General features: G+C 44.0%; 1 protein-coding gene across 2 annotated transcripts; it reads left to right on the top strand.

Annotated features, from left to right (window-relative positions):
• The first annotated feature begins 9945 nt into the window (after positions 1-9945).
• DGKG (diacylglycerol kinase gamma) lies at positions 9946-234089 on the top strand. Of its 2 annotated transcripts, XM_053565639.1 has the most exons (25): positions 9946-10223; positions 55304-55622; positions 69110-69186; positions 77523-77688; positions 78229-78291; positions 86928-87092; positions 100222-100271; positions 104091-104165; positions 105255-105377; positions 109834-109951; positions 111967-112055; positions 115272-115388; positions 116210-116302; positions 117044-117103; positions 119373-119452; positions 120582-120656; positions 122891-122976; positions 127172-127261; positions 128429-128589; positions 136355-136419; positions 170006-170096; positions 190169-190346; positions 218284-218404; positions 220773-220833; positions 231194-234089. In XM_053565639.1, the coding sequence occupies exons 2-25, from the start codon at positions 55556-55558 to the stop codon at positions 231290-231292; spliced, it is 2370 nt and encodes a 789-aa protein (XP_053421614.1). In that variant the 5' UTR covers positions 9946-10223; positions 55304-55555; the 3' UTR covers positions 231293-234089. The 2 variants fall into 2 exon arrangements, with proteins under 2 accessions (XP_053421614.1, XP_053421613.1); XM_053565638.1 differs by lacking the exon at positions 115272-115388.
• Positions 234090-267964: the final 33875 nt, after the last annotated feature.

Genomic DNA, 267964 nt, shown 5'->3' on the forward strand with positions numbered 1-267964 from the left:
AGCCAGACTCTCTCCTAAGATTTAAGCTGCAAAAAGGATCAGTTCTGTTGCCTCCCTCCAGAGTGCTTTTGCCACACAAGTCCCCAAATTTTTTCTATAATGCCACAGCACATCCACACTTGTGTTATCAAGGGCCCTAATCAGACCCACTAGAGAATACCCAGTCTGCATATTTTGGTATTACTGACACCCCCCTCCCTCTCTGACAAATACCAAGAGCCACCAGACCTCTGCTCCCCTAGCTGCTTCCATCCCTTAGTAGCCCTTACAGTGGCAAGAACATATCCCATCTAAGATACCTCAAGCCATGCCCATCTTATTAGACCACTAGAAATCTCAGCCTGCATTAAACCTGAGGTTTATTTCCTGTGTGGTACAGATACAGACTTGCTCTTGCCTCATTCTTGGCTGGGTAAGTGTACCTTGATCTCCTAACCAAGGGGAAAAAACTTAGTATTTCCCAACCAACCTGTCCCCGCACTGCTGACCAAGACCTCTGAAAGGACAAAAACCTTTTCCAGCAAAGATACATTGAGTCTGTGTCAGTCCTGCTAATACCAGGGGTCCTGACCAGACGTGGACTTTGCTCACTCTTGGCAAACCAGAGACCTCTCTCTGTCCATATCATAAGAGGTCCTAGAGTTGACCTCAGTCCCCCAAGGGTTCAAAGACAAATGATTCCTTACCAGGGGTGTTGTCCCAAACCAGAGGGCTTTAGAATGACTTACTGCAGCTCAAGGGGGCACCCATGCCCTCCTGGGAGGGAAGTGCTATTTTTATACAGACCAATCATGAAATGTTTCAGATATACTACAAGACATAATAAAGCCCCATGAGACCAAGACACCTATAAACAGTGAAGCCTTGGTTGGGCCTCCTTTAGAGTTAATCTATGGCCTACACTCAAGTGGGTATTACCATTTTCAGGAGCTATAGCTGCCTTGCTTCTTATATGCCCATTAGCCTTCTGCCTGGTCCAGCTGCTCCTCTCCTTTTTACGAAAACAATTGACAGTCTTGACAGAGGGCCGCACCACAATAGGGTTCATCTAACTAACATGTTCTGCCTCCTTCCATAATAGGCTATGCCCCACTTTTGGGGTCAGCTTTGTGCCTCCACTCAGTGGGAAATAGATACAGAAGACTGACCTTTGCCCGAGGACCCCAGCATAAAAGAAAACAGGCAGGAATGCTAGGAAATTGTCTTGTACCGTGATGTCCTTGAATGTCTGATGAATTGCTCTCCGCTTAGCAAACATGCTTACATGATCTATGAGAGCATTTTCTGGTGCTCACTCAGCTACAGTGAAATCTGCACCTGAAGACCGTCACCCCACCCCCACCCCCCAGCCCCCAGTTTGGCTCAAGCAAACATCCCACTACATCCTGAGAACATCTGCCCTGGCCAACGTGTGATGCATGATCATGTCACCTCCACCACCCCACTATCTACTCCTGGACCTTTAAAACCTGACCCCTAAACCACCATCAGGGCTCTGTTTCTCTCTTTCAGCACAGCCCTTCCCTGAGTGGAAGCTTTAGACCCAAACATGCTATTGTTTGACTAACCTTAGTCTCTCCACGCCTCTTTCTGACTGACTGAAGACCCTAACAGAATATGATATTTTCTTATTTATTCGTATGGATACCAGCACCGACAAGAGGAAGGAGCAGGGAAGAAAGCATAGAATCTCTGTGAAAAAATAAATGGACTCCTAGCTCCTAGAAATCTATAGAGTACAGGGTCTTGTCTTCCACCTTTTGGTTAGCACCTTGGGAAAACAACCCTGCTCTCCTGTCTCGGCCTCCGCACCCAGCACGTGGAAAGAAGTACTTGCTACTGCCACGAATACTGAGGGAATAACTGCTGGAGAATATCCTTAGCCCAGCAGAAGTTGGAATCATTCAAAATAATAGAGGCCACTGTCCAGAGTATCTTTCCCTATTATGTAAATATGTAAATAGAACTCCTGGGGGTGCTCAGGGTTTCTCTCTCATCCTTCCTCCACAGACCACTTGGTTCTCTCTCCTTTACACCTTCACCCCACAGCACCCTGCTCCCCACCAGCTCTTTCCCCATGTGGTCTATAAGTTTTACCCTATTTACAAGACCATGAGCCCCTCCGGGACAGAAAATAACACCCCTCTCTGAATCCCCAGGGCCTAACACAGCATCTGGTCATTGGAAGTGCCCCAGAAGCATTTGTTAAGTGAACAAATTCACAAATAAGAGAAAAAAACCTTACTTCCTACACCTCTAATTTATATATCCCAAATTGGCAAGACTCCCAGAAACATCTAGAAACAATTTGCTGAATAAAATAAGCTGCAAAGCTAGCCAGAGATCTGTGAGATGACGATTAGGAAAAAATCTCAGAGACCTCCACTCCACATCCTTCGAGAGCTGATTGTAAAAACCTTTTTCTCAGAGAAAATACCTACAAAAACTTTAAAATACGGACAGTTCCCTACTTAGGAACATGTTGTGTTCTGAAAGTCTATTTATGAATTTGTTGTTTGAAATTCAGAATACACTCTCATAGAGCCAGGTTCAGAAGAGTAGCCACCAGCATAGCTTCAGCTCGAGATTTGCAAAGGAAAATGATGGGAAGCAATAAAGCTATACTGTGGAGTTTAAGTTTTCCTTTTAACATCAGAAAAATAGACATACGGAATGTATCGAACTACACAGTAACCTTTGGACAAGGGGTGATACTTGGAAGCAATAAAATGAAATTTTAAATGGTTTCTTTTTGTTCAGTACAGATGAAGACACTTGAGAAAAAAACAAGTTTTATTTGGCGCAGGTGCTGAGGTTAAAAGAGCTACACCTAGCCTGGGCTATGGTGCTTGGACTTCAGATCTGGATGAGGACCTGCAGGACTTGTTCAAAATGCAGACTTTTGGCCTCTTGTTCCAGAGAGGCAGATTCCATGGGTCAGGGAAGAGCCCAGGAATATGCATTTTAACCAGCACTTGGTGACCCAGATGATGTGAGGACCACACCTACAGAACTGCTACTCCGGAGGGGAAGTAAGATCACCTCGCCTCCCCTGGACTGAAGACTCATCTCCTGCTCCACCTGTCTGGTACAGACAGGGCCGTGCCCCTCCCCGTCTTTCTGTTTCCTTGCTCAGGGGGAGAAGAAGGCATGTAACCCCGCCACTTCACAGGATATGTGCAGAGCAGGGACTTAGGGTTCAGAGCACAGGTGAGAGATGTAAAGACCCCATCATTCACTCAACAAGATGTTGAGGGAGGAGACTCAGCTGGAGGGCTGTCAATTAAAATAACAAAACACTTTCTCAGGGTGGAAGGAATGTCTCTGCCCTGAGTAGCCCTGTTCCTAGTAGAGTTCCCCTGCTGTAGCTACCCTAGTTAAACCCTCCAGTGGAATGATGTTTACAACTTTGTAGAATTTGTGTGTGTGTGTGTGCGTGAGTAAAGTGCTAAATGCATCGTAAGTGCTTAATAAATGGTTCTTTATTTCTATTATTACATATATTGCTCTATGACTATATTAAAATCTACTTGCAGAGTCAAGACCAAGACATGAAAACTTATAGCCAGGCAACAACAAGCCATTCTCATAGAGTACAGCTCAATTTGTTCACAAGTGCTATAGAATGAAAATTCAGGCAAGCCCAGTGTGGGAGAAGCCCTCCTAGAGGAAGCAGAGACCACACTCTGAGACGTCTGGCTTTTACCACCGCCTCCACCTTGCACTGGCTGGGAGATCCTCAGCCATCAGCCTCTCTACAGGGAGGATGGTGGGACTGTCCTCGCAGGGCTCTGGGGTAGGTCGATGTGCACATGGCAGGTGTTCAGTGACAGGCTGCTCGTTAGCAAGACATGAAGGAGGAATAAGCCTTACCGCAATTGCAGAATCTCAGTGCAAACAGAGATGTTTAGTTGTCTCCTTTAAAATCAACTTGTTATGATCGATCCCCTAGCATGTGCAATACTGCAGGTGATGGGAAAGCCATTAAAATGCAGTCCAAAGAGGATGAATTGCTGTTCCATGGATGGGCCAGGGAAGTGGATATGAAGCATGCACAAGTGGTCGTAATACAAGGCAGTCTGTTGTAAGTACTAGAATAAATTATAAACAGAATCCAATGTGAGTATAGGAGAGAGAATAATTAACTTCAACTGGGTGGACTTAAAAGGTGGCACTACCGAAAAAGCAAGAAAGAGAAAAAAGTCAGTTCTTCCATCCATGGGAGCAGCTTGGGTAGGATCAGGGAGATGTGTGGGTACAAGATACATCCAGAGATGTGTGGGTACAAGATACGTCCAGAAGCTGGGCAGTGTGTGTACTGCGTCCTTGAAGGGCTAAGGGGATGTGTAGGTGAATGAGTCAGCTGTGACCACCTCGTGGAGGGCCCTTAATGCCATTCTAGGGAATACTAACTTTATTGTAAAGCAGCAACAATAATGACTCCATTTATCAAGAACCTACTAAAGAACCACCTGCAAAAGCCTATGCATAAGTATTATTATGTTCTTCTTATGGATGAGAGATCTGAGGCTCTGAAGGCTTTTGATCAAAGGGAGGGCTTTGGAGTCCATACTTTCTGCAAGTACCTCTAGCAGCAGTAAATGGGAAGAATGGATGAGAGAAAATGCATTTAGGGGCTCCTTCAATTTCTAACATGCAAATTTGGACAATTAAGTTCATGAGCTCATCCTAGAAAAAGTGCTACATACCTTATTCTGAATATCATTACAGTCACTTTTGAAGTACACCCGTGGTCATCTGGTGACCATAGTGATATTTAGCAATGAAGTATGTAGAGCTTTTCTCAAACTTAACTGTCAGACCTTATACAATGACAGCTTTGATGGCTATTCCAGAAAGAGTCCAAGCTTCCCAAGTAGAGTACCTTGAAGGTGACTGTAACGAAATTCAGCAAGGAGGTATAAAGCACTCTTTCTAGGGTGGATTAGCAAATTTAATTGTCCCATCTCATATTGTGGCATTTTGTGTTCCCCAAAAGATTAACAAGAGATAAAGAAGTGACCGGTATTTCTAAAAATAGACTGATCCTTTCAAAAGTTTTGTGGGTTGAGCAGGCTTTGAAGTGTATGGTCATTTATGGAATTAGAACCTTTTCTTCCCATTGGTTCTTCCCAGCATTCCTCAAGAAAGCTTCCCCGCCAAGGACGACAGTGAAGAATTCCACAGCAGTGTCTCCTGACCAGACATAGCAGAAAACACACCCAGAGAAATGTCGTGAACCCAAATTAGCCTCTTTACAAGTTTATTAAAGCGTAAGGGTTAGTATCCATTGCCCAAAATGTAACAGAAAGGCGAACGTTTCCTCCCTACTCACACTTCCCTTCCCCTCTTTCCACCACCCTCCTCCTGAAGGGCAATAATTAAAGCAGGCTCTCCTTCATTAGCAAGTAAACACAACCAAAGTTCCTGAGAAATCCACTGTGAGCAAGTCCAGCCACACTGCAGAAGAATTCCAGGGCAGGGGCCAGGTTTGCAGCCCGGTCATCAGTCCTGAAGTCCATCAGCTCCTTTCATGTTAAAATATTACTATCTTTAGGAGCGTGGAGACAGTGCTGCCGACCTGAATTACTGTTTCTTAGGAAGCAGACAAGTGAGCAAGTAGTATAGCAATTAGCCTTTTTAAAATAAGCACAGTCTTTGGGGAGCCAACTACCTTTAATAGCTATACGTTTTTGCATAGCACTTCTAAAATATATAAAAACACTTTCAAATATGCTTCTTCATTTAACCATCACTCTACCCAGGGTGTATGTATAACTATCCCCATTTTATAAAGAAGGAAACTGGGGCTTAGAGACTCAGACCTAGGTCTTTCAATTCTATCCAAGTAATCTATTGATTACTCTTTTAAAATGCTGATTACTCTTAACCCTTCTCTTTTGTGCTTATTTCTAAGCTTACCAGTTGTTACTGTGGGAAGAGTCTCACTCTTGCCTTGTGGAAGAGTCCCACCCAGGTGTTTGGGCAATATTTACAAGGTGTTCAATTGGTCAGAGTCAGAAAGTGTTGTAAGGACAGTTCCAACCTCCTTATTTTACCCATAAGAAAACTGAAGCCCACAGAGGAAATGACCGTCCTACCTTCCCTGGTCTGGACACACAAATCCCATTCATGGCAAAGTTGTGACCAAGAACAGTCTCCTGGGACTCCTGTCCCCTTGCAGAGTCTCACGGTCCCTCTGGACCTTTTGCAACCAGAGCCAGGAAAGGTAAAGCTAGCACTTGGTTAATATTTATTACTACCCTATCACACTGTTTGATAAAATGAAAAGATCTTATTAATTGTGAAATTATAAAATATGAGGTAAGAGGGAGCTTGTAGATAACTTGGGGTAATCTTTTGTTTTCTGCGAGAAAAGTGAAAACACTTTGTACTTGGTAACTCTGAACTCCACTGTACTCAAGGCATCAAGTTTTGCCCACCCAGATTGCCACAGAAGGTCTGCCTTAAGGATTTCCAGACACAGGTATTTGACTTAGCCCTCGCTTTGCCTTGGCAATGAAGATCAGGCATCAGCTGCTGGCTTGCATGATGTGTTCTCAGAGCTACATGGTGAGTGTGAGCTGCCAACATTGAAGAGTCAGGGAGCATAAATTGTCGAGCCAGTTAAACATCCAAAAATGCCCTCTCTCAGAAGCAAGGGTGACTCATCAGCGCACTTGGGCTACAATTAGAAAGACACTATGGTGGCTGTGGGGGCTAAAAGCCCATGCTCACAAGCAGCTGATTCCTTACCTCTGGCCATTTGCTTCCATCTCCTTTTGCTCACCTAGCACCAGCACCAGCTCTACTCCCAAACCCAGCCCTCCTCCTCCATGAAGCCAACCTTGACTCTTCAAGCTCGGACTGGGTCTCGGACTGGGTCTCAAGCCCCGAGAATCTGCTCTATGCGAGTTGACACTTGATTCTATACTGTCATGTATTGTTTCTCAACCACCTTGAATGAGCATTTTATAGCTGACCCAGATTACACATGCTCAGAGGAAAGGAACTAAGCTTCTGCCTCTGTACCTACAGGGCATCTTTGAGTGTCACCAAAGGGCTAAGGTGTGCTAGACAGACCTGACTTCAGGATGCTCTCTGCTCTACCTTGTGTTTGCGCGCACACACAGCGAACGCTCAAGAAATCCTTATTTGTTTCAATGTGGCTTCAGCCTTTTCAAAGAAAAAGCTCAGCAGCCCATGCCAAGCCTCTGTGCAAATTAGAGAGAAGGCAACCCTCCCTCTGGGCAAACACAGGGTGCATGGCTGGCAAGTGGAGTATGGGCAGGATTTCAGTCCCTCAGCTGTGTGCCCTGTGCAGTGAGCCACACACACCCCTTGGGCTCTGTCTCCCTGTGAAAGCAGCAACAAGATCTCTGGTCCAAACACCCCCAGCTCTTCATTCTGATGGAGAGCTCTGCTTGGGAAAGCTGACATCAGACACTTCCCAGCTTGTTTCCCAGATCCTTTCCTTCAAACCCCAATAACAACAAAAGAAACACGCCCCTGTGATAGCTCCTGGATAGGGAGCCTGAGATACTTCTGGTCCACGTTCCTGACCAGGGAAGGTAGGATAGTCCACTCCCCTCTCTGGTCCCAACCTTCCCACCATGAGTGTCCCTGCTTCTCTGTGTGGCTTTCTTCCAGCCCAGAGTGCCCTTTTCCTGCTGACCTCTGTGTCAGATCCTATTCCACTTCCGTTTCCCATCCCAGCCCCTACATCCTCCTCAGTCAGCACTAACTGTTCTGTCTGCTACTTCTGTTCCCCACCCACACTCTTCTTTTCCTTCCATGGCTTCAACCTCTATTTCAACCCTTCTCTAGCCTGTTATTAGCCTATAGCCAGTGGTCAGTGCCTTTTAGCCCTCTGTCCACTCAGGCTTCTCTGTACTCATCCTGCAGGAACCCAGATGCCTAACTCAGCACCACTCTAAGTTCTCCAAAGGAATCCATTCGCAAACAAACTGGCGCACAATACTGACTTTGTCAATGATTTATTTCACAGGAGCACAGTCTTCTATAGTCCACCCCACAACAAACTGTTTTCCGATCTTTGCAAAGCATTTATGCTATCAAATCCTTGGTTGGCAGCCCAGTCCTAAGCAGGGCTTCTCTCTCATCACCCTTCCCCAGCGCACTCCCACCAAGTTGAGTCTTCATACTCCGTCTCTGCCTGTCTTTCCCATTTGTCCCACTCAACTTATTCTGTTCTCATTTCAGTAGGCAGAGCAACTCGATCCAGTTCCTACCTGCAAACATGCAACCCCAAATCCATCATCATGTCCAGGCAAATGCAGGCTGTCCTTCAGTTTGGACTTTTTTAGGAGGAGTCATAAATACATAGAGCCAAAAAGCTTTTCCTGTAAAACATATGTGTATATTTCTCCATAGAGAATGTGTCAGAAGCAAGGATTACATTTTTCACCTTCACTCAGCCTAACACAGTGAAAATATATACAGTAAGCCTGTGTCCAGGGCTCTCCTCCACCTGCAACTGGGACAGTCTAAGCCTTTTCTGTCTCTCAGTTCCTCTTTCCTCCCAGAGTGGCATGAGGGGAACGTGCCTGAAGACACAGTAGGAGTTTAATAAATACATGCAGTTGTGAAATGAATGAGTCGGTGAGTGGAAAGGAAACAAGAAAAAATATAACAGGAACTTTGAGATCATCCTCATTCAGATTATTTTAGTCTAGTGAAAGGGAACCTGGGGAACAGACCCACGGTGACAGGGTGAAGCCTGGGTGGGGAATTGGAGGATGGCATGCAAACACAGGTTCTGATACTGGCACTGCCTTCACCACCACGTGGAGATCGCTGAGCCTCAGTTCCTCCTCTGTCCCAGCAGGCTGCCTGCAGATGGCCCAGTACCACTGACTGTCAGGGTCCAAGGGGCTGTTGGAGGCTTCTTCTCCAAGTGCCCAGACACACAGGGCCCCTCGGCGCCTCTGCACTCTGCAGAAAGCTTTTCTTGGCTGCAATACTGGCCTGGGGACCTTCACTGCCTGCTGGTGGAAAAGAATTCTCCACTGTGGAAACGGGTAAATGCCACATATTTTACAGATGAGAGTTTAAACTCCTAATGACTCTAAATGTGGTGTGAAATGGACAGAAGTCATCCTGTTGGTGTGACATGCCTGAAATTGTGTCACATCACCCTCTCACCCCCACCCCCACCACGGAGACATGCGCGTCATGGAAAGAGAAGAAACAAGTCGCAGTGCCTTGGCCAATGCTGCACCCCAGCCCCTTTTCTATAGTTTTAAGAAAGAAGTGATCTATTTTTTTTCTGCAGGAAAAAAGGTCATCTAAAAGCAAAGGTGAAAGGGTATTAACAGCCCTCAGTCTTAAGACCTGACCTTTCGGAGCTGAGTGCTGGCTGTGGAGGGGAAATCACTTTCAGTTGAGGCGCCATCAATCCCCGGCTACGGGGTCGGTGTGGTTAGAAATGTTCCTGCGGACAGGCCCAGAGGTTTGGAGGAAACGAAGAAAATTTGTTGATTTTATACATTTTCTTTCTCTGATTTGATCATGATTAGGGCAGCTCGTAGCCAGACTGAGAAAAGGGAAATTCCCAGTGGGTATTTTATTTGTCAAACAGTCGTCCTAGGCCTCTGGGGTCAGCTGGTCTCTCCTGCCGGCCCGGGTTACAGCCTCTTCACACAGCTAAGCCCCGAACTACTCCTCCCAAACCCGAGCCTTATCAGAGAAGTGTCCTAATGACGCGTGGCCCCAAGATACTCCAGAGGCGCTCAGGCCCTCACTGAGCGCATTCACATCCATGTGCGTGCGCGCGCGTGTATTTGTGTGTGGCGCGTGTGTATGCGCGCGCGGGTGTGTGGCAAGGGGCGGGCTTTGAGCCCGGAGGCAGGGCTCTGCTGTGAGAGTGGCAGCTGGACTTGCCAGGCTGCGAGGGGCAGGGCACAGAGCCGCAGTGCCGTAGTGGCGGGCAGCCGGGATAGACTGCTTCGGAGCTGCAGGTCCCAGGGCAGAGGCGAAGACCCCGGCGCTGCCCAGCCACAGCCTGGCCGCCTGATCTCCCTCGCGCCCACTCCAGCTGCCATCTCCCTCCCGGCAGAGGGCTGCGTGGGCGGGAAGACGCTCAGACGCCAGCTTCGGTCCCCTTTCTGTCTCTCGGTTCCTCTTGTCTCCCAAGTAAGGGTATAAACGGCGAGGAAGGAGCGCCCCGCGGGCCACCGCGCAACCAAGTGTTGCATGGTGAGGTAAGACGGCTGCCGGCGCCGCGGTGGGGGTCTCCGGCCCTGGAGACGCGGGGTGTAGCAACTTGCAAAAGGAGGGCAAAGCCAGAGCCGGTCCCGTGGCCAAGGAAGGGGCTGCAGCCGAAACCACTGCGCCCACCCCAACAGTACCACCTGCCGCAAAGCTCTGCAGGAAGGGACGCCCCACTCGAGGGGTGCGGGAATCAGGAAGGCCACAGAATGGGGAGCAGGCTCCCTCTGCGATGGGTTGGCCCCCACCCCCGGCCCCAAAGGTGTGCAGGTGGGAGGCAGCCTTGTTCCAGACAGTTTGCTGAAGCAACTGGTCAGATTTCTTCCTTTTGGACTTAACCTTGACTCCTTGACATCCAGTTCGCGCTCCAGGGTGCACAAGGGAGGCGAGGAGCAGGGAACATTTTCCTAATGTCTGCGTGTCAAAGCCTCCGACCGTCCCGTGGGGTTCTAGGACTTTGGGGCACTCCACAAAGACTGTGGGCAGGAAGAAAGGAAGCTAGCGAGAGCACAGACACTTCGGTGAATAAAGGAGGGGAGGGGAGGGAAGAGAATCAAGGTTGACCTGTTCAGTCTGGGAGTCACAAGATGTGTCCGTGTGTACGTTTGTGTCTGGAGGGGTGCGCATCCAGAAGCACCTGTGGGGCTTTCTCCAACTCCACCGGCCCACCAAACCCTGAATGTTCTGAGATTTTCTTTCTCAGAACGAGCGGACTAGAATTTGGGGAGGGGGCTGTGGAATTCTAAACGCCCTACAGGTGATTCCGGGGCTCTGTCCCCGCCATCACTGCAGTGGAAAGCATAGGAGGAGAGCGAGAAAACAACTCTTACATGTGAGAAATCCAGCTACGAACTCAGGGGAGGTGGTCCAGCCGCCCCCGGCGGCGGCAGGAGGGTCTAGGTGATTGTGCCTGCGTTGCAGAGGCGCGGGAGCGCAGGGAACCCGCGGGCGCGCTCGCAGGGGCTGGCGGCTGCCTCCCGGGGCTGCATGAGCATACGACGACCTCCCGCGTGGAGGAAGGGCTGGGAGCGCTGTTGGTCATTCTTGTTTTTCAAGGGCTTGGGAGACACACCTGGGATCTAAAGGTGAACCGCGGGGGAGTCATGATGAGGAGCAGCGCTCAGGGCACAGGACTAGAAACTGCTCCTCGGTCGGATGAGGGGATCGATCACCTTCGTTATTTTGGTGCTTAGCATTCTCTGTTCGCAAAATACAGCTCCAGAGCCACTTGCTGGAGCACAGGGCAACCTCGTTGTCAATGAAGGACATAGATCATAGGGGGCAAAGGTAAACGTTTGGTGGTATGAGCTCGCGCGCGCACACACACACCCTTTGTGTTTTATGCCTCTCTCATTCCTGGAGTGTGTCCTAAGCAGAAAGATACTTTGCTATTTGCCATGTCAAAAAGGGCTATATCCGACAGAAATTACACTCCACATATAAATTATGCTCCTGTAATTATGCTCCTAAGCTAACCTTGGCATTGTGCTCCTGATCTAGGTTTTTCTGTTACTCACTCTCAACGCTTACCTCCAGCACCATAGACATTATTACCACTGTTTTTCTGGGAAAGGCCTGGAGGTGGAAAGCTAGTAGGAGTTTTCCCACCTTAGAATTTTATGCAGTGTTTGATTCAGACCAGCTAAGACTTGGGGAGGACGACTACAAACGTCACAATGTCTTGGCATCTTGACTCTCACAGGCAGGATTAACTACTGAGATCACCTGTTCCAGCCCCACCCCACCCCCAACTGTCCACACAACACCATCAACAGGTGACAAGTACCCCTTCAACCCAGACACTCCCAGAGGACCAGGCTGTGTATGAGTGAGGCTCTGCCAAGGGAAGGACCCTGAGGGCAGAAGCCCTTCCCTCTCCTGCTGATGGGCGTGAGGGGATACTGGCCCCCACCTCTTCCCCTGGAAAACACGGAGAAAGAAGTACTGTTCCAGTATAGTAAAACCCTTTTGAAAAAAAAATCTTATTGTATTACATCATCATGATATGATACTTTAGTCCAAAAGTAGTTCATGTTCATTGCAGAAATTTTGGGAAGTTAAAAAGCATGCAAAGAATCAAATCGCCCATGATTCTGCCACCCAGATTGAACACTGTTAATATATTGGCATATTTCCTTTCCATCTATTTTTATGTCTTGAAATCCATAGAAAGGTACCATTTATTGGAGATCTGGTAAATATATTTTGTGTGGTGTTAGTCTTTGGTCTTCATTATGTCATTTACTCTTTAGAAGTCCCTCTGAACTAGGTATCATCATTATGACCTCCATTTTTCCAGGGTTGCACTTTTCTAGGGTTCTTAGAATTCAGGTGACTTGCCCAAGTCATACAGTGAGTAAGTACCAGGGCAAGGATTCAAACCCAAGCTGTCTGACTCCCAAGTATGGTTGTTTAGTCTCTGCTTTTGTTCTTAATTAGTGTTCTAGCAAATCTTTCGTGAGCATCATTTCCCCGGCTATGTATTATTACACTATTAGTCATTTAAGTTTCTTCCTGTCCTTAGCAACTTCAGGTAACTCTAAAGTCTTTACTGTATACATTCCCATTGCTTCCTTTGGATAGGTTCCTAGAAGTAGATCACTGGGCAAAAGGGCATGAATATTTTAAGGCTCCCAAAATATATGAGAAGACGCTTTTCAAAGGGGCTACATAAATTTATGATTGCCTTCACCAGAGGCAACTCTCACTGTCAAAGCCAATGACCCCTAAGGATTTAAATAGGCCAGGGCTTCACAAAACCAAGCCACATCCCATGAGCTGACATCAGGGAAGAAGGACTCACACACATCACCCTACTTTATACGCTCATGTGTGATTGTGGAAACCATACAATATAAAGCTGTGCCTGTTGTTACATGAGCAAATGTCAGCTGCAGAATTCTCTGGCTAGATGGCACATACCAACTTTGAACAATTCCAACTATTGTATAAAATATGTAAGTGTGCATAGAATCCCACTTTTCCACCTAAGCAATTATTATAACCCTCATTCCTCTGACTGTGCATCAATATCACAGCCAGATTCAGCAAACTCACCCAATCAGTAACAGCTTCTTCACATACTGGCCTTATTCATGGAGTCATTTCTTTATACAAATATGAGAATTTCACAACCAAACCATAGTGAGAGTTGATGTCACCTTAGAAGTAGCAGAGTTTGATCAAAAAACTTCGACAACTTTAGCCGGGTGTTGTGGTATGCACCTGTAGTCCCAGCTTCTCGGGAGGCTTAGGCAAGAGGATTGCTTGGGTCCAAGAGTTTGAGGTTGTTATGAGCTCTGACACCACAGCATTCTACAGAGGATGACAGAGTGAGACTCTGTCTCAAAGAAAATATTTGAAAAGATTAAAAGATCTAATTTAGTAACTACTAATAAAACAGCTAAAATTATACATGCCATTAACAGAATGTCCATAGGTGGAAGAAAATGTGGCTGACAGAAGGGAGATAAAATTAGACTCTACAAAAAAACCACAAAAGGGCAATTTAGAAGAAAATAGACTGATTGTAGTTATAAGTTTTTCCTAGAGCCATGTTCATGACTGCCACCAGCAGTGGGTTTAGTAGCTCTGGAATATAATTTGTTGTTGTAAACGGAATAAGTATCCGTTGAGCCCCTGCTCTGAGATCTGCTTAAACAAGACTCAGCCGGTGTCCTGAGACTGCTTGTTCAGGCCAGACGCCTCTCGGCTGCACCCCAGCACCTGTGCATATGCTTACCTCCATGAGCTTCCTGAAGGTGGAGACCGTGCTTAATTCTTCCCCATAGCACCAGCGCCCGAGATGGTACTGATGCATAGTCAACCATCAAATGTGGTGAATGAGCAAACAGGAGAATTTTCCGGGTCCAGTACTGGATGCGTTAGGTGCATTTCTCTTTCAGTCCATCTTTATTCTGCCCGGAAACATACCTGAAAAACATCTAGAGCTGTGCTTCCTAATTTCACATGTGACTATTTCCATGGGAACTTAATTCATTAAAACTAAATAAAATTTAAAATCCACTTCTTCGGTCACACTTGTCACATTTCTAATGCTCTAATGCCACCTGTGTCTTCTGGCTGCCATAGAGGAGAGTGCACATGTAGACCATTTCCATCATTACAAAAAGTTCAACTGGACCATGCTGGTTGGAGTGTAAGCTTGGTGGAGGCAAGGGGTCCGTCTATATCTGTCTTGTTTTCCACCATATCCTCTGCTTGCGATAGTGTCTGGCCCAGAGAAGACTGGGGGAGGAAGAAAGAGAAGGGATGGTGGTAGTAAATGTAGTAATATTAGTGATAGCATTCATTAGCACCTACCCGTGTCCCATATTGTGCTGTATTTTGCAGATGCTTTGTCTCACTTGATACTCACATCACTGCCACCTCACAGACTAGAAAACTGAGTCTCAGAAAGTTTGAGTAACTTGTCTGTGGTCTCAAAGGTGGTAGAAGAGACTGACGTTTGAACTCAGGTCCACATGATTTCAAAGCCTATTCTTTAGGCCTTTTGCTTTATTGTTTCAGTAATTTCTCTGGGTAGTGATGCTGAGGCAAACTGCCACCATCTTGGCTTCCCAGGAAATCAGGGAAAGGGTACTTTTGAAGGCTTTCCAAGGGAAATAACTGATATAATTTGTGAATGTGAATGACATTTCCAGAGCACAAAATTTTGCTCAGGGGCCCAAGAGAATTTGTCCCTAGATAAGTGAGGTAGGAAGAAAGGAAAACCTATCCATAGAGTGGCCTGACTAGAGTGCCAAAACCTAGTAGAGCAGGCCAGCCAACCACCGGGTCTGTGCTTCTGTTCTGGGGACCCTGTCACCAGCTCCTGCCTCCACCAAGACCTCACAGCCCATTAATGGTCTGGCCTGGCTCTCCACTCCCCATCAGTGCCCTGCCCACTGCTCCGCCCTGATGCATAGGCCCTTTGCCCTGGTGCCCTTACTGTTATTGCCACTCTTTCCCCAGGTATCTCCAATTTCTTTATTCTTAACGAATAAAGTGCCTCAAGGGAGGCCTTGGCAGCACTGAGAAGACTGAAGCTACCACCTACTTGGTACTACATTTCCTATCTTTATTAAAATCCTTTAAGGTCTAATTAATAATCTATGCCATTGACCCCTGTTAAGCTTAGTATCAACTGAAGTACCCATTTCTCTTTTAAACTTCTTCTTAGACTAGCGGTTCTCAACCTGTGGGTTGTGACTCCTTTGTAACAATGAAAATGCATCCTGCATATCAGATATTTACATTATGATTCATAACAGTAGCAAAATTACAGTCATGAAGTAGCAATGAAAATAATTTTATGGTTGGGGGTCACCACAACATGAGAACTGTATTAAAGGGTCGCAGTATTAGGAAGGTTGAGAACCACTGTCTTAGACTGAATTGCCCAACCCCTCACCCCCACCTCATGCTGAACAGATGATACCTGGAGTGCAAATACAGAATCCTTGCATTGCTGCTCATTTCATCTTACTCAATTCAGTCTATCTTGCCAACTTGCCCAGGTACTTCTGGCTGCGATTCTGTCATTCAGTGTATTTACTGTTCCTTCCATTTTGCATCCTGCCATCCCTAAGTCTGATGATCATGACCTCTTCAGTCTCTTTAGTGTTCAATAAAAACAATGAACACTACAGAATTCAGTCATTCTTCTATATGCCCATTAAATATAGATATTAGTTTAATAATTAAACAGCATTCTTTTAGGAAATTTATTCAACTTCTAATCCTATCATTCAGGCCTTATTCCTTGATCTTTTTCCAAGGAATCTTATCAAAGTTCCTAACAAAGTTGAGATACTCTTTATCACTAGTATTTCCTTGATCTATTGTCCAATAATTCACCAAAGAAGCAATTTTCTTGGTTTCACCACTCTCAGTGAACTTTTATTGGTTCCTAGAAATCATGACTTCGGTATTTAAAGCTCATTCTACATCACATTCCAGAATGTTTCACAGGATTAACATCAATCCCTCAAGTTAAGAAATTTTTATAAATTATTTCTCACTTAAAAAAATAGAAATGTATTTGCCATGAAGGTGATAGTAATGGCAATGGTGTAGTGATGGTGACAATGATGGAGGCAGTGTTGATGGTAGAAGTGAAGATGGTGGTGGTGGCGGTGATGGTGTTGATAGTGGTGGTGGTATTGATGGTTGTGGTGGTTAGTGTGGTGGTGGTGGTGATGGTGATAGTGGTTGTGATGATGGTAGTAGGGTGTGGTGGGAGTGGTAGAGGTGATTGTGCTAGTGTAGATTATGATGGTGATTGTGTTAATGATGGTGGTAGTGAAAATGGTGATGATGGTAATGGTGGTGAAGGTGATAGTGGCAGTAGAGATGATGGTGGTAATAGTGGTGTTAGTGGTGGAGGTGATAGTGTTGGTAATGGTAGTAGTTGGTAATTGTGTTAATGGCAGTAGGTGGTGGTAGAGTGATGATGGTGGTAGTGGGGTGATGGTATTAATGGTGGGGGGTGGAGGGGATAATGGTGGTGGTGATGGTGCAGTTGGGGATGATAGGGCTAGGGATGCTGCAAGTGATGGTGGTGGGGGTGGAAGTGGTAGTGGTGGTATTAGTGGTGGGATGATAATGGTGATAATAGTGGATTCCCTAGCGTATGATTCTGGGAAGATTAAGGAGCATTTCGTTACCTCATTTACATATTGTCTCAGTGCCCTGGAATGTTACTCAGTTAGGATAAGAGATGTAGGTAAATTTGGGACAGACCTAAAAGTTTTTAGCATTATAGAAAATGAGATCAGGGAAGGAGCTGAGAGAGCATCTGGTTCCAGATCTTCCTCCTAAAAAAATAAAGAACCCCCTTCCACCCAAAAGACGTGCCCTACTTGGGGTTACGCCACCCGAACAAGAACCAGGGTTTCGCCACTCTTAGCCAGTGCTTTCTCCAGAGTACAACACCTTCTTTTCCTCTTTTTTTCTGAATAAGCTTAAGATTTCATTTTCTGCAAAAATAACCATTTCTCTTCTTGGATTTAGCCTTTTATGTGGTCAATGCTTCAGTGAAAATTAACGATTCCTCCCTGAGATCATGATGTGAAAGGGGAAAGGAGGAGAAAACTTAAGGACTCTCAATTTCCAGGTGGGAAAAGGAGCCAAAAGTTCTCCAAGTCAGGACAAAGGTACCGAGAGAAGAAGTTCAAACTAGAAACTATTTTTATGAGAAAAAATAGCAATATTAATAACCGTACTTCACATGCGCACCACACTCAGAAGATGGCAACATCTTCACATCCATGACATTCCCTATTTCTAGTCATGAGCATGTGAGGCAGGCAGTATGGCTTTCACGAGCTCCATTTCACTAGTGGAATCTCACCCAAGTGGAGCCTGTGGGATCTAGAAAAGTCTACTCTGGCAAGAAAAGAGATGAAAGAGCAAAATTCAGTGGCCACATGGCAGCTGATGAATCTGCCCAGCCAGCCATTTGGGCCCATTATTCCTTTCCTTGTGGTCTGCCTGGGGGGCTTTTTCCTCTTTTCGGGCATAAAGAATATCATCTACATAGGAACAGAATTTTCACTTTCCAGATGCAGATCTAGTGTGAAGTTCCATGTGGCCAGAGGTCAGTGAGGCCACTTGGATCCATAAATGCTGAAATGCTTAAAGTGCTTGGGTTACAATATTTCCATTCCCTCCTGCATTTCTCTACCCCTCTACTTTAGGAACAGGGGTCTACAGTGCTTCACCAGCTGCCTCAGTGCCCTAGCCTTTTGGTTAAAGTAAATAAGCTAGAGAATCTCTCTCCACCTCCCAGAGGGTGAGGGTGTCCCTTCCAGAATCCTTGAGAGCAGCATAAAACGGGTGCTCTGGTCCAGTCCCCCAACACTCTCCATCCTACAGTCTCATCAACAAGGGTGCCCTGATCCCCAGGCCCTGGCAAGGACACACACTGGTACAGTCAGTCTCTTCCCTTTCTCTTGCCAGCATGCCCAGCAGGTGCTGGCTGATCACAAAGTGATCTTTCCCAAATGTTAGGAAGCCAATAGCCATATGTTCCTATAGGCTGGGAAAGTCCTGCTGTGCCTCAAAGTCCACATTGTTCCTAATTCTCTAAATCATGCAAATCATGGCAAATGCACTTCTGAGGAGACTCAACCATTTAAACAACATTAAATCAGCAAATAAATGTTGAACACACACCCTGTGCTTGTCATAAAACTAGTTTCTGGGGGTAGGACCAACTGGGTTCCCAGAAACTGGGTGATAAAGAGTGAGAAACAGATAGATATGGCATTACCCTTAGAAGAGAGTCAGGTGAGTGAGTATCACTTCCTCAGCCTAGGAGGGGTTTGGACCAAAGATGTCATCTCTGGAATAGAGGAGCTTGAATGAAATGTAAAGGTTGCATAGAAGTTAAGTGAAGGAAAGCTGGTAATACATTCTCACTGGAGGGGATAATGTAGCAAAGACTCACAGGCAGTTCTTATTGTCGACAGTTCAGTTTTGCTGGAGCAAAAAAACAGTGAATCAGGAAGCAATGGGAGATGAGTCTGGAAACGTGGGCAGGAGCTAGGCATGGAGGGTCTTATCTGTCATGTTAAAGAGTGATGATTTTTATCTTTTAGATAGTGGTGAAGTCGTAAGTGGGGACTGATGGAGTCAGATTTTAACATCACAGCAGTCTCAAGCAACGATGTTGGGAAGAGAAAAGATGGGAGCAACCCATGGGAGGCTTTTGTGGGAGTTGAGGGGATATGCAGGTGAAGCAATGGTAGCAGAGGCAGAGGGAGGCACAGGACAGAAGTTGCCATCTAGTGGATGTAAGGGGGCCAAGGGGGCAGAGGAACTACCTGGGAGGATAATGGTTTCATTGACCAAGAGAATTGAGGAATAGGAGCAGGGTGGGGTTAGATAATGAGTTCAGTTCGGGGCATGTTAACTTGGAGGTTTTAGGGAGAAATCCAGATGGAAATATAATCCATCGATGAGCTCGTGGCTGGAGGCCCAGATTAGGTAATCCTCAGTACAAGTGGTGGGTGAAACTGTGAAAACTCATGAGATCACAGGAGAGCCAATTTTCATTTATCTTGATAAATGTGCTGTCAGCATCTGAAAGATCCATGCCAAGGAGACCCATGCCTCTTTAATAAGAGAAGAAAGTGTTCATAGCATTGTGAGCATGTGACCAACCACTGAGCTGTGCCAATAGCCAGCCATGTGCTAACTCAGCTAGACCAGTGTCCATTTCTGCCAGGTGAATGGTCGAGAATGGAGGGTTGTACAGAAACAACCCTCCTCCACATTAGATCTCCACAAATGTGTAAACGTGTTCCTTCTCTCTAGGCCAGTGGTTCTCAACCCTGCTGAAACACTTAGATCACCTGGGGAGATTTGAAAAAACACCAACTCTGGTTCCCAGTCCCAGAGATGCTGATTTAATTGGTCTGGGTCAGGCTTGGGCCTGACTATTTTTTTAAAGGTATCCTAGTGCCATTATTTATACCAATGTTCAGAATAGTTAAGAAAAGTTGCTAAATAAAAAATTCTTTCAGTGATTCCTCAAATTATAGAGTTTTAATTTCTTAGTACCTATGGCAAATCCCTCCTATGTTTGTGTTACAATTTTTCTATAAACCACTTTAAATCGTCAGAATCTTTTTTTTTTTTTGTAGAGACAGAGTTTCACTTTATGGCCCTCAGTAGAGTGCCATGGTATCACACAGCTCACAACAACCTCCAACTCCTGGGCTTAAGCGATTGTCTTGCCTCAGCCTCCCGAGTAGCTGGGACTACAGGTGCCCGCCAGAACGCCCAGCTATTTTTTTGTTGCAGTTCTGCCAGGGCCGGGTTTGAACCCGCCACCCTCGGTATTTGGGGCCAGCGCCTTACCGACTGAGCCACAGGCACTGCCCTAAATCGTCAGAATCTAAACTGGATCTGCATGTCAGCCTGGTCTTACTTTCTCATTCTTTGTAAGAATTCTTTGCTTTCAACAAGTATTTCTTTCTTATGCCCACAGGCTCATGAAAAACTTTGTCAAATATCCTGCACTTATAACCACTATCTACCACATATCCCTGAGTCACATAACTAATCTACCTGTCAAGAAGATACAAGAATTATCTGTTATAATTTCTGCTCAGTGAACCTTGGGTAATTCCAAGGGATCATTACTTTCTCTTCCAAGTACTCCCAAGTCATCTCTCAACTCAGCAGCACTCAAATTTTCTTTTCCATTAGAACTTCCTGGAGATTTTTCTTAATGAAATATGGATTCTCAGAGATTCTGAGCCAGAGGTGTGAATGGGGCCTCAGAAGCAGACTTTTTAACTAATACTTAGGGCCATTATGGTGTAGGGATATGACCTTTGAGAAATATGGTCTTAAAAATAAAAAATGAAGCATATACATTTAACTCTTACCCCCCAATTTTTATTAAAGTAGCTAAATTATTATATAAATATTTTGAGGTACTTATTATAGTACTAACAAGCAGAAAAGGATACAAATATAATCTAGGTCAGAAATGTTGAGTGACTTCAGAGAAAAGCCTACTAACCCATAGGTGTTCAGAATAGAAGGAAAAGATGGTCTAGAGAGTAAATGAAAGGGACTCCTAGAAGCATTTCACTAGCATCTCTAAAGTTAAAGTGGTAGGGGAGCTGCATAGAATAGGAGAAAATATTTGCAAATCGCATATCTGATAAGTAATTAAAAATCTAGAACATATAGAGAACTACTAAACTCAACAACGAAAAAAAACAAGCAACCTGATTCAAAAACAGACAAAGGACTTGAAAGACATTTCTCCAAAGAAGATATTCGAATAGCCAATAAACCCATGAAAAGAAGTTCACCATTGGCTTGGCGCCTGTGGCTCAAGCGGCTAAGGCACCAGCCACATACACCTGAACTGGCAGGTTTGAATCCAGCCTGGGCCCGCCAAACAACAATGACAGCTGCAACCAAAAAATAACCGGGTGTTGTGGCGGGCACCCATAGTCCCAGCTACTTGGGAGGTGAAGGCAAGAGAATCGCTTGAGCCCAGGAGTTGGCAGTTGCTGTGAGCTGTGATGCCATAGCACTCTACCCAGGGCAAAAGCTTGAGGCTCTGTCTCAAAAAAAGAAAAAAGAAGTTCACCATCACTAATCATTAGGGAAATGGAAATGAGAACCACAATGATATAGCCACTTTATACCAGCATTATTCGCAACAGCAAAAAGGGGGAAGCAACCCTAGTGTCTGTTGATGGATGACTGGATAAACAAAATGAGGTATATGTGTACAATGGAATATTATGCAGTCTTTAAAAATGAATGAAATTCTGATACATACTGCAACATGGACTAAGCTTTGCAAACAACATATTAAGTGAAATAATCCAGTCACAAAAGGACAGTAAGATTCCACTCATACGAGGTTCATGCAGAAGTCAAATTCATAGCAATAGAAAGCAGAATGGTAGTTGCCAGGGTGTGGCAGAGGAAAGAATGGTAGTTATCATTGATTGCTACTGAGTTTTAATTTTACAAATTGAAAAATTTCTGTGGATGGATGGTGGTGATAGTTGCACAACAAGGTAAATGTCCTTAATGCCTCTGAAGTGTACAGTTAAAAATCATTGACTAACTTTGATATTCGGTATATTTTTCCACCATTAAAAAAAAAATACTTTAAAAAGTGGCAGGGCCTACAGGAACTCTAGCAAGACAGGTAATAAGGAACAGATCTCAATCACACCTCAATCAAACATGCGACACGCCTCCTCAGACATGCCTTGTGCTAGGGCTGTGAGACTCACTCTCAGTCAACACTTGGTGGGAACTGATGGAAATGGTACCCACCAGTTGAAAAGGAGGGAGACAACTACAGTGGCAGGGGACCTAAAAAGACCCTAAAAAAAAAGAGAAAAATTTTAAAACCTCCAAGTTATATTTATAGAGATTTAAGAGGACGTGGAAAGAACTATCAAAAGGGTAAAATCCAAAATTAGGAAACTTTGCCTGCTTTAAAATGAAAAATATGAAGATGGCGGCAGAGTAACAGCTTCCCTGCAACTGGGCACGCTTAGTCTGGGGAGATAAGATTCCAGGCATCTCTGGCTGGTGGGATCTGCCTATAATCATCCCTTTGAGGATACAGGGAGTCAGCAAGGGACTTCTAGACTCCAAGAGGAGGACAAAAACAGTGGAAAACTAGCAAGTGGTTGCGTGTGTTCAATCGACCTAATCCCGCCGGCAGCTATAAGTACAAGGAGCAGTGAGACTGCAAACCGAAAAGGCCTTACCTGTGAACTGTTTCGGTGTTTTTGGACTTGGCACTCAGTAGAACTGCCTTGGGGAGAGCTTGAGCAAGAGTGCGGAGAACTATGGGCATTGTCTAGGGCCCCAGACTGAGCCACTGAGCTGGGCCGCAGGGAGCCATTGTGAGAGAACTGCCCTGGCAACCTCCACCCTCAGGGTCGCAGAGCAAGGATCGGGCAGGAGCTTGTAACCTTGTGACTGAGCAACCTAAAGGTGGAGACTGAGCTAACTTACAGCCTTAACCGTCAGGGGCAGAGTGAGACCAGTTTTGGCAAACTGGAGCCTCGGGCTGTAGCCCTGGGTAGAGTGCCATGGCATCACAGCTCATAGCAACCTCAAACTCCTGGGCTTAGCACCACCTGGACCTCCATAAGAGCTATGCCACAACCCTCAACCTGCGACCCGCATCCGCCAGGACTCCACATGCCCTGACCAGGAACGGTGGGAGCCGCGCAACCCTGCTTCCTCCCTCCTGTACCCTCCCTACCTCCACACCGGCCTGCTTGTCTGGCCAGGGACTCTGGTAGCTGCGTGCCTTCCAGAGCCCTCCCTGCCTCTGCACAGAGCCCTTCTCCTGGCCAGAGACTGCTGGAGCCTTGGGCTCTCTGTGCCAAAGTCACTGGGCGTGAGGCAATCCCAGAACCGTATGCAACACCTCCCACCCTGTTGCTGGATTCAGGTGTGTCACATGCCGGAGCTGCTTCCACAACCAGAACTCCCTGCCTGGGGCAGCCCCAGAAGAGCTACACAAGGTCACTCCTTACAAAGATCCAGCAACAATAGAGTGATGCCTCTGGGGTCTAATCTTGGAGAGACACCTCCCCAACTCTGAGGACAGCCAGAGGCAATGGTGAAAAACAATCATGAGGCGAAATCAACAGAAAAACTCTGGAAATATGAATGATCAGAGTAGATCACTTCCCCAAAGAACAATGGGGCAGACACAGCACAAGATCCCATGCACAAACAAATAGCTGAGATGTCAGAAATCAAATTCAGAATCTGGATAGCAAACAAGATCGAATTAGAATTCCAAGCAGTAACCCAAAAGATATCTCAAGAATTCAAGGAATTCAAAGACCAAATGACCAAAGATTTTGACACATTGAGACAAGAAGTTACAGCCCTCAAAGATCTGAGAAACACAGTAGAATCCCTCAGTAACAGAATGGAGCAAGCAGAAAAAAGGATTTCTGACATTGAAGACAAAGCTTTCGAACGCTCCCATACTCTCAAAAAGGAAGAGAAATGGAGGGCAAAAACAGATCACTCTCTCAGAGAGCTCTGGGATAATTCGAAGAAAACCAATATTCGTCTTATAGGGATCCCCAAAAGTGACGAAGTGGCTTCACAAGGCACAGAATCTCTTCTCCTTAAGTCATGGAAGAAGCCCAAGTGCCCATCGACCCACAAATGGACTAGCAAATTGTGGTACATGTATACCATGGAATATTATGCAGCCTTAAAGAAAGATGGGAACTTTACCTCTTTCATGTTTACATGGATGGAGCTGGAACATATTCTTCTTAGCAAAGTATCTCAGGAATGGAAGAAAAAGTATCCAATGTACTCAGCCCTACTATGAAGCTAATTTATAGCTTTCACATGAAGGCTATAACCCAACTATAGCACAAGACTATGGGGAAAGGGCCAATGAAGGGGAAGAGAGGGGGGAGGTTAGGGTGGAGGGAGGGTAATGGGTGAGGCCACACCTACTATGCATCTTAGAATGGGTACAGGCGAAACTTACTAAAGGCAGAATACAAACGTCTACATACAATAAGTAAGAAAATGCCATGAAAGCTACGTTGAACAGTTTGATGAGAATATTTCAGATTGTATATGAAACCAGCACATTGTACGCCTTGATTGCACTAATGTACACAGCTATGATTTAACAATAAAATAAATAAATAAATAAAATGAAAAATACTTTGCAGAATTAAAAACATGCAATGGAATCACAGCATTGGAACAATGAAGAAAACTACAGATATGTGTAAATTCTGATAATACTAACCAAAAAAATTTTTAAAAATGAAATAATAAGTGCAAAAATGGAAGATCCAATTCAACACAGTAAATTTATAAAAGCACAATTTTTCAAGAAAAGAAGAAATATAATATAGTACTATAAAAATATAGAAAAGCATTTTCCTGACTTTAGTTCAAGGAAAATTTGTACCAGGGAAAATTATAATGAAATTATATTCTGGTGAAAGTTATTAACCATAATAACAAATAAATCTATTGGTATGAAATATTATAGTTTCAAAGAAAAAACAAGCAAGTGTAAGACATCCTGCAACACTAAATATCAGAAGGAAGTTGATATATGGAAATTTGAGGTAATAAGGTTATGAGCTAGAATTTTTTTTTTTTTTTTGTAGAGACAGAGTCTTACTTCATGGCCCTCGGTAGAGTGCCGTGGCCTCACACAACTCACAGCAACCTCCAACTCCTGGGCCCAAGCGATTCTCCTGCCTCAGCCTCCCAAGTAGCTGGGACCACAGGTGCCTGCCGCCCGGCTATTTCTTGGTTGCAGTTTGGCCGGGTCTGGGCTTGAACCCGTCACCCTCGGTATATGGGGCTGGCGCCCTACCGACTGAGCCACAGGCGCCGCCCATGAGCTAGAATTTTGTATTCAGTAATATGTTAAGAGAAAAGAAAGATATTCTCCGACAAAAACATCCCAAAGCAAGTAGATGACTGAAATCCTCTACGAAGACATGTATTTATTTAAAATATTATGGTCAAGAGGGAAATTAATGAATATTAAAATTTCGGAGTGGAAAAGATGTGATATAAAAGCTGGGGGATGAACAACAAAACCACTCAAACATGGACTAAATGTTATTAACTGGTCATGAAAAATTCAATTGTCAAAAATCATTCTTAAGACTATATTTTTAAGGATCGTATCTATAGCTTGTTACAAAAGAAGTTTCTCTGAAAGAATAGAGCGCAAAAAGGAAAAAGAAAAAATCATTCTTAACTAAAAGATGCATAACAAATTAATGCAGACTACTCAAGGATAAAACTTTGAAGTGCTGAATTTCTCTTTTTGTACCATGGGACCCATCAGCTACTGCTTCATTGTTGACATGAAGAAACATAGGTTTAAATACACTTTAAGTAAGAAAGAGAATAGATGAAATAAAACTAGAAATGTCATCCTTAACTTCAAAATTAGGAGGAAGATTTGGAACATGATAGCAAGATAAAATATTAAAAAAGCAAATAGCAAGGAAATATTAAAAGAGAAAGTATGAAATAAGATGATAGATGTGAGATAAAACATGAAAATTATCACATTAAGTATGAATGGTTCAATCATTTCTATTAAAAGACAAAGAGCCATGCATTGGGCAAAAACTAATTCTAAATATATGCCATTTTTAACAAAACAGTATAGATAGAAGGGGAGAGAAAGGAAAGGGCATAAATGTATCAGGAAAGTGAAAATGGAAGAAGGAAGGGCAGTTTTTATATTAAACAAAATTGAATTTAATACAGAGAACATTATATGTGGCTAAAAGATATCCAGAAGAAGGTATAATATTCATGATATTTTTATTCTGAATAACAAACATCAAAATACTGTATATGAAATAAAATTAACAAACCATAATCTCAGAGGGAAACTTTTACACACTTCCATCATTCTTCAACAGATTGAGTGACAAAAATATATTAGTACATATATAAAGAATTTTAAGACTGTAAGGAACTTGATGGAATGGACACAAAAAGGATGTTATGCTTAAAAACTGAAAGAATGGACTAGGCGCAGTGTCTCATGCCTGTAATCCTAGCACTCTGGGAGACTGAAGTGGGAGGATCACTCAAGGTTAGGAGTTTGAGACCAGCCTGAGAAAAAAATGAGACCTTGTCTTCATTAAAAATAAAAAATAAAGCCACACACTGTGGTGGGCACCTGTAGTCCCAGCTACTCAGGAGGCTGAGGCAGGAGGATCACTTGAGCCCAGCAGTTGGGGGTTATACTGAGTTATGATGATGCCACTGCACTCTACCTGGGCGAACATAGTGAGATGCTGTCTCAGAAGAATAAAAATTTAAAAACCCTGAAAAAATGTATGTCTATTAAAATGCTTATGAAATATTGAGACCTTTTGATCCCCTCATAAAGAAAATTGGGATACATTTTAAAAAGCAAAAATTGTTCTGGCCATAGGAGGAAAATAGAACAGAAGTATAGTTACTGTAGGATAATATATTCTTGAAGCTTGATGGAGATCTGGGACCTCTGCCCATGCTCTGAGCACCGCTGATATCAGCATTCAGTGAGAACAACACCAAACACCTGTTACTTGATGAGCAGCAAGTCTATAGAATGCTCCCTTCTTTAAGAATGAATAAAGAATAAAGCATATAGGACTAAGGAAAATGCAAAATAAGATAGTAAAGAATAGCATATAGAATGAAAATGAGCTGCTCCAGCTGCACTAGAAAGAACATTTTAATAGCCTGGAATCCTCATAAGAGGGCAAGGAGGCATGTCCTTTACATCTCAGAAGAGAAGGAGAGTAAGGCTGGGATGAAAACGAAACATGGTATTCAGAGATAGAACTGAAATATGAAGGACTGCAAGGAATTAAAACATGATAGCAGAATTAAAATTCACTAGCTGGAAGAAATGAGCAGAGTATTATATTGAAAATTGAACCAAGTATTGGGGGGGGGGGAATCATAGTATCATATAAATAACAGGCAATTAGTACTGAAGCCAGTTAAGGAAAGAGATGTCTAGATAATAATTGTAAATCAAGTTGTAAAAGTATAGGCAAAAAGTAAAATATATTCATAGAGCAGATATACATTATTACAAAAATTTCTGAAACAAATCTGTGTTTAAAACCCCAGATGACATTTTCGAAAGCCTGCAAAGACTGGTGTTTGCCTGGGTCAATAGGAAAGGGTAAGACAGTGAAAATAAAATGTATTTCTTGGTTCAATTATGAGTCATTTCATTCTTGAAACTTAAATTTAGAAAATAATAGTTATAGGTGCCTGTGGCTCAAGGGGTAGGGTGCCAGCCCCATATGCTGGAGGTTGTGGGTTCAAACCCAGCCCCAGCCAAAAACTGCAAAAAAGAAAAAAAAAAGTACAAATAATAAATTGAATTAAAAAGTTTAAAAAAATAAATAAATAAATAAATAAAAAAGAAAATAATAGTTATAGAATTGCTTTCACCAATAATCTACTTTCCAAAACAAAAAGTCTAAGAAAATGTACTCTATGTAGCAAACTAAGTAAAAGAAAGGAGACAGCAAGGAAGCATAAAAAATAATAATAATAATAATAAAAATAAGCATGAAAATGGTGACACCGAACAACTCAGTTATACCAATTAACATAAAGGAACTAAATCACCCATTTTTAATAAAGATCTTCATATTGAATCAAAAACTAAAAATTTAACCATATGTTGTTTCCTATAGGCCCCCTTAAAACAAAGTATTATGCAAAAATTAAAAGTAAAATGCTGATAAAATATATAGCAGGGAGCTGCAACAAAAACTAAACAGAAGTTATGCTATTAATCTAAGACAGAATGCATTTGAAGACAAATATCATTAAACAATACTTTGAAGGTTGTTTTCTACAAATGAAGAATCCAGTCCACAATAAAGATGGAACTGTCATAGAAATACATGCATTAATTTCTCTTGCACCCAAAACCAACAGAGACGTAATAGTGGTGGAAGATTTCAAAATAGCACTCTTAGGCTTTCACATACCAAGTAAACAAACAAAACATAATATAAATACAGGAATTGTGTAATATAATAAACACTACTAAAAAAAATTATATGCTGTATTACACCCAAAATACAAAGTATGAAATTTATTTTCTAGGGCTCATGGAACATTTACAAAGATTAATTACTTCTTAGGTTACAAATAAAAACTTCAGTAAATTCCTCAAAGCATAAAAGGGGTCATAGCTTCTACCTATTAGAAATAGATTTTAAAAATAAACAACATAGAGTCTGTGAAGCTAGTGAATGATGCCCCATGAATATATCAATGTACACAGCTATGATTTAATAAAAAAAAATAAACAACATAGGGCACTATAATAAATTACAGTTCATTTATACAATAAAATGCTAGGTGGCCGTGGAAAACAGTGTCACATGCAGAAGAATGTTTAATGACAGCCAAATAATGGTCATCACATACTACTAAGTTGAAAAACAGCTAAAATGAAGTTGAAAATTTATGGAATGTACACTTACATACATGGGTAAATATAGTTGAGTAGTTAAATTATATATGGGGGGTTTTTTTTGCTGGTTTTATATACAATCTGAAATATTTTCATCAAACTGGTTAACATAGCCCTCATGACATTTTCTTAGTTATTGTGTTGAGACATTTATATTCTACATTTAGTAAATTTCGCATGTACCCTTGTAAGATGCACCGTAGGTGTGGTCCCACCGATTACCCTCCTTCCAACCATCCTCTCCCCTCACCTCCCCTCCCTTTCGCCTTCCCTATATTCTTGGGCTATAATTGGGTTATAGCCTTCATATGAAAGCTATAAATTAGTTTCATGGTAAGGCTGAGTACATTGGATACTTTTTCTTCCATTCTTGAGATACTTTGCTAAGAAGAATATGTTCCAGATCCATCCATATAAACATGAAAGAGGTAAAGTCTCCATCTTTTTTGAGGCTGCATAATATTCCATGGTGTACATATACCACAATTTATTAATCCATTTGTGGGTCGATGAGCACTTGGGCTTCTTCCATGACTTAGCAATTATGAATTAGGCTGCAATAAACATTCTGGTACAAATATCTTTGTTATAATGTGATTTTTGGTCTTCTGGGTATATACCTAGTAGAGGAATTGTCGAATGGCAGGTCTATTTTTAGATCTCTAAGTGTTCTCCAAACATCTTTCCAAAAGGAACCTATTAGTTTGCCTTCCCAGCAGCAGTGTACAAGTGTTCCCTTGAAAATATGATTTGGAGTCTTGGCTAACATTAACATTATGCTCTCACCATTGATAGTTTGTGGAATCTATCTTCTTCCATATTTTGACAATGAAAATACGATTAGGTTTGTTCATTTATAGCAATTTGGTTTTTGTTGTTATTCGTCAACATTCTTTAAAGATTAATGAAAGTGGTTGAGTAGCCTCCCCTGTAGATTCTCCTGGTTATCCTCACTCCGAAGCGGTAGACCAAGCTGTTCTTTAGTCTTCTCGCTCTAAAATTAACCAGCCCACTTCCCAAACTTCCCCCAACCTTTTCTGGCTTATAGTGGTGTTTTTTAGTCACTTAGTATTTTCGGATCATTTTGAGCTATTTTTTTCATGGTATAATTTTCATGTATAAGTTGTGCCATCTTCCTATATATTCCTGTGTTATGTGCCTTTTTTCCTCTTTTTTTCCTGAATGTCCTTTTCAAATATGAACCCATGGGTTAATCCTGCAGGCTCTTTTTTAAAAGGACCATTTCTTTTCATTATTATTATTTGAGATAGTATCTCACTGTGTTCACCCAGGTAGAGTGCAGTGGCATCATCATAACTCAGTACAACCCCAAACTGCTGGGCTCAGGTCATCCTCCTGCCTCTGCCTCTTGAGTAGCTGGGACTACAGGTGCCCACCACAGTGTGTGGCTAATTTTTCATTTTTAATGAAGACAAGGTCTTGTTCTTGCTCAGGCTGGTCTCAAACTCCTGACCTTGAGTGATCCTCCCACATCAGTCTCTTAGAGTGCTAGGATTACAGGTGTGAGCCACTGCACTCAGACTATTGTAATTATTTTGAATGCTCCTCATTTTGGAGAACTTCAGTCTGCTTCCATTTCAAAATTGCATACAATCACAAAAATCACTTTTTTTTAACTTTTTGGAAATATGTCTGTCTGAATCAAGAGTTCTTACTTATTTATTACAGCCAAGCTTCTCTTTTTTGACCATCATGACCTCTGAGTTGGAGTGGTTTCTTTCTGTTAAGATGTCCCTTTTGCCTGCTTCACTGAGCTGGGGCTTTCATTGATCAGAGTGATGGCCAGAGGAATTTAAGATTCTTTACTTTATACCAAGAAGGGGAAAGACAAGACTTGTCTGATGTTTTACTTTTAGCCAGAAGAGGCTCCCTGCAAGTGTTTAGCCAGCATGAGACCTGCTGCTCTAACTTCCCTTGTGCCAAAACAGTAATGGCTAGGAACCTCCATTTCCTTCTGGTGGACAACTGGCCTGTAGAAAATGCTCACCATGATATCACCTGAATTCTTACCCTTTTCTGTGTACTCATAAGATATTCTACATGTGCCATCCCTAGAGTCATGAATTCCTATTATAAACCAATATTGGGCCCAAAGCTATGCTGCTATGCAGACCCATCAGCCCACAAATACAGTTTCTAGATTCTCTGTCATTATGGATGCCATATGCATCAGTGTCACCCAGCACTCCACTTCTCATGTTTGTCCTTGTTTATCAGCAGTTCTATGTGGTCCATATACTCATAGGATTATCCCAGATCTTTGATCCTCTTCTTCATCTTCTCTAGATAAATACAGGCCCCCTCTCCCCCAGTGCTTAAGACATATGAGTTCTTTATGACTAGACATAAACTCACCTTCTAGCTTCTGGGTAAATCATGGCCCAGAAATCTACAGCCAGTTATTGATAGCATGCACCTCTCTTTCACCCCAGAATCCCAACTCTCAGCAGAAAGTGGATGACAGTATCATCCCTTTTCCAAGTCCTTCACTGTTGTGCTTCAAACCAATGGGAGATTGATAAAAGACTATGAACGCCTAGAAAATGAAGTGGACACAAACTGATAGTTCTTGAGCTAGAAAGTAATTGAAACTAGTGTTTCTTGTAAAGTGCTCATGTGCATAGCAGACTGAAATGGAATGAGAGAGTTCTGAAGACCAGAGGCAGATGCTAGGGCTAATTAGAAAGCTGGTACCCCGAAATTGGAGGTACTGTTACAAGGAATGAAGTGGAGAGAAAGGAGCAGAGCTGAGAGATAACATAAAAGGAAATTTGGTGAGTTAGTATGATTTGGTTCTGAGATTTTTGGAAAGGAAGAGACTGAAGGTAAATAAAGCCAATGTACCAAGCCCAGGGAATGTGGAGTATGACAATTCCATCCAAAACTTAGTTCTTTAGTTCTAGAGGTAAAAGTAGGAAGAAGATAAATTTAAGAATAGATTTGTTTATACATTTAAAAGTCACACCTAGTAAATGTTAGAGGAATGAATAAACGCATGCGATTCCATCAGCAACAGGATGTCTTTCTGACCAAACTAAACTCAGCATGTAATTTCACACTCTGATCAAAACAGTGTCAGTCAATCAAACAAAATGACTTTTTTTCTTTCTTTTTCTTTAGTGGTGGCTGGTTTCTGTTGGCTATTTTTGCCTAGTTCAAAGTGACTCACTCAGAGGCCAGTCTGTCAGTGGGTTGTAATTTATTAAACTTGTGCAGCCAGAGGACTAACTCTGAGCCCCCTCCAGTACCCTAATCAAGCCCACACATTCAGCCACTCCCAACAACCCCTGCAAGGAGATGGTGCCACAAAATTTGTTGGTTTTATATTCATTAATTGCTTCTAAAGGTGAAGATGAAAATTTATCTTGCTCCATGTTTTACAGCTAATACTGAAAAGCATCTTCTTTCGCTTCCGTCCTTTTCCTTAAACTGAACTCTAAGATTTTTCATCTCTAAATTCATACCTTCTGTGTTTCATGAGGGCATTCAGAGCATTCAGAGCATCAGGGAATATTTGCACATTTACCGGTATCTACTAAGGAGGAAGAGACGGCAGGTAACATCCATCGAGCCCTGTGTTCCAGGGCCCGGATATTCATTATCTTTAATCCTACTTGATAAGGTGATACCACTCCTCTCATTTTCCAGATGAGAAAACTTAGATTCAAAAGATTACATAAGAGGGTGGTGCCTGTGGCTCAAGGAGTAGGGCACCAGCCCTATATACTGGAGGTGGTGGGTTCAAGCCCAGCCCCGGCCAAAACTGCAAAAAAAAAAAAAAAAGAGAGAGAGAGTTTACATAAGAGTAAATAACATGCTCAAGGCCACAAATTGAGGAAATGTCATGGACAAGATGCTGGCTCAGGTTTTTTGGACCCTGGGGTTATACTCTTTTCTGTTTCCTGACAGATACACATTTCCAGGCACTGTTGGCACATTGTTCTTTACACCAGAAACCATTAGTACCAAGGGGTAGTCAAGAAGAAGCCTTTTATATCTTACAGGCACCCGTGTATCAGCCTCTTGGCCTACCACCCACCCTCTAACCCACACACATGCTCAAGAAAACTGGGCATTTGTTGGGAAGGTTTGGAGGAAGTGAAACGGCACATTCTTAATTAGTTTGAACAGAGGAACCTATCAGCTATATTTTTGATTGAAATTGAAAATACAAAAAAATGATCTCATTGAATGAATAGTCTTTTTGAACTAGGTCCAATGTAGGAGTCTTAAAATTTTGATTTTAGCAGTTCCTCTCTCTAAGGCAAGTATGTACGATACAGTTAGTAAACAGGAGTCTTTTCTGCCCTTTCTTCCCAATTAACCGTGTCTACATCATTATGTGCTGAGCTTTCCTTTCTCTGAGCTCCACGGTTCTTAACACCCACCCCCCCAGTACTCCAGCTTTTATGGAAGCTCCATGATATCCCTGTTAATGTTCAGTTTACTAAGGGCTAAGATCAATTCTAATTCATCCTTGCATCAACTATAGCTTCTAGCAGAGTATTATACACATACTAAAAGCTTGGTAAATGTGTAAGCATAATTGCCTTTTGAACATCATTATTTTAACCAAACTTTATAGGAAAGGACAGGATAAATAGATGATAGTATTTAAAGTTAGAAAAAGTTCTCTATGCATCACAAAAGAACAATCCTGGTGTAGGAGAACTTTAGTTGCAAGCAAACAATTTATTTAACTATTGAATACACTCACACATGGTTTACAAATACTAAACTTCACATGTACACAATAATATTCATAAAGTCCAAAGAGACATAATACACACTGTTCATACTAGAAGCCCAGGCACATTACACATGTTCATACCCCGTGCACATTGATACGCTCTATGCGCTAAGTACTTGGATGTCAGCCTTCAAGTCAATGTCAATCTCTAACCAAAGCAGGTAAATTTTGGAAAGACTGATTTGGGTTGTTTCAGAAAAAATAGAAAGAAGCAGAGCAATCTGATGAAAAATAGGACTTCCCTTGAAAATTTTCAAAGTATATAAATAATACATTAATGCATTCCCTTTTTTAAAAGAATTAAAACATTGCAAATAATGGAATCTCAACGTCTAATCTCTCTGTATTCCTTGAAGGTAATTATTATTATATTTCATGTGCACCTTTTCGTATCTCTCTTTTTTGCAAGTATTTAAATGTATTTGCATCATTGAAAATATTGCCTATAATTTTGATGGTTTTTAAAATGACATTTACTTTTACTAGTTCTAATTGTCACAAAAAAATTTCCTAAGGGAGATTTCGTTCCCACTTTACATGAGGAAACTAAAGCTTAGAAAGTTTTAAGAAATTTCCCAAGGTTACATGACTAGTAAGTACCACATTGAAAGGGAGCCATCTGTCCCTCTATAAACATCTACAGGTTTCTCCATAAAGGGTCTTGCACACATAAGTTGGTAGGTTTATTCCAGGGTATGTTCTACTTTTCATCAAAATTTTGAAATGTATCTTTTTATATTATGTTATATTTCCTATTTGGCTATTGGTGATGTAAAGGAAATATTTTTTTTTTTTTTTTTTTTTATTGTTGGGGATTCATTGAGGGTACAATAAGCCAGCCACACTGATTGCAATTGTTAGGCAAAGTCCCTCCTGCAATCATGTCTTGCCCCCATAAAGTGTGACACACACTAAGGCCCCACCCTCCTCCCTCCATCCCTCTTTCTGCTTCCCCCCCCATAAACTTAATTGTCATTAATTGTCCTCATATCAAGATTGAGTACATAGGATTCATGCTTCTCCATTCTTGTGATGCTTTACTAAGAATAATGTCTTCCACTTCCATCAAGGTTAATACGAAGGATGTAAAGTCTCCATTTTTTTTAATAGCTGAATAGTATTCCATGGTATACATATACCACAGCTTGTTAATCCATTCCTGGGTTGGTGGGCATTTAGGCTGTTTCCACATTTTGGTGATTGTAAATTGAGCTGCCATAAACAGTCTAGTACAAGTGTCCTTATGATAAAAGGATTTTTTTCCTTCTGGGTAGATGCCCAGTAATGGGATTGCAGGATCGAATGGGAGGTCTATGTTGAGTGCTTTGAGGTTTCTCCATACTTCCTTCCAGAAAGGTTGTACTAGTTTGCAGTCCCACCAGCAGTGTAAAAGTGTTCCCTTCTCTCCACATCCACGCCAGCATCTGCAGTTTTGAGATTTTGTGATGTGGGCCATTCTCACTGGGGTTAGATGATATCTGAGGGTTGTTTTGATTTGCATTTCTCTAATATATAGAGATGATGAACATTTTTTCATATGTTTGTTAGCCATTCGTCTGTCATCTTTAGAGAAAGTTCTATTCATGTCTCTTGCCCATTGATATAAGGGATTGTTGGCTTTTTTCATGTGGATTAATTTGAGTTCTCTATAGATCCTGGTTATCAAGCTTTTGTCTGATTGAAAATATGCAAATATCCTTTCCCATTGTGTAGGTTGTCTCTTTGCTTTGGTTATTGTGTCCTTAGCTGTACAGAAGCTTTTCAGTTTAATGAAGTCCCATTTGTTTATTTTTGATGTTGTTGCAATTGCCATGGCAGTCTTCTTCATGAAGTCTTCCCCCAGGCCAATATCTTCCAGTGTTTTTCCTATGCTTTCTTTGAGGATTTTTATTGTTTCATGCCTTAAATTTAAGTCCTTTATCCATCTTGAATCAATTTTTGTGAGTGGGGAAAGGTGTGGGTCCAGTTTCAGTCTTTTACATGTAGACATCCAGTTCTCCCAACACCATTTATTGAATAGGGAGTCTTTCCCCCAAGGTATGTTCTTGTTTGGTTTATCAAAGATTAGGTGGTTGTAAGATGTTAGTTTCATTTCTTGGTGTTCAATTCGATTCCAAGTGTCTATGTCTCTGTTTTTGTGCCAGTACCATACTGTCTTGACCACTATGGCTTTGTAGTACAGACTAAAATCTGGTATACTGACGCCCCCAGCTTTATTTTTGTTACTAAGAACTGCCTTAGCTATACGGGGTTTTTTCCGGTTCCATACAAAACGCAGAATCATTTTTTCCAAATCTTGAAAGTACGATGTAGATACTTTGATAGGAATGGCATTGAATAGGTAGATAGCTTTGGGAAGTATAGACATTTTAACAATGTTGATTCTTCCCATCCATGAGCATGGTATGTTCTTCCATTTGTTAATATCCTCTGCTATTTCCTTTCTGAGGATTTCATAGTTTTCTTTATAGAGGTCCTTCACCTCCTTCGTTAGGTATATTCCTAGGTATTTCATTTTCTTTGAAACTATGGTGAAGGGAGTTGTGTCCTTAATTAGCTTCTCATCTTGACTGTTATTGGTGTATACAAAAGCTACTGACTTGTGGACATTGATTTTATATCCTGAAACATGACTGTATTTTTTGATGACTTCTAGGAGTCTTGTGGTTGAGTCTTTGGGGTTCTCTAAGTATAAGATCATGTCGTCAGCAAAGAGGGAGAGTTTGACCTCCTCTGCTCCCATTTGGATTCCCTTTATTTCCTTGTCTTGCCTAATTGTATTGGCTAGAACTTCCAGCACTACGTTGAATAGTAAAGGTGACAGAGGACAACCTTGTCTGGTTCCAGTTCTAAGAGGAAAAGCTTTCAGTTTTACTCCATTCAGTAAAATATTGGCTGTGGGTTTGTCATAGATAGCTTCAATCAGTTTTAGAAATGTGCCACCTATGCCTATACTCTTCAGAGTTCTAATTAGAAAAGGATGCTGGATTTTATCAAATGCTTTTTCTGCATCTATTGAGAGGATCATGTGATCTTTATTTTTGCCTCTGTTAATATGGTGGATAACGTTTATAGACTTGCGTATGTTAAACCAGCCTTGCATCCCTGGGATGAAGCCTACTTGATCATGATGAATGACTTTTTTGATGATAAGCTGTAGTCTATTGGCGAGGATTTTGTTGAGAATTTTTGCGTCTATGTTCATGAGTGAGATTGGTCTGAAATTCTCCTTTTTGTTTGGGTCTTTTCCTGGTTTTGGTATCAGGGTGATGTTTGCTTCATAGAATGTGTTGGGGAAGATTCCTTCTTCCTCAGTTTTTTGGAATAATTTCTGCAGTACAGGAATAAGCTCTTCCTTGAAGGTTTGATAGAATTCTGGAGTGAAGCCATCTGGACCAGGGCATTTTTTAGTTGGAAGCTTTTTTATTGTTTCTTTGATCTCAGTGCTTGAAATTGGTCTGTTCAGGAGGTCTATTTCTTCCTGGCTAAGTCTAGGGAGAGGGTGTGATTCCAAATATTGATCCATTTCCTTCACATTGTCAAATTTCTGGGCATAGAGTTTCTGGTAGTATTCAGAGATGATCTCTTGTATCTCTGTGGGATCAGTTGTTATTTCCCCTTTATCGTTTCTGATTGAGGTTATTAGAGATTTTACTTTTCTATTTCTAGTTAGTCTGGCTAATGGTTTATCTATTTTATTTATTTTTTCAAAAAACCAACTCCTTGTTTCATTAATTTTCTGAATGATTCTTTTGTTTTCAATTTCATTGATCTCTGATTTGATTTTGGATATTTCTTTTCTTCTACTGAGTTTAGGCTTAGATTGTTCTTCTTTTTCCAATTCCATAAGATCTCTTGTGAGATTGTTGATATGCTCTCTTTCTGTTTTTCGAATGTAGGCATCTAAAGCGATGAATTTTCCTCTCAAAACTGCTTTTGCAGTATCCCACAGGTTTTGGTAGCTTGTGTCTTCATTGTTGTTATGCTCAAGGAAGTTAATGATTTCCTGTTTTATTTCTTCCTTCACCCATCTGTTATTCAACAGAAGATTGTTTAATTTCCATGCCTTTGGGTGGGCTTGAGCATTTTTGTTAGAGTTGAGTTCCACCTTTAGTGCCTTATGGTCTGAAAAGATACAAGGTAAAATTTCAATTCTTCTGATTCTGTTGATATTTGTTTTGTGTCCCAGGATATGATCAATTTTGGAGAATGTTCCATGGGGTGATGAGAAGAATGTATATTCTTTATCTTTGGGGTGGAGTGTTCTATATGCATCTATCAAGCATAGTTGTTCTAGGGTCTCATTTAAATCTCTTACATCTTTGTTTAATTTCTGTTTAGAGGATCTGTCCAGCTCTGTAAGAGGTGTGTTAAAGTCCCCTGTTATGATGGTATTATCAGATATCATATTGCTCAGACTGAGTAAGGTCTGCTTCAAGAATCTGGGAGCATTTAAATTGGGTGCATAAATATTTAGAATTGAAATGTCTTCTTGTTGTAGTTTTCCCTTGACCAATATAAAGTGACCATCTTTGTCTTTTTTGACTTTAGTTGCTTTAAATCCACATGTATCTGAAAATAAGATTGCAACTCCTCTTTTCTTCTGAATTCCGTTTGCCTGAAAAATTGTCTTCCAACCCTTGACTCGGAGCTTTAATTTGTCTTTTGAGGCCAGGTGTGTTTCTTGCAGACAGCAAATGGATGGCTTGTGTTTTTTAATCCAGTCAGCCAATCTATGTCTCTTCAGTGGGGAATTCAAGCCATTAACATTTATTGAGATAATTGATAAGTGTGGTAGTATTCTATTCGTCTTATTTGGTGAGAGTCCATTGCTTAATTTTATCTTTTGCATCAGTGTGGAGGTTAGGTTTTGTCCTTTGATTTCTGAGTTCTTACTTTGCTGCTGATCCATTGTGGTGGTCAGTGTGCAGAACAGGTTGAAGTATTTCCTGTAGAGCTGGTCTTGTTGTGGCGAATTTCCTCAATGTTTGTATATCCGTAAATGATTTGATTTCTCCGTCAATTCTGAAGCTTAGCTTAGCAGGGTACAGAATTCTGGGCTGAAAATTGTTCTGTTTAAGTAGATTAAAGGTAGATGACCATTGTCTTCTTGCTTGGAAAGTTTCATTAGAGAAGTCTGCGGTCACTCTGATGGATTTGCCCCTGTAGGTCAACTGGCGCTTACTCCTGGCAGCTTGCAGAATCTTTTCTTTTGTCTTGACTTTGGACAGGTTCATCACAATGTGTCTTGGAGAAGCTCGGTTAGAGTTGAGGCGACCTGGGGTCCGATATCCCTCTGAAAGCAGTGTGTCAGACTCTTTGGTGATGTTTGGGAAATTTTCTTTTATAATATTCTCTAGTATGGCTTCCATTCCTCTGGGGCATTCTTCTTCCCCTTCTGGAATTCCTATAACTCGTATGTTGGAACGCTTCATAAAGTCCCATAATTCTGACAGTGAACGTTCTGCTTTCTCTCTCTTCTTTTCTGCCTCTTTTACTGTCTGAGTTATCTCAAGAACTTTGTCTTCTACCTCTGAAATTCTTTCTTCTGCATGGTCTAACCTGTTGCTGATACTTTCCATTGTATCTTTAAGTTCCCTAATTGACTGTTTCAGTTCCTTCAGGTCTGCTATATCCTTTTTATATTCTTCATATCGTTCATCTCTTATTTGATTCTGTTTTTGGATTTCCTTTTGGTTATTTTCCACTTTATTAGCAATTTCCCTCATTGTTTCCATCATTTCTTTCATTGTTTTCAACATGTGTATTCTAAATTCCCTTTCTGTCATTCCTAACATTTCTATACTGGTGGAATCATCTGCAGTAGCTACCTCATGGTCCCTTGGTGGGGTTGTTCTAGACTGGTTCTTCATGTTGCCTGGAGTTTTCTGCTGATTCTTCCTCATGAGTGATTTCTTTTATCTGTTTCCTTGCCCTAATTTTCCTTTCACTTCCTCTTGCTCTTTAAGTTCTTGTGCCTGTGGACTAAGGGTTATAGGACCAGAAGGGTGAGAAGGTTGAAGAGCAAAAAAAGGGGATGAAAGAAAGGAGGACCGAGTGATAAGAAAAAAAGAAAGATAGAGAAAGGAGAGGGGGTGGGTATAAGGAATACTGACAAAAAGAAGAGAGGCACAGAAAGAGGGAGACAGGGCAGTATAGGTGTACAGTAGGGTACTTTGACACAACCTTAAAAAACCCTCACCTTCTGGGGGTGCCCAGTTGCGTGGTTCTCTTGAGGTCAGCAGCTCTTTGCTAACCTGATCAGACACAGTACCCCACCTCCACCAAGTAGAGAGGAAAGACAAAAATGCTTTAAATCAAACCAAAAGAAGCAAACAGAAAACTTTACGGGGATAAAATTGGGTGAAAAACCAAATTATATCGGTAGAAACACTAGCAAAAATGAAGTTGAAGTTATTAAAAAAGGCAGCAATGGGAAATTATAATTAAACTAGGAAAATTGAGAAAGAAAAAGGGATCTGTGTGGAAAAGATTGAAATTAAAAAAACAAAAGAACATCAGCAACGTCAAAATAAACAAACAAAAAAAACAACCAAACCAAAAAAAAAAGAAGAAAAAAATACACAACCAAAAACAAAGCAGTTTGTATATGTTATTGAATATTGTCTGGGCAACACGTGGTCTTCTGGGGTATGAGATGTTAGTCACAGTTCTGATACGACTGGAGGCTGCTGATTTCTCAAACCCCAGCAGGTAGACACCCTAAATCTCTCTTCAGCCTACTTAAAAGGCACTTTGAACTTGTAAACTTGCTGAGCAGAAGCTTTCCCAGCTTTCTCGCTGGAATCGCTGCTGAAGTGGCTATGCACTTACTCAGTGTGCCAAAACCGATCTCACTCTGCCCCTGAGGGTTAGGGCTGCAAGATGGCTCAGACCCCACCCTTAGGCTACTTGGTTGCTGGGTTACCAGCTCCCACCCGTTTCTAGCTCTGCGACCCTGAGGGCAGAGCTTGCCGGGGCAGATCACTGACAATGGATCCGTGTGACCCACCGCCAAACACTATCAGCTCCGTCTGGCTCAGTGGCTCAGACTGGGGCCCTAGACAACGGCCAAAGTTCTCCGCACTCCCGCTCAGGCCTTCCCCAAGGCAGTTCAACTCAGTGCCAAGTCCAAGGACATCAAAACAGTTCACAGGTAAGGCCTTTCTGGTTTGCAGTCTCGCTGCTACTGAACTTACAGTTGTGGGCGGGTTTAGACGGATCGAACACACGCGACCACTTGCCGGCTTTCCACTGTTTTAGTCCTCCTCTTGGGGTCCAGAAGTCTCTCGCTGACTCCCTGTTTTCTCTCAATTTCCTGCAAACACCTTGGCTGCCAAGGGGTTCCAAGAGGTATCCGCCGCTGAGACCCTCCAGGTAGCTTGGGTGTCGCCCCAGCGACGGCTTCTGTCCTTGGTTTCTCCTTCCAGGCGCAGGCAGGTTGATCGCGGAGCATGGAGCCCCACTGCCAGCCTAACGTAGCCGCTGCAGACCCCGCCGCTCCGCAGCCTCAGCCTCTGGTTCTCGCACCACGGGGCGGCAAAGGAAATATTTTTAATATTGATTTTATATCATTTACTTTGCTGAGATCTATTAATAATTTATATTGATTTGATTCTCTTGTTTTTTCTCAGTATACTATCATATTTAATAATTTTGACCATTTCATCTGTAATATTCCAATTTGTATATTTCTCATTTTATTTAGCTGCATTGTCCACGACCTCCAGTAGATTGTTGAATAGTAAAGGTCATAACCTGCTTCCTTATGGTGCCCTTGGTGTTAACGGTAATGCTTCTAGTGTTTTGTCATTAAGTGCGAAGTGTGCTGTGGTGTTTTGGTGGATACTGTCATGAAGTAAAGGATGGTCCATTTACCTTCTGATATGCGTAGAGGTTTTTGTTTGTTTTTTGTTTTTCGTCATATTTAAGTGTTGAATTTTGTTAATTTTTTCTGGATACAGTAAGATGGTTATAGTTTCTCTCTTATCCTGTTAATACAGTATATTGATAGATTCTGTAATGTTGACCCAGCCTTGCTTAACTGGAATAAACTCTTCCTTTAATACTATATTGAATTTTAGTATTTTATGTGTGGTTTTTCTTAATTTAGTAGATGAGATTCATTCTATAATTTGTCTTTATTTGTGCTTTCCTCGTTCAGTTTTTGTAAACAGGTAATGCTGGCCTCATAAAATAAATTGTAACTTAACATCTTTTTCTATGCCCTGGAATGTTTATGTTACAGGAGAATTATCTGTATATTGGTGATTTTTTAGATCTTGCCAGTTACATTGTTCATATTAGGAGGGTGGGGTGAGTTGACTTTGCGATATTGATTCTATTTCATCTGTAGTTGTTGGGCTAATCAGGCTTTTCTAATTCTTGTGTCACTTTTGATAGTTTGTATTTTCTCACAATTTTCCCATCTCATCTAGGTTTTCAAATGTAGTGCTATCAAGTTGAATATAGCATTCTCTCACAATGTAATAACATCTCTTAGGTTTATAGTTATGGCTTCTGTTTTACTTCTAGTATTGCAACTGGATCTTCTTCTTCTCTTTCTTTGCTTTCTCTCTCTGTCTTCCTGCTCTTCTATTTCTTCCCCTTCTCTCTCTCACTCTCTTTCTCATACTCTGCCAAAAGATTACCTATTTTATTGCGTTTTTTTAAAAAAAAACAATATTAACAACAGAAAGGGCTTTTGAATTTTACCCAGAATTTTCCAGTTGTTTAGTATTGTTTGGGGCACGAGTTCATTAATTCCTGCTGCATCTTTATTACCACCCTCTTTGGCTTTATTGAAATTTCTTTTGTGTTCTTTTTTTCTAGCTTTTTGAATCAAAGGCTTGGATCATTTTCATTTTCATGTACCCTGTTTTCTAAGAAATTCATTTAAGTCCACAAAGTGTCCTTTAAGCATTGCTATAACCAAATTGCATGACTTCTAAATTGATATGTAACATTTCCATATTTTTATTTTCTTTTTAATCAAGAAGTTACTTAAGAATGCATGGATTTCTTCTTACTTTCCACATTGTTACAGGTGAGATATCCTGGGAGACAGATCCTGAGATGGAGATGGGTGTGCAAAATGTTATTAGTTTCATTAGAAAGTTCTCTTAGGAATCACCACCTATGGAAGGGAAGGACAGAAACAGGACTTGGTGAAGAAGTTGGACTGGAAGGTCCAATGGAGTTGCGCCCATTTGTATCATTCAGAAATTGGGTGAGGCCTTGGACAAGGCAGCTCTTTTTAGTTAAGGCAATTCCTGAAAAGAATTGACAAATGAAAGTTGTCTGCCAGCAGCACTCTTAAGCAGGTGGGGGATCTGACCAGCTCATGCAGCACCTACTGAAAATATTTACAGTTTAATATTTGGGATGTACATATCAACATATATTTAACAATCCTATATTGTGAGGCACTTAAATAGATTGTATTTTTGATATTATAAACAATGTTGCCACAAATAGCCTTGGAGTTGAAATCTTGTAGAAGTGGTAATAGCAGTTGCAGAAGTAGTGCGGTAACTACTATACATACTTTCTTAAGATAACCTTAAAGAAGTAAAATTTCATGGAAATGTACATTTTGAAGCTATTGATATATGATGTTACTTTGGCTCATTTATTTCTACACCAGCAGTGTTAGAGAGTTTCTGTTTCTTTGCTTGCTTTTCTTTCTTTTTTTAATTTTCAGATTAATATAAGGGTACGTACAATCAGGTTACATTTTCCCAGTTGTTAGGTAAAGTCCAAGTTGCAGCTGAGCCCTTCACCCTGGAGGTGTGCCGTATACCCCTTGCTTACTTGCCAACAAAGATAGTATCTATTTTTAAATCGTTCATCATTTGATAGGTGGCAAAAGCATCTTACTGTCGTTTCTATCCAATGAAGTATAGTTTAAATGAACAAAAAAATTGGCATTCCCCATCCTGAAATGATGGCACTGGAGGCCATGTGGCAAGAACAAAGGGTTGATGTCTAACATTTCTAGAAGGAAGCTTAAATATTATTTACTGTACTGTCCACAATAATCAAATGAGGAACTTGAGGTATAGAGATTGGAAGTGACTGCCCAAAGGCCCACTAGATGTCAGAGACAGGATTAGATCCAAGGGCTCCAGGTCATACTGCAACACGCAAGAGCTTTTTCTCCCCAGTTTGCAAACCTCATTATGCTGTGTTATTTCTGAAATGGATGCAGGAGCCTCTGTGAGATGTTTACAATGTGTGCTTTATTAAAATGGCAATATTTTAAATTTATCAATACATTTGTATTTTCTTGATGCCAAATACTGCCCCATGATTTCAATGCCTGTCATGTTTGTGTCACACAGCGTAATGGTGGAGAACAGCCTGTAGTCAGATCACTTAGATTTGAATCCTGCATCCATTAATTAATAGCTGTATAGCCTAGGACAAGTTACTTAACCTTTGTGTTTCAGTTTCCTCATCTTTAAAATGAGCACGATATTTGTATCTGCCTCCTAGAGTTGTTGCGAGGAGGAAAGCAGAAAATTCATACAAATTGTTAGGATAGTCTGGCTGATTGTCAAGTTTAGCTGTTTCTAGTGAGGAGTTTTAGCACACTGGATCCTAGGCACTTTCGGGGTAGAGGTAGCCAACAGGGATATGTTGTTTGGGGTAGGTGTGAGATGTAAGCACCCCTAGATGCTGTTGTCCTTGGAGCCGAACCATTATTACATGATTACCCATTAGGACATTGTTGGTTCTGTAAAGTTGGTGGAGGAAGAAAGAGCTGACTTCCCAAAGCTTCTATAACCCAATCCCAGGCTTCTGGAATGAACCACAAAAAATCCATCCTCGAGTAGTTTGCAATCTAGAGGTGGTATAAATAGCCTTCCCGTGTCTGAGAAGCAGGATAGCAGCTGCAGGGAAACCGCTTTGCATTCAAGCAGACATGAGTTTGAATGATGGCTTGGTTGCTTGAGGAGTCGTCCAGTTCTAGGTACAGTGGTCATAGTACTTACTCTGAAAGATTACTTGGGGGATTGTATCAATGTAGGAGTAGTAGACTCTCTGTAAATGCTTGCTGTTGTTTATGGTGTTATGGGAAACTGGAAGGGGAGGAGGGAAAAGGGAGGAGAAATAGAGAATGGGAGATTAGAGGGGTGGCAGAGGAGAGGGGAGGAAGGACCCAAGAGTTTCATGAGGTGGAGAATGGTGACAGGCTGACTGACCACAAGTTCCTCCTAGTCCACTGGCACTTACCACACTGAGCATGGTTTTACACACTGCCCAAACTTGAATGGTGTCTCTACCGGGTGGTTATGCTGTGGTCATTGTTAAAACACACACACACACACACACACCAAGCAACCACCACTGCAACACCTGGCATTTTCTGTGGAGCAGTCTTTTAGTTCTGCCTGGGCCCCACGCTCAAGCTTGAGGACCGGGTCTCTGCAGTGCCTCTTTTCTGAAAGTTTCATTCTGGGGCCAGGATGAATGGCTGGCCTGCGTTAATGGAACTGTCATTTTCTTACTTTCTTGGGTTTTTAGTTTTGGGTTTTGCTTTTGTTTCCTGCCATCTAGTTTATGATAGGAAACTCCTGTCATCTCTTGTGGGCCCTGTCTAGATGATGTATTTGGCACCAAATATCACAGAAGCAGTATGAAAAAGAGATACAGATTAGAAAGAAAGAAAAATTCTGCAGGGAACATAAGTCATAAAATGAGAATTTGGGGAGCATGGCAGGATGAGTTTTCTGGCAGTCACAGGGTGCTCACTTCCCTGTAATGTTTTCCTGCCTCGGGAAAGTGGTCCTGCCTTGAGGGATCCAGAATCTGTCTGCTCGAGGGCCTCCTCAAGGAAGAGAAATAGCTTCACATGTTCCAAGTTCCTCCTCTCTGTCTGTCCCTTTCATTAGTGTCAAACAGTAGTTATAAGGCACTAGTATGTTGCCGGGCCACACTGAATCTCTCTAGATCTGGGGTGGGTGCTAAGAGTTGGCTTTTCTAGCATGTTTTTTGGTGATGCTGCTGTGAGAAACACACTTTGGGGGGCATGGATACCAAGTTTTACTTGTGATGATGACTCTCATAAATATTTTTTCATTCATTTTCTGTTGCTTCCACACATGTAACACGATACATAAAACTGGGTAGTTTGTAAAGAAAAGAAACTTATTTCTCATAGTTATGGAGGCTGAGAAGTGCAAGGTCAAGGAATTGCATGTGGTGGAAGTCTTCTTACTGGAGGGGACTTTGCAATGTCCCAAGGCTGTTCAGGGAGTCACATGGCAGATGGGCTGAGGGTGCTGGCTCTGGTCTCTCTTCACCTTCTTCTAAAGCCACAAGTCCCATTCCTGTAATAACCCATTCATGCGTTAATTCATAAATGGACAAATCCATGCTTGAGGGCAGCACCCTCATCCCCCAATCACCTCTTGAAGGGCCCACCTCTCAGTACTGCTGCATTGAGAATTGAATTTCAACATCAGTTCTAGAGGGGACAAACATTCAAACCACAGAAAACACTGTGAAAATAACCCTCATAATGACCTTGTGAAGCACGTATTAATATTATCATCATTTCCCATTTAGAGATGAAAAACAACTTGTCTAATGTCACACAGCTATATGTGGGAGAGCCAGATTTGAATTCTGGCCTCTAATTCCAAAGCCAGACTCACACTTGCTGCTTTGAGCAGGAGTCTCCCGACACAGGGTGTGGGTGTAAGGAAGACATTTCTCCAGGTGGTAATTTCATGAAGGACACCTCCACTCATGATCCTTTCCCCACATCAGCCTCTCAGCTCTGGAATCCAGAATCAGACTTTCTTGTCACAATTAAACATTTCCACTGTGAGGGCCCTGGTGGCAAAGTTGGGGGCACTATCTGCCAAGGTTCACAGAGGTGGCTCCAGAGCAAAAGCAAGGTTCTCTTGAAGTCTCATGTTTTGCCTCCAAAATTTCCTGCGTATTTTGCATTCTGTTCTGTGTCCATGATCCATTTATGTAGATTTCTCTTCCCCTTGAATAATGCTAGCTTTCCAGGAGCACGCCACGGTATTCCTTCCAGCTTCTAGTTTTCCTTCGGGTCTGAGGATCGGGGTGCAGAATCTAGCTCCACTGCTGGCCTACTGCTGGTACATCAGCACCTTGCACAGGCACTGGCACTCAATGCTTATCATCCAGAGTTGTTATGGAGAAAGGAAAAACCATGAGCTTTGGAACTAAACCCCCTTGGGTTCCAAATACCACTCCTGTCATCCTGTCACTCACTAGTGGGAAAACTTGAGAGAGAGGATCCCAAGAACCCCTTTGGGCCTGTTTCTTCAGCTTTAAAATGGGCATAGACAATACCTCCCTCCCAATGTTTGGAGGATATTACAGGTGACATATGCAAAGTGCCGGATGTGTTGTCGTCTGTAATGGAGGTTGTGACACTAGTGCCTGTTGTTGCAATGATTTGAACAGGTAAACAAATAAAGGAATTAATGGCCATCCTTGACAAGGGATGCCCCTGAGTAGAAACATTCCCCAGACCAGCCCTGTCTGCCCATGCCAAAGGTAGCCCTGGAGTGGCAGTTTTCAACTCACTTCTCCTAGTGGCCCAGATGCTTTGGGGGGGCACCACCTCCCCCCCACCTACTTCCCTAACTCATACCTGGGCAGCTCATTCAGCCTGCCATTTTCATGACTCTGCCGGAGCAGAGAGTGTAATGTTCACTGAGACCATTAATGGGGTACGAGGTGCTCTTCAAATGGAAGTGCCCTCTGATTTCTTATGGGGAGCATGCAATTCCAAGACACTTATTTTTATTTTTTTTTATTATTTTTTTTTTTATTGTTGGGGATTCATTGAGGGTACAATAAGCCAGGTTACACTGATTGCATTTGTTAGGTAAAGTCCCTCTTGCAATCATGTCTTGCCCCCATAAAGTGTGACACACACCAAGGCCCCACCCCCCTCCCTCCATCCCTCTTTCTGCTTCCCCCCCCATAACCTTAATTGTCATTAATTGTCCTCATATCACAATTGAGTGCATAGGATTCATGCTTCTCCATTCTTGTGATGCTTTACTAAGAATAATGTCTTCCACTTGACACTTATTTTTATTTTAAGGACTATATGCTAGCAGTCTACTAAATGGGTTATTAGGTTATTACTCATATTTGCTATGCCTACACTCAAATTAGCTCAGACTGAGTTCTCTGAGGGCTCTAATCCACTTATCTGTGAAGTCAGCCTGCTTTTACATGCTCAGCGGCTGTCGCCCCTGTACTCAAACAGACAGAATCCTGTGACCTGGGGCAGGCCACATTGTTATCATTGCATGTCAGTCTTAGCATTAAGTTGGTTGTGGTTTTCAGCTACTGCTGCTCTTGATTTTTAATTAGAAATTACAGTTCATTTGCCTTCATCATGATCGTGTTTGATAGTAAAGGCTATTTGGTTAACCCTATAGCAGGCAGCAGTACACATTTGCATCTGAAGCTATTTTTAGCCTGTAATTTTCTAATTACTAGATTTTAAGACATGAGTAAGTTGTGGTTCAAGCATGAATCATGCATATCCTGTTTCTAAATAAATACATAATCTACAAAAGTGTTCATATAGTTGTTTTGGTTATCTGTGACTACATAACTTGCTACCCCAAAACTTGCTCAACAATCCTTTCGTTATCCTGCGCATTGGAAATCCAGGCAAGGCTCAGCAGGAGTGGGTTTCTCCGCTCCACATGATGTCCATTAAGGCTGTAAAATCCAAAGTGGCTTCTTGTCTCACTCCTGGCCCTACACCAGGATGGCTGAGGTGGCTGAGGGTGGGCCGCAATGCTAGGCTGAGATCGCACATCTGGGGCGTCAGTTCCCATCGTCAGCTGGATTGCTCAGTTGCTGTCCGAGTAGGTCTCCCTTCATCCATGGGGCCTCTCCATGTGGCCTGTATGTGATTTCTCCGGCAGAGAAGCTGATCCTCTCACATGGCTGTTCAGTGCCCCCCAAGAACACACAAGGAGCTGCCAGGCCTTTCCATGGCTCACTTCTGAAACTGGCTCAGTGTCACTTCTACTGGATTCTCTTGGTGAAGGCAAGTGTCAGGCACAGCCCCTACACAGGGCAGGGGGGGACCACCAATGTGACAGACTACCCCAGCAGTGACAGTTCATGAATTCATGCAATGTAACCTGAAACATACCATCAGGGTAAGCATAATACTCTGATAGGTTATAACTGCCTAACTCTGATAGTCTATACATGTATAGGGCACTATCTTGATGTTAAAATATACCAATGCATATGTTTTATTAAAAAGTAAGCAATTCCAATGAATCCCTAACAATAAAAAAAGGTATTAAAAAAAGTAAACAATTCATAAATGATTTTTACTCCAACTTTTTTTTTCTAAGTCTTTATTATCACTCAATTCTTCTTCTATAAGGACACTGCAAACAGATGTGGTAGGATCTTTGGCTCTATGCAAATAGTCTTCATCAAAAAAAGGTGATAACCACCTTGCTAGTGGTCAAGAAATGAACACGTAGAAATCTTATAATAGGTAGAGTTACAAAGAGTACAGGAAGCTGTTTTCTTCCCTGAAGGAGTTCAGATTCCAGCAGGGAAGAAAGTTGACCAGTACATGCAGTGTGGCTATAATGGAGAAAGGCCCCGAGTGCTATTGGGGGCAGAGAAGATTTTCCCAGCCCACTCTGGGCATGAAAGGGGGCTTCTCTCAGAGCAACTTGAGCCACACTCCCTAGTATTTGTCAGAGTGACAGGGTTGAAGAAGGAACTTAGGATTAAAAGTCAGAGATGGGGCAAGTGTCACATTGTGACTTATCACAAGTCTGAGAAGACAGGTTCTTATCTTCATAGCTTTTAGGCTTTCTTCCCTTATAAAAATGTATTCATTATGGGTTTGTTATAAACCTTCAGATGCATATAAATAAGCGTTCCCAATTGATGTCGTGTTCATGAATTAATGTTTTTAGGAGAGCAAAGAGGAGTTGAAGAGGTGTTTGTTCCTAGATAATTGGGTATGGCTGATTCATCTGAATGAATAGAGACCTGGAGTGCAATTCAATACTCATTGAATTTGCCGTCTTCCTTCTGACTTGTGATTTCCATGCCGACATCTGTACAGAACAAATAGAATTCGATCCAGTATATAAAATTGCAGAGCTAGGAAATGCATTAGAAACCATTATTCCCACCCCCTTATTTCATAGACAAGGAAACTGAGGCCCCAAGAGCTGAAGCAATTGCTCAGAGTGACATTTCTGTGGTGACAGAAAATTCTCCTCTCCCACCCACATCAGACAATGGGCAATCTGGGATTTATTTAGAAAACCCTTAACTTGTTTCTCTCGGGAATGATATTCAGATTGGTAATAAGAAGAGTGTTCATACTGCCATGAGTCTCCGTGAGGGGAGTGACGGGTCAGGCTGCTGAGGGAACTGCCCAGTTCCATGAGCTGGGGCAAGCCCTCCTGTGTGTCAGCTGTCATCTCTGTCAAAGGGCAGAAACTCAGGATACTGTGTGGAGAGTCAGGCAGTGTTTCAGGCCCCAAGCTTTTCATGATGGAAATAAAGAACAGGACAACTCCTTCCACTGTGACGCCAACCACTGAACTACAATGGAACACCAATGATACTAATGTGCATATCTGTTGAGTTACTGCAGAACACCCCTCTTCACCTCACTCTCCCTCCTCGTCAGGGCATCAGCTCATTCAGGAAGCTTTTCCTGACCCCCGTGCCTGCTTCAGAACATTAGATACCCATAAGTCTCTGGGCATATGTGTACCACTACCCGTATCTGCTTGGATATTAATTACTGTGTGGGTATCTGGCTCCCACAAGGGACCATCAGCTACCACAACTGAGGGATAGATTTTTGTAAATTTGCTCAAGGAGTTCGAAAAAGTTCAGAGAAGATGGGACTTTTTTTATCTGTAACCAGATAGATGAGTAGTGGTTTGCTGTGGGAAGGAAGGAGTGAGGGGTGTTCCAGGAAGACTAAAGGCATGCTGGATTTGCCAGTCCATTAACTAGTGTTTCCCAGTGCCAGAAAAGAACGTGCTCCCACCAGGTGCCAGGCACTTGGCTGGTGCTAGGAGAAGCCAGAAGGTCCATCTATCTGGCTGGAAGGTGGTGTGGGGGGGGCAGGGGGTAATCAGGGTGAGAACGGGGAGAGGAGCTGTCACCACAGGTAAAGGACCTTCTGCGATTGGCTAAGGAGCCAGCTCTTTATCCTGGCGGCCAAGAGAGGCCTTAGAAGGGTTTTAAGCAGGTAAGTGTCCAAGTCAAATTTGGCTCTGACTGAGGACAATCTCTATGAAAGTGTTCGGAGTGATTCTGAAGTGATAACACAACGTGCAGACGGCAATCCATAATATGCTACCTTTTGTGTAAGGAAAGAGGGAAAATAAGATATCCTCCATGTGTTTTCTCACTTGTGCAAAAATAAACCCAGAGAAGATAAACTAGACACTGTGAGGGGTGGGTGTGAATAAACTGGAGAAGCGGCGCGGGGGCAGGGTCAGAGGAACGGGGGAAGCGATATTTCTTCGAGTCTACCTTACATGGTTCTGACTTTTAGAACCATAATAAAAAGAATCAAAGAGAATTCCCCATTGAGGGAGACACCCTAAAAGGAAAGACAAACAGAAAGACACAAATGGGAGCCGGCAAGAACTAAGCTAAGTAACTATTTTGAGGATATGACGTTGATGAAAGCAGGAGCCCTGTAAACCAGGCTTGAACTCTGTTTTGTTTTTTCACAGAGGTGTGCACTGGCAATTTTGAAACTATCTTCTGGGTATTGAGCAAAAAGGATATTACAGATAATGGAAACAAAATTTGTTAGAGAAGAAATTTTAAAATATAGAATGAGGGGAAGGCTACAGTTGATATTGAAGTAATGGACTGGAGTTAGAGGTGTGAGTGGGGACATGGAGTTTTTTAACATAGACTGACAAACAGATAAGGTGTGTGTGTGTGTGTGTGTGTGTGTGTGTGTGTGTGTGTGTGTGTGTGCGTGCACAGGCATGCCCGGATTTTGTAGCTCTGTCCCTGAGAGGGTCTAGAAGCAATGACCCCCCAGTTGCAAGTGAGCACACACACAGCCTCTGAACCTTTGGCTTCAAACATTCTCTACTAAAAGGAATCGGGGCTTCGTGGATAACTCAAGCTGAGAAAGCATGAGATAAGCCTGAAACATTTCACAGTGCCAGAAATAAGGACGTGTTCAAAGAATGCTGGGGATATGTCTACAAAACAAAAAACCACCTTGAATGAGCTTCCCTTGATCAAACCTGGAACAATTTGAAAGTCAAAGATAGCAACAGATTATCACTCAGTAAATAAAATAAGCATCCATGAATATAAGTAAATCTGTATTATATGTAAATGTAATATACTTTTATATTAATTTCTATAAATATTTATAATTGTGTAAATTTATTTGGTGTATTTATAATTTTATTTATCTTATATTTTGTATTTTTTTAGACTAGGGCAGTATTTGTAGCATATAATGATATAAAGAAAGGAAAACTCTTCCTAACAACAGACTCTCAACTAATAAATGTAGAAGGAATGATGAAATTAAAATATCATTGTCATGGTAATAATTAATCCAGGCAAGAATAATCAGTGAATGTTAAAATTCGTGGATAAAAGTTTGATGACTGATTACAAAATTACAATAACCTGGAGCAGGATAAGATCAAGTTCAGAAACCTCTGGCATAGCACTAGAGACTTTTCACCCAATTACTGTCAGCTGGCTCTTTAAGCCATATTACTAATAGGATGATAATAATTATTTAGTTTTCACTATGGGATAGGCATACTAGGTGGAGATCTGGCTTTTGCATACATTTACTCACTTAATCCTAACAGCAATCCAGTAAGCATTTTTATTAGTATCTTCATTTTTTGATGAAGGAACCAAAGTTCAAGAAATGGAAAATTTGTCTAGGGTAAAATAGCTAGAAAGGGCAGAACCGAGATTCAAGTTCGTGCCTTCCGATTTTGAGTTCAGCGTTGTTCTATCACACAGCATGTCTCTGGGTCCGCTAGGCTCTCTGTGCTTCTGAAAGTGTGCAGAATGATCAGGACATAGAGGCATTCTTAAAACAAAAGTGTTATGGCTCCTTTTTTCTCCTCACCATATTTACTAAACACCCAGCCTCATCTTCCTCATCTGCACAACGGAGACAGCTGTACTTCATTTACAAGTTGTGACGGAGACTAGGCTGGATAATGTATGTAAAGCATTTAGAAATAGCACAGTGTGAAATAAGTGTCCATTAAATGACAGCAATAGTGAGGGTAATAGTGGTTGCAACGTTGCATTCCCTGGTAGGACAAAAAATATTTCTAAAGGGCACCTCTCACTTTTGGACTCAATTGATAATCAAGAGCCAGGTCATAAAGAGCTTTGTGTATCATGAAAAGATTACATTTTATTCTATAAGCAATAGAAACCACTGAAGAATTTTATTACAGAGAGAGATGTGATCTGGTTGGCAATTTAGAAACCAAGGGGAAGAGAGGAAAGCCAAGGCAGGGAGACCAGCGGGAGGCTGCAGTCGAATAACAGGCAAGAGACAACAGGCTCTGAGTTAATGAAAGGGCTGGCATGATGAAGAGGAGGGACAAAGGACAAACGCCAGGACTGCTGTGCGGGGTTTGGCAGGGGAGGAAGGGGGAGGAGATTTTCTGAGCCTCCGGCCTGGGTATTGGTCCTCTCAGGTGTGACCAGAATGCAGAGGCAGAGTGGCTGGTTGTAGTTCTGGAATGGTTTGGGACTCACAGAGGATTCACAGTAAACAGTTGAATATTCAGATCTGAATTAAGCCTCCTGAATATCTAGAAAGAAGAGGCTGAAAGGAAAAGATGCTGAGTGTTCTGAATGTCTGATCTTCAGATGCAGGAGAGAGCTCAGGGCTGGAGCAGCAGGTCTGGGGGTCACTGAAGCTGTGGGAGTGGGTGGGATCCCTCAGGGAACACACGTGGACTGAGGAGAGAGCGGAAGAAGAGGTTGAAGGAGACCAAAGAGGAACACTCAGAAAGATAAGAGACTTTGGAGGAGGGAGTTTTCTGCCATGTCAAAGGCTGCAGACAGAGCAAATGAAGCAAAGAAGGACTGAACGTGCCTATTGTATTTGGCAGCCAGGTCACTAGTGACCTTGACAGCAGCAGGTACTGAGAAGCTGCCTAGCTGGCAAGATGAAGAAAAGAGTTGGGTTTCTAAGGTGAGAAACTAGAGCTTGACTGTTGCTGGGCACGGGCATCCCTCTCCCACTCCCTTACCAGGCATTCCCATCTACTGTGGGAGAGCTCTGGTGGGTGGAGGATCTTCCCTCCAGCTTCTTCCCTCAGCTCCAGTTCAATCCTCCAGATCCACACCTGGTCTATGCTCTCCTCCAGAGGTCATCCACTTATGCCTTCCCACTGGATGGTCTTATCTAGCACTACTCACGTGCTCCAGGCTCTCCAGACTTGCCTTAAGTCAGTGCCCAGAGTGGGGATTCTGTTTTATTAAAACTGAGATCATGCTTTGGTAACATTGGAGCCTATGTTTCCTCTGGTCTTTATTTCTCCTGCTGTTAGGTTGATGCCTTTCCAACCATTTTTTTAGAATAAGAAATGTACTTCACACTGCAATCAGTATACATATATGTGCACAACTAAAAGAAAAGGCTCGTGACATGATATTTACCCTGACTATGGTAGATGCACTCCAATAGTAATTTTCAACTCTATTACTGCTTATTTTATTTTAGTTCATGTTTTTAAATGCTGGTCCTGACCTGTTACATTAATTTTGCAGCTCACAAAACTGATCTAACCACCCATGGTATGAAATATTCCAAGTTAGGGGGTAGCGCCTGTGGCTCAGTCAGTAGGGCGCCGGCCCCATATACCGAGGGTGGCGGGTTCAAACCCGACCCCGGCCAAACTGCAACCAAAAAATAGCCAGGCGTTGTGGCGGGCGCCTGTAGTCCCAGCTACTCGGGAGGCTGAGGCAAGAGAATTGCTTACGCCCAGGAGTTGGAGGTTGCTGTGAGCTGTGTGAGGCCACGGCACTCTACCGAGGGCCATAAAGTGAGACTCTGTCTCTACAAAAAAAAAAAAAGAAATATTCCAAGTTAGGAGAGGCTCTAAGGGAAAGTTGCTAAGTGTTTGTCTGAACAGGTTCCCCTTCCTCTCCCGCACTGAGGCACAGACCTGCCCTCTAACCTTTTCATGGCTCAGAAGGATGGGAATGAAAATCGTAGGTTAGAAATAACCAATACACTCCACGTATTCCATTGCAATCCAGTTACTAGATGCTAGTCAGCCTTGGGGGTATTTGAATTTCCAAAGTATTTCCAGAGGCAGGTAAGCAGCTATAATGGTGGAATTTGGAAATTAATGGAGGGGAGAATGGCTCACCTTTCAAATTACCTCACATAGGCTGCTGGCCCTGTAATTACCCATGAGGCATCCAGCAGCCTAGGGCATTTCATGCCGTGAGGATACGGGATGTATAACACTCCCCAGAGTTCAGGGGGGGCTCATCTAGTCATGCAGCCACAGTTTGCCACTGGAATCCCACACACCGCCAGGCAAATGATGGAAGCCGTGCTGCCCTCCTGTCCATGTGTTCCTCAGACCTCCGTGGGGGGAGATCCCTCACGTGAAAACAATTGAAACATTATCCCCATTCAGCAAAGAACATTTGGGGATTTTTTTTTTAACTCTAACATTGTCATTTACAATGTCTTTTCTGCTTCTACCTAGGAAGAGCCAGGATTTCTTACTTGCAGGATTGACCTGGACTGCAGACAGGAGGATGCTGCCTGAGGAATAGCAGATGTCTTTTCTCATCTGCTAAGAGGTCCCCACTGCTGCCATAGACAAGTCCTCTGGGGAATCTCCTGAAGTGCTTATCCATTACACACCTGCAATGAGCCAGGCCCTGGGCTGGGCCACAGCTTTACCCTGGTGACACTACAAGGTTCCTGGCCTCCAGGCACTCTCACGAAGTTAAAGATGAGTGAAGAACAGTGGATTTCCCTCACTCCAGAAGAATTTGGACAGCTCCAGAAATATTCAGAATGTGAGTAGCTGGATTGACAGAGCTGGGATGGGATTTCCTTTTTTGCTGGAGAGCAGAGTGGTGTCACCATTGCCAAGCCACAGAGAATGTGGTTGCACCTGACAGCTTGTATTTCCTTATAAACACAGAATTAGGGTTTTTAACAGAAAAACACAATTATCTTTAGGCTCTATAAATAATACATGCTCACCGTAGAAATTTGGAATTGCACAGAAGAAAATCGAGTAGGTTAGAAATCGCCAACACGCTCCTTGGACATTCTGGAGCGCTCCCCTCTCCGGCTTATTTCTTTGCACGGCGGGGTTCACACTGCGTGGACCATTTTTAAGCCTGAATTTTCCATATAAAATAATATTGTAAGTATTTTCTCAGGCCTCTTTAGACTATAATTTTGAAGGGCTGACGGCTGCAGGGTTACAGTGTTTAATATACTCTTGCATTTGGAAGAATATATATATGCATTAATATTTTTTAAGACCTTCTTTCAGTCAGATAATGAATTCTGACATGTGTTTCTTTCTGTGCTTCGTTCAGAAAGGCTTGGACTTTTACGTGGGGCTCTGGGTTTCCTATTAGTTGTGCCAGGAACCATTTCAGTGCAAGACACAGTGGTGGTGAGGTTGGCATCCGCACACAGGCACACAGCTGTGCCCATCAGGCCACTGCTAACCCTGAGTGGTGACAGTATTCTGCTCAGGCTGTGCAGAACACTGCCCTCTGCGCACAGAGTGGCCATCACTGACGGTGTGTGGTGCCTTGCCTCTGCCCCACCCCCTGTTTTGTGGTCTCTGCCTTCATGTCACTTGTGCTGATACTTCTGTAAATCACTAGGCCTGGAGGGTGTTGACCTGCCTTACAGCTACAGGACCCCTCCACGTGCCCATTGCCAGCTCCTTCCCACTTCCCACAGGGCAGGCAGCTGTTGTCCACAGTACTGGGCTGGGAGTCAGGGGATCCTGTTCAATTGCTAGCTCTGTCCCCTGCTCTCTGTGACAGGACAGTCCTTCCACCCTCAGCAGGACAGGGATTTCTTTCCCTGTCATCACTCCCAGGCCTAACACTGTGCCTCGATATGCTCCGCCAGGTCAACAGGAGCTCCATACGGCTATTGGCCAGTGTCCCTCCTGGTATCCTAGAGCCTGCGGTCTCTTATCTGGCCACGATGGGTTTAGGAAAACTCTAATATGCTGACAAGGAGCAAGGAATCACTCTCTGGAGTAAATTCAGTCTGCTCCGTAGGCCCACAAAGTACCAGATACTATCAGGAATGCACAGAAGGACAAAGGGCCAGCCCTGGAGGCCAAGAATCTTGTCGGGAGTCAGAGCGTACTCCCGGCACAGAGAACGGCACCGGGCAGCAGGCAAACAGCCCCGGCAGAGCTGCCTGAACCAAACCGAGCATGTGGATGAGAAGGGAATTGAGAACCCAAGGAAACTGGTACGGAAGTATATGGCTTTGGTGAGCTGCTAGCAAAGTACCTCAATGTGGGTGGACTGAACAATGTACTTACTGTCTCAAAGTTCTGGAGGCTAAAAGTGCATAATGAAGTGGTCAGCGGGGTTGTCTCCTCCTGAGAGCTAGAAGGAAAGACTGTCCTAGGCCCGTCACCTTGGCTTTGGCTGTGAGGAAAGACTCTGTCCCAGGCCTGTCACCTTGGCTTGTGGCTGGTCCTACTCTCCCCGAGTTCCTCCATACGGCACTCACCAGGGTGCATGTCTCTGCGTCCAGATTTCCCCTTGTAACAAGGACACAGTCTTATTGTCTGAGACCCACCCTACTCCAGTGTGAACTCATCTTAACTAATGACATGTACAACAACCCAAATAAAGTTACATCTGGAATTACTAGGGGTTAGGATATAAAAGATACAAACTGGGAGGGAAGGGACACAATTGAACCCATAACAGAGGGTTTAGCTGGGGGAACTCCTGTGTAGGGGGTGGTAAGGAGAGCTTCTAGGCGAGGCAGAGGGAAGGAGCAGAGGATCGGGAGGAGGATAGGGAGGGCTGGGGAGAGGAGAGGAGGCCTCAGGCCCTGCATATCAGGGCACTACTTAGAACCACAGATCTAGAGGCTGTGTGCAGGGTGGCTCAGACCAGGAGCTGCCGGGTCAGGGAGTCAGTCAGGATCCTTTGGATGAAATCTAGTCTTAGCTGAGGAACAAAGACAGGAATGTGGCAATAAACAAATGCTAATTTGTAGGAAATCGTGGTGGAAGTATCATCAAAACTTATAGAGCGAAAGGAAACCAAAGATACCGCACAGACTGAAACTGCAGAAAAGGGCCACATTAGGATGTAAGATTGATGGGGATCGTTTGGTAAAAGGCAGAAGATTGATATGATCTGAAGAGAAACCAGAGTATTATGGTGGGACGGTCTGGGGATGTTCATTTTGAGGCAGTGACGACACATCCACTTGTGCGTTCCTATGTGCCAGGCTCCAGGGAAACAGCAATGAATGAGACACAATCCCCGCCCTTAGAATCTCATAGCCTCACAGTGGAGACAGAAAGGACTCACTCCAGGGCGCCACGAGGTAGCAGGGCTCAGGAAGGTACAGCATGGGGGAGGACGCCCAGCCCAGTCCAGTGGGGAGCTTCCTGACACAGTGGCCATTTTCAGGAGGGGGAAGGGTGTTTCAGGCAGAGAAAGTGGCTGGGCAAGGGCAGGGCAGAGAGGACAGCCCGTCACAGGCTGACAGCCTAGGGTGCATGTTGCTGCTGGTGTGGGAGGACATGGGCGAAGAACCAGGAAGGGAAGTAGCACCCCATCATGGAAATCCTACTCTCTAAGTGACGTGTCGTGCAGGCCCCAGGAGGGCATGCGATAGGATGTGAGAGGGAATGAGGGGTCAGGCTGCAGCTCCGACTTGGGAAGGGTGTGGCGAGAGCAAGAGAGAATAAAAGAAGAATGAAATCTCTTTCCAGAGCAAGAATGTTAGAAGAGAAAAGGAAAGGATGAGACTGGGCCTTAGGGTGGGTCTCAGTCAGGGGTCCAAAGACAAGGAAAGAACCATGAAGGCAGCCATCTAAGAAGGTCAGGATGGAGGGAGCCAAGGGAAGGAGGGCTTCCAAGTGCGGCAGAGCAGCCAAGTGGGCAGAGGGATGAAAAGAAGCTGGAGCGGTCAGCAGGAAGGGGTCCTTTTCAGTTTGGGCCTTTTCTTCGACGGTAGTCTTTGTCCTTCTCCGACAACTCCCTCAAGCTGTCCACATCCCAGGACTGGAAAGCACTCTGCTACCATTATTCTAACAGGAGAGGAAAAGAGGATACAGTTCTTAGAAGATGATTAATCTTCAGAGGAAACCCTGAAAAAGTCACTTCCACCACTTTTAGACACATTCTGGTATTAGTTGGATTGCATTGCCATGGCAACCACTCTCCCTAACCACATAAACAGGAGCTTTACAGTAGCAAAATAATGAAGTGCACAGCCTGAGAACTGAGAACGTTCTCTAATGGGGTTACCAGGCAGGAGAGATTCTTGGTGTTTTCCATTTATGTAGCGTAAAACCTGTACTTTCTCTGGTTGCCTTCTATGGGGATGGGGAAGTCATCTTAACACAATCTTGGAGACATACAAATTTATATTTTATATGTATACAGAGGGTGCCAAAAATGTATACCCATTTTAAGAAAGGAAAAACTATATACATTTGTAAGACTCAAGTCACATTTGACTTCTGCAATTACAAGAGGTGCTCAGTGCGATTTGTTTTCATCTTTTGCTATCGTTATGTATGGAATATTACAATTATAACACAATTATTTCCTTTCTTAAAATGTGTATACATTTTTGGCACCCTCAGTATATGTATGATACACAAACACACACAGCTGACAGCAAGCTTAATGCCAACCAACCGTGTGAAGTGCATGTCAAAAAAAACTAATGCGGTATTAAGAAATTTTTATGAAATTCTTATCACAAAATAAAAACAAAGTAAAAAGTCTTAGAAACAGAAAGATGAAATTTAAATCTACCTGTGATCCCATTTCTCAGCAATAACCAGTACTAGCATGTTTGTGTATAAATGTAAATATCAAAATATACATACAAACGTAGAAACATACGTACATGCACAAAATAAACTTGGGAATACACACACACAATTTTAGGATGCCATTCTGTGTGATGTTTTCTTCACCCTAACAATCTGTTTCAGTTATCTGTTGCACTATCAAAACAAAAACAACTTGGTGAGTTAAAAACAAACAATGTTGTTTTTCCCATGATTCTGTGGGTCGGGAACCTGGGCAGGACGTGGCAGCCATGGCAAGTCTGCTCCACAGTGTCTGGGCTTCAAGTGGGACGCCTCAGACAATTGAGGGCTAGAGCGTCCTGCATGGTTTATTCACTCACGTGGTGTTTTTTTTTTTTTTTTTTTGGCCGGGGCCAGGTTTGAACCCACCACCTCTGGTATATGGGACCAGCACCCTACTCTTTGAGCCACAGGCACCACCCCACTTGGTGGTTTCTTGCTGTTCCCTGTAGACCCTCATTCTCCGGCATTCTCTTATCCTCCAAGGCTTCTCCAGGTGGCCCTTGTTTTCAGCAGGGTAACCTAGACATCCAACTTGGTGGCTCAGGGCTCCAGGAGCAGAAAAGCAGCAGCTATCTGGTCTTTTAACACCTGGGCTGAGAGGCTCTAGAGCAGAACTACCTCCACCTTCTATTGCTCAAAGCAGTCACAGCCGCAGCCTACATTCAGTGCCGTGCAGGAATGAACTCTGCATAAAAGGTAGCCATCTTTGGAGATGAGCACATAGTACACCATGAGGCTTTTTCATATCATGTAATACGCTTCTGAAGCATGGTTTTTAGTGGTTGCAGTGAATTTGATTTCTTTTGGACACATTTGGACTACTTCATTTAAACAAACCAATCACTGAAATTTTAGGATGTATCTATAAATTTATAGTGTTTGATTGGGCAAACTGATACCCATATTCTATATTACCCTGATCAGACCTTTCCAGAGAACTGAATTTATTTCTGGGCACAACAGTTTACAATGGTTAAAGACAACCTGGAACTTGTTAGAGAAATGCCCTTGGCATGATGAGAAACGCCCCCACAGGCTAATTATGGAGAAATGAAGATGTCGTGCATATTTGCTGGAGAAAGGAAGGAAAAGATGAGGGAGAGCTTCTTGTATTAAAATAGCTGATTGGGGCTGCAGGGAAGAGGTGTTAAGTTAACTTTGAGTAGCTTCAAAAGATAGCCCTAGGACTAATGGAAGGAAATCATAGGAAGATTTTTTTGATGGTCAAAGGTGTCCAAGATAGAACAGAATTGACTTAGAAGTAACTGAGTTTCCTTTCCCTGAAACTGTCTGGACAGAGAGTTGGCTGAGACGCTGTGCAGAAGATAAGGGCATTAGTTGTCTGGTTGATTAAATGACCTTCATTAGCCCTTCCAATACTTGGATTCCGTGTTTAAACCGAAGCCAGTTTGTGCATGTGGGAATGCCGTCTCCTAGCCCTCCACCTAACCATTGTGATGATTGCCGGGAACAGCAATTTTTTTTCCAGTCTTTGTTGTTATTGTTAATTCCTCGAAAGTCCCATGATTTATCAAGGACAGAAACTATTCATTTATTTGGGGAGGGGAGAGAAAGAACTGATGAAGCATCAGTTTAACTTTTAATTCTCCAAGAAATTAAACCAAACATTTCCTACATCAGCCAGTAGTCATTTAGACAGGGTAGAATTCTGTTTTTCTTGGGACAGAGTCTCACTCTGTCACCCGGCTAGATGATGTAAAATTTTTAAAGCTTGGAAAGATTTTAACCATCATCAGTTCCATTTGTAACCCCTTTACAAATGAGAACACTGTGTACAGAAGAGTTCTGTGACTTATCTAAGGTCATATAAAAGGTCAATGATAAAATAAAAATTAGAAACAGTGAAAATCCAATTTGTTTCAATTCAGTTCCAACAAATTAAAAAAAAAAAAGGACCCTTTGGAGCTCAAGAGCTCAACCTTCAACCATATGTTGCTATGTGTAGATATGTATATATTGAGAAAGAGAGAGAAAGAGCAATTAAATTATAATAGAGCAAATTTTTAAAGTATACGTCAAGAGAATGAATCAGTAATTTGTGGTACCAGGAAATGTATTTCATTAGCATCAGATCATGGCAAATTTTCTGACTTGAAGTGTAGATGCAGTTCAAAATTCAATGTTTTCTCTTTCAGAGTCAGAGAAAATATTTAGGATTGATTTGTAGAGCAATGGGAGGCTTTAAGTGTCATTGAGACCTTGCTATTTGTATCGACCAGTAAACTGAGACCTAATCAAATGTTCATGCAGGCCTGGACTGTAAAGTGTCACATCTCGTTGCTTTTATCTTGGAAGGGAAAACCACAACTATTTCTCACCTACATCTGTTTTGGCACAGCTGCCCTTCTTTCCCCTTATTGATGATGGGGACTCTACTCACAAGGAGTCACAGAATCCATGAACAGAAAGAAATTTCTATGAGACAATGACTCTCAAAGTTCAACATAGACATGAATATCCTGGAGAGCTTGTTAGAATGCAGATTCTGAATCAGAAAGTCTTGGATACTGCTGAGATTCTGCAAGCTCCCAGGACATGCTGATGCTGCAGAGGCCACACATTTAGTTGCAAGATGGTACAGGTTATCTGATCCATTTTTCCACCTCTACTTCAAATCTGACTGGTAAGGCCAAGTGGGGGGAGAAAAAGTGGGAAATTTTGCATTATATTAATAAATAGTACACAAATAAGTCATGTCAGCCATTTGGATCATTTATGATGGCAGAAAATTTTAGTATCCTAGAAAGGGTTTCCTTATATCGGCCAAAATTCCCTCTGCTTCAATGTAAAGCCTTTTCCTCTTATTTTATATGAAACATGGTGATGGCAGAACCACCACTTCCAGGTCAGTGGTCCTCAACCTTAGCTGCATAATCACATGGAGGGCTTTGAACCCTTCCAAGGCCCTGCCTGCACTTCCCGGGCCATTTAATTACCATCTGTAGGCATGGGACCCAGGCATCAGTATTTTTTAAAGCTCTCCAGGTGATTTCAATATGCAGCCAAGGTTGAGAACCACTGGTCTACCTTGTCTACCCCATGCTCCTAGAGATAAAGGACACCTGGGACAAATACAACCAGATCAGTTTCTTTTCTATCCTCATTTATTCAAGAAATCTTTACTGAATATCTATTCTATTCCAGGCAATGGACCACACGCTGGGGGTAAACAGTGAACAGGAAAAGTTTAGCTGGGAGAATGTGTGTGTAAATGCTTATGAAGCTGGGCTTCTCACATGCAGCCCCCACGTTCCACTCTGAGGCCTGACTCCTCCTGGCTAAAGAGGGGGGCCTTGTGATGCAGTGGTGTCAGCCCTGGCCCCCTGTTTTGACTTCATCCTTCATCTTCCAGAATCTTTGAAGAACCCTGCCTGCTCTTGTTTTTGTACATCTCACTATGTTCTTGACTCCCTGGAGTAGTTAGAAAATGTATTAATGTATCTGAGCCTTCTTTGGAAGAAGAAAAATCTAAATTGTATTTTTTTCTCTTTTTCGTGCCGACTTGCCCTTTCCCTCCTCTCTGTATCTCCCCCACTACCCCCACCACCACCAATGGTGGACTATGTCTGTCTAATTTCAGCATCGTGGTCTTTTCTAAGTTGTGGCAGGTGAGCCTTAGCAGTCAGCCACAGATCAGGAGGGATGTTGTTTAGGATCTGCTCATCAAAAGTGAGGGCCAGGGCGGTGCCTGTGACTCAGTGAGTAGGGCACCAGCCCCATTGACTGAGGGTGGTGGATTCGAACCTGGCCCCGGCCAAACTGCAACAGAAAGTAGCCGGGCATTGTGGCTGACGCCTGTAGGCCTAGCCACTCAGGAGACTGAGGCAATAGAAATCACCTAAGCCCAAGATCTAGAGGTTGCTGTGAGCTGTGATGCCACAGCACTCTACCGAGAGTGACATAGTGAGACTCTGTCTCTTAAAAAAAAAAAAAAATGTGAGGGCCATGGACCTGCTTGATTGGGGTCACCTGTGGTCACCTGCCATCTTATTCAAAATGCAGAATCTCAGATCTTGGCCCAGACCTGCTGAATCTGTATTTTTACCAGATCTCTTGTGACTTACATGCCTGGTACAGTTTGAGAAGTTTTTAGACCACTTTGGGGAATGGAGAGTTATGATGCAACTTAGAATTTCACTCTTATGTATGAGTTTGCAGACTCGCTTCTGAAAATGTTGATTTATACTTATTTCAAAGTTCAGGGATGTACTGCTCAAACACTCAGTGTTCTAAGCTTAAAGACAGAACATCAACTTTGGGTTCTGGTCAAGTTTACTGAGGTCTCTGATTTGTCTGCTTGCTCAGATGGAGGGCATCCCAGTTCTGCACCAATGTGGTAACAAAAGTGAAAAAGAAGGGGCAGCGCCTGTGGCTCAGTCGGTAAGGCGCCGGCCCCATATACCGAGGGTGGCGGGTTCAAACCCGGCCCCGGCTGAACTGCAACCAAAAAATAGCTGGGTGTTGTGGCGGGCGCCTGTAGTCCCAGCTACTCGGGAGGCTGAGGCAAGAGAATCGCCTAAGCCCAAGAACTGGAGGTTGCTGTGAGCTGTGTGATGCCACGGCACTCTACCGAGGGCCATAAAGTGAGACTCTGTCTCTACAAAAAAAAGAAAAAAAAGTGAAAAAGAAGTTTTTTCCCTTAAAAAGTCTTCAAGGTTTCTCAAATACTAGGAACAAGTGTTTGGTTTAGGTCCCAGAGTTCTTGGCACATAAAGTATCAAGAGACAATTTTGGACTGAAAACTTCCCAGGCCGATTGTTACCACTAGCAACCTTCATTATAGAGAGAAGCCTTCTAAACACCTGATATAGGGAAGAACCAACACCAAGAGTCCTGCCAGTCTGGGTTAATGCAAAACATACCCTGCCTTGCCAAGTAGCTGAGTAAGCTGACCTGTGGAATAGCGTTCTTTGGTGGTATCCACTTAACCAGTGAAGACTGTCTGCCAAGCACAGCAATTTTAGATTCCTCAGAGTGATAATCTTTGCTTTTTCCTTTGGCAATAATCATTCAACAAGTCACCTGCTTCTTAAGATAGTCTTCACTTATAACAATAAATCACATCATAGAACAACAGCGCTCAACCTTGACTGTATATTTGAATCCCTAGAAAGCTTTAAAATATATTGTCTCCTGGATTCCCCAAGAGATGTTGATTTAATTAGTCTGAGGTAAGGCCTGGATTGCAGAGTGTATAGAGGTCCCCGGGTAATTCCAATATGCAGGCAGGTTTGAGAGCCTGTGATAGAGGAAAAATCTTAGATTCTGACTTACTAGCTGTCCAGTAAATCTCATAGCTGTTATCCCATTATTTAGATGTGTTAAAAATAAGAGTGACTCACTCACTACTTATGTACCCTTCAAAGAATCACTTAAATTTCATAAACTTCAGTTTCCTCTTCTCTAAAATAGAGATGATTATTTTCTCTTTTCTAAAATAGAGATAATTATTACATTGAGGATAGTTTTGAAGATTTAGATAAACTCTGTAAGGTGACCAGAACAGGGCCTGGCATAAAATAAGCACTCAACAAAATGAAAGTTGTTACAAATAACTATGGAGATGGCCCTATTTTGTATACCTAGAAATGGAACATGATATCCCCTGAGTCTGGTGGCGGCATTTGGCAGAGGCATTTTCTACTGAGGTTATCCTTTGGGCCCACACATAACACCTGAAATGAGATCAGGGGATGCTCCAAAGACGTCTTTCAGTGTTATTATCTGTCTTAAAATGAAACAAAACGGGGCCGTGATCATTCAAGTGGATTAGTCATGTGTAATACCCACTTACACCTCATGGGGAAAAGAAAAAATCCTGCCCAGAAATCCGTTGAGAAGAAAACTGTCATAAATATCAAAGGACATCCAAGGAGAAAATAATGTGTCCCAAATTTGAGAATTAGGTTGTTTCCCTTTTTAAAAGGGATTTTGATGCTCTGAGCCTATAAAAGCCTATGAAGCAAAGTGAAGTAAGTGTGTGATGAGTTATATACTTCACAGAAAATTAGTTAAAACTTTCGGATTGTTTTCCTTTCCATTTAATTTTAGGCTATTAATCAGATATCTTAAAATAAATGCCTTTTCTATTTTTTCTCTGTGAACCCTGTGTTTATGTGAACATGATGAAAATATGTGCATGCATATATATCTATATCACATATATAAATATAAAGCAGAAGTTTAAAAACAGAGCAATGAGGTGTCAGAATGGAAGTATTTCTGCTAGAGTAAACTCTGGAACACCCATAATGCCACAATAACATCAAAAGAGTATGAATTAGGCTATCTCAGTGATTCATGCCTGTAATCCTAACACTTTGGGAGGCTGAGGCAGAAGCATGGCCTGAAGTCAGGAGTTCAAGACCAACCTGAGCAAAAGTGAGATGCTGTCCCTACAAAACACAGAAAAATTAGCTGGGCATGGTGGCCTATGCCTGTAGTTCCAGCTACTCAGGAGCCTGAGCCAGGAAGATCTCTTGAGCCCAGGAGTCTGAGGTTGCAGTGAGCTGTGATGATGCCACTGCACTCTATCCTGGGCAACAGAAAGAGACCCTGACTCAAAAAAAAAAAAAAAAAAAAGGTAGTATAAATGCAACTGAAATCACTCCCTTGTTTCTCAAATCAAAATGCCAGCTCTAAATGCTTCTTGTAGGAGCCCCACTAGAGTTACCAATGTTCTTAAATTTGTAATTTTTTGAATTTAGCCACTTAGGCTGAGCTAAAAATCACCTATTAAAATAGACTCTAAAATGTGGAATATTTTTCTAAATAATTAAACTCTTATAGAGTAATTTGAATCTGGTATGTGTGACATTAACTGAGCTCTGGTCTAATTCTAAACTGTCTTCCATTATGTTTCCTGGGTGGTCTTTAGAAAATAGAAATCTTTGCACATACTCTGGGTGAAGGGCACACTTACAACTTTGACTTAAAATTACAAAAGCAAATTATGTAACCAAAATATATGTAGCCTTGTAATATTCTGAAATTTTAAAAAGAGAAAGGAAGAACATGGAAATCTGGTTATATTATTTCACCATTCGAAAGATCTTTAACCATTTCAAATCAATATCTTTTATCTCAGCACCCAAGACCCCAAAAGTCTGCCCCCACACTACTCTCTGGTTCTAACTTATCCTAAATGTGCTGTGGTGCCCGTCCCTGCATCGTGGCTCACTCTGTCTCTTCTAAGAATACCCTTTCTTCTCGTTTCGGAAAACCTTACCCATTCTTTATGCCCCAGCTCCTTCATAGGAAGTCCTCAGTCCCAACCCTAACCCCACTTTCATCCTATTTTACTTCCCCACTTGATGAATCATAGAGCGTCCTATTATTGCTATGGCATAATTATTCTTTTACTTGTCTTTGCAAATGTTTGGATGCAATGGCGAATAACATCTAAGGAAAAAGAAAATAGAATTTTGAGCTAACTAGAATTGAGTAAAAACCCTAGCTCTTAGGCAAGTCAATTATTATTTTTTTAATTTTAGCTTCTGCATCTGTAAAGTGAAGAAAATATTGCCAAGTTTGCATGGATTGGTAGAAGTGAGAATATACAGGTGAAGGCCCCCAATAAGGGGTAACTATTATTACCCAAATTATTCTTCTCACCTTCCCTAGTATTTCTTTTTTTTTTTCCCTAGTATTTCTTTAACAGTATCTTGCATTGTTTTACCCTCAATAGTGTTTTCTGAATTGAATGGAAGTGGCACAAAATGATGGCATCTGCTGCCTGGATCTTACTGAACTATTAGTTTTTCAACATCTGTTTTGCATTTCAGAAAGAAATTTCCATTTTTAGGCAACAGCAGCATTTTCCTGTGGCATTTTTATATGTCTCAATCCTGAAATGATTATAACTTCAGCTTGATTTAACCCAAGTCAGCAAAGCCATGGAGAATAGCCCAGCCAATGAGTACATCTACTTTACCTAGGCCTAGGAAACCTTAAATCTCTGTGCAAAGAGCCTATAAAACAAGAAACTCTGTGTGAGCTTTCAATGACAGGGTCCTTTGTTCAGATGTACAAATAGCAACAATAATGGAACTTGGAAACTCTTCATTACCCACAATACCGAGAGATAGGGAGAGCATAGGTCATAGAAACACTGGTTCACTTTGATGTCTAGAGTGCTGATAACCACACAGGATAAATTCACGACAGATATTTAGCCTCCTTTTTTGACTCCCCCTTCCTTTATAAAACTCCCCCAATAATCAGCCATTATGGTCTTCATTGGTGTTTGTATTATTTCCTACGGAAAGTAGAATTTTCTAAGCCACCATGCTTCATAAGTCCTCTGCATCTCGCTTTATATTGTCCCCTTCTAATATAAATGTAATATATAGGGAACATTGAGGAGAAATTATGGGGGGTGGGAAGGGCTCAACTTCCAGAAGAAAATGTACAGGCCAAAAGTATGTTAGAAATTCGGTAGGAACATAAAATCAACCTTGCTAATTATGAAACGTAATTGAGGTTACATTTTATGTGTCAGAAGAAATAGCTCAATTTCCTCTACTGAGATAGAAAGTAAAAATCAAGAAAGGGGGACAGAGCTGTCAGGATCTCAGAATTAAAGAAATCACCTTGCCCTGCTGTATGTATAGATAGTACAATAATGTTTCAGCACCAAGGACAGAGCCTTGTGTGGCTCAATGCCCACCCATCCTGTATCATTAACAACTTTTTAATATTTTCACTCAAATGTTTATACATTCATCTGTGTGTTGTTTTTATGAGTTCTAGTTATGTGTCAGACCTTGGCATGATATATAAAGACTCACCAGCCAGTTACAGCTAACAAGGTAAAACTGGGGAGGAGATAAGCACAACAGTCAAGTAACACTAGAACAAGTGCTGCCACCAAGTTGTGCTCAAGCCATATGGCAGCCAGAGGAGATAATGCTTATCCTTGACAGGTGCCAAGAAAGACTTTACAAAGGAGTTGGCATTTGAGCTGGATTTTGTGAAGATTGAGTGAAGTTTGCAAGATAGAAAAGAATTGCCATGAAAGAATATACAGTGTATTCAGGAATGTCTGGAAATGAGATTTGATATGACTGAAATGTGGGATGAATGGGAAATAATGGATTGTCTAGGTCAAATCACCAAGAGCTTATATCCCATGCAACGGGGTTAAGGCTTTCTCCTAGGGAAACGGAAAGCCAAATGGTTTTTGAGCAGGGAGGTGATTTGATCAGATTTTTGTTTTAGAGAGATAGTTCAGGTAGCAGAAGAAAGAACAGACTAAAAAAAAGAAGTGGATGAGCAGAAGGGCAGATAAGGATGATATTTCTCCAGATGGTCCTGGCAATGAGGGCATGCTCCATTATAATCATAGTTAGGTAGAATTTATTTGGCCCGACTCCCACTAGCTGTTCACCAGTGTTTCACATGTGAATTGTATCTCTCCAGATTCCTCCAAGAAGATAAAGGATGTCTTGACTGAATTTAATGAGGGTGGGAGCCTCAAACAATATGATCCACATGAGGTAAGAACATTTCCATTTCAAGCCTTTAAAAAAATACCCTGTTTTCTTCTTGGAGGTTTAGCTTGCCTTGAAGAACTTGCTTCTCAACATCTTTTTCCCTAAGTCTCAAGTAATCCATCAGTCCCTCCTGGCATTATACTTTTCCCAAGTTCATTCACCCCTCTCACTGTCCTAAAAAACTACTACTTCTCCTCTGATCAGATTTCTCACTCCTTCTCCAATCCTCATCTCAGTTAACAATTGTGTGTCCTACTTCACTGAGAAAGTAGAAACAATCAGGAAAGAACTTCTACAAGCTACCTCACCTACCTGTGCCTTTTCTGCTGTAACTAGGGATGAACTCTCCATGCTCTTATCTAATCCACATTCTCCACTTAGGCACCCAACCCCATCCTCTTTGGGGCCGTTGATAGGCATTGGGTTAGCAACATAGCTCTCCTGCCCCTCTCTTTCCCTTCCTCGTCCCTCTTTCTCTCTTTATCTCCTTCACATAAGCTCACCCCTATATATTAGATTTTCCCTTCAACATATAAACATACTGTTATTTCTCCTATATTAAAAAAAAACCTTTTCTTGACACTACTTCCCCTTCCATCTCCTACCTCATTTCTCTCCTGTCCTCTATAGTAAAACTATATGAAAGATTTGTCTATACTCACTGCCCCCAAGTTCTCTTCTTCGTACGTTCTTGAAAACCCTTCAGTGAGTGTGTAACTCCCCTCATCTACCAGTAGTGAAGACCAAACCCCTTCATGTGGCTAAACCAAATAGCAATTTTTCTCAATGCCATTGGGTGTGGTTGGTCAAATCCTCCTTCATTTTCTTCACTTGGTTTCTGGCCACTAAACTCTCCTGGTTTTCCTCTTTCCCCTACTTGACATTTCCACTTAAAAATCAAATAGTTATCTCAGGCTTACCATGAACAAACTGATGTCCTTGATCTTTCCTTGTACAACTGGTTTTTCCAGCAGTCTTCCCCATTGCAATAAATGACAACTGCACTCTTCAAGCCATTCAAGCTATGGTTATGGAGTCTGCCTTGCCTCTTCTTTTTCTCATATTCTATATCAAATTCATTGCCAAATTCTGTCACTTCTACCTTCAAAATACATCCAAAATGTAGGCACATCTCACCACCTGTGCTGTTACCATCCTGGCCTGAGTCATCACCATATTTTGCCCAGATTATTTCAAGAGTCTTCTAACTGAGCTCTCCGCTTCTGCCCTTGCCCTTTAAGTCTGTTTGTCACACATATCCTGAGCAATCTGTTAAAACTTATGTCAGAGCTTGTCACTATTCCACTTGACTGTCCCTTATGGTTCTCTACCTCCAATTCAGAGTAAAAGTCAAGGTCATTACAGTCTGCACCTCCTCTACTTTCCAATGCTCTCTTTTGTTGCTCTACCCCTCTTTGTTCTTTTCCAGCCATATTAACGCTCTCAATGCTGTCATATAAGCCGTGTCACAGCAATTTCGGCACCACTGCACCTACTGTTGCTTCTTCTTGGAACATTCCTCCCCGGCATATCCTAGTTGTTTGTTCTCTCACCTCCTCCAAGTCTATACCCAAATCACCTTCTCAGTGATTATCACCTTCGTTATCTAGCCTTGAAGCCCTCTTGCCTGATTCTTCCTATCCTCCACTCTCTTTATTTCCTAGTTAGCTCTTCTCACCAGCTGTCACACTATGTAATTTACTTAATTAATTGCCTGTTTCTCCTGCTACAATAGTTTTGTTCACTGCTGTGTCTCCAGTGCCCAGAAGATTATCTGGCTTACAGCGGCAATTCAATAAATAATTGCTAAATAAATAAATGAATACAAGCCCTCCCCCAACTTTCAAACTGTCAACTCACTTAACGTTTTTTGGCACTAGAATAACTAGGCACTGATCTGGGCACTGTAGAAGGTATAAAAATGAAGAAGTAGAATTCCTGGCCTCCTGGACATACTTCCAACTGGTAGGGTGAAGTTTATGACCCTGGAGTCCCATAGTCTTAGATTAGATCATCTACCACTGTCATCACCCAACAATATGGCCTGGAATATTTTGCCTCTTTGGCCTTCACTTTCCTCATCTGTAAACTGAAGATAACAAAATAATAGAAACTTTGAAGTTTGTGGAAGAACTTTTACAAAGTGTCTGACACTCTAGAGGACACTTTAAAAATGGTGCCCATTAGTGCAAGTCTTCTATACCTTTTCCCTAGAATATGTTATGCTCAACTCCCTTTTCCTTACTCCTGGGTCCTTTTATGAAGGCTGATTGCAGAAAAGTGACTGATCAGCAGGACTAATTTAAGGAGAGGCCAGCACTTACTTATTCACATTGTCATCGTCCATTCAACAAACCTGAGAAAACGCCTTCTCTGCTGGACACTACAAATGAATCAAAAGAGCTTATGCCTTCAAGGTACACCTGAGAGGGACTTTGGATAAAATACACCAATCACTGAGAGAATGAAACAGGAGGGAGGTTCCCGGAACAGAATGTTGAGAAGGCATCATTTCAAAGAACATTCCCAAGGAGAAGCCATGCAGAGGAGATGGCAAAGCCAATCAGAACTCACTGCCCCACACCTGCCACCTCCAGCTCCAAAAACATGGGAACAAAACCTAGCGGGGCTGCTAATCATCCTGTCTGCCCTGGGGCTGATGAGTGGGAGGGGAACAGTTTGGTTAGAGCCACCACTGGTGTGAAGGGCATGGCAGCTTTCAGAAGGAGGGAGCAACTTGGATGGCAGGAGCACGTGGCCACCCTCGCCTCTGTCAGGGCTGGCCCCCAGTTTTTGTAGGCCTGACACTGCTGCGTCCCAGGGGAGCTCTGTCATTCTGACTTGGTTCTTGCACACAGCGCAGCTGATTGCTACTAGGTGTAATGTCACAGCACAGGGTAGAGAAACAGGGTTTAATTTCCCTTGAGCTTGATGGCTGACTACTGCTAAAATGTCTCAATGAGAAACAAGTTAGCCATGGGAAGAGGCAGATTTCTAGAAAAGCTAGGGTGAGAATACAAGTTTGCAGAATAAGGGGACTGCATCTGGCCATGCTCTTGCCTGACACCAAGTGATTCTCTGGAGAAAAGACCAATGAAAGGCCGCTAGAGCAAAACCCAGCAGAGCAGAAGAGGCAGGCGGCTCGGCAGTGCTGTAAGCCTGGACTCAGATACACCTGAGCACAAAGCCCGGCTCTGGCACATGCTTTATGATCTTGAGAGTTTGTTTTATCCCCAAAATGACAGTCATAGTCCCCTTCACAATGCTGTCATAAAAATAAAGTGCCAAGGTATGGTGCGCTCACCATCTTGTTTCCTCCCTTCTTGACCTATGTAAGAATTAACATGGTCTCTTTAAGTGAGTTATAGCAGCAGCTGCCCAGCTAATTCCCGCATGAAAGCTGCTGGGGGACAACAGGGCTCCTTTGGGCTGAACTACAAAGGTTCCTGTGATGTTCCTCCAGGGTTCAGAGAATTTCCAGGGTGCTCATAGTGGTTGGTTATCTGGTTTGGGTCTGACACCCCAGCCACTCCTACCAGTCACCCATCACACCTCTACTCAGCAGCTCCTCTCATCCTAGCCTGTGCTCGTAAAGAACTTTTCGTAACCCAGATGTCATGTTGAGAGTGGCATACAGTCACATTTCTTTACTTGTTGAACTTGGGGTGCTTGGAGGAGGTAGCAGGGAGTATTACACTGGCTCTGGGCCCTGTGACAGACATGATAGTAGGAGCACTGGGCTAGGAGTCAGAACATCTGACTTTTGGTTTATTCTGCTGCTAGCTCGCTGGGGTAACTCACTGAATCTCCTGAGCCTCAATGGCATGAGGAGACCCAGTCTCCTCTGAGGCTCCTCTGGTTTGAATGCTTATGTTTTTGGGTTTATTCTATGCCATCCCATTCTCCAAGACAGGGACATGCATAGTTGGACATGAATTTCATTGTCATTATTTTCTAAGTTGCCATAACAGTTTCTTGATTCTTTTCCTGTGGCATTGGCTCCTAATGACTACATGTTGTACTTATTTCAATGCCTTTTCTTCTTTCCACTGAGTCTCTTAAAGAACGGACCCATATCTCATTGGTGTGTTCTCCATTGTGCCTGTACTTAGGAGGTTCAGTATATACATAAATGTGTGTGTGACAACATAGATCCCATAATAATCAATGACAACCAGGGGCTGACACCAGGAAATTCCTGAGGTGTTCCAGTTAGGAGCCCATTATCCATTCAAATATATATGCAGAAACACTGTGGTAGGTGGTGTAGGTGACACAAAGATGAAATAAGATATTCTCACTACCTCCCAGGAGTAACGGAGCTAGGGAGGAAGTAGGGCACATCACAAACAGCTATATGTTAATACAGACCAGCAGATATGAGTGTCACAAGTCAGGAACCAAGGTGCAAAGTATAGAAACTCAAGTACAGGAGATCAGATCAGGCTTCTTGGAAGAGGTGGCACCTATCTGGGGTCTTAAAGCATGGCTGGAATTGTAACAGGAAGAGTAGGAAACAGTTTACACAGAGTAAAGTCCTTGAAGGTTTGGTTATGAAAGAACACAGAGATTAGTGTGGACAGGTGCACGTTGGGGATAATAGGAGAAAATACCAGAATTGTCTTAGAACTTGAAGTAGCTACAAAAGGTTGGAGTGCAATTAGCAAGGTTGTGAATCCCAAAGGTCTCAAAACACAGGATGGCCCATTAGACTGTAAGAACACCACATATTAGACCTTCTATTTGCATTCATTTTTTTCTTATCTAATATCCATTTTCTGATTTTTTGCATATGTTTTATAATGTATAGTAGTACAGCAACTGGTCTTCACTCCCTGATGGCGATTAGAAGCCATGGAAAGTTTGGAATAGGGAACCAACCTTATTAGAGTTGTGCTTTGGAAAGATCAGTCTGGCAAAGACAAATAAGTTAGATGAGAGGAGCAGCAGATGGAGGTGGGGTAGAGAAGCCTTGGAGAGGTATCGAAATGGTCCAGGTGAGATGTGTGACACAGAAGTCACGTGAGATCTTCTAGTCCATCACTCACAATTTGCTAAAGAAACTGAGGTCCCCAAAAGGAGGGAAATATGATTGATCTGAAGCCAGTCTCATGGTCGCCCAGGTCTCACCCTCATCTTGTTCAATAATCTTTTGGCTTTGATTTTTTTACAGCATTATGTTAGTTTGTTTAATTAAACTTTCTTTTTATTCTATCAGTCTGTTTTCCAGGAATATTTTATTCTGACAGTTTTCATATGATAGCTAACCAAAAGAGATTTTGGAACTCAAAACTACATTTTAAAACATATTTGTCAACCTTCTCTGAAGAAGACAAACAGATGGCCAATAAACACATGAAAAAATGCTCATCGTGCATCAGAGAAATGCAAATCAAAAACCATCTTGAGATATCACCTAACCGCAGTGAGAATAGCCCACATCACAAAGTCCCAAAGTTGCAGATCCTGGTGTGGTTGTGGAGAGAAGGGAACACTTTTACACTGTTGATGGGATTGCAAACCAATACAGCCTCTTTGGAAAGAAGTATGGAGAATACTCAAAGAGCTAAAGATAGACTTTCCATTTGACCCAGCAGTCCCTTTACTTGGTATCTAACCAGAAGAGAAAAAAATCATTTAGTATAAGGACATTTGCACTAGAATGTTACTGCAGCTCAATTCACAATCACCAAGATGTAGAATCAACCCAAGTGCCCATCAACCCATGAACGGATTAGTAAACTGTGGTATATGTACACCATGGAATACTATTCATCCATAAAAAAATGAAGACTTTAAATCTTTTGTATTATCCTGGACAGAGTTGGAGAACATTCTCTTTAGTAAAGTATCATAAGAATGTAAAAGCAAGTTTCCAATGTAGTCAACACTAATACGAAACCAGTAGATCAGTGGTTCTCAACTTTCCTAATGCTGCCATACTTTAATACAGTTCCTCATGTTGTGGTGACCCCAACCATAAAATTATTTTTGTTGCTACTTACAGAGATTAGTGTAGACAGGTGCACATTTGGAGATAACAGAGAAAATACCAGAATTGTCTTGTCTTGTTGTTACTACTTAGCAACAAAAATAATTTTATGGTTCGGGGTCACCACAACATGAAGAACTGTATTAAAGGGTTGCAGCATTGGGAAGGTTGAGAACCACTACAGTAGATGAATGACTACATGCCCACATGAGAGAAAATTATTAAAATCAAGTGAGGGAAAGAAGGAGGGGGATTGGCAAGCTCTCACCTAACACACAATGTAAGGGTATCTGGCACACCTCCCGGGTGAAGGGCTCAACTACAACTTGGACTCTGCCTAACAAATGCAAATAAAGTAACCTAATTGTTTGTACCTTCATATCAATCTGAAACAAAAAAAAAATAAAATGTTAGGTTTAGTTAAGAAATAATTAAATCTTTCTCTTACTCCTTCAAGGAAAAAATAAAACAAAAATGTCAATTAAAATGGTACAAAAAGACAACGCAAAAAGAGTTTTTTGAATTAATGAATAGCAATGCCACTAGCAAATATCCAGTTAAATCAAAGTAGAGAATGAAGAGAACTAACTCCATGGAAAATAGAGTCTGTGAAAGAAGAGAGGATGAAATACGGCAGAGAAGCCACGAATGAGAAAAATCTCAGGTGATAAATTTTGTGACCATCAAGAGAGCAGTTCAAGGGTAATGAATGGGCTAAAATCCTAACTGAGTGGGATTAAGGAGAGGGGTAGGTTAATCTGGTCTGTTAGGAGAAATTTGAAGAGAAGGATGGGCCAGCAACTCAAGCAGACAGCAGTTCCTTTGGGATCGTGGACGTGGAGCGTGCTGGTGGGTAGAAGAGAGGCACATGCCGGCAGGTGCTCTCTGAGCCAGAGAGGGTGGGCTGCATTTGGAAAGGAGGAGGAAAAGATTTTGTTCTTGTGTACTGGGAAGATGGAAGATTTGTAAGGGAGGGACATTCTGAGCGGATGATGCTGTGCAGACAGAGAGGGACAGAAAGAGTATGAAACAGACACAGAGACTCAGGGACAGAAAAAGGACAGAGAGAAATGAATAGCTGCCACGGGAAATGTGAGTCCACTGTTTTCACAGAGTTCCTTTAATCTGGTAAGAGCCTCTGTCCATCCGAATCAGGCTTCATCCACTCTGCAAAGAATATGTACAGTACAGCCCAGCCTGGTGCTCAAAGAAATTGCTCTGTGAGCTTCCAGTGGGGTGGGGAGGGCATCACTTGCTTTTAGGGCCAAGACTTTGAACGCAAATTTGATTATACACATGCAAGCCAGCTTCTGGTTCTGGAAAGGCTCCCAGATCTCCCAGAACAGACAAAGGGTTAAATGCTACCAACATTTTCATTGGAACACCAAATAGTCCCCCCCAAAAGAGATTTTAACCCCACAGCTATTATTCACAGAAGCCTGCGTAGCGGATCTCAGAGTAGCGCTTCCTCACACAGTTTCCAGGAGCATCTGCCGAGTGGATGAAGAATCCCATGCCATCCAAGCTCAAGCCAGTGATGACTCACTGCCACTGTTGTTGTGGAGTGTTTGCTGAGAGCAGCAGCCCTTTCTGGCAGGGATGTTCCCGGCCTGGGACCAGCAGCCAGGCGATGCTGGGAGAGACACAGCAGGAAGAGGGTCTAGTTTTTGGCATGTCTCTTGGTTCTCTACCTTCTGTCCTTGGCTTCCTGCTCTTCTCCTGGTGCCTAAAACCTTCACAAGGACATGTTTGGGGAAGCGGTTGAGCCAGACACCTCATTCCCCTGTTATCTTGGCATTTGTCCAGGGAAGATCAGGATTATGAAAGTAAAGAGGGTGGAGCCTGATCTTTCTCTTCCAGGCTTTTCCTATTTCCTAAGACCTGAAAACCCAGGAATCACATGGCAGAAAAGTAAAAGCAAGAAAGCACAGAAGAACCATTTCTTTCCATCATGTTTTCAATGGCATCCTTCTTCATCGTAACTGGATTCCAGGACACAGATGCCGCCCCCGCTCACTGGGGCCACATCATTCACAAGGGCCGGGACCCTCTGCTTCCAGCGTTCACTCTTCCTCACTGCCTTCATGATCTAAACGCAGACCACATTCATCACAAAGTCCTGCCAGGGTTCTGCACCCTGCTATGCTCCGACATGCAGCCGCCAGCACTTTCCCTTCTCTCCCTCCCATCCTTGTCCCTGTCTGTCGCTGTCTGTCACCTCCCTGGCCTTCTCACTTCTTTCCCCATCAACTCCTCTTCTTCCCTTCCCATTTCTTTCACCTGCCATCTCCTCCTCTCTGGCCCTTCACTTCTCATCACTCACTTTGCCCCTTTTGCCCCTTCTCAGCCGATCAGCTATGATGTCTTCAAGCTGTTCATGAGGGCGTACCTGGAGGTGGACCTTCCTCAGCCACTGAGCACTCACCTCTTCCTGGCCTTCAGCCAGAAACCCAGACAGGAGACCCCTGACTGCCCAAAGGAGGGAGCCAGCCGCAGCGAGGCCACTGGCCCAGGTACATAGACCAGCCTTCCCCAAGAGGGGAGGACAGTGTGCAGCTCCCCTGTGCAGGTGCAGGCTGCATCCCCAAGTGTTCCCTGAGCATAGTGGCTTCCCTGTGAAGTGAGAAAGGGGACCAAGGGGCCATGTCTCCTCTCCTCATAGGGCCTTATGGGAAGCCCTATCTGATAAGTCTCTCAGTGGGAGGAATAAAGAGGGCACATAATTCCTGCCGCTCAGGGTCAGAGAGCAGGATCGGGGAATAAGGGACACAACTGTGTAGGGGAGGGGAAGGAGAGCCTTCAGCAGAAGTTGCCGTGTGCCTGCAGCCTGGGACTAGCCCGGGAGTGTCAGGAAGGAGAAGCCATGGTCACCAACCTACTGGAGCTTCAGCTATAGTGGGGAGATAAAGTCCACCCCAATAAATGAGCATGACCCAGCTGACAGTAACTTAGACACAGTAACCTAGGCAACAAGATCGCATGAGAAGTTTCCCTACCTGCCCCTCCAAGAAGCTGGAGGAGATGGGTCGCCATTAAATCTTTTTGTTCCCCAGATCCTAATACACAGAGTGCGGATAATGCTGCCAAAGCAGATGAGGCCTGTGCCCCTGACACTGGTGAGTCTTTGGGACAGAGGATTTGGGAGAGAAGTGGGGGACATCCTTGGGAAGGAGTGCACATACCTAACTAGCAGTTTGTCTCCAGATAATTCTGAACCCTCAGTGCAGATCTCATCCTGCTGTGACCTTCAGAGCTTCTATCTCTGGGGCTCCTGTCACTCAAATGTTCTGGGATTCTGAAGCTGGGTTTATCTTCACTTGCCCTGGAACAGGGCAGGGCAGGACTGGAAACAGCTCACTAGGTGTTTACGTCTGGGTCTGCCTGCTCAGGAAAAAGACAGTCTTCTCAGGAGGAAGGGGCTGTGTGCGTTTGTGCATGTCTTCCCCTTCCCCAGAGAGAGAGAAGGGGAAGAGGCGGTACCGGGGCTGAGGTACAGAGGAGCCCCCACCACTGGATGGCTGGAGAGGGGCAGGGCAAGATGGTAAGAGTGTGCTCTGATTGACTTCCAACAACATATTCATAAAACTATTTTGTATCGTTTGGAGAGTTGCTAATAAGTTAGCAAGAGCAAGCCAGCTAAAATTGTTTTCTTTTGTTTGTTTGTTTGTTTTGCAGTTTTGGGCCGGGGTCGGGTTTGAACCCACCACCTCCAGTATATGGGGCTGGCGCCCTACTCACTGAGCCACAGGCACTGCCCCCTAAAATTGTTTTAAAGAACTGTTTGCCAGGCAACTTGTTATTATATCTCCCATTTAACCTTCACAGTCACACCATTTTCCATGTGAGGACTGAGGCTATAAGCAATTTATATACCTCCGGGGTGACATGTGGAGCCGACATTCAATCCAGAAATGTCCAACTTCTAAGCTCCTGCTTTCTCTCCTACTCCAAGGGAGTCATCTTGAGATGCCTGGTGCTTTGGTTGATTCCCGGTGGAATGAACAGGCTACACTCTCAGTGGGGCTGCTACTGTCCATTGGCCACTCCTGGGCTGTGACAGGAGTGAGATCCTCCCTGGCACGTTTGTCAATGGGAAGTCATTCTTCAGTGCTGCTGACTGAGGCCCTGGCCCAAGGCCAGATACTCCCAAGAAGACTAGAAGCAGCAAAGGTCACCATACTTGACTGGACATTGCTGTCATGCCCAATGATAATTTCCTGTCACTAGCAACCCAAGCCAGGTCAGGAACTAGAGCATGCTGGTTAAGCATCTAGACCTCACAGCCAGACGGTGGGTTTGGCTTCCAGCTCCAATACTTACCTAGTTCTGTAACTGTGGGCATATTTGAACAATGTCTTTGTACCTCAGTGTCCCTGTCTGGAATGTGAGATAACAAGTGTTGTTATGAAGGTTAAGTGAATTAGATGTATAAATGCTTAGAACAGTGACCGACTGGCACATAGTAAATATCCAGTAAATATTGGCCATTGTCATTCAAACCACCCTCCAGAAGAGCACTCTAGTCTTAACTCATCATGGTTTGCCATAGCCTCCTTCAGTCTCACCCCCAGTCTCCAAGGATGTCAGGTGGGCATCCTGTTCTCACGGACGGTCCCTCACAGACTCTCTTTCTATCAGGTTGCTCTTAAAATTCCAAATGCAAAGACTCAGAGAGTCACCCCTGTTTTACCTGCATTATCATTTGATTGAAAAGATTTACAGATACACAAAGGTGAATTCCAGCTGTTGGAATATACTCAAGGGATAAGGAATTCAGCTTTATTATACTTTATTATAAAACATGATCAACAATAGATGCTACAACTGAAAGAAAGGGGGAACTAATTATAACAGGGACCTAGGATGAGAGAATTTTTTCAGGTGAACTCTAGATGAACATCTAACCTTTTCTCCAGTCAAGGGAAACGAGGAGGATAATAGAAGGACTGGTGAGATCAATTGAAAGCATAGCATGGTCAGCAAATTTCAGGAGCTGTGGAGCTCCAGAAAGCAAGGATTAAGAGAACACAGTCCATGCCTTCCTGACACCTTTAGCGATAGCAATAGGAAAAGACTCAGAAGTGTAGGGTCACCCAAGCCCTGCCCAGCACCCCACCCAGTCACACTAAATCCACAGCCCCTTGGTGAAATGGATTTAAGGCATAAGTAAGTCTCGTGTCTTATATAAATAGAGGAGACATATTCTGACATAAATCATTCTCATGGTAGGAAGGAAAGAATGGAAACTAGGAGCTTTGAGATTTTAAAATCTCATCAAGAAAACTCATGGTGAAAAGCATCTTGCCCCAAATTCTTTACCCAGAGACTTTCTTAGTTCAAATAGTTGGAACTTTCTTAGTCCAAGTAAGAACATGGAAAAAGTCACATTTCATTCCTTGAGGTGTTAAATGGTTTGTTTTAGTGGCTGAAGTTTCTAAAATACCAAAGAAGAACTTATATTTGAGAAAAGATGATCAATGGCAATAATGGAAGTTAGCTGCCTTCCTTGACCACCATGCATATTTGCAATAGCTGTAGCATTCTTAGTCTAAAAGAGAAACTTCCAGAGCTCCCCTCCCAAAGTGATTTGTGATGCACCATTTCCCTTGTGTATGTGAAAAATCATCTGCTGTGGTTAAATCATGAAAGGGCAATTATCTGACTCTTGGCCTATGGAGGTGTACAGCATTTTTTTCATCTTCTTTTGAGGCTTGAGATGTAAAAGAGAAAATCATTTTCCTGCTAGGTCCCCTTTCATGGATGTCTTAATTAGATGACCCTGTTCACCAGAAACAAGAATTTAGGGCCAGGTGGACATCACAGAGAGGGGTCTCTGCCAATAAGGAAAGCCAAGTCCTGGCTTACAAACAGACCATCTGTTGAAAATTCCAACCCTTTCCTGTTGCCTAAGCAAAGCCAGAGAAAAGAAACTAGATTCTTAATTTGATATGGCCTGCCCAGGCCTATCAGATCAGTCTCCAAGCTCAGCTCTATCACAACCCACTTCAAATTGCTCATACCCAAAGCCAGGTGTGTACATGCTTGTGTAGAGAAAGGTTTCACAGAGTCCAGAGGTTAGCTCAGAACCCCAAGCAGTCTGTCATTGTTGGGATGTCAGTTCAGTAAAGGCTGAGTCCACCCTTCCCTTCATGAAGGCTCAGGACCAATGGCGATGAACAAGGAGGACTTCAGCCCCCTGGTCTTTAGTTAGTCTCTTAGGCTGTTGAGATATTTGCACAACCCCGAATCTTGGAGTCTCAAGGAAAGTCCCTCAATATTGTTTTATAGTTGTTCCCAAGTATAAAAATAATATACTCACAAAAAAGAAAGAAACAAACAACAAAGATCAGTGGTTGTCAGGGGCTGAGGGAAAGAAGGATGAATGGACAAAGCACAGAGGAATTTTAGGGCAGAGAAACTACCTTATATTATATTTTAATGATGGCTACACGTCACTGTGCATTTGCCCAAACCCATAGAAAGTGCAACACCAAGAGTGGACCCAAATGTAAACTGTATATTTGGGTGACAAGGAAGTGTCGATGAAAGCTCATCAGTTGTAATAAATGTACCATTCTGGCAGGAGGATGTTGATGCATGGTAGGCTAGTGTGTGTGCAGGCAGCAGGGTGAGTCAAAAATCTCTGCACCTTCCTCTAGTTTTGCTGTGAATCTAAAACTGCCCTAAAAATTTGTCTTAAGAAAAAGAAAGGATTAAAGTTAACATTGCAACATGTTAACTTTAATCCTCTAATTGTTAATGGTATACAATGGATATTTGTATATTAGTGTGTGTCACACTTTATGGGGGCAAGACATGATTGCAAGAGGGACTTTACCTAACAATTGCAATCAGTGTAACTGGCTTATTGTACCCTCAATGAATCCCCAACAATAAAAAAAAAAAAAAAGAGAGAGAGAGAATAACCTAAAAAAATAGAACTATTATTAAAGCAAATGGAATTTTTCATTTGGCAGGCTTTGATTTAGGAAACAATTAGCTTCTTTATTTGGTATTAGATTGAGCTTCTATTTTTAAAGACTACCTTACCTCAACATTTGAAAGAATGAGGCTCTTTACTTAAATCAATGACAAACACATATAGATAATAAGCTTCCTGATGATTGCATGTAAGGAAAGAAAACTAACAATCATTAAGCATATATTTTGTGCCAAGTTTTTAAGTTAATTTGTTTAGCACAATTTAATGCAACTTAATAATCCATGGAGGTAAATTTGAGTGCTTTTTTATGTACGAGGCCAAGAAACTCAGAGAGCTTAAGGAATTTGACCAAAGATACTTCACTGATCAAAGATGGAAATGGCATTGTCAACATATACCTGGGACCCAATAGATGTTACCAACTGAAATAGCAAAGGTATATGGTAACATCTTAGAGAACATTTTTCTTCATAACTGAAATTAAATAACAATATTATAAAAAAAATACTCTTCCCATCCACTCTCCATTCCAGAAGCTTCTGTCCCCTCAAGCTTTTTTATTACCCCTGTTGAAGGCTTTCCCATCTTCACTGATCCTTCTATTAATTTGCCTAGACCCCAAAATTCAAACTAAAAAGGTTGGTATACAGATGATTTAAGTTGCTTAAACTAAATATAGGAGCGTTTCTATTTTAAAACAAATCTGTTACCTCCAATGCAATTCTTATTATTAAACTACTTTAACTTGGAAACTGTGTTTTCCCTAATTCCAGCACCTTGATTCTGAGCTTTCCATATAAAATAGCTTTTTGCACAAAATAGACATATTTATTAACTATTGGATAATTAACTCGCACATATTTTTAAAAAATATATATCTGAAGATAAATACTACCAAACAGATCACCAAGGTCACTACTAGATCACTTTTAAAGCAACCAGTGCTCCATAATATAGGAGTACAACCCAACACATTAAGTTTTTAATTGAAAAAAACAAGGCTGAGTCCACCTTTCCCTTCATGAAGGCTCAGGACCAATGGCGATGAACAAGGAGGACTTCAGCCCCCTGGTCTTTAGTTAGTCTCTTAGGCTGTTGAGATATTTCCACAACCCAGAATCTTGGAGTCTCAAGGAAAGTCCCTCAATATTGTTGTTCCCAAGTATAAAAGTAATATACTCATAAAAAAGAAAGAAACAACAAAGATCGGTGGTTGTCAGGGGCTGAGGGAAGGAGGAATGAATGGACAAAGCACAGAGGAATTTTAGGGCAGAGAACGCTGTTTTAAATTACTTTTCAAACTAATATTGGCCTCATCTCCCAGTTTTAAGAAAAAAATAATCCTTAATTCACCTTGAACTCAATTATCACATTTTGAACAAATGTTTTTGCTTCAGTGTTTAAATATCAGCTCAGAAAGTTATCAAAGCAAACATGTAAGTTTATGTTTTCTTCTTTTGAATTCTGTAATTGATTACATAAATTTAAATTATTTCATCTTTGAGAGCGTTTTCTTTAATGTTTTTTTGAAAAATATTTTCAATCCAAAGTGTAAAAGTCACCTAATGTCACCACCTCTCTTTAAAGCCTTCTTCCCTCTCTTTCATCTCTGGTGACCCGGAGATCACCGTTGTTGGGAACTGGGTACATATCCTTTCCAAATATTTCCCATGTCTATACAGATACCAAGTACACAGGGGTCAGTTAATATTTATTAAAATATAACTAGAATAAAAAAAGAAAAAGAAAGGAAACAAAAAAAACACCCATAATCCCACCAATGCAATTACTTGTGTGTGTGTGTAAAATTTTCTCGTAAGCTTTTTTTCTATAAATTTTTTACAGAATTGGGATAAAACTGTACTGTGTATATCATTTTAGATTCAGCTTTGTTTTTCACTTAACATGGTAGTCACAAATATTTGTGTCATTCAAGACTTGGGGTGAACATCAGTTTTAATTCAATCCCTTCTTATAATAGAGGAGAAAACTGAAACTGGGTGGGGGGAGTATGCCTATTTGTGCAAGAGCGCTATTTCATGCAAACCCAATTCTAAAATCCCAGTCTTGCTTTCTGCCATTGGCCTGGTATAGTCTGGGTTGAATTTTAGAGTAGTGCTGGTCTCACAAAATTGGTTGGGTTAGGATATCCGCCTCTTAAGTCTTCTGAAGGAGTTTGTGTGTAGTACATATTATCTCCTTATTAAATGTTGGGTACTAGATATTTTTGCATACCTACAGATATTCTTGGGTTTTGTTTAGGGGTACAATTAGGTTATTTGGAAATAGTCTGATCTTTTGGGGTCTTTTAAGCTTCACTGGGAAGGGCCAGAGAGGCATTTATTCTAGGGCTAATTTTGCCTCACTTCTGAGGCAAAACTCAGCTAAGTACTCTCCCAGTGATTCATGAATTATGAGGATGTTCTACTCTGATGAGTGGAAATAGGCATTACTCTCAGTGCTTTTTGCATTCCAGGGACTGTTCTCTCTAATACTGGTTCTTTTGCCAGCCTGAGTTTCCTCCCATGAGTCTGTTGATCAATAATCAGCTGAAAAATTGAAAGGAACTCTACTGGTTATTCAAAGGGACCTTCTCCGCCTCTCCAGAGCTTTCTCCCCCTGCAGTGCTCCCCCTCCTCCCCCTCCTCTCCAGTGTTCTGCTCTGGGAACTCAAGTCAACTTGGGCTCCCAGCTTTCTCCACTCAGAGAGGCTGCCAGGATCTCCCTGGGTCCCCTTCCTAGGATGCAATCTAGAAACTCGTTCCTAACAGCATGATACAGCAATCATAGGGGTCATCCATCATCTCAGGATCACCGTTTGGTGCTGCCTGATATTCAGTATCCTATGAACTGCCCTTTCATATCTTTTGTCCAGTTTTTTAATTATTTTAAGTGGCAGAGTAAATTTGGTCCTTGTCACTCCATTTTAGTTGAAGTGGAAGTCATTGATAGTGTCTCAATAACTGAATACTCTGAGGCTAAAGCAATAACTTGGGATAAATGGACAGCCCAGTACAAAGCCCTTCACTCGTTTTTCTCCTCCATTATTAAGTTATGCTTCTCCATAACTTTTCTTCCAGAGGTGATTTTCATACTTCTGTTGCATATATAGTTTTATTACAATCCTCCCCTATCTCACTATTCCTGATTTTATCTTATCCTACAGTATTTTCATCTCTACTTGTTCAATCCTAAGGCTTTCTGCTTTTGTTTAATAGAGGATATTTCTTCTTGTAACCTACTGAGGGTCTTGTCCAATAAGAAATTACTTTTAAAAATCTGGTCCTCTGAGACTTCTGGATAAAGATTCCTTCCTTTTTTTGTAGCTCTGTTTCATAGTCTCCATCTTGGTCTCTTCATGGAGAACTTGGTATCGCACAGAGTGTGTCAGCAACCTGTGGTCTCTCCTACTGACCATCTGGATAATGGCTAACAGACCCACAGCCCAACACCCAGGACTTGTTAAGCTTTCATCCAGCACAGCTCTGCTGGCCTGAGAGGGAGTGTTCACTCACACTGCTTGGCTGTTTTGTTCTCTGAATGGAGAGAGTGTGGGGAACATTGCCTCCTCCACTGGGCTTACTGTCAAGACTGTCTCCACCACTGCTTATGCCTTCAGCACTTTATTTTTTGTGGTATTACAGTACCAAAGTTGGATTCTCTACTGCCCGTCTTCTGTTTATTCCTTAGTTAGTTGTTTTCTGTGAGTTGTACTAGTAGAGTTGTCTACTAGGAGATAGTAAGAAATCATTTCTGATGAACATGGAGATAGAGAAGAGAGAGAGCAGTCAAAGTTTCTCAGAAAATAGAATTCAGCCACATGTGGTGGCTCAGGCCTGTAATCCTAGCACTCTGGGAGGCCGAGGCGGGTGAATAACCCTGAGCTCACAGGTTCTGGACCAGCCTGAGCAAGAGTGAGGCCCCCATCTGTAAGAAAAATATCCAGGCATTGTGGGAGGCACCTATAGTCCCAGCTACTTGGGAGGTTGAGGCAAGAGAATCACTTGAGCCCAAGAGTTGGAGGTTGTTGTGAGCTGTGATGCTACGGCACTCTACCCAGGATGACAAAGTAAGACTCTTGTCTCAAAAAAAAAAAAAAAAATATTTAAATTCACACAGTTAAACAGAAATGCCTAGTTTTCTTGTTATTAATAGATCTTTTATTTCCAAACCAAAAAACAGAGTATGAAGAGACAAAGAATTTTCCACCTAAGTGTTGAAAAATTTAGGGGGGAAATTTACTCTTTTCCTGTGGTACAATAAGTCACTTTCTATATTTTCTTAATCCAACTGATTAGGCTTGCAATTCGTCAAAGTTCTTCCTACTTTCTAGAGATTGGTTGATGGTCAATTCTAGTTTTTTCCTTTTGAATATTTATCTGTCTCTATTTGTATTTATAAGCATTTGAGAGAAAATTGTGAAAGTGTATATTAGTAAATGACTATGGGTCATTTATCATTTTGAAATCCCTGTCAAAATGACTTCTACAAGTTGAATGTGTTCCCCCGAAAATAGGCCAAATGGCATTTGACTATTGCTATTACCAAGAATCACTGTCATCTCTGAATATTCCCAGAGTATTCATGCATGTCTTACAAATGTCTTGCCCTTAAAAGGGTTGGAACAGGGCCCACACAGAGGGCCCACTTTATACAAACCCCATAAATTGGATTTCTAGGGTGACTCATTTGATCATGTCTCTGTAACCTTTGAAGACACATAAATAATTATTGCCTCCACCATGAAAAGAATTGGGGAACAATGGGCTAACACAAAATGTCCCCTGATGTTTGTTTTTCCTGTCACAGAATCAAGGATAGCCAGGAAGCAAGAACCAGCTGAAAATCAGGTGGCTGCCACCTTCCCAGGAGCCCCTGCTGCTTCATGCTCAGAATCTGCCATCGTGTACCTGAAGGATGTTGTGTGCTACCTGTCCCTGCTGGAGACAGGAAGACCCCAGGATAAACTAGAGTGTAAGTGCTCACCCTGTCAGAGGGCTTCAGCTTTTTCTTAAAGGGAGATCTGGTGTCCTATCCATCATTACCAAACACACTGGACATTGATTTGAGGTCAAGGGTCTAGGTGCTGCCTCTCTGGGGAAGATTTCTTTGTCCTGGCACCAGCATCTTTTCCTAGAATCCACTCTAAAACACAGTACCACATCTGAGACCTAGGCATTGAGAACCAGAATTTGGAAAGGGGAAGGAGTCTCATCAAGAGGTCAAGGTCTCATAAAGGGATTGAGACCCCCTTGCTTTGCTAGCAGGGCTTCCTGAAACCTTCCAATCAGAAAACTGCTGCCTCCTCTTAATGGACTTTTCAAGGAAGATAGCTGACATCTGTCTTCCTTCCCCTATTTTATGCCCAAGCAATTTTTTAACTGCAAGGAATTCTTATTTTATTGAGAGCTAAACATCCTCTATCTTGTTAAGGTTTTTTCCAATTCTCCTCTCACCCCACACCCTACTCCAAGCTCTTTGGTCTCCAGAGAAGGAGAACTAGTTAATTAATGGAGTTGGTGCTACCAAAGTTGGTTTCAAAAACATATCTTCTGGAGGAGAGTAAGAGCTGGTAGCAGAAAGGAAAGTTCATACTGGCTGAAAGAGCCAGCAATCTTGTAGATGGCTTAGTGCAGGGAAGGTTTCTCTGGCCCCTGTGAGCCTACAGGCACACTTTTAAAAATAGAAGATGGTAGAACCTTGTTAAACAAATTGTACTGTCATTGTTTCTACGGGGAATGTAAGCAAAGAAAAATATACACATTATAGCAAAAGTCGAAATTCAGTTCATAATAAGACTAGTCAACAACACTTAAACATTAAAAACGCAAGTGTGCCAAAGGTTAACTCTTGCCAAAAGCAAAATGAAACAGTTTTTTCATTAGCTAAGCTTAAAATCTCCCCCATTGCCAGGTGTGGTGGCTCATGCCTATAATCCTAGCACTCTGGAAGGCCGAGATGAGTGGATCACTTGAACTCAAAATTTGGATATCAGCTCTGAACCAGAGCAAGACCTCATCTCTAAAAATAGTTGGGCGTTATGGCAGGTGCCTGTAGGTTACTGTGAGCTATGACACCACAGCACTTTACCAGGATGACAAAGTGAGACTGTCTCAAAAAAACTCCCCCATAGGTTTGAGGTGTTAATAACTCCAAGTTTAAGTGCTAATTTGGTAGCAAATGTAGCAGATTTCGGTTTTCTTTTGGCTAATGTTCAAAGGGAAATGTCAAATCATTCCCAAAATATAGCTGCATTTTTAGTTTTAGACATTATATTAATATTTGTTAATAACCAAATACCAAGAGGAATGTGACAGATTCTTTATATTAGTGACTCTCAGACTGAGTTTGTAATGACAATGAAAAGAAACTTTAAAACTTTTTACTTTAGTATATTTCAAGGATAGGTAAAAACTAAATACAATGAACTTCCATGGCCCCATCACTCAGCTTCAATAATTATAACTCACAGAGGGGGGAGGAGCAAGATGGCGGCAGAGTAACAGCTTACCTGCAACTGGGCACCGTGAGTCTGGGGAGATAAGACTCCAGGCATCTCTGGCTGGTGGGATCTGCCTGTAATCATCCCTTTGAGGATACAGGGAGTCAGCGAGAGACTTCTGGACCCCAAAAAGAGGACAAAAACAGTGGAAAACTGGCAAGTGGTTGCATGTGTTCAATCTGTCTAATCCCCCCGGCAGCTGTAAGTACAGCAGCAGCAAGACTGCAAACCGGAAAGACCTTACCTGTGAACTGTTTGGGTGCTGTTGGACTTGGCACTCAGTTGAACTGCCTTGGGGAGAGCTTGAGTAGGAGTGTGGAGAACTTTGGGCACTGTCTAGGCCCCAGACTGAGCCACTGAGCCAGATGGAGCTAATAGTGTTCACTGTGGGCTGCAGGGAGCCATTGTGAGAGAACTGCCCCAGCAAGCTCTGCCCTCAGGGTCACAGAGCAAGGATCGGGTGGGAACTAGTAACCTAGTGATTGAGCAGCCTAAAGGCAGGGACTGAGCCGCTTTACAGCCTTAACCCTCAGGGGCAGAGTGAGACCGCTTTTGGCACACTGAGTAAGTGGATAGCCACTTCAGCAGTGATCCCAGCGACAAGCACTTTCCTGGGAAAGCTTCTGCTTAGCCAAATTTAGAAGTTTAAAGTGCCTGTTAAGAGGGCTGGGAAGAAATTTAGGGTCTCCACCCTATGGGGTTTGAGAAATCAGCAGAGGCCTCCAATCGTATCAGCATTGTGATTAACATCTCATCCCCCAGAAGACCACCTGTTGCCCAGACAATATTCCACAAGATATATACTGCTTTGTTTTTGGTTGGGGTTTTTTCCTGTTTGTTTACTTGTTTGTTTTTTATTTTGTTGTTGTTGTTTTGTTTTTTAATTTCAACCTTTTCCATACACATTTTTTCTTTTCTTTTTTTTCTTTCTTTTCTTTCTCCATTTTTCTAGTTTAAATACAATTTTCCATTGCTGCCTTTTTCAATAATTAGAACTTCATTTTTGCTAGTGTTTCTACCCCTATTATTTGGTTTTTCACCCAATTTTATCCCGTAAAGTTTTCTGTTTGCTTGTTTTGGTTTGATTTATAGTATCTTTGTCTTTCCTCTCTACTTAGTGGAGGTGGGGTACTGTGTCCAATCAGGTTAGCAAAGAGCTGCTGACCTCAAGGGAACCACCCAACCTGGCACCCTCAGAGGTTGGGGTTTTTTTTAAGGTTGGGTCAAAGAACCCTACTATACACCTATACTGCTCCTGTCTCCCTCTTTCTGTGCCTCTCTTCTTTTTGTCAATATTCCCTTTTACCCACCCCCCTACTTTCTCTATTTTCTTTTCATTCATTCATTCTTTCTTTTTCTTTCTTTTATCCCTTCTTGCTCTTCAACCTTCTCATCCTTCTGGTCCTATACCAAAAGGACTCATCAAAACCTTAATGCACAGGCATGGGAACTTAAAGAGCAAGAGGAAGTGAAAGGAAAATTAGGGCAAGGAAACAGATAAAAGAAATCACTCATGAGGAAGAATCAGCAGAAAACCCCTGGCAACATGAAGAACCAGTCCAGAACAACCCCTCAAAGGAATCAAGAGGTAGCTACTGTAGAGGATTCCACCTATAAAGAAATGTTAGGAATGACAGATTTAGAATACACATGATGAAAACAATGAAGGAAATGATGGAAACAATGAAGAAGCTGCTAATAAAGTGGAAAATAGCCAAAAGGAAATCCAAAAACAGAATCAAATAAGAGATGAATGATATGAAGAATACAGAAAGGATATAGCAGAGCTGAAGGAACTGAAGCAGTCAATTAGGGAACTTAAAGATGCAATGGAAAGTATCAGCAACAGGTTAGACCATGCAGAAGAAAGAATTTCAGAGGTAGAAGACAAAGTTCTTGAGATAATTCAGATAGTTAAAGAGGCAAAAAAGAAGAGAGAGAAAGCAGAACGTTCACTGTCAGAATTATGGGACTTTATGAAATGTTCCAACATACGAGGAATCCCAGAAGGGGAAGAAGACTGCCCCAGAGGAATGGAAGCCATACTAGAGAATATTATAAATGAAAATTTCCCAAATATCACCAAAGATTCTGACACACTGCTTTCAGAGAGATACTGGACCCCAGGTCGCCTCAACTCTAACCAAGCTTCTCCAAGACACGTTGTGATGAACCTGTCCAAAGTCAAGACAAAAGAAAAAATTCTACAAGCTGCCATGAGTAAGCGCCAGTTGACCTACAGGGGCAAATCCATCAGAGAGACTGCAGACTTCTCTAATGAAACTTTCCAAGCAAGAAGACAATGGTCATCTACATTTAATCTACTTAAACAGAACAATTTCCAGCCCAGAATTCTATACCCTGCTAAGCTAAGCTTTAAAACTGATGGAGAAATCAAATTATTTACGGATATACAAACAATGAGGAAATTCGCCATACTAAGACCAGCTCCCCAGAAAATACTTCCACCTGTTCTACACACTGACCATCACAGTGGATCAGCAGCAAGGTAAGAATTCAGATATTAAAGGACAGAACCTAACTTCCACACTGATGCAAAAGATAAAACTAAGCAAAGGTCTCTCACAAAATAAGACGAATAGAATACTACCACACTTATCAATTATCTCAATAAATGTTAATGGCCGAATTCCCCACTGAAGAGACATAGATTGGCTGACTGGATTAAAAAACACAAGCCATCCATTTGCTGTCTGCAAGAAACACACCTGGCTTCAAAAGACAAATTAAAACTCCTAGTCAAGGGTTGGAAAACAATTTTTCAGGCAAATGGAATTCAGAAGAAAAGAGGACTTGCAATCTTATTTCCAAATACATGTGGATTTAAAGCAACTAAAGTCAAAAAAGACAAAGATGGTCACTTTATATTGGTCAAGGAAAAAATACAACAAGAAGACATTTCAATTCTAAATATTTATGCACCCAATTTAAATGCTCCCAGATCCTTGAAACAGACCTTACTCAGTCTGAGCAATATGATATCCAATAATACCATAATAACAGGGGACTTTAACACCCCTCTTACAGAGCTGGACAGATCCTCTATACAAAATTAAACAAAAATATAAGAGATTTAAATGAGACCCTAGAATAACTGTGCTTGATAGACGCATATAGAGCATTCCATCCCAAAGATAAAGAATATACATTCTTCTCATCACCCCATGGAACATTCTCGAAAATTGATCATGTCCTGGGACACAAAATAAATATCAACAGAATCAAAAGAATTGAAATTTACCTTGTATCTTCTCAGACCATAAGGCACTAAAGGTGGAACTCAACTCTAACAAAAATGCTCGACCCCACACAAAGGCATAGAAATTAAACAACCTTCTGTTGAATAACAGATGGGTGCAGGAAGAAATAAAACAAGAAATTATTAACTTCCTTGAGCATAACAACAATGAAGACACAAGCTACCAAAACCTGTGGGATACTGCAAAAGCAGTTTTGAGAGGAAAATTCATCGCTTTAGATGCCTACATTCGAAAAACAGAAAGAGAGCACATCAATGAACTCACAAGCCATCTTATGGAATTTGAAAAAGAAGAACAATCTAAACCTAAACCCAGTAGAAGAAAAGAAATATTCAAAATCAAATCAGAGATCAATGAAATTGAAAACAAAAGAATCATTCAGAAAATTAATGAAACAAGGAGTTGGTTTTTTGACAAAAATAAATAAAATAGATAAACCATTGGCCAGACTAACTAGAAATAGAAAAGTAAAATCTCTAGTAACCTCAATCCGAAATGATAAAGGGGAAATAACAACTGATCCCACAGAAATACAGGAGATCATCTCTGAATACTACCGGAAACTCTATGCCCAGAAATTTGACAATGTGAAGGAAATGGATCAATATTTGGAATCACACTCTCTCCCTGGACTTAGCCAGAAAGAAATAGAGCTCCTGAACAGACCAATTTCAAGCACTGAGATTAAAAAATAATAATAAAAAAAAGCTTCCAAAAAAAATGCCCTGGTCCAGATGGCTTCACACCAGAATTCAATCAAACCATCAAGGAAGAGCTTATTCCTATACTGCAGAAATTATTCCAAAAAGTCAAGGAGGAAGGAACCTTCCACAACTCGTTCTATGAAGCAAACATCACCCTGATACCAAAATCAGGAAAAGACCCAAACAAAAAGGAGAATTTCAGACCAATCTCACTCATGAATATAGATGCAAAAATTCTCAACAAAATCCTAGCCAGTAGATTACAGCTTATCATAAAAAAAATCACACATCATGATCAAGTAGGTTTCATCCCAGGGATGCAAGGCTGGTTTAACATACGCAAGTCCATAAATGTTATCCACCGTATTAACAGAGGCAAAAATAAAGATCATATGATCCTCTCAATAGATGCAGAAAAAGCATTTGATAAAATCCAGCATCCTTTTCTAATTAGAGCACTGAAGAGTATAGGCATAGGTGGCACATTTCTAAAACTGATTGAAGCTATCTATGACAAACCCACAGCTAACATTTTACTAAATGGAGTAAAACTGAAACTTTTCCTCTTAGAACTGGAACCAGACAAGGTTGTCCTCTGTCACCTTTACTATTCAACACAGTGCTGGAAGTTCTAGCCAATACAATTAGGCAAGACAAGGAAATAAAGGGAATCCAAATGGGAGCAGAGGAGGTCAAACTCTCCCTCTTTTCTGACCACATGATCTTACACTTAGATAATTCCAAAGACTCAACCACAAGACTCCTAGAAGTCATCAAAAAATACAGTAATGTATATAAAATCAATGTCCACAAGTCAGTAGCCTTTGTGTATGCCAATAATAGTCAAGATGAGAAACTAATTAAGGACACAACTCCCTTCACCATAGTTTCAAAGAAAATGAAATACCTAGGAATATAACTAATGAAGGAGGTGAAGGACCTGTATAAAGAAAACTATGAAATCCTCAGAAAGGAAATAGCAGAGGATATTAACAAATGGAAGAACACACCATGCTCATGGATGGGAAAAATCAACATTGTTAAAATGTCTATACTTCCCAAAGCAATCTACCTATTCAATGCCATTCCTATTAAAATACCAACATCATATTTTCAAGATTTAGAAAAAATGATTCTGCGTTTTGCATGGAACCAGAAAAAAACCCGTATCGCTAAGGCAGTTCTTAGTAACAAAAATAAAGCTGGGGGCATCACCATACCAGATTTTAGTCTGTACTACAAAGCCATAGTGCTCAAGACAGCATGGTACTGGCACAAAAACAGAGACATAGACACTTGGAATGGAGTAGAAAACCAGGAAATGAAACTAACATCTTACAACCACCTAATCTTTGATAAATCAAACAAGAACATACCTTGGAGGAAAGACTCCCTATTCAATAAATGGTGTTGGGAGAACTGGATATCCACATGTAAAAGACTGAAACTGGACCCACACCTTTCCCCACTCACAAAAATTGATTCAAGATGGATAAAGGACTTAAATTTAAGGCATGAAACAATAAAAATCCTCCAAGAAAGCATAGGAAAAACACTGGAAGATATTGGCCTGGGGAAAGACTTCATGAAGAAGACTGCCACGGCAATTGCAACAACAACAAAAATAAACAAATGGGACTTCATTAAACTGAAAAGCTTCTGTACAGCTAAGGAGACAACAACCAAAGCAAATAGACAACCTACACAATGAGAAGGGATATTTGCATATTTTGAATCAGACAAAAGCTTGATAACTAGGATCTATAGAGACCTCAAATTAATCCACATGAAAAAAGCCAACAATCCCATATATCATTGGACAAGAGAAATGAATAGAACCTTCTCTAAAGAAGACAGACGAATGGCTAACAAACATATGAAAAAATGTTCATCATCCCTATCTATTAGAGAAATGCAAATCAAAACAACCCTGAGATACCATCTAACCCCAGCGAGAATGGCCCACATCACAAAATCTCAAAACTGCAGATGCTGGTGTAGATGTGGAGAGAAGGGAACGCTTTTACACTGCTGGTGGGACTGCAATCTAGTACCTTTTTGTAAGGAAGTATGGAGAAACCTCAAAGCATCCTGCAATCCCATTACTGGGCATCTACCCAGAAGGAAAAAAATCCTTTTATCATAAGGACACTTATACTAGACTGTTTATTGCAGCTCAATTTTCAAACGCCAAAATGTGGAAACAGCCTAAATGCCCACCAACCCAGAAACGGATTAACAAGCTGTGGTATATGTATACCATGGAATACTATTCAGCCATTAAAAACAAAAATGGAGACTTTACATCGTTCGTATTAACCTGGATGGAAGTGGAAGACATTATTCTTAGTAAAGCATCACAAGAATGGAGAAGCATGAATCCTATGTACTCAATTTTGATATGAGGACAATTAACGACAGTTAAGGTCATGGTGCGGGGTGGGGAAAGGAAGAGCAGAGAGAGGGAAGGAGGGAGAGGGGTGGTGCCTTGGTGTGGGCCACACATTTGGGGGGCAAGACACGATTGCAAAAGGGACTTTACCTAAGAAATGCAATCAGTGTAACCTGGCTTATTGTACCCTCAATGAATCCCCAACAATAAAAAATAATAATAATAATAATTATAACTCACAGTCAATCTTACAGCATTTACACCTCCCAACTATATTCCCTCTACCTCGGAGAATTTTGAAGCAAATTCCAGGTATCATATAATTTTACCTGTAAGTATTTTGGTATGTACTTCTACTGACTACAAATTCTTCTTCTTAAATATAACTTCAATACCATTATCACATCTAAAGAAAATGATTCCTTACTATTATCAAATACTCAATCAGCATTCATATTTTTCTGAGTACTTTAGATATTTTTTGTTTGTTTGAATCAGGATCCTAATGGAAGTCCATAGATTCCCACTGGTTATTATGTCTCTGTGCTCTCTCTTTTTTTTTTTTTACCATAAAAAACTTATTTATTTATTTTAATTTATCTATTTTTATCGTTAAGTCATACCTGTGTACATTAGTGCAATCAAGGGGTACAATGTGTGGGTTTCATATACAATCTGAAATATTCTCATCAAACTGTTCAACATAGCCTTCATGGTATTTTCTTAGTTACTGTATGTAGACATTTGTATTCTGCATTTAGTAAGATTCGCCTGTACCCATTCTAAGATGTACCGTAGATGTAGCCCCACCCATTACCCTCCCTCCACAGAAACCTCCCCCCTCCCTTCCCCTTCCTTGGCCCTTTCCCCATAGTCTTGTGCTATAGTTGGGTTATAGCCTTCATGTGAAAGCTATAATTTAGCTTCATAGTAGAGCTGAGTACATTGGATACTTTTTCTTCCATTCCTGAGATACTTTGCTAATTGAAAATATTGATCAGCCTTTCAAGAGTCCAGTGGACATTTTTAATCCTTTGGCGACTCTGGAAGTTGGAATTTGATCAAAATTTTCTGGGTGAGTTTACTTTTGTGGTGGAGGATTACGCTGGTCTTTATGGAGGATAGGTCTGAGAATATCCTGGAGAGCTGGTTTAGTTATGGCAAATTTCTTCAACATGTGAGTGTCATTGAAGTATTTAATTTCTCTGTCATAAATGAAACTCAGTTTAGCTGGGTATAGGATCCTGGGTTGAAAGTTATTTTGTATTAGGAGATTAAAAGTCAATGACCATCCTCTTCTAGCTTGAAACGTTTCAGCAGAGAGATCTGCAGTTATTCTAATATTCTTGCCCTTGTAGGTAATGGTTTTCTTTCATCGGGCAGCTTTCAGAATTTTCTCCTTCATATTAACTTTAGTGAAATTGATTATGATGTGTCTGGGGGATGTCTTATTTGGGTTGAGTTGTGCTGGAGTGTCTGCTATCTGAATTTCAGTATCTCTTGGCATGTCTGGAAAGTTCTCCTTCATAATCTCATGGAGAAGAGACTCTGTGCCTTGTGAAGCCACTTCGTCACTTTCGGGGATCCCTATAAGATGAATATTGGTTTTCTTCTAATTATCCCAGAGCTCTCTGAGAGAGTGATCTGTTTTTTCCCTCCATTTCTCATCCTCTTTGAGAGTTTGGGAGTGTTCAAAAACTTTGTCTTCAATGTCAGAAATCCTTTCTTCTGCTTGCTCCATTCTGTGACTGAGGGATTCTTCTGTGTTTCTCAGATCTTTGAGGGATGTAACTTCTTGTCTCAATGAGTCAAAATCTTTGGTCATTTGGTCTTTGAATTCCTTGAACTCTTGAGATATCTTTTGGGTTACTGCTTGGAGTTCTAATTCAATCTTATTTGCTATCCAGATTCTGAATTCGATTTCTGACGTCTCAGCTATTTGTTTGTGCATGGGATCTTGTGCTGTGTCTGCCCCATTGATCCTTGGGGGAGTTGATCTACTCTGATTATTCATATTGCCAGAGTTTTTCTGTTGATTTCGCCTCATGATTGTTTTCACCGTTGCCTCTGGCCGTCCTCAGAGTTGGGGAGGTGTCTCTCCAAGATTAGATCCTGGAGTGATCACTCTATTGTTGCTTGATCTTTGTAGGGAGTGAACCTGTGTAGTTCCTCAGGGGCTGCTCCAGAGTTCTGGTTGTGGAAGCAGCTCCGGCGTGTGACACACCCAGATCCAGCAACAGGGCGGGATGTTTTGTGCACAGTTCTGGGAGTGCCTGGCACCCAGTGACTTTGGCACAGAGAGCCCACGGCTCCAGCAGTCTCTGGCCAGGAGAAGGGCTCTGCATAGAGGCAGGGAGGACTCCAGAGGCTCGTGCCTACCAGTATCCCTGGCCAGAGGAGCTGGCCAATGTGGAGGCTGGGAGGACACAGGAGGGAGGATGCAGGGTTGCACGGCTCCTGCAGTTCCTGTTCAGGGCATGCAGAGTCCCGGATGGTGCGGGGTCATGGCATAGATTTTATGGAGGTCCAGGCAGTGCCAAGCCCAGGAATTTGAGGTTGCTATGAGCTGTGACACCACGGCACTCTACCCAGGGCAATAGTCCGAGCCTCCAGTGTGCCAAAACTGTCTCACTCTGCCCCTAAGGGTTAAGGCTGTAAGGCAGCTCAGTCCCCGCCTTTAAGCTGCTCAGTCGCTAGGTTACTAGGTCCTGCCCGATCCTTGCTCTGGGACCCTGAGTGCGGAGCTTGCCAGGGCAATTCTCTCACACAATGGCTCCCTGCAGCCCAGCTCAGTGGCTCTGTCTGGGTCCCCAGACAATGCCCAAAGTTCTCCGCACTCCTGCTCAAGCTCTCCCCAAGGCAGTTAAACTGAGTGCCAAGTCCAAAAACACCGAAACAGTTCACAGGTAAGGCCTTTCCGGTTTGCAGTCTCACTGCTGCTTGTACTTATGGTTGCCGGTGTGATTAGGTCGATCAAACACACACAACCACTTGCCAGTTTCCCACTGTTTATTTCCTCCTCTTGGGGTCCGGAAGTCCCTTGCTGACTCCCTGTATCCTCAAAGGGATGATTATAGGCAGATCCCACTAGCCAGAGATGTCTGGAGTCTTATCTCTCCAGACTCACCGTGCCCAGTTGCAGGGAAGCTGTTACTCAGCCACCATCTTTAATGTGTCTCCTCTGTGCTCTCTTTTAATCCTTTGCTAATTTTTTCCCTGTAATTTTTGCTACATAAAATTGATCATTTGTCCTATAGTATTTTCATTTTGGTTGGTTTGTCTTTTATTAAACCAAATAAATTTAAATCCTTCCCCTAATTTTAATGATTAAAACAAGTTAATCTTTGCTTTTTAAAAACTAAGCTTTGTTGGCTCAGTGCCCGTAGCTCAGTGGTGATGGCGCCAGCCACATGCTGGTGGGCTCGAACCCAGCCTGGGCCTGCTAAACAACAACAACAACAACAAAAATAGCAGGGCGTTGTGGTGGGTGCCTGTAGTCCTAGCTACTTGGGAGGCTGAGGCAAGAGAATTGCTTAAGCACAGGAGTCTGAGGTTGCTGTGAGCTGTGATGCCACAGCACTCTACCGAGGGTGACTTAGTGAGACTCTGTCTCAAAAAAAAAAAAAAGACTTTCTTTTGTTTTGTTTTGTTTGTTTGTTTGAAATAATAGCCTGAAACCCCACCTATTGCCAATGCTATAATAATAATAATAACTCTCATCATCAAAAACCTTTTGTTTGCTAAGAACTTTAAATACTTTATCTCATGTTAACCTCACAGTAACCCCAATGATAGGATTATTCTCATTTTATACATAAGAAATCAGGTTTATAAAGGTTTATAAAGTTGTTCTAGGTGGCACTTCTAAGAAATAGTGTTCTTACTCAGGCCTTCCTAGCTGTATTGCTCAGACAGTGCCAGAGAGAACTCAGCGTTAGAGATCTGTCTAGGCCCAGAGCCCTGGAATGATGCTAGTAGGAAATGTCTGTCCCTCTTTATGTCGTTCAACCATCTGTTTGGTGAGTCATCAGCATATGCTGAGTGCTTCTGACATCCTGAGCAGTCACAAAGAATCAGAAGCTCCTACTTCTAGAGAGCTTAGACTCCAACCAGCAGTATCCCCCTGAAAACCACAAGGTGCAGAGATAGTAAAGCATCCAGAAGGAAGTGACAACGTGAGGGCAACTCAGCAGGAGCCATGTGACAAGGTGGGCACGTGCTGAGAGATCCGGTGGGTGCATCAGGGAAGGGCCAGTGGGTGGAGGATCCACAGAAAAAGGAGGCATGATGTGGGGTTGTAAAGAACAGAAGGAAAACAGAGAACCGTTTCTCTGTGCTGCCTACCCTGCTTGCCTCTGAGACCGCAGACACGATCTTTGTCTTTTGGTTGAATGAAATAAAGGTTTTTAGGTCCCATAAATGAAGATTTTGTCCTTTGCCCAAATTTCTCTCCCAGATCTTCCCTATCCTATATCACCTCCCTGCAGGTAGAACAGGACTGAAGATGTTTCTGAACAGCATATTGACACTTCGGAAAATAATAATAATAATAATAATAATAACAGCTTCTATAGTAGAAACTACCTCATAACATTATGAAAGATTAAATGGTAATGATAAAGTGCATAGGTCAGTATCCTGTACATACTAAATGCTATATATACATCTGTTGAGTGCTTTCTACAATCCAAGCACTGTGAATTTGACATATCATTTATACATTAATTCTCATACTAAGAAACTACCATAATCTCCATTTCATAGATAAGGAAACTGAGCCCAAAGAAATTAAATAACCTGTTGAACACCCCAGAAATGGTAGGGCAGGGTCAGGATTTAAATCTGCTTGACGCCATGCTCTTTCTATACAATCGAAGCAAAGCCCCATCTGTAATTCTGGCACTCCTGTTCCCCCACCCACTGGGCACTTGCTTTGAGTTGTGTGCTAGGGATGCTGAGAAGTGTGCATGCTCTCCAGGGAATCCTACGTGTGATGTGGATCTCATCAACCACAGAATTATTGTTTAGACAGGTCCAAAAGCCAGGACCTCCTCCCTTCTCCCACCTTCTCTGTAAGGAAGTCCAACTCTGTGCTTAGAGGGAGGGTGAGCTGACTGCACCAGGCAGCAATGGCCAGGACTGATCTAAAACCTTGGCAGCATCAAAACCTCAGCCATCCCTGCTTTCTGGAGGACACTTCAAACCTTACCTCTGTTTCTTGCAGTTATGTTCCGTCTCTATGATTCAGATGAGAACGGTCTCCTGGACCAAGCGGTAAGCTCTAACTCTAAATATCCCTTCTAGGTCTGAGAAAGGGTAGGGAGTGGGGAACAGAGGGAGGAGGAATCCGAACATTTGCAGCTACATCTTTGTACGAATAGCAATACCTTAATACTGGCTGCAGAAATCTGCCCTCTACCTCCTGTTTTTAAAGAGCCTTGCAGACAGTGAATGCCAACTTGCCTTTTCATTCCAGAAGCCCAGGAGCATAAAATCTCAGAATGGGGAGGTGCTTTAGTTTTTCATCCAGCTTAACGCCCCCATCAGTCACCAACACCCTTGCAGTTTCCTGCTGGAGGCTCGGGGCCAAGGGGAGGACTGTGAAGAAGACAAAAAGAGCAAGGAGAAGGGCAAGGGGAAGGAGGTCACGGGTCAGTGGTGGTGTGCTCTGGCGTCACCTTGGTCTCTTCTCATACTCCAGGGCACAAGCCCAAGAGTCTGGTCTGTCTGCTTTGAGTACATGACCCCATCCCGTTGCACCTGGGAAAGCCTGAGGCTCACCCCCAGCAATTCAGGAATAGTCAGGGCTCATGGAGTGAGAGGGGGAATGTAAAGGAGAAGGTAAACACGGTCAGAGAGGCCCGTGGTCATCACTGGCAATGTCAGAGACAGGGCTCATTAATGGGACAGGCCTGAGGTTGACCTGCATGAGTCTGAGTCAGATTAGAGGAGAGAGGAAAGGGAACAAGTCCCCTCCACTAGACCAACTGAATCATCTCCATCTCCTCAAAACCACTGGGCGCCTTTACAGGATCCCCCCAGCCAGATGGCAATGCTGTGGGTTGTCTCCTTCGAAGGAACCAGCAGAGAATCACAGAATCTCAACATTTGGTCAACACATATTTACTGAGTGTCTATCGAGGTGGCCTAGCCTTTTGGCTTCTCTGCACCACATGGGAAGAAGACAAGTTGTCTTGGGCCATACATTAAATACACAAACACTAACAAAAGCTGATGAGAAAATAAAAAAGGTCTATTCATAATTTTTGTGATATATGCTACCACAGATAAGCAAAAAGTCCTCACATAATCCTCATGTGGCCCATGCGCCACAGGTTGGACACCCCTAAGCACGGGTGGTACACCAGCAGAGTCAACTGTCAGCACTCCATGCCCTCCTGAGGCTTTCATTCCAGCCCCACCATAGATGCTAAATGGCATAGTAAAATAGGAGTTAGGAACTGGGTACCAAGAAGGAAAATAAAGGAGGAAAGGAAGCATTGGAAGGAGTTGTGGCTTCAGCTAGGACAGCCAAGGCCACGGACGGGCATCTGAACAGACTTGAAGGAGGGGAGGGAGTATGTCATGGTCAGACAAGGGACAGCTGAGGAAAGAGCCTTCTAGGAGAGGGAACAGGGAGCGCACAGGCCCTGAGGGGTGCCTGGGGTGCTAGAGGATTACAAGAGTCAATGTGAACAGAGCAGAATGAGCACATGGACAAGGTCAGAATGAGGAAGCAACAGTAGATGAGATCAGAGAAGTTATGGAAAAGGCAGGTGGGGAGCTTACAAAGCATAGTAAGCCTTATAGGGGGATTAAAAGGGCTTATCCTTTACTCCAGAGAAATGGAAAAGCATTGAAGGCTTTGAGCAAAGAAGTGACATGATTGACTCACATTTTAACAGAATCATTCTAACTACTGGGCAGGTTAGACTGTAAAGATGCAAACGAGGACACCAGTTAGAAATCTATTGAAATAATCGAGGCATGAAATGGTGGTGACCTTGCACAAGGCGGAACCTTGTGAGAGGTTGAGAAGGGGTTGCATTCCACTGGTAGCATGGGTGGACCAAAGCAAATCTCAAAATAGCAAAACAGTTACACGATTTAACTTCCCACCCAGAATCCTGCATAGACAAACTCCTAGGCTCTTTTGGAGTTCTCCCAGAAATGGAGAGGTCGCCCACCACCTGAGACAACCATTCCACTCTTAGACAGGCTTCCTTCCCGCACGCAAGTCTCCTCTCTGTTTGCCAGGGAAGGATTTTCAAAACAAAGCTGCTTCTGCTCACCCCAGCAGGGAGTCCAACATAAGCCAACCCTCAACTCCTTCCTTCCCCATATCTCTGGGCTTCCTTCTGTCCTCTGCACCCAACCAGGACAAGTGGAATAATAATTGTACATGACAGGCCTTCAAGAATTTGAAGATGTTATCACATCTCCCCTAAAGTCTCCAAGCAGAAATTCCCCAGTTCCTGCACTGGGTCTCATAAGGCAGGCTTAAATATCCACTCTGGACAAGCTCTAGTTGGTCAATGTTGTTCTAAAAATGTGGCACAGAACAGAACCCACAATAGCCCACTGTGGCATAACCAGAGTAGACCTTTGGGGTACTAGTTCTTCCTGAAACCTGCCCACTGCTTCTGTTTACATAGCCCAAGACTGAGTCTAATTCTCAGTTCCTGAATCACATTTTTTCACTGAATCTTGGACTCAACTAGATTCATAAGCTCTTTTCCTCTGGAAGTGCTGCCAAGCCCAGTCCCCACCTTTCTGCCCTCATCTACCATCCCATCCTATACTTTTGCAATAGATTACTTTTTAATTTAAATGAAATGTAGTTTTTAAAGTCCCTGTTGGGTTTTAGCTTGTTTGTTTTGACCCAGAATTCTATCTCGTGGGGGTAACATTTTCCAATCTTGTTGCAATCCACCTACGTGTCCTTTCAAAGCAATCTCACTGTGAACATCTCAGATGTTGCCCAGTGATGTTCACTTTGACACCACAGGCCTCCTCAGCCCTGTGTGTTTCAATGGGGCTCTCAGTACACTGACTCTTTAGCATCCAACAAGTCTGTGAGTTTTTATTTTTAATGTAATCATTCTCATATTTTTTTTTTCTTTTTTTTTTGTGGTTTTTGGCCAGGGCTGGGTTTGAACCCACCACCTCCGGCATATGGGACCAGCGCCCTACTCCTTGAGCCACAGGCGCCGCCTTCATTCTCATATTTTTGAGCATTTAATTTGCTTTTACATTGCCTGATTATAAATAATGCTGTGGGGAACATCTTCATTATACAACCCTTCCTATATATTGTATTATTTCTCTTTTTTAATTTCAGATCTATATGAGGGTACAAATGTTTAGGTTACATTGTTTTTATTTCTAAGGTAAAGTTCAAGCTGTAGGTGAGCCTTCACCCAGAGGTGTGCTAAACACCTTCACATTGTGCACCTTAGGTGAGAACCCACCAATCACCTGGCCATGGTACTAAAAAGCTCACTGATCAGGCAAATGCATCCTTCATGAATCTCCTGTTCATGGACAGCTGGGCTCAGGGCTAGACCATGGATCAAAGGAAACAGAGCACATGCCAGAAGGAATCTAACTCACTGTGCCTGAGCTAGGGCTAATACCCTCCATCCAAGGGAAACGGACCCCTAAGGGGGTATAAGGATCCCAAGTTGCTAACACTGTGGAGAAGGGGAGTGACAGGAAGGGGAGAAGAGACTTCTTGGTTTGTAAGTTTGTAGAACTATAATCGCAAAGGATAAAAGAGGAGGGCTTCCCACAGTTTCCAAGTTGATGTACAGAATATGGGAAGGAAAGTGTGTCCAGGGGGATCCAGAAGGTCAGTGTTCAGCAGATTTTCTGCATCCCTCTGACTTAGCCATCCTCATGCTTGTGTCCACTGAGCTTTGTGGTCAAGGCAAAAACACCCAGTGAGCTCTCCTGAAATGCCAAAGTATTGCACGAGCTTCTTTTCATGCTCTGCCCTGCCCATCCTCCCCCTGGGTTTGAGTTGGAGTTTTGCTCTTGATGATACATCTTGTGTTGTCTCTCCTTGACATTCTCTCCCCTGATACCTTCTAGGAGATGGATCTCATTGTCAACCAAATGCTGCATGTCGCCCAGTACCTGGAGTGGGATCCCACAGAACTCAGGCCTGTGAGTGTCCATAAGGTTGGGGCAACTGAGGGGTTAGCTTCTCAGACACGGATGGGTCACACTCAGGGTGTAGATGCGAATGCTCACCATGCAGGGGGTCCCAGCGTCATCTTCTCACAGGCAGCTTCTCTGGGGTCCCCTCCCACTTCTCTGCTAGGGAAAATGTAGGCAGCAGGGACAATGGAGAAAAATAATCCTCCTAAACTTTTCACCAGAATGCACATATCAAAGAATTTAGACCTAGGGAGAATTTGAGAGCTTTTTCTAAATCACCAGATAATAATAATAATTACATTGGGGGGCTTCTATATTCAGGTATTATATATTAGATAATTTATATGTATTATTTTTATTTCAGGTTAATGTGAGGGGCCAAACAACCAAATCACAATATTTGCTTTTGTTAGGTAGAGTCCCCTTGTAGCTATGTCCTACACCCGGAGGTGTACCACACACTCCTACATTGTGCCCATTCGCTGGGAGCACCCCAAACCCCCTTTCCCCTTCACTTGTTTCCCTCCTCCCCAACTTGAATTGAAATGACTTTTTCCTCCTCTGTGGGTGTGAATTAGATCATCTACTAGCTTCATATTAGTATTAAGTACATTGGGTATTTATGTGATAGTTTACTGAGAAGAATGTGTTTTAACTCCATCCAGGTTAACATAAAAGATGTGAAGTCACCATCTTTTTATAGCTGAATAGTATTCCATGGTCCACATATACCACAGAGGGTTAACCCATTCCTGAGCTGATGGGCATTTAGGTTGTTTCTAGACAATGCATATTCATTTTATCTAATCCTCACAACAGTACTGCAAATATAACCTAACCATATCATACCCATTTTTACTGATGAGCAAACCAGAACCCAGAGAGTTAGGATGACCAGCCCAAGGCCCAAGGCAGAGCTGGACTTAGAAGCATGGCCTCCACATTCACATCTGCTCCCTCCCTGCTCTTAACAAGACAGGAAAAGGGGCAAAACACAAACTGAATAATACAAGACAGAAGAGAAAGCAGAGAGTGAAAGGGAAGTAGAAGAGTCGACATTGAAAACGGACAATTGTTGTTCTTTGGACCCCACAGATATTGAAAGAGATGTTGCACACGATGGACTATGACCGGGATGGATTTGTGTCCCTACAGGAATGGGTCCATGGAGGGATGACCACCATCCCATTGCTGGTCCTCCTGGGCATGGATGACTCTGTAAGTCAAAGCTGGAGTTCAGAGATTCTTGCCATTCAGAAACAGTGGCTCCCTGGTAATATCTATATGTCTCCCTGGCCTCTGCCCAGACTTCCCAATGGACACACCTGCATTCTAGGCCAGCCCAGAAGTCCTCTCAATTCTCATCCCTCTTTGTAACTACTAGTGTTTAAAATATATTCATTCATTCAACAGACATTTAGACATTTACTAAATTATTAATAAATAAAAAATACAGTTCTGCCTGCTGTGAGAGAACAGATACACTATTTGCCTGCAAGAAACTTACACTCAACCAGGCAAAGGGCAGAAAAAAAAAAACTTCAAAGAAGAACTCCATGTTTTCAACAAATTAAGTTTAAAAATCCTGAGAGAACTGGGAAAGGAGAGAAAAAAGGAAGAGAAGGAAGAAATGAGGGAGAGAAGGGAGGAAGAAAAAAATACTGATCTGTTGGGGGGATCTTACATGAATGATTATTTAAAAATCAAAACAACTAGATGAAGTAAGTATTTTTATCCCAGCTTATACAGATGAAAAACTGAAGTTCTGAGCCTAAGGAGCAAAAGGAGGCAGCAGGATCTGTTCCTGACTCCAAGATGCTTCACCTTCTAACCTCCCTACACCTGACAGTGGGAGTTAGCCCAGTGGGAAGGAACCTTGGAGGGTGTTAGACTTATCGCTGAAGAACATTTGAGATTTTGATATTCCATTCTTGAGAATAAAGATCAGGTTTTGGAAAGACCTAGAAGAAATTTTGATCTAGCTTTCAAGGATGGATATGACTTGGCTGGCAGAACGTGATAGTAGAGAAATTTTGTGGCTGGGAGAACAGCTTGATCAAAAACTGAAATGAAAGAAAGTTCAGGGAATGTTGGGGAAATCTCCCAGTTTGATCAGAGTAGGGATACGTGTAAACGCTAGATGTGAAATCAGTGGGTACGTGTGCCTGTGTCTGAGCCACTCAGTTACTGCATTTTCTGCTTATTTACATGTGAACCAACTTCCATACACAAGCTAAGAAAGACTAGACTGGCAGAAGCATAAATGGTGGCATTAAGCATTTACCCAGATAGTCACACAGGTTCCCTGACAACTCTGAGATTACAGAAGTGTCATGGAGAGGGGCAGAGCAGGAAGTGCAGCTGGGCCAGTCTCTCGCCTGTTGCCTGTGACATTTGCATCTGGCAGTTCTGCAATTCAGGACTAAAGCTAAGCCTTTATTTCCAAAACCCAAGAACTAAGAATTCTGCAATCATGTCACAAAATGTCCAGTTCTTCCCAAGTACTAAGTGGAAATCAGGGAACCGGAATCTGTACAACTCCCATCTTATTCCTTAGAACCCAGAAAGTCAGAACTGGAAAAACTTTGTGATCACAAAGACCTTTGTGATCCCTGGCGTGACTCTATCCCCTTCATGTCACAAACTGAGGGCCCAGAGGGGTAAAGGAAATTGTACAAGGACGAACACCAAATTAGTACCAGAGGCCACCACATATTCAGTAACATCACCTCCTCACTCAATAATTCCCTGCTAAGAAGCTCCACGTCTAGTCCCTCAACATTCTCTCCAGTGTCTTCCACAGATGCAAAATCAGCCTGGTAGAAAACTGCAATTTACATCAGGAAAGTGGCAAACGAAAAGGAAATGCAAATTTAGTTTTTATTAATCAAAGGGTTTATGCATTTATTTTTAAATATGTACTAAATACGTTTTTAACATTTACCATTGGGGTTTTGGAGAAAGCCCCCATCAATCTCTTAAAAGTTCTACTGTTTCTTTGGTTTTTCCAAAATTCACTTACAACCACTGAAAAGTCTGGGGAATCTCTGAATAGGATGTATGCAGAACTATCTGTCCCTTGGTGAAATTGTAGCAGCAGTTGAAAACCTGGCCTGGGTAATGAAAGTTACACCCACGTTCTGCAGCCTCCATTGTGCAGAAAGGAAAGAGCCACATGATGGTGCTATAACCCAAGCAGAAATGTCACTTTATTCTGTCATGGTCTATTTACTTCTTATTTTGAGTTTATAATAAAAATAGTACCTGAGAAAGGGGTGGTTCACTAATTGACTTAGCTTGTATTTTCAGATAAAAGGATAGTCCTCTGGGCTATGGTGAAGAAGCTGTGTCTCTTTAAGAGGGCTGTAATTTCTCATCTGTCCATATAGGAAGACTTGGGCCTGGGATGGAAGGAGCATGAGGTCTGGGGCCAGCAAGAGCCCCCAATCTGACTTAGTTGTTCATTATCTGTGAGCTCTTGGGCTAGTTATATAAATTCTCTGAATCTCTGTTTCTCATTCTAAAATAGGAATACATCCACATCCTTACATGTAAATAAATACTCTAGTTATTTTTGTGGCCCCACATCTGGTACAGAGTAAGAACTTAATACATTTTAATTGATAATGTGTTAGGCACTGAATTCAGGGGCTTCCCTTACACGATCTCATTTCATTCTTATGAAAATCCCTTGAGGTAGATGTTTGTCAGATGAATGAATCAATCAGTCTTTTGATGAAGCATTATTAATTTGTGAAGCTATTTACCAAAGTGGAATTTATGTACTAAACCCTCAGATAAAAGGGTTTTAGTTTTATAAAAGTCACGTCTTGGAAGAAGCAGGGTTTTGAGATAATGCAAAGAAAAGAGCTTAACCTGACCTAGAGGAAGAGACCAGCATTTGGAAAAGAATGCGGGCTCTTCTGGAGATCACAGCTGGACCTGGGTGCGAGACCAGGGCTGACCGCAGTGACCAGGCCAAAGGCAGAGGTGCCTCCGAAGTAGGAACTGAATTTGAGTCAGGCACACTGGACTTTATGTCCTTGACCAAGTCCGTGTCCCCTCATCACCTTGCAATGGTAGTTTTACTGCTCAAAACCAGGAAGGAGCCTGTGGGAAAGGGCCAAGTATAGCAAAGTCCAGGAGAAACATCTCTGAGGCCACAGCCTCCAGTCAGGCAGTACTGCCCTACGGGGACATGGGGGATGTGGCGTTCCAGGGGAGATGTGCGAATGTGTGTGAGGCTTGGCGTCCCTGTTGAGTGAGAACTTCACTTCAGAGCTAGATCAGGAGGAAACGGTGTGACCCTGTCTCTGTCACTGTCTTTTTATATTTTATCTGTGCACAGACAGTTGGTAGGAGTACATTGTTTTTACAGAACTGTCTCTTGTTGATATGACACTAGCACATATTCATTGTAGAAAAATTAGAACATACAGAAGAAAGGAGAAATTATAGAATAAAATAAATCCACAATGCTGCCAGCCATAGCTAACCTCTTTAACAAGTAGTAAAATGTCTTCCCAACAAAGATCTTGTTATATAAAACTGAGATCTGAACATATTGTCAAATTTGCACAATGCTTTTTTCACTTAGCATTCTATCAGGAGCAATTCCCATGCCATTAGATTATTCTCATAAATATGGTTTTGATTGCCACCTAATATGAAGTCATATGGATGTACCACAATAAACCTTTTGGTAATTTCGAGACCTTTAGGATATTTCAAGGATATTTCTTTTTTTTCGAGACCTTTAGGATATTTCTTTTTTTTTTTTTTTTTTGGTAGATACAGTCTCACTTTATTGCCCTGGCATCATAGCTCACAGCAACCTCCAACTCTGGGCTTAGGTGATTCTCTTACCTCAGCCTCCCGAGTAGGTGGGACTACAGGAGCCCCCCCCACAAGGCCCGGCTATCTTTTTGTTGCAGTTTGGCCAGGACTGGGTTTGAACCCACCACCCTCGGTATATGGGGCTGGTGCCCTACCCACTGAAAAACAGGTACCACCCCTGTTTTTCCTTATTTTAAATAATGCTGGGTTGAGTGTCTAACAGAACACAAAAATGCTCATCTATCTTTTAAAAATTATTTCGTTAGGATTTCTTTAGGAGTCCAAGAAGAGAAATTTGTAAGTCAAAGGTTGTAAACATTTAAAAGGATCTTTTTTTTTTGTAGAGACAGAGTCTCACTTTATGGCCCTCGGTAGAGTGCCCTGGCCTCACACAGCTCACAGCAACCTCCAACTCCTGGGCTTAGGCGATTCTCTTGCCTCAGCCTCCCGAGTAGCTGGGACTACAGGCGCCCGCCACAACGCCCGGCTTAAAAGGATCTTAAGTTGAAAAGATGCTGTAGATTGATAAGGGAAGAGGGAGAGAAAGGACTGTTGTTCCATTTACACCTTTGCCAGGCATGTAACAGAGGTTATTTTACCTTACACGTACATACCCCCACAGAGTGTTCCTTGCTTTTAATATTTGATAATTTTTAAAAACACACACAAAGAAGTTTATTTTGATTTGTATATAAAACAGGAAAAAAATAAGAGTTACTTGTCTTCCAAATATGAGAAGCAGGTCATATTTAGAAAAGGGAAGGACGTGTGAAAGGCAGCCTGGCCTTCCCTGGTGAGGGGCTGCCAGCTCAGGGTCTCATCCCCCCTATGCCTGCAGGGCTCCAAGGGGGATGGGAGGCACGTCTGGACCATGAAGCATTTCAAGAAACCGACCTACTGCAGCTTCTGCCACATCATGCTGATGGGCGTCCGGAAGCAAGGCCTGTGCTGCACTTGTGAGTAACTGCCCTGAGAACCCCTTTCCCCCAGGCGCTATCTTGTTCTGCATTGGTTAAGCCAGTCCAGGGAGGTTCTAAGCCAAGGATTCTCAACCTGTGGGTCACCACCCCTTTGGGAGTCTAACGACCCGTTCACAAGGGTCACCTAAATACATCCCGCATATCAGATATTATATTACGATTCGTAACAGTAGCAAAACTACAGTTATGAAGAAGCAACGAAAATAATTTTATGGTTGGGGTCACCACAACATGAGGAACTGTATTAAAGGGTTGCGGCATTAGGAAGGTTGAGAACCGCTGTTCTAGGCATTTCTGCTTCCTAGCCTGAGAGGCATCCATGTAGTTCCAACAGCAGGGAATAAAGGCCTCTATGTCCTGTTTTTACTTTAACCAAGTCAAATGGAGTCCTGTCATGGACCATTGACCCCTTAGACAAAACTCTTAAAATTCACACATCATTAAAAACATATCTTATGCTAATTTTAGTTGTTTTTTTGAGTCAATGTGTACTCCAGGTGTGTTCAGAGGAACATGATTTTGTTTTGGGGGGTAGATTTTTGTTTTTTGATTTTTGTTGTTGTTGTTGAGACAGAGTCTCAAGCTGTCACTCTGGGTGGAGTGCTGTGGCATCACAGTTCACAGGAACCTCCAACTCTTGGGCTCAAGCAATCTTCCTGCCTCAGTTTTCTTTCTTTCTTTCTTTTTCTTTTCTATTTTTAGTAGAGATGGGGTCTCACTCTTTTGCTCAGGCTGGTTTTAAACTCATGAGCTCAAGCTATCCACCCGCCTTGGCCTCCCAGAATGCTAGGATTACAGGCGTGAGCCACTGTGCCCAGCCAGCTTTTTTTAAATTAATGAACATGATTTATATTCTGTAATGCAATGAGAATTTAAACTATACATTTGTTTCACTTTATAATGCATTTAGTAAAGTCAGAGGGGAAAGGAGAAAAAAACCAAGTGATAAGAGAAAAAGGAGAAAGGGAAACAGGAAAGGAGAACAGAAGAAAGAAACACAGGGGAAGGAGGGAGAGGGGTGATATAGGAAAGAAGGGGACACTGAGATCAGGAGGGGAGGGGAGGGGCTGGGACGAGAAGGCTTTGCAGGGGCTCAAACACAGGAGCACAAAGAGCCTGCCAATTACCTGGTGATGCCAAGGGCAAGCGCTCAGCCTGAACCCACTGGCGGCTGGTAGCTGCTGCTCAGGGAGGCCCCTCGGCTGTGGTCCAGGTCAAGAGATTCACCTGACATGCCCTGAGTGAAAGGCAGCGAGCAACTCAGCCACTTTGGCAGAGCCGGGCCTTTGCCCTCCAGAGCAAGCACCAGCAGGCTAAGGAAGGGCCCCACCAGTCTCTCCGGCACCTGTTCAAATCCAGCTCCCACCCACATCTCACAAACCCGGTCTCATTCCTATTAAGTTGTAGGCTCTGAGCCACTCCTCTTTGTGTGATAGTAGTAACAACAGTCACCACCATAATTTGTGGAGTATCTACTTTGACCCAGACACGTGGTGGTTTATATAAACTATCTCATTTAATGCTGCAAAATCCCTGCAGAGAGAGAGAGAGAGGCCATTTTATTCCCATTTTACGGAAAACCCTGAATTTCAGAGAGATGAAGCAATTTAGATTAGTGTGGATTGTCACAGTGGCAGACCAGAGAGCAGGCCTGTTCCTGCCTAACCTCAAAGTCCCCCCGGCCTTCCCGTCCACTCGCCAGCATCCCTTGTGGCAGAGCCTTTCTGGGGATGTGTCCTGCTGTGTCCACTGCCCACGGAGAAAGGTGGTGAGAGGTGAGAAGCAAGACTGGAAATGCCCAGCATCTCTCTCCTCAAGGAATAACGAGGACTGTTAGAATTCCCACGAGGCGAGGGCTGGCTGCATCTACCTCCCCTGCCCCTCACTGCCATCCAGAGGGAGGTACAGGCCTTGGCTGGGGTGGAGATGTGGCCGGACGTCTCCTAGGTGGTCACTCACAAGCACCTTCCTTATTCTTTTTCTCTTTTCAGACTGTAAATACACTGTCCATGAACGCTGTGTATCCAAAAACATTCCAGGATGTGTCAAAACGTACTCAAAAGCCAAAAGGAGCGGCGAGGTTGGTGACCACTATTGCCTTGTTCTGCTGCATGCTGCATCGGGCAACAAGCTCATCACTACAGGCTCCTTGGCAGGAAGGGGCTATGGGAGCCTTATCCAGGCCCTTCCCTGCCTGGAGGACCACCCTTAAACCATCCTGTCCATCCGTCAGTCCATTCAGCATGACCCTGGTACCTACCACCGAGCTAGGGAGCACGCAGGTTATAAGGGGTGGTCCCCAGGCTGCTCAAGAGCTGTGCTGTCCAGGGGAGAGACTGGCAAGCGAGCAAAGTGCAAAGCAGTGAGGTGCTACGGCAAGGGCTATGTGGAGCACACAGTGGGGCACAAAAGAGAAGCCAGGGAAAGTTTCTCAAAGGAGGTGGCATTTGAGTCGCATCTTGGACACAAATCAGGAGGGCTTCCTGAGACATGGGGGACAAGGCACCCCAGGTAGAAAAAGCCCCATGTGTGAAGGCCCGGAGATGTGGCTCTCTGGGATCCATCCTGAGTTTGGCAGGGCTGGGACAGAGGACGCTTAAAGGAAAGTGAGTGGCTGGAGATGTGCTCAGGACATGGGGGGACCTAGCCTGGAGAAAGGCTTGTGAGGCCAGCTGTGGAGTGGGACAGGCAGTTCCTATGCAATCAAGCACATGAAGCTGTGACTGAGTTTGCAAATCAGGTTAATCCCTCCAAATGTGACAGAGGAAAGAAATCAGAGGGGGAAGCCCTTCCAATAGTTGAGGCAAAAGGCAGCCTGCACCAGAACCCACCTGGGGTGGCGGCCACACACCTGCTTCACATGATCGGTGCTGAGTGTCCCCCAGGCCATGCCAGTCATTGGCCAAGGTAGAGAAAATGAGGGAGAGTTTGAGAGGCAATTTGGAGGAACCACCACCAGGACTTGGAGATGGGGTTGCAGAGGAAGAGAGGGGGAAAGGCAGGGAATGGCTCTCAGGTTTCTAACTTGGCCATCGGGTGGCACCATTCACCCAATCTGGAAATAAAAAATTCCATCGGGTGGCACCACTCTCCCAGACTGGAAATAAAAAATCAGCAGAGGAAGAGCACTTAGCCTTCCTGCGGAGAGAACGTTCCATTGAAGAACCTGAGTCAGGAGATGGTTAGCAAGTAGGAGGGGTGCCCAACTCTCGGACAACTGAGAGAAAGAGAGGTTCCTCCTCAGACTCGTCGGCATGCCCGTGGACTCAGCACGGCTTCTCATCTGCTCCTTCTACACCATCCCATACGCACCCAATTCCACGTCCACGCCGTTCACTGGGACACATGGTGCGCCTCCTGGGCTCAGGCCCCAAGCCTGCACTCTGGCCACCTGCCACACCAAGAACAGAGTGCAGCCACTGAGGGTCTGGCAGGGAACGTTCACCACCTTCTGAACCTGCAAGGACCATTATTCAGATCCCAGACCCTTCTGAACCTTCACCATTATTCAGATCCTAGAGAAAACTGAGAAGGCAAGGTGGTGTTGGGAAGATGACTCTGGACTTGGAGGGGAAGACCTGGCTATGTGTCCCTATCTGGCCACTTACCAGCACCAGAACCTAGGGCCAGTCAGTCAGCTTCTCCAAACCCTAATTTTTTTCCCCTGAAAAATGGGAATAATAATAATCTCAGAGAAAATTCAATGTGACCAGTTAGATGGTAAATTGATCAACAAACCAAGTTTGTTTGTTTCTTTAAATCCCCAGGAATGCAAGGCAGAGGTGAGGACCTACAGACCAAAGATGGCACATCTTCTGTAGCAATCATTTTACCAAACCCATTCTGGGGAGTGGGGTGTTAAGCAGCTTAATTGCTAAGTAATTTAAAACATTTATTCTCATTTAATAACAAACGTGAATCGTATTATGCAAATATTTCATGTGTTTTTTAACATTGTGCTTATAGCATGCAGGCTGTGCCCCACAACCCCCAGAGTCCATACTCCCTTCCTTCTGCAATTTGGAGTACCTGGGTGAATACTTCTTAGAAGTTCTGTAGAATTGTAGGAGAGACTTGAGAGCTGAGGCTCTCAGTTAGTGTTGTCATGGGTCAGGTACTATCACTTTAGCTGCTCTGACATGCAGAGACATTCCCAGCTGCCTTACAAGTTCTTAGCCTGCCTTGGTGGTGTTTCCTAGCCGGGGAGTAGATACAACCAGCTCTCCAGGGAACAGGTGTGACAGGTACCAATGGACCCTCACTAATTTCTTGGGACTTTTTATCTAATGTCCTTCTAAAGTGCTTCTCAGTCTTAGCTGCACATTATAATTACCCAGAGTACTTTTATACATGCATACTAATGATGGATCCCACAGCAGAGCTTCTAATTTATTTGGTCTGAGGTGCGGGATGGGCATCAAGACTTCTAGAAGCTTCCCAGATGGTTCTAATGGGAGTTAAGGCTGAGGAGGGGGAAGAGAGTTACCCAGCAATGGAAACTCTGAAGGGCCAGGACCATAACTGTCTCACTGCATTTCCCCCAACAACCCCAGAGGTGAACTCACTAGGCCAGTTTCTACAGATGAGGGACCTGGGACTCAGAAAGGTCCAAGAACTGGCCAAAGGTCCCCCGCTGCAAAGCACCTCCAGCCAGACTTTGTCTGCAGCCCGCCCAAGCTCTCCAGAGCTCCCCAGCACCGCACTGCCTTCCAGAAGAGGGCAGACATAAGGACGTCACTCTGCAAGGAGTCCTGCAGGACAGACCATCAGACCGCCAGACAAGCTGCTGCACAGACGCTGTTCGCAAGGCAAACAAACTCTTCAAAATGTGGGCAAAGTGGGTTTTTAGCCTGATAGTTTTTTTTTTTTTTGTAGAGACAGAGTCTCACCTTATGGCCCTCGGTAGAGTGCCGTGGCCTCACACAGCTCACAGCAACCTCCAACTCCTGGGCTTAAGTGATTCTCTTGCCTCAGCCTCCCGAGCAGCTGGGACTACAGGCGCCCGCCACAACGCCCAGCTATTTTTTGGTTGCAGTTTGGCCGGGGCCGGGCTTGAACCCACCACCCTCGGCATATGGGGCCGGCGCCTTACCGACTGAGCCACAGGCGCCGCCCCTAGCCTGATAGTTTTTAGTTAGGCAGGGAGGGACAATGCCGTGCCATTCAGCAAAGCAACCCAGCATCTAACAACAGTCCCCTAGAAAGGAGACAGCCCCTGTGGCTCGCCCCTCCACCAGCCCAGGGCCCGGGGTGTGGTTCTGCACCTTCCCTGGTACCCTTCGCTTCCCTTCTGCAGGTGATGCAGCACGCATGGGTGGAAGGGAACTCCTCTGTCAAGTGTGACCGGTGCCATAAAAGTATCAAGTGCTACCAGAGTGTCACCACACGGCACTGCGTGTGGTGCCGGATGACGGTGGGTTGGCGCCCAAGGCAACCGTGCTTCTTCTCAGGGTGGTGTTTTGCTTGCTCAAGCTGCAGCCCAAGAGCAGCAAACATCCCACCAGAGGACATGAGCAGAGCCAGGGGAGCCAGGCCAGGAGGGCCCCAGAGTCCCCATTAAATACCCTCATCCTAACAGCACTCCAGAGACGGAGTGCTCCCAGAAAACCATGAACTTTCTTCACCTGGGTATCAGCTGGGGACACTAACGAAGTGGAGAAGAATTAGACACCAGAAGTGTAAGAGGAAGAAGCTCCTGCCCTGAAGGCACATCCTGAAGGCAGCCCCCTTGCCTGGGCCAGCTATAGCCCATGCTGGAGTCCATGGCCCCTCTGGACACCAGGAGCACCAGCAGCAGCCACTGAGCTGCCTGACCTGCCCACCAAAGACAGCTCAGTGCCATCTCTTGTCCTCCTGACTAGAGATCAGCTGCAAAAAGGAGGTTTCTCCAAACCAGCCTGCAGAACTCTCAGCCTCCGATGAGTTTGTTCATGGAGGTCTCCCTCATGCCAGAGTCTCAGAGCCTGGATATCGAATATCCAGCAGAGACTCTGGAATCAATGTGAGGGTCCCACACTGAAGGGCCCAGGCCTGCTCATGACTGTTTTGCTCTCACAGCCATGTGGAACTCTGGGCACTGCTGACCACACACACACTGGCAATCCTGCCAAAGCCAGGGGTGCATCAGGATTTGGGGGAGGTGGGTGCTAGACAGCTTGTCTCACCAGCAAATCTCACACTTGGCATTTCTTTGATCACTTTCTCTCACTCTCGCCTTTTTTTTTTTCCCTCCAGTTTCACCGCAAATGTGAATTATCAACGTTGTGTGATGGTGGGGAACTCAGAGACCATATTTTGCTGCCCACCTCAATATGCCCCATTACCCGGGTAAGTATTCCTGCCCTGGCCAGGGCTCTGGCTTCTCTGCATTGACATTTTAGACATGGGTGTCATCCAAACATTCACATCCCTTGGAGGGCTTCCCTGACAACTCTTAGGGTTTGTGTTTTCAGTATATCAGTGCTGTGACTAAACTGGTTCCAATTGCAGGCCATCCCAAACTACCCGAAACAGCCCCATGCACATAGAGCACAGCTCAAGGAACCCCAGTCATGATCTAAACCAGTCTATGTCCCCATCTTCCTCATCCCTGTCAACCTTTCTCCTGTGCCCAAACATAAATCTCCCTCTGCCTGAAGAGTTTCCACCTGTGTGTCTCAGCCCTATGTGGAAGCAGAAATGAAAGCAGAAAGGTAAACTCCTTTTATCCCCCATCTGAAACTTTCTTACCACCTATGTTGAAGACTCCCCTTTTAAACAATCATCAAACACTTTTTAACTTTGCACTCTTCCCATCTAAAAAATATTGCCAAATCCTACTGATTCCTCAGTCTTATTCTTAAAAATATACAAGTTCCATGACCCAGCAATTCTCCCGTGTATCTATAAGAAACCCAAGTATTTATTCCATCGGAAGATGTGTACAAGAATGTTCATAGCAACTTTAATCTTGACAGCCAAAAACTGGAAACAAGCTAAATGACCATTAACAAGAGATTAGATAATCTGATCTCTTTATATGAGGCTTTTTCCCTTCCAAAGATGTTTGTCTCTCCTCTCTTCTCATAGGACAGGCAAAGTGGGAGGTCTGATGGCAGTGTATCAGCCAAGGGAGAGCTTGTAATGCAGGTAGGTACCTCAGTGAGCTCCGAGTCCCATGCTCGTTCTAAGTTGTACCAAGGCTCTGGTGGGGAGGACAGGGTTTGGGTTCTTAAGAAATGTATCTCAACATTTGCTTTGAGGACATTTTATTTCTGGTTTCTCAGTTACCTTTGACCCTCACATTGGCCCAAGTGGTGAGAAGGGAGATTGGCTGGTCCCATTACTAGTTTAATTGACTTGATTACGTTTTTAGGGACAAGTTACATTAAACTTGAATATGCAAACCTCTTAAATAATAACAAAAAGGGCTTGGCACCTGTAGCTCAGTGGCTAGGGCGCCAGCCACATGCACGGAGACTGGTGGGTTCAAACCAACCACAGGCCTGCCAAAACAACAATGACAACTACAACAACAAAAAAAAAATAATAATAATAATAACAACAAAAAGGTAGCCTAAAAGTAGACAATAGATTTTCCAAGATTGCCAAGCTGTCTTCAGAACATGATCTGCCAAAATAAAGCTAATCAATCAGATCCAAAGCTCTTCTTAAACATTTAGTGTATATTTACAAACTCATTTTTACAAGGGTTCACCAATGTACATCTTTTTTGTGTGTGCCTTCCAAAGGATTGCAAGGAATGCAGGAAAGGCAGCCTAGTGAGATACAAAATGTACTAGAAAAGGAGCTAGAAAAAAGGAACTCTTCATCTGCCTCTGAGCCTTAAAGTTCCCTTGTTCAAAAGGGGGCCATTGCAATTCTTCCCACCTCCCAGAGGTGTTGGAAGATGAAATGAGAACATCCAGATTAGTATGTTTTAAAAAGTAAAACATAAGACATAACAACTTAATTATGTCTTAAGCTTAATTTTTCTTAAGCTCTAGAGCAGCATTGTTCAACCTTTTTCTATCTCATGGCACACTTGAGCCCATAGTTAAACTTCCCTGGCATACTTAAATTATGTTGATCAAAAAAAAAAAAGGGTTAAAAAAAACAATATACTTACTATGCTCTGAAATTCTTTTGAAAATAATTGAATTAATGATCTTTAACATGTTCGTGGCACATTTAAGATCGCCACAGCACTCTAGCCGGTGCAACGGAGTGAGACTCTGTCTCAAAACAAAACAAACAAAAAACAAATACAAATTAACAAGAAAAGAAACTCCAAAAGGTAATACACGCATTGAGTGCAGTAATTTCAGTTGCAATGATCACAGGAAACTTCATAGGGGAGGGGGCTCTTGAATTGACACTTGAAGAGAAGACTTTTTAAAAGAGGTTATAGGAAGGAAGTGGGCATCTCAGGTCATGGAGCAGGAGAAGAAACCAGCATGAGCAGATACCTGGTGGGAATTCAGGAGACACTCTCACTTGAGGAGCAGGAGCCGGCTGGACCTGCAGCTGAGGGTTAGGGGAATCAGATGGTAGCAGTCAAATGGGGCTGGACTGACAGGCCTTGGATGCCACTTCAGGCACTCTGGATTTTATCCTCTGGGCAATGAGGTGCCATTAAAGACTTTTAAGCAGGAGTAGCATGACTGACATCCTGGGAAGGAACTGTAGAGAGCCACAGGTAGGACTTACCTGAGCTAGGAACGGACCCAGTGCAACTATGGCAGCTGCCACAGATAAAGGGGCATCCCAGGGAAAGACCCAGCAGGACAGGATCTTCCCTGGATGACTGGATGAAGAAGAAAACTTTTAATGGAAATGACAAGCCAGAAGAGAGGATGAGTGTTTTGGAGAGAGAAGATGGCTCAGGTTTGAGGCATGGTGAGTCTTCCAGTTGAAGATGCCTGCTGGGCAGTGAGAAATGTGGGACCAGGGCTCAGCAGGAAAATAGGGGCTGGAAACGTGCATTTGGAAGGTGCCAGGGTGGAAATGATGGTTCACTCTATGACTCTTATTTTATCCATGTGTATGATCAGATGGCCACACTTTCGAAGGTGTATTCAGTTGTGTCTCTCACAAAATGTAGTCTTCTGCTGTGGGCACAATGCAACACCAATGTTGAGTGATTTGAAGCTGCAATACCATGGTCCCACCTCTGATGCCAACCTCCAACACTCACTGCCATTGCCACTACTTAAGTGCCACTTAAGCTAGAGACACTTGGCTCCTTAGTCCCTCACAGTCTCAGCTAGTGGTCAGAGACCTACCAGCCAGACTACCTCTCCTCCCTGCCTGGAACTGCTGCTCTGTCGCCTCTCCAAAGCTGTCTTGGCACCAACTTCCATGTCATTCCTCCTTTCAGATGAAACCGAGCTAATATTTTTTTCTTTTACCTTTTAAGTATAAGATCATCCCCACCCCGGGTACCCACCCGCTGCTGGTCTTGGTGAACCCCAAGAGTGGAGGGAGACAAGGAGAAAGGTATGTTCTCTTCTCTTTCAAAGTGGAGAGGCCAGGGCAGCCGGGCTCGGGCCCTCCTCCCCTCAGCTACAACAGGGTGGGCTGTAGGGATAGACAGACTCAAACTCCAGCACTGCCACCTGCCACTTTCTGACCTGGCCCAAGTGTCTTCATGTCCCTGGGCTTCCATTTCCTCCTCTGTAAATTCGGGGTAGTAATAATTCCTCCCCTCACAGGGTTATTTTAAGGATGAGAACAGACACGGGCCTGCCACTTGAGCCATTAAAACTCCCAGGGTCAAACCAAGCTCAGAGATGCCCACTCCCTCCTGGCCTCCCAAGTCTTTTCTTCATTTAAGAGATGTGGTGGAGCCCACTCATTAGGGCCTCCTGGCCACCTGCACCCCTGAGAAGGCAGGGCACCCGCCTCATCAGTTTGCTGGTAGCTGGAGACTCTACACAGAGTGGGAGGAGAGTGGAAGGCGGGGTATGGCAGCTGCTGCCGCAGGACTATTTAGTGATCTGGTGATCTAGCGATCACTCCAGTGACCTGGAATCCATCTTAAAAAATATTAACTGGTGGGATTAAAGCAAGAACTATGAGATGAGAACCCCATCCCAATCTAAGGGGCAGGACATCCCCCTCGAACTGTCCTTAATTACTCTCAAGCTGGAGCCTGGAAACTAAGCCTGAAGGTGGCCACTGCCTCTCAGGCCTCCCTGCCCCAACTCCAGCTTCTGTGTTTCCTCCTCATCCCAAGACTGCTGGGGCAGCCTCTCCCCAGGGGGCACTTTGATGCCTTTATACAGCCCATGAGGGATGGCATTATACTGCCCAGACCATACAGAAGGTCTGGGAAGGTTCTGTGCAGGAAAAATCTTCAGAAGGGAAGTTCTGTCCTCTGGATTTCTCTGCCCTGCCCTCTCTGTAAGGGGTGATGCTCCTGGGTTAGGTGGTAGAGCCTTGAATGGTGGGGCAGCCTTGAACCAGGGGTGACAACATGGGTGATGCCTGGGACATCAGGGTCTTCGCACAGCATTCTTCTCTCTCGAGTTTAAATGGACCCTGCAGAAGTGTTTGCCTTAACGTGACTTCTCAAGATGACATTATCCTTCTCTGTCTCTCTCTTTTTTTTTTCTTTTTCCCGTAGAATTCTTCGGAAATTCCACTACCTGCTCAACCCCAAACAAGTTTTTAGCCTAGACAACGGGGGGCCCACTCCAGGGTATGGAGATGCCAGTCTTTACCCTTACTCCCGCACCCTCTGATCCCCGATGAAGATGCCTTCTTTCGTCTTCTTTCTCATCTTCCATCTCTTGACTTGTCCTTCCTGCCCCTCGCCCCTTTCTCTTCTTTGTCTCACATCCTATTCTTCGTCCTCCTGGAGATACCCAGGATGCCCGTTATGGCCCTCTGTACCGACTCCCAGGAAAAGTTGTTGATTGTGTATGAGGGGAAACCCGCACAGACCATTCATTTCGTTGACAGGAAGAGAGGGCTGGTAAATTATTTTAACTTATTTGCAAGGCTGTGTTAGCTCGTCTCTTCCTACTGAATCATCAGGAAGGAGAAAGAGTTTTCTTACCACTGTCAGTCAGCAGTTTGGAATCTACACAGTGACTCATGTGTTCTGCTGTGGGGACATGTTAAGATCAAGATGATTGATTATTCAATAGACTCCCTTTTCTTTGCTGGATTATCCAGTTTGAGGTTATGCTACTCCTGGCCCTTCTCCTCCTGCCACGTGCCTATTGGCTATTTCACTGCATTAGCGGAAGGTGTAAAGAGGTGTGCTGGGAGGAGCTGGCCTTGTGCCAAGCACTAACACATGAGCTGTGGGTCCCTGGGCTAGAAGGCTGGGAAAGGTGAGCCTTCTTCCCAGCAAGAGCCAGCGCACTAGAGCCACCTGCTGGCCAGTCCCAACCCCAGGCCTGTCTCAGCACAGGCTGGGCTGGGATTTCCCACCACACAGCCACTGTACCCAACCTCCTAACAGGAATTTCTACTGTAGAATGAAGAGTAAGACCCCTCCAAAGGGCTGAAGTAAGGATTCCAAAAAGGGAATGTGACCCCGTCCTCAGATGTCTCACACAAAATTGTTATTTATGGCAGTGGCAGTACAAGACCCAGTTTAAAGGAGTAAGAAACATGAGTGTGAGTTCAGTACTCTTGCCATGATTTACCCGTAAAACTAATTTCAGAACAGAGGCCACCTGTACTGCTGTGGCCACCATCGCAGTCACGGTGACTGCAATTGCTGCTGTGTAAACTCATCTGTGACCAAGCAGCCACCCACAGGCACCTTTAAAGCCCACTCACAATACTTGAACACAGTCCTCCAGCTTAACCACATCCATTCTGGATTGCTTTCATGCTGGATGACAAGGCATGATGTGTCCTGAGTGTCTCTGAAGTGCATGTCACTCTGAATTCTTTCAGAATTCCATTCCCATAGGAGAGTGGAGTTCTGCATGAGCAGTGAAAGAGAAGGAATTGTCAATTTGCCTGCAAGTGCATCTATGACTCTGGAAGCCCTGGGGCTCTTCTCAGACCACCAGCCTGGGCAAAGGGGAAGTACTGACCTTCAACCTCCAGAGTCTCACCCCCAAGTGTCCTCTGATTCTATTGTTTTAAAGTAGAGGCAATTAACTTTTTTGTGCCAGGAACCCCTTTGGCAGTCTGGTAAAGCCAAAGAACCCCGTCTTGGAATAATGCTTCTTAATGCATAAGATGAAATAATATAGGACAACAAGAGAAGCTAATTACATTGAAAAAAAGTTATTAAAACATTACAAAAACAAATTTGTGACAGGGGAATATATGTGCTTTACTGACACATTAAATAGCAAGATCCCAAAGCTGGTGTAATAATTACTGTAATGACCACTGCCGTGAAGAGTATAAACAGTAAATACAAGCTGACCGCCGGGCTGTAATGAGATACTAATGTGACTGCAATGTGGACAGGGTCACAGGTATCATTAATGTCTCTGTGATCTTTTGCCTACATTCATAATTGAAGGAAATGTGAAATTTCAGTTAGAGCTTAGAGAAAATAAGAATGTAATATTTTCTCCTCCAACTTCATGGCCCTTTGAATCCTACCCACAGGCCCTTTGGAGGTTGATGGACCCCAGGTGAAAAGCCCTGCTCTAAAGCGCAAACTCTCACTCCCTCTGCACAACTAGCAGAGGATTTCTAGAAAACCACTTTCTGTATGTGTTGAATGCTGAGTCAGAATCTCCTTGTACAAGGACGGCTCCCTGTGATTTTTCTCCATATTCAATGGCACTGCATAGTAAATTCTGATCTCAGAATTTTAAGTGACCCTTTCAACCCCCAAAGAATCAAAGTCTTTACGGAGCCCCCAGGAACAGGGGAGACTCTGTCTGAACAAGTATCAAATGTCAGCCACAACCTGGTCCACAAATCCATTTTGGCCTTTCTTCTGCTTCCCAGATTGAACTTTTTCCGTGATACTCCAGACTTCCGGGTTTTAGCCTGCGGAGGAGACGGGACAGTTGGCTGGATTTTGGATTGCATTGGTAAGCATGGGCTGGGAGGGCCTTTACTGTTTATTTATAGAAAGTATATTTAAAGTCAGCAGAAGGCAATAAAAAGGAGAGGAATGGAGCCATGTCTTATTCATCCTTGTAGCCACCCTTGTACCCTTGGACAAACGTTTGATGAAGCATCTGCTCAGGTGGAAAAAAATGAAGAAATAAGACAATGGAAAGATTCCCACAGACACAGAGATAACAGTTTCGCTTCAGGCCTCAGAAACGTATCTGTCATGGGTGGAGTTTGGGCAGTGACAGGCAGACCAGAGTTTGGGGGTGAGGGGACAGGACTGGGACTCCAGACAGATCTGTGATGGGTGAAAGCCAAAAAACTCAGCACAGACGCATAGCCTGGGGCAAATCACCTTGAGAGGAACTCCTAGGGCCTGAGTCCAGAAAGCCCATCTGGAAAGTGCAGATCAGTGCAAGCAAAGGAGGCCCATACACCTAAATAAGAAGGGCAGAAGGGCGGGCACAGGCCGGGAATCTGGGGACCTGAGCCCTAGCCTACCTGTGCCTGGATCTGTGGGTCCCTAAGCTCATCAGCCTCAGTAGGTGATGGAGACTGACTCTGAAATTCTGGGATGGGGCTGCATCCAAGATCTAACCCTACAGCACCTTCAAGAACACTGCAACATGGACCATCAGACAGGAAAGCGGGCACGGTGGAGGAGGCACTGGGCAGGGCGTTCGTCACCGTCAGCCATGAGCCCAGAGCAGCGAGCACTGGGCTGCTTGGCCTTTCCCTCCCGTTCCACAGATGCTGCCTGTGCCCCTCTGTGCACCCAGCTCTCCTCAAGGCACTGAAGATACAGCAAGGAGCAAACAAAAATCTGCTTTCACAGAGCTTACTTTCTAGAGGAAGAGACAGGCACTAAACAAGGAAATAAGTGAACGGCATAGCTTGTCAGAAAGCGGTAACAATAGGGGCGAAGGACTCAGAGTGGGCGTGTCCAGGGAAGATGACATTTACATGTTGGCCTGGAGGAGTGGGGGGAGTGGTGGTGCAGAAGGAACGGCAAGGACAGAGGCCCTGGGCTGGGACTAGGCCTGGCTGTGGAAGGCAGGCAAGCGTGGCCAGTGCAGAGCGAATGTGAGGAGTTACGGGATGTGAAGCACAAGTGATGGGGCAATCACTGGGACATGCGAGACACTGTGTGGAGTATGGCTTTTATACAGAGTGCCCCAAGACACTGGAGGGTTTTGGACAAAGGAGGGACATGACAGATTCAGGGGAAAGGGCAGAAGTGGGAGACCAGAGAGGTGGTGAGAAGCGGCCAGCTTCTCCCCATCTTTGGGAGGTGGAAGGAACAGGATGTGCTGACAGACTGGATGTGGGAGATGTGAAAGGTCAAGGATGGGCCAGGACCAGACCCTGGCTGGGGCAGGGGAAGCTGGGCCTCTGGGGCATGTGAGCAGACCACCTGCAGGGGTGAGGGCTGCAGGAGAACACCTGCACCCTCTGCTACCCCCACCCCCAGAGCGCTCCGGTTGCCATGGACACAGCCCTGCCAAGCAGCCACCCACACAGCTCCTGTCACCTCAGGCTCTGGAGTTGTTTGTGGGAGGAGGGAGGAGTCCTCTGGGAGCCAAGGAAGAAGAAGCTGATCCACAGAGGGTGGAGGGCCGCAGGATCGGGCTGTTTGCATGGCTCCCTCTCTAGGGGGTGGGAGAAAGTAGTAGGCTTTGGTGATAAGTTTTATCAAATTCATCTGCAGAGGACACAGGTGATAGAAGCTGCTCAAAACAGAAAGAAAGAAGATGACGTGAGGCGGAAGAAATGTTAGGTTTTTTCACAGGTTAGTGGCCCAAAGAAAAAAAGGGGAGGTAAAAAGAATAACTGCATAACATGTTCATTTATTCATGCATCCATTCATCCCATAAGTGTGTGAGCACCTGGTCCGTGCTCCCCAGCACCACGCTGTGTCCCCCTCCCCGATCTGTTCTCCCCTACAGCCACAGTGATTTTTCCTGAATGTCAGTGGGGTCCCGATATGGGGAAATCTCAGGATAAACACAAAAGCCCCCTAAGGGATCTACTGGGCACGTATTTCATACCTCTTCTGGACCCCCGAGCCTGCCCTCTCAGACCCTTGAGCACACCGGTCTCCCTCCCAACACGAGGCCTCCCACTGGGAATGGCCTCCCAGCCTTGCTTAGTCAACTTCCATTCCAGATCTCAGCTGAACTGTGGCTTCTTCAAGGGCCTCCCCTGACACACCTGCTGGTCTCAGTCACCTTGTTAAAGGACCATGCTCCTGTCCTTTCCAATAGAAATATGAAATGATGTGCTCTCCCTATGAAGACCTCATTGATACCTCTCTCTCCCACCAGGCTGCGCCATAAGAGCCTGAGCCATGACTTTTTGCTGCTGCCAGAGCTGCAGCCCCCAGCACCACATCTGGCAGACCGTAGGCTTCCATCAGAGTGTGCAGGGTTGCTGTGGGGAGGAGACCCAGCTCCCTAGGACGTCACAGTACTCTCAGGAAACAAACAAGTAGACAGTTGCAAGAGAGTGTGAGGAGGTCATTTCTGGTGCTAAGGAAACATTCTGAAGAGGCTCCAGGTCCAGACTGGGATAACCAGGGAGGGCCTCTCAGAGGCAGCCTCTGAGCAACAGAGAGCTCTGTGGTGCAAGGGACTGAAAACCCTTGAGGATGGTCGCCATGCTGAGTGGGAGACAGGACACACAGAGGGATGGGCTGGGAGAGAGACAGAGCCTGGATCCCGAGGCCTAGCATGCCAGGTTACAGAGTCACAGGGAGCCACACAGATGAGAAACCAGAGGCTAACATGAGGGGCCTGCGGATTGCCCTTCTGGGTGGAAGCGTGGAAGACACATGAGGAGGGTGGAACTGGAGGCAGAGAGCGCAGAGAGGAGACTCTTGCGGCAATACTGGTGGGAAGGAGGCATACCCACACTCCGGCGTCTCCATGGGGATGGAGAGACTGCCTGGATCTGTAAGGAGGCAGCACTTAGAAGTGATGTGCAAATGGATGAATGAGGGAGAGGTGTCACCAGGTGTCGCCAGGTGTCCGGCCTTAACAGCGTGGAGATGCTTGACCTGCTGAGGTAGCGGCTGCATAAGAAGGGGCAGACATAGGAAATGAGAGCCTTCTAGGCAAAGGGAGCCGCGTGTGCAAAGGCAGAGAGGCATAAATCAAATCAGCCATTCTGGGAACAAGGACAGAGTCCATGGCCTTACTCCACTGTCCATCTCCACTCTCCCAGTAGTAATCTCGGCCCTGGGTCTTGCCTGAGCTCAGCTGCTTCTGGCACAGGTCAGACAACTTGGAGGACCTGTGAGCTCCCACTTTGCCTGGGCAGCCCTCGCTTGAGCCCCACCTACTGAGTCATGCTCCTCCCCCCACTCACATTGCATACATCCAGGGGCCCAGTGCACGCTGGAGTCTTATGTAAACAGCACCCCATGGAGATACTCCACAAGTGTCAAGGGAGAAAAGATTAAGAATCTGTGATTTGGCAATTCTTAGAGGTGGTGGAAGTGACGAACTGTTATGTGGCTGCCACATAACTCCTGGGGGTTTTGCTTGTCTAACCAATGTTAGCTTTTAGACTTATTAAACCTGAACAGCTTTAGGTGAACATCTTCAGCTTTCCATGCCCCACCATTCCCTAAGGTCTCACACCCACCTGTTTCACTAATCTTTGCACTTGCCTAGCCCCTGAAGAGAGGAGAAGGGACTTGGGGCCACACAGATCTGGGTTTGGATCCTGGCTCTGGAATCCCATTCCCTCTCTGAAATTCGTTTTCTTCATACTAGGAGAATAATACCTTACAGGGTTGGTCTAAGGGGTAAACAGGGTTAAGTGCTGATTGTTATTAAGGATTAAAAACCTACAAACTAATGTTTGGGGGTGTATGCTGCCACCCCAAAGGACAGAATTAGGATGAAATTTGAATAAATGTGCAAGTTACAGGGAGACAGATTTAACTCCATGTAAAATATAAACTGACACATTTAGCCAATTTGTGGTGATTAGCTCACTGCAGATGGGCTAGATGACTTTAGGAACTGGTGTGTCCCCCATCATAGGAGGTATTCAAACAAAAAGGCTCTGCAGGGGTCCAGGCCCCAGTTCAGGGATAAATAGATAACTCAAGTGCTCTGTCATCCCCATGCTATACAGTTCTCTGTTCCTCTGAATGTGCTGCAGATAAGGCCAACTTGGCGAAGCATCCACCAGTGGCTGTTCTGCCCCTTGGAACAGGAAATGACCTTGCCCGTTGTCTCCGCTGGGGAGGAGGTGAGTCTGCATGCTAGTGTCAATACCCTGGGGACAAGCATTCTAGTTTACAGAGATGCTCTCCAGAGCTAGGCCAAACTTACCCTTTTATGGATCACATTCCACAAAGTCATACTCGACCCTGCAGTCATATCTAATCCGTGACCCTTTCTCTGCTCTCCCTTCCGTGCTGTATCTGAAATCGGAGCTGCTCTCCTGGGCTCCATATTTACTGTCATCCCCAAACCAGAAGCTTGGAGCTGCCTCTCCTGGCAGAACATAGTTGACTTTAGGGTAAAGACAAAGTCTTATACATCCCCTCCCCAGCGCTCATCAAGTAGGGGCTCACTTAGGTGTTTTCTATATGAAATTTCCCCTCCCTCAAATGGTTGATCTTCTGAATTAGGGCTCAGACTACAGGACGAAATGCCACATCACCAGTTACTAGAGTCAGTAGAAGCATCCAGAACATCCTATGGTTTGAGGTTTACCCCATGGCTGTAGGTTTCATGTTGAAATCACCCTAAAGGGGAAAGACAAAGTGGTAACCAGCTTCCAGGACATTGCACAGAGAGAACTTTGCCAACTGCAGCAGCCCCCACAGAGGCAGGCATGCTCCAGAGGGTGAAGATGCTCAGCTCTGCACGTGGAGCAGGCAGATTAGCCTGGCAGCCAGGGAGCAGCAGGGACTACAGATGGCTTATGGATTCAGAGAGAGATTCAAGACCAGGCAGGGCAGCAGTCCATGTTCAGAGAATGGTTCATGCTTGCTGCAAGGTCAGAGCAAGCAGGAGCAGCCCCCGGGGCTGTCTTCAAATTCGGCCTACCACATCCCGCATGACACAGTCTTGGAAGGGTCTGCTGTTCTTCCGCACAGAGCCTCCAGCCTTCCAGCCCACCAGTTCTCCAGGGCCTGCTTCACTATACAGGCCAGCCACCTTGGAGCAGCACCCGTCCCTGCTCCCTGCTACTCAAGCATCCAAATCACTGCAGCCTCTCTCTAATTACTCCTGATTGTCCTCCCCTTCTCTGTGGCTCAGAGAATGTAAGTGCCTCCAGCCCACAGACACACTGATGGGGTCCCTGGTCATAGACGCTCATGGGCTCACCTGCCCTGACAGCTGCCTGTGCATCAGCAACAACTTGGCCTTTCTGTTCTGGTGACAAATGCAACATCGCCATCCACAGGGTATGAAGGGGGCAGCTTGACAAAAATACTGAAGGACATTGAGCAGAGCCCCTTGGTGATGCTGGACCGTTGGCACCTGGAAGTCATCCCCAGAGAGGAGGTGGAAAATGGAGACCAGGTCCCATACAGCATCATGAACAACTATTTCTCCATCGGTGTGGTGAGTCAGTCGGGGGTCACCTTTCTGCATGGACAAGAAATGCTCAGGAAGGGGTCCTGTCCTCTTTTGTCTCCTGGGTCCCTGCTCTCTACCTGTTCCTGCCTGCCCCAACCCTGACTTAGATTCAAGCATCCTTGAATTTGGCCTCAGTGTGGATAGCCTGATTGCACCCGACTCCATCCCCTATAATTTTAACTAACATAAGAAAAGACTGAAATTTTTTCACAAAACATATTTACCCTTTGGGCAATTTGAAGCAATTATAGGAAAAAAAAATCAATAACCAAGGGGTGAGGTCAGGAGGAATCTCTCTTATGAGCTTCAGGAATTAGGAATTATGTTCCTCTAGGGAGAACTGGTGGTCCCAAGCTGCTGTGGATGGTTTAGCACTCAGATTTCCTTCCTTCCAATTTCCTCCCCTCCCCTCCATCCAACTCCACAGACTCCAAGTGTGTCCCCTCCTGGCTAGCCCCTCTGCTGAATGTCACATTCCTGGTGTCTTCCAACAGTCCTGTGCCCATTCTATCAGTGCACTCATTAGAGTGAAAGGCTTGGTTTGATACCCCCAGCACACGCACACGCACACGCACACGCACACGCACACAGCCTATGCTCCTCTTTCCAACCCCAGCCCCCAGCACATCGAGTGCAGCTCAGTTTGCTTCACTGAACTCAGCTGTGGTCCAAAGAGCCCTAGTTCGGCACCACTTCCCAGGCTGTTGTGGACAAGATGGTGTGGGGTAGGGAGGGATTAATCATTTCCATAAATAGAGCTGGGGGTGGGAGAGGGTAGCGTTTATCGAGCACCTACTGTGTGCTGTCCACTGTGCTAGGCTTTATATAGTCTAGTCCTCATGACAATCCTGCAGGTGTCATGGTACAGGCGAGGGCCAGGACATTTGATTCCTAAGGGATAGAACTAGGATGAGTATGGCTGTGCCTTACTCTGGAGTCAAGTTCTTTCCTCTTTATTTCCCTGTCTTTACAATCCCTCAAGACCAGGGCTGGGCCCAGGCTCCGTGGTACCTGTACTCCTCAACCATCCTCATGTATGCTTTTTTAGAAGTTTGGTAGTTTTAAAAAAAAAGGGAGAAGGGGAAATTAGAGGGGAAAACAGGTTTAGGGAGAGGGCTTTATTACGTTAAAAAGGCTAAAAAGAGAACCATGGGAGAGGAAAGAATTCAAAAATAATAATACCTTATATTTACAGAAGGATTTTTAAATTTACCATATTTACAAATACACAGTTCTTAATTCTTAGGACTACCCTGAAGGGTATTATTATCTTCATTTTATCAGTGAGGAACCAAAGACTCAGATTATGGGCTTTGCCTTTCTTTCCTGACTCCTAATCTAGCACTCTTTTTCTTTTTCTTTTTTGAGACAGAGTCTCACTTTGTCACCCTCGATAGAGTGCTGTGGCATCACAGCTCACAGCAACCTGCAGCTCTTGGGCTTAGGCGATTCTCTTGCCTCAGCCTCCTGAGTAGCACTCGCCAGAACGCCTGGCTATTTGTTGTTGTTGTTGTTGCAGTTTGGCTGGGGTAGGGTTTGAACCCGCCACCCTTGGTATATGTGGCTGGCGCCCTACTCACTAAGCCACAGGCACCGCCCCCTAGTGCTCTTTTTCTGTTACTAAAGTGGAAGAAAGAGGCATAGGCTTTGCTGGGCTCATGATTAGGTTCTGAAAGATGGAGCTGGGGGACTGGGAGTAAGTTTAAGGGTCCCTGTGCCCCGATCTGTTATATCTCCCCAGATCTCCGGCCTCAGTTGGGAAGGCATCTTTCTCTAGATCTCTTCTGGGTACACCCCTCCCCAGTGACCCACACAGACACTTTCTTCCTCTTGCTCAAAGGCACCTAGTGTCTGGACCAGCCACTCAGGCTCTGCTTCCCTCTCCCCCCCCCCCCCACAGGAATGCGTGCAGCCTTCAGAAGTGACTGACAGGTCCAGGTTCCGGAGCCTGGGCATCCCATCATCACAGCTTTACAAAACCTTATGGTTTTTTCCTTTAGTGATGACAGTGTACCTTGATAACATTTATTTAGTACCTACTGCACACCAGGAAGTTTCCCTGTAGGTAGATACCGTACTTATTCCTTTGAGTTTTGTAGGAAGGAACCACAGTTTAGAGAGATACAGAAGCCAGTCCAAGCTCCTTAGTAGTGAAGCCCAAAATCATTAGCCTGAACTCCATGGTGAGCTGAGCTGGGGACTCCCATGAAGCCTCTGTGTAGACCCCTACATCTTCATGCTGCCAAATGTGACACCATTTGGGGGGAGGGGGTCACGAAATGTAGTGTGCCAGGACTCTCAGCCGCCTCTTAGCAGAAATGCAAATTTACACACACACACACCCCCAACAGATTCCAATTCATATTCTGACTCAGTCGGCCTGAACAAGGCCTGGAAAGTTATGTTTTGGATACAATAAGCCCTGAGATTATTCTGATGCAGATAGTCCTGACCAAGTCAACCCATTAGAGCAGAGAAGAATGGTCAAAGGAAGAGGTTCTTCACAGGCCTAGAAACCAGAACTAAAATAGAGAAGGAAGCTAGAAAGGAGGGGAGAGCTAGCCCCTGTCAGAACCCAGCTGGAATCCAGAGCTGAGCAGCAGGCCTGGTGCAGCTGCCTGCTACTTCTAGACAGCAGGTTGTAGCCATGGCTGCCTTTGGAACCTTCAGCCCACTTCTTCCCTTTCTTCACACACCGAGCTCAGACTGAGAAAAACAACATGCTTCCATGTCTGTCTCTACACAGTGCCCTGTGCCAGATGTTCCTCTCTTAGTATTTGCTAAACGATGGATTAACACACCAAATGACAACCTCCCCTCAACTAAATAGCCAGGCCCTAAACCCAAGAGCCCAGACTGGGCGGTCATCACGGTTTTAATTCATTCTAGAGAAAAAAAGAAGAAGGGAGCAAGGCAAAGAGGGAGAATGGAAGGAGGGAGAAGGAAGGAAGGAAGAGAGGCAGGCGGGAGGGTTAGCTGATTAATTGTCCCCCAAAGAAACACATACAAACAGATTTTCCACCACTCTCAGTAGTCAAGGCATCTACCTGCCCTGTGCTGACTTACAACAATCTAATCTATTCATCTTTGAAATTATGAGGGACTTTGCAATATCTTCCTCATTATCTTTTTCCCTACATCTTTAGCCTTTGCATGTTTAATGTTATATTGCAGAAGGGTGAAGAAGCAGGACTTTTTTTTTTTTTATCTCCTTCGTGTACCCTTAGCCTTCTCTCAATAAAATATTTGCAGGGTTTGTGTGCTCGCTCTTTAAAAGTTGGAAAGAGAAATTCTTGAGAAAACAAGTAACCAACACGCCGCCCTACCAGAGTCTGGGGCTGACATTTGCAGAAGGTCTTGCTCCCTATTTGACTTCCCAAACTTTGTAAGAGGAGAAGTAGGTATGTAAACCAACCAGTTTTACTTCCTTATGACAATTAAACAGAGTTGAACTCCTTTGGCAAAGTGAGCCCTACAAAGGCTTTGCCTCTTGAAGGACCTAGAATGTCTTATTGATATCAAATGTCCGCTGTCTTCCATTTATAAAGATGATGACAGTGTCCCCTGCTACAGTGCCCCTGGGTGCTATGGGTCAGAATTTGCTCTGAGTTTACTCAGTCCCCTTAGTGCCAAGACAACCCATTTAACAGATGGAGAAACAAATAAGGCAGAGTCTCTTGGCTTCTCCAGGGAGTGACTGTGGCCTCCTTATAACCATATCCTGTCCACATGCCCACTGCCCCCCTGTGAGGAGCTAGGACAGTTAGCCTTATGGGTCCTTTTAACTCATCATATCCACTGGCAGGAGATTTTAAACACAGTCATCCAGAGTGCCACTTCCTCTCACTTCTCTGGCCTGATCCTCCCTGCTTTTTATTTTTGGATTGGCAGAAATATCAGGATGGCCAGGTATCAGTGACAGGAAGTTTGGAACTACAGAATAATTCCTGGGGTATGTGTAACTCTGAACTCCTCACAAGCTCTACTTTCACTGAGCCCTCACAGGATGGGTGAACAGTTAATCCCTTGATTCAATGAAATCTATTTCTGATGCTGGGGCAGCCCAGGGACCAAGGAGAGGCCACAGTCATCACATTGACCCACACGCCATTTTCCACCTTGCAGATTGTTATTAGATATCAGCAGCCGAGTTTTCCACAATGATAAGCCTCCTACCCATTAGAGAATTTGGCCAAGAAGACATTATTTTCCCCGCAAACTTTTGGCACCTCTCAGCACCTGTGAGAGCCATGAAGGTACTAAGAGGGACTCACTGAGGAATGATTTAGACAGGGGTCCACATTCTTTTCCATTGCCCACTCTGCTACAATCTTCAGAATAATCCCAATTTTCATAATCCATCCTATTGTCTCTTTTCTGTCTTTTTATCTCCATAAGTTGCCAAGGTGACTTAGACCCGCATTATCCAATGTGGTAGTCATTAGCCGCATGTGGGTATTGTGTGCTTGGAAGGGGACCTGTCTTAACTGAGGCGTTCTGTAGGTGTAACATGCACCCCAAATTTCAAAAATGTGATATGAAAAGAAAGAATTTAAAACATTTCACTTTTTTTATTGATGACATATTATAATGATAATATTTGTGGCATACTGCTTTAATTAAAATATATTATTAAAATTAATTTCATCTTTTTATTTTTACATGTTCACATGGCTACTAGAAAATTTTAAGTTACATATGTGGCTTACACTGTATTTCTACTGGACTGCACTGGCCTGGACATTCTAATATTTCAAAGTCCAAATGACTGCTGTTTGTATTTGTCCAACCATGTGTTGGGAGTTGTAGTTTTGGAAAGATAGTCCCACGTCCACCTCTCTCATCATCTCCTTTTCATCCCACACCTGAAAGAAATGACCTCAGCTAGTGAAGCTGTCAGAAATGCCATCATCGCTTCCATGGGTTTGTGATACCCACCTTCCCTGCTTCAGAACAGAAGTCTTATTTTGCTGTAATTATCACCAAGAAAGGGTTTGAACCGTGATAGCCCTGGTTTCCAAAATTTAAATAAAGTCACTTCTTGGTGTAAATACTACATTCCCTGGCCATTGCCTGACTGTTTTTTTAATCCTCATGATTAAGAGAAACATGGCCAAAGTCTTCCCCGTCATTGCCTGCTCAGCTTACCCTTGCTACTTTGCATATTTGTCAAGAGATTACATTGTCCAGTTAGGAACCACATGCTTGACTAATAGTGTTTTAAAGGCTGGTCTTTGTGATGTTTTGCAAAACCCTAGTTATGGAAAAACCAAGGACAATCAAAGCTATGCAGAAGGAGGAGGCCTATGCATATATCTTGAAGAATTAAAAAAAAACCTTGGAGCCAGTCACAGCAGCATTGGGGGTAATGAGGTATAAATTATGCCAGGCAACATGCAATTGCTTTATTCTTTCCTTTTTTTTTTTTTCCTGGCAGAAGAAAATTAGTGTTTCAAAGGAATATAAGTAGATGGAATGCTTTCTGGAATTCTAGAGATGCATTTGACAAATGCCACATGTATCTTGAGAGTGTTCATGGAAACTTGCTCAGAGAAAGGGAGGTGGGCACTGCCTGGGAGCATGAAATTCTCCTGCCCAGAAAAACAGTGCAGGCCTCGAGGGCAGAAGCCTTCCTGGGGTCTGTACCCTCCCCTGTGCGTCCACTGGGTGTTTCACTAAGACCTTCAGCTCTCAATGTATCTTAAACTAAAAAATAAATCAATAGCTAAAGTTTAATTATTAAACTTTCAAGATGTTATTTCAGCAAGAGATATTTGGGGACCACAAAATAATCCCATCTTCTTGACTTGCCCGCCCCACTGTTCAAACGCAGGCAGCTTGTGAGGTTACTCCTGCTCATCACACATCGTACATGCTCAGAGAGCTCCTTCACTAAACTATACATCCTGGTGTTAAAAAAATAAAAAATCAACACTCAAATATGTCTGAGCACAGTGGCACACACCTGTAATCCTAGCACTTGGGAGGGCCAGGGCAGCCTGGGCAACATAGAAAGACCTTGTCTCTACAAAAAAAATGTTTTTAATTAGCTGGATGTGGTGTCACACAACCTATAGTCCCAGCTTCTTGGGAAGCTGAGGCAGGAAGATTATTTGAGTCTAGGAGTTTGAGGTTACAGTGAGCTGTGATCATGCCCAAGCAACATAGTGAGACTCTGTCTCTTAAAAAAAAAAAGAAAGAAAGAAAGAAAAGAAAAAGAAAATAATAAAAAGAAATTTCCATATTAGAATGGAATTAATATGCATTAGCTGAAAAATCATTGTATGGAATTTCAAGTGTCTTTCAAGCACATATTCTAGTAAATGGGTTTCTATACTTTTTGTTCTTGAACAAACCCGAATCAGCTCCCTGATTTCAGTGTCACCCTCATCTCCAGCCCAATTAGCCATTTATTTCTGAAGCCCAGCTTCTGCACCCCAGGTACTGATTTGGGGCCCGTGTGGTAAAGGGATATTCCACATTCTTCTGCTAAAAAGTGAGAAAATTAATGAGGACAGAAGACCAAGTTTGAGGAGGAATGATGAGGTATTTTAGTTTTGAAGGTCGGAGTTAGTTCTAAAGATATACATTGTGGCACCATCAGCATCTAGACTCTAGAGGCTGGGAACAACCATGAGAACTCATGAGATGGCCCACAATGAGGAGTGTGAGCTACATGTGGGACTCGCCTGAGGAGTTCTGATGGGAGGATGGAAAACCCAGAAGCAAGGTATCATGAGAGCCATCCCAGCTGTGGGTTCTGAGGTGCTGGTGGCCAGTAGTGCAGCAAAGGGATGGGTTAGTGAAACAGCAAGGTGTCCCATTGAATGCAGGGATTGGTACTCTTACTGACCTTAGAGAGAGTCCTTTAGGTGGCATGATCAAGAAGCCAAAGCCAGAAGTTTAATATCATTTTAAATTATCCAAGGTCACTAATTGTTCCCATTGGTATAGATGATTAAGAATAAATACATAGGTTCCATGCCCGTAGCTCAGTGAGTAGGGTGCCAGCTGAGGTGGCACAATAGCCAGGTGTTGTGGCAGTGCCTGTAGTCCCAGCTACTTGGGAGGCAGAGGAAAGAGAATTGCTTAAGCCCAAGAGTTGGAGGTTGCTGTGGGCTGTGACACAAGGGCACTCTACAGAGGTCGGCATAGTGAGACTCTGTCTCAAAAAAAAAAAAAAAAGGAATAAATATATGATATTACCCACCAATGTCAGGGTTCTGGTTTTCACAACGTACTATAGTTATATAAGATAGTATCTTTGGGGAAAGCTGGATGAAAAGGATATAAGGACTCTGTACCATTTTTGCAACTTGTTATAAGTGAAAATTTTCCAAAATAAAAAGTATTTTTGTAAAAAAGTTAGAATGGCAAGGCATTTCCTAAGATTCACATTGGGCCCCACACACAGGCTCCTGCTCACTGGCCCTCACTCTCCCCAGAGGGCAGAAGCCTTTCCTGTCACTCAGCAGTGAACTACCTGCTTCTCACTGGGCCTGGAAGACAGTGAAAATGGCAAGAGTGCCAGTGAGCAGCGTAGGCTTCAGGGGCGTTGGTAGCAGCAGTGCATCCCCTTGAGTGTGGCACTGAGCCTCTGTCACAGCCTTGGCTGTCACATGTTGTGCCTGCTGGAGATGAAGTCTCAGGGTTGGCATGACTCAGCGAGGGCCTATATGTGTCCCTTCCCTCCACATTTTATGGTCATGACCACTCACCAGAGATCTGCTTTTGTCTCTTTCACTTTCAGGATGCCTCCATTGCACACAGATTCCATGTGATGAGAGAGAAACACCCTGAAAAATTCAACAGCAGGTAAGAGGCCTGCAGGCCCAGCCCGCTCTACCACCCGCCCAGTGTGGTCCCTGGACAGAGGCCTCCCACTGCTCTCCAGAAATGTTCTTGGCCCAGACTGCCCGGGGACTTGGCCTTCCTGCCACATTGCCGGAAGGAGGGTTTCTATTTCCAAGAGAGAGAAAAAAAAATAATAAAACCAGAAACCTGCCAGCCTGGTGGCCTAGCCCCTCCCAGAGGATCTGTGCAGAGGGAGGGATGGAAGGCAAGAGGGGGCGTGGAACACATGCCTTGGCGGGGCTGGAGGATCTGCTCTTGGCTAACTGAAACCCTCTCCTGGGGCTTGGCGGTTTTCGTGTACAGCGTCTACACCTTCCAACCCCCATAGTTCTTCTGGGGAGGAGCAGAGAGGGTGGAAAGGGCTTCAACTTCTCTGGGTCTGAACCGGAGGAGGTGGACCAGGAAGGCATCGCCGCTGCCTCCCCGGACAGCAGAGGGCAGCAGCAGAGAGGACCCCGCAGAGACAGGCACCCTGAGCCTCAGCCTGGATACCCTGGGCCATGTCCGAATGTTAGGTTCAAAAATGAAACCAGATTGTCTGCAAACGAAACCAAACCCTTCTCGCTTAAAGGAGAGAATTTGCCAGAACTGAGTTGCACCTGGTATATAGCTACCCCTCAGATTGTTAAATTACCTTTCTCCCTTCTTCCTGCTTGCTCTCTTTTTCTCCTCATTGGTTAATGTTTATTTTTTCTCTTTGTGCTTTGATGTACTATTTCAAAATGACCACTGGATCCCACCTCCAACCTCAGGCAGGTAGGGAGGAGGATGGATAATAATTTCAACTTGTTCTTTTAAACCTGAAGGGATTGACTTTCATTTAGTCACAGCATTCTAAAAGTGGATGTTAGAATGTTATCTGGAGACATTCATTTAAAGCCCAGCACACTGCCCCACCCCTCAAAAGAGTTCGCCATTTTCATTCCTACTCTTTGCCCTGACCCTATAGTTGGAAGGTTAGCCAAGAAGGTCTTTTTAAGGATTAGAAACTGAACATAACAAAGCTACTTCTGCTTCAGGAAGGGTGATCCACGGGATCTGACAGCAGCTGGACCAGCCTGACCGGAAGGTGCATTCTGTCCCAGCATCAGCATGCTCTTGCTCCGTCACACACACAGACCCTGCACTTCCAGCCCTACTGCTGCTCTCCCAAATGCACCATGCAAGTGGCTGTCCTCCCATGGTCTTTTTCACCCCATACACACCCATAATCACTAAGAGTACTCCTCTTCCACTCACTCCGCAGACTTTCAAGGTCCTCTTTTCACACAAGGACCCTCTTTTCACACAATGCCATGTGCTTGCGAAATCCATGGGGGCTCTTTATTCATTCATTCAACAGTATCTTTTGAAAATATACTATACACCAGACACTGTTCTATAGGTGTTCTGACTTGACCTGTGTCGGAGGCTCAGTCCAGCAGTGGAAACAGGCTGGAAAGCAGATGGGCGTAATGCTTTGTGTTAGTGATGTGACTACAGGTGACCTGCGGGAGCACAAAGCCAGGACATGGAGTGGGGCATGGAGGATTTTCCAACAACAGAGATGCCCAAATAAAAACACAGGAGAGAAGGGCAACCCAATGCGCCAAAAGAGACAAAAAAGTGAGCAGAAACAGGATGACTAGGGAAGAGCAAGCCTTTCAGCATGGCCAGTTGTACAGTCTCTTGGCACAGGAAAGACGCAACCCCCTGTAGTTTGTAGAGAACAAGGAAGCAGAGGGAGGGAGAAATGCCTCCACTTTCCAAAAATCAATGGGTCATCGTATGACATAAACTGAGCAAATATCAATCATCCACAGGATTAAGTACAATTACCCAACTACCTTCCCACTTCTCGGATCCCATTAACCAGGCTGCTCTTTGGGGTTAGGTTCATGCGTCACCTTCATGTGGTTGAGGGCCCGGCAGTGTGTTCTGGGTGATAGGCACTTGTAAATCTATGCGCTTGTCTAACGAGTGAAGACATAGAAGGATTTGAGGTAGCACCTGTTTCACGAGGTCATCGAACACTTCCTATTAAGAACTTTGAGTGCATACTGCTTCTACCCTGCCTGCTTGCCGGTATCTAAAATACCCAGGAGTGCCCAATTTGTCCACTGAGAGGCAGGCAAGCAGCCATTTTCTTCAGGCTTCCTTATTTAGCATTGGAGATGGTTTTAAATAGGCAGGTGGTTGTTGCCATGGTTACCCCATTACACCAGCAGCTAAACTTAGGAAGGGCCACAAGGGATAGGAAGAAAGCTTGATACCCAGGATTTGGAAATGTAAACGATATTATCAAACAAGCCTCCATTTTACTCGGCTGAACTTAGGTTCTTCAAAGAGTAGTCACCGCCTGGCTGGAAGCCTCTACTGCCTGGGTCTGGGCTTTCAGAGATAACCTTGAGGTTAAATCTAGGGAGTTGTAATTGTTTTGTTTTGTTTCAACAAGGGAGTATGACTAGTCAGCGTTAGAATTTATCAGGAAACTTGAATCTTTCACATTGCTGATTCAGTTTTCTGGCCTGTTCTAACAAGGATTCTTAACCTGGGATTCAAAGGTTTTAGGGGTTCTAAGAATGCTTTGAAATTGTCCTAAGAAATTAAGTGTATTTTTCTGGAGAGAAAGCCTATAGCTATAGGTTTTCTAGAGAGAAAGTCTGTTAACTGTCAGAAGGTTCTTAAAGAGCCCTATTACCCCCAAATGGCTAAAAGTCGTCCTTCTGAGGCCTCCTTGAATCCTGAGAGGAATCAAACCTGTCAGATTTTCAGGAAATTCTTCCTCCAGTCGCTTCTTTACGCAGGTTTTTGCCAGGGAAGGTAGCTGGTTGCACAGAACTAAGTTCTATTCTCTGATGGAATAGCTTTGTTCATGGGGCAAGAACCAGGCCTAAGAAGGCAGGAGTATGTGTGACAAGCCCTGTGTGACAAGCAAGGACAAAGGCTTTTAGGGGAGAGGTGGGGCTTGTTAGGGTCCTTCTACTGCCTAGTCACTGACAAGCTAGTTACTAATTGCTAATTTAAGAATGTTATGAAAATTATCCTCTCCTTGTTGACATAAAGAGAGATTTAATGCAACTGATTCTAAAATGTGTTAGAAAGAGTTCTAGCATAAAGGCCAAATACAACATGGTCCCTGCCTTCAAGGAATTCATAGTCTAACAAGGAAGGAAACATAATGCTCAAATATATTTTACAAATTTTTTTACAAAAATAATGCTCAAATATTTTTTTACAAATGCTCAGCTGGAAAGATGCCAGCTGAGTTCCAAAGGAGAGGAAAACAGGTACCCCACCCACTCATACCTTGGATGGTATGCGTCTTCTCCCTATTTCAACATACAGGGAGGTTTCATTTACTAGGTGATGTGGTGTACAGAAAGTTGTATAGTACCACAAACATGGGAACTTATTAATGGTCATACTTCAAACATTGCTTGTAAATGGATTATTTTGAGTATAAAAATAGTTTTATAAAGGAACCCAGTTAAGAACTGTGATCATTTTTTTAACTTCTACTAGATGCCAAGTGGTAAACTGGATTCTTTAAATTCATTAAGTTATTTAAATCCTGAAACAACTTTATAAGGTAAATATTGGCATTCCCACTTTATAGATAAAGGAACCAAGGCTGGGAGAAACTGAGTCATCTAATCAAGTTATTTATTTTCTTAAGCAGTGGGGTTGATTTGCGTTCTGAGCTAGCTCTTACCTCCAGAGTTCAGCCTCTGTTTACTGTACCTGCTGTCTCTCATGGATTTCATTTAACAGACACCTCGTGTATACCAGATACTCCAATAGGTACTTTATACATGATCCCATAATGTTCACAATACCTGTAACAAGAGATGTAAAAACTGAGGCTAAGGAGGATAGAGCTATCTTTGGCTTTATCCACCTTCATGGATAGTCTCTGTGGAAAGATGCCAGCTGAGTTCCAAAAGAGAGGAAACCCGGTACCCCACTCACTCCACCTTGGATGGTATACATCTACTCGCTATTTCAATGTCCACAGCAAGGAGCAGGACTGACTACACGATTTGAGAGGCCCAGTACAAAATTAGCTTTTTCAAAAATTATGAAGAATTTCAAGCTGATGATAGTAGAATGTTAAAGTAAGTGCAGAGACCTCCTAAGTGTAGGGTCTTGTGTGACTATACAACTCTCACACCCATGAGCTGACCCTGGCAAGGAGAGAGGAATTCATAAAAAGAAGACACATGAGCCAGGGCTTCCACAGTGGGGAGTCTGTCATACAGGCAAAACAGTGGAAGAAAGAGGGTTTCCGCTAGGGGAGAAGGAGAGGGACTACAGTCTCTCAAACGAAGAACAGTCAGTACTACCCAAGCAGCCACAGTGCCACCAAAGTCTTCTGATATCCAAGAGCCAGCCCTCCATGACGTGTCTGGATTAAGTCTCTTTAAAGGGTTTTGCATATGTGCAATCTATATATAAAAGCTACACATTTCCAATGTCACTATCTGTGAGTGTCCAGAAAGCAAAGTCTAACTGAGAGTTTTTCATTGCTGGTCAGAAACTCAGAGCACTTGAGGAATGCGTGAAGCCAAACCTGTTGAGTGTTACCCACTTGAAAATGTCTCTCAGTAGTCCAGGCTGAAGCAAGTTAGGTCCTTCAAAGGGACCGACAGTGCTTCATTCTTACCTGAAGCTGACCACCTTTCCCAAAAGCCCTTGGGTAATTAACAGGCTCTGGAGTGTTAGCTTTCTTAGAGCTGGGGCCGAGGAGTAGCTGGTGAGGGGTTTCCCAGAAGCCCTCACATAGCTTGAGTCTGTAAGTGGTTGGAAATATATCTTGTAAATAACTAAGCTCTTAGTAGATATTTATAGACTGAGACAGCAGAGTATAGAACAAGTTGGCAGCAAAACTTGGCTCTGCCACTTACTAGCTATGTGACCTTGGGCAAGTTAATCTTTTTAATCCTTTGCTTCCTCCTGTGAAAATCTTGCAAGGTTGCTATAAGTATTTAATGAAATATATAAGTTCATGGCACATAGTATGTTCTTGACAAGCATTTGTTACTGAATATCATTGACTGACAAGCAGGAGGAAACCATTGCCTTAAATTGATGATAAAGTATTGATAATCAAAGATTTATTTTGGTCAGGCATAGTGGCTTCAGCCTGTAATCCCAGCACTTTGGAAGGCTGAGGCAGGAGTTCAAGACCTGACTGGGTTATTATTTAGTGAGACTTCATCTTTACAAAAAAATTAACAATTACCCTAGAGTGGTGGCATGCACCACTAGTCGACCCAGCTACTCAGGAGGCTGAGTCAGAAGGATTGTTTGAGCCCAGAAATTCAAAGTTGTAGTGAACTATGGTTGTGCCATTGCGTTCTGGCCTGGGAAGCACAGCAAGTTCATGCCTCTTAAAAATAAAAAGATATTTTTGATGGAGTAGCAAGGGGGATTCAGTTGTCATAGAATCTTTGCTCCATTGACTTGGCTAAACTAAAAAGTCGGAGGACCAAAAGCTGAAGGAGACACCAGCAGTGATACATCAGATCTTTGCAAATCTGTCTTGGTGGTGGGAAGATGACACCCTTTAGGTGGGTTGGACTCTTCAGGACTAGAGCTGTAGTGGAAATTTCCTCCACTGGCTCCATGGAGATACAAGAGGCAGAAGTTGAAGATCTGAATATCAGAGATTCTAAGTACAAATGTCAAATCCAGGGTAGCAAGATCAAGTTTGGGGGGAGGTGGTTAGAGAACCCAGCTGAAATGGTGTGAGGAAAAAGAGGGCAGGAATGAGTAAGGGAGAGTTGCAGGCAGATGCCCTTGTTCCACAGGTATGCACGTCCTACCACTGGGGCAGTGGAGTACATGGAGGCTGGTGACCTAGTGGTCAGCTGCCAAGGATGTGACTACCCTTCCCTCACTGAGACTCACTCTCCCCTTACCCACCATGCACTTCTCCTCCATCTCAACCTTAGGTGATCTGTAGGAGGCAAAATAGCAGCCAGCAATGCTGAGAATGAAAGCGCCTCCTCTCTCAAATACCTCTGACAGGCTCTGCAGTCAGAAGCATAAACTATAGCAGCATTCACACAAGATTTTCTTCTTTTATCTAATAATGAAACTATTCTAACTTCTTCTTTTCAGGAACCCTGTAAGGTAGCCAATATTGCAGGCCAGATGTTTGACTTTCCCAAAGCATAAAGGTTCCACAGACACAATTAGAGCAGGCTTCAAAATCCTCTCCATTAAAGTCTTCATTCCATGTTCTGAATTGGACTCTACATCTCCTCTTTGAATCTCAGTACTGAAGAGAGACCTACCCTGGGTAACCAGAGGCCCAAACTATCTGCACTTGTTTCCTTCAATTTATCAAACTATTTTTTTCAACATTTGAGATTCAGAAAAAGCCCCCAAAGAAATTTATTATGGCATTTTTAATTTTTATTCTTATTCTGGTAGGTATTTAAAAAGGAGTTGTTTCATATTCAAGCACCTCCGATATTTTAAGTCAATTCTGCAAGAGCAACTTACTTAATTACTTGAAAGTTTAAATACTATCCCACAAATATATTTTGTCCCCTATCCTCTCCACCCTCCCTGGGCGAGATAAAGAAAGTAAAATGCATAAAATATGGATTATTGTGTTTTGTTACCAGGGATTCATCACTATGCAACTTAGAACTCCAGGTTTTTTTTGGTTGGATTATTTGTTTATAGTCAGCTCTTGATTATTTGCAGAAACAAGAGGGCAGCCACACAGATCCTCTAAAGTAGTAGATAATCAAAGATTTTAGTAGGCTATTATTAATATTTGTATGTATCTCTCTGCACTAGCATTCACAATATTTTAAATGATATAATGAAGTCCATTGATTCTTAACATTGTCTTCATTTTCCTGCTGGCTCCATCCACGTGGGAACAGATAGCACAATTTCTCAGACTGCTGCACAGAAGCAGCCTGTGAGACCTCAGCCTCTCTACAAAGTTACCAGTTGGTCAGATCAGTTCCTCACTGTAGCTTAACAGGCCTTTTGTTCAAGCCCCTTCCAGGCTAAAATAAGAGAGCTATTATCCAGATCAACAAAGAGTAGAATCAGTTTGCAATAGTATCAGAAGGAACTTGAAAGCAAGCTATGTTTTCAAGACTTTCATAATTCAAAAATTATCAGTACTTCTTGACTGATTGATTTCTAGAAATATTTCCATCAAAGAGCTCAAGATGTTGTATGTAATCAACTTCAGAAAGGTTGAGGTTAGCATGATAACCTTATGGAAGAAATTCAAAGTACACAAATTCAAAGTAAGGTAGGGCCTAAGCTAGATCTTTAAGTGGATGTTGACAGTCGAGATGCTTTCCAGAAGTGAGAGGTTGAGAAGGGGCTGGAACTTTAAACCATGTCTTATAGGAAAAGGCCGAATCTTGGATTGTTTTGCCCAAAGAAGAGAAGACTTAGGGAGAAGGGATTATTGGCCTCAAATATTTAAAATGATTTTATTACAAAATAGGTATTGAGTTATTTTGCATGATAAATCAATGGAAAAGTGAACTGAAAAGACCAATTTAAAATCAAATAAGGACATCAGTTCTACCAGTTAGAGTCATCCTAAGTGCAGCAGGCTATTAGGGATGGTGGTGAGTTTTCACATTTTCTGTTCAAGCAGGTGTTGGACTGTTATTTTGGAGTCAAGTGCCTGTGAATACGGGTTCTATTCTCAGACAACCTGGACGCAAACACAGGAGTTCTCGCCAGCTGCTTGTGTTTGACCTTGACCAAGTTGTTCTTCCTAAGTCTCAGTCTTCTCATCTATAAAACTGGTGTATAACATTAAATGAGTTTCCGGTGGTGGCTGTCACAAACTACCCCAAACTTAGAAACTTAAAACAACACTAATGTATTACAGTTCTGGAGGTCAGAAGTCTGAAATAAGAGTCACGGGGCTGAAATCAGGGTGTCATTAGGGTAGCAGTCCTTTCTGGAGGCTCTAGGGGAAAAGCTGTTTCTCTTCCTTTTCCAAAAGAGCCTGTCCCCGTTCCTTGGGTCCTGGCTTCTTGCCATCTTTAAAGCCGGTAAGAACTAGTCAAGTCTTTCCCATGTCTTGTCCCACTGACAGTCTTTCTTCTGCCTCCCTCGTCCACTTACATAGACCCTGTGATTATGCTGGACCCACCCACATAAACAGGATCATCTCCCATCTCAAAGTCAGATGACTGGCACCTTAAATGCCATCTATAGCCTGAATTCCCCTTTGCCATGTAAGCTAACATATCCAGGTTCTGGAATTTAGAACATGGACATCCGTAAGTCCCTTACCTCATTGGATTATTTTGAGGACCCAGTGAAACAATGGGTCTAATAAGTTTCTGGCACATCAATGGTAGCTATTAGTATTGTTCTTAATATTATTACTATTATAAAGAGACAGGTCCTACATCAGATAATAGTCATGTCAGATGACTCAGAAGCCCTTAGAACTCTGAAATTTGATGATTCTCTAACATGGACAGAAAAATACCCATTTGTGGTAAGGAATGAGTCAAGATAGAAATATATGACATTTTTCTCTTCATTTATCTAAATAGAGGTTTTTTTCCAATAAAATGTCAATATACTTATTATATAATCATACAGTATTATTACCTCGCACATTGTAATAGCATTTTAAATAACTTAGAATGTTCAAAAAGTTCAAGAAAAAAGCCAATCACTCATAGCCCCATCATGTAGAAATACAACATTGCCATTTTGGTGCCTTCTAGCAGTTAATGTGATATACACACCTTAAAATATTTGTGATAATATGTTTTTGTAAAGTTAAACATACTAATCTTAAGTAATTTCCTTTACACACGTCATCCAGGTTTATTGTAGAAAAATAAATCATATGGCACCCCCTCCAATAAGAAATTAACACTATTAGCACTGTATTTTCCTTAAGCAATTTCATTGCACAATTTAATTTACTTGAGACCACACTGTGTACACCAGTTTAAAACATTATTGACACAGTTACATTTATAGGTTGTGAAAAGATGAAAGAAAGGAGCCGATTGGAATCAGTTTATCTGTTGTAAGGGTTTTATTAGCCTTTTTCAATTTAAAAACCCCAATAATTTTGTTTAGCCAAAGAATTTTAAAGGTATCATTACACAAGTTCCTTTGCAATTGAAACAACTATTTCTTATGTTACATAAATCTACTGTTGTGAAGGGAAAACACAAAAGATTTTATCCTCTCAGCACAGTTCCGGGTCCTGTAGATAGTTTTGCTGTTTTGCAGTAGAACCAGCTTGTGTTTTATTTGCCCATCAGAGTAGTAAAAGTTGTTATCTGAGCAGTGCAGTGATACATAGCTTTGTAAGCACAAATGACTATGAAGGTATTTACTAAAGTGTTTAGAAGCGCGGTGTTCCCAGTATAATCAGTCCTGCTCCAAGCCTCACTGGCAGTAGCCCTTATTTACTGAGAGCTTTGAAAAATCTTACCCACATTATTTAATTGGCACAACTCACCAGGTAAAAGTATTACTGACCCCTTTACAAATGAGAAAATTGTGATTACGGGAAATTATGGAACTTGCTCAAGACCACAAGAGTTAACAGGGAACCTGCCATTCACACCTAGCCATCTCACTACACAGTCTCCTCTCACCCCACCATACTTCCCTGACCCTCACCCCACCATAACTTCCCTGACCCTCACCCCACCATACTTCTCTGCCCCTCACCCCACCATACTTCCCTGCCCCTCACCCACCATACTTCCCTACCCCTCACCCACCATACTTCCCTGACCCTCACCCCACCATAACTTCCCTGACCCTCACCCCACCATACTTCTCTGACCCTCACCCCACCATACTTCCCTGCCCCTCACCCACCATAATTTTCTGCCCCTCACCCCACCATACTTCCCTGACCCTCACCCCACCATAACTTCCCTGACCCTCACCCCACCATACTTCCCTGCCCCTCACCCCACCATACTTCTCTGCCCCTCACCCCACCATACTTCCCTGACCCTCACCCACCATACTTCCCTGACCCTCACCCCACCATACTTCCCTGACCCTCACCCCACCATAACTTCCCTGACCCTCACCCACCATACTTCTCTGACCCTCACCCCACCATACTTCCCTGCCCCTCACCCACCATACTTCTCTGCCCCTCACCCCACCATACTTCCCTGACCCTCACCCCACCATACTTCTCTGCCCCTCACCCCACCATAACTTCCCTGACCCTCACCCCACCATACTTCTCTGACCCTCACCCCACCATACTTCCCTGACCCTCACCCACCATACTTCCCTGACCCTCACCCCACCATACTTCCCTGACCCTCACCCCACCATACTTCTCTGACCCTCACCCCACCATAATTCCCTGACCCTCACCCCACCATACTTCCCTGCCCCTCACCCCACCATACTTCTCTGCCCCTCACCCCACCATACTTCTCTGCCCCTCACCCCACCATAACTTCCCTGACCCTCACCCCACCATACTTCCCTGCCCCTCACCCCACCATAATTCCCTGACCCTCACCCCACCATACTTCTCTGACCCTCACCCCACCATAACTTCCCTGACCTCACCCCACCATACTTCTCTGACCCTCACCCCACCATACTTCCCTGCCCCTCACCCACCATACTTCCCTGACCCTCACCCCACCATACTTCCCTGACCCTCACCCCACCATACTTCTCTACCCCTCACCCCACCATAACTTCCCTGCCCCTCACCCCACCATACTTCTCTGCCCCTCACCCCACCATACTTCTCTGCCCCTCACCCCACCATACTTCCCTGACCCTCACCCCACCATACTTCCCTGACCCTCACCCCACCATACTTCCCTGACCCTCACCCCACCATGCTTCTCTGCCCCTCACCCCACCATAACTTCCCTGCCCCTCACCCCACCGTAACTTCCCTGACCCTCACCCCACCGTACTTCCCTGACCCTCACCCCACCGTACTTCCCTGACCCTCACCCCACCGTACTTCTCTGCCCCTCACCCCACCGTACTTCACTGACCCTCACCCCACCGTACTTCTCTGCCCCTCACCCCACCATAACTTCCCTGACCCTCACCCCACCATACTTCTCTGACCCTCACCCCACCATACTTCCCTGACCCTCACCCCACCATACCTCCCTGACCCTCACCCCACCATACTTCCCTGACCCTCACCCCACCATACTTCTCTGCCCCTCACCCCACCATACATCCCTGACCCTCACCCCACCATACTTCCCTGACCCTCACCCCACCATACTTCTCTGACCCTCACCCCACCATACCTCCATGACCCTCACCCACCATACTTCCCTGACCCTCACCCCACCATACTTCTCTGCCCCTCACCCCACCATACCTCCCTCACCCTCACCCCACCATACCTCCCTCACCCTCACCCCACCATACCTCCCTGACCCTCACCCCACCATACTTCCCTGACCCTCACCCCACCATACTTCCCTGACCCTCACCGCACCATACTTCCCTGACCCTCACCCCACCATACTTCCCTGACCCTCACCCCACCATACTTCCCTGCCCCTCACCCCACCATACTTCCCTGACCCTCACCCCACCATACTTCCCTGACCCTCACCCCACCATACTTCTCTGCCCCTCACCCCACCATACTTCTCTGCCCCTCACCCCACCATACTTCCCTGACCCTCACCCCACCATACTTCCCTGACCCTCACCCCACCATACTTCCCTGACCCTCACCCCACCATACTTCCCTGACCCTCACCCCACCATACTTCCCTGACCCTCACCCCACCATACTTCCCTGACCCTCACCCCACCATACGTCTCTGACCCTCACCCCACCATACTTCCCTGACCCTCACCCCACCATACTTCCCTGACCCTCACCCCACCATACTTCCCTGACCCTCACCCCACCATACTTCCCTGACCCTCACCCCACCATACTTCCCTGACCCTCACCCCACCATACTTCCCTGACCCTCACCACACCATACTTCCCTGACCCTCACCACACCATACTTCCCTGACCCTCACCACACCATACTTCCCTGACCCTCACCACACCATACTTCCCTGACCCTCACCACACCATACTTCCCTGACCCTCACCACACCATACTTCCCTGACCCTCACACCACCATACTTCCCTGACCCTCACACCACCATACTTCCCTGACCCTCACACCACCATACTTCCCTGACCCTCACACCACCATACTTCCCTGACCCTCACACCACCATACTTCCCTGACCCTCACACCACCATACTTCCCTGACCCTCACACCACCATACTTCCCTGACCCTCACACCACCATACTTCCCTGACCCTCACACCACCATACTTCCCTGACCCTCACACCACCATACTTCCCTGACCCTCACCCCACCATACTTCTCTGACCCTCACCCCACCATACTTCCCTGACCCTCACCCCACCATACTTCCCTGCCTCTCACCCACCATAGTTCTCTGACCCTCACCCCACCATACGTCTCTGACCCTCACCCCACCATACGTCTCTGACCCTCACACCACCATACGTCTCTGACCCTCACACCACCATACTTCCCTGACCCTCACACCACCATACTTCCCTGACCCTCACACCACCATACTTCCCTGACCCTCACACCACCATACTTCCCTGACCCTCACACCACCATACTTCCCTGACCCTCACACCACCATACTTCCCTGACCCTCACACCACCATACTTCCCTGACCCTCACACCACCATACTTCCCTGACCCTCACACCACCATACTTCCATGACCCTCACACCACCATACTTCCATGACCCTCACACCACCATACTTCCATGACCCTCACCCACCATACTTCCATGACCCTCACCCCACCATACTTCTCTGACCCTCACCCCACCATACTTCCATGACCCTCACCCCACCATACTTCCATGACCCTCACCCCACCATACTTCCATGACCCTCACCCCACCATACTTCCATGACCCTCACCCCACCATACTTCCCTGACCCTCACCCCACCATACTTCCCTGACCCTCACCCCACCATACTTCCCTGACCCTCACCCCACCATACTTCCCTGACCCTCACCCCACCATACTTCTCTGACCCTCACCCCACCATACTTCCCTGACCCTCACCCCACCATACTTCCCTGACCCTCACCCCACCATACTTCCCTGACCCTCACCCCACCATACTTCCCTGACCCTCACCCCACCATACTTCCCTGACCCTCACCCCACCATACTTCCCTGACCCTCACCCCACCATACTTCCCTGACCCTCACCCCACCATACGTCTCTGCCCCTCACCCCACCATACTTCCCTGCCCCTCACCCCACCATACTTCCCTGCCCCTCACCGCACCATACTTCCCTGACCCTCACCGCACCATACTTCCCTGACCCTCACCGCACCATACTTCCCTGACCCTCACCCCACCATACTTCTCTGACCCTCACCCCACCATACTTCCCTGACCCTCACCCCACCATACTTCCCTGACCCTCACACCACCATACTTCCCTGACCCTCACACCACCATACTTCCCTGACCCTCACACCACCATACTTCCCTGACCCTCACACCACCATACTTCCCTGACCCTCACACCACCATACTTCCCTGACCCTCACACCACCATACTTCCCTGACCCTCACACCACCATACTTCCCTGACCCTCACACCACCATACTTCCCTGACCCTCACACCACCATACTTCCCTGACCCTCACACCACCATACTTCCCTGACCCTCACACCACCATACTTCCCTGACCCTCACACCACCATACTTCCCTGACCCTCACACCACCATACTTCCCTGACCCTCACACCACCATACTTCCCTGACCCTCACACCACCATACTTCCCTGACCCTCACACCACCATACTTCCCTGACCCTCACACCACCATACTTCTCTGACCCTCACACCACCATACTTCCCTGACCCTCACACCACCATACTTCCCTGACCCTCACACCACCATACTTCCCTGCCTCTCACCCACCATAGTTCTCTGCCCCTCACCCCACCATACGTCTCTGACCCTCACCCCACCATACGTCTCTGACCCTCACCCCACCATACGTCTCTGACCCTCACCCCACCATACTTCCCTGACCCTCACCCCACCATACTTCCCTGACCCTCACACCACCATACTTCCCTGACCCTCACACCACCATACTTCCCTGACCCTCACACCACCATACTTCCCTGACCCTCACACCACCATACTTCCCTGACCCTCACACCACCATACTTCCCTGACCCTCACACCACCATACTTCCCTGACCCTCACACCACCATACTTCCCTGACCCTCACACCACCATACTTCCCTGACCCTCACACCACCATACTTCCCTGACCCTCACCCCACCATACGTCTCTGCCCCTCACCCCACCATATTTCCCTGACCCTCACCCCACCATACTTCCCTGACCCTCACCCCACCATACTTCCCTGACCCTCACCCCACCATACTTCCCTGACCCTCACCCCACCATACTTCCCTGACCCTCACCCCACCATACTTCCCTGACCCTCACCCCACCATACTTCCCTGACCCTCACCCCACCATACTTCCCTGACCCTCACCCCACCATACTTCCCTGACCCTCACCCCACCATACTTCCCTGACCCTCACACCACCATAGTTCCCTGACCCTCACACCACCATACTTCCCTGACCCTCACACCACCATACTTCCCTGACCCTCACACCACCATACTTCCCTGACCCTCACACCACCATACTTCTCTGACCCTCACCCCACCATACTTCTCTGACCCTCACCCCACCATACTTCCCTGACCCTCACCCCACCATACTTCCCTGACCCTCACCCCACCATACTTCCCTGCCTCTCACCCACCATACTTCTCTGCCCCTCACCACACCATACGTCTCTGCCCCTCACCACACCATACTTCCCTGACCCTCACCACACCATACTTCCCTGACCCTCACCACCCCATACTTCCCTGACCCTCACCACACCATACTTCCCTGACCCTCACCACACCATACTTCCCTGACCCTCACCACACCATACTTCCCTGACCCTCACCACACCATACTTCCCTGACCCTCACCCCACCATACTTCCCTGACCCTCACCCCACCATACTTCCCTGACCCTCACCCCACCATACTTCCCTGACCCTCACTCAACTACACTTTCCTGCCTCTCTATATGCCCATTTTGATGCCCCACAACCAAAGAAGCACCCAAGAAAGAGGCTACAAAAGAGACACAGAGTTGATTAAAGCGCCCATGATATAATCCTAAATAAACCAAAGGCATTTTTCCTGGAGAGAAACAGAGAATGTATTGGTATCAAGCCTCAAGTGTGTGAAGGATTCACAACAGGAAATAGTGACCATACCTCATTACTCTTCATTGCAGCTCAGGAAAGAATGAGAAGGAGGAAAAATGTGCTTTAAAAGTGAGGAATTCCCATTTTGGATGGGAGGAAGAATGTTCTGGCCTGGAGACATAGTAAAGACTGAAATAAATTATTGAGAGTATGGAATGTCTTGCCAAAGTTTTCCAAATCCAGGAAGTTCCATTCATCTGGGATGGCAACCACCTCACCTCTTCTGAGCCCAAGGGCATGCTCAGTGAGCCCACCAGATCCCCCACCTAATAGGAGCCTTCCACCTCCCATTGCATAACTGACTGGGCTGTCCCCTGAGAGACGTCCTCTTTCCTATGCTCTTCAGTCCTCAGTTGGTCCCCAAGCTATCCCATCCCCAGATGTCCTCAGCCGCCTGGCCTATCTTTATCTCCTTCCCACTCAGGCCTATTCTCCTGGAGCTGCCCGTCAGTCTCCCTGAGACAAGGTTTTTGTCCTGTTGCTGCCACAGGAGACGCTACTGTCGTGCCCTTGTCCCAGGATATAGGATGTAACCCCGCCTTGCTTTGCACCCCAGGCCCTTTATAGCATCCTCCTCCTCAAACCTAATCCCACCTTCCCATCTGCTTGCTACACTGCTCTCACCTTCTCCACGCACCTGCTCCCATGCCTTTAATTCCTCAGCCTGGCGAGACCTTTCCTACCATGGTCTCATCATCACTTGTTTCAAGATACAGCCTCAAATATGCTGAACCGACCTCCCCACCAACTCCAGCACCTGCCTCCACTTGAGGACTCCACCTCCTCTTAGAATCCATCCACCAGGCTTTTGACACATTTTCTCCCTCTTTGATTTGTCCTCTTTGCCTTTTATAATTTATTGTTTGGGTGCTAAACTGTTACGTCTTCCAGGTCGCTCATAGGTTTTCTCACAGAAGGATATGACCTTTCTGAGGACCTACTGGACTAAGATCAGGAGGGTGGCACTGAGCATGTTCTGCATCCAAAATGTGTTGAGCATCTATTTTGTGTTGGCAAAGGGGCGATGGAGGGGTCTCAAGGCCCCTGCTTTTCAGGAGTCCGTGAGTCTAGCTGGGATGACGCACCCGTGCAGAAGGTGTGACCAACTCGATCGGTGTCCTGAGGCTGCTGTGACAAATTACAACTGGGTGGCTTAGGGCTACAGAAATGTATTCTATCACAGTTCTACAGGCAACTAGACAGAAAGGTGCAGGCACAGCTGCTTTCCTCCCTAGGCTCTAAGACAGGACAAGTTCACGTCTCTCTTCTTGCTTCTTGTGGTTGCCAGCAACCCTTGGTATTCCTTGGCTTGCAGACATCTCTCTCTAATCTTCGCCTTCGTCATCAGTTGGAACTGTCCTGTATGTCCCTGGGTCTGTCTGTCCAAATTTCCATCTTCTCGTAAGGACACCAATCATCAGATCAGACCCACCCTAATCCACTATAACCTCATTTTACTGTGATTACTTCGAGTTACACATCAAGTCAGGACTTCAATGTGTCTTTCTAGGGCTGGAAGGGGCACAATTCAACCCACAACATCAAGCCTTCCCCAAACCTTCACAAAAGAAGGAAGGAATATAATATATGGTAGCTTTGCTTAAACAGGGAGGCTTAAAACACTACTGAAGATCCTGTGTGAAAACCTGAGAAAGTGAGATAAGGCTTCGGAAAGGTCACATTTGGAAATTCACTATGGAGAGAAGGAACCGGGCGTGTGAGGCGGAAGGAAGCAGCCTGGGCTAAAGGCAGACGTGTGACAGGACACTGGACAGGAGCGGACAGGCAAGGGGCTCCAAGGTGAGGTGTAAAGGCAGGGGAGACAGGCCTAGCAAGGTCTTAATGGTCTGCAGAGAAGTTTGTGCTTTATCCCATAGGCAGGTGAGTGGACGGGGAGGGCATTCCATCAGCACTCTACACTAATAAAGAAATGACCATCAAAGCATTTCCACAGTGAACATTTTAGAGCCCCTAGAAACACTGGGACCTAAAATCCTGAACTTTGCCGAAGTGTTAACACAGCACAGGATGTTAGGTAACCCCCAAGCGGGAGACAGAATGAAGAGGATCTCAGGATGTAGATGAAAGGAACTGACCTGGGGGGACTTAGTACAGATCAGGCCTGAAGAAAACTATGGAAACCAACCACAGAGCTTTCTTACAAACCCTGAACTTTAAAGTGTGTTATTCGGTTGTAGATGTAGAAATGCATATTGGGAAAAAAAATCCACTCCTCATCTGCAGATGCACGCAAGCAAAATCAACTTAGGTGGCTTTTAAACTTAGTTTCACGTATCTTTTTTGTTTGTTTATTTTTAGCTCCAGAGAAAAGAATGTCAAAGTTAATTAAGTGTCTGTGATGCTTTATTTTGGGATTATTGTCATTTTGATAAGAGTATTTTTGTGATACAACAAAGTCCCTACTTACACTCACAGCTAATGTGATTAGCATATTCATTCCTACTTAAACTGTTCATAATTGCACACCTTTTTATTAAGAAATCAAGCTAGGCCCATGCCTGTAGTCTCTACTACTCAGGAGGCTAAGGCAGGAAGATCACCTGAGCCCAGGAGTTCTAGACCAGCCTGGATGATATAGTGAGACTCTGTCTCAATTTAGCCAGGCATTGTGGCAGGTGCCTATAGTCCCAGCTACTTGGGAGACTGAGGCAAGAGAATCGCTTAAACCCAAGAGTTTGAGGTTGCTGTGAGCTGTGATGCCACAGCACTCTACCAAGGGAAATATAGTGAGACTCTGTCTCAAAAAATAATAATAACAACAATAAAAAGGAAATTGGAAAACAGGGTGAAAGAGTAATAGATGTCCTCTAAAAAGATTCAAGTAATTAATTTTAATACCTCTTTTAACTCGAAATTTACTAAATAAAAAAAAATTAATGCATTTACTATTTGGCCAAAGGAAGTGCAGTAACTCTCTTCAATGAAGTAAGTAAATTATCTCTCAAGAAACCCTGGGCAAATGGCTTTACAAGTCCGATATGTCAGGTCATGTTGCCCTAATGTGAAATATGGGTTCAAATCCCTGTGCTTTATTGCATTCAATATCAGAAGAGCAGAGAGTTTCAGCCCCTATTCTTACTTACCATGTACCATTGGAACAGTTACTCAATTCTCTGACTCCTAATTTCCGGGTTTGTAAAATGGAAATTACAAGTATCTCACAAGGTGCCCATGAGAATTAGAGTAAACAGATGGATATGAAGTTTTTCAGGTGTTGGTATGATGCTACTGATTACTACAGGGATTCATAAAGAGAAGGTGCAGCAGCATGCGTACTCTCCATAGGAGACTGCACATAGAACCTCTCATAAATGGATGATGTTATGTTTCCTATCTCTAATAATAACTTACAGAACCTTAGCTTTGGATAGGACTTTAGATTTCAACACCCTTCCCAGTATAAGCATGTCCTCTGTAAAACTCTCCCTTTTAAGGGGGAGTTATCAAATCACTACTTTGAAGATTGTAGAAGTATTTAAATTGGAGGGCAGGGTGGTGCTTCCCACTTCACATTGAACTAAGAAGGCATTTTCCCAATCTTCTAATGCTCTTCAGTGAAAAGGGCCTCTCCTCGTTCCAAGAATGTACTTAAACCTCAAATTACTAAGGCATCAAGGACTTAGGTAGCCGCTGAATATTCATGTTTATTGAACCTACACTTAGATTGAAATTCTTTGCAGTCTAAGATGTTTCCTATTCTGTTGAATGGAGAGTCCCTTTTATCTTGAAAGTGGGCGTTTTTGGAGAGCATTCCAAAGTGCCAATCAAGCCAAGTACCCCATCTTGCCTTTGAACTCAATGAGCAGAAAATGTGCCCATAACCTCCAGCTTTGGGTTACCATAGGGCAAAAGGCAATGGGAAAGTCCTGGGTCAAGTAAAATCCCAAACAGTTAATCTTGGTAAAACACTCTTGTCAGCACAGAGTGTTCTTTTGGTCAGGTTATCCCTTTCCTCTTCCTTACCACCTTGCTTCTGAATCAGGTGAGGCGAGGAATGGCAGCTGCTCCTAACCAGGGTTTCTTCTGATGTGTGCAGTGTGGAGGTGAAGACAGCACAACAGATGCCCTCTGAGTTGGGCTGATGGCCTGGTTCATGATTCAGAGATACTTATACTCTCTCCCCACCCTCACCCCTACGACAGGTAATAAGTGCAGTAAAGAAAAACGAAGTGGCCAACAGTAAGTCAGTGGGTTAGAGAAGAAGAAGAGATTTGAGGACTGCATAATCCAGTAACTAATTCGTCCCTTAATAATCCAGACTTGCTAGTGTAATCTTAAAATTCATCAAAATGATCATTTGCACAAGGTGGTAAATTCAGAGGTAAGATAAATGTGAGATGAAGCTAATTTTCCAACAGTTAAAAGACAAATTCATGTCTCAGTGTTCCATGACTGTAGAATAGTCTATATACCTACCAGGTTGTGCCTTAACTTATAAACACAGAGCAACTGAAAATATTTTTTACAAGAAGCAGATTTGGATGATATTTCATTTCTGTGCACATGATCGTTAACAAATGCCAACAGCTTCAGCTCTTACCCTACTGCAGCTGGTCAGCCCTTGAAATCAGATACATATTAGGACTCATGACCAAAGAAGCCAGCAGCTCAGATAGGAAGGATCAAACTGGGAAAGAAGTGGGGGAGAGACTTTGGAGGCAGCTTTGGGGACAGTCACCAAGGGAAAACGACAAAGGTCTATATGAGAGGTCACAAACCCAACTGCCTACAGAGGTCAGGAGATTATGTAAGTGAGAGAAGCAAGAGGATGTGAGGCTATAGGGAGCAGTGAGGACCCTAGAATGAGCCCTGGTAAACGGAGCAGACAGTTCTCAGTTTCCCAGCCTATTGGTACCAGATTGGAAAGCAACCTAGTATTAATAGATCTGATTTCTCAAAAGAAGCTGGGCTCCAAATGTATCTGTTAAATTTTCCAATTTTGGCTCGGCGCCTGTAGCTCAAGTGGCTAAGGTGCCAGCCACATACACAAGAGCTGGTGGGTTTGAATCCAGCCCAGGCCAGCCTAACAACAATGATAACTGCAACCAAAGAATAGCCAGGCATTGTGGCGGGCGCCTGTAGTCCCAGCTACTTAGGAAGCTGAGGCAAAAGAATCGCGTAAGCCCAGGAGTTGGAGGTTGCTGTGAGCTGTGATGTAATGGCACTCTACCCAGGGCGACAGCTTGAGGCTCTGTCTTAAAAAAAAAAAAAAAAAATTCCAATTTTATAAACAATCATGAAAGCCAAATAAACACATTTCCAGGCCCCATAAGATCCTTGGACCTCCAAGTTGATGCCCCAGGAAATAGAACCTTAGGGATGTGATGGGGGTAAATATTTCTTTTTCTTGCAAATTATTAGTCTTATAAATGTGAACTGGTCTTCTACCAATGGGGATAATGAATGGGCTTGAGGAAAATTTAAAAGATTCATAGATTTGCATTGATAAAGTTTTCCAAGATGTCCTAAAAGAAATGACCCAGAAAGAAAAGGGATTCGGGAGGTCAAAGAGAACATAAAACAAAGTCTGATTAATAAATAAGCATAACATGGAAATAAAGAAGAAATGCCCAATTCCTTTTTGGGGGGAAAAAATTTAGAAGTATAAGTTTTGCCAAAGGAAGTTCTGGACCTTCTGAAGAAGGGAGAACAGAATAGCTAACAGACCTATCATGAGGTTCAGCTCCTATGAGCCTGCAGAGGTAGCTACCTTATTACAGTAATTAGCACTGACTAAAGTGCAATGCACTGGATGTTAAAAGGAAATTCACAGGAAGATGGAGAGGGCAGGTCAATAGTCAAATGCACTTGGAAGATTCCAAGTTAAACATAAGTCTTTTCTGTATAATATTGTCATGTTTTTAATACAGACTCTAACCTGCCAAGACCATCCAAAAGCAGGATAAAGTATTTTGCTTCCCAAGCTTACCTGACCACAGAATCCCCCCATCCCAGAGCATCTTAGGAGATCAATATCTACTGGATTCACATTCTTGAAAACCCCTGGTTAGAGACACAAAGGAATGCACATCCACGTGAAACTCACAGGCTGTTTCTCCTATGTGCCTATGGGCATGGGGGCAAATGACGCATCGGGAAGAATTCTGGCTTAGTATCTCAGGGGACTCTTGATGTCTTGAGTGGGAAGCTAAGGGACATGGAGCCAAGGCAATGCTTTGGTCTCTTCCTCAGCCTTGAGTCATAATTTTAGAAGAAACAGGCACATATGTGGAGCACAAAGCAGCTCTGTAGCTGATCTGGGAACGACTGTTCTTCTGGACCATGGATTACAGTGCTGGAACGAGAGGCCCCTGGCAAGGAGTCAGGAGCTTATCACATAAACCAAGAGGAATATTTTTGGCCAGAGACTTGAAGACCAAATGGGAGAGCTTTAAAATGAGATTTAAGGAGGATAGAGTAGGGTGTCCAAATGAAACTCTGAAATCACAGCCCAAGAAGGGCAGCAGGTTGGAGCCAGAAATAAGAGGCATGGCCAGACAGTTTTCCTGAGGAACTGGCAAGCGGGACACTGGGGCCACACCTACAGCTGGGACAGGTTTGCCAACCACTCGGTTCGAGGGGCAAACTGGATGAGTCGTATTCATTGGGGGGACAAGCATGATGGGAGAGAGCAGACAGAGATGTGGGGGAGAACCCACAACCACACCATGCCAGGTGGGGATGACAGTTCCTGCAGTCACTGGAATGGTGGTAGGAATGTAGACACAAGTATAAGAAGTCACAAACGCCAGAGTGGAAGCAAAGTAGAGAGCATATGGATGAGATTTTCAAAGGGACGAAGGAGAAGGGATTTTGCTGGCAGTGTATGCTACAGTCTTCTCAGGCAGAACGAGGCTCTGGCTGATGCTTTCCTATTTAAGATTTTTAAAACTGGCACAGGAAGAAAGATGGAATAGGGAAGGAAAGGGGATACTTATCCAAGCATCTGCCCCATCTAATGAATTTTTAACTTGCCTTGCTAACAGTTTCATGACTTGAAAGGTAGGGAAAACAAGGAGACAACTACTTACTCTGGACTTGATTCTAGACACGAGGCATCTAACAGATTGATGGTATGGAAGGCACAGGAAATTTAGGAGGAAATAACCAGACTATATGGAGTTTTATGGCTGCAAAAGGCAGACATATGATGCATGCTTAAGTGTATGCCCTCTGCTACCTTCCCCATCTCTGCTACTTCTCACCTTTCCTCCGGCACCGGCAGGCCCATGCAAACACACACTCCAGCCCAGAGATCGGGCTCACCACCAGGGGCTTTGAGGTTGAAGAATATCCATTTCACGGGAAGTTAAGTAAAGCAAATTCCAAATTCAGCTGGAAAGATGTGCTGTCTATCTTTCAAGTTGGAACTTGGAATCCATGAGGCCACAGAGCCAGTTTAATTCATGGAGATGGGATTGCTATGTGAGCCTTTACTTTAGTGTATATCACCTGACCCCAACAACCTCTATATCCTAGTAACCCCTGCAACATAGGCAATATCACCCCAATTGAAAGGTGAATAAACTGAGAGACAGAGACTAAATGACTTGCCTATGGCACATAGCAAGTAAATGGCTGAACTGTGGCTTGAATCCAGGCCTTTGTGACTTCTAACAAGAGTTCCCACCATTCCACCATGCTGTCTCCAAGACTAGACATTGTATTTTAGGTACCTAATGGGTTAATTGGCTCTTGTCAAAAATGTCATGTTGAGGTTGGCCCTAGGAGACCAACCTCAACATGACATTTTTTTCTATGGGGAAAAGTGTTCTGAGTGACAAACAACTGGCTTAACCAAAGAACTTTTGTAACCTGAGCTATCATATATTGGCCACTGCCTGGTGTTCAGAAAGGCTGGCCGTGGGCACGAGAGAGGAGAGCAGGTTCATCAGCCCATGTCCCCTCAGGCCCCGGGTTCCATTCTAGTCTAGCTTTGCACTGTCCAAGGAACAGTCTCAGTCACGTCTGCCGAGTAGCGCCAGGGTTCACCCCACAGGAAGTAAAGTGAGGATCAGGGAGGGCAACCCTGTGCTATAGAGCAATCAGTGCAGTTCAGGCAGCCAGTAAACAACTGGAAAACAGGAACTGAAATCATTCCCAACAGCTGGGGCAGGTCGAGCTGGCGAGGGAGGGCAGAGCTGTGCTGTCTCTCTCAGGGCCCCCCTGGCAATTACAGCAGGGCAGGGTGAGGAGGTGGACCTGCTTCTGAAACTGGTCTCTGCTCCTCCAAGACAACTCCACATTTTGGCCTTGGTTGATCAGGACCCAAGAAGTAGCCTTCTTCGGCAACAGGTTCAATTCCAGCAAAGCAGATGCCTTCTCTAAGCCTTCCGGGCTTGTGTTCTACTAAACCATCCCCGCCCACCTGTGTCTTAACTGGCCCTGACCACATTCAGACGCCAGCTCTGCAGGCTGATGCCTGTGTGAGTGTGTCAAACACAGTGAAGCAGACAGACAGAACCTCAGGAACACGCATTCCTATCTGCCTTTCCTCTCTCCCTCTGGGCAGGAATTTCTCTTTGTCCAGTATTTGACTTCCCTCTCTGATAACTGCAGAGATTGAGCTTATGCAGTGCCTTCCAGCCTCAGCCAAATCAGCCTGAAGGGGATTTTCTTTCCACTAATAACTCTTCGAAGGGAGAAAGAATTGCTAAGAAGCAGCCAAACTGAGATTTTTTTCTTTTCTTCTTGTTTTATTTTCTTTCTTTCTTTTTTTATTTGTTTTTTTTTTTTTTTTTTTTTTTTTTTTGGACAAGGCAAAGGAAGCTATTTTCTCCTGGCAAGGACAGATACTGACTAGAAAAATACCTTAGAGATTCAGGCCCTCAGGAAAGGAAAAGGGACAGCCAACAAGATGGTGTGTGGTTTTGCCTGCCTCTCAGCATCCTCTCCCGAGGGTCTCCCTGAAAATGGTGGCATTCACATGACTGTGAAAGTGCTCAGGTCCAGCTGCTGGGACTTTGAAGAGACACCATGGCTTCGCGGAGGCAGCATCTATGAACATGTTCAGTAACAGTGGATCATGAGTCTCAGAGAAGCCTTCTCGTGTGGCCTATGTGTGTGCTCTCACGTGTACACGTGCGTGTGTCCCTGTGTGCTGCACTGGGAAAGGATAAAGGATTCGATTTCAGACTTTGGCAGGCTTCATGCCTGAAGTCCTGTCATTAGGAAGAGAAATTGTCAGGTGCCAGACAGAATGGGGAGCCTATCAGAGAATGTTTCCATAGACCACAGAAACAAACTGTCTTGTATGGAACAGAAGGGCCCCTGTTCAGAGGCGGTAGATTCTTTGGAGCCCAGAATTACTCTTGAAAGGGTACAGAGGCTGCTCTAAACATGAGACTTGTGGGTTTGGCTCTTCATGATGGTCGGGTAAGAATGGAGACTGGAGGCTAAGGGAAAGCCCAAATCATTGATGCTTTAACAGAGTATCACAGAGTCCCAAGCAACCAAAGCCAGCTAAACTCAAGCTGAGATCCCATGGCCAACACGTGGCCTGGGTAATAATAACCCAGCCCACAGGCATGAATGAGAAGGTCACTAGCTTTTGTGATGTTGGTTGGCTTTCCCATTTCTCTCAGACACCTCTAGGCTACAATAACAGGAGCCAACAAGAGCGAAAAGGAGAGGGATGTGGACTAGAAGTCAGGAACTAGGGTTTGCATTCCAAAGTTGTACCTCCCAGCTGCATCTCCAAGGGCCAATCTCAGTTTCCTAAATATGCCATGAGAAGGCTGCCATGGCTCAGAAGAGAACCGCCCCCCCCACCTAGATTTGTTATTATAGAGTAGTAGTTCTGCACTATACCCTTTCACTATCAAATAGACACGATTTTAGAACCCCAACCACCCCTCAAGATGGATGCCATATTAAATGAGATTTTTATCAGCCATCAAGCTGTTCTAAGTAATCATTTTTTTCTTATTTTTATTATTCATTTTCCATTTAATCAGTGCTTCTGATTACCAAGAAGTAAACAATGTAATTAATTTATTTCCATTTCACATCAAAAACAAAAATTTAACCTACTACTTAGCCTATACACAAATACTATTCTACCTTAGGAAATATTGACAGCAATTCATGGACTCCATTTATACTTTGGAAGTATCCTTAGAATCTGTGATCAGAGCTCTGGCCAGGAATCCCTGAACCCAAAGTCTCCTTAAGATCAAATAGCCTGTCATCTGTGATTTTACAGGTAATATTTCACACAGGAATATGAGGTAAGAAGTGTCATAGGCATTAAGAGGATTCCTTATATATACAATAAAATACACCATAAGTAAGTCTCTCCTTCTTTCATCAGATATTTCTCCCTTGCGTGCTTTAAGTTTCCCCCTCTTTCTTCTTCCCCACATTTCTGCCCTTCTTGGTCTCTGGTCCCCAGCCCTCCTGTCATTCACCATCCTAGATTTTTCTGAATGCCATGAACACCAGTCTTGTCCCAAGTATGGAAAAGAGCCAGGGAATACCTTAGCCCTGAAGCTGAAATACAGCAAGCCAACACAAATCTGTTGGCAGGAACAGCAGGCACAAGAGTCACATTCAGAGGACAAAAACAGCTATTTATAAAGCCTCCTTCCTGATAGCTGGGTGTTCACTTTCCCTTGAACCAAGGGGGCCATTGCCCCCTCTTGGGAAAAATGATTCCATCCACGGCTCCATGCCTGAGGGTCACCCAGTGCCCATTCTGATGAGCAGTGAGAACAGGACAGCAGGCAGGGTGGATTATATGTGGTGACAAGCTCTAAGATGGGCCAAGGCAGCTGAGTGTGCGGGTGACACAGATGGCCTCTGCAGCACCTGTGAGGTGACAGTCACGGGCCCCTTGTAGGACTTGACATCCTGGCCTTGGAGCCAAGCCCACCTGCCTTGACCTTTTTTTTTAAACTCTTGATGTTAACTTTGGTTAACACACTTGCTAAACTTCCAAAGGCATTTGAGATTCCAATAATGTAAAATGTTAACAGATAAAGTACTCTTAATATTAGTACTGGCATTCACCACTCAGTTATAATTCAACTCTAGTTGCATCGGCCCTTTCTGTGTTTCTATTATACCTGTTTGATCTGCTGATTATCTATCTTAATAACCTAATACTAGTCTATGATCTTCAGTTGTAGTAGCAATAACACCACCAATGAGGCAGCAAAATCAAAATGGTATTAAGGGGGATCAGTTGTTTTGTTTTTTAATTGAGACAAAACTTATGAAAATGTATAATTAATGAGCAGAAATAGTCGGTCGGCTTGGTATGGTTTTCCCAAATATGTGGTTCTTGGCCTATGATCTTAAAAAGTTGAATTACTTGCCACTTCTAATAATCAGGAGATTTTGCATTAAAACATATATATCTGTATTCTCTTTCAAAAATATCAGCTCTAGCAATCCCTAGGCCCTCCTCAGGGGTGGATGTACAGTGCACGGTTCTTCCCATCCCGCTCTGTGTTATCTCAAGTTGTCCATGGAGCTTAGAGAAGTCTCAGAAGTCAGTTGGTCAGAGCCTTTGGTTTTCAGATGAGGAAACCGAGGCATGGGCATGTGAGTGACTTCTGTGGTGTCACATGTTGGTGTTTATGACACCCAGGCCTGGGAGGCAGGCAGTCTCCACCCGGCACACACACTCTGGTTCAGTGTAGTCTCCACTAAATCATTCCTACCCCTCTGCACAGAACACCATGGCGGGTAGCACCTGCTTCACCAGGCCTCCCAACTTAACACTGACACCAGAGGCCTATTTGAGTCATGAGCCCCTCAGGGAACCTGAATATCAAAGTCCAAACCACAAAGAGGAATACCTTCCTTTCAAGGGCTTCTATTTCTAGAAATAACTGTAGTGTTCTCTGTGTAGACTTCTAAGCCCAAAGAAATGTTTTCATGTTTTGACAACTTCAAAAGTCCACTGCCCTTAAAACTTCCTCGATTCTCAGAAAAGGACCACCAGAAGCTCAAGGTGGTGGAAGGAGCTGAATACTTCACCTTTGCTGGTAAAGCAAATGCCCAGCAGTTCACTTGGTTTTACTTGTGGACATCCTTAAAAAACAGGCTATTCATAGCTGTCAGGACAATGATTGATTCCAACCCTAAATTGCTGACAAGGATGAAGAACATTTTTAGTTAGTCTCATTTTTTCTCTCATCTGTCAAAAGAAAAGATTCAACTAACTAGTGTTATAATTGATGTTATTTCCTTACAAGCCAGAAAGAAATTAAGGAAACTCAGAACTAGAGTTGAGCCATGGTGTCACTGCTGTTACTTGCCATTTCTCTCTGTGGCTGAGACTCCCTGGGAGCACAAACCTCTTCTGCCTCAAGAATGGGTTCACCTGGATAGTTTAGAGCTGACAATGAACCTAGAAGTTGCAGAACTGGAAATTGGCCTCAGAGCAACTAGTTAAGAATTAGTCATCTCCAGCTGAAAGGTGATTATGGGGGGGGAGTGGGAATGGTGGGCCAAAGACAACTCAGGAAGAGAGGCGCAGGAAAAGCAGTCAGTAAAACATTGTTATTTTTATTTTCTTCCAAAAATATTAGCCACCTGGGACAGACCCCCACCCTAGTCCTGCCCTTACCCCTGCAGCCATTGGACAGTGAGTCCTCCAATGACTGGGTCTCCTAGCAACAAGCAAGAACGGCTACGGAGCATTTTTTAGGCATTAAACACCTGCTTGGTGTTTCGCATTTGCCACAAATGCTTCACAACTTTGGGGGGTAGAAAATAATATTCCCATTTTGTAAAAGAAGAAATAACTTGCCTGGATGGTGAGTGGGAAAGCCAGGTGAGAACCCTAGCGTCTCAGCTTCCAAAGGCCACTTTATTGTACCACAGAAGATGAAACAGACAACCCCCCCCACACACACATTCCACAGCAGCAGTCCTAGCTCCCAGAGGTCAAGGGGCTGCAGAGACATCTGCAAAAGGGAAGAAGGAATATTGCATTCAGGCTCCCGGGTGGGGGTTCTGGGGGGCTGTGTCTCAGGACTATAGGCTTTTCCCAAGGCTTTGGAAAGGTGAAGGATATGGCACTGTCCTGGTGACAGTACATGAAAAGACGGAAAAGGGAGACGAGGCAGAGGAGACTTCACTTCAACCTGTGGGTTTCCTGACTTAATAGCAATAGTACCTACCTCCAGGGTTCTGAGAGTTAAAGGAGAGAGTGTACATAAAATGTTTAGCAGAGGCGAAACCGAAGGGCCATGGGCATAGAATGTATCCACTCCTAACCAAAAAGTGCCTGAGAAAGATGAGACATAGAACCATCTAGATTTTGAGCTATCTGAAACCCACGTCTCGTCTCCTGTGGGTCAGGGGTTGAATGTTAGAACTTTTCTTTTCTTTTTTTTGCAGTTTTTGGCTGGGGCTGGGTTTGAACCCACCACCTCCGGCATATGAGGCTGGCACCCTACTCCTTTGAGCCACAGGTGTCACCTCCTCCCTTTTTTTTTTTTTCTGAGATAGTCTCACTATGTCACCCTGGGTAAACTGCCATGGCGTCACAGCTCACATCAACCTCAAACTCTTGGGCTTAAGCGATTCTCTTGCCTCAGCTTCCCAAGTAACTGGGATCTCAGGTGCCCGCCGCAATGCCAGGCTTTTTTTTTTATTGTTATTGTTGTCATTGTTGTTTAGCAGGCCCTGGCCGGATTCGAACCCACCTGCCCCAGTGCATGTGCCCAGTGCCCTAACCACTGTGCTACAGGCACCAAGCCATGAATGTTAGAATCTTGGTGAAGCTATTAAAAGTGTATAAGCTCTGTGTGGCAAGGGTCATGCATGTCTTACCCATCACTCAGCACCTGACCCATAGTAGGACTTAGTGAATGTTCAATGGATGGATGATGGATGGATAGATAGATGGGTGGACAGGCAGATGGGCCCAAAACTGCCACCAGGGACTTGATCTTCTGTGCCCCTCCCTCAGGAGATGGCATCTGCCATTTTTCATGCTAAGACAAAAACTTGGGTGTTACTTTGACTACTCTTTCTGGCTCACCCCTTACAACCAATCAGCTCTGTCAATTTCACCTCCTGACTTTTAGTTTGTGAGTCTTCCCTCCACTTCTCCCCCAATACTACTGTCACTAGCTTTGTTCAGGCCCTTCCAAGTTTTCTCTTGGATTCTCATACCACTTCCAAACTCTTTCCAAGCCTCCAGTCTGTACCTCACCTTCCAATCCATGTTCCACATTAGGGACAGAATGATATTTAAATAACACAAATCTGATCCAATCACTACTGCCACTACCCCACCCTCAGTCCCACTTAAGGATAGTCCATGACTCCCTATAAGCCCAAATACCTAAGCATGGCATCCCCACCCTTCACCGTCTTGCTCTATCTGCCTCTCCAGGCCTTTCCTCGGCGGGCCCCACCTTGAGTTCTGTCCTCCCAGCAAGGCTATGCTGTTTGTTGCTTGTCCCATTGCCTGGGCTTCTCCATGGTGGTCATCCACCTCCTTCCACGCTTCCCTTCTACATCCTTCTGAACACAACTCTGGCATCACCCCCTATGGTACTTTCTCACCCCACGAAAAACTGGGTGTCCTACCTCCTCTGTACCCTAGTGCTTAGTTGTGCTTCATTGTCCTTCCCAGGGGTCTGGCTCGTGGAACGCTGTGTTTTGTTCTTGGTTGTACCTGGCACACCCTCTCTACCCTCTGGCACAATAATGAATGAATGAATTGGTGAATACTTTGTGTCACCCAAATATGCACTTTCTCAGAAGCATATTAGCAATCAATATCACATCTTTGGCAGCTGAGTGACCAGTCAAGATAATTAATCAAGGATTAGGGTCTGGGCTCTGACTCTGGAAAAATCTATTAAATTAGACATGTGAGGAACATTATTTTTATTTTATTTATTTACTTTTTTTTTTTTTTGAGCCAGAATCTCACTATATCACCCTTGGTAGAGTGCTATGGCATCACCACTCACAGCAACCTCAAACTCTTGGGCTTAAGTGATATTCTTGCCTCAACCTCCCAAGTAGCTGGGGCTACAGGCACCAGCAACCAAAAAATGCCCGGCTATTTTTGGTTGTAGTTGTCATTATTGTTTGGCAAGCCTGGGCTAGGTTCGAACCCGCCAACTCTAGTGTATGTGGCTGGTGCCCTAGCTGCTAAGCTATAAGCCCTGAGCCAGGAAAATTTTTTTTAAACCAAAGGTCAAGACACACCATCTAACAAATATAATCACATATTTTTTTTGCCCAGAAAAATACAAATATATAACATCTACAGCGACACAATCTGAGCTGTCATTTTTGCCTTACTGTGTTATTCAGATATGCCTACTCAAGACCCTGAAGTACCAATAGCTAATAAGTAAATGCTAACATTCTTGGTGAGCATACTATGAGCCAAGCGTTATATTAAATGCTTTGCTATCATCTCGTTTAATCTTCTCAAATACCATGGTTTTTTGTTTGTTTGTTTGGTTGGTTGGTTGGTTTGGTTTGGGGGTATTTTTGGAGACATAGTCTTACTCTGTTGCCCAGGCTAGAGTGCCATGGCATCAACCTGGCTCACAGCAACCTCAAATTCCTGGGCTCAATAATCCTCCTGTCTCAGCCTACCAAGTAGGGAGACTGCAGGTACTGTCACAATGCCTGGCTAATTTTCTTCTATTTTTAGGAGAGACGGGGTCTTGCTTTTGCTCAGGCTGGTCTCTCAGAGTACTGGGATTATAGACATGAGCCACCGTGCCCAGCCTTCAATCCCTTTTAAAGCAGATGTTTTTCTTCTATTTTACAGATGAGGAAACTAAGGCTTTAAAAGGTTAAATAACTCGCCAAAGGGTATGCAGCCAGTGATGGATGAGAAGTCCATTTAATCCTCTCCATTATTCTGCTATATTGACCTAACCATGACCTCTTAACCTTATTAGATCATGAGAAGAGCCACTACTGGGCAAAAATAGCTGTGGCTTCTGGAAATATTTATTAAAACTCTAAATCTCCTGGCAATAACTTTCAAAAGTCATGATTCAGACCAGCAGTGATATTTGAAAATGGAATCACAATGCAAGTCTCCTGGCTACAGAGATGCTCTTGCTACCGGAAAGGAATTCTCAACCTTGGCATTTATGACAATCTGTGTTTTTCCTGTTACTTGGTCTTTAGCCATCATTGCCTATTAAAAGGAACTGACCCTCATTCAATTCTCCCTAGAGAATCCTCTCCTTCAGGTTTAACCGGGTCTGTCCTTTTCCATGGTTTTCGTTTTGCTGGGATATACACCAATATTTCTCAAAGTCCTGTCCACTCACCATCTGCATAATGATCACGCTGCATGCTCATAAAAAGCCACATTTGGGGGCCTTGTTCCACAACATCACATAGAGTCTCTACAGGTGAGAGCCTTGGATGCAACATTTTAATCATATTCCCCAGGTAATTCATAGGAACCTTTGAGAACCACAGGTGCAGTCTCTAAATTCTCATTACTCCAGGTGTGATCCCTGGACCAGCAGCATCAGCAGCTTGTTAGGAAATGGGCCCCAACCCTAAACCAACTGAATCAGAATCTGCATTTTAATAAAATCTCAGGTGACTTATATATATACCTTACTGTGCATACAGAGAGCTAGTGATCTAGAACAGTGTTTCCCATTTTTTGTGTGTGTCATGGCATTCATAGTAAGCAAAGACATTTGTCTGGCACTCTAGGAATACAGATGAAAATGCCTGGTGTGGCACCAGGGCTCAGCCTGCCCCAACCCCACCCAGCCACTGTGAAGGCTGAGGAGATTGATGTCTTAGGCCTACCTATGTTACAACACACTGGTTGAGCAACAATGGTCTGCTTGAAGTTCTAACTTTTTCCATGAGGCATAATTCCCTAGACCTTTCTTACTCTAATTTCCTTCATCATTTACCATTTCTTTTCATGCACAGTAAGAGGTAGAAAAGCTACTTCCCAATGAACTGGAAGTAGCTCAGTCATCACATAGCGGAAGAACATAGTCTCATCTTCAAGGTCTAGGTAGATTCTTGGGAAAATGCAGAGAAAAGGAGTTGTATCTGTTATTCCGAAGAGTCATCTGCTATGGCCTGAGGAAAACTGGGAAGAAATAGAGTCCTTTTCCCTCTGAAGAATGCTCCTTTCTCCTTGGTCTACAAATCTGAAGAGAGAGGATTAGCAAGATGCAAAGTGGCTTCCTCTCTCCTGAGTGCCAAGAAGAATGTGATTTTGTTTAATCCTTCCTTAGGAAAATCTGTCAGTTTGTAAACTGGACAGGTGTCTCCTCTCTCAGCCAGCCCTGATAATGGGGTGACAGTTGGGGTGGAAGGGATGGAATACCTTCAGAAACACTTCTGGTGAGACCATCTGATCAAAACCACCAAGTGTCAGGACACACCATCTGACTTTGCAAAGCCCCAGCTAAGTGGGAACCCCATTGATTGATTTTTTTTTCCTTCCTGAGGAAAATGTTGAAAAATTTTAAAGCTTAAAGTGGTGAACTCTTACTCTGAAATACATATGACAAGTTCTATCATTAAATGAAGGATTGTTGAGGCTTCATCAAATACAAGAAAGTGGGGGAGGGTGATTCTCACCTTTTTTTCTTCTCTTTCCAACTTGCCTGCAAATCTGTATCTAATTCTGTCTACTATACTTCTCCCAGTCAGAGCACAGGCTAGGAAGCACACATTTCTGCTGGGTGGACGTTGGGCTATCCCTCCTCTATCCTAAGACCGTACAGCCCTCAAGTACCTGTATGATCTTACCAACATACATCAACCATAACCAAAACAAGGTTCTGCCTGAAGTCCGTCTGAATTAGTAATAGAAAGGACAGTGACCACAGCATGCTCGTCAGTATTTGCCACCTCTGTTTGATTTTTCATGAAACTCTTCCCTTAATACAGATACACAGGCAAGCAAACCTTTCTCCTGCTCTGACCAGAAAGTTCAGAGGTCAGTTGGCAGTTCAGCCTGAGTTGCCATGACGTCTAAGAAATGAGTGGATTTTCTTTAAGTTCTTAGCAAGAAAACTGGGTAAAAATTTCTATTCCTTGATTAACAAGTGCTGCAAATCTGAGATTGAGGAATGATGAGGACCTGGGCCTCCCAATCCAAATTACATAGCTGTTTTACATGACCAGTTCAAATAGAGAGTATTGAGCCATCTCTCTGCTTCATGGTCCAGGATGAAGAACAAGCTGTGGTACTTTGAATTTGGCACCTCGGAGACCTTTGCAGCCACCTGCAAGAAACTCCATGACCACATAGAATTGGAGGTAAGTTTTCAAATGGGGAGAAGTCTTCCTGGACATGGTTCTGCTCCTGGACATACCCTCTGGGTCCTTAAGAGGCAATCCAGAGCATTACCTGTGTGTTGTTTCTCCATCCTGTTCCCAACCACCTCCATGACCTCACTTAGTGGGCTCCCAAGTGCTGGACCTGGCTATCCTGGCCTATCTGGACAGACCCAGAGGCCCAGAAGACTCAGAGTCAGTGTCCTTTCCCTCAGCCCCCCTCCCACCACAGCCTAGCTATTCCTCCTTTTCAGAGGCAAGAACTGTTGCCACCAGCACAGGGAGAGGGGTTGTTGTAGGGGTACAGGCAACGTCCCAAAACTGGTAAAAGTCTAGGAACTGGTGGCCACAGGGCAGTGGGGGTGGGCAGTATGGGGGTTGAGTCCAGAAGTGAGCAGAGACATCCTCAGCTCAGATGCATTAGTTTTCACAGCACCTGATTCATAAGCGCTCGGGGCCAGCTTTCTGGGCATGTGACCTGTACCTTCAGAGATGACCCTGTGCTCAGAAGGGCCCTCAGTTTAATGTTCTTCTGTCCCTGTCTTGAATGTCTTGGTAATCTTTTAAACAAAGAGCCCAGCATTTGCATTCTGAACAGGGCCCCGTGAATTATGTAGCTGATCCTGTCAGTGCACTGTGTTTTACTAACTCTGCCACACTTGTAGCAGCCTGTCTTAGACAGTTTGCCTGGAGGCTTCCCACCCCCTCGCCCCACCTCTGCTGGGCTGCTCTCCTCTCATTGAAGCCCTCTCACTGATCACTGTGAGGACTCTCTTTGGTCTCTGGCCCAGACTTCTACCCACACCGCTCTGTCTCCACTGTGTGAAACCTCAGGCCCAGCGGCTCTCTTGCCCAGGGCTCTTAGCTCCCAATCTCACCTTCCCACGGGATTCAGGTCTGTAACCTTATTTTCACTTGAGAAAAGTTAAGTGTAAGGGGCAGCCAGAGAGTTCCACCAGGCCAGGCTCCCCTGGCCCCTCAGCTCTGCCTCCCAGCCTCCATGAGCAGTCCACAGGGCCCAGGCATCCTTCTGAGGGGCACTTGGCCTGAAGCAGGGCAGGAAAGCCCTGCCACTGCCCGCAGATGGGAGCCAGGCAAGGAGTTTTCACAAACAAAATGCACGGGGCAGTATTTGACTCATCTGCCTGCCTTTCCCCTTCACTGAAGGATTACCAGGGTAGGAGGCTCGGGGTAATCCCCTGAATCTTACACCAGCTTGGTCAGAGAGCAGAGGGGCCCAGGAGCCAGGGGCATGTGTCCCAGTTGGTATGTGGCTGGTGGCTGCAGTCACCTATACCTGGGAGAGGGGAGGAGCCAGCCTCCTCTATTTACATACACTTACACGCTGCCTGGGCCCTGCCACTGAGGGAGGAGAGGCCTTGGCAGGGGGATTGAGTGTGGCTAACAGAAATATGTGTGCATTTTTTCCTGTTGGCACAGTCATCTGGTGGGGTCTCTTTAAATACACCACAAGTGAGGGACAGCTCTGGCCTAACCACGGCCAGCTGCAGGCGCACAGCGACTGCTTGTTCTCCCTGCAGCTGGCCTTGAAATGGTGCCCAGAATACAGCAGTTTGACTCCCCTGCCTGTGGCCCGCCTCCGGCTGCAGGCCCAACAGTACTCTCTGGGTCTGAATCACAGGAGCTCTTCCTCAGCCATAGAGGGGGCTGGTGGCCTCCTTGCTAAAGACAGTGGCCTCTGGAGGGGGTGGGGTTGTTCACAGGATGGGTTGTGAGGAGCTTTCAGAAGCACTTCCTGTTTTCCTTATCTGCCCATAATGAGTCTTTTTAGTGTGTATTTATGAGAGCAAGCTGGGGGGTAGGGGTGAGGGCGTCCTGTGCTGGGCAGCCTCTGGGACAGCCCTCTGGATTGGGGCAGGCACCATTTCTGTATCCAGACAACAGTGGGTGGATGGTCCTGTGCCTTGTGATTCAGAGAGGGACTGAGAGAGAGAGAAGAGGGCAAACCATAGGGGTGACAGGTGTAAGGAGACGCAGAGCCTCACAGGTAAATGGGAGAGTAACAGATAAGAGATGTTATATTAAAGGCCCTTCTAAGGCCAGGCATGGTGGCTTGCACCTGTAATCCTAGCACTCTGGGAGGCTGAAGTGGGTGGACTCAGCAGGTGAACTCCTCCCTGAGCTGAGGAGTTCAAGACAAGCCTGCGCAAGAGCAAGCAAGACCCTGTCTCTACTAAAAATAGAAAAACCAACCAGGCATGTGGTCAGCGCCTATGCCAGCTACTCAGGGGGCTGAAACAAGAGGATCACTTGAGCCCAAGAGTTTGAGGTTGCTGTGAGCTATGACGCCATGGCACTCAACCATGCTTTTGAGACTGAGTGAGGCTCTGTCTCAAAAAAATAAACAAAAGACCTTCAGAATGTGGCTGCTGTACACTATAGCCCAGGCCAGTGAGGACCAGCACGTGACCCACTAGCCTGAGATCAGTAAGCCGGTGAGTAACCCTGTACAAGGACTTATATGTACTCCTCTTCACCGTGTTCAAAGCCCTACCACAGCCTCCATTCCAAAGTCACACAACAACCCTGTGTGCTAAGTAGACCCAGCACTATTAGCCCCCTTACATATGGAAAAGCAGGCCGAGGCACAGTGGTTTAGAAAAGTAAACAGACGGGAGACAAAAGCAAAACAGGGAGAGAAAAAGTCAGCTGTTTGGACTGTCTGCCATGACACGTCTCATTTGCTACAACAAGCCAGTGAGGTGAGCATTACCACGGTTTTTAAACGAGGCTTAGATACATTAAGTAACTTGACCAAGACTTCGTGACTGAAAACTAAGAAGAGGGAAGATTCCAGGTCTTCTGGAGTCAGTTTAGCTTGGAACCCAGTAACTAAGTAGAGATTCGCCTAACAAGTGCTAGAAACTTAGGAAGTTCTTCAGCATGGGAGCATTGTTGGTTCCTCCTTCTCTGGCACCATTTGATTTCCTCTCAGCTCATGCAGCTGGGCTGCTCTGCTGAGAACTGCTTTGCAAAGAACAACAGACACGGTCCTCCTGCCCATTTGAGGAAGGAATAGATTCAGGCTGGAGAGCCGGAGAGAGGAAAACTGCCTTAAAGTTTACTAAAGGTCTTCACACAGCATCTGATTTTATTTTGATCAGCAAATCACGCAGGGAAAATACTAATGCCCTCACTTTATGGAGGGGAAACTGAGGCTAAGAGGTTCAGCATCCCGAGAAAGTGCACAACCGCAAAGAATCAAGGGAGCTGAGATGAAGTCTGTTTAGTCTCTTCCTTCTTGTTTTTCTTTTTTGTCACACTGCTAAGAAAGTTGGATAGTGAAAGTCAAAGCTCAATTGAGACATTGCAGGGACAATCTCCCTTATCAACTCTTCACTTGATATACCGACTACCTCTCTGAAGACATGGAATAGGAGACATGGTCCCATCTCTGAAATAACACTCATGGCCCCGTGACAAGAGAGGATGGTCCACGGAAGACACAGCACTGAGGAAACTAGATCCAAAAAGTCCCTAGGAGCCACGTGAATTAGATCATTCTGGACCCTGTTTTTTGGGCTCAGTGACTAGGGCAGAGGAGAAGGTGACTCCTAATCTACTGCTCACTTTCAGACACGTAGCCAGGGCTGGCATCATGAGAGGACTCTGACTCAGAGTGCTTAGTTAGGTTAAGTAACTTGCCGAACTCTAAGTCTGAGCCTCAGTATTCTCATCTATAAAATGGGAGTGGGGGGGAGGGATTAGTCTACTTCCCAAAGCTATTACTAGGATGAAAGTTTCCAGGTCTTTTCATTTTTGTTTTTTTATGTAACTGGAATTGTGCTAAATGCCTCCCGGAATCTGCACAGTTGCCTTCAGTGGCAGGTGTCATAATCACCTTCCCAGAGAAGGGGGACAGAAGCTGAAAGAAGGTACAAACTCACCTGAGGTCTAAATCTCTGAGTGATCGAGTCAGGGTTCAAATCCAGATTTGCCAGAAACCCAGGAGTTTCAAGGCAGTACTGGCACTTAAAAAGCTCGAGAGTAGAGATTCTCAACCAGGTTTGGGGCATATTCGATCTGCTTATTATTCAGTCTTTATTTTGACTTTTCAGATCAAGTTAAAATAAAGATAAAAGCATGAGATTTTAACATGTATCAAAAGGGGACCATAAAACAGTGTTGCAAATACTTGCCCTAGCTGCTTCCTCAGTAGGAATGCAAAGGAAGGCCTATGAACATTCATGCTGTTCAATTAAATGTTACAGAGTGTAAGTAGAAGCTGGCGCATCACCTCCCCTCCACTTGCACTGACTGGGCTAAAGCAGTCCCTCAGGGCGTTCTGGGAAGTATCTTCCCTTCCAAAGAGGCCCTTAATCACCCTAACCTGACTTCCTGGGGATAAACAGGTGGGGTTAGGGAGAGGGAGGCACACAGTGAGTCACCTCCCTGACCCCAGTTGCAGAATAGTCTTGAAAAACTTCAGTCTGGGGCGGCGCCTGTGGCTCAGTGAGTAGGGTGCCGGCCCCATATGCCGAGGGTGGCGGGTTCAAACCCAGCCTGGGCCAAACTGCAACAAAAAAAAATAGCCGGGCTTTGTGGCGGGCGTCTGTAGTCCCAGCTGCTTGGGAGGCTGAGGCAAGAGAATCGCGTAAGCCCAAGAGTTAGAGGTTGCTGTGAGCCGTGTGACGCCACGGCACTCTACCCGAGGGCAGTATAGTGAGACTCTGTCTCTACAAAAAAATAAATAAATAAATAAATAAAATAAAAAAAACCTTCAGTCTGTAGATGGGATCAGTTAGGTGGAGCAAAGCGGATGGGCTTCAACTCCCGCACTTATTTTACATTCTGTGGAAATATTTCCTTTTTCAGACTAAAAATAAGAAATTCCAAAATTTCTTGATATTGAATCTAATCTTAAGAACAAGGATCACAAGGGAAGGCTAGCCAGCTCCACTAATATGAACGAATGTGAATGCTGGGAGGGGAAAAAGTGAGTCCCAACCCGGAAGCTCCTCCCAAAATCTCTTGTTCAGTATCTTTTGGGAATCTCCACACATCGGTTACCCTTCCTTTCACTTGAGGGGTTTTTTAAATACAGAAAAGTCTTGAGGATAGTATATCAAATACTCCCATTTTCCCCCTTACTCAAAATTGATATCTGTCATTATTTTGTCTTCTTTCAGGTATTTTGCAATCAAAGAAATAAAATATTGCAGACAAAAATAAAGTCCACCACAATCCCCTCATGCCCTGTAACTCGCCTCTGTACTCTCCTTCATGTTCTTGAGATCTCCCTGTGCAGATGTTGATGGAGCTGGTTCATTACTTTTAACTCCCTAAGGTGCTCTGTGCACCCCCTATCCACTGTTGATGGAACTGCTCAGACACTGGTGGGAGGCAGCCTAGGTGTTCAGCAATCCACACCCAAGTGAGAGTGTGTGGACACAGACTGTGTGACCCAGCAAGTTCTTCTCAACCTAGACCCTCCTAGGAGCATGAGATGAGCACAGAGGTACAGGGCACCATTTTTTTTATTACAGCAAAATAGAATCAACCCAAATGACTGTGTTATGCTAACACTTTAAAAAGTAAGTGAAGATACTAAATGCCACTGGCACTTTAAAATGGCTAATTCCACCTCAATTTAAAAAAAAATGTTAAGGGATTTGCTGGGCAGTGTGCTAGTAATATTTAATTGATATCATGACATGGGTCCCACCCAACAGCACAGCCATGTGCACGCAAAGAAGCCTCACAAATAATATCAGATACCTTAGATATGCCAATCCAAACTAGTGCCATTATTTTTCGAAAGAGAAGAATCAAGAACTTTATAGGTTAAGTGGCTTGACCAAGTTCATCCAGCTCGTATGTAGCAGAAGAGAAAACTCATGGTTCTCAAGCTCCAGGGCGGGTGGGGGGAGACCTTCTCTCATTCCACTGTGGCATCCACCTAGTAAGTATGGCACACTTTTAAATTAGACTGGACTAGATCTTCAGGCATGATCTGAACCTTCTTTTCATCTTAGGTGGGTAGAGCCTTTTAGAGCTTGGCATAAACAAGGTGAGGATTGGTCAGCACTCAGCCATCCACCTAGCCACACTGAATGACGTGGAAACATTCGTCAGCAGGGAAACTTGAGAACAGCATCAGAAGGGATTTGGGGTTCTTGGGAAATAAAAGAGGCATTCTGCTTACACTTCAAACCCTAGAGTGAAAAGTGAAGCTAGAGAGGTCCTCCTTCTGGTCTACGCCCTTCCTCGGCCAGCCTGACAGCCCCTTCATTAGAGCATCACCCTCTTTGTGAAACTGTCCAAAGCCGTGCTTGGCACTTCAGATTTCTCCTTCTTGCCCATCGGCCAGTTCTCACCACTCCTGATGCCCCTCACTCAGTTTCTTGCTTCTCCTTCCTAATATGTGTGTTCACCTCTTTTCCAACTGACAGGTCCTCATAGTTCATTACTTCAAAGATCTTTTTGGATCTATTTGGATTATAAGTAATCCATTTTAAAATACAGAGAGGCAAAAAAGAAAACTAATCCCCAATCTCACCAACGGGGGATCAGTACAATTATAACATTGATCTCTTCTCAATCTTATAATAATATCAGCCTTTATTTCTTTGACATTAGACCTTCTGAGGACCATTCTTTGGCTCCATTCAAATCTTTATTTATTTTAAGCATAACTTTATCACCCCCATCACTCTTCCTCTTCCAAACATGCTCTGACTGTAAGTTTCATTCGCTGGCAGTTAGAATTGTTCAGCTTACTAAGGAAAAATTGTTTCTGTCAATTTCCCCTTACAAAATTCCATTGTTTGCTTGCATTTGTTTCTGACACACAAAACTATTTCTCTCTTAAACGACCCTCATTTTTATTTTCTACAAATGTGTACCCTGTAGTTCACTTCAAGCCTCCATTCATCCATATGCTTTTACTTTCCTGTCCTTTTCCATTTCTTTTGTTCTTTGTGAATTGCTTTGATTTTCTTTTGTCTTCAGACTCCTGGCTACACTTGCTTTGTGTATTCCAAGGACTTGGGAGTAACTTTTAAAGGTTAATTCTTACGCCTTTATTTTCACAAAGTAGCTGTTGAGGGATCCATGGCATATTTGATAGACAGGGCCCAAAGAAGTCTCAGAAGACCCAAGTTGAGGGTCACAGGACTCAGCAGGTTGGGTTAGAACCCTCTCCCACCACAGGATTCCTTTTGGAAGATCCTCCCAGCTAACCTCTGCCCCAGAGGGCTTAACTTTTCTACCACCAAGTTCCTTAGTAAAAGAGTAACTTTCCCCAAACAATGTCTACCAAACAAATAGATCTTTTAAGTAATAAAGAACTATGAGGAACCTTGGGAAAGAGAAGCATTATAATCCTTTTCTTCCTCTACAAGTGGGTTATTAAACAGACATAGAACAGGGTATATAAATATGTCTTCTTGGATAGCTCTTTGTTTTTCTCACTTAGTCTGTGAGGTCATAAACTTTCTGATCCTAGCCTTCCCTATAAAAGGCATTAAAAGGGTAGAAGAATTGACTTTCTAAGGAAAGGCAGAGAATCTAACAAGAGATTGAATTAATATTACTGCGCACACACATTATATCCCACGTCCAGTAGGATCAGCAAGCTAATAACAATAGCAGCCACTTACTGAGCACTTACTATACGACAAGCTCTGTCCTGGCACTTTCTTACGTTGTCTTACTTCATCTTCATAACCACTGTCCATTATTTATACAGAGAAATGGAGTCTTATAAAGATGAGTAAGTACACTCCAAGATCGGATGAGTTTCAAACCTGCATCTGGGATCCCAGGCCCCCAGCAATGCCACAGAGATGGCCCCTGCATTACGCTTCGGCCTGCCGCCTGATACGTGCGTCTGTTCAGTAGATAAAGGGGCTCCCCTTCAGGGCTCTCAGCACATCCATCAGGCAATCAGCTTTCTGAAGCAAGGACTTGCTCTTAATTCACTCGGTATCCCTAGCACAGTACCCAAAATAAAGTCTTTCCTCAATAGTTATTTGCTGATTGTAAAACTAAACAATTATGAAACATTCCATAATTAGTGTGTACACTAAGGAAATTATCATTTGACCAGCCTCAGGTCACACTTTTTTGTTGGAAGAATAAAAGGGACCCTTGCTCCATTTGTAACACAAAGGGGGAGCCAGTGGGCACTTGGGCCTTCTCCTAACTGTGTGGCAAGTTCCCACGCTCATCTCTGAGATGTTGCTGGGATCTTTGAAAGTAGCAGAGGGTCTGGGACAACTGTGAACAGGGGCAGGAAATGCCAGGGTTCTCCCACCTCTTTCCCACCAGAGTTAAGACAGGGAGTGGGCAGAGACCATGTGGCAGCAAGGGTACCAGAAGGCTGTGTGTTCAGAGAAGTGACCCTGCAGGGCAGATGGTGTCCCCATTCTGACTCCTCTCTGTGGCCCAGAAGCCTACTTGCCCCTGAGCCCTACTATCCTTCGGCCATCGGCCAAGCTCTATCTGCAGGGAAGTTTGACCCCTCAGAAATCCCCATCCACCCCAAGTTAGCAAAGACTGCTAATCTGTGTCCAAAGCAAGAATGCCTTAACACACCAGGGTTTTTTTTTTTTAAAAACCTAGGGAGGTTGGAGCAGCGGATAGGAAACAGCTTTGCCTTCTGTCCAACTCTGAGGCAACCCATCACAGTGAGCTCTGAGAAATAGCAGTTTTGTTTTGGAAACTGGCACCCAGTGCCGGCTCACTCCTGGAAATGAATTTGCGCACACACACACACACACACACACACACACACACACACACACACATACCATCCCCAGCTGCAACGTTCTACTTCCAGCCTGCCTGCCAACACCCCCTTCCAGCTGCCCCTCTCAAAGGCACCATTGTGCCCGCCTGGCACGGCAACAGAGGAAGGCTAAAGAGGAAGAAAATATTTTCTGCTCATAGGATGTTCTTAAGCAGGTTGTGTGTACATGGCTTCAATGCCACATTCCTTGAGCCCACACAAACCCGCCAGAGCTGCATCATCCCTGTCACAGATGGCAGCCACCTTCCAATCTAACTGACCCACCATGGCTCACTGTCAGAGAACAAAGAGCACGCAGCTGGGAGGACAAGGCTGGGGAGAAGTGCGGGGTCGTGATGACACTTTCTCAGTACAGCTCACTCTAGCCTGCCAGAGCAAAGCTGAACATAAAACTCGGAATCTCTGAACTGGAAAGAGCTCTAGTCCCACTTTCCATTCAACAAAAGATTCATTCTAGCACATTCTGATAAGTGGGCCTTCAAGCCTCCTCCTTAACACTCCAAAAGACAGGAAGCTCACCACTTTTCAAGCAGCCTGTTGCATTACTGGGCAATTCTGACTTTCAGAAAGTTCTTCCTGATGCTGAACAAGGCTCGTGTGTCCTATTCCTCGTCACCTTTCCCTGGTTAGCATTTAGCACGTGCTTGGAGCAAAGCAGCTGCACAGTGAGTGTGTATGGTGTGCGTGACCAAGTCCCCCCTCCACTGGGCCTGTATTCACCCTCTGGGGGACACAGAACGATGCCTCCTCCCCTCCAGGATACGCCACGGGACTGTGTGTGTGTGTGTATGCATCCTCCATATTGTCTCCTATTTATCGACCCTGAGCTAAACAGCTGCAGTTTATAGACACATGACTATCATGACCACTCTTCATGGAGAAGACTCCATTTTTTTAGTGTATTCCTTAAAATGAAAAGCCAAGTCCCCATCCGTAATACTCTAAATGTGTCTCATAATGCCTGTAAAGTGCAGGGTTCACAGGCATCCTGCTTCTTGGTCTCGTGCAGGAAGTCTGCAGGTTTAGGAAGATGACTACAAACCTTGATAAACTGAGAAAAGAAGTTCCTTCCTTAATTTCATTAAGTCAAACATTCCTCACCTGCAGAAATGGGACTACAAATACTGACAGTGTAGGGTTGTAAGGATTAGACATATGAAGTACCTGATTCATAGCAATTACTCAGAAAGCAGAGGCTACATATATTAATATTATATAACATATGTGTGCATTAGTATTATTATCTAACTGCCCACAATAGACATCAGCTCCTAACGACCTAACACAGGCTCTCTAAATGCACGAGATGCCTCTGTCCTGTAAGAGTTACCTATGTGCCAGGCCGATCTTGTGTGTAGATAGGACTGGACTGTCTTTCCAATAGTGCCGTCAGCATTCGTCAGTGCTACTCCGCACATCAACTTTGCTCCCCTCCCAATACACATCAGGTTATTGACACTGGTCCCCACTGAACCAGAGAGAACGCGCTCTCTAGTTCTTTTCTAGAGAAAACAGATGTCCTTAAACAACAAACAGCCCTAGCTGTTTTTCTTTCAGTCCCAATGAATTTCTCTAATCTGGCCATAGGCCTGCAGATATGCAGATCTCTGCTTCCTTTTCGGTCCTGGTGCTTCCAGCTAGTGTGTGCTGGAGCCAGCTTGCTGGCCGGTGCAACTCGCCTTTCAGCGATGGCATGTTGGTATCTTGAAACTGGCCGTAGTGGGAGCGTTTACACCATGGAACACAACAGTGAGGGCCTCCAACCCCCTGTGCCTCCTGCCCAGAGCCTACTGTTAAGGTTTTAGCAACACACCATTGCCTCTGGCATCACCTGCTGAGAGCAGCTGAGGGACAGGTACTGTGTCCCATTTCTGCCATCTCCAAAGTCCAGCACAGAGTAAGTATGTTCTCGTCATTCTTGATGGACCAATGAATGCTTCTGCCTTCTGTCTCTGGATGTGTCTCTCACATAAAATACGCCGCATGTGCCCTACTCTTGTTAGCAGGTGTTTACAAATGAATTTACTTTGTGATCAGAGAACCATGTTATGAAGACTTAACCTTCCTTATTTCTCTCCACCCTGGAAATTCAGTCCACTTTATTTAGTCACTATCCTCATCCAGCAAGGCTGTAGGAATTCATCTGAAAGGAAGGAAGCCTGTCTCTTTCTTCAAAGAACACCTCAGTTTCTTCAAAGAACACCTCATGTTAGGACTTCTCCACACATTCTTTCAATCCACAGAGAGTTAGATCGGACACCTGATATGGGTGAGACACATCGGGAACTATGGAGAACATGGAGCTGTGTGAGGTGTTGCGCCCACTTTCCATGAGCTTAAAGTCTCCTTGGGGACAGACACATATGCATAATACATGGCAGAATTTAAACTCCATGTAAGGGGAAAGAGCAGAGCAACAAAAATTCAGAGAAGGGGAAGCACTGCAAAGGGCCTCACAAGGTAGACAGCTTTTGACCTGAACGGATAGGATATTTTTTTTTTTTTTTTTTTTTTGAGACAGAGGCTCACTTTGTCACCCTGAATAGTACCGTGGCATTCTCACAGCTCACAGCAACATCGAACTCTTGGGCTCAAGCAATTGTCTTGCCTCAACTTCCTGAGTAGCTGGGAGTACACCGAGCTAATTTCTCTATTTTTAGTAGAAATGGCCCTGTTCTTGCTCGGGCCAGTCTCAAACTCCTGAGCTCAAGCAATTCACCTGTCTTGGCCTCTCAAAGTACTAGGATTATAGGTGTGAGCCACCGCATCCCGCTGAAGGGTAGGATTTTAACAGGTAGAAAGGAGCTGATGGGCAACTTAGACAGTATATAAGGCAGAAAAAAGTAAGTAGGTTCCAATGCTGTGGCCTCTACGCAGAACAATCCAGGCTACCATAGCTGGCATTCATTAGCACCCGGCTTACTCTCTTTCTTAGCTAGTCTTTTCTTTCCAGACCAAAGGGACACACGGGTTCCAGCCTTCTCAGTAGTGTAACTTATACTGCAACTTGCCAAGCTAATTTGCAGGGAGAGACCCTCCCCTTCCTGCGGGAGTAGCAGCGCTCTCACCGCCATGAGCACACCACCCTATCCTTACCCAAGCCCCGAGCCCCGGGGGCCCCACAAGGCGCTTTCTCTTTGCCTAATGCCTGTCAGTGTCCTGTCAGAGGCAGTGTGCGAGTGTGTGTTGCAGGGTCGGGGAGGATTTTGGTCAGGTGTGTGTCAGCCACCTCTCTGCCATTATTGTCCCTTTGAGGCTCCTCCATCCGAGGAGGCCACCCTCCCCTGCTGCCTAACCCCTTCTCAGCCCATCCTAAATCCCATTCAATGGTGTCAGGATGTTGTCTACCTCTCTCTTAACCCTCGCCCTTCCTCCCCACTGTCACTGAAAGATTGTTTTCCCTAGACACGGCCAAGCATTTCGCTACTTCCCTCCTCAAAAGAGCTACCCCCTGGCTTAGTTCTCTCTCTCTCAAAGGGAAGGAAAGAACCCCAGTGCCATCCCCAGACCAATGTCCCCCCGCTCTCTCCAGCATCTCCTCTTCTACTCTCTCCAGCTCCCATCCTAGGCATCCCATCTTCCTCTTCTCTCTAGACATTCATTCAACAAACAACATGAAAAACCTTTTCCTCAGTCATATTTCCCTTTTAGATCCTATCTAAAAGGTGTGTGTCACCAAACTACATGGCTATTTCAACCCTGTTCCCATATTGCCATCTTCCCTACCCCAGAGTCCCTAGTTAAACCCTATCTAGGAGACAGCTGTGTAATTGGGGAAAGCCGCTCACCAACTTTGGGCCTCATTATTCTCATTTTGGTAATTAGGAGTGATCTCTAGTATCCCATCTGGCTTTACCATTCTAAGAGTCTGTGCTTCAGCCCTCATCCAGTGGCCAAATTCCTCTTATAAAATCACCCATCTTCCTGGTTGTCACTCCAAATGACCACAGGTCTAAGTCCAGGTCAGCTACTCTAATTAGCCATGCAACACTGGGCCATGCCTCAGTCTGTTTCTCCTCTATACAAATGAGGTCATTGGACTGGGTGAACTTTCAAAACCCTCTGGTCTGTGATTTCATGAGAGAACAGAAACAAAGAAGGGAGAAAGAGAAAGAAGGATCCTTTTTGGAGCATATATAGGAAAACATTAAAGGAGTGAACAGCATCTGCAGAGGCTTAGGAGGAAGTTACAGAAAGGGTGCTAGGGTGTCCTCATGGGCATTCTACCACTAGGAGACTGTAATGATGAGCCTAGACAAGGATCATCATTGGCTAATGAAGAACTCTGTAATGAAAGGTTTAGGCTGACAACACCTGAACCCACTGATCAATCTAAACCTCACAAAAAAGAAGACAGTTAAATTATGTGCTTCCTAATGAGATGCAATAGGAAATATACAGCCCACTGATGAAGTATTCTTGGCCAAAAAGCCAGTCTTGAATCAGATCAAGCCTCCAAAAGTACTAATTTAGTGAAAATACAGGGGCTAGACTGAGAACATGTTTAAAAGATACCTCAGCAATGCAGTAAGCAAAATCCAAAATCTGGAAACTACTACAGCCTTACTACTCAAAGTGTGGTGCGCGGACCTGCAGCACAGGCATCACCGTGGGGCACGTCACAAATGCAGGGTCTCAGGCCCCACCCAGACCTCCTGAATCCTGAATGACAATCTACTTTTTTTTTCTTTGTTAAGAGATAGAGTCTTGCTATGTTGCCCAGGGTGGAGTAAGTGCAATAGTGCAATCATAGCTCAGTGTAACCTTCACCTTCCAGCCTCAAGTGATCCTCCAGCCGTGGCCTCCCAAAGTGCTGGGATTACAGGCATGAGCCACCACACCACAACTGGAATATGCTTTTTAATAAGACCCTGAAGTGATCTGTATGCATGATAAATTTGAGAAGCCCTGCTCTATAGGACAAATGACCCATTTCTTTAATAAAAAAAAAAAAGAATATGGGATTTAGATTAAAAGAACCCCTAAGTGATATTATCAACCAAATGTAATGTGAAGACCTTTCAGAATAACTATAAAACAATGAGGTCATGAAGTGTGAACAATTACTGGGTATTTATTGATATTGAGGAATTCTTACTTCTTAAGAACAATAATAGTATTGGGGTAGTACTTTTTTTAGTCCTTATTTAAAGATACATGTCTTTATGGATAAAATTATATAATCTCAAGAATTTGCTGTAAAATTGTTCAGTATGGGACAGTGAACTGGGGTAGAGTTACAACAGGATTCCTATTGCACACAGTTAAGAGTTGCTAATTGCCGAGGCTGGGTTTGAAGGCACATGGAGCCTTGTTATTCTCTCTAGTCTCCTAGACACATGGAAATACCCACAATAAAAAGATTTTAAAAAGAAAGGAGAACTCCGAGAAGGAGTCATGAATGATGGGAGGGATCATAGCGCTGTGGCAGGGTGACCAAGAATGAGGAAATTTCAGGCTGAAAGGGGACCAACGCCTCCGCAGCGGTGGAGAACTGGCTTCCACCTCTGATCTGGCCTGGAGGAGGTCATTCCTAAAAACAGACAGAGCCCAAAAGCAGGACTCTAGCAAAAAACTTGCGTCCCAACCACAGAAAAATCTGCCTAATCTGTGGCACGGCGAATCGAGGTTAAAAGAAGGGAGAATTTACTAGGTGCTAAAAACTGAAACAGGTCATCCAATAAATTGTGGAATCTCCTCCCCTGAGAACCTTCAGAAATAGGACTGGCAGGGCTGAGAAGGAGGCCTCGTCCGTCGCCTTTTTCAGGTCGCGGCAGGCAGGCACCGAGGCAGGAGCGCGGCAGGTTCCCTTCCTCCCTCCTCACCGTCTGGCTCTCGGTCCCCTCTGCTAGGGCGGAGGACCCGGCGGGTTCTGACCAGGATTATGTGGCAGTAGGGATCCCAGACATGATGGGCAGGGAAGAGGATGAATGCGAATTCCGGGTGCGTTTCATTTGCACACAAATACGCTTTGGCCTCCTAACCCAGTCTCTGCTTACCTGTGCGCCCGCCCTCCACCAAACCCACCAGCAGTCCCTGGCTGGGAAAGGGACCAGACCTGGGGGGCATTGTCTTCGCCAGGGGTACCAATGCGGAACTTGGCCGACAGCTGCCGGGGCCCGGGAGGAGGCGGGCGCGGACACACCCCCGAACTGCCTCCGACGGCAGGAGCCGGGCTGGCCTCGGCGCTCCCCGCTCCCACCCCGCGGCCGCAGCACCGCCGCGGACCCAGCGGGCTCGACCTTGGGCACCCGAGGCCGGGCATGCTGGGAGCAGGATTTCGAGCGTGTGCTTTCTGTGTCTCGGCCCCACGCGGGCTATAAATACCTGGGCCCCGCGGCGGGGCAGCCTCCGCGCGGAGGAGAGGTCAGGGCGGCTAGTGGCGCGCAGGGACCGCAGCCCTCCTTGGCTGTCCCCGGCAGCCGCCCCGGGTCGGGGCAGGAGGAGGGGGCTGGCTGACGTCACGGAACAGTCGAAGGACGTAGCTCGGGAACCCGCCGGGAGCCGGCCTCGGGGCGCCTGTTCCATGTAGGCCGACAGCGCTCCAGGCTGGGCTCCACGTCTCCAGACGGCGCGGCAGGGCTTTTGAAGGAAATCAGTGGGTGATGCTTAGGCCAAGAACCCGGGAGAAAGGGCATGCAGGGGTGGGCTGGCAAGGCTCTCATCAGCATGAGTCGAGCCAAAGGCCATTAAAATGCTTCCAGCAAAGTCTCGTGTAGTGAGAGAGTGATTTCAGAAAGAAATATTCCTCATGGCACGAGGTCGGGGACACTAAGGGTGGTGCAGACGACCCTGGAGTGGGACCGCCTTCCAGAGACCAGTCAGCCCCTTGAGGTAGATGTTAGGCCCCATCCCTCATTTTACAGACTGCAAATTAAAGCCCAGAGAGGTTAAGGAACCAACCCAGGATCACACAGCTGGCAATGACGCAGCAGAGATTTCAAACATATTCTCTCCCTCCTAGGCATGTTCTTTCTGAGACATTGCCTCTCAGTTTCCAGGTAGGTGCCGTTCCAAGGGGGGGACGACACCAATGAAACAGACCTCAGGGCCCTGCCACCTCTTCTGTTCTTTCTGACCTCACCTCCCTAGCGTCTACATAAGACCCAGAGAGATTATAGGAGGAGGGAACAAACTATCAGAAAGCAGAGTGAAGACTGCCCTTGGAGGAAAGGTTACCATTGTACAAGTTGATAGCTAACACTCGAGCTGGCTATGGACAGGGACCGAGGAGACAGAGCATACCGAAAACTGCCAGAGGGAATAAAGATGACTTGGTGGTTTACTATTTGCCAAGGACTGTGCTGGGTGGTATACTTTTTTTTTTTTTTTTTACAAACCCGGCACAGAGACAAGATATAATAATGCTAATATCGATGTGGCAGGCGCTGCTCAAAGCACTATGCAAGGTAGAGGAATGGTGGGAGATTTCAATTATTCAAACAGCTGTAAGTTTAATTTTGCTATAAGTCTAGCATCAGCAAAATTCCTGATGCGCCTTACTGACTCATCCCTAGCATAGGCTGTGGTTTCTGACTGCCTAGGTTTGCAGCCTAGCTGTGCCATCTAGGAGCATGGCAAGTTGTGGAGCCTTGAGCAAGGTACCTGACTCTCTGTAAGGCCCTGTCATTTGGGGGTAGCAGGTGCCTCCCTCATCGTGATCATGGGAGGGTCTCAAGAGATAACATGGGTGAATACCCACATAGTGCCCCAGGAAGTTCTCACCAAGCATGAATTGCTAAAATGATTATTATTACCTCTCAGAAGGGTGGGGGATACTTTGACCAACAATAAGTAAATTGAGGTGACATGGAAGTGACTACAACTAAGAGGGGGAGGTTATGTGTAAGTACTCCAACAAGAGGGGAAGCGACCATTCAGAAAGTGAAAAGGATAAGGGACAGTGTGACCCAGTGGGACTCTAGCCTAAATCCCTAATTAGGAATATGTGAGTGAAGGATAAAAGGGTGGAAGACATTCCAAAATAAATTTCTAACACATTAATCACATAGAGAGTAAAAGGGGAAGGAGTTTGGATTTCAAGTCGCTGCGACAGCAGCAGAGATTGCTGGTTGAGACTGTGCTTTAAGGGGACTATACACATACGTGTAAAGGCAGGGTGTGGGCTCCCACCAATTATGGATACACAGAAGCAACTCAGAACTCAGACGTGTAAGCCTGGCTTCAGACAAACTGAAGGCCAAGTAGAATGTTAGACAATGTTTGAGGCAAAACAAAAACCCGAAGAACCAAACAACAAAAAAGTCCAAAAAACAATGAAAAGCATTGATACAATTTCGCCCTTCTGGATCAGTTTTGACCTTCTCCTGAGAAAGTGGTCCTAAACTAAAAATGGAAGAGCAGTCAGTAAAGGTGACTTCCAGAGCCCAAGGTAGATCAACAGAGAGGTGATTGCCCTTGGAAAACACAAACACGTTTGAATACAAGTTTCTGGATAAACCTGTAGATGTCATTTCGGGGCCACTTTGACAAATTTAGAAAACAGAGTAGGTTCTATCCAATGAAAGGCAAACAGACAAATGTTACCCCATTTTCAAAAAATGTAAGTAGGGTATGCTCTGGAGACCACAGACTAGTATACTTCATTCTGATTTATGAAAAGATTCTAGAACACGTTACTAAACAAGTACTGGCCCTGTCTATACAGATTCTGATGACTTAATATGAGTTTTCGTATTCCTTTTATTCCTTTTCTGATAGAGATGGGTGGTCATTTAGGAAATGCTATTTGATCTCAGCACAAGGTCTTATATTTTAGTGGAAAGAACACAAGATTGAAGTTTAAGACCTGGATATGCATCTAGCTCCACTATTCATAAGTTAGTTGGATGACTACAGAGAAGGTCTTAATCTCATGAGGATTCACTTATAAAAGATAGGGCATATCTTTCAGGCTTCTCTCACTTCTACCTTCTGTGAGTCTGCCTTGTAACGAAGTGGGCAGAGTGAGCGTGCAGCCCAGAAGATGCAGTCCTGATAGAGCAGCTATTAATGCACAATGTCAGTTGTGTTCAACTGACCAGGGGAAGGACTTGGGCACTGATTTTGCCCTTTACACATGTGTATTAATAACTTAATCCCCAAACAATTAGAAAGCTATGACAAAGGATCACAGAATAAAGATTCAAAATAAGCCTGCTGGACTAGAGGAAGGAGGCTTGGGCTGAAAGCCAAACGAAATTAATTAATGTAAATGTAAAGCCTTGTGCCCAAGTTATTAAAAAAAAAGAACCTACACAAGTTCAGGATAGGGAAGAGCTGGCTGAGAAGATCTTAGGATGAAGGTACAGGTGACTGAGATGACCACTCATTCAAGCTGAAGTGATGCTGTCATCTAGCTGCTAACAAAAGGGCTAGTGCAACCTTAATCGGATGTAATAATAAGGATAACGTGATGGGTAACAAGTGTTGAGCTCTCACATGGGCCTTGCACATTACCTCATTTCTGGGTCATGAGAGTGTTGTAAAATTCCAGGCCCACAAAGTGCTGGTGTTATTTCACCTGCCCATCAGACCCTGCTGTTGATGTTGTTTTCAATGCAGGGGACCTTACCAAGCAGGAGGGTAACAAACTGGAGAGTGTGCAAAACAGGGCAGCCAGGATAGGGAAATGTCTTAAGTCAAGTCCCACAGGACAGGGTGAAGAAAGTTGAAGTGCTAAATCCAGAGGAGGTACAACCAGTGGTGTGAATGGAAGGAGAGATAAAGACCTCTGCTCAGACTCTGAGGAAAAGGGAAAAAAAGACTTGGGCTCTGCCTGCCGTCAAATCTGTGTACTTCCACTCACAAGTTGTACACCTCTGGGCAAGTTGCTTAACTTCCTCTGTGCCTCAGTTCTCTCAAATGTTGAATGGGGGTAGTCATAGGGACTAACTTACAGGATCATTATGAAGATAACGAATGAGATGTGTATCAAATCTTATACAGCAGATGGCAATGCTGAATGCAAATGCATAATCATGATGAGGATGATCACTGTGGATCTGGTAGGCTGGCCCCATGAGGAGAGAGGGGAGTCACTCTGTCTGGCTTCAGAAGAGAGCATAGGACCAGTGGGTGGAAGCAAGAAAAGAGAATCTGGATCAAAATAAAGAGATCTTTCAAATCCCCAGAACTTCCCAGTGAAAAAGTGAGTTTCCAGTTCCCAGAGAAGCTCACTTTATTCCATCTTGTAGCGGGGAAAACAAATCATAAGGATAAGATAACATACATTCAGAACTCCAAAGTACTTCAAGAAAACCAGGAACTAAGTCAGTATAAATGACAGGCAAGTAGTCCTACCCTTCTATTTCTTCTCTATGGAGAAATCTCTGGAAGTTTAGGTTTGTAGGTAACCTCAAGGCAGTGGATTTTTGTTGTATACCTTTCTCAGAATAAGCGAGATAAAGACCATGGACATCATAGTTGAATCCCCCAAGTTTAAATCCCTACTCTGTTATTTATCAGCCGCGCAATCTTGGATAACTTAGATCACTTCTTTGGGTCTAGTTTTTTCTTCTATAAATGAGGTAAACTACCTATAATCCTGAGAAACAAGGATCAGAACTGATGTATTTCTTGCTGTGTTGATAAGGATTATACCAAAGTGAGCTGACTTTATGGCTATATGAGACATACACCTCAAGCCTTCTGGCCTTTTGGACCTGGTGGGAGATGCGAGTGGTGGAGGGTGGATAAAGAAACTGCCACCTCAGCAAGCACATATGCCAAAATTGCACGTACAGTACTGGTACAAGAGACAGGTAAATCCTGAAAACCTTCCAAATATTAAAGTCCTGTACTTCTCACAGGAGGGATAAAATGCGAGGTGGTAAAATGAAAAATTTCTGTATTGTTGACAATATACTATGTGTTAGGTTCTGGATTCAGTGTCCCATTAAATCTTCACAATGGTCAGGAAGGGGCAGAATTGATGGTAATGAGGTTGGGCTGAAGAACAGTTTTGCTGTTGATTTGATAACCATTCCTAAAGATAATCCCTGGAGTCTTGCGCTGTCTTCCCCAGAAGTGACCAGGACTGGACCTCCCTATCTTACCACAATAGTCAAAGCATTAAGCCTAAAAGCTTGGCCCAAAATTCAGCTTATGATGGTCCAGCAGGGTGATAGCATCATAGGATGAAGATCTGGGTGACTGAGATGACTACTCAAGTCATCGGGTGGGGGCTCGCGATAAGGACATGACAAGTCCTTACAAACAGCACCTTGGGTTACAGTACAGTGACAACACTAACAGATGGCCTTGTCTCTCTGTCTCTCAGTGTGATGGGGTTGGGGTGGACCTAAGCAACATCTTCCTGGAAGGCATTGCCATTCTCAACATTCCCAGCATGTACGGAGGCACCAATCTCTGGGGAGAAACCAAGAAGAACAGGGCTGTAATCCGGGAAAGCAGAAAGAGCATCACTGACCCCAAGGAACTAAAATTCTGCGTCCAAGGTAAGCCAACCATGAGGTCAATTGCTCTAAACAGTGCCCAGTGTACGGGCATTCAGGTGGATCTGTCAGCAAACTGTATCAGGGCCTACCGTGGGCTCCATAGGGCCCTGCAGCCACCAGGGCCCCTGTGCTCTGAGGAGATGGTGATTCATCATCTTTGATATTACAAAGTCTATAGCCTAATTGAGAAGACAAAATACACAATTGTGGGGTTCTAGATGATAGTTGTCACACTGTGGAGTTCCATGAGGTTAGAAGTCAAATACTACTCCTGTCAAGTTATCCAGTGTTCCCCAGTAGATAAATCCAATAATCAATTGTCAACCTCATCTCACTTCAGCTGTCGGTGGCATTGGACCTAATTTGTCACTCCCTGCTCCTGGAAACACTTGGTCTGGTTTTCCTCCTGGCTGGTGGAGTCTCTTCTTGATTCTGGAGGGTCCCTGAGCCACGTTCTTGGCCCTTCTGTCTTCTCTGTCTTCATCCCTTTGATGACCTCAGCCAACCATAAGACTTTATTTAAATACCTCATGTGCTCATGATGCCTCAAGACCTGTCTCCATCTTTCCCTGAGGTCCAGCAGTCTGTACCACACTTCCCTCACATGTTTAGCGGACACCTCAAACTCAGCTGCCCAACACTGAGCCTCCTCCCCAAACCTTTCCACCACAGCCTTCTCCACCTCAGTTGACAATGGCAGCCTGGTTGTAATGAGCTCCCTTATGACTCTTATGGGCTCCCAGGTTTGAGAGCCCCTGATAGAGAAAAATGCCCACAATCTCTTCCAGGCCTAGGGTTCCATGCATCTGTGTTCTTTGACAACCCAGGCTGTTTGTGCAAAGTTTTGATATGATTCCACCAATAGGAGGAGACAAAACTTGGCTGACTGTTGGGGGAAGGGTTCCTTGCTTGTTCCATACCCATCCATGAGAGAATCAAACTTATGTTTCAGGGCTAGGTCATCAACAAACATCATCTGCATGCCTCCATCCTCTAAGAGAGGACTCAGGAATTTTTATTTCTCTATTGTCCTCTGAAGTTCCCTTTATTTCACACAGCAAACTTTTCAGGGTATAAATTATTAAACTGAATAATGTGTTCCTCCTTCCTCTCTTGGCAGGGGAAGCTGTGGGTGCTAGCAGAGGATGGGGAGAGTATGGGAAATTATCTGTATAAAGTTCCTGAAAATTTTTCCACCCTGGTGCTCCTATCTCAAGCCCCACTCTGGCATCCAGCCCTGATTCCACACAGGAGGGAATCAGCAGAGCAGGGAAGCCCTGCCCTGGGACTTGGGGAAGCTCTTGATGATATCACATTCTGCATAGGACTCAGGGCAACCTTCACCGTTCCTTTCAATGTCTGACCTTCTATCTTCCCCTTCTTCAAGCAAAAGAGCATAGTGTCTGCTGATCCCTCTTGGCCATCATGTACAGGAACTCTCTTCTCCAAATCCCCCTCTCCACCCCCCACAATGTGCTTTCATAGCTAAAAAACAAAACCACTTCCTGTTCTTTAGAGGAGGACATGAGCTGATGAGACCAAGGAGGGGCCCTGGCTTCTGGCTTTGCAGAGACAGCAGCACTGAGCTTTCTTCTTGAAAAGGCAGTGATCTTATGGAAGTTGAGTTGTTAAAGTGAAAAACTGAAGAGACAAGTGATTTTTAGTGAAAAGGCATTAGATTTGCCTGGGAATCAGGAGATGTGGGCTCTGGTTCAGACCCTGCCTCTCACTAGTGTATGATCTTGGGCAAGTCCTTTTGCCTTTTTGGGTCTCAGTTTTCATCTATAAAGTAAGTAAATTTGACATTCCTTACAGCTCCACAAATTAAGGTATACTCAGATTTTGGTACATAGACTCCTTGGATAGAATTGTATGCAGCTTTGAATTGTATTGCATTCCTTTGTTCAGTGTGTTTTGTCCCAGGATTTACAGGTTGGTGGCTGAGGAGAAAGGGACATCTCCCTGAAGGTTCCTTCACTGTTAGGATTCTTTACTCCTTGGCAGTTTCATTGGGTTTGGAAGACAGGGAGAAATAAGAAAAAAGTAGCAAAGAGTAAGAGGGGGTTTATCATAGGAAGTACAAGGGGGAAATGACAGGAGAAAGGGTGACTGTCAAATCTCCCTTTTCATAGATTAGCCTTTCTGGTGGGAAAAAGGATCCAAGGAAGAAAGATGATCAAGATTAGCATGGAATGAGTTTTATAGAACATTAGCTGATGAGAAAGAAATAAAAGTAATAACGAGTCCCGGGAAAAGAATCAGGCTTGCAGTTAGATTACCTGGATTTAAATTTTGGCTTTATGCTTCCTAGTTTTATAAACTTTGAGAAATTATCCAACCTCTTTGAATCTCATCTTCTTCGTTTGGGCATAATATAATACCTAGTTTTTTATGAAGATGATGGATATGAGAATACCTGGAACATAGTATAAGTTCAAATTTATTTTTGAATTTCCCCTCCTTTTAAATTCTGTTTTATGCTGGAGCATGGCAATTGATTTCTAATTTTGAACTTTTTGTCTTTAGCATAACCACCTGCACTAACACTAGGAAAGAACAGAGCTCTTGCCAAAATCCAGCCCAGCGTTTGTGGTAGCACATTAAATTTATGCCTTCAATAGTACCTAGACCTTTTAGATACCAACGATGGAGGCTGGATATTAATCATTTTTGTTTCCCCAGTTCCTAGTCCCAAGAAGTTACTCAAGAAGAAAGGTATTGACTAAATGTGAAGCACATGGAATTGGGTTTTTTTAGTTTTTATAACAATAATAAGAATAGTGAGGAAATAGTCTCTTGTCTGTATATTTCATTTTGGCTTGCAAATAATTTTGCATGTATTAATTTAATGTAATCCCAACCAGAAACTCAAGAGCAAGGTTACACCCAGCCCCCTCCTTAACACTATTTTCACAGCTGGGGAAGCTCAGAGGCCAGAAAAGAAGTAGGGCTTATACAATTTATGTCCAGTTATAGCAAAAGAACAAAGACTCAAGTCCATGATTCCTCACTTAGCCCAAAGTGGCTAGCATCAAACTAGAGAATGTGTTAAAGAGCCTACTGCATCATGTGTACTGCGCAAGCCAGGCCCTCAGAAAAAGAAGCATTGAGATCCAGTCCAAGAACAGACTCCAAATCTACTTGATGAAATTCTGCTTCTCCTACAATGTCTACTACTGCCAGTCTCCTTTGTGGCCCCTCAGAAGTGAGCCCAGCCTCTGAATTCCTATAGCACTTCCTTTTTTAAATTTTTAATTATATGGCTTCTTATTAGTATATATTTATAGGGTATGTGTGATGTTTTGATACAGGCTGTTTTGAATTAATCAAATCAGGGTAATCGGGTATCCATCACCTCAATCATTTAACATTACTTAGTGTTAGGAACACTCCAATTCCACTTTATTAGTTAAAGTATACCCAAACTTATTGTTGATTATAAGCAGTTTGTTGTTCTATCAAATATCATTCATTATCTTTTATACCCATTAACCATTCCCCACTTTATCCCCACTTCCCACAACCCTTCCCAGCCTCTGATAACTGTCATTCTACTCTCTGACTCCATGAGATCAATTAATTGTTTTTAATATTTAGCTCCCACAAATGAGTGAGAACAAGTGAGATTTGTCTTTCTGTGCATGGCTTATTTCACTTAACATAATATTCTCCAGTTCCATCCATGTTGGTGTAGGATTTCATTCTTTTTGTGACTATATGATATTCTACTGTGTACATGTACCATAATTTCTTTATCCATTCATTCACTGATAGACACTTAGGTTGATTCCATATCCTGGCTCTCATGAATAGTGCTGCGATAAACATGGGAGTGCAGATACCTTTTCGATATACTGAATTCCCCTCTTTTGGATATATACTCAGCAGTGAAATTCCTGGGCCATATGGTAGTTCTATTTTTAGTTTTTTGAGCAACCTCTATACTGTTTTCCATAGTGGTTGCACTAATTTACATTCCAACCAACAATGTAAGAGGGTTCCCCTTTCCCCACATCCTTGCCAGCATTTGTTATTAACTGTCTTTTTGTTAAAAAGCCGTTTTTACTGGGATGAGATGATATCTGATTATAGTTTTGATTTATATTTCTCTGATGACTAATGATGCTGCCCATTTTTTTCACATGCTCATTGGCCTTCATATGTCTTTCTTTGAGAAATATCTATTCAGATCTTTTGCCCATTTTTTAATCAGATTATTTGATGTTTTTCCTTTTGAGTTGTTATAGCTCCTTATATATTCTAGTTATTAATCCTTTGTCAGATGAGTAGTTTACAAATATATTCTCCTATTCCATGGGTTGTCTCTTCACTTTGTTAATTGTTTCCTTTGGTGTGCAGAAGCTTTTTAGCTTCATGTGATCTGATTTGTCCAATCTCACTTTGGTTGCCTGTGCATTGGGGTTATTACTCAAAGAAGTCCTTGCCCAGCCAATGTCCTGAAGCATTTTCCCTATGTCCCAATGTTTTCTTTCAGTAGTGTCATAGTTTCAGAAGATTTATATCTTTAACCCCCACCCCCTTTCTTTTGGAGACAGACTCTTAATCTGGTGCCTGAGGTAATGTCATCAGCCTCCAGGGCTCCTGGGCTCAAGTGATCCCTTTGCCTCAGCTTCCTGAGTAGCTGGGACTACAGGTGCCTGCCATCATGCCTGATGATTTTTTTTCTATTTTTAGTAGAGACGGGGGTCTCCCTTTTTCTCAAGTTGGCCTCAAACTCCTGACCTCAAGTGATCTTCCCACCTCAGCCTCCCAGCGTACTAGAACTACAGGTGTGAGCAACCTTTCCTAGCCCTTTAATCCATTTTGATTTGATGTTTGCATGTGACAAGAGACATAGGTCTAATTTCATTCTTCTGCAGGTGGATATTCAGCACCATTTATTAAAGAAACTGTCCCTTCCCTGATGTATGTTTCTTGGCAATTTTGTCAAAGATAAGTTCAATACTGATTTGTGGATTTATTTCTGGATTCTCTATTCTGTTCCATTGGTCTGTGTCTCTATTCTATTTTTATGACAGTACCATACTGTTTTGGTTACTACAGCTCTGTAGTATAATTTGAAGTCAGGAACTGAAGTCAGTTCCTCCAGTTTTGTTTTGTTTTGCTTAGGATGGTTTTGGCTCTTCTGGGTTTTTTTGTGATTCCATGTAAATTTTAAAATTATTTTTTATATTTCTGTAAAGAACATAATTGATATTTTGCTGAATCTCTTGATTGCTTTGGGTAGTATAGACATTTTAATAATATTGATTCTTCCAATACAAGAGCACAGAATATCTTTCCATTTTTTGTGGTCTCTTCAACTTCTTTCATCAATGTTTTATAGTTTTCATTATATAGATCTTTCACTTCTTTGGTTAAGTTTATTTCTAGGTAATTTATTTTATTGATAACTTTGTCAATAAGATTACTTTCTTAATTTCTTTTTCAGATTGTTTACTATTGGGATATAGAAATGTTACTGATTTTTTGTATGTTGATTTTGTATCCTGCAACTTTAGTGAATTTGTTTATCAGTTCTAATGGTTTTGGGTGGAGTCTTTAGGTTTCTCTAGATATAAGAACATATCATCTGCTAACAAGGATAATTTGACTTCTTCCTTTCCAATTTGAATGCCTTTTATTTCTTTCTCTTCTCTGATTGCTCTAGCTAGAACTTCCAATAATATGTTGAATAACATTAGTGAAAGTGGGCATCTTTGTCTTTTTCCAGATCTTAGAGGAAAGGCTTTCCATTTTTCCCCATTCATTATGACACTTGCTGTGAGTCTATTATAGATGACTTTTATCACATTGAGGTAAATTCCTTCTATACTCAGTTTTTGAGAGTTTTTGCCATGAAGGGATGTTGAATTTTATCAAATGCTTTTTCATCATCATTTGATGTGATCACATGGATTGTGTCCTTTGTTCTGTTGATATGATGTATCACATTGATTGATTTGCGTATAATTGAACCATCCTTGCATCCTTGTGATGAATCCCACTTGATCATGATGAATAATATTTTTGATGTGTCATTGAATTCATTTGGGTAGTATTTATTGAGGATTTTTGCATCTATATCCTGTCAGAGATATTGGTCTATATATAGTTTTCTTTTGGTTGTTGTGTTGTTTGTTTTTGGTGTCAGGGTGGTATTGGCCTCACAGAAAGAATTTGAGAGCACTTCCTCCTCCTTGATTTTTTTAATAGTTTCAGTAGGATTGGTATTGGTTCTTCTTTAAATATTTGGTAGAATTCAGCTATGAAGCTGGAGTTCCTAAGCTTTTTCTTGATGGGAAATTCCTTCTATCTTGTTACTAGTTACTGATTTATTCAGGTTTTAGATTTCTTCCTGGTTCAAACTTGGTAGGTTGTGTGTGTCTAGGAATTTATCCATTTCTTCTAGGTTTTTCAATTTATTGTCATATAATTGCTCATAGTAGTCATCTCTAATGATCCTCTGGATTTCTGCAGTACAGGTTGTAATGTCTCCTTTTTCATCTTTGATTTTATTTATTTGGGTCTTCTCTCTTTTTTTCTTAGTTAGCCTGTGTAAAGGTGTGTATATTTTATCTTTTAAAACATTAACTTTTTGTTTCGTTGATCCTTTTATTTTTTTCTACTTTATATATTTCTGCTCTTATCTATATTATTTGTTTTTTTCTAATTTTTAACTTGGTTTGTTCTTATGTTTTTAGTTCATTAACATTCATCATTGGTTGTTTATCTGAAGCTTTCCTACTTTTTTCATATAGGCACTTATTGCTATAAACTTTCCTCTTATTACTGCTTTCGCTGTATCACATAGGTTTAAATGTTGTGTTTTCATTTTTGTTTGTTTTAAGGAACCATTAAATTTCCTTCTTAATCTCTTCATTGATCATTCCAGACCATATTGTTTAATTTCCATGTGTTTGCATATGTTGTAATGTTCCTCTTTTTATTAATTTCTAGTTTTATTCCATTGTGGTCAGAGAAAAATACTTAGTATTATTTTAATTTTTTTAATTTTTTGAGACTTCTTTTGTGGCTTAACATATGGTCTACCTTTGAGAATCATTCATTAGCTGAGAGAAAATCATGAATTCTGCTGTTAGATGAAATGTTCTGTCAATATCTATTAGGTCCATTTGGTCTACGGTACAGATTAAGTTCAATGTTTCTTTGTTGATTTTCTATCTGGATGATCTATTCAAAGCTGAAAGTGGAGCCTTGAGGTCTCCAACCATTGTTGTATTGAGGTCTATTTCTCCCTTTAGCTCTGATAATATTTGCTTAATATATCTGGATGCTCCCATGTTGAGTGCATATATATTTAGAATTGTTATATCCTCTTACCGAATTGGCCTCTTTATCGTTATACAATGACCTTTTTTTCTCTTTTTATAGTTTTTGTCCTAAAAATCTATTTTATCTGGTAGAACTATAGCTACCCTTGTGCTTTATTTGGTCTCCATTTGCATGGAATATCTTTTTCCATTCCTTTATTTTTAGTCTCTGTGTGTCTTTATAGGTTACATGTGTTTCTTGCAGACAACATACATTTGGTTCTTGTTTTGTTTGGGGGAGGGTTGTTTGTTTGTTTGTTTTTTGGGTTTGTTGTTTTTTTTTTGCACATTCAGCCACTCTATGTCTTTTGATTGGAGAGTATATTCCATTCATATTAATGTTATTATTGATAGGTAAGGACTTATTACTGCCATGTTGTTATTTGATTTCTGGTTGTTTTGTGGTTTTTCTTTCTGTCCTACTTCCTTCATGTCTTCCTTATTAAAAGTGATTTTCTCTGGAAATGTGTTTTAATTTCTTGCTTTTTATTTTCTATGTGCCTGTTGTGGGGTTGGCTTTTAATTTGAGGTTACCATGAAGGCTTCAAAAAAAACATTTATAACCAATAATTTTAAACATAAGGCTGCTGTGCTTACAAGCAAACAAACAAAGATAAATCTTACAGGAATTCTCTTTAACTCCATTCCCCTTCCCCCCACTTTTTAAACTTTTGTTGTTTCTATCCATATTTTTTTACACTATTTCTCAAAAAGTGTCATTGCTATTTTTGATACGTTGGTCTTTTAGTCTTTCTACTCAAGATATAAGTGATTATACGCCACAATTATAGTGATAGCATATTCTATATTTGAGTCTTTATTCTTACCAGTGAGTTGTATACCTTAGAGCTGCAGTCTCCATCCCCAGTTCATGGCCTATTAGGGACTGGGCCACATGGAAAGAGGTGAGCAGCAGGCAAGTAAACAAGTAGTGAGCAAAGTTTCATCTGTATTTACAGCCACTCCTCATTGCTCCCATCACCACCTGAACTCTGCCTCCTGTCACATTAGTGGCAGCATTAGATTCTTATAGGAGCATTAACCCTACTATAAACTGTGCACATAAGGAATGAAGGTTGCACATGCCTTATGAGACTCTAACGCCTGATGATCTGAGGTGGTGCTGAGGCAGTGATACTAGCATTGGGGAGCAGCTGAAAATACTGATTATCATTAGCAGAGAAGTTTAACTGCATATGGACCATAGTAAATCAATTGTTTGCCTATTCATATCAATACCCTATCAGTGAGTGGCAAGTGACAATTAAGCTACATTGCCTTGTGGTGAGTTGCATAATTATTTGATTGTATATTATAACATAATAATAATGGAAATAAAGTGAACAATAAATGTAATATGCTTGAATCATCTGAAAACCATCCTTTCCACTCCAGTCCATGAAAAAATTATCTTCCATGAAACTAGTCCTTGGTGCCAAAAGGGTTGGGGACCTCTTCTCTAGAGCACTTAATTTTTCCTTCCATGATGCTGGTACACTGATTATAAGTTGCCATGTGTCATAGGCATGGGTATTCTCATCATATCTTTTCCCTCCCAGTACTTAGAAAATGGGAAGCCTGTGTTCTTATCAATATATCTTCAAAGGCTGCCATCCTGCCTGGCTCAAGTATGTCCTACAGAAATGTTCATTAGGGCGGTACCTGTGGCTCAACAGAGTAGGGCACCGGCCCCATATGCCAGAGATGGCGGGTTCAAACCCAGCTCCAGCCAAAAACTACAAGCAAAGAAATGTTCATTAGAGGGATGGAGAGAGAGGAAGGAATTGTGCCTCCAGTCTGCCAGCACAGTGGGCAGTATATTATGGAACAGGGCAGGAATAGGCACTTAGTGAAAAATCCTGAAAAAAAAAATCTTTTTAGAGTTCTGGGTGACTATTTGTGAGGCTGAGAATGTAGTTTCATGGAGCCATTAGAAACTCATTTGATAACTAAGATATGCTAGCCATCTTCAAACAAGTAATTTAAATATAAGTTAGAGGACCTGCAACAGAGTGCCAGTATAGAGTAAGGGACCACCACTGAACTAGGATTCAGAGGACCCAGGCCTCACAGACACTAACCACACACCGCTGGATGTGCCACTGGACCTCTCTGACCACCATTTCAACACTTACAGATTGAAAAAGTATAGTCTCCCTCCCTTAGTGTCATCTTGAGGGTTAAATAAGATCATCCATGTACAGCCATGTAGAGGAGTGCCTAGAACTTGAACTTGATCAGCAGTAATCAGAATTCTTGTTAGGTGATAAGTGAAAGGTATTTAGTATGTGATAAGAAAGGGGCCAAATTTAGAACTTCCCGCTCTTGACTTCTGCTTCAAGAATCTGGTCTAGATTATCTTTAAATTACCTGTGGTTCTAACAATCTATAACTCTAACGTCATATATTGGCACCACACTTAAGCTGCCACTGTGGGAGCAAGGTGAGGGTAGAGGGTGTGAATTCTTGAATCCAAGTGAAACACCATGGGCATGGCATAAAGTTGGGTCGGTCCCCATAGGTTGAGGAGTGAAGTCCTGGGGAGCTCAGCCTTGGTTTCTCTCTGGCCCCAACCTGGATTAGAAATGCAGTGACTTTGTATTTTCTCATACTCTTTGCTTATCCTCATGCCTGACCCTATCCAGTGGCAGTCTTGAACCTGTGTTAGCTTTTCTGGCTATCTGATATTAAAGCAACATTCCTGTCCATGATTTCTTGGTCAACATTCAAACTTCAAATGAGGTTTCCTAAGATAGGGTTCTAAACAGATAGGGCAAAATCTACCCAGACATTCAATAGATAATACTTCTTACAATTCTTGGTAATCAAAGACAGGAAGACAGACACTTTGGGTAGAGTGTTCACTTTAAGTCTTTTCCCCAGCAATGGGGATAAACTTTCTAACAATTTATTCAACGCTTATTTACAAAGCACCTACCAAGTAAACAAAAACAGATACAGATATAGCCATTGAAGAGTTGGGGAGCCAGGCCTCAATAAAATAATCTCATAGATAGGTATATGATTAGGAACTCTGCTAAGTGCTAAGAAGCAGAGTTGCATGAATTCCCAGATCCCAGCAAAACCAGCCAGCCACTGTGTAGCTCATAGGCATGCCTATGGTCTTACTAGCCTGGTACTCAAACCAACTGAGTAGAGGAGACGCTCTCCAGGCAAATGAAGATATTCATCAGATCATCCTTCCTAGATGTGGAGACTTTACCTGGGAATAGTCAGCCAACCAAGGATGTATGATTGCTTCACCTGAATTCCCAATGAATTTGATTTAGGTCAGGGCCAGCCAGAAGTTGGGAGGCTAGGATGGGGTTGGTACAGTGGTATACATAAAAAAAATTCTGTTGCAAAGTCAGTTGACTCTGCTACTATGGAAGCACGTGTGGTTCAATCTGCATGTATACTGTGCCTGTGTGGGTTTTCACTAATTGTAGGGACTATGCTCTGAATTCCAAAGCAAGGAAATCAGTTGTCATCCAGCCATCTCTCAAATTTTGACTCCAAGGTGAGGACCTAGAGCTTAGCCAAAACACTGAGATAATTGTGAGCACAAGAGTTCATTGTTTCTTGTGGCTTTTTTTTTTCCATTTTTATGAAGCCATAACATAATGTGGCCCAATGGGTTCAGGAGCTGTCAAGGCTGTAGCACCCCTTTTTTACAATTCAATGGAGACCCAAAGGTCATAGCAAGCATAGTCAGCCACTACTTTTTCAGGTTGAGAGAAAATAAAAATGTTTCTACAGATTGTGCATGTAACAGAAGTTTCTTATAACAGAGGTTTCTCCAGTTGCTTCTGTAAACTGAGATAAGCAAGACCCTTAAGAAGCCCCGGGGGCAGTGGGAGTGTGCACTGTGACTCCCCTCAGTGCTGGGAGGCAGCCATGGCAACATACATATCATCCCTGTTAAACATTTGCAGGCCTACAGAAAGGCTTCGCTCTGCTTCTCACAGGAAATCACAGCTTTGTTATTTAGTCCTCCAAGCAGCCCACAGTGGATCAACTTGTCCCAAAGTAGCCATTACCTCTCCTCTCTTTACAGGTCCTTCCCCCTCCTAAAACCACTGCCTCCCCCATCTCATGCTCCCTGCTTTGTTAATGTCTCACCTGTTGCCTAAACTAGAGAACCAGAGTCATGCATCTCCATCTCCCCTCTTCGCTGGCTCACTCACTGAATCCTCATGTAATTCTTTATTCACAGGCTGTCTCTCTCACCAGACTGTGAGCTCCTCAGGGAGCTCCAAATGTTCCCTTCTGTGTCCCTGTGCCTGGCACAGTCTCTGAGACCTCAAAAGGGCTTACTAATATTGGTTGACCCAATGCACTCAAAGTCAGGGACACATGGAGTGGTGAATTATGGAATTGTTTCTGAATTTTTCTCTCAGCAAAATTGGATTTGTGTGAATGATGCTGGCAAACAGTGTCCCTAGCCCCTCTGCCAGTGTCAGCCTGCACTGGAGCTCGGGAGGTCTGCCTCTAATGCTCACTCTCCCCTCCTCTCAAGCCCCTTTCTATTCCCAGCTGACTCTGCACCAAGCAGTAGTTGTGGTCAATTTCCACAGACCTCTCTTGGCATCTGGCAGGATCTGCCTTGCTGAATTCGGCAGGGTTTTTTTGCGGAAAAAAAACCAGGTAGGTAGGCCAGGTATGTTTTTGTAGCTTCCAAATGAAAGTCATACAATGTGGTTCTCAGTTGCTTATTTCTTTTCTTTCTTTTTTTTTTTTTTGAGACAGAGCCTCAAGCTGTCACCATGGGTCCCTGGGTAGAGTGCCGTGGCATTACAGCTCACAGCAACCTCCAACTCCTGGGCTCAAGCGATTCTTCTTCCTCTGCCTCCCAAGTAGCTGGGATTATAGTCATCTGCCACAACACCTGGCTATTTTTTTGTTGCAGCCATCACTGTTGATTGGCGGGCCTGGGCTGGATTTGAACCTGCTAGCTCAGGTGTGTGTGGCTGGTGCCTTAGCCGCTTGAGCCACAGGCGCCAAGCCAGATGCTTATTTCTATAGAGCTATAACATTTTCTGGGAATGAAATCCCAGAATCACTGACTCCTTTGAAACTTAAAGGTCATTTTGTCCCCTAGATAAGAAAAGTGGGGACCAGCAAGGTGGAATAGCTTGCCCTTGGTCAAATGCAGATTGAAATACAGGTCTTTTAGCTCACAAAAACCAGTCCTCAGTCCTCTAGAGTAGAGGGCATCTGACTTTTTCTGTAAAGGGCCAAATAGTAGCTATTAAAATAATTAGACTTTGTGTACCATACAGTCTCAGGTGCTGCTACTCAACTCTGTCCACTTAGCATGAAAGCAAGCACAGAAGACATATAACCAAATGAGCATGGCTGTGTTCCAATAAAACCTTATGTGAAAAAGCAGGCCAGATTTGGCACTCGAGCCCTAGCTGGCCAATATGTCTGCTACAGCCTTGTGTGGTGCAGGAATGCTGGCGTCACCTGTGTGTGTGTCAGGAATGCAGACTCTAAAGCCTCATGCCAGACCTGCTGAAGCAGACACTGCATTTCCACAAGATCCCCTGAGATCACAGGTACACAGAAGGATGAGAAGCACTGAACCAGTGGGCTCAGCTGTTCCACCTAAGAGTGCCAAAAAAAAGTTTTATAGATTAGAAAAATGAGGCCTGGGAAGGTTAGCAGACCTATCCAAGGTCACACTAATTGATGGGTCTGGGACTGGAGCCCAAGTCCTAGGATTCCAAACACAGAATTCTTCCTATGTACACCAGAGTACCCACCCAACCGCACCCTAGCCTCCTCATTTCTGGCTGGTCCTGACCCAACTCAGATTTATTGGAAATTCAAGTGAAGCAATCATTTGTTCTTCCTCGGCTGATTTCTGAATGAAAAGGAGTCTGACTCAAGCTGTGTCTCGGCCTCACCCCCACTCTCTTTCCAAGACCCCAGAGAGACTGGTGAAGTGAGAAAGTGCCTCAGGAGGCCTCAGCATCTGCAGAGGAAAAACTTGCTTGCACAGGCTCATGCTGGAGTTGAACTCTAACTTAATTCCTGCTTCAGGAGGTTTGCTGCTCAAAATAGAACCACAGACCAAGGAATGTCTCACTTTTCACATGCAGAAGAAACTTCCCAACTAGGTTCTTTGGCAGTCCTTAGTTTGTCCTTCTTCATCTTGCCCTATCTTGGCCCCCAAGCCAGTGCCTGTTCCCCTGTAGCAGCTCTTAGGCCATTTAATATTGGGAACCTCTTGAGACACATCCCACAGCAAACTCCATGCTGGCTACATTCTCTGCATAGCCTAAACATTGTTGTTCTCCTTGGCCTGTTTTTATTTTATGCAAGAAGTGTTAGTCTTAGTTAGTTCAGGTGCTATAACAGAACACCATAGTCTAGGTGTCTGAAACAACAGAAATTTATTTATCACAGTTCTGGAGGCTGAGAAGTCCAAGATCAAGGTGCTGTCAGATTTGGTTCCTGATGAGGGTCTTTATCCTAGTTTGCAGATGGACACTTCTTGCTATATTCTCACGTGGAGAGAGCATCTCTCATATCTCTTCTTATAAGGGCACTAATACCATTTGTGGGGGCTCCATTCTCATGACCTAATAACCTCCCAAAGGCCCCACCTCCATACACCATCATGTTAAGGATTAGAGTCTTAACATATGAATGAAGGGTGGGCCACAAACATTCAGTCCACAGCAGTGTTTAATCTTCTTAATCAATCAACATAAATACAAATATCGGGATCTGGGCTCCCAGATCCACCAGGTAACATAGCCTTGACCAAATCCTAGTATTCCAAACATAGAATTCTTTCCACACTCCCACGCACCACTCCATTTCTGGCCAATCTGGACCCAACCACCAGAAAAGGTCCCTTCTTGTCACAACCCTCCTCTAACTTTGCCTTTCTGGGATAGGTGGGTACTACTATTTGCATCCACTGAGCTGTGATTAGTCTGTTTGCTGTAGATCTCTGCAGCATACCTCATTATGCATCATGCCTGAGAATCAGGATTGAGTTAAGCTGGAAAATCTTACCACTAATTGATTTATTTTGTTGTATGCACGTATCTGGAGTCGAAGCTTCTTGAACTCAATGGTAAAGTAATGCCAGATAATATGCCAACTAGTATTTTACCTTCGAACCAAACAACTCAGTGTTCTATTTAATAAGATCATGTAGCTGAGAAGCCTTCCCTGAGAGGAGCTAAGAAGAAGACCCACTCCCACTTCACCTCCCTGCCTTCAGATGCCCGGTCACTCCAGATATTATATTTTGTCTCCACCTTAAGTCATTTAATCTGAGTTTATTTTTTGAGTCAGACAGGCCTTATTTTGAATTCCACCTTTGGTTTCCTATTCCTTGGTTCCACATTCCAGCTGTGGAATTATATTAGGCAGTTTTCTAACTTCTCTGAGCCTCAAGGTTTTTTGTTGTTGTTGTTTGTTTGTTTTTTTAATGTTGGGTTGTAGTTTCTGTGCTTTTATGTTGGGATAGTAGTTTATAATACAGTTGCTACAAGGATTGAAAGAAAAACCTTTGTAAAGCTCTTGGCCTAGTTTAGAGTCTCTGCCCAATGATGGTCCTTACTGGGACTACCAGATGAAAATTCTGGAGCTCCACTGCTTCCCAGGCTTCACCAAACATTCTCACCCTTGGTTTCTCTTAGAGGATGAGGATGTCAGACCTTTGCTTTCTTCCTGAGAAAGCCTCCACCTCATACCTCTGGCAGCACACTGCCTCTCCCCCGAAACACCTGACACCCCCCCCCACCATGGACAGAGGGCTGGAAGCCCACCTACAGGGCCTTCATCAGCACCCTGGCTCACACTAGGAGATAAAGCCACACAGAATGGAAGACACACTTTTCCCGCCCTCCCACCACCACACAAGCAGGCTTTCAGGAGCCAACACAATGGCCTTTGTATGCCTGCAGTCGCCTGCCCTCTTGCCTCAGTACAGGGTTACACGGAGCGTTCTGTCTTCTGCACGATGTGAGGACAGGTGAGGATGGCTGCCAACATGCTTCTGACCCAAACAGTCAGGAAATGCAGCCTTCATCTTGATTGGAAGAGCTCAAATAGAACTTACTCATAGGATGTCTCTACCCCTAATCAGAGGAAACTAAGGTCCTGAGGAGAGAAGGGATTTACCTAAGGTCACACACAAGTAGACAGAGCCAGAACACACACCGAACCGGCCGCCCAGGCTGCCAGGCCAACACGTTCCCTCTCCCTCAAGCCCTGCAGTCTCTCTCCTCCTCAGACAGCAGTAAATCTGGGCCACATCTCCTTCCATGTCTTCCTGACGGGATTATCCAGAGGCGAAGGCCACTCGAGGCCCTCTGGTCACTCTTGTGCCTCAGAGGGGCCTTTACCCCTGAAAGTAGAAGAAATCTGACAGCCAGCAAGCCAGGGCATAGCACAAAAGAGGGAGGACGTGCTGGACCAGGAGCGTCAAGCCTATGCCTTAAAGATGGCCAGAACCTGTTCCTCTCCCTCCTTGCTCAGCCCAAGAACAGAGAGGGCACCCTGGATCATGTGGGATCCTCTCTCTCCCCTCCCTGTCTCTCTTTCTGTCTCACACAGAGAGCTGCAGGGAAGATAAAGGACCTCATTTTCAAATAAAAGGCTGAGATTCCTTCTTCTTTTATAGTAAAAAAATAAAATAAAATAAAATAATAGGGACGCTTCACCTGCCAGGAGGGCAGTCACCCTATATCTCGAGCTCACAGTGTCTCTGCTTTTCTCTTCCTCAGCACCCTCCCTCCTACCCCACTCCCATCCCCTCCCCTCTGCCCCCTTCTCCCCCACATCTTTTCCTCCTCTTCCTTCACTGCCTTCTCTGCGTTACATAATTACTGTCTACAGAAGGCCATGCACTCACTGTGTAGCAAAGACAGCACTTCCTGAGGATAGCCCTTTTTAAGGAAACAAAACCTCAGTAAGAGCAAGTGTTTCTTGAGGGCCTTCTACATGCTGCTCCCCCAGATCTCATCTGCACAAGGCACTTGACGGCATCCCTTTTAAACCTCCCAGCAACCCTGCCAGTGAGTTACTATATCTACACTTTCAGATAAAGGACAGACTCGGAGAAGGTAAAAGTGGTCTCCCAAGTGAGAAGTGAGAGGCCGAGTGATAGACAGCTCTGTCTGAAGTTCATGCACTTTGCATCTAAACCAGTTGCAAGGGCTCATTCTCCATGCTTGGTTTATAGAAAGCCAAGGAATGAGCCCTCCTGCCTGTGTGGTTTGCTGCAAGGGGCCCCTGCCTCTCCCCTGGTGACTGGGTCAGTTTCTCTAGGTGAAGCATTAGTGGTAGGTTACTGCTCAGGGTAGTTACGTTGTGATACCTGTGGCTGGTTCTTTGAGAGGCCAAGAGGAAACATTCAGAGCAGAGATCCATCCTCACCCATTCTGTGCACCTGGGAAGCCCCAGAGTCCCCTCCCCTGCAGAAGATCAAGAAACAGTCTTTGTGGGTTCTTTCCATTTCCCTAGCCCCAGGCTTTTTTCAGGCTGCAGTGCTTTTTTTACTTTGAAGCTCTGTAGCCAGGCTCAGTGTTTCATCTGTGCAGACTGGTCCCAGTGGGAAGCTGAGACAGCTGATCAGTGCTGGGCTTTCTAAGGCTTTGGGTCCCTGAGCCGTCAAGGGCACATAGCTCATCTCCATGGAAATCAGGAGGAGGAGAGGAGCTTGAGAGGATGCCTGCTGCAGCCTTGACATGCCATGTCTGCAGAGAGGCCAGTCAGCCACCACACAGCTGTCTAGATGGGGGGACCAAACCTGGCCCCACTGTAGAGGGGAGCTGGGCTTGATCCTTCCTATCTGAGGAGGGTAAGAAGGTCCCAATGCCCCCAGTACGTGGCAGCTTCTCAGTAGCACACTGGTAAGGGACATTACCACTTACAGAACACCTTACAGAATAGCTAATCATATTCTTTATCTCTTTTGTTCTCAAAATAACCCAGTGCAGTAGATTTTATTATTATCCCTGTTGTGGACTGGATTGTGTTTCCTCTCTCACCCCACCAAGTTCATATATTGAAGCCCTAACCCTAGGACCATATTTGACCATATTTGAATGTGACCATATTTGAAGATAGGGCCTTTAAAGAGGTGATGAAGTTAAAATGAGGCCCTGAGGAGGGCCCTAATCCAATCTAACTGGGGTCCTTAAGAGGAGATTTGGACCCAGAGAGGGACACCGGGGGTGCGCATGCGCAGAGGGGCAACCATGTGGTGAGGCAGCAAGGTGGTGCCAGGCCGTGGGAGGGCGGTGACCTCAGAGGAAACCAACCCTGCTGGTACGTTCCGCTCAGACTTCCAGCTTCCAGACCTGTGAGGAAGTGAATTCCTGTTGTTTAAGCCACCCAGCCCATGGTAGTTGGTTATGGAGGCCCAGGCAGACTAATCCAGCCCATTTTAAAAATGTGAAAACAGACTCTGAGAGAACAAAAGACCTCCCCTAATGACACCACAGTTAAGCTATTAGCCCTATGCTCAGGGACTTAGTGAACAGTTCCCCAGCTTCTTCTCTTACCTTTGTGACTCCAATTGTCTACCAGAGGCCATTTATTTAGTGACAAATTTCTATTTGCATTTCCAAACAAGATGCATACCCCTGCTGGTAAGAGCTCAGATCGCATTAGCTAACCAGTGTTATCCATTAGAGGGATAGTATTCCAGCCCAAACCAATCACACCTAATATCATAGTTTGCCCATATTGCTGTATCCCAGTAGGGGGGCAGTGCATGAAGGTTTTATTACAGTACACAGATACTCTGTGCCACAGGCCAAGCTTCCTTGCCACTATACTGTTATGGTTTAAAAACTCTCGGTTCCACCACATAGTCAGGGGCTCAGCACCTCTATTTAAGGATGCTTGATTCCCTGAGCTGTTCCATTGAGGGTCCCAGACTTGGACTCTGATGTGCTGATGGGTGGGGAAGGAATTGAGGGTAGGAAGGCATCCTCTTAGGCTAAGGATATCCCACACTGCAAGAGAAGAGCCCAAATCAGGACACTCAGAGTTTCCCTTGTATCTTGAATGATTGAATTTTCATTAACGTGAACCAGCAACCAGGATAAGAATGGGCAAAACAAGTGATATATTAAGGAAGATAGGTGAAAACCAGGCGGGGTAGTCATTGCCCACTATAATTAGGTAAGCTAATTCACGGACAACCTATTACTGATTTCAATCTGGGCAAGAATAGTCAGTTCCTTGTATCTGTAGGTTCTACATTGTGGATTCAACCAACTGTAGGTCAGAAATATTTTTTTAAAAAATACATGTTTGCATCTGTACTGAACATGTACAGACTATTTTTCTTGTCATTATTCCCTAAACAACTATTTACAGAGTATTTACATTGCATTAGGTATTATAAGTAATGAAGAAATTTAAAGTATATGGGAGTTTTCTCTGTATTCTTTTCTGTAAAAAAAGTAAAATAAAGGGCTCGGCGCCTGCAGCTCAAGCAGCTAAGGCTCCAGCCACATACACCAGAGCTGATGGGTTCAAACCCAACCCGGGCCTACCAAACAACAATGACAACTACAACCAAAAAAAATAGCCAGGTGTTGTAGCCAGCTACTTGGGAGGCTGAGGCAAGAGAATCGCTTAAGCCCAGGAGTTTGAGGTTACGGTGAGCTGTGATGCCACAGCCCTCTCCCCAGGGTGACAACTTAAGGCTGTGTCTCAAAAAAAAAAAAAAAATACATAAAAATAAAATCAAATAAAATAAAGTATATGGGAGCATTTCTGTAGGTTATATGCCTGCAGTCCCTAACCATCAGTCCCTAACCACCTAACTCACGGCCTACTATGCAGCCTGGTTCCTAACTGGTTCCAACTGGTATTGGTCTGTGGCCTGTTAGGAACCAGGCTGCATAGTAGGAGGTGAGTGACAGGCGAGTGAGTACCGCTTACCTGTGCTTACAGCCTCCCCCTATCCCTCGCATCACTGCCTGAGCTCTACCTCCTGTCAGATCAGCAGTTGTGTCAGATTCTCATAGGATCGTGAACCCTACTGTAAACCGCATATGTGTGAGATCTAGGTTGTGTGCTCCTTATGAGAACCTAATGCCCCCCACCATGGTCCATGGAAAAATCGTCATCCATGAAACCAGTCACTGGTGCCAAAAAGCTTGGGGACCACTGTTATATGCAAATACAACACCATTTTACATCAGAGTCTTGAGCATCTGCAGAGGTCCTGAACCAATTCCCCAGCGATACTGAAGGAATGACTGTATTTATTATTAATAATTATCTTTTTCCTTCTTTCAGCCAAACCTGTCAAAATTATTGGCGCTAAAGCATCTATCTTATTCAACTTAATCAACAAACATTTATTGGGAGCCTGCTATATGCCAAGGGCTGGGCTAGTTGCTAGGGGTACGAAGATAAACAAAACAAGAAAGCAATCCTGCCTTCAATTCACAAGGGAGTTGGACAGTGGTATGTACAAAGGCAATTATCACTGTGTGAAATTACTATCTAAGCACAAGAGAAGAACAGGTGCCTGGGATATCCCAAGAGGCTAAACAAGGGTTCTTCAAGCACAGAGATACTTGCACACCTAGGTAAGGACTTAGACACACTTTTTTATTTTTGGCCTCCAGATCTCCCAAAGGGTCTAAAGGGAAAGTGAACAGGTCAGAGGTACCATTTAGATACAAGTACTCTGCGAGTCTTCACCCAGCAGTGTTGAGCTCTGACCCCTTCTCCAGACAGGGGGCAGAGCTAAGGAAGTAAAATCAAAATGGGCTATTGAGATAAAAGAAGTGGGAAAGGGATCAGAGTCAGGGAAGAAATTAAAGGAAGAAAAACTGATAAAGTGAGATGCCCACTTAATCTAAAGCTCACTTTCATTTCCGGTCTTTGCATGGAGGTATAAAACTATGAAGAACACTGAAGATTTAAGAAATGCTTTTAGCCCTAATATTATGGTTTAGGGACTTGTACTCTGCTCTAAGAAGGTAGATAGACCACTGGGAGTTGACAGGGTGAGTGTGGAGAAAAAGGAAAGTGAAAAGAATAGATCTTGAGTGCCCACTCTCTGCCAACCGCTTCAACATACACGTCTGTCATTTAAACATCATAACCACACTTCGAGGTCAATATCATTATTTCAATTTTTCAGTTGAAAAAGCTCTAGATCAAAACAGTAAGGAAGAAACATTTATATTCTTATTCACTCCAACTTGTGTGTATGGTTTGGGCAGTTTTACTGCCTACGGCTCAAGTTCTTAAGGATGCTTCAGAATCTTCCAGAGGGCTTGTCAGAACACAGACTGCTGGGCCCAACCCCAAGAGTATCTGATTCAGTAGGTCTGGAGTGAGGCCCAAGAATTTGTATTTCTAGCAAGTTCCCAAGTGATGCTGAGGCTGCTGGCCTAAGATCAGGCTCTGAGAACCACTGACCAAGGGGATGGATGATCACCCAATAACCTACCTCAGTGGCTCCCATACTGTGCACCATTTTGGAATAACCTGGGGTTCTTCAAAAACATATACTGATGCCTAGCTCCTGTTCCCACACACTCTGATGTAACTGGTATAGGGCACAACCTGGGCATCATCCTTTCTAAAAGCTCCCCAGGTAAGTCTGACACTCAACAAAGTTTAAGAACCAATGGCCTATCCTCCTTTCTCCTAGACTGTAGTCCCTGTGACCACCATCCACTTCAGCTGTCCACTATGGGGACCATAGATAGAACTTGTCATCAACTAGCAATGCTCACAGCACCTCTTCCCAATCCTCTCTCCCTCTGCTTCAGGACACCTGTTCCTAGAACTCATCAAGTCTTCTCCTTGCCTTCTCCCTTTTCATCCAGTCTTTCATCTCCTTCTCTATTCAGTCTAGACCCTACGATACAGTAAATACTGCAGCCACCCTCCACTAATGGCCAATAGCTTCAATCCCCTTGTTCTTTTTTGATCAGATTTATCTGGGAGAATTTGAGGAGTAGTATCTAAATCAAAATGCAGGCAAGAAAGTTCAGGGAAGCTTCTCGAAAAAAAATTTTTTTTTTTTGCAGTTTTTGGCCTGGGCTGGGTATGAACCTGCCACCTCTGGCATATGAGGCCGGCGCCCTATTCCATTGAGCCACAGGCGCCACCCAGCTTCTCGAAATCGATGACAATTGACCTGAGTCTTGATAGTCAAGTAAAAGTGGGAGAGAACATAATGTAGAATATGCATAAGAGGATAAAGCAGGGGAACAGTGGGACTTCTCTGGGGAATGGCATATTGTGGTGTCTGTGGAGAGCAGGTACTTAATCCTATGTGGACAGGAAGTAAACCAGCAAAAGCCGCCCCTTAACACATGGGGGTGGGCCTTGGGGATCAGGCCAGAGAGTTAGATGATGTTCTAACATCATCTTTATAACTACAAAAAGAAGTGAGTAGCTTTTCGAAAATGGCTTTTAAGTTATGACATTATTACCTACTTATAGAAAATGGGAAATGCCCAGAAAAGCAGAAAAGAAAAAAATAGCCATTACCTTTAATTTAATTACCTAGAACTCCTCGCTGTTAAGATTTTACTGAATGTAAGTTATATCCTGCCTTTACATTATAACTGGTCAGGTGCTTTAGAGTGGGGTCAAGAGATGGAGAAAGAATCACTTGCGGCCAAGGAGTTCAAGACCAGGCTGGACAATATCGTGAGACTGTCTCTAAAAAAATATTAAAAATTAGCCAGGAGTGGTGGTACACACCTATAATCCTGGCTACTTGGGAAGCTTGAACCCAGGAGTTCAAGGCTGCAATGAGCCATGACAAAGCATGCTTTCTGTAAAATAATTAAAATGAGCAAAACATTATAACAAACAACATACTTAATTGTTCCTGAAACTTTGTAAATATTTTAATAGCTACAAAAAACTCCATCATATGGATACCATATCACTTATCTAACTATTTCCATATAGGTAAAACTGAGGCAGAGGGAAGGATTAATATACCTATTTGCACAAACGTAGTTCTACCAGTGATCTTTATGATCAATGCCAAGAAAGAAATCAGTGGATCATGCAGCACGAAAGTTTTAGACTCTAACTACAATTGGCCAAATTCTTTCCAAAAGGTTTTCTGCTGTTCCACATTTTCAGTATAGAAGTACACACGTTGCATCTTCTCTTCTCCAGCACTTAGTGTTGTGAGGATTTTGGGTGTGAATGACATGACCAGGTTTGTATTTACAGAATTGCATCTTGGAAGCCAAACCGAGTGGTCCAGATTGGGATGCTTATTATCCCTCCTTTGCTTCCACATCTTTCTTTTTTCATTTTTCCATTGTTTATCTTCTTTCTTTCCTGGAAAGAGTATATTATGTGTTCACTGCACACAAAGCATCATGTAAGGCTTTATTACCAAGGAATAAACAAGAGCAAACCTGAAAGGCCCAGCTCTGTGGCTGCAGCAAGTTCTCCTTGGCCCACAGAACCTCTTTCTCTAGCTCTGGCAAAAAAGAAGAGTCTCTGGACAGTAATTCTCCTTTGGGAAAAATATTTTTTATATTTTGCAATGAATTTGCCAAGTGGGTTTACTGCTAAATTAATTCTTTTCCCTCTATCCTGTGACTTTCCAACTCCACACATTATCATCCCTAGGCCTGCAGTGTCCTCTCCTCTTCCTCTTTTCCACCCAGCATATTACGTTGGCATTCGTTCATCCTCCACGACCTTCCTTAAATAACTGTGCCACCTTCCTTCTGTACCTTGCTCAGTCAGAATCAGTCACTCAGGCTTCATTGATCCTATAGTTCAATTACAGCATTTTCTACACCCGACTCTGTTCCTCCCTCTTAGGGAAGAGTCTTTCGAGAATAGAACATTTTGTATCCCCAGTTCTTAACACAGCGTCTAGCACCTAGTTGTTACTCAGTAACTGCTGCATGAGTAAGTGAATTTCTGTTTTACTAAGATGCACAGACATTCCATCTTAAATATTAATGAGGTGAGTGTAGAGACAATATAAAGATGACATGGATTGCCAGAATCACACTCTAAATTCTTGGTGCCTAAGGGAAAACAAGACACCTGGTATATCAGATGTCCTGAACTGGGATTCTGTGTTTAAATATTGACTGTCCTATGTGCCTAGACCAGTGGTTCTCAACCTCCCTACTGCCACAGCCCTTTAATACAGTTCCTGTGGGTCACGATCCACACATTGAGAACTGCTGGCCTAGACACTGACCTGCATTCTGTTCTCTTTACTTTTAGCTACAAATTTAATTTATATCCAAGTACCTCCCTTCTAGAGGAAGTAAAGAGAATTAAGTGATGCCAGAATCTCCCAATGTGCATTCAAGTAAAAAACTAATACCATGGGGCAGCGCCTGTGGCTCAGTCGGTAGGGCATGGGCCCCATATACTGAGGGTGGCAGGTTCAAACCCAGCCCCAGCCTAACTGCAAGAACAACAACAACAACAAAAATAGCCGGGCGTTGTGGTGGGCGCCTGTAGTCCCAGTTACTCGGGAGGCTGAGGCAAGAGAATCACCTAAGCCCAGGAGTTGGAGGTTCCTGTGAGCAGTGTGATGCCACGGCACTCTACCAAGGGTAACAAAGTGAGACTCTGTCTCTACAAAAAAAAAACAACTAATACCATGGGCTAATTTAAGGCATCACACAAAGAAAAGGGTCTTGTGGTCTGATAAGTTTGGGAAACAAAGTTAAACAGACTTCTTTACTGTGGGCTTCTTGGCAGGCATTCTAGGAAGCTGAAAGAAAGATCAGTTAGGCAATGGGAGAAAAGCAGAACAGCGGTTGAATCTTGCCTCACTAGTAGTCATCCTGGCCTCTTTATGGCAGGGAAAATTCAGAGAGCAAAATCCTAGGCAGAATGGTGAGAAGTATGGCATGATCCTAGCCCCTTCCCCTGCATTCATCCCCTCAGTCCTGCAGCGGGCCAGCCCCGCCCCCACCCACCCACCCGTGCTGATGAGATCAGCCTTCATTACGGCTCTTCTAGAGCCAGGAAGCAAGGTAATGTGTGGGAAGTGATAGCTGCAAGGTAATGTGTGGGAAGTGATAACAACTTCAGAGTTAAAGCCATTCAACAGGAAAATTTGTTAAAAGACCAAGACATTGTAAGGCTGAAACACTTGAGTCTATTAAGTCTCCTGCTTCTTAGAACATTTTGTTACCAGGGAATGTTTCAAGGAGGGAAAACACTGAACTATTACAGTACCGTGAGATACCAAAGCCTGGTACAAAGAGCAACGCTTTACAAGACATCTGTCTCTGCCACTAGAGAAACTCCTTAAAAGTTCTGCTTCTCTTTTCCCCTCCCCTTCCTTCCCCCAACATAACTCCTCCACCCTCCTCACCCCTAGATGCTCTCTATACATTTCTTACCTCCTCCTCCTCCTCCTCTTCCCCTCTCCCCCCGCCGCCCCCCACACACACACTCATAGCTCTTACTGTTTTCACAGGCACTATTAGAATGACTTGGTAAGCCAAGACTATCAAATGGCTATTCAACCCTGCTAAAGTTGAATTTACCTATTTGGTAAGAAGGGGACTCATTACATGACTAGGGGGTTAGAGGTTTAGTAGGTCCAAACTCCTTCAGAGAGCCTGGAGCAGTCTCCTAAACAAACAGCAATCTTCCATGGCTTCTTGTTCCAAGCCCTAGTGAGATGGAGAGCTTGAAAGGGGCAATATTTTTTAACAGACAGGCGTATTAGAGAAGGAGAATGGGAGTGTCGATAGATGTACAGGGGACGTGCTCCTCGCCTGTCACAGAAAGACCAGTGCGATGTGTGTGTCTGTTGGCAGCTGATGGCCGTTAGTGATCATTAGTAGTTTGGACTGTAGCAGTGTTGACACGTTTGTGGTCGGCCCAATGGTTTGTTTAACTGTCTTCATTAGAAATACATCCATCAAGAGAATGTTTTTCAAACAATAGCCTTCCACAGAAAAACGTAAGGGCAAGCCCAAATATCTCCTTGCCAATCTTTATAAACACTGTTATACTACACCAGGAAGCACTTTGGTAGACAGAAGCCATCTGTTAAATAAACAAAATCATTAAAACAGACACAGCTACTTGGGAGGCTCGAGCCTCCTTTGAAAGTTTGTAAATATTAACAGGATGATGGTGATTAGCCACTTCTGAGAAAGGTACTTTTGCCTTGGTTAGACAAATTAATGGAAGTTTTTTAAAAAAATCTGCCTTTTTCAGTTTAATGAAGTCCCATTTGTTTATTTTTGTTGTTGTTGCAATTGCCATGGCAGTTGTCTTCATGAAGTCTTTCCCCAGGCCAATATCTTCCAGTGTTTTTCCTATGCTTTCTTGGAGGATTTTTATTGTTTCATGCCTTAAATTTAAGTCCTTTATCCATCTTGAATCAATTTTTGTGAGTGGGGAAAGGTGTGGGTCCAGTTTCAGTCTTTTACATGTAGACATCCAGTTCTCCCAACACCATTTATTGAATAGGGAGTCTTTCCCCCAAGGTATGTTCTTGTTTGGTTTATCGAAGATTAGGTGGTTGTAAGATGTTAGTTTCATTTCTTGGTTTTCAATTCGATTCCAAGTGTCTATGTCTCTGTTTTTGTGCCAGTACCATGCTGTCTTGACCACTATGGCTTTGTAGTACAGACTAAAATCTGGTATGCTGATGCCCCCAGCTTTATTTTTATTACTAAGAACTGCCTTAGCTATACGGGTTTTTTTCTGGTTCCATACAAAACGCAGAATCATTTTTTCCAAATCTTGAAAGTATGATGTTGGTATTTTGATAGGAATGGCATTGAATAGGTAGATTGCTTTGGGAAGTATAGACATTGCTTCTGTACAGCTAAGGAGACAACAACCAAAGCAAAGAGACAACCTACACAATGGGAAAGGATATTTGCATATTTTGAATCAGACAAAAGCTTGATAACTAGGATCTATAGAGAACTCAAATTAATCCACATGAAAAAAGCCAACAATCCCATATATCAATGGGCAAGAGACATGAATAGAACTTTCTCTAAAGATGACAGACGAATGGCTAACAAACACATGAAAAAATGTTCATCATCTCTATATATTAGAAATGCAAATCAAAACAACCCTGAGATATCATCTAACTCCAGTGAGAATGGCTCACATCACAAAATCTCAAAAATGCAGATGCTGGCATGGATGTGGAGAGAAGGGAACACTTTTACACTGCTGGTGGGACTGCAAACTAGTACAACCTTTCTGGAAGGAAGTATGGAGAAACCTCAAAGCTAGACCTCCCATTTGATCCTGCAATCCCATTACTGGGCATCTACCCAGAAGGAAAAAAATCCTTTTATCATAAAGACACTTGTACTAGACTGTTTATTGCAGCTCAATTTACAATAGCCAAAATGTGGAAACAGCCTAAATGCCCACTAACCCAGGAATGGATTAACATGCTGTGGTATATGTATACCGTGGAATACTATTCAGCCATTAAAAAAAATGGAGACTTTACATCCTTTGTATTAACCTGGATGGAAGTGGAAGACATTATTCTTAGTAAAGCATCACAAGAATGGAGAAGCATGAATCCTATGTACTCAATTTTGATATGAGGATAATTAATGACAATTAAGGTTATGGGGGGGCAGAAAGAGGGACGGAGGGGGGGGGCCTTGGTGTGTGTCACACTTTATGGGGGCAAGACATGATTGCAAGAGGGACTTTACCTAACAATTGCAATCAGTGTAACCTGGCTTATTGTACCCTCAATGAATCCCCAACAATTAAAAAAAAAAAAAAAATCTGCCTTTTTATTTTGCTTCTGTTTCAAACGAATAAAAATTGTTGTAACAGTGAGTCTCAGGGCCAACACCAAACATTAATCCTGCCATTGCTTTTGCAGGAAATTGGGGAGGCATACTCCAAGCCTTAGGAACTTGGAAAAAGTGTCTAGATTCTGAATCAAATGCAACTGCCCCTGTGGGAGGCCATCAATCCTGAGAGACTCTGAACCCGAGCCTCTTATTTTCTTCCCCTCCTTTTCTACCAAAGGCCACAATAATCTGTTGTAGGGAAATCTTCTTTTCCTTGGCTTACATTAGGCACCTGGTGTCATGAAAGAGATCACTGACTTTCTTGAGGGTATCCAAGGAGGTGGCTCACCGGTGGCTCACCACAGGCCAAAGCTGAGGTTAATTCATCATCTATCATCACCGGTGGAGCCAAGATTTTAGAGACATTCAGAGAAGAGAGACTTGAAACAGCTATAAATAGGCCTTTATCAACATTTCTTAGTCCAAAACGATATATCTTTAGCTGCACTGGGGGGTTACAAATTATTTCAGAAATAACTGGTTCATTATTTGTGTTACTCTACATTTGAAGAGGCTTCTTGGTACGGCGACCTATTTATGGAATGTATGTTAATGTTCTGAATCAAAACCTTTTTTACTAGAACTGGGTTTCTATTCATGAAAAGATACATTTATTGACCTTTGGGGAAATGCCCTGTTCAGAGTGAGTATGAAAAAGCTGTTTGCTGGGAGATAAAAAGATACCACAGATCTAGGCTGGCCATCTGGGGACCAGACTTTCTGGCCAGAACCTGCCTGCGAAACGGAGAGATGTGTATGTGTTGTCTTACTCTGCAGACCTCAGTGACCAGCTCCTTGAAGTGGTGGGGCTGGAGGGAGCCATGGAGATGGGACAGATCTACACCGGCCTGAAGAGTGCGGGCAGGAGGTTGGCCCAGTGCTCCTCTGTTACCATCAGGTATGCCTTCTGAGTACCTGGCAATCTCTGAGTCTCCCCACGGCCCCTTGCAGACAACAACCAGGAAGCCATCTTTGAGTTTCAGTGCAGGGAGAGTGGGGCGTAGAAGCTTGATAACATTTGTAAAGAACATCATAGACCATCTTCCAAGCATCAGGTATTGCAGCCATCCAGGACATTGACTTGTGGATCCGCCACAACCAATTTTACTGTTTTCTTAAAATGCCTTGGTGAAATTCTTCAAATGCGAGTATAAGAGTAAGAGACCCAGAAACCAAAGGTCCAAATTTTTGCTGCTTTTCTTTCTTTACAAATTAAAATGTAAGACATATGCCAGAGGGCAAACTCATAAAAAGCAGATTTGCTTGAGCCCAGGAGTTCAAGGCTGCAGTGAGATATAATCAGGGCTGTGGTACTCTGTTGCCTGGGCAACAGAGCCAGGAGCGAGACCTTGTCTCTAAAAAAAAAAGAAGATAAAACAAACAACAACAAAAATAAAAACAGGTGCTTCAAATGCTATTTCCTACATGTCTTCGTATGCTAAACCATCAACATCAGTACACCTGTCTTAATTGCCGAAAAATGACAACTATTGGGGATAGACCACACAGCTTCGCCACTGCAGGCTCTGAGGCGAGATGGGGACTACCAGAGGGGTCCCTTGGATTCCGGTCGCCTTTGTTTAATCAATGCAACTAGTCACGTTTTGTCTCAAATTCTTTCCCCACCTGATTATTTCAGAAATATTTATTCCTTTCCTTTTTCCATTTGATTGCTACATGTCAAATCCATTAATATACCCTGGAGATCTCCCAGAGGGGACCACAACATACAGGATTTTCCTGAAGGTGTTTGACCACTGAACCCTTTTCTCCCACAACCTCTTGGACGAGTGTCTTCAAAGCACCTTCAAGAAACTCCACTCCTGGCACTACCACAGCTGGCTCCCCGATGGTGCTTGGCCAAAGGCCTTTTCCACTAACCCCTTGTCTTTATTCTCCCTCTTTGCCTTCTCTGCCTTTCCTATTCCCCAGAGCTTTGCTCTGCTTTATTTCTGAGCTATTGTTGTGCTGGGGCCCGGGTTTCCAGATTAATCTCTCTAGCCTTGGCCCTCCTCCAGGACTCTCGTCCTGAATGGATCCAGTCTGTGAGCATATCGAAGCCATAACTTATGTAGACCACAGAGAACATAATATGCTGATCCCTGAGGAATCAGCAAAGCCGTGGAGAAGGGGGAGGACTTTTCCTTCACATTCAGGTGATCTATTTCCAGATGGAAACAGAGGGGATGAGCCCAGAGCCCCATCCTTCTGGGCATTTCCCAAATACACTCCTCAGCTCCAAGAACCAAAATGCCACTCTTTCCTCTTATTATTAGTTTTTGTTATTAGGCTTATTGTTTTTATTATTAAATATCCTCAGGGTTAGTCAGAGAAGCATCACATCAAAACACCGCTTTCCCCTCTCATTTTATAATTTCAAAAACAGAGCAGATGCCAAGCCCAGGCGAGGTCTTCTCAGCCAGGGGGTGGTAACTATTCCCCACTCACCCAGAACAGAGGCCTCCAAAGAGCCAGCCTTTCCTCCCAAAGGCAATGTGGTCCACATTCCTAACTTCTACAGAATGAAGTCAGAAGACCTCATCTCCTTCCTTTTACGGGTCCTTCTTCCTGCTAAAGGAGCGTCGACCCAAGCAGGAAGCCCACACTTTCTCCACTCCCCTCCTCCTACCCATGGAGACATTCTTGGATGACTTTCTTTCCTGCTAAGCCAGGTCCACAGTTCATGCAACCCCAGAGCATACTGTTGTCCAGGAGATTAAAAAGGATAGAGGTTTGGACCAAGTGTAAGGCGAGACACACTCAGACCTGAGCTGTACCTGGTATAGGTTAGAGACGTTACCTCATTGACGTGATGCAACCTCTCACTCAACGTGGAGACCGGGCCTTTCTCTATTTCCGAGGGGGTTTTGGCACACACTGCAGGCTCTCTGGCTGGTTGTTTGACGGAGGAGGGTCTGCTCAGCAGTGTTGCTGCCTGATGGACATTATTTCCCAGACTTCTGCGGATTTCACTGCTCACCTACAGCAGTGTTCCACAAAGTGGGGTCTGAGGCCCAAGGCAATAAAATCACCTGCACCCCCCCTCCATTACAATGCAGATTCCTGGGCCTGGCCCCCAGCCTGCCATGCGGGAACCCCTAAGGTGGGCTCAGAAATCTATTTTTAACAAGTGCCCAGGAAAGCCTTCAAGAAACACTGCTAGATGGGCAGATAACATCTTCCCAGTTCTGCTTTCCTTCTGGGTACAATCTTGATTTTGCAACTCCAAGAAGCTTACTGTGTTTTTTTGGTTTTCCTGGTTCCAGGACCAACAAGCTGCTGCCAATGCAAGTGGATGGGGAGCCCTGGATGCAGCCGTGCTGCACGGTGAGTCTTGCCAAGCTTTGAAATGGGAGTGAGAAGCTTTATTTACCTTTCATATTAAGTCAGACCCCTTTGGGCACTGACTCAGTATGAAACTGCTGAATCTCAGAGTTGCAGGGACCTTGGAGGATTATCTAATGCAGCCCCTCTTCCACTCTACACTTCCATCCACTAGTTTACCTGCCAAACTTTTATTGGATGCCTGCTGTGTGCCAGGCACTGTGAGGCACTGATTACAAAACTGAATGAGACATAGACCCATCCACAAGGAGCTCATCATCCTAGCTGGTGAATCCTGAGACTTCATCCCCAGTATCCTCGACATCTTCAGCTTGACTCATTCCAGTGGCTCGGATCAGTCTAATTGCTAGAAAATGTTTCCTTATGTGGAAGCCAAATCTGTACACCTGCCCTAGAACTTCCAGCCCAGGGCTCTGACCACTGGACCTCCAGGAGAATATTCTGCACGTGCATGGACACACTTTATTTACCACAGGTGCACCCACAGTCCTGAGGAGCTATTTGAAAACTCCACTGAAAGACTCAGCACACAGGTTATTCATCTTATTTACGGCATTGTCATCTACAACCTTGCCCAGTGCCAGGTCTGTAGTAGTTGCACACCATTATGTTGGATAATGAATAAAAGACTGAACAAATGAACAAACAAAAAATAGAACACCCTCATTCCCTGACTTGCCATGTCTGGGTTAGCTCTCCTTTTAGCACTGTTACAAGACCACACATCTTCCTTCTCAGCTTGAAACTGTGGTAGAGAGAAACCACTGTCCTGGTTTTTAGGGCCTGTTTTCAGGACTGGGATATTTTATGATATTTATTATCACAAATATGAAAATTTCAAAAGACAAAATTTGTGCTTCTAAGCTTCTTCATGCTAGTGTAGTATTCAGATACCTCAACAACCTGCTATTTTGAGCCCTTCAGAATATCAAGTTGTCTTCGCCTAGAGAGAGAGGCTTTTCGTGAGTCTGCTGAGATGGTCTGACATCGTCTGTTAAAGTTTTCAGAAGTAGAAATTGCTCTGCAAAAATCTTACCTCGATCTTATGAAAACTAAGAAAAAGATCAAAATATACTATAGCAAAAACTAAGAGTAGCTTCCCACCTTGCTGGAATCAGGAAGAATGGAGGGACTCGCTACTACTTATCATTTTATGGAGCTGAGTTTAAAAAATCTATCCAAGCTTCTCCCCCCTGTTTCTTGAAAAAAATATATATCAAAACTTCTCCTACCTGGTTCAGTGGTACCTAAAAATGAGTTGCCGTTCCTCTAAATCCAAGCACTGTTTTTAAAACAGCCACATACCTTCCCCATGCCTACGCCCACCCTCCCTCCTATTTGCCCTTCAGAATTCACAATTCACTATGAAAATATTTGTGATCCAATGGTGTTATGGTGTCGAGTCCAAACTGCTTGTTCTGCCACGACAGACTAGTGGCTTTCACAACAGAAATTTATTTTCTCACAGCTCTGGAGGCTAGAAGACTAAGACCAAGGTGCCGCAGGGCTGGTTTCTGGGGCGGCCTCTCCTCCTGACTTCCAGGCAGCTGTGTCCTCACATGGCCTTTTCTATGTTGCACTCACGTTTTCTCATCCCCTTCTCACAAGGGCACCAGTCCTAAGGGAGTAGGGCCCCACCATTGTGACCTCATTTAACCTTAATCCCCAAATTAGAAGAGCAGTAATAAAACAAACTCACGAGAAGCAGAAGGCAGAAAATAATAATAAAGATAAAAGTAGAAATTAAATAATTAAAAACAGGAAAATCTATAGCTAGTTTTTAAACATGTCAAATGTTCAAAACCTGATTTTTAAAAGAGAAAAACAGAGATCAGAGATATTAAAATATAATAAAGATGCAATATAAAATATAAATATAAATGTGTCAATGGCTTTATGTATTGTTATGTAAGACTATACATATTTATATATATTATCTTGATTCTGATAAATCTGAACATCTTAAGACAATGAATGAAAATCCTGGTAACCATTAACAAAATAGAAAATACTTTCATACAATTACATACAAAATGATCTTGAAACCAATGGTCTTATTGGTGAGATCATCTATACTATTTAGGAAATAAATACTTTGGTGTTTATAGTCTCATAGTCCAGGCAAAGATAGAAAGCCATCTTACCGATTGCAGAAAATGAAAACAGATACAATAACTTAACAAAAATTGGGCGGCACCTGTGGCTCAGTCAGTAAGGCGCCAGCCCCATATACCAAGGGTGGCGGGTTCAAACCTGGCCCTGGCCAAACTGCAACCAAAAAATAGCCGGGCGTTGTGGCGGGCGCCTGTAGTCCCAGCTACTCGGGAGGCTGAGCCAAGAGAATTGCTTAAGCCCAGGAGTTGGAGGTTGCTGTGAGCTGTGTGAGGCCACGGCACTCTACCGAGGGCCATAAAGTGAGACTCTGTCTCTACAAAAAAAAAAAAAAATAGAAACAAACATACACACCAATCTAGTTCAAGTATTGGTGGATAGAATTGAAAAATATGTCCAAAAAACATTGTTCATCCCTCAGAGTATATCAAAGGAATGACAAGTCTTCTAGTATTGGTTAAGATTTTTTAAATTACATGATTATATAAGTAGATTACCCAAAAGTATTCAATTGCATTTAACATTTCTGATTTTTTTTTTTTTTTCAGTTTTGGCTGGGTCTGGGCTCAAACCCGCCACCCCCGGTATATGGGGCTGGTACCCTACTCCTTGAGCCATAGGCATGTGATTTTTAAAGATTAAAAACGTCTAGAAAACATAAAATCAGAAAAATAGTCCCCTCAATTAAAGAAAAATGTCTATGATAGACCAATAACTAATGTTTTGCTTAGTAGTAAAACACTACAGGAATTCTCATTGAATCATGAACAAGATGTGTATGGAAGTTCTAGCCAATGCACCGTACATGAAACGGAAATAAATACAGAATCTGGCAGCAGTAACTCTCTTTTGTGCTTAGGTGTGATACCGTTAATGTTACAGAATTATATGTTTATGATTTTGTAATAAAAGATTGGTATAAATTACCAGCTCATAAAAAGGGGGTGTTATTTGTATGGTTACTTATGCATGTAATTCTGTAACATAACAATATCACACTCAAACACAAAAAAGTGTTACTTCTGCCGGACCTTGTATAACTACTGTATTTGGAAGAGTCAAAACTGCCATTATTTGCAGTTGATTTGATTATGTACATAGAAAGCTAATAGAACCAACTGAAAACTTCATAGGATAAATTATTTCAATTAAGCCCTATAGAAAAGTAGATAAAAATTAAGTTTTCCTATCTGTCTGCAATAGCCAATCCAAAGAATATAATAGGAAAAACTTAATCTATCTTAATAATAGCCAAAAAAGCCATAATATACTAAACTGAATTGAGGAAAATTATCATAAGACTTAACCAATTCAAAAAAAAAAAAAAATAAGACTCGGCTCAGTGCCTGTAGCTCAAGCAGCTAAGCTGCCAGCCATATACAGCAAAGCTGGCAGGTTCAAATCCAGCCCAGCCATAATAATTTGAAAAATGTACTATTGGCATAATATGATAGATAAATTAATATAGAAAATAACTCTTAGAAGCCCTAGTAAATAGAATTAATTAAGGAGAAAGAAGAATCATGAACTAATTAAAAGGAAATGGACTGTTTAACATATGACATCCAAGAAATTGCCTGTTGGGAAAAATGTCTCTTTTTTTTTTTTTTTTTTGAGACAGAGTCTCACCATGTTGCCCTTGGTAGAGTGCTGTGGCATCACAGCTCACAGCAACCTCAAACTCTTGGGCTTAAGTGATTCTCTTGCCTCAGCCTCCCAAGTAGCTGGGACCACAGATGCCTGCCACAACGCCTGGCTATTTTTTTATTATTGTTATCATTGCTGTTTTAGCAGCTCCTGGCCAGGTTCAAACCCACCAACCCTGGTGCATGTGGCTGGCACCCTAACCACTGAGCTATGGGCACCAAGCCAAAAAATGTCATTACGTACCAACTTCTTACCTCAAACTATATTCCAAAACAAACATACAAAAAAAAAACCCTCCAATTTTGTTATTAGCTCTCAGGAAAAAAAAGAAAAAGATTATAATTACACTGTGGGCAGAGACTTTCTAAGGAAAAAAGTATATATTTAACTATTAACCAATATATTTGACTAATAACCAATATTAGCCTTAATGCCTATCAAGTATAAAGAAACCAGCTCTTAGAATCCAGCAGAAAAAAATGCTAACAATGCAATAATGAACAGACACATTACCAAAGAAATGCCATGAGCTGATAAACCTATGAAATAATATTTAATATAACAAATTTTTGAAAAAGAAAAGATTTTCAGATTAATAGAGTGCAAAAGCCACACCTTAGTTCATTTACCAATTAGCACAATATTTTTGTTTATTTGTCTTAAGATAATATTCATTGCTGTCGAGTGTATGGTGAGGTCAGTGCACTTGGACAGTAAGGCGGGAGTATAGACAGATACAGCCATTCTGGAAAGCATCAAAAGCCACATATAAGGAACTCCTATAAATATTGATATACATTGATCTAGTTCATTTTCTTCCCTCCTTAAAAATTGTTCATATAGCTCTATGAATTAATTGTAAATAAAATACAGATTATCAAAAACATAGAGATTGATTTATAAGAATGCCAATTTCTATCATTCCTTATAGGCAAACACTGGAAATTACCTAAAAGTTTAACATTTAGGGAAAGTTTTCAAGAAGCTATGTGAGATTCATCATATAGAGTCATTTTCAGCCACTGAAAATCATAGTTAATAAATATTTAATGATATCAAAAATGCTTGTGAAATAGTAAATGAACACAGCTGATTAAGATGATGATTTCAACTTTATTAAAAACATACATAAGCATGGAAACAAAACAGTATACCAAAATGTTTGACAGTCATTACCTCTGTGTGATTGTTAGATTTTCTGTATTTTTAAAATTCTTAAAAATGAAAATATATTTATTTATGCATAGAAATATAGGTATAGGGTGGCGCCTGTGGCTCAGTGAGTAGGGCGCCGGCCCCATATACCAAGGGTGGCGGGTTCAAACCCAGCCCCGGCTGAACTGCAACCAAAAAATAGCCGAGCGTTGTGGCGGCCGCCTATAGTCCCAGCTGCTCAGGAGTCTGAGGCAGGAGAATCGCTGAAGCCCAAGAGCTAGAGGTTGCTGTGAGTCCTGTGACATCATGGCACCCTACTGAAGGCAGTAAAGTGAGACTCTGTCTCTACAAAAAAATAAAAGAAATATAGGTATATAAAATATATATTTATTACAGAAACATCTCTCATGCTAGCAGCACTCTTATGCTTCACCATCACAGTTAGGTACCATACTTCGAGCTTCAAAATTCAGAATCTTCTCCCAGAATCAGATCACAGCAGAATCTCAAACACGAAAATGATGCAAGTTATGTAGTTCAGTTATTCTCAAACTCACATATATATCCAAATAACCTAGAGGTGTTTTAAAATACAGATTTCTGGGCCACATCCCAGATTTTTGATTCAGTAGGTCTGAATGCCTGAGAATTGGCATTTTCTAACAAGTTCCAAGGTGATACCAGTGCTGATCTTGGGACCACGGTTTGAGAATCAATAATCTAGTCAAACTTCACAGTTTGTCAGTAAGCTCCACCCTTCTCCATCCCTTGGGAAACCTGATCGTCCAGTTACAATTGAAGGCCTCTGATGTCAGGAAATGCTCTCACCAAGATCTCAGAGAACGCAGAAACAGGGAAGACCTGGAGACTATGCAAACTGTCCCTCCTTCCTGAGCCTCACACCAACCTGGACTATTTCCTTAACTTTTTAAAATATTACAGAAAAGATTTTAGACCCTTCAGGTTTGTGCTTTTCTGTTTACTTCTAGTTAAAATTAGGGCAGACCTCAGACACTTCCCAAATGGTGTGAGAAGGGGCCACACTTAAAGTTATTGGCTATTTTACTAGGCATTATCTGAATCATTCTCCCTCAGAGGGCAATATTTAGGAAGGACTCCCTCAGTTTATTGCTTCTCTTGAAGTAGTAAAAATGTGTTGATTTGTGAGTAATGCCCCCCCCAAACAAAGTCCACCCCCAGCACTAGTGAGGTTTAAAATTTTTTTCTCTTTTAAAGTAGAAGTAGTTTTGTGAATGCAGAGTCTACTATATCACGCAAGAGTCCACTCTACCCATTCTCTCTGTATTAGAGCAGAAAACTAACATGGGACTATAGTCCTCTTTGGGGCCTGTCAGGTGTTGTGTTATGAATGGTTTCTAAGAAAATCAACTAATTATCTGACTTGCTCAATTACCAAAAAAGTGTAGGATTTAACTACAGAAATGTGTAATACTCTACCATGGATGGAAAAGGTGGGCTTAGCCACATCTAGCTACTTTCTAAAATAGGATCTTAAGTGTCTTACTCACTAGCCCCCTAATTTGGAGGTAAGAGACTGACATCTCTTTGCCTAGAAAAGAGGATATGATCTCATGCTTCTCTCAGTTATCTGGAGTAATAGAATCCACAAAGCTGACCAACATGTCATGTTACCCAAGATCCCCAAACTCCTCCCCTATCAAGACTTAGGTCAGAAATGCTGAAGAAACAAACTAAAGTGATTTTTTGAGTTTCACTTCCTCCTCTTTGCCCTAGAGGTGCTAGCAAGCAAATAAATAGCTCAGCTGAAGGGAGAAAAATGAGAAGCAAAGGTCTGCTACCGTCTAAAAGCAATGGGCTCTACTAGTAGAAATGGTAGACAGTGCCCCAGCTACCCCAGACACAGCTATGTCTGTGGCCAAGAGGTGCTCTTTCTTCTTGGGTGTAAACCTCAGTCGACACGTGTACGGGCCGTGCTCTGAGAAGGGAATACCATGGTGAATATACCGAAGTCCTTCTCGTCAAGGGAGCGCTCTCACATGAGCTCAGGAGTGAGAGGAGGCTTATCACAAGGGAATGTACCACAAATCTCTAATAATACGATCACAATGCCAAATTGCATGCCACAGATAAATGCTATCAGAGACTGCAAGCTGTGCCTCACTTCCATGAATTCTGGAATAAACAAAACACCAACAGAAAAACACACAGCACAAATTGGTGTCAGACATATCCTTGGCTTGTTCCTCTTATGACTAGAAAGACTGACCTGGCCATCCCCAAGCTGGCACAATACCATTTCAGGGTCATTTTCAGCTTTCATCACCAGGTTATGCTAATTGTCCACAATGTCCATTGCTTGGAGACTTAGAAATCTAAAATTGGCTTCTTAGTCAAACACCCCACTCCAGCTCACTCTGATGACAGCTGTTGAACAACTTCCCTCAAATTCTTTTTCTTGTCATGTTATTCTCCGTCTCTCAAGGTTCCTCGTTACTTCACATGAACCCAGTCTTACCACCTCCCCTCAAAGCCCTGCACCAGCTGTCCCAACCTGACCGCATTTCTCGCCCTTTGCCCTGCTCGACTTGTTCATCCACATGTCCTCTTCCCGGCACCTTCTCTCTCTCTTTTCTTTTTTTTTTTTTGTAGAGACAGAGTTTCACTTTATGGCCCTCGGTAGAGTGCCGTGGCATCACACAGCTCACAGCAACCTCCAACTCCTGGGCTTAAGCGATTCTCTTGCCTCAGCCTCCCGAGTAGCTGGGACTACAGGCGCCTGCCACAACGCCCAGCTATTTTTTGGTTGCAGTTTGGCCGGGGCCGGGTTTGAACCCGCCACCCTCGGTATATGGGGCCGGCCCCCTACCAACCGAGCCACAGGCGCCGCCCATTCTCTCTCTCTTTTCTCCAGCACATTTCCTTCTCTTCCTTCGAATCTTAAATTTCTTTCACTTCTCCCATCAGACTCCCCTGGTTCCTTATACACCTTTTTGATATCACCCGTTTTATCCCACATTTATTTAAACTTAGGGATGGGTCTCCCTCTTCAAGAGTTCGTCTGTTGTTCTCTGTGGTCACACTGTCATTTCCAGTAATGTAGAAACCACGAGAATGGTTCACATCCATCTTGCTTTCTCCTCCAATATAAGACAAGCACTTAACTGTTACTTCCCATTTTATAGTGCACAGTGACCTTTTGTTGACAATATATCATTTGATCTTTGCAAGAAAAATATGGCAAATGTTATCAACCTCATTTTACAGTTCAGCCATCACTGGCTCTGAAGGTTAAATGATTCATCCAAAGTTTCAAAGCAAAGAAGTAGAGGTGTCAGAACCCAAACCCAGGTCTTTGAATCCTAAGTGTTTAACCATTGCCATGTCATCTTCCTACTCTGAACATGTGCTGTACTTGATAGAGATTGTGGATGAACTGATACTGTAGATTATTAAAGTCACAGTGTCACTAGGCCACATTCAGATAGAGATTAAGCATTTTGAAGCCAAGGCCTGAGAAAGTAAAAAAATGCAACTTCATCAGTGTTTTTCAATTGACTTAAAGTTTACAGGAGAAAACATTTATAAAACCTAAAATTTAAAAAAAAAAAAAGCTTTTAAAAGAAATTGGAGTCTTCCCTGAAAGACTAAGAAAAGAAGAAACATCTAAGGAACTTACTTGGGAACTCTCCACATGGAGTTACCTGGTGCGAAGTCAGACTAAAGGCTCCGGTCAGTTGGCTGACATCCCTGCACTGCCTGGAAAGGACTGGCCAGGTGCAGTGGAGGCTGGGAGTCTGAGGTTCTGGGCTCTAGCTGTTCTGCCCTCTCTGGATAAACTTAAGCTGGATGAAGGCCCTTTGGATGAAGGCCCCTTAGACTCCACTTCCTTTATCTATCCCGCAGAGAGTCTGAATGAGAAGGTCCTGAGGCCTCCTCTGTCTGTGACATTCTGAGAGTCTATGGATAGCAAAGACATAAGACAAGGGTGAGCTAATCACCACATGGGAGGCTCACACCTGTCTCTCTCCCCCAGTGTTTCTGCCCCTCACTTCCAGCAGTGCCAAACTCCAGGCCCAGTTAGGGTCAGGTTGCCAATTTTGAAGCTATTCGAGGACATTTGTCCTTTTGCATGGTGCTCCTTCCAGCCCAAAGCCAGCCCTCTTTCCTTTCTCTGGGACTTACTCTCCCTTGAGCTGTCAGTGTGGTCTCGATGCAAAAATAATAACACCTACTCAGTCCATTTTGCAATGAACTGAGAGACCCTGGGAGGCCAATACCCCAGACCCTCCATACAAAGAGACAAGGGTATGGCCCCTCCCAATGATCCTCACAGGCCTTTATTGAAATCTCATGCTGTATGAGAAAATACAGCCCCATAGCAAGCTTCAAAGAGAGAGTCAAGGTTAAAAAACAGGGAGTTTTCTGGCTTGGTGCCTGTGCACAGTGGTTACAGTGCTGGCCACATACACCCAAGCTGGTGGGTTTGAACCCAGCCCAGGCCAACTAAACAACAATGACAACTGCAACAACAACAACAAAAAATAGCCAGGTGTTGTGGCAGGCACCTGTAGTCCCAGCTACTTGGGAGGCTGAGGCAAGAGAATCACTTAAGCCCAAGAGTTTGAGGTTGCTGTGACCTGTGACGCCATGGCACTCTACCCTGGACGACATACTGAGACTCTGTCTCAAAAAAAAAAAAACGAGGAGTTTTCATTAACTGTATGTTTAACTGTATGGTTTAACTCTGAACACATCCTGTTTGCTGCCCTTTTGTCTTCCCTTTTTCTTATCACTGCTGAATATGACTTAGGACTGGGACAGTGTGCTGTGTCTAGTCAGTATTGTTTTCAGTGCTCATGATCAGCAGTGAAACTTAGATTTTGTCAAGATTACCCTGTCCTTAGGGCCTAGCACTTTTTTGTGTGTGGGGGGGTCTTTTTTATTTAGGAACTTCTATTATGCAGGGTACATCAAAATCTAGAACCACTTCATCTCGGTGAAGTGTTCTGTAAACATCAATTAGATCCTTTTGGTTGCTGGTAATGTTTAGCTTGGTTAGTTATATGCTTGATGATTTTCTGTCCAGTAGCTCTATCAGTTGTTCAGTTCTATCAGTTTTTGCTTCACCTGTTTTCATGTACTATTGTTTGGTGCATACACATTTAGAATTCCTATGTCTTCTTACGAGAATGGCCTCATCAGTCATTATGTTATGTTCTTCTTTGTCTCTGGTAATTTGATTTGCTCCTTTTTTTCATGAATTTTTTTTAATTAAATCATAACTGTGTGCATCTTGGAAGGGTGCAGGTGAAGTTTACTAAGTGTAGAGTATAAGGGTTTGAACACAATAATTAAGAGCCTAGCACTTTTAACCCTATGCTCTGTCCTACATTTGGCTCCTGAAAATTTGCATGGCACTAATTCATTTCTTCCTCTTTGTCTTCAGATTAAAATTACTCACAAGAACCAAGCGCCCATGATGATGGGACCTCCCCAGAAGAGCAGCTTCTTTTCATTGAGGAGAAAGAGCCGCTCAAAAGACTAAACAGCCAATGCCAGCTAAACCAAGAGCGCAAGCGAGAAACTGTAACTACACACTCACACACACATTTATGTGCACTCACACACACATACAAACACACACACTCTTCTCCAACCAGTGGAAGCGAAGCCACCCTTCAGGAAGAAAACTTCACCTTGCTCTATGTCCTACCTATTTCAATAACAGATACACCCTAACAGAGCCAGTGCCAACATAACACTTGGAATGTTCTTCAGGCCCACGAGGGTGGGGTTAGCTCATGCAGCAACTTTCACGTTCCCACAGGCCCTGAGGAGGACTTTCTGGGACTGAGGGAGAGATCCCCCTCCTTTCCACTATCCCTGCAAGTTTCCTTATGGACACTTGCTAGGAGCAGGCTGCAGGTTTCCTGCCTACGGTGAGGTCGGATGTGGCCGAGGGAAAGGGCTTCAGTTCCAGGGAACTTGCACAAAGGTCCTTCTGTACAGAGACAAACAGCCCATGGCTCCAGGAGCATACTCCTGGGCAGGGCTCAGCAAGCACACATTGGTTTTGTTTCAGAGTTGTCCTTTGAGCACAACTTCTCCCTGAACTTGCTAAGGAGGCAGAAAGGCTGTGGAAAGCTGTTTCCATTCTTGGTTCTCTGCGCTGTCAGTGGGCACTTATTTTCCCGAAGCCTTCTCCTGGTGACTGTGTGTTTGTTTAGAGGTGGCTCCAAGAGCCCCCAGAGCTGCCTGTGCAGCGCACCTTAGATGTGGTATTTATTTTCTTAGTTCTGTGAACACCTGGGAGGGAAAGCAGAGAAACTGGGATTTATTTTTCAAATTGGTGTCATAATATTGTGTAAAAAAGGAAGAAAAAAAAACCACCCCCAGCTTCTTTCTTTTTCAAGCCAAAGCATGTTTCCTGTTTGAGTTCCAAGCCTTGGTGGCAGACTATTCCTGAAGTCAGAGATGGGAGGGAAGGAATTTTGCTGGGAAAACCAGGAGACAAACCACCGGGCGGTTCCCTCCTGCTTCTTTGCACTTACCATTCCCAGAGTACGACCTGAAGGACCTTCTGGTGGTCTTACATGTGTATATATCTGTAGCATATATATTTATATATAAATATTTATTTACTGATGGACTTTTCCCGATTGGAAAAAAAACATAGGTAATATGGGGACAGAAAGTGGGAAAGGAAAAAGCTCCTTCCTCTCCAACTCCACCGGTTCATTGTCAAGACACATTGCCCCATGGTGATTATAAAGTTTAAAAGAAACAGAAGTAGCTCCCTATCATGAAGAGCCTGAGAACACCTATTCCGGATCCTCTAAACAACCATGGTATGCTAGGCAAGATTTACCTCCCTGTTTGTCAGATGATGAAACTGAGCCTCAGGGAAGTTGAGAGACTTGTCTATGGTGGCTCAGTATTGGGGTTTGAGAGTAGGTGCTACTAAGAAGATATCTAATAGAGAAGAGCCCACACATCTCAGAATAGGATCTTGATTCCACTTGGATCCAGTTTCCCAGGAAAAAACTAGTAAAGCAGCATGTGCGTGGTTGGGACAAGCCCACAGAAGAAAATGAGAGTTTCGTGATGCTTCCTGGAGGTGCCGTGTGGCCTGAACTAGAAAGAAGTTGACCTGAGGTTGAAGACAGTAGACAGATCGTCAGATGGAACTCTCCACATGTCACCTGATCATGGTCGGCATAATCTCTTAGTTGGAAAACTCCTCTGACTGCAGGGATGACTTCAGTGGAGAGTCACAGGGAGATCGAGTCAACTTTGCAAGGAACTGCCAGCCAGAACAGAAGGGTCTCAGCAGAGCTCAGCAGGCTTCATTCATTTTGCACCAGTGTTACCCTCCTTTCCCAAGGGCAAGTCTGTGCAGAGCTTCATTGGGACTTCATCCTTCTCTGAGATTGCTCAAGAGGAAAATTGGACTCACTTGACATCACTCCACTGAGCTGCCTCTAATCTCCTTTGAACAAGAAAGGGAACATCAGATTATGTGTATAGATTGAGCCTAACTCTGAAGGAAGCAATCATTTTGGACCATCTAGGACCAAGATCTAGCACCACTGGCTCAACTTCACGGTGCAGAATGTCACGCAAAGAGAAAACCAGGCTACCTGAAGAATATCCCTTAATAACAGGATCCTTGGTAATGGGACCAACGACCTCCAGAATGACTACAGGTACTATCTTGGAAACTACCAGATTCTGAAACAAAGGCAAGTTAGGGGTTGGCGGTCACCGATTCTAAGACACATACAGAAGCTTTTGCATGTGTTTCAGTCTTGCTCCCCCAAGATTGAGGCTGTTGAGACATGGCACTCTCAACAGATGAAATTGATTCTCAAAGCCTCGCAAGTCTCACAAAGGGGCCTGCAGAGACTGGCCCCTTACCTGCTCTATCCTAGTGCACAAGACTTCCAATGTCACTTGAGAGACAAATTCCAAGTCCTCCTTAGTAGAGGCACAGAGTGTAACAAACTTCCGTGGAAATGTACTTACAACTTGGCAACCTTAGTAAGTCTTGTGTTGTTTAATCTTACCTTACAAATCACCCTTGAAACACTGTGACTGTGGTTTCTTACTGTAGAGTACTCTCCCATCCTGACCCTCATGGCAACCTCTGAGGTTAGCAGAGAAAGTACTATTATCTCAATCTTCATGAGAACAAGGCTTAATAAATCTTACTGACTCCTTGAAGACACACAGTCAAGAGAAAACCCAGTCCCTTATTTCTTGTTTTATTCTGATTCTGACCATGCTACAGACATGTTCTCACCTGCCCCCACACTTCTATCCCACCAGCAATAAAAACAATAAAACAGGAAATCATCAGTACTTTGTGTTGTCCCTGAACCAATGGGCTAGGAGCTGCATCTCATTATGGCTTGGTCTTTGTGGGGTTTCCCCAGTGAGTTGAGAGTGGAGATAGACTGAGCAGGATGATTATATTCAGGTCAGGCACTAGCTCTTCTCAAGAGAGTTCTTTCCACAGATGGAAAAGATACGTTAAAATTGCCAAATAAATTAGGAAATACTTGGCAGAACTTGGAAGAGCCTCCAGACTGGCGTTACATAACATGCATATACATTATACATATGCACATTATATAAGGTGACATAGTACTTAATGTGCTGTATATATTATGTAAATTACATATTTGTGAGTAATCATGATAAATATAGAGACCCACTAATCACTTTTTTACACATACTCAGTGACAGATTAGGAAGTTACTTTGCCAGAGAGTCTTAAAACTTACTCTCTCCTGATGCTTTGGTTCCAACTCCTGCCAAAAATAATTGCATCAACTTTTCCCATCTCTAGCCCCCTCTCCTCTTGGCCAAAACTCTCAGTTACCTCCTGTCCCAGTTAGGCTGTGCCTTCCGTGCAACTCTACCACAATTGGGATTCATAAAAATAGAACCAAGGGGATGGGAAAGATCCAGACTCCCAAATTCCCTGAGTTACAGGCCTGTACCTCAACACTCCCAGGCAGGTGGGTGTCTAAGGCTAATATTAAAGGCAGGGGAAGATGGCAGAGGAGGAAGGAGGAGGAGAATTCTACCAACCCTCAGAGGAAGGAAACTTCATAGTCTTCCTTGGCCACAAGCTCCAGAATCCAACAGTAATCAATCAGGAAATTATTTCAATTGTCTAGTCTAAGTCTCCACAGCAAATATGAAACCATAATTTCCTATAATGTGTCTCACAAAACGCTAGTATCCATAAAGTGCCCCATGAAAAAGAGGGTTCTATGGTCAAGTACTGGTTCCCTTCTTGGGGATGCAGTAAGGGGCTCTGAGAACTCTTAGTGCAGAACCCTAGAGCTCTTTGTCAACATCTATAGATGAGAAAATGGTACCTTAAGCCCACCATTTCTTTCTTTTTTGGTCTCAGTGGAGATGGGAACATTCAAGTAACCATTCTCTGCAACAATACCCCCAAAAGCACTTTGCTAAGACACAGCTCCATTCTTCAGACACTTTTTTTTTTTTTCTTTTGAGACAGAGTCTCACTCAGTCACCCTGGGCAGAGTCCTGTAGCATCATAGCTCATAGCAACCTCAAACTCTCAGGCTCAAGCCATTCTTGTCTCAGCCTCCCAAGTAGCTGGGACTACAGGCGCCTGCCACAATGCCCAGGTAGTTTTGTTTTGCTTTTGTTTTTGTTTTTCTATTTGTAGCAACAAGGTCTGGCTTTGCTCAGGCTGGTCTCGAACTCCTGAGCACAGGCAGTCCACTCACCTTGGCCTCCCGTAGTGTTAAGATAACAGGTGTGACAAGACTCTTTCTTGTTTCCTTTGCGTGACTGTTTTGTTGTTCCTCTCTACACATCTTCAAACAAGAGTCAACAGTCTAGACTCTTTGTCACCTGAGTGGTACGGGGACTGGATAAGAGATTAAAGAGGAGAAAATAATATAAGTGAAACATTATAGCTGCCGGCACTCAGACTGATCTGTGTAGCTCCAGAGAACAGAATCAGGACTAAAGAACACAGTTGTAGAGAAGTCAATTTTTATTCAATTTAATGACTGCTTTTAGAGCTGGCCTGATATAGAAAAGGCTGCCTTGTGGAGGAATGAACATCCACCTGCTTTTTTTTTTTTTTTTTTTTGAGACAGAGTTCTCACTATGTCACCGTGAGACATAGTGCCCTCAGTAGAGTGCCATGGCATCACAGGTTAGCAACCTTGAACTCTTGGGCTTAAGTGATTCTCTTGCCTCAGCCTCCCAAGTAGCTGGGACTACAGGTACCTGCCACAATACCCAGCTATTTTTTTGATGTAGTTGTCATTGTTTGACAGGCCTAGGCCAGGTTCAAACCTGCCAGCCCCAGTGTATGTGGCCAGTGCCCTAACCACTGACCTACACGGGTGCCGAGCCAACATCCAACTGCTCTCTTACAGCAAAAGCTTTGACCTGGTTGGATGGGAAACAAATAGTAACTGATCTACGTTGCCTAAATAACTGTTGAAATTGTTTGGGTAGACATTAGTGTTAAATCAACAGATCAATTAATTCCATTCAGCAGCAATTTCTTAGTGTCTTTTATTTTCTGAAAGAATTAAAAATTACTTCAAGAGAGATTTCTGGATCAGTGGGTAGGGACTATTTAGATCAGACCCATAATGGCAGGATTGGCCTGACTCACTGTACCCTCAAGGGTGGTGGTTGTGACTGTTTCCTGGTCGCTCTAGGAGTTAAAGGAATAGTTTACAGTGTTAAAGCCAAAAGAGATTCTGTATTTCTGTCGGAGTTCATATTAGCAGTTTGGAGCTCTTCTCCTAGTCACAAGTATCACACCTGTATCAGGGTTGCAATAGCAAGGAAAAAGAAACTATCCCACACCTCAAGTATCAATCAATGTTTAAATTTAAAAGGAGGCAAAATTGTGTAGACTTTCATACGGAGCCATTGCTTTCAGCTCAACTAAATGTTCTGCCATATTGAAGTGCATCTTTCAACTTGCTACTGTAGAGAGAAAATAGGAAAGGGAAATAAGAAAGGGAATTCCCACTCATTGCTTACTAGCTGCTGGGCACTGTGTCAAGGTCTTTTCATGCGCTATCCCTTTAGATACTGAGAGCAACCCGGGATATGGATGTTGTAATTATCTCATAGGTTAAGAAATCACTCTACAAGAAGATGAAGGACTTTGCCCAACAGACAGCCCCATGGCAGAGCCAGGACTTCACACAGGTCTGCCTCACATCAAAATCCATGCTTTTATCCATTATATTTTAGTACCTTTAAGATTCTATTCTAATTGTTTCCAACCCTAATAGCATCCTAGGTAAAATTACACAGCATTAACAAAGTGATATCCTGTTATGTTCAACCTCTGTATAACCATCTAATCATGTTACTGCTGAAAAACTTCCAGTGCTTGTTCATATTTAAACTCACCAGCCTCCATGGACAGCTGGATCCCGAAACCTCATCATTGCAATCAAATTGGCAGCCATCCCTTAATCCTCACTATCTTCAAGTTCTAACTGAATACGACTCATTTCCCAGGCCCTACCTAAAGGAATTTTTTGTTCAGCTCTGTGAGTGGGAGAGCAGTGAACAGCCTTCTTGGATTTAAATGTCATGGTCAACACTGACTGGCCAGTACTGGGAGGCAGCCCTGGGGTTGTTGAGGGAGCCCCTACCAAGGAGGCTCTGCATGTGATCCTCATTAGTGATGGGTGTGGGCTGAGCCATCTGTGCTCCTCAGGAGAACAGAATGGCAGGCTGCCTTTCAGATGCCAAGAGAAGCTATCTAATGGGAAGATCCAAAGAGCTTAAAAAGCAGATAAGCATCTTTCCTCATGGGCATCTCAGGGACATAGGAGACCAAGAGTTCTATCCTTAAAACCACTTCATTCTTCTTGTCTGTGGTGCAGGGTGACAGCAGAGTCCTGCAGCCTCATCTGCTAACTAAAATCCCTTAGATTACAATGGTGAACCTTTGTAATCCTGAAATCCATGTATGCAATATTAGGTACATTCTACCAAGGCATGAGAGTTTGTGTTTATGCCTTCAAGCCTCCCAGGGGTTAGGAAACTCTGCAGAGAGAAGAGACTATTTAATTGGATTCTCAATGCTGATTTGAGGGGAATAATCAGAAAATATGGAGGGCTACTCAAAATAGGTCAGATTAAGAAAATGCAATTTGTTGGCAAAGAGGATAATATCTAACCTAATAATAAGCATGGTCACGAGTAAATGCTTCTTAAATGAAGGAATGAATGAATAGCTAAAGTGGGTATCTGTCCTTCAACTCTGGAATGGATGGGGGGCAGGGAGATAAAAGCTTTTTAACTAAAGACTCAGGAACTTGAAACCACAGGATGTAGAGGGAGCTCATGGGGGCCTTTAACTACCCAGACATCTGTTGAGTGATGGATACAGCTAAATATGGATCATCAAAGGGCTTTCTAGGTCACATGGAGGGCAGCTTCATGATTCAGAAAATACGAACTTCAGCTTGGACAGAAAGACAGAAATATTTGCAATCCACTTCTCAGAGATAAGGTCAAAATTGACAAAGAATAAAAGAGCAGCACAGAAGTGGAGTTACAACACAGTAAGAGATTGGCATAATAAGACACAGATTCATACGATGAAAAGAGAAAGAGAACTGGGTCTTTTAGCAGATTGATTCTGGCAAGGGAGGTGAGCGTGCACATCACAGTCCAAAAATGGGGAAAAAAGAGAAATCCTTTTAACAAAAGTAAGAAAAAGCTTCAAGTTGAGTTAGTGGTAAAACAGAAATGCCCAAGTATTAATGAAATTATTACTAAATAACAATTTGTTACCTAGTCTAAAGCCCATTATTTTGTGATTACTTTTGAACTTCACAAGAACCTTATGAAGTTAGCTGGTGCTATATGATTCTCTAGGTGGCAAACGGGGACACTGAGAAACAGCAGGTCTCCTAGAGGCTGATCCAGGTTTCAGATCAGTCACTAACCACCTTCAAAGCCAATGTCCGTACCTGCAATACCATTACCCATTCCTCTGAGCTTCAGATACGGGGACAGGGATTTACCACCCCAAAATCAATTCCCTTGGTAAGGCCAAGAAACCCAAGTCCCTATCCTCCCTCTTCCACACAGCTGGAGTGGAAAAGAGCATGTGTGTGTGCGGCTGCAGGGGCTCACCCAAGAGGAGCCGCAGGTGCACCTGTGTACCTTCTCCTCCTCTTTTCTTCTCCAATCCTTGTCCCCAGGCAGCAGCTGAACTATATCCCAAAGCACTACTCAGAGAAGAAGTGGCCAACAATGACGATCTGGTGAAGAACTCAACCAGAGCAGAGTATTGACATAGCACTAAAGATCCCGTTAAAAGATACACAGAGGGCGGTGCCTGTGGCTCAGTGGGTAGGGTGCCAGCCCCATATACTGAGGGCGGTGGGTTCAAACCCAGCCCCGGACAAACTGCAACACAAAAAATAGCCGGGCGTTGTGGTGGGTGCCTGTAGTCCCAGCAAATCGGGAGGCTGAGGCAAGAGAATCGCCTAAGCCCAGGAGTTGGAAGTTGCTGTGAGCTTTAACGTCATGGCACTCTACCGAGGGTGATAAAGTGAGACTCTGTCTCTAAAAACATTCAATAAATAAATAAAAGATACACAGACATCATAGCAAAAATCAAGGGCAAGAGAAAAAAGGTCAGGCAGCCAAACATCAGAATTTAGTAACTGATATCTAAAGATGGAATGGAGAAGTAGCCTTTTAGAAGTAGCCTTCTAAAAATCTACTAGGTGAATCATAATTTGGGATAAAAAGGACTGCAAAAAAATCAAATGTTTTTCCTTTCCAAAAATCAAAATTCTTTTTGAAACAAGATCTTAGAAAGGATTACAAAGTGAAGGATAATAAAAAAGGATCATTTCTTTTTATTTTAGATACTAGAAAAGGAAATGGATTTTAAAAGCTCCCAATATAAGTGGCAACCCAGAAGAGTCTGGAAGGAGTCAGCATTTTCTGGTACAGGAGTAAACAACAGTACTTTCAAAGTAGTAAATAAACTTTTATTTTGTCTTTATTTATTTATTTATTAAAGAAAACTGGTACAAATTGAGTACTAGAGACTGACATGAACTTCAAGAAAAGAAAATTTATCCTGGTGAATATTTCCACTCTCCCCAACATCCTTGAGGTGAAAGGGTAGAGAACTAGATCTTTCGACTCAGAGAACCAATACTTGCATGGAGGATGTTAATAACAGAGGGTGCCATTGAATTGCTGCTTGGGGTTTATGATCATCATACTGTGCTACTACCAGGGATTAAGGTAATGATAATGAACCTGAGAAGATTAAGCAATTCCTGCCTCCCGTCTGTTCCCTGGCAGTCTCCTGAAGCCTCCAGAGGCTAAATATACTTCCTGAGAATAATTTCTTTTTATTATGAAAATGTTCGAATATACAGAAAGGCAGGCCATGAGTATAATAAGCAACCATGAACCCATCACTTAGATTGAACATTTTGCCATTTTTCATCTTTTTGGTGTTTGGGGCTGAAAATTTTTAAAGTAAATTGTAAATATCATGACATCTCAACACCAAAACACTTACGCATGCATCATCATAGGGTATCTTTTCTTTCTTTCTTTCTTTTTTTTTTTTTTAGAGACAGAGTCTTTAGCGCCTCAGTAGAGTGCTGTAGCATCATAGCTCACAGCAACTACCAGCTCTTGGGCTTAGGTGATTCTCTTGCCTCAGCCTCCCAAGTAGCTGGGACTACAGGCACCCACCATAACTCCTGGCTAAGGGTATCTTTTCTTAAACATTAAAGGTTGCATGGGTCATCCACGTGGCTGGAGGAACATTTCAAGGAGGTGTGCAGATGGTCTTGGTTAGTTAATCAGGACATCACTCATCACTCAAGAGAAGAAAGTTTTGCGTGGAACTGAAAGAAGGTCTCAGCTGTATTCAAAACACTCCTGATTGATCTGGAAAGAGGAAAGTAAACAACATATTAACTAAATTCTCAAGACACTAAATCAGGAAGTGTTATAAGCACTAATATGCCAGAGAGAAAATGCAAAACACTTGATGGAGTTAGAAATTCACCTGAAAGATGTGTGTTGTTCTCTTGAAATAAAAATAATTTAAAGCAGCACAAGATTATTTTGAATGGGTAAAACAATAGAACATCATGTCTGCAGATTCATTTATTCATATGAAACCAGTTGTAGCTATTGCCCCTATCATGTGATGGCTAGGAAGCAGACTGGGGGTGGGGGTGAAGGGTAAGCTGCCGCAACGTACAGACAGATCCTCCCCCTCCACTGGGGCAGAACTGAGTTGGAAGTGTGTCAACCCCCGAGAGAATGTCTGGGAAGCCTCATTGGAAAGCATTGGCTCACTTATGCAGGGTAAGAGATAATTTGCAACAAAGTGTAAGGAAAGCAGGTATCATTCCACTTGCTGTGTCCTTAGCTGCTGGGATCAGAGTGGGCTGGCTGCAGATGATCTGGACAAGATGGTGGACAAGGTGTTTGGTTGGTTGGCTAGCAAAGGTCTACCGGCTCAGTAAGTCTGTAAAGTAAAAGAGAAGCAGGAGAAATGAGTGACAGCACATTGCAGAATATTCAGCCTGTCTCAGTCAACAAATGAAATGAGTTTCCCATTTAAGCACAGCCTAGATCGAGCCAACAGCGAGAAAACAAGGCCTGATTCCCACCCTGTGAATGGTAGTCCTAACTAACTGAGCACCCATTTGACTTCCCACACATCAGGAGGAAAAGTTTTCTTTCCATTACCCAAGTGCACATCTGCATACCTTTGAGTCTTTGAATACCCCACCTCCACCCCTCTTCCCCCCCAACCCCACACATGGGGTTCATAGGACCAAGCATTACCTTTTCCTTTCCTGACATTGACATCGCAAGGAATGAAAGTCTGTGCTGACTGTGCTTTCATCATCCTGAGTGTGGGAGCATATTTTCTTCCCAGAGCACCCCCTCTTTGGAAGAACACAATCTCTTCTAAGCACCCTCCTCCAGGTTAACCCCTGGCCCTGAAGCCCAGGATCTACTGATGGGCGTGAAAACACATGAGCTCACTGGAGCTTATATAAGAGCTCTTGGCAGGCCTTCCGGAGATGGTGGCAGGCTGGGTCTCCACACACTTGCGTTTGCCTCGTCTGGGAGACCTAACTTGTCCTTTCTCTATCTCCTCAGAACAGAGAGGCCTAGAAGTTCACGGGCCATGATTAAAAGTGGCCCAGTTTCCTGAGAAGGGAAATAAGACAAAGTTCACCGGAATGTGTTGCCCCCTTCGCGGTGGTACTGCCCCTATAAAGCTGTTTTCTGTGAAGGGCCGCACTGCTCTGGGTCGCTGAAGAGGAAGGCCAAGCCTCCTGACGTCTCAGAGAACTCCAGATCAGGTGTCTCTTTAAGATATTTGTAAGCATCTCCCCTAGGACAGAAGGGGAGACAAAATAGGTGGGGAAAGGACATTGACAGAAATCTGCCAGTCCCAAAGGTAGGTCATTTGCAGGAAATTGATCCTGCCTCTGACTGACTTGGAGAGAAGTCCCATCCATTCTCAGACTCCATTTTCTTGGAGGAGAAGAGGAACTTTTGAGAACTGCACTCAGGAAACTCAGAAAGGAAAGGAAGAAAGCAAAGAAACGCCATGAGCCCAACCTCCACGTTTAGTGGCTATTCTGCATCGCTCCCGAGAGGAGAAGTGATGATTTTATAGCAGGATTTGGTTGTTCTACCACCATGAAAGGAAAGAGAGCAGGAAGCCCGAGAGGCCCTCGGCAGCGTCCCGCTCCCCACTGTTGCTGCAGCTACTTGGGCCTGGTGCTCTGAGGTGGTGCCAGAGCGACGCCAGGCCTCAGCCTGTGCTCGTTCTCATTCTCGTTCTATTTCTGGGCTTCACAGCTGCGTCCTCAGGGCACTTCCTACTCACCCGGCATCGGCTGGGAAATACGCTCTTCCCTCTGCTCAGCATGGACTTCTCTTGTGGGGCCACTTCTATTCCTACCCTACAGCAATTAGCAACAGGGACTTGGACAAGTCATATCATATCTCACTTTTCCCGCATGTAAAATGGGGCTGGATAAGAAGACTTGCATATACTCATTGATTCATCAATAAATATTTTGTTTTTAAACAACATCTGCATGCCAGGCACTGTACCCTAACCTCCTCACACGTCTCAGTCCTTTTCTCCATCTTTTCCCATTGCATTCCACTTGTTTCAACCTCCACCCACCCCTAGTCCCTGCTTCTTCCTTTTTCTTTTTTCTTTTATTCTTGTAACATTTCTCTTTACTTCCCCCACCCCAGCCATGATTCTATTTTTAGAGTGTTCATACATAAAATCAGAGGATCAGAAAGGGTGGTTAGGGGACGTCTGCCCACTTTGTTACCTCCAGGCAAACTTGTGCTTAAAAGGTCTGAGAGAGATCAGAGGACAGACGCTAAAGCCCAATGCACTCTAGTGTCTCACAACTTGTCCTGTAAAAATTGGCCTCAGTCTAACTTAAACCCACTCTGTTCAAAACTATTCTTTCCCCTGTACCTCTTGAATCACACCACAGTCATAATGCTCTTTTGCAACCATAGAACTGGTGGGAAATTCAATCCATAAGGACATCATTGAATATCCTAGTCCATAGGGACATTCGTTTCACTGTAAAAACAACAAAATCAGGAACAAAGAGGAGACTAGGGGCCGTAGCAGCTAAGTGGATTTGGCTTCTGTAAAATCAACAAAAATAAAACTGGTAAGTAAAACCCTTAAGTATAGTCCTACCGGAGTCACAGTTTCTAACAAACTATCTCAATTAACATGAAAAGTCCATTGAGCAGGGAGTTCTGGAATCATAGCCCCCTTAGGGTGGGAAAGGCCCTTCCTTAGATGTCATCAGGTCCAGCCTTTATGCTGAGTTGGTGGGCAGCATAGTAAAATGTCTGCACTCTGCTGACTATAGTTGAATGACCACTGGGTCCTCCATGAGCATATGCAGAATTCCTCTCCAAAGCCATTTTCCCAAGCCCTAGGCACCTGGATAGGACACAAGCCAGGTGTACACCCCCACTGGCCTGGTGCCCTGCCTGTTGCTGCCTTTGCTCTGTGCTCACTTGCCAAGGTAGTCTCCAGTCTTGATAGAGGCAGTGTAGTCCAGTGTGTAGTCAGTGGATAAGGAGGCAGATTTCAAAACCTGAAGCATTTTCTTTCTTTCCTCTCCAGATGGCAAGCGACAGGCAAACTTCAACTAAAGGGAAGAAGCTCCACAGTAAGTTGCTGACCCAGCTTACAGCACAACTGTCCTCTTCCATACAATGTCCTTTTATGCTTCTCTGCACTGTCAACCTGAAAGCTTGGTAGGTATCTCAGAGAAAGTGTTATTGAGCAAGTGGTCATAATTCCAAGAGGCCATTTGCTAAGGGGTTTCTGATGGATGCCTTTCTCTCTCTTTAGAAAACAAGTAAGACCTTCTACTTTGGAGAAGTCTGGCAAATTCTCCATAGAAGCTGCTATGAAAAGGAGTCATCCCATGTCCCATGGTGGGCTGAGGGATGAAGCCCTGCCTAGGAAAACAAGGGCGGCACAGGGAGTGGGCTCCAGTCCTGTCTTAGCCACGATCTTGGACCTGTCCTTCAGCCCCTGGGACCTCTCTTTCTCTATCTGTACAAGGGGGCTCTAAAGACCTTCCTGCTGCAGTGATCTTGCCTTTGCCTGGGGTAAATGCTGCAGCCGCAGGAGAAGAGGCAGGGTCCTTGTCCTCGTGGGTCTCCTACCAGGCCCAAGGCTTCCCCCAGCCCTGTCGACCCAGGACGGCCACTCCTAGTTCCTCAGCCAACAATCTACTTTAATTTCCTCCAGAATTGATCATGCTCAGAAATCAGCTGATTGGAGAGAGGGGTTCACTATGACAGAAACACCACAAAGAAACCTTTGGTAAGCTCTCCACCTCTATGCACACTCACACACACATACACACACACACACACACATGCCCTGAAGGGTAAGCCTTTTCCCTGCTGTGTACCAAACTTTGCCCTTTCTGTGTACCAAACTTTGCCCTAACTGCCAGTGTGTTGGAAGAGAATTCAATCCCCTGTGGAAAACACTATTCCCACTAAGGGAACTCAGCTGAACCTGAGTTTAGGGGAGACCCTGGGCACAGACTAAAGCTAAAGACGATAACACACTTCAACCACGGGCCAGAAATTAAGACCTTGCAAGACAAGCCCAAGGCAGTAACCAATTAGCAGCCCAGCGCCAGGGCCCCGCCCGGCTCCTCTTTGCTCTTCCTCCTCCACCCACCCCTGGCCACAGACACATTGTTCTCAGACGGGGTCTCCTGCTGCAGCCCGCCTGTCCGCCTGCATAGAGTGCTATGGACGTGTTGTGTAACGCACTGTGTATGTGTTTGTCCCGACTGTGGTTTACTGCAAATAAAAATGACAACAGGTGGCTGACCTCTGACCTCCTGGTGGTTTCTTTTCATGCCATTGCTTGAGAAATCAGGCTTGGCTGTACAGCCGCAAAGCACTGGGGACATGCACAATTCTCCAGACTCTTCTGTAACCTTTCCACAGTTGCCCACTGCCATGAGGAGTTGGAATTCTCTGTGGCCACTTTCTTAGAGTTAAAGGAAGAGGGAGAGGAAGTCAAAAGCCCTGTCAAATAAAACCCAGCTGAACACTTGATGTCCGTCATCTCACTGACATCTGAAAACGCTCCTGTGAGTGGTAAGCATTTTATAGACGACGAAACGGAAAGTTCTTGAATGGTAATTAACTTGCTCAACATATCGCATGATAAGTAACCCAGTCCTATCTCTCTCAGACCCCCAAATTCATGTTCTTTCATTAAACTAGTGTTTTTCCAAGTGGGACCCATGGACTGCTTACATCAGAACCCCCTGGGCTCCAGATTCCTGGGTCTTACTCAGACTTCTTGAATCATGAACTCTGAGAGTGGGACTCTGAAATCTGATATGCTAGAGGCTGGGGCTGTAGCTGAACCCTCATGCCCACAGAAGTTTGAGAACCATTATACCACACCCTGCTGGGAAGACGGGACTGCTTTGGAGGGATAGTGACAAGTCAGGGCTGTAGAATGATCAGAAACCAGAGCCTACTGAATAACACTCCCAGACAGAAGAAGCTGGAGAGGACGCAGACCTGGAATTTTAAAAAGCCAATGAGGAGCAAGGCTGTGGGCTTCACCGTGGAGTTGCTGGCCCCTCTCCCCAGAATTTAGACCCAAGAACAAATCCACCTGCTGGTTTCTAGGCTGAGGCCATCCTGAGCCGAGGGATCAAGGGCATACCCATGTGGGGCTAAGCAAGGAGGTGTGAGCTCAATACAGCAGCTTCAGAGACGGGGCCCGGGATGGGGCAGTGGCAGCCTCGGAGGATGACCGTGGACGGCGGCAGCTCTTACAGGCTGCTGCCGTCTCCTCATCTCCATTCGTCCCTGCCCAGCCTGGCCCTACCAGCCAGTCCCCTGGATTAGTAGAGCCACTACTGGTGTCTCTCTAGGCTCTTCTGCCACGGCTCTAAAAGCTCCAGAACTCATGACGTGAATTCCCAGTCATCTACACGTCCCTGCTGTCATTATCAGGACTGGGCAAGGACTCTGACCTGGCAACCAAACCAAAATGTTGCTCATTCTACCCATTCCCTCCTCCTCCCACCTGGATCTGCTAAGTTCTATTTTGTGCCTCAGAGTCTAGGTGGAGGTTTCTGAAATGATGGCTGGGATGTTTGAGGTGGAGCACGGTAAGGCAGATGCGTAATTGCTACTTGGGGGCAAAACAAAATACTGGAAATAGCTCAGCTGCCCACTCAACTACACAGATTCGCTGCCATACTAACTACGTGCAAAAAAAATATTTCCTCAAGAAAACGGCCTTTCTGGAGTCAAGAAATCAGGAAAAAACCTCCTGTACAGAATTCCATGTCACCAAGTCAGCAAAGCACATAAATTAGGAATCTGGAAAGTAGTTTATGATAGAGAATTCTTACAGGGAGAGTTTCCTTGAATCTCTGTAGCTAACAAAAAGAATTGTGTAAACAAGGAAAATGTTGGTCTACTCAACAAAGGCCCTTTGCAGTTGTGTTTGCATGTTACGCAATAGCTAAGGGTAAGTCGTACCTGTTCATTTGCTGTGGTATTTACAAGATCCCCAGACACGTACGACCACGTCCCTGCTCCTTCTCCCACTTCACAGGTTACTGTGTGTGCCCTTTAAAGGGATAAAACTGCTGTTGTTTTAAAATGTTCCGCCTTCCTACTTTCCATTAAACTGGTCTATGTGTATCAAGTATTACGGAAATATTTCTGAATCTAAAACCCTAAAGTCATTCTCAGAGGGAGCAGGAGACCTATGAAGGCACCAAAAATAGTGAAGGAAGCAGATCAGAAAGAAAGAGGAGAGAGATCAGAAGGAGATAAATGTGGTTTCAGAACTGGCCCAAACTCTCAGCCAGAGCAAGACCCCTCTATACAGCACCCCGTCCCATCTGAAGCCACCTCTGCCTGAATACTTAGGCTGATGGGCAGCTCACTCCTTTCCCAGGAAGCCCATTTGGAAATAGCTCTCTGAACTTAGGCAGGCTCCAATTGCACCCAAATCTGCCTCCTGTTTGCTCCCATCACTGGGAGCAAAGCAAGACAGTATATGGCTTGGTCACTAGCAAGACAGTATATTTGGAAAGAGCTGCCTTGTTCTAGCTAAGTCTTTATTTTTTGTTTCCTCCAGACTAAACATCCTCCAAATCCTTAAATCATCCCTTAGAAGTCATGACTCTCAAACCCTAAGCAACTTTCTTTGGAACAACAGTTTGCCAAAGTATCTCTTATTTTTATTTTTTATTTTTTTACCAGTTTGGGTTGCTAATTTATTTTATTTTATTTTTTGAATTCAATGTGTTGATTATTTGTACAAATTGGAGTGCTTACATCCTACTAATTAACATAGCTTTCACCACATTTACTTAATCACAGTGTTAAGACATTTGTGTTCTATACTTGATAGATTTGACTCGTACTCTTGCAATATGCTCCAAAGGTGTGGTCCCACCATTAACCCTCCCTCGATTGAACCACCCCCCTCCCCTCTCATCCTTCTCCCCTTCCCTCCTTCATCCTGGGCTATAGTTGTGATTCATCTCTCGTATGAAAGTGTGAGTGATTATACATTGGTTTTATAGTAGTACTGAGTACACTGGATATTTTTTTTCCATTCCTGAGATACTTTACCAAGAAGAATATTTTCCAGCTCCATCCACATAAACATAAAAGAGGTAAAGTCCCTCTTAAAATACAACTCCCAGAAGTGAACACAGCGCAGTGTGCCAGAAACAGCGGACAAGTGCCGAGCAGCAGCCCTTGCTCTGGGTACCACATTAGTTTTCTTTGGCAACCATTTCCCCAGGCTCATTCATCCTGCTCTGGCAGCCAGCAAAATCTCCTAGCCTCCTACGAATGATAATAACTACCCTTGGTGCCATTAATTTCAGAAACATGCTCTCATTTGTTCCTCACAATAGCCCAGTGAGGCTGATTAAATATGAAGACACTAAGGTTTTTCTAAGTTTGCCCAGCCAGGCCTCAAGCCCCAAGCCCATGATTCCAAATCAGTGCTCCTCCAAACACACCCATGTTGCCTTTCCCTTGAACCACTATTAAGGCCAAGAAAGATCTCCCTAGTTTCATTTGTTAGTGTCTATTCAAAATTGGGACTTTTTAGCGGGGTGCGGTAGCTCACTCCTATAATCTTAGCATTCTGAAAGGTTGAGGCAGGTGGATTGAAGGAGCTCAGGAGTTCGAGACCAGCCTAAGAGGATGACCCCATCTCTAAAAAACAGCTGGGTGTTGTGGCAGGCATCTGTAGTCCTAGCTACTTGGGAAGCTGAGACAAAAGGATCACTGGAGTACAGGAGTTTGAGGTTGCTGTGAGCTATGACACCACAACACTCTACTGAGAGTGAGAAAGTGAGACTCTGACACCAAAAAAAAAAAATGGGATTTTTTTCTGTTCCATTTTGTCTTGTTAACTTCTCTTTTTGTCTCCTGTTTCTGTTGCCTGTTATATTAAAGAGAAGACACAAGGTCAGAGAAAGAAGGCAGCAGAAGGGGCTGAGGGAGCAAACAGGAGGAGCCTTTGGGAAGAGGAGCAAGGAAGGGAACATCTCAGAAAAGAATGGGCGGCGTGGCACGGAAGACGCCTGTGGGCTGGAGCTCCAGGCCCTGCCCCTCTAGGAAGTGCCTTCACCTCTCTGAGCGTCACCCTCTGAGGAGGGGGCTCAGAACCGAGACTGGTCTGTTCCCAAGCCCCTTCGCAGTTTTATCAATCTAATGGGTATAAACAGTGTTCTCGTTAATCCAGTGGTCCCTTGTCTCTCTTAATCCAATGAAGATATTGAAAATCAGATTTCTCTGAGGCATTTAGAATGACTTCCTTTGGCTAAAGTAGGGAAAAGCAAAGATGACTAGGAGCCATGATCAATGAACAACATTTATTATATCCAATAGTCATTCCAGATGGGGTTTTTTGTTTGGAGGGGCTTTGGGGTTTTGTTTTGTTTTGGTGGGGGCTGGATTGCAACAGCTGCTTCTCAAGATACAGGACTCAAGACTAAGGATTCCCAGAGGGTTGGACAAGAAGCTCTGCAGCCACGTCGCCAACACCTCTCCACCGTATCAGTGGACCAGGCATCCCACAATGAACAACCCTTTCTACAGTGGCCACCGAAACCCTGTCAGCAGGGGGAGAAGCTCCTACTTGGTAAGCATCTCCTGCAGGCATTCTTAGGGAGATCACAGGGTAGACAGTCTTTGATCCTTGCTCTACATTAGGAAATATCATCCCATGTGTTTATTCTTCTAGACTTGTGCTGTCCAATAGAAATATAATGTGAGCTCATGGATGTAAATTTACATTTTCTGGTAGCCACATGCAAAGAGTAAAAAGGAACAGGTGAAAATAATTTGAATAAAATACTTTTAAACTCAACATATCCCAAACATAAGCATTTAAACATGTAATCAACATAAAACATTATTAATGAGATACTTAACATCATTAATTGTACTAAGGTCTCCAAATTCCAGCATTTATTTTGTGCTTACAGCACTAGCGTGTCCCATAGGAAGCCGCCTCTGCTTGAAAACTTATGCTGATGGGCAGCTCACTACTTTCCAGGTTGGTGGCTACCATATTTGGACAGAGATCAACCACCCAGAGGCAATCCCATGGCGTCTGGTACTTCCCCATCATAGTGCTTCTCAAACTAAATTGCATGTGGCTGTTTCATCAGATGGGAAGCCTTGTGTAAGCTCTGGCTGTGATGTTAATTGGTATATTCCCAGCCCTCAGTATAGTGCTTGACATGGATAAAACAGGACTTCAATGAACACTTGACAGGGAAGCAAGCAAGGAAGGAATACAAGGTCATGTACATGGTCAATAAAGGGAACAGCTCGGATTTGAACCTACGTCCACCTAATGAGAAAACGCACCATAATTTCACCATATCATGCTGCCACCTGAAGGTTAGGAAACATTATGCAAATAACGTGGTCTTTGGTGCCACACAGATCTCTCAAATTTCAAAGAGGTGACAGGTGATGGGAAACTCGGTCCAGAGGTTATAACAGTGGTTTTGTTACCTCTCTTGGCCTTAAAATTTCTTCATTTGTATCTTCATCTTTTTTAAAAACAGAAACTCATCTGTCACCCTGCCTAGAGTGCCATGGCCTCACAGGTCATAGCTCACAGCAACCTCAAATTCTTGTCAAGCCATCTTCTTGCCTCAGCCTTCCAAGCAGCTGGGAGTACAACTAGCTCCCACCACAATGGCTAGCTAGTTTTCAGTTTTTAGTAGAGACGGGGTCTCACTCTTGCTTCAAGCTGGTTTCCAACTCCTGAGCTCAGGTGATCCACCCACCTTGGCCTCCCAGAGTGCTAGGATTACAAGCGTGAGCCGCCACGCCCCGCCTTAATTTCCTCATTTTATAATGGGGATGATAACATTTATCTCACAGATAACTATGAAATGATCTGAAGCAATGTGACTAGTATCTAACAAACATTAGACTTTCTATAAATGTTGGTTTCCTTCTACTGCTTAATAAAATGGAAATAAATCATTCTTAGATAGTTTTAAGCACGAGGCAGCTTTGACCCTATCCAGAAAGGGGAAAGTAATAAAAAGCAAACCAAAATTTGAGAAAGGGAGCCAGCTCCTACCATCTGTCTCCTCGTTTGTTCTTTAAAAAGCTCCAACGCCCGTGATCCCAGCACTCTGGGAGGCCAAAGTGGGTGGATTGTTTGAGCTCATGAGTTCAAGACCAACCTGAACAAGAGTGAGACAAACGCCTGTGTCTAAAAAATAGCCAGGTGTTGTGGCAGACATCTGTAGTCCCAGCTACTCGGGAGGCTGAGGCAAGAGAATCACTTGAGCCCAAGAGTTTGAGATTGCCGTGAGCTATGATGTCATCGCACTCAACTGGGGACAAGAAAGTGAGACTCTGCCTCAAAAATAATAATAATAATAATAAATGAAAAATAGCAAGCTCCACAAAATGCAGATCTATCAGGGCAGCCGTGCATTGTGAGAAAGCAGGAGAGGATCTTGGTCTGCCAGTGGGCAGGTGCACGCTGCCCTTCCCTCTAACACTTAAACCTAACAGTTAAACCTCCTCTGCCCAAGTCAGGAGAATGGACCTTTGCTATTCTGAGATCTTGGGAGGCCAGAAACTCTTTTTTTTTTTTTTTTAGAGTTAAACACATCAGATTTTAATTTCATCTCATGGGCTTCCTGGCTTTGTAATAGTGATATGTGGCCCTAAGGACTTCCCCAATGTTCTCCTTCAAGACAGAAGGTCACAAAGGATGGAAAGTCTCCAGTGGAGGGTGCAGGATGGGGAGAGCTGAGAAAGGGAAGGATGGGGGGATCAAGGGGTGTGATGCACCTTTTGAGGGTGGGACACAAATATAAGAGGGTCATTATCTAACAAGAGCAATCAATGTATCCTGGTTCTGTGTACCCTCAATGAATCCCCAACAATTAAAAAAAAAAAAAATCACTACGGAAAGAAACTCTTAAGAATTGTTCTGGTGCAGCAGGTCAGGGGCCCAGTAAAAGCTCAGAGATTCAGTCCATGACCCTTTTCAAGGTAGAGATCCAGTCCTCGCTGTAGTTTGATGCTCAGAGAAGAAAACAGCACTTTTTAAACCCAAATCCTCACACATGCTTGTGAAGGACAGCTCAGGGGAGCAAACTGTCTTCAGTTGATTAGTAAGTATTTGTTGAAGCTAAAAGCTCTTTCCTCGGATCTTCCACCAGGCCCTCCTCCCGCACACACTCCCTCTGGAGTTGTCCATCTCCACAGCCTTGCTGCACAGCTGCTCGGTCCTTGGGGCCACCTCTCCTCCCTAGATGGTCCCAGTAAGATGGCTCTGCCCCACGTCCCATCAGGACCACTGTGAACACAGACACAAACACAAACCCACTGCCATCCTTCCACACACCCCCAGGTTCACCACCAGCACTCACTACACACATGCTCCCCACAGCACACACACACCACCTCCACCACTACCACAGACACACATTCACATCATCGCCTGCTGTACACACACTCTCCACACCACCTCCACCACTACCACACACATTCACATCATCACCTGCTGTACACACACTCTCCACACACACACACCACTTCCACCACTACCACACACACATTCACATCATCACCTGCTGTACACACACTCTCCACACCACCTCCATCACTACCACACACACATTCACATCATTGCCTGCTGTACACACACTCTCCACACCACCTCCACCACTACCACACACACATTCACATCATCACCTGCTGTACGCACACTCTCCACACCACCTCCATCACTACCACACACACATTCACATCATCACCTGCTGTACACACACTCTCCACACCACCTCCACCACTACCACACACACATTCACATCATCACCTGCTGTACGCACACTCTCCACACTACCTCCATCACTACCACACACACATTCACATCATCACCTGCTGTACACACACTCTCCACACCACCTCCACCACTACCACACACACATTCACATCATCACCTGCTGTACACACACTCTCCACACCACCTCCACCACTACCACACACACATTCACATCATCACCTGCTGTACACACACTCTCCACACCACCTCCATCACTACCACACACATTCACATCATTGCCTGCTGTACACACACTCTCCACACCACCTCCACCACTACCACACACACATTCACATCATCACCTGCTGTACACACACTCTCCACACACACACACCACTTCCACCACTACCACACACACATTCACATCATCACCTGCTGTACACACACTCTCCACACCACCTCCATCACTACCACACACACATTCACATCATTGCCTGCTGTACACACACTCTCCACACCACCTCCACCACTACCACACACACATTCACATCATTGCCTGCTGTACACACACTCTCCACACCATCTCCACCACTACCACACACACATTCACATCATCGCCTGCTGTACACACACTCTCCACACCACCTCCATCACTACCACACACACATTCACATCATCGCCTGCTGTACACACACTCTCCACACCATCTCCACCACTACCACACACACATTCACATCATCGCCTGCTGTACACACACTCTCCACACCACCTCCACCACTACCACACACACATTCACATCATCACCTGCTGTACACACACTCTCCACACCACCTCCACCACTACCACACACACATTCACATCATCACCTGCTGTACACACACTCTCCACACCACCTCCATCACTACCACACACATTCACATCATTGCCTGCTGTACACACACTCTCCACACCACCTCCACCACTACCACACACACATTCACATCATTGCCTGCTGTACACACACTCTCCACACTACCTCCACCACTACCACACACACATTCACATCATCGCCTGCTGTACACACACTCTCCACACCACCTCCATCACTACCACACACACATTCACATCATCACCTGCTGTACACACACTCTCCACACCACCTCCACCACTACCACACACACATTCACATCATTGCCTGCTGTACACACACTCTCCACACCACCTCCACCACTACCACACACACATTCACATCATCGCCTGCTATATATACACACAGTCTCCACACACACACACCACCTCCCCCACTACCACACACACATTCACATCATCGCCTGCTGTACACACACTCTCCACACCACCTCCACCACTACCACACACATATTCACATCATCGCCTGCTATATATACACACAGTCTCCGCACACACACACCACCTCCACCACTACCACACACACATTCACATCATCGCCTGCTGTACACACACTCTCCACACCACCTCCACCACTACCACACACACATTCACATCATTGCCTGCTGTACACACACTCTCCACACTACCTCCACCACTACCACACACACATTCACATCATTGCCTGCTGTACGCACACTCTCCACACCACCTCCACCACTACCACACACACATTCACATCATCGCCTGCTATATATACACACAGTCTCCACACACGCACACCACCTCCACCACTACCACACACATTAACATCATTGCCTGCTGTACACACACTCTCCACACACACACCACCACTACCACACATACATTCACATCATCACCTGCTGTACACACACACTCTCCACACCATACCCACCACTACACTACACACATACACACGCACTCCCATACACAAAACCCACATGCACCATAACCACGGCACACACCCAAACACTTGCACCCCTGTGCACACCTAGCACTCAAACAGACTAATCACTCAGAACACTTTATCACCAGACTTCTGAAGACTCTTATCTTTGTCACCTTGATTAGAGTCATTAATATATAAACACTTCTTATCGCCCCTTGAGGACAGAATCTGTTTCTCTGTTTCTGCAGCCTCTATAGAACTTGGAAAATATTTCTGAAGGAATAAATGACTCAACTAATCAACCCGTCTGTGTCTACAGAACGTAGGCGAGTGGCCCTGGTAGCATGTAACCAGCCATGTAGCCACTGAGCAGGCCTGGCCTGGGGGCTGGGGAGTGGGAGCCGCTTTTGGTGGTGGGTCCTGCCTGATCCTGCTTCACTGCCTCAGTCTCATTCCAAGGGAAATATTTGTTCTGTGAGCAAATAAAATGTGAGCAGGTTCTAGATACACAGAGCTGCCTTCAGCCCGAGGCTTAGATCTCTGAGGGCACTTCAAAGGATTGCAAAAATAAAATGTCCCCGGAGAAAAAGGAAAACTGTAGAGAAGGGCAAATAACAAGTTTCCCCTTCAACATTTGCAAATAAAACCTGCTGTGCGCCTGTCAGGACCCCAGACAGGACAGGTAATCACAGGCTTCTCATCCTACAGACCTAGCAGTGTCAAGCCTGCGATTTGAGATCACACAGACGTACCCTCGCACCAGACATCTTTACTTCATGTGCGTGTTTAGGTATCCAGGGAGAAGTACTGCTCCCAGCAACGCGCGTGTTGAACCACATCTTGTCTGCCTTCATGGCCTGCTGAAGCCACCAGCCTTCTGCCCCCTCAAGTGCCACACACCAAGGGGCCTGTGGGCCTACATTTTAACTTAAGTGCAAAATGCCTGGAGAAGTCAGAAAGAAACAAAATTTCTAGTCACAGAAATTAGGAAGAAATCTTTGTATTTTGCTTGTTTCCTACAAAGAAATTCTTAGAAATTCAGAACCTTCCCTAATAAGCTGTCATCGGATACATTTGTTTCCGAATACAGCCTCAGGTTTGATTGCAGGGTGACTGCCTTCAGACAGAGGAATGCAATGTTTCAGCATACCCTTAGGCCAGCCCTGTCCCTTTTACAGGCTGGGGCCAACAAAATGGAGCATGAACCAGCAGTTATGGAAAGCCAATGTGTGAAAATTAAACCGTGTACGAAATACCTGAAGAGACATGGTTTAAGATCCCTGCAGTTGATTCTGAGAGTATAAGCCAGGACTTCCCCTTCATTCCACGTTCTGTTGCTGTGTTGAGCAGTCCTCATGTCAGGCACCCCTAGTTAGAACCTTGTATTAGAAAGAAGCCCCAGCCATCCCACAGGACACAGTCTCAGCTGCCGGCGTATAGACCCTTACTTGGTGTTTAGATCCTCTCAACAAACTGCAGCTGAAAAATACTAGTGTCGTTATCTGCCTCGTTTTGTAAGTGGGGAATCTGAGCTCAGAGAGGCCAAGCAATTTGGCCCAAGGCATCCCAGCCAGAGTCAGAATTCTGCTTTGCTGACTCCAACACCTACTTCTGTTACCTCCAGAGAATTGCTTTCGCAAGAAAGGCAGTCTACATGCAACTTCAGGAATAATACTCCTACTGGTTTGTTACCTCATTAGATCCCCTATTTTTTAATATGTGTAATTTAATTTAAAAACCACACAATACTAATGCAATTCAAAAGGCATTTTGGAAAACTCTGCTTTGAAAATGGATTGTCGTTTAGGATTTACCATTACAAAATGGAATTGCAAGACTGCTCTGATGTGTTTACAGCATTCTTGTGCTGAGTGCCATTCTCTCCCCCTGGAGCCAGATTGACAGTCACTAGTGCAGCCCTCCCTGTGGCTGACAGCTGTCACTCAATGGCAAGTGGGCAGTCCTACCCTCTCCTGCCAGAGGCAGCAGGATCTAGCCAGACCTCCCACAGTCATACCTCTACTAAACATATACACACACTCGGATGTACATGGTAGTGTTGTTTTTAATGTCAAAAAATTGAAAACAGCCTAATATTCAACACTGGAGAACAAGTAAATGATATTATATACATAAGAAGGCATGTTAGGCAGATCTTAAAAATGGAGTTTTTAAGTGATTAATGCCTGGGAGCCATTCCTATGGTATAATGATAGGAAAAAATACAGTTATATATTTAAAAATGTCTTCATTATGTAAAACAGCAAAGAAAAAGACAAGGAGGAAATATGTTTAAATGTTAACAGTGTTCATTTCTAGGGCGGCACCTGTGGCTCAGTCGGTAAGGCGCCGGCCCCATATACCGAGGGTCTCGGGTTCAAACCCAGCCCCGGCCGAACTGCAACAAAAAAATAGCCGGGCATTGTGGCGGGCGCCTGTAGTCCCAGCTGCTCGGCAGGCTGAGGCAAGAGAATTGCTTAAGCCCAGGAGTTGGCGATTGCTGTGAGCTATGTGATGCCATGGCATTCTACCCAGGGCCATAAAGTGAAACTCTGTCTCTACAAAAAAAAAACAGTGTTCATTTCTAGAATAACGGATGTGCATTAGTTTATTTATAATCGTTTTCGGAATTTTTCTAATTGTACGCAATGGATGTCTGATAATTTTATAATTTGAATTTTTTTAAATTTTCAAAGACTACACTCCTACTTTTGGTGAATTAAGAAGACCCTATTAAAAAATTAGCAAAAAATAAACGCTTTTGGAGAAACTATAAAAAAAATGAGATTATTAAATATCTGAAACTTCTCTGATTGGAATTAGGCCATAAATTAAAAATTGTTAAGTATCATGATAGATAAGCATGCCTGCCAGCTGAAAGAACAATTTTACTTCTGATCCCACACTCCCTTACAAGTTGCAGAATAACAACTGTAACAGCTCATGGGATTCTGTTACTTGTGTACCAGGGACTTGGGCTCAGAAGGGCTTGAATCCATCTCTACCATTCACGGTCAGCCCTGATGAAGGGCTCTTGGAAGAAATCTCTGGTGTGTGGGGGTGGGGAAAAGGGATCAGGGGAGTGAAGGAGCAAATATGAGCCTCCCCTGTCCCCCACTTCCTCCCTCCATACCTGGTATGGAGCTTAGTCAATTACTCGCTGAAATAATTTAAAACTCTGGTCTTCCTACTCTGTCTAAGCTCACAGTGGCGTGAAACAGCAGAGACATGCTGGGTTAATTCCAAGGCACTCAGAGAACTGATAGCCCACAGAGAGCCTTCCCTGTTCTTCCTGTGGACCCAGTCCCATTCCTCTGCATTTTCTGGTGTTCTGGCCAGGATGAGAAGGCATCTGAAGAATGCTTTTTCTGATCCCCCCCCCATCTCTTCTTCCAGGTTTTGTGCTATTTTTCTCTCACCTTTCTGCTCTGATGTTCTCTAACCTATACTTCACACCCATCAGAACGGTCTTTCGGAAATTTCTCCTTTCCGCTAGCCACTACCCTACTCTAGAACTTACTGTGGCTCCCTCTTGCTTGAAGAATCAGACCCAGATTCCTCAGATCCCCAATACATGGCCCCTACCTGACTCCCTCCAAACTCACCTTCCTCTAACTTACTACTATTCCCGCCCCCGTCCCCCTGGGCCCCCTACCCTCACCCCAGCTTCCAGTCCAGCCCTCCCTGTCCTAAGAGCTGTATTTCAGCTGCACTCAGAAGTTCCATTAGCTGGGAAGAAACGTTCTTTCATTAAAAAAGAATAATGGAACTTTGTCCAAATTATGTTTAAAGATACAATTTTCTCAATGTTAAGTTTTTCCCATCAATTTTTGTTAAGCCTTTGGCACCAGCAGCTCTGCCTGTCTCTAGTGAGCGCCCACAGATGGCAAGATGAAGGAACAAGTCCCGGGTGAATAATCATGGAAAAGCCTCAGGAACAACCCAGCACGCACGTGGCCTTCAACAGCTTGTTTATTTCACAGACATGTGCCCATAGTTGAGGTTTTATATGTACACATATAATAAAGTCCTATTTTCTACTAATGAAATTGTTCCTGATTCATGCAATAGAATTATATACCACATGTTTTAGTGATAGTCTTTTAAAAATACATAGTATTCCACTAAGAAAATTATGATTGTTATGAGTCAGGACATTATCAGTGACTTTGCAAATGATTTTTTTTTTTTTTTTTTTTGTAGTTTTTGGCTGGGGCTGGGCTTGAACCTGCCACCTCCGGCATATGGGGCTGGCACCCTACTCCTTTGAGCCACAGGCACCTCCCACTTTGCAAACTATTTTTTCAAACACATCATCTGCTTCTTCACCCAGTATATCACACACACGTGCACATTTGTGCCTTTATCTTATCATTCTTATGATCTTCGTGCCCCCTTTTCAGCCAAAAAATACCTGGGCATTCTGTGAGGTCCTGTCCTCCACGAAGGCTCTGTGCATGCACCTCAGTCCTGAGAGCTAACAAAACCTCTTTAGATTCTTCAGAAAAAAGTGAGGAAGAGGGAATCGCTAGACATCAGAGAAAGGTAAAGACAAAAAAAAGAAAGAAATATACAAGGGAGGAAATATAATATTAAGAAGGCTGGTATGGGAACTCTTTAATCTATTCTGGAGAACATCATGGTGGATCCTACTGAAAGGGGCAATGGTGGTCATGGAAAGGTTAACACCTAGTAGCTGGATTCATCCGAGAAGAGGGGAAAAGAGAGTAAGATGTATTACTTTTCTATACTTTTCCAGATACTCCACTAGATGGTTTTCAAATATTCTATTTATTCCTCTTGGAAACTTTAAGGTTTGCATTATTATCGCAGTTTTGCAAATGATAAAACTGAGGCTCAGAGAGATTAAATGATTTGTTCAAGCTCATCCATTTAGCAAGTTGCAAAGCCGTGATGGAAAACAATTCCATGGCACACACTCACTGGGCACCTTCACATATGCTGTCTCACTAAATAGGAAAAAGGCTCTGCGAGGCATGAGTTCCTGTTCCCAAATTTCAGATAACAGACCCATATCCAGAGAAATACAGTGACCTGAACCAGTAGCCACCCAGTTAGTAATGATGGAGTTCAGATACGATGGTAGGCTGTGGCTCCAAATCATGCTGAATTCACCACACCTCAGCTGCCACAAGGCAGCACAGATATAATTTAGTAGCTTCAAGAGAAGACAGCAAACCTGGGAAGCAGGGGGAGGTAGCTTAACCCGCTGAAGATCTTTGAATAACTAAAGAGCTTCTTCTAGACCTGAGTCTATAGAGCTATTACCCCATTACCATATGGATTACCTAGTTGCCATTTATAAGGTGTACACATAGTTGTAAATGAATGCTACCTGCATTCTTGGCAGGAATGTGTGGGTTGGAATGGGTAAAACATGGATCCTGTAATGAAAAATTACATCTTGTCACTGAAGGTGGTTTAACATAAAGGGAGGAAGGGGAAGACCATATTTGGCTTTTATATTCTATGAGGGAGACAGACTCTGTTGGAGCAGGCCCTGAGATCAGCTTACAGGTTCAAGATGAACATTCCTAAGTGGTAAGGTCCAGATGAAACCCAGATAAATATACAAAGAAATTAGGTTATGGAGCAAGGCGCAAAAAGGGGGTGGGGGGAGAATTTTCAAAGGTAGTTCACATCAAAGGTATGTAAAATTCTCCCAACCAAGACGCTCCCTGATAAAGAAAATGCCTCCATACTCAGGCTGAAAGGAACACCAAGGAACACTGATCTTTCTCTGCAGCCTAAAGGAGACCCTCCAAGTCCACTAGGGTCTATCCCAAGGAAATTGGCAATATTGGTGAGGACCAGTCAAGCCAGGGGTGAGGAAGAACATCCTACAATATAACTGTACAATTCCTGGATGTGCCAGCGATTGCCAAGCCCCCCGGGTCTGTGGATGCTGGTCCCTCTGCATGGAAAACCCCATGCACTGCCCAGAGAAGTTCTAGTAATTAATTACTCATTCAAGGGATGGTCCCAATGCCAACTCTCTCTGGAGCCTTTCCTGAGTACTCACTGCTCCTTCATTTGTACACCCAGAAGCCATTTATAGGGCTCTATTATGTCACCTGTAAATGTTGTACAACAGTTATTTGTTCCTGTGCCCTTTTCCCACCTCCCACCAGATTGTGGGTTCTTCTTAGGCAAGTCCCAAGCTGAGGACACCAGCAACATAACAATGGCTTAATTATGGAAGGGGAAATGAGACTTACCACTGTGTAAGCTCCCGTGTGTCTTACCTTAATAAGGGTATATTAAAAATGACAGCCCAGTCTCATTTGATAGAAGGAAGGACCTTGTACCTTCTATGGCCAGATACTCTTGTCTACTTTTTGTGCAAACCATATAGTGTTATGGTGCTGGAGAGACCCAGAGGGCAGAAATACACTGTAGTAATATTTGATTACGGTTTTTTTGTTGTTGTTGTTAAAGCTATAATACATATACTTAGATATGATTATCTAGGCAATAGAAAATGCCTAAAATGACACACAAGAAACTTAATAGTGTATAATTCTGGAGAATGGGTACAGGCAAGGAAGTGATCTAGGGGCTTTGATTTTTCATTCTATAACTTTCTGTGATGTTGAAATTTTTATCATGAGCTCCTGTCACATTTCAAAGAAGTGAGACATTAAAACGAACCCTGTGGGGCGGCACCTGTGGCTGAAAGGAGTAGGGCGCTGGCCCCATATACCAGAGGTGGGAAGTTCAAACCTGGCCCCGGCCAAAAACAGCAAAAAAAAAAAAAAAAAAGAACCCTGTGACTACATTTTAAATTAATCAATTAAAATTGGGTTGATATTTACTGAAAGATATATTCTGGAGACTTACTAAAATGCTCACAGCAGCATCACTCAAGATAAGTAAAACTGGAAACTGTCCAAATGTTCATTAATAGGAAAATGGATAGATCATTTGTTAGGTTTGGGCAATGGAATAGCTTGCAGTGAAGAGAATAAATAAAACTCAGCTACATACTACAAAGTGGATGACTCTCCCAAACACAGTGTTGAAGAAAAGCAGTCAGACACAATAGTATGTACTGCTTGATTCTTCCTTTCTTTCTTTTTTTCTTTTCTTTTTTTTTTTTTTTTTTTTTGGAGACAGAGCCTCAAGTTGTTGCCCTGGGTAGAGTGCTGTGGCATCACAGCTCACAGCAACCTCCAACTCCTGAGCTTAAGTGATTCTCTTGCCTCAGCCTCCCAAGTAGCTGGGACTATTTTTTGTTGGGGTTTGGCTGGGGCTAGGTTTGAACCCGCCACCCTTGGTATATGGGGCCGGCGCCCTACCCACTGAGCCACAGGCGCTGCCCTTGTACTGCTTGATTCTGTGTATGTGAAGGACAAACACAGGCAACACTGATATGTGATGGGAGAAGCCAAGATGGTGGCTACACTCAGGGGGAGAAAAGAGGGGATTTAGTGACTAGTAGGGAGAATGATGGAGCTTTTGTCTGGGTGAGGAAAAGAACTGGTAATGTTCTTTTTCTTAATCTGAGTCTTGAACGCACAGAGGTGCTTACCTTGTGAAAACTCTTGAGTTCCACATTTATGATTTGTGTACTTTCCTATATGTAGGCTACATATCAGTAAAAAGTAAATGAACACGTAAAACAGACCAACATTGAGATACCCGAGCACTCCCTTCCATCAAGCTGGTAACCACTCAGGAGAGTCAGGTGCCAACCTTCTGGCCTCCTAGACATGGAGCCATGGGAGCTAAAATGTGGTTCATAATTGTTTTATGAGCTCCCATGTCCCAAGGTAGAGCCTTAGGGCTGGGAAGAAGAGTCAGAGAATCAGAGCACTTCCAGAAAGCCAAGAAATCTGGCTCTCCAGTGATGGGAAGCTATTTTCATATTTTACAATTTTTAAGGATGTCTTTTGGCTTCTAGATGGGAGAGAACACAGAAAAGGGAGAAGAGCAGGGTGCCTTCTGCACCAAGGCCAAGGGCAGGCAAACAATTAGCAAGAAATTTGAGGCAATGGGGACCAAGAGGAGATATACTACTTTGAACACTTACTTGGTTACTTGGTTTCAAGTGGCAATAGTTGGAAAGACTGCCTCAGCTAAAAGGGTGTGCAACCTACATCTTCTATTGGAAACCAAAGGATCAAATTTGCTGGTGGGGCATTTCTTCTGGGGGTTCCATGAACAGTTTGCCATGGTGGATCTTCTCTTTGGCCAACTTAAAATAAACACAGCCCTCTACACAGGACTGGCAGAGCCTCAGCAGAGGTGGGCGCTTACAGACCAAGCCAAGAGCTGAAAGAACCGCCCGCCTTACCACCCGCTCTCCAGCTGCCATGTGGAAGCAGGCCCATGAAGGAGCCACATTCCAGCCCTGCCTCTTCAGTGGGACTGTTGGGAGATGCCAGACAAAGCCTTAGTGTAGCTCAAGGCGGGCAAATTCTGAGTTAGCCTGCTCCTGCTTTAAGAGCTGAAGTCTGAGGATGATATGACAAGAGTTAACCCCTGGTCATATGAAACTCACCACCCAGGGCATAAAAGGAAGCAAAAAGAGGACCGTGAGTGGTCAAAATAGATTTGACCAAGTCTACACATTCAAATGTTAGCCAGTTCCTCACTGGAGGGGGCACTTTAGCTCTCATTCAAACTGTGCATTCTTTCTCTCTCCCTGCCCACCTCAAACTCACGGGATCTGCTGGTTTACAAGCCCATGGCAGATCAGAGGCAGAAAATTACAGTGAATGTGAGGGGCTGGAGAAGCATGTGTGTAATGCATTGAATTCTGATTAGCAACCTAACATCAAGAAGGATAAGAAGACTCTAAAGATCTGACATGGGATTTCCCCACCCCTAAAAGCCCAGTAGCCTGAGACTCCTCTGTGTGGGACTGGCAGTCCATCAGGAGTAGCGCAGGATATGGGCACGTAACTGGCTTAAGCACCAGGCCACTGTGCCCCTCCTGGCCAGACCAAAGGCCCCAGGAGGCTCAGGAGAGTATGCAGATTTTCACTTAGAGTATACTGTGAAGACCCTGTCACAGAGCTGGACTCCATTCTGAAGTCAACAGAAGGCCTTGGAAAGTTTCCAAAGATCTCCATCCGTTTTGTTTTGTTTGTTTGTTTTTTAAGGTTTTACGCTTAAGAAAAAAAATCCTTCAGCCATCAGGAACCTGAACAGGACATGCTCCTCTGGGTTTTCCTGATCGTGGATGCTTCGTAAGAGCTAAGAACCGAGAGTTAGAAGGAGACAGGAGACAGGGTGTCTACGAGCTCTGGAATTGAGGCAGGGGGAGGAATAAGGCCCCCTGGGCTGGCTGGGGCAAGGGATGAAGCACGTGCATTTGGTCAGAGGCCTGACATGCTCCTTTGTGAGAAAACTCAAATGTGTTTTTTAAATCTCTCACTCTAAATCTCAGTTTTTATATGTGGGTCATTATGAAAGTTTTGAGTGACACAAAAATCAAGAAATATAAAATACACAGGGACAGAAACAAATGAAGCCCTCCCAGCAACATCGATAAGCCGAGCTAGCTGAAGCTTACAAGACTGAATCAGAAAGGACAGTGCCAACTGTGATTCTTGGAAGTGAAATAATAATGGACCGTGACACAGTCTGTCTCAAAACTTTTGTGGTGACTCACATAGTAGCACATTGGGTATGATAACTACCTATAAGAGAGATTGGGAGTATTAAATGAGACATTGTAGCATGTCGAGTGTCTAGCACAGAGCCTAGCATATTGGGGATGCTCCGTAAATATAATTTCCACTTGCTTTCTAAAGTGGCTTACATGAAATCCTTACCAGCCCAGGATAATAACTCACAAGTCTGGCTTGAGTTGCTGGAGCAAGCGCCTAAGGAAGCACAGCACTCTCGTTGGAGTGGCAAGGAAGCAGCCAAGCCCCAAAGGCAAGAAGGGAGATAGATCCAAAGGCAAGATGATGACAGAGTGAGAGATTGTAGGAACTAAGGCAGCACAGCAGAGTGTGGAAGAGCAAAGACTGTTCAGGATCTGCATTCAGCGCCTGCCTACTACTCCTGCTAGTTATGTGACCTTGAACAAGTTACCTAACCTCTTCGCACTTCAGTTTCCTCATCTATATAATGGGGATAATAATGGTGTCCATATCACAGCATTGTCAGGAGGATCAAGTGGGTTAACCTGGCACTGGAAACCAAGTGCTCTTCCCCCGCTAGCTGATGTCGTTAACGCACACGTCGTTAACGCACACACTTCCTTGGGGCTGAGCCACAGCAGAGTGGCTCACAGGGAGGCTCCTGAAGAGCCCACTTGCCTCTTTTACTAGGTGCTAGCTGTGTGACCTGGAGCAATTTATAGAACCTTTCTATACCTAAGCTTCCTCATCTGTGAAAAGTGGAGGTGATAATAATATGTGTAGTACCTCCCTGGAAGGGCTGTTGTTGGGACTAAATGTGCTAATATGTGTGAAGTCTTTAGCAAAGTGTCTGGCTCATATTAAATACTCAGTAAATGTCAGCTATTACTATTTCCTGGCTAGATGGAACTCTGAAGACAATATGGCCCCTATTTGTTTAAAGAAACATTGAATCATTCTAAATGATTTTTTTCTCTCAGTTTTTTGGGCCTTTATTTCTAAATTTTAAAAAGGAAGATAGAATGGTTAATCCCTCGCTTGAAGAAAAGAACCACATTTTTATACCTTGGGGACTGTCCTCAAGTTCCCCACACACACACCAAGAATGAGTAAGGACACCACAGGCTATGAGAGGGACCAAGACTATACTGTTTCCATATTTCCCACCGTCATTTTGGTGCTCAGCTCAGGATAGGATTGCCTGCCTTACACTTGAACCCACTGTTGGTAATTTAGAAGAAAACAGTACTAGCAGTCTTCCAAAGGGTAGCAGATGCTCTTAGGCTTGGGGCAAGGTACTTCCCCCCACCCCTTTTCTACATTGTTTCCTTGAAGACACAATGAAAATCAAGTTTAAAGAACAAGGGTCTAGTTATCTTACTGTGATTAAGCAAGTTTTGCTACTGCTAGAGGACAAAGGCTAGATTGACACTAGATGAATGTTCCAGAGGGCTGGTCTCTCTTTTTATTTTCTTTTCCAATCCTATTTCTCTCCTAGAGAAGAGGGAATGATAATTGGAACGCAGGCTTGACGAAACTACCAATATAAGACATCTTCTTCAGGAGGAAAGACTCAATGTACTAAACAAAGAACTTCTAACTACTGACCCTTAACTCCTATAAAGGCAAAGATAACACAAGAAGAAGAGTGGGATGGGGGTGGGAGCAGGGGAGGGAAATAAATCCCAAGGAGAAGCAGAAGAAAAGGAAGAGGAGTGGACATCAGTAAAAGTAAAACAATAAGGAACTCCAGATCCAGGCGTTGGCCTAGCACCCTCATTTTTGTTTGTTTGTTGAGAAAGGGTCTCACTCTGTCACCTGGACTAGAGTACAGCAGCATCAACATAAATCATTGCAGCCTCAAAGTCCTGGGCTCAAGCAATCTGGGTGCCCCAGCCACCCAACTAGCTGAGACTATAGGCACATGCCACTATACCTAGCTAATTTTTCTATTTTTTTGAGAGTTGAGGTCTCACTGTCGCTCAAGCTGGCCTCAAACTCCTGGATTACAGGTGTGAGCCACTGTGCCCAGACTGTACCCTCACTTTTCACACTAGAGCCACAACATGGCTGTGGCCAAGCTGGATCTACCTGTTCCAAATATATACATTCTCCAGTGAATTATAGATAGCATGAACAGGTCATTTATTAAGGGTTCAGTAAACTTCAGTTACTGAAATAACGCAATAGACTATGGGCTTCTCCAAGTCAAAGACTGGATCTTATTTATCTCTCGAGAACAGGGTCTGACTGAATATTTGGTATGAAATAAATGTTTACTGGATGACTAAATAATTAATTAGCAATAGCTCTATTCTAGCATAAATCACTACATATGTACACATGATCATGTTCATGACAACCTCCTTTAAAAAATGTATCTATCAGCCACCTCTCCACCTGCCCCCAATTTAGCCACTATTTATCCAACTTCTCTTTCCAAGGTGGGATGGAGAGCCTTGGTTCAGAGAAAAGGTCACAAGAGCCACTGTGACTTCAAGTCTAGCCCTGTTGCTGTGAAATATCCTACACTGTTTTCTTATAGCGAAAGTTATAAAGTATGACTGATGTGCTATGGTTTATATATGGTGAGAACATGTGGCTTTGTGGGCTACAAGCATTCCAGAGAGCTGGAGCTTGAAATACTTAAGCAAAGAGGAAGAAGAAACCTCTTTTGAAGAAACTAGGTTGGAGAGCAGGATAATAAGGCATGAGATCGGGGAAAGGTGGGGGTAGGGACAGACAAAGCTGGGAGCTAACCTGGGCCCTGCCTGGAGCTAAGGAGCTAGAGCCACAAGCAGACTAGGGTAAAATCTCTAGGCACCAAACAGAAATGGTGCTACCCGGGGAATGAAGAAAGACTCTAAGAGAAAACTGGAGTTAAAAGCAAGATGCTCAACCAAGAAATTAAAAATCAAGGAACTGCTTGTAAAATTTTCAAAGGGCTTTCCATTCATCAACTGATTCCCATTCAAGTCTCTAGAAAAGTCAATAGCTCATGCTTGGTCACTGCTGGGCCCAAGACTCCGCCTAGGTGCTAGGGTTCCATAGCAACATTGTAACATTTCAAGGGCTCTGAATCACAGGGAAAGAGCCTGGTCTGTTTTAAGAGACACCAGTGGAAATATTGATAGAAAAAAAAAGGCCAGTAATCTTTGACTTTAGAGTAACTTCTTTTCTCTAAAAATCCACACTGTATTCCCCACTGCGGGGAGTAAGGGCAGCCCCAGGTTTGGCTACATAGGGGCCCCCATTGCTAGGGGGTCTCTCCTAACATTTGGTATCTTTTTTCCCCACCGCTGGCACACCAGGTAAGTGGCAGGGCACACCAGCAGAAGAGCTCCCACACAGGCCCCCAGTAGCCAAGGGGAGAAGATAGAGCCGTCCCACAGTCTTCACAGGAGGGGACAGCAGGGGCGGATTGCTTGTTTGTTTCCTGGAACACCCTGTTAAGAATCTCGGCAATTGCAGTTAGTGCCCTATCGTTTGGCAAGCAGAACTGCTCCTTGTCGTTCCCAGCTGCACGGGATCTAATTCGCAAATACACCATCTTGCATTCAGCACTTAAATGGAAAACAAGCAGTCTGGGGAGCGAGGCAAGCAGTCTAATTCTGCACGCCCATTTCAGAAGGATTTATGTTTGCAGGTCGGTTGACTGGCTGGTGCTAACCCGGGGAGAATTTCTTGGAGTCCCGCCCCTCTTCTCACCTCGCCCTCCAGAACCCACTCTGGTGGAGGTTATGAGCTGCAATTAAACATAAAGCGAAAACGGGATTTGGTTCGGCCTTAGGCCTTGCCTAAGTATGCCAGTATAAAATCGCAACAAAAAATATTTGAGAGCTCAGATTTTAAAGGGAG

The sequence above is a fragment of the Nycticebus coucang genome, chromosome 16 (genome assembly GCF_027406575.1).
Source record: "Nycticebus coucang isolate mNycCou1 chromosome 16, mNycCou1.pri, whole genome shotgun sequence".
NCBI classification, from domain to species: Eukaryota; Metazoa; Chordata; class Mammalia; order Primates; family Lorisidae; genus Nycticebus; species Nycticebus coucang.

Coding starts and splice junctions, on each gene's coding strand:
- DGKG (XM_053565639.1), top strand. CDS start 55,556: ATGAGTGAAGAACAGTGGATTTCCCTCACTCCAGAAGAATTTGGACAG. Junction 77,689..78,228: donor CAGCGAGGCCACTGGCCCAG/GTACATAGACCA, acceptor TTTGTTCCCCAG/ATCCTAATACACAGAGTGCG. Junction 136,420..170,005: donor CCTGAAAAATTCAACAGCAG/GTAAGAGGCCTG, acceptor TTCATGGTCCAG/GATGAAGAACAAGCTGTGGT.